Source organism: Polypterus senegalus, chromosome 13, assembly GCF_016835505.1.
Source record: "Polypterus senegalus isolate Bchr_013 chromosome 13, ASM1683550v1, whole genome shotgun sequence".
NCBI classification, from domain to species: Eukaryota; Metazoa; Chordata; class Cladistia; order Polypteriformes; family Polypteridae; genus Polypterus; species Polypterus senegalus.
Window position 1 is genome coordinate 77321558 of NC_053166.1, and position 243793 is coordinate 77565350.

At 38.5% G+C, this 243793-nt stretch overlaps 1 protein-coding gene across 2 annotated transcripts; it reads right to left on the reverse strand.

The window, feature by feature from the left end:
- Positions 1-108791: 108791 nt before the first annotated feature.
- kdm5c (lysine (K)-specific demethylase 5C) lies at positions 108792-227982 on the reverse strand. Of its 2 annotated transcripts, XM_039775742.1 has the most exons (29): positions 227001-227982; positions 226565-226721; positions 202343-202420; positions 194829-194951; positions 194535-194705; positions 192224-192361; positions 179230-179301; positions 178559-178682; positions 178198-178397; positions 153082-153240; positions 151942-152061; positions 148913-149071; positions 146695-146876; positions 146095-146257; positions 144066-144185; positions 139555-139749; positions 139181-139362; positions 138922-139046; positions 137738-137891; positions 137447-137537; positions 131601-131968; positions 125547-125685; positions 125255-125434; positions 124871-125023; positions 121281-121877; positions 114425-114479; positions 112315-112514; positions 110822-111025; positions 108792-110410 (listed from the first exon to the last, which is right to left on the reverse strand). In XM_039775742.1, exons 1-29 carry the CDS (start codon positions 227003-227005, stop codon positions 110402-110404), a joined length of 4623 nt encoding a protein of 1540 aa, XP_039631676.1. In that variant the 5' UTR covers positions 227006-227982; the 3' UTR covers positions 108792-110401. The 2 variants fall into 2 exon arrangements, with proteins under 2 accessions (XP_039631676.1, XP_039631677.1); XM_039775743.1 differs by lacking the exon at positions 179230-179301.
- Between the last annotated feature and the right edge of the window lie 15811 nt (positions 227983-243793).

A 243793-nucleotide genomic window follows, 5' to 3' on the forward strand; every position in this document is an offset into this window, starting at 1 on the left:
GGTAACTTTCATCACAATACAACAGCCCTGCTTACTGCTCATGCTTTACAAACCCATATATTCTTCACTATCATTGAAGCATCAAATTAATGCTTTCTTCTTAATTGATAGGAGTAATAGGAATTTGTTGTGTTGCACTGTGCACCTCTCAAATTTGGATTCTGACTGACAAACAGCAACAAAAAACAGCCCTTTTTAGTGAATTCATAACAATTAGGATAAGACTTTTATTCTACTAGGAAATTTCAGTGTTACATTGAATTACAGTAAGGTATGACTGGATAACAGCATACTCTTAGGTCATAATATACCTTCCCTACTGGAAATGTGCAGGAGTTAATCATTATTACCTGTTTATCAGAAGAGGATTATGCAACAAATGCAACAAACTTTTACAGAGACTCTGAGGTGTTGAAACAACTGCGGTTTTTTAACCATAACACCTTCTTGCAACCTGCTTGACTCCCACTAAAACACTCAAACGATAAACTTTCAAGTAGTTCAGATATTCTTTTTTAATATCGACATGCTGAAAGCATGTTCTTGTGTAGAACTATTTATGAGACAGTTAGTGGTCAGGTTGTAACGATGTGCCACAAGCAAGTTTAGAGATTTGTAAGAACATACCGCCATTCACACATACAAATAAATAAATGAACACAGCACAAATATAACTGAAAAAATACAGCTTTTATAATGTTATATAACAATACAGGTCAGTATTAGTATACCTTTAAGAAAAAAAAAATATCTCACTGTCAGGCGCAGAAAAAACTTAATGGGAAAACTAATAAAGCAAGGTGATTAATTATAGATGTCACTTAAAAGGATCCTAGTTGTCCAGCACAGTGACTAGCACTACTCACTCACATTCCCAAGAGTCTGGGTCTGGTCACTATCTATGTAAAGTCTGTACATTTTCCCTGTGTCCACAGTCCTTTGGTTTTTATTTGTTATTCCCAAAGATATGAAGGTTAAGTTAATCAGCAACTAAACTGAATGAGTGTGAGTGACGCTGTCCTGGAATATGCTGCCACCAAATCCTGGGCTACTTCCTGCCTTGCCTCCGATATTTCTGGAACAGTCCTCGGCTGCCCATAAGATGGAAAGAAGGATATTTTAAAAGGAGGATGGACAATTAAGAGTATGGTAGTAAATTGTGCCCAAATGGTTAAAAGTTTTTCTTCCCCGATTTAAACAAATACAGACTGTGGCACATACAAAAACTAATCTTCTTCAAGTGTTAGTAACTTACATATGCTTTCTAAATTGAAATTCTGAATTCAAAAGTGAAATGAGGTACGACAAAAACACTTACACAATGTGCCAAAACCTGAAAGGCTTTGTTTGGAAGCTAGATTACATTGTGAAGTATAAAAACTCTGAATTAGTGTAAGCCGCCCTAATTTGGGGTGTTCATAACAAAATGTAATGATTTACTTCATGAGGTAGAAATCCATAATTAACAAGAATAGTTGCATCAGATATTTGAAATATTTAAATGTCTGCTTCATTTAGATGTTTAAAGTCAAAATATCCTTGCTTGTAACATAGATTTATCATTTTTCATTCTCTGATCAGGAGTCAATAGAGGATTAGATTCTTAGTAAAGGATCAAAAATGACATCATATTCATAATTACTGACCTTGAAATAGTCTAAAACGATACTCCACATCCTTATATTTTAAATTTCTAATTTTTAAACTTTGAGACTAGATAGGACCACCAATAAAGAATCAACTAACAAAATTATTATATTTGTGATTAGCAGCCTTGAAATAGCATAAAACAACCTACACATGACTATATTACCAATCCCTATTTCTTCAAAGTTTTGTAAAAAGGAAGGACTTTGACCACTCGTATCCCATTAAGGGGTGAACCCCTGGGGTCAGCTGATGTGGCACGCACAATGGCCTTCTGATCATCTTTGCTGAAAACACTGATTGGCTTACTCTTTACCATAAGGGTGTATTTTTCTGCACAAAATACAGTCCACAGATGGCCTAAAAATTACAGGTTTAGGATCTATAGGGTTTTTAATATAGGAAAGAGCACTTAAAAACTCCACTTCTTGTATGACAAGACATCAAGACAAATCGAAGGGATTTCAAAGTGTTTGAAAGTATTTTTTATAAACACAGAACAGTCTAAGTATACCATGACTACTTTCTCTTTCAGCACTCAACAAATGTTATCTTTCATAAGCATCACTGATATATTATTGCAGTACAATTCTGTGTCCATCAGTTCCAAGCATTATTACATTTTATATATTATGCGTAACTATAAAAGTCACCAAATCCACTATCATTTTTTCTTCACTACTTTTTCCAGTACTGATTTACTAGGCAGCAGGGCCTATGCAACAATCAGTGGCTATAAGTCAGGAACCAAACTTATGAAGTAAAGAGTCACATGACACTGTGTTTGGATTAACCATTACGCAAAATAAGCACGTGCTTTGGGCATCAAGGGAAATAGGGTGCAATAAAAATTTTCCATTGCTAGATTTACCACAAACCATATGGTGCAAAACTGCAAATGGTGCAGCTGAACCAGGTTCGAGAAAAAGGGGCTCCCATTAAATGAAAAAATGACATACATATATGTAGTGCTCAAAAAAATGAAAGGAACACTTTTTAATCAGAGTATAACATCAAGTTAATTAAACTTCTGTGCTATTGATCTGGTCAGTTAAGTAGCTGAGGGGGTTGTTAATCCGTTTCACCTGCTTTGGTGTTAATGAAATTAACAACAGGTATACTAGAGTGGGAACAAGGAGACGACCCCCAAAACAGGAATGGTTTAACAGGTGGAGGGCACCGACATTTTTCTCTCCTCATCTTTTCTGACTGTTTTTTTCACTAGTTTTGCATTTGGGTACGGTCAGTGTCACTACTGGTAGTATAAGGCGATACCTGGACCCTACAGATTGCACGGGTAGCCAACTTCTCCAGAATGGCACATCAATAAGTGCCATTGCCAGAAGGTTTGCTGTGTCTCCCAGCACAGTCTCAAGGGGCATGGAGGAGATTCTAGGAGACAGGCAGTTACTCTAGGAGAGCTGGACAGGGTCAAAGAAGGTCCTTAACCCATCAGCAGGACCGGTATCTGCTTCATTGGGCAAGGAGGAACAGGATAAGCACTGCCAGAGTCCTACAAAATGACCTTCAGCAGGCCACTGGTGTGAATGTCTCTGACCAAACAATCAGAAACAGACTTCATGAGGGTGCTGTAGGGCCCGATATCCTCCAGTGGCCCTGTGCCTAGCACCGTCGAGCTCGATTGGCATTTGCCATAGAATACCAGAATTGACAGGTCCTGGCCCCCCGTGCTTTTCACAGATGAGAGCAAGTTCACCCTGAGCATACGTGACAGATGTGGAAGGGTCTGGAGAAGCCGTGGAGAATGTTATGCTGCCTATAACATCATTCAGCATGACCGGTTTGGTGGTGGGTCAGTGATAGTCTGGGGAGCCATATTCATGGAGGGATGCACAGACCTCTACAGGCTAGATAACAGCACCTTGACTGCCAGTAGGTATCGGGATGAAATCCTTGGACCCATTGTCAGACCCTATGCTGGCACAGTGAGTCCTGGGTTCTTCCTGGTGCACGACAATGTCCGGCCTCATGTGGCGAGAGTATGCAGGCAGTTCCTGGAGGATGAAGGAATTGACACCATTGACTGGCCCCCACGCTTGCCTGACCTAAATCCAATAGAGCACCTCTGGGTCATTATGTTTCGGTCCATCTGACACAGCCTGGTTGCACCTTAGACTGTCTAGGAGCTCAGTGATGCCCTGGTCCAGATATGGCAGGAGATCTCCTAGAACACCATCCGTCATCTCAATAGGAGCATGCCTCCCCGACATTATCAGGCATGCATACAAGCACATGGAGGCCATACAAACTACTGAGTAAGATTTTGAGTTGCTGCAATAAAATTTCGACAAAATGGACTAGCCTTCCACATCATTTTTTCACTTTGATTTTCAGGGTGTCTTTGAATTCAGCCCTCTATAGGTTGATCATTTTAACTTCCATCAAACTATGTGGCATCCTTTCATTCCTAGCACATTACCCAGTCCATATCAGCAGAGATATCCAGCATGATTTTTTTTCCCTTTCAGATCTGATGTGTTTTCAAAGTGTTCCTAATGTAAGATTAGTATTAAGGGTTTGATCTACGATTTTGCAATCAGAAAAAGAAAGAGAAAATATTTCAAATATAAACTGCATACAAAAATAAATATTTTCCATTTTACTGTAGGTTATATGTCATTTTGAAAAATAAAAATTTATTTTGTGATTTATCATTGTTTATATTTTGAATTAGATCCAGGGCCGTCTTAACATATGGGCACCGTGGGCGTTGGTCGGGTTCTCCAGGAGCATAGGGGCCCACAAAGTTTCTGATGCCCAGGTATGTTTCTGTTTCGCTATAAAAACAGGGGCCTCAGCACACTACTTTGCCTGGCTGCATATGATGCTGTTAAGATGACCCTGTATGGGAGCACCAAAATCTTTTTTAAGTGTTTAGGGCCTCAAACGGTCTTAGTCCAGCCCTGCATAAGACTTACAGTAAGAGTCACAATTTAAACCATCTGGGAGTCAGGGTGTAACTGACATAATTACAAAAATGTATCGTTTCTGTAGCCTTCTCTTCCCATGCAGGCTCAAAGGAGACAGAGGCCGCCAGCGCAGCCACAAGCCCAAGGCAGCAAGCAGGTAGTTTACATTTAATGTTGAAGAATAAAACGTTAGCCATATTTTTACCTGCGTGAAACAACCCACTCGGGCATGGCCACGTCCTGTGACTTCCACACAGTTGGTACTCTCTCGTTCAAATGGGGCGCCGACACCCTTTACGCAATCCTACACACCAAACAATTAATGTGAGGCTTAACCTCTCGGTGTCGCATCATTTAGGATTTTAATTCACGGTAGTATGGATACAAACAATGTACACTCATTTTCGCACATTTTCACCTGTTAGTCTGAGAAGCAGCAGTGTAGTTTTTTACGTAAACCCGCTCAGCTTGGCTTGTGTAAAGACGCCCCGGTCGCATCCGAATCGTGTGGATAATACTGGGTGGGTGGGGAACAGAAGCGCAGCACCGTAAACGACATCGTCTTTTTTCAGTTAGGTAGGAAGTGTCTAGTTACAATTGATATACGTATGTGTTTTAATGCATATTCGTTGTAATGTATAGTTTGTCTGCTAGAACGATATACTAGCGACAAATAAATGTTAGCTTTTCTGCAAATCCTGGTCTTCCAAAGAGCGCCGACAGCAACTTCAGTCCGGGTGACGCTGCTCTCGCCTCTCACTGTTAGGTGGGTCGACACAATTTTCAGCTGAGCTTTGATTTTTTCTTCTTCTTTTGTACTCATCCGAGCAGCCGCCTCTTGAGAGCGAGAGGGAGGTGGGGAGGAGGTGGAACTGGAAGAATGACGGAAGGATTGCGGGAAGGAAACGTCGTTTAATGACAAAAGAGAGAAAACGGGCAACCTCGCATCTTGTGTTGTGACAGTTAGTGATTCCCCTGTCATGTCAGTTATGGCAGTGTCAGACGAGCCCAATGGCCTGTGGCACACCCACACACATAATACAAGCCAAGCGCAAAGGCATGCTGCATCTGCCACGGTGTCTACGTATTGAGCATTGTGACACATTTTTGCAAATGTCACATCTTGTCGGGGCACAATTTGTTGACTCTGACAATAGACGGAGGGAAACATAATGCAGCTTGTGAAAGGAACGCACTGAAGCTGCCTTCAGGAACCAGACTGTACAACAAGTGGCCTTGTGTGCACTTCACTGCACATCACTCCTCAGCTGTAGTGCCTCGAGGTACCTGGTCACATAAGCTGCAGTGTAAATAAAATTATTGATTAATTGGCTAAAACACCTAACAATGCAATGCTGTGAGCAAAAATAGAAAAAAGGCAACATGTCCGTTCCTTTTTCATTGCTGCATTCAGTTCGGAAGGAGAACATCTGACAAACATCAGTAAAATGAGGTGATATTTAGTGGAGTTCCTCAGAAGTGAGTTACATAGCAGATCCATATGTAACAATATGCTAAGCAATGCAGAAACAGGCCATCGTGTCTGCTATTTTTGACATGACCTTAAAATGGATTAATCTGCTCAGGGAATGTCTGGATGTACTTTATGAACAGTAGTCATTTTTTGATATATCTTGTTGAATGGAAAACTTTATATTTATAAACTTGTTAGAAAATGAATTAATATGTTATTAACACAATGCCTTTCTGAAACTCAACAATGAGTAAGTAACCCAATATTCAACAATGTATAAGAAATGTAATTCCACTGTCTCTAAAGGCACATTCCTGCATTTTATTTTCAACATTTTGAAAGAGAACATTATATATTAGCATAACTCACTTGGTTATTTAAGGCCATCTTTACTAGAGAAGAAGGGTGCAATGCTATGAGAATTACTGCATTTTAAGCAATGCGGTTATTTTACTTTGTATATTAAAACAATATTTCACCAGCAGCACACTGCATAGTGGAAGCTCAATCCTGAATATTTGTTTCAAAAGCAAGTCTATCTTTCCAAGACTACTGAAAATAAATTTAAAAAAGAGCTAAAATTAAAAATCAACTCAGGTCAAAATGAAAAAAAGCACATAGTTATAACTGTGGTGGGCTGGCGCCCTGCCCGGGGTTTGTTTCTGCTTTGCGCCCTGTGTTGGCTGGGATTGGCTCCAGCAGACCCTCATGACCCTGTGGTTAGGATATAGCGGGTTGGGTAATGACTGACTGACTGACTGACATAACCTGATTTTGCTTTGATCACACTTTGTTTAAAGAAAACCAGAAATAGTATCAAGACTATGTTAGAACAGTATAGTATTGTTTGAACTACAAATAAGATAAGTACTTTTTAGCAATGTGTGAAGAAATGGTTTGCTGATCCGTTAATAAGATAATGTTTGTTCATTCTCTACACAGGGGCCAATCCTATTAGCAGTGCAATCAGAGGGACAAAGTATGAACGTGTTTATGCCAAACCAATTTTACAACTGCCAACCTGCTAAACTAACAGAATATTGTAAACTGCCCAAGGAAATTGGAGTTTATGTTGGGGGAACGACAATATGAACCCCACACAGAAGACATAAGGTGGAACATATCATTTACTAAGTATACTTCTAAAAATGTAGCTTTTATACCTTTCAGTATAACAGTAACACAGTAACCTTTAAATATTTAAAAACGAGGCAACATATAAATGGCCTTATTCTATATCTGGGACAAATTATTTCAGAGCTATGAATTGATTTCAAATGGTACTTTTCTTTTAGCACCAAAAAACAAAACCAGGCCAGTGGCCTAATTCCAGATTTCTTATATTACAAGCAAAATATTTAAAGGTAGATGATATTTGTGAATTGATATCAAACATAAGTTGGACATTTGTGTATTCATAGAGTATATTTATTATTGCACATCATTGCACTCACAAATGTATTCTATATATGTTAATGTATATACTATATATAAATATATGATGTATATTTTTATATCATAAACATTGATTTATTCAGTAAACTTGTGTAATGTTAACTGTTTTTTTTTTGCTGCTTTTATAATCTTGTCAGAGTTTTTTTTTTATTTTTGGCTGTTTTATACTGGACAAGACACCTATGTCATCCATTATCTTTGATATTCTGTTACATCCAATGCTTTCTTACAGGTTAAGTGATCCAGCTTGAGTTAAACACTCTTAATATATTGTTGCACATTTTCCCCAGTCCAGTACATACTGTATTATTGCATTTTCTATAAAAAGAGTATTGCATAAAACAAAAACTATCCATAACAGTAAAGCAAACTTTTAAAATTGATAAGAAGTGGAAAAAAATCTTTAGGAAAATAATCATCAACATGACAGGCAGGCAGCATCCTGCCAGTGATCAAACCAAAAACAGTTCCACCTGGTAAACTGGGTAAACGATGACTGCTTGGTAGATTCATGATGTCTGAAAAGTTCATCTATGGGATTTACTTAGCTGACAATTTCTTTATAGACACCAAGCATTTATCAACAAACTTCTTCAGGCCACATGTTACATCTCATAATTTTCATTTCAGAATTTATACTAATAAAAGGCAAAGCCCTCACTGACTCACTGACTGACTCACTCACTCACTCACTCACTGACTCATCACTAATTCTCCAAGTTCCCGTGTAGGTAGAAGGCTGAATTTTGGCAATCTCATTCCTTACAGCTTACTTACAAAAGTTAAGCAGGTTTCATTTCGAAATTCTACAAGTAACGGTCATAACGGTCGATAATGGTCAACAACGTCCGCCATGTTGAACTTTCTTATTTATGGCCCCATCTTCACGAAATTTGGTAGGCGGCTTCCCTGCGCTAACCAAAACAGATGTACGCACTTATTTCGGTGGTATGACGCCATTGTTGGCCGCCATATTGAATTTTCCAACGTCACCAATTTTCAAACTTCCCGTGTAGGTGGAAGGCTGACCCCATCTTCACGAAATTTGGTAGGTGGCTTCCCGGCGCTAGCCAAAACCGATGTACGTACTTATTTCGTGGTATGATGCCATTGTCGGCCGCCATATTGAATTTTCCACACGTCACTAATTCTCTAACTTCCCGTGTAGGTAGAAGGCTGAAATTTGGCAGGCCCATTCCTTACAGCTTACTTACAAAAGTTAAGCAGGTTTCATTTCGAAATTCTACGCGTAACGGTCATAACGGTCACAACATCCGCCATATTGAACTTTCTTATTCATGGCCCCATCTTCACGAAATTTGGTAGGCGGGTTCCCGCGCTAACCAAAACCGATGTACATACTTATTTCGTGGTATGGACGCATTGGCGGCCGCCATATTGAATTTTCCAACGTCACTAATTCTCCAACTGCCCGTGTAGGTAGAAGGCTGAAATTTGGCAGGCCATTCCTTACAGCTTACTTAAAAAGTTAAGCAGGTTTCATTTGAAATTCTACGCGTAACGGTCATAACGGTCGACAATGTCCGCCATATTGAACTTTCTTATTCATGGCCCTATCTTCACGAAATTTGGTAGGCGGCTTCCCTGCGCTAACCGAAACCAATGTACATACTTATTTCGGTGGTATGACGCCACAGTCAGCCTCCATATTGAACTTTCCAACGTCACTAATTCTCCAACTTCCCGTGTAGGTAGAAGGCTGAAATTTGGCAGGCTCATTCCTTACAGCTAACTTACAACAATTAAGCAGGTTTCATTTCGAAATTGTCCGCGTAACGGTCATAACGGTCAACAACGTCCGCCATGTTGAACTTTCTTATTTACGGCCCCATCTTCACGAAATTTGGTAGGTGGCTTCCTTAGCTAACCGAAACCAATGTACGTGCTTATTTCAATAGTATGACGCCACTGTCAGCCGCCATATTGAATTTTCCAACATCACTAATTCTCCAACTTCCCGTATAGGTAGAAGGCTGAAATTTGCAAGGCTCATTCCTTACAGCTTACTTACAAAAGTTAAGCAGGTTTCATTTCAAAATTCTACGCGTAATGGTCATAACGGTCAACAACGTCCGCCATGTTGAACTTTCTTATTTATGGCCCCATCTTCTCGAAATTTGGTAGGCGGCTTTCCTCCACTAACTGAAACCAATGTACGTACTTATTTCGGTAGTATGATGCCACTGTCGGCCGCCATATTGAACTTTTCAACAGTCTTTGTTACTTATGGGCCCATCTTCAAGAAATTCTATCGATCAAAGAACTGTCACTTACCGAGTGGTTTCCATGGCCGGAGATACCACCTACCTTTTCCATTCTCTTTGTTACATATTGCACGGCCATATCAGGCTCACTCTTGATATCCGGAGGAACATTCTGTCTTATGTATTGAATGACTGGGACAGGTTCAAGGTGTGGACTGATGACGGTACAGGAGATAATTATACTACACAGGAGCACTAGAAGAGTGAAATGCTTAAGCCCTTCACCTATGGTTCTGCATGTGAGTTGATGGCTGCCACTGAATTGTTCGGTTGTCGCTTTCAAGTGTACCGAAATGGCCAAATATTTTACACCTTTCGACAACCGCCAATGCCTCTTAAACATCTTAGATTCACAGGTGACGACTTCAGTAGTGGACACTTTGATGTTTATGAATGTTTAAACTCTCAAAAGCTGGATGTGATTTTATCGATGAAACCGGTTGTGTGCTTACAACGCTTGACAGATGCCAAATGTCACTTCAACACAACAAATCCTGCAAATACTGTCGTAATTGAAACAAACCATGAAACTCAAACCGATTATGACAGCAGCAGTCCAAGTTGTGAGATTTGAGACAAGATTACTGTTCACATGGCCAACTGTAAATTACATGCTCAAGAGTAAGCTCAGTGCACAGCTTGGTCATATTACAACCGGAGGGCCGAACTGACAACATGGTATACAAAGAGATCCTTAACAAATAATTATTGGCATATTGTCCCACAGTTTAAAAAGGTTTAATTTTCTTCTTAATAAAAATTTGAATGCAGTACTTCACCGCTGCGAAGCGCGGGTATTTTGCTAGTATACTGTAAAATTGCTATACTTACAGTACTTGTACTCAATTAGCAGGTTTTTCATTCAGCTTTGCATCAAAAAAACTGATAGAAAATTTCTTGATGATGTTAGTTTTTACTTCTTTATTTTCAAACTGTATGTAAATATTTGTCTTATTCAGTAATTGCACACATCCCTAGCTATTATGCAATTATTATTACTATAATAATAATAATATAGTTGTATAATATACTATACTATTATTCTGAAACCTATTTGGTGCTCTCATCTTATCAGACTGTACAAAATTAATTGCAATATATGATTTTGTTTAAATCAAAAACTATGCCCAATTTAGGACTAGTAAAATTATTATCCATGTCTTTGGTTTCTCATGGAGGTGTACACATACTGTATTTCTTAGAATGAGAATTCTACTAAACATCAAGATGAGTAATGAGTGGAGGGGATATGATTCTTTTTTTAGTGGCCTAGACACTGGATGAAGTTTGTGTTAAATTAATTGATCCGTTTCCTAACCGGGCGCAGGTTGGCAACCAGCACAGGAAAGGCCTCAGTTGTTTGTGTTAATTGGTACTTTCTTTGTTATGCTTCATTTAAATTATTTAAATTCAGTTTCTATGTAATATTGATTAGTGCAAAGCACTGTATGCATTTACATATATACATACATGCATACACCATAATATTACATTGCCCAAAGTACTTACTCCAGTTCATAGTCGTGAGAGGATATTGTTTATGCATACATAATTGGCCATAAAGCAGAAATCAGAACTAAAAAGGGCAGTCTACCAGACATTTAACCTTTATTTTATCAATACATGTTAATTGGGGAAAGTGTTAAGTATGGGCTGAAACATGTTTAAACATATTTCCTTTGCTTTGGTTCTCATGTAGTAATCCCTTTCACACACACACAGCGTAATTCAGAAATATGTGGAGATTTATGTGATCCTAACATATAGGGTCAAATGCATTTAACAGTAAAAGATCATTGCAGTTTCAGAGGTGAGGATCCTAAAAAGTTCAAAAAACAATTCACTACAACACATTACAGTTTTCAAAATGTTTTTTGTGTAAAAGATAATATGTGGATAAGTAGAAAATGTTGAATGTTGCATTCTTTCTTTTCTTTATCTTTTACATTGCATATGAATTACAAAGATACATAGAAGCTATTAAAACACAACATACAAGATATTGAACAACAGTACAGCCAGATACTAATTAGCAAAGATCAGAAGGCACATACTATTGCATTGTCATAAATACTAAAAGATGCACGCTAGGAAACAAGCCCAAAACCATTACACTTCTCGCTTCTCTAATAACAAATAGCGGCTACAAAAGTGGTGCTCGTGTGGGTCACTATATGCACTAAACCAGTAAACCTTCTATTTGACCAAAATGGAGACAAACTCCCATACTTCAAAATCTCTTTCCATTTCAGTGCATTTTTTGATAGCTAACATTTGAAAATAAGAGTTTGTGAAACATTTTGTAGTGTTAACTTTCAAAAATGTATGTGCATCTGATGTATTTACCTGGCTTTTTTTTACACATAGTGTAAACTGGGAAGATTTCTGGAATTATACAAAGTTGGAACTTGGGAAATTGATGGGTTGTTTTAGCAACAATTCATTCCTTGGCTTTGTTCACATATAATATGTCCTTGACCTAATAATATACTGGTAGGGAAAGCCTGCATTTGTAGAAAAGAATATTAACTATCACGTGTCTTTCTGACTTTTTCCAATCTGTATACCTTTCCTTTTCCCCTTTGTACAGTTAGTACAAAATGTATTTGTATTTGTACACTTCAAGACTTTTCATCACTTTATTCTCTTGCAAATACAATTACTTGTATTTTGCCACAACACAAAAACCTCAGGGAAACCATAATATTAACAAAATAGGTCTGATAGTCTGTTTTAAAAAAATAACACTCACAAAATGCATATTGTTATATCTTCATTGAAAGTATTGTTTAAGTATTCTTGGTCAAAGACAGGAAAGGCATGTGAACCCTAAGATTTAATAAATGGTAAAACTTCCTTTACCAGCAATAACCTCAACCAAGTGTTTCCTTTAGCTGCTGATCAGACCTGTGCAATATTTAAGGATTCTGATTCCTTTTTATATAACTGGTTCAGTTGATTTATGTTTCTGGAATATCTTATAAAGGCTTGCTTTAGATTGTGCCATAGCATTTCAGTAGGACAAAGATCAGAGGTTTTGGGCTCTCCTAACTTGCTTGGAGCAGCCAGAAGATGACATTCATGCACATTCTGGGAATTGTGGAATGTTTTGGAAATGCTGGACAACAATGAACTCGTAAAACGATTTTGATTTGACAGAGATGGAATAATATATTTAACAAATCTTGTATATCATGTGAGTGCTCCATCAACGTGAAGAAGCCATGTGCTGTCAGACAAAATGAAAGTGTTAATAATGCTACATTCTGTAGATACAGGAAAAATGCATCTTTGCTGTAACAGTGATTTGGGTATGCCACAATCAAAGATTTTTCAGATATTGTACCACATTTTGAACACCCTTAAAACCCATTAGGGGGCGGCACGGTGGCGCAGTGGTAGCGCTGCTGCCTCGCAGTTAGGACCCGGGTTCACTTCCCGGGTCCTCCCTGCGTGGAGTTTGCATGTTCTCCCCGTGTCTGTGTGGGTTTCCTCCAGGCACTCCGGTTTCCTCCCACAGTCCAAAGACATGCAGGTTAGGTGGATTGGCAATTCTAAATTGGCCCTAGTGTGTGCTTGGTGTGTTTGTGTGTGTCCTGCGGTTTAGTTGGCACCCTGCCCGGGATTGGTTCCTGCCTTGTGCGCTGGGATTGGCTCCAGCAGACCCCCGTGACCCTGTGTTCGGATTCAGCAGGTTGGAAAATGGATGGATGGATGGATTAAAATCCATTAGGTAATATTCAGATTTATACATTTTCCCACCACTCCATGTGAGGTAATGTTGAAGCAAGTTCCATTCATGCAGGTCACTGGTTTTCCTGGAGCTGTTGGTGCGATTGAGAGCTTGCAAATAAAGATAATTGCCCCAAGTGTGGATGAGCACAGATATGTGAATCGTAAGTAATATTTCAGTATCCAAATACAGTGGATGAAGGATGCAAGATGTATTATTCTTGATTTTGTTGCAAAGCGGCAACAATACATGTAGTTTAGCTCATTATCCCATTTTATGTTCTTGCTTCTTATTTATTTTCTTCTTCTCCAACTACTTTAAATATTATTATTGTTATATTTGTGATTAAACCTTAGTGTTAATATCAAAAGACTACAAAGCGTCATCATGATTTCCAAGGAAACTACAAAAATGCATTCATGGTGGCTTGGAGTGACATAACATTGTGATATAATTCGTTCTAAAACGTGAATTCCTAGTCCTCGCTAGGACTAGGTTTAAGATGCTTCCTAACCACTTCTCATGTCCTACTTTTGCCAAGGACAAATTCTTACCCTAGTCAAACTTTTAGTGCTGTTCCCAGGAGTGATTCTGAGACATTTGATAAATATGGGCGCAGGTCTCTGACTTGGCATTCTGACATTAGTTTACTCCTCTGTTTAAGATCAGGATCATGCTACATGACTTAGTTTGTTTTAAGCTGTACATCTTTAATCAATGCCCTAATATTAACCCATTTAGAATTTCTGGTTACAACTTTAAATCTATTGTTCAGTCAGTGGTTGCAAGCTTTTCAGACCCTAAGGCAGTGAAGCAATTCAATACAATGAGATCTCCATTGGTATTACCAATAATAACACTTGTGGCGGACGCCTGGAAGGACCAGGAGAGGGACAATACCTCCCCTGGACCACGAGAGGGCAGCCGCCCTGGTTTGAATGGGGGATCGGAGCCAACCCTGTGTGGGCCCGTGGACACTACCAGAGGGCGCCCAGATAGTTCTGGAGACATGTACTGCTTCCTCCACAACAGGAAGTGCTGCCAGAACTGGGAAGCAAGTACACCCAGGGTGCTTCTGGGTGCACATGCAGCATTTCTGCCACACCAGGAAGTGCTGCAGGAATGTCATCACAGAGCACCTGGTTGCGTCATAAAAGGGGCTGCCTCACTCCATTCGGAGAGCTGGAGTCGGGTGGAAGAGGACAGAGCTTGAGTGTGTAGGAGTGAGGGCAGCAGAAAGAGAAGAAAAAGAGAGAGAGAAAGAAATAAGGGACTGAGTATTGTGGCTGTTTTAGACATTGTTAATAAATGTGTGTGATTTTTGGACCTTTGATGTCTGTCTGTCTGTGTATGGTGGCTGAACTTCCACACACTGTGCACTTTCATTAAAAAGATCAACTTATACCATCTATCCACAGATGCCAGGTGGTCTTCAGCAAAGTTGAGATGTGAAGGAAAATATATTTTGTTCTTTTTAGTTAAAAGCAGTAGTAACATCCTATGAACATCACTGTTTTTCTTATCATAGACTCATGGACACAGATGTTGTCAAGTTCAAGAAATGTCTGCAGATCTTTAATGCACCAAAGGATTCTTTGTCATCTCCTTGAGTACTGAACATTAATATCTTTTAGTGATCAATTCATGGTATCTACACCAAGCTAAACAACTAAATGTAATGAATTTACTTACACTTGTGCACAATCTGAATATATATACTGTATATATATTTTAAAAGTGCATTTGCTGCCATTTCCAGCTGTATGAACTTCAACAGCAGTTCTTCTGAGGGCCCTTTTCTGATCTGTCTTGTTGTGCTTCACCAGATACTTATGCTATGATCATCTTCTTTATTTAGGTTTTCCTTGAGCTTTTATCAAATGGTCTATGTGTCAAACAAAGTTTTAAGCCCAAGGAATATATTTTTTGTTGTTTGTTCTCATTATGTGCTCCCACAACACCATCATGTTTTCCCTTATTGCCACCATTTTGAGGGACCTTGGATGAAATGGTAGAGACACAGCATGACTGTCTGTAAGGATGGAGAAACAGAGACAGCAGCATGCCTCTTTAGGCCTCAACTTATCTAGTATTACGGTCCTTCACACACCTCTTTGTCTTTCATTTTGACCACTTTAGTTCCCCCAGGCCCTCTTCTTGGAAGGGTAAAGGGGGGTTCATGATTATAAAACTTGTCCTGCATCCAGAGGCTTGTACATTCTACCTGTACAAAATAATAAATGCTTCCCATGTGACAGAGTATCAGACTAGCAGGATATATCGAAGCACTTTTGTGCAGAGCCTTGAACCCCCGTAACACAAGTTGCACACCATAGCGAAGCATAATAATGAAACGTGTGACTTTATTTTTTTTTACAAATTTTAATTATTAGGAACACATGTACATCTCCTTACAGTCCAGGTTAGTGGTGGTGGTGATATTTTCTTGGCACACTTTGGACCCATTAATACCAATCAAACATTGCTTGAATGTGAGTATTGTTGCTAACAATGTGCATCCCTGCATGACCACAGTTTACCTATGTTCTAATGCCATGATAATGCACCATGTCACAAAACAAAAATCATCTTAAACTGGTTTCTTAACATGACCTCAATGTTCTTTAGTGGCCTTCCTAATCACTGGATAATAATATATACTTTGGAGAGAGGTAGAGCTGGAGATTCACAGTATGAATATGCAACTGACCAATCTGCAGAAATTGCCTGATGCAATCATCTCACCATGGACCAGAATCTCTAAGGAATGTTCCCAACATCTAGTGGAATTTATGCTACAAAGTATTGAGGCTGTTTTGATTGCAAAAGGAGGGTCTATCCAGTATTAATACAGTGATCCTAATAATTTTCTCAGTGAGTATATATGTATTGCTATTGTCAGAAAGCTGTTTCTTTTATTTAAACATTCAATTCAAACTTATTATGTAAAGGGTTTATATCACACAAGTTATCCCAAAAGCTTGATATTACAAATACACAACAACAAAGTGAAACAATTGGTAAAAAAAACATTCTTCTGTGTGGTCCATTTAACACCATTCAGTTCTCTTCCTTTCTGAATATTTTAATTTTCATTATAGATGGTTTCTCAGAATGATGGAAAGAGTGCTGATTAAAAGAGTTGTCATTGAGAGCAGGAAATCAAACTAGGTGTGAACAAATCATAGCATCTTATTGACACTTACGTACATTAGTAATCTTTAGTTGAAATTTGATATGAATTTTTTTTAAAAACAATGGGACTTTTTGCCCCCACGATATAAAGACTATATTTTTGAGCATACAGTTAATTGTTAATGGGCTCACAGGTTCTTCAGTATTAAGCACTGAACATTATAACTGGAATTCATAACAGAATTCATAAGCACCTTTTTGATAAAAGCCCTTTGTGGTCGGATACTTGCATGCAATGGAAATCCTGTTCTATATAGATGTGTTTATTACGGATTTTATAGTGCTTTGGGTGATTTTTGAGCCTTGGTTCTTTGTTAACTTTACCCTGTTTGTCTCATTGTGTAGTTTGTATTAGAAGTTATACAAACTACTTGTGGGAATTTTCAGAAATATAGGTGTTTACCTGAAATTTACAAGTACCACTGCTGCATATAGATGGAGTCCACCCATTTACATAAATAGAAAAGCAAGTGGTTATACAACACACCATTTATTTGTATAATAGCAAAAGAGTCTATTTGTTTTGTAAAGTGTTCATGGAATCTGTGGTAATATATACAGTACCAGTTAATTACATTATAATTGCATATTGTAGCACAATTAAATATGAAAAAACAAGAGGTGCTGTGGTGAATATTTTTATCGGCCACTGTAAAACTTGTGATTAACAAGACAATGGGCAACTTGAAGCTCTTCTAGGTCCCAGTTGTGTGCTGTTTATGCAAAACACAAATAGTTTATAGTTATTAGCCACAACATTCATTTAACAGAACAAATAAAACAAGAATAATGAGACAGTAAGAAACATCTCTTATCAGAAACACAGTGAGAGAGAGATTGCATATGAAACAAACATATGTAGCCTTGTAGCTTATATAGGAGTCATAATAATATCTACTATATAACAAAAAGATTTGATATTGATATGATTTGATTTTGCCTGTTGTGTTTTTGTTAATTCTTTATATATTAAAACCGATTTTTTTCTGTACAAGTAAATAATCTGTAAAATAATTGTCAGTGATAAACATAAAGTCCTAGTGATTTCTATATCAATCTGCACGTTTTTATTTTGGTCCAGTTAACCATTAATGCTCATTTTATTACCCCATGTGGGCCTTCATACTTTACTTCAGGCATGATAACATTTCAAAGAAATGACCTCAGACATGCACTACTTTATAAATCATAATTCTAGAGTGAAAACACCAACTTTTGTTTAATAAAACATGTGGCTATGTCACAGCATTGCTTTGATCTCAGACTCTGCTGAAATCTAGTTAATGTATTTACCCAGTGAACATGACAGGATTCATACCAAAAATGCAAACTATTTCTGTTTCTTTTGCTTGTGCTTTGAAATCTTTGGTAATTAAGTTAGGTCAGCAGAAACTCTGAAAATGTGAATTATTTCATCATATAGTGCTTTCAGAAAATACTGCCATCTTTATTTGTTTTGTTTCAAAGAATGCTAATCCACATCTACTGCCCTAGCCAGTTTTGCCCCAGTTGCCCTGTTATCAGCCTAATAAGCAATTGTAGTCATTCTGACTAAATTCTGTAACCAGCAGGTCATGTTATCATTTTAAGATTAAATGGTTTGGGGTAAAAAGGTTTGCAATATATACTAACCTAAAAGTAGATCTCAGCTGAGAGGATTCAACATAGGCTTTAGTTAACATACTGTAGAAAATCTGTGTAGCTGGTGATCACAAAGCACCTCACAAATTGGTCAATGTACTGTATGTACAAGTTTGGTAGTCATCTCAATTTGACATGAAAAGAACTCAATGAAGGAGTAATCCTTGTCCAGTACAATTAGTAATGTTGATGCCATATACCAATAATTATGTCAAATGTAGTACACTCTTTTATAGAAATATCTTTTACAGAAAAATAGCATTTGGATATTTTTGTGAATCACAGAAAATCTTACAATAACATACAATCCCTAAGCATCAGTCACACATAATATTGCAAATACTGATACAAATCTTGACTTCCCTTTAAAGTAGACAGTATCTTATATATAAACACCTATGCGTGGAAGTGTATGTGTGTGTCTGTCCTACCCGGAAGTGAGAGGCTACAGCTGTGAATCTCAAAGAGCTGGCAAGGTGGCCCCAAGTTAGCGAGTCGTTAGAAAAAAGAAGTATGAGGCTACAGCATGAAGCTGAAAGTGAAATTGCCAAGGAAAGACAACTGAGAGAGAAACTTGCTACTTGATGGACAAGGGGGGCAAGCACGCCCACATAACAAAACTGTCGACTCTACATTTAAAGTACTGCATGGAAGATGGAGGAAAAAAAATTTTAATTCATGAAAGATACATGCATATTTCCAGAAAAATACCAAAAATGATGGTGAGAATCCATGTTACGTATCAAGAAGGGTAGAAAGTGCATAGTGAAAACAAACAGTACAGGATGGTTCTGTCATTACAAAGCACACACCATTTTTTCTGCTAAAGTAAACAACCAAGGTTGAATTGGTAAGGAAACTGATTAATCTCAAAAATATTTTGCTTTGGCAAAACCAGACCAAGAGTTTTTAGAAAAAAAAAATTAGTGACTTGAAATGAGAGTTACAGTGAGAAAGACAGGCAGCAGAAGATAAAGATAGCAAAATGAAGCTGAACAGTCCAGATATACCTGTTCAGATCTTCCCGTTTTGCTTGACTTCTGGGCTAATGTGCCATAACAGAGGGAAATGCATAGAGCAAACAGAAAGGAGAATAAGCAAGTGAACTCTGGAAAAATGATAGTCAGTATTTCTTTCTTCACTCTGCATTCATGTAAAACAATGAATAAATCAGTGCTTCAGCAAACTGAAACTTCCTTACAGGCACAACCGAAAAACTGAGTGAAACCGATGTAAGATATTAGCCAGGAATATTTATTGTTGGGTGTAGTATTGGATTATCTTAATACAGAGCTTTTCAGTCTTTAGATGACTATCAACTGTCTGAAAAAAGGAGGATGAGGATCCAGTATATGAGGCACATGCTCAGCATCAGCAGTAGTCTATGTAGTTAATTAAATTAAGAAAAGTTGTTTAAGTGTCAGATAGATATTCAAGTGAACGCCTCTACCAAAAGAGGTTTGATTTACAGAAGTCTCCCATATGTTTTAAAAGTGAATGTTTTATACCTGATAGAATAGTGTTTCTTCTAAAACTTTGTTCCAAACTGATTGACTCCACTGCCTTGCCTACTAGTAGTTCAAGGTTTTGAACACAATACCATTTCATTGTGTTGGTGTCATTAGTTGGTAACCCTGCTAAGTTGTGTTAGCCGTCATGGATATTAAAATAAAAAGACAAACAAACATATTTACAGGAAAAGATTTTTTCCCTTATTGAAACCTAGAAGGCTGGCACACTTCTTCGCCTGAACAGAAGTCTCCATCAAAGGTATCTTGCTGATCTCACAGGCTTTAAGAATAGCAATGTGTGGCATACTAAACAACTCTGCAGCACTTTCTGCTCCTCCCCCATTCTCCCTATGGTTGTCAATACAGCAGCTTCACATCAAGGCCATGAATCAAGCACAGAGCACATTAAAAACACATTCAGCAGACTAATCTCTATGGCTGCTGAACCTGTTAAATAAATCTCTTCTCCCTGCTGCTCTGGCAAAGGAGAGAATACCCCACTCACAGCCGAAGATCCCTTTCATTCAAATTGCTTGAATTTGCTTCATTTGTAAGATTGTTACAGTCAAAGTTGTAATGATCTGAGGAACAGGTTGTCACTGTTTACTTTTTATATTTGTAAGCAAACAAAATGTCATCTGGGCACAGTCATACAGTAAGAAATGTTGCTGCCTGCTGGGTCAAGAGTTTGATTGGTAATTAACGGGCTTTCTCTATGGAACTTAAATGTTCTCCACGTGTTCATATGGCGTTCCCCTGTGTGTTATAAGATCTTTGGTTGGATGAATTGCTCAAATTGTGCTGTTGCTGATGTTTGTCTGTATCCTACAGGAATTCAGTGGTTATACATTTGCTGGATTATGCAGGTGTAAAAGTGGATGGAAAATTGTCATCCAAATTGTTTTCACAAAATGTTCATTTACTTTTTATTGGCTTTAATAAAGAATCTAGATCATAGTTTGATTCTGAATGAAATCATGATAACCTGGTTCCATTAGCAGTAATAGTGTAGTGGTAGCAATACCTAATTCTGATATAGTCAATGGTAACTTATAGGTTTTTGTTGTTAGGCTTTATTAGAAATGTTATTGTCTATTAGAGGATGTTTAGTCACACATACCAAACTAAAAGTGCAGAACTGGTAAAAAGAATAATGTTCTTGGTTGTGGCTGTAATTTTAATCGTATGGTGCAAAATTCTGCTAAAGATCATGTTAGACATGGTAGATTTAGTTAGTAACAATGGAAACTAATTGATGACTCGATCACAGAAATAGACTCTGTTAAGATGTACCTTTCAGTAAATAGCAGATTCTAATATAGATACTGTGCCTTGAAATTGCATAATGTATTAAAGGTTTGTATTTATGGCTGTGGCAGTTTTTTATTTTTGCAGTTTTGTATTTTTTAGCTCAGACTATTACAAGTTATATAAACCTTCAATATCTATGATAACTAAATGGGCTTGGAAAATTCTAATGGACTCCTTTCAATAAACCATGAAGTGGTTTCAAGCAGAGTACAGTTTATTCTCATCTTTAGTGCTAGGGTCAATTAAAATATCTCAAAACAGTTTTTAAAATGCCTAATATTTACATAAAGACTAAATTATTTACAATAGTAATTTGTCATTACATACTGCCTGCATACCAACACAGTAGAATCTTTCCTGTCTTACCTTATTGCATGGTGGTTTTCCTTTTACTGTGTTTTTTTTAACTTAACTGGGTAAATGTGTTCTGAGTTCCCAGTATTTCCTGCTATAATGTTTAATATATTCACCTTCGAGTATAATTATGGTGAAACACATCTCTAAGCTACAGGTTATGACAACATGAGATGAAATACAGTCTTTGTTTTTCTGTCTTTATTTGCTGTGTCACACACGTGCGACTGGAAGGCAGCTAAAGTACCTGAATGATGGTAATTCCATGCCAGACCAGGGGTCAGTGAGGTGCACTGACTTTCTTTCTCAATCCCTTGCAAACCATCCACGGGAAATCCCGCACAGTTCCGGCCCCTCTGATGACGTCACTTCCTCTCTCTGCAAATAAAGCCGCCATCTTTAACAACCTGCCTCAGTTCTGTTTTGAACTCAAACCTGTAAACAACTCCTAAGAATTATTCATTTGCAGCCAGGGAATATTATATGGGTGGCTGCCCCAAACCTTTCTTGATTTCTTTGGCTCATTTTTGTGACAGCTGGAAGATTCATTTGAACTAGTTGGACAAATAATGTCTTGAGAAAAAAAAATGGTCTAAAAGATAGCAGTGCTCTACTTACCTTTTGCTATGGCAGAAGCAGTATTTTGAAACTATACTTCATCACATTAAAAAAATGTGTGGCAACTGTATTTACAGTACAATAGTACAGTACAGTGTACCTGCAGATGAGTCAGTTCTCCTTTATCGTGAATGAATTTAACCTATGTCTAACAGGGAGCGTTAGCTCCACAAATGGACCAAGTTCAGTGCTGGGAAATGCACTGTGGAAAGGTAGTGCTGCTTGAAGCACTTCCTTAAAGCTGCAACAGTAGCAAAATAACAAGAACAGCTAAACCAGTCACAACACAAATAATAATTTTATACTTAGCTTGTTTTACGGAATTATTTCTGCGTGCTGTCCTTGTCATCTCCATCAGGAGACCTCAGATGAATGTTAGTAGACTGAACATTGATGCAGCAATTAGAATACATGCTTTCTCTTCATCTCTCTCTCTTGTTAGCTGAATTTCCGTCAGAGTGTTTGCTCTTATCTTGTCCAGGTACTGTAAGAGCGTGCAGAGAACTTTGCAAGATAAAATGTTATAGAGGCTACAATTCAAAAGTCCCAGGGTTTAGCAGCTCAGAAGCTCAGGTACCACATATTATCTGGGGTTAAGAAGTTGTGGGGGTCTCAACAGCCAGGGTGTTGTGACACTTGTTTTTAATTTTAAGATAATATTTTTTTGGTACATTGAATCAATCAGTGCCTAACTAGAGACCACTCCTTTTGCTAGAAATTTCTGGAAACAAAGAGCTCAAGGAATTCTTTCTCAAAGATTTAAATTAATGGAAACCAAAGAAAAAAATCTTTAATAAAAAAGTAATTCAAACAGTGTAACAATAATAATAATAATAATGCTAAAATATAATAATAAGTGGAAATAAAACATATATTGCATGTACAAATATAATTTTTCATAAGCTGGTTATGTACTGTTTATAAGATCAAGTTTATTGAATAGCTGGAGCACTGTAATGCATTGAATATTCACTAATGTCAATAAATGTGGGACTAAATAAAGGTGGCCTTGAAATCATCTTAATGTGAAAGCATAGTGCTGATGGCCGTCTCTCTGCTCTATGCAATTATCAAAATTGTTGGGTTGCCTGGAAAACATATACGTGTATTTCTGTTGGTTCTTCCTTTGTTTTGTCTAAGATCTTACAAATGCTATTTGAGCAGTGACCTCTGACCTGAGGGATATGGCTCCTATAGTTTACTTAGCAATTTATCACAAACCTGTCCCTTGAAGCCAATCTGTAGCATGATTACACTTTAGCCAATTCTTCCAGAGGCATTGTTGAATTTCAGGTGACCTTGATGATTTTTATACCGTAATTACCAGTGGCTCAGTATTAGTCTACCAGCTCTAAGGATATCTGCTCAAATGAACAGTTGAAAAGCAAATGGTAGCCTAGTAGATAATGTGGTGAACAACAGAAGTATTTTCTAAACTCAGGATACTGTATTTATCTGTGCAAACTAAATACTTTTACCAGCAAATGAAAGTATGATGACGGTTTCATCATGTTGTAATATTAGGGATAAAAGGGCTAATTTTTTTCAGCAATTTCTACCTGTTACGTTTTCATCCTAATAGTTGTTTCTTAGTTAATAAGTTACTCCCTTCTGTATTTCCTTCTATCTCATATTGTTTAAGGCAACATTGCAGTCAGTTTTTAGTTTCATTGACTGCATTATAAAGTGAAATCTTAAAATTAATATTTTTTAGCAGATTATGAATTATGTATTAAATGAATAGTATATGTTGTGCCTCTTGCTATAGAACTTCCTTGCCAGCTGGTCGCTCAACAATCCCATTCTAAAATTTTCATTATTGAAAATCACCAATTCACAGAAACTCCTGCACTACTCTTGTTCTTCATTATTCTGAGCCTAAGCTGCAGCAATGCTTTACTTCAGGTACTTTGTATTCTAAGTGTTGCTTCGAATGATAATTTAATTCAGAATTTATTTGATTGTTTTCAAAAAATATAACAATAAAAAATCAACAATCAAAGCAAGAATCACTGTAATACACATTTAAAGACGGAGAAAGTCTATGATCAGGAGTGGTAAGGTATTTGTAATTATAGCAAAGCAGACACTTTAATGGAAGTGCACTTTGTAAACATAACCTGAACTAAGCTGATCTCATTGCTGGCTGCCTCATATGTGCAGTTCTTGGACTTGGCACCCTCCACACAAAATGTACCTTTTCTTGTCCTATTCATGTGTCTCTTGTACAGCTTTTATTTCACAGTCCTGCTGCAGTCTTTTGGACTGAAATCTCTGAATTTTTCTACTAGTTTGTTTGTGTAGAGTGTGATGCTTAGGCTTTTGGCTTGCACCTCTATGCTTCCTGTTATACTGTATTATGCAGGTTATAACAGTAACAGAATTGACTTTCTTATAATGCCCTCAGAAAAGCAAACACCCATTTCTTATTATTGTTCACTGGCTTGATTCTTTTTTTTATATTCAAGAAGAAGAATATTTGCAGGGTGTTGACATTTATTCTTTAAATTAAAAAAAGAGCTATGACGGTTTTATGTCTGTCTCTCAAACAGTATTCATTTCAGGGTAGCGGGTGCTAGCTGGGAGACTAAAATTAGTATGCTCAAGCTTAGGCATCATCTCATGAGACATGTCAGTGACTGACAGGCTGCATGACTGCACAGAGCCATTTACTAGAACAGGATATATTGTTGCATATAAAGATTATGAATACAATGAGAGCTTCTATTCAAAACTCATCACAATTTATCCTGTTAATATCTGTCAGATTCTCTCCAGTATCCTAAGAATGGCACTGGAGCAGTTTGTTTCTAGTGAGGTCACATACAATTTTTTGTTATGTAGTATTAAGCCATGTTTAATGTGGTGCAAATTACTGTAAAATGTCTAAAAACAATCACAAAGAAAGTAATGTTTACAGCTTAATTGGCATTTGGAAGATTTATTTCTTTTTGTTTCCTTTTTTTCCTTTATTCTGGCAGTTTGTTTTTTTTAAATAGTTGTAAAAAAATCTAATCAAATAGCAAAGTATATTGGTGCCTTAAAAACATTTGAGGATCTGAGTAGACTCCAATATAACCGTTAGTATGCCAAACTGACACAATTAACTATATATGATGGTGTCAAGGATTTTCCTTATCTGTTTTAATATGAGTTCAAAGTGAAATTAGAAAGGATCTGAAAGCTGACAACCCTAGCCTTTGTATATAGCACCTTTTTACACTTGATAACATCAAGAAAAGAGTTGCCATGAATGTATAGCTATGAGCTTTGTAACAGAAGCACACATAATCTGAACACAAGATTAAAATCACGAGGACAATTCCTACAGCTGCCGACACACTTCAATTGAATTGTCCTCAGATTTACTCATAGCAGCAGCAGCGTAAAAAATTCTCCTTTAGCAAAATATTATATCTGAACAAACCGAACACTAAACACATTACAGTGACAGAAGTCAGATTTGGTGCTTCACTGATGCTATACACTGGTAAAACCATACGCTTCTTGACATGTAATGGCAAAATCTATCAGGGCTGCTCTAGTCAAGTACTACTCAAGAATGTTATAGCTGTTCTGGTCAAGTAACACTGGAACCAGCCCGATCTGCTGTAATCCTAGACAATACAGGAAACCTGTTTGGGACATTCTAGTCAGTGAAATCTCATATTAAACTGGCTATCTAATAGGAAAAGTTACACTATTCCATTTATTAACCTTTGGATTTGTTAGGCTGCTCTAAGAAGTCAGAAATGAAGTTTCATAAATGCTTACAGTATTTTACATGCCATGTATGTAATTTTACCAATACCTTTTTCTGTAATTCCCTTGTAGGAGGCAAATAGTGAATGTAAAACACAAATTTCCTCCAGTGTTTGCTATGCAGTACTTTACAGCCTACTTTAAGAGCAATACTTATCAAGAAATCTGTTTTCTGGACATTAATCTTGTGGTGTTTGGTATGTAAATTATGGGTTGTTTAATAACTTCTTTATTACAGAAATGAAAATTATTTTATTCAGTGATATTTAGTTCAGATTAGCTCTAAGCCAAATTTCCCCCTATCTATCTATCTATCTATCTATCTATCTATCTATCTATCTATCTATCTATCTATCTATCTATCTTATCAGTGCTTCCCTTTCTTGGTTTTTAATGCTAATTGTTACAACGTCTTTATATAACATTTTTTTTAAAATCTGAAGTCTGTACAAAAATGCCCACTTGTTACAGTATTGACAGTTCATTTATTGTTTGTTTGTGGACACAGTATAAAGGTAATTTTTATCTGGGCCATGCAGAATATGACATTTGGCTCAACTGTACTTATAGTACTACCTATAGTGAAAATGCAATTGAAAGCCCTTGTTATATTAAAATTAGATTAATCTTAAATTGAAAACGCAACCACTTTAAAGCCATGATTGAGGTTTCCATGGATATGTAATTTGCTACTACATTTGTGAAAGATTTGTGAGTTGTTAAAATGTAGACTTCACTCTGGTAACAAGTGGTCTTTAAAAAAAGATTTGTTATGCCTGAAACATAGTTAATGAGGGGGAATAAAGTATATGTTTGTTTTTTTTTCAATTTTTAGAATGATTATAATGAATAATAATAATAATAATAAAAATATAGTAATAATATCACTACTACTGACTTAGTTTTCCCATGTGTCTAATGCTAGCAAGACTCTGATTTGGTCTGCCATACAGCAAATTCAGACAGTATTCAGATCCCTTCACTTTTTGCACTCTTTACTATGTGATAGATTTAATTTTAAGCTTAGACAGTTTTTCAATCAATCTACACTGAATAATCTATAAGGAAAAACAAGAAAAATTATAAACTGAAATCCCTCATTTTTATAAATATTCAGACCCTTATTTCGGTACTTTGTAGAAGTACCTTTGGCAGCAATGACAGCTTGTGTCTACTTGGGTAAGACTCTGTACTTTGCATACATGAATGTAGACATTTTATCCCATTCTTCATCCAGATCCTCTGAAGCTCCAATATTTTTGGAAAAATATTGTTTTCCACATGTTCTATGTGGCTTAAGCCTGGGCTTTGGATTAAGTGACTTGTCCTCAAGCCACTTCAGCATTGTCTTGGCTGTGTAATTTGGTTCATTGTCATCCTTAAAGGTGTAGCGTCGTCTTAGTTTGAGGTCATGTGCAGGTTTTCTTCAAGGACCTCTCTTTATTTGGCTGCATGTACCCTTTCTTCAGTTCTCAACATTCTCCCAACCCATTCTGCTGAGAAGCATCCCCATAGCATGATGCTGCTGCTACCACCATACTTCACCATAGGGACAGTGTTAGGCAGGTGATGAGCAATGCCTGGTTTTTGCCAGACATAATGCCCACAGAATTCAATTTTTGTCTCATCAAACCAGTGAATTTTTTACTCTTGCTCATCAGAGTCCTTTAAATGCCATTTGGCAATCTCCAAGCAGGCTGACTATTCTACCATAAATGCCTGATTGACGAAGTGCTGCTGAGAAGGTAGACCTTCCAACGAGATTCTCCCATCTTAGCAGAGGACGTCTGAGGTTGTGTTAGAGTGACAATTGGGTTCTTGGTCACTTCCCTGACTAAGGTCTTTCTTGCTTAGTTATGAAGATTGGATGGACAACCAGCTCTAGGAATAGTCCTGGTGATTCCATTTCAGTTATTGAGGCCACTGTGCTTCTGGGAACACTCAAACCTTTAGAAATATTTGTATACTCATGCCCTAATCTATGCCTCCTCATAGTTTGATTGCTTAGGTCAACTGAGAGTTCTTTGGACTTCATGGATTGGTTTTTGTCCTGACATACAGTGTGAATTGTTGGACCTTATATATAAAGGTGTGTGGATTTCAACATGATGACTCAGTTTGCCACAGGTGGATTTCAGTCAAGTTCTGGACACATCTTATGGATAGTTCAAGCAAACAGGGGGCACATAACCAAAATTTGGTGTGTCACAACAAGTGGTCTGTACTTATATGAATGACATATTTTAGTTTTTGATTGTTAATAAATTTGCAACCCTTATGGAAACGTGTTCACTTTGTCATGACAGGTTATTGAGTGAAGATTGACAGGCAAAATTGGAAAGTACATCAATTTAAAATTAAATATGTAACACAATAATTTGTTCAGAAAGTGATGGAATCTGATTCTTTCTGAATCCACTGTATAATGGATAGATAAACACATTACTGATTGAATTAGGTTTATAAACAATGGCCGCATTAAAATTATAATTGGGGAAAAATTAAGAGGCCTTGATCAACCAATAATTTAAAATTCATAGTGGATAGATAGACATATTATTGATTGAATTTGTTTTTTTAATAATGGCCATATTCAGATTTTAATTAGAAAAAAATTAATAGGCATCGATCAACCAATATTTTCAAAGTTTACATTAAAACTTTAAACTTTCATATTTTGCCTGTATATAGATCAACATGTCCTTGACTTCTTTCTGTATTTATGAGTGATAATGGGTAACTTGTAAATAGTTTTCTTAGATTTGATTAGAATTTTTTAAATGTTTGTGGATTCAACAATGTATTACTTGGATGCCATATAGAAAGCATGGCAAGTTGCCTGAATTATATTTTCTGTTTTAGATCCTCTGATAAATTTGATACTTTTAAATTATCATTTAGAAAAATGTCTCGTATAACTTACTTCTGCATTGTAAAAGTGTCTTCATTGGTTTTATACAATGTATACAGTATCATTGTGACATTACCCATGTGTATTTATTTATGTTGCCCCAGTTCTTTTTAAAACTATAAAGAAGTCAAATTTTATTTCACTTTACATATATGGTAATCTGCTTTCTATGGGCAAAAATGACATTCAGATTGAGATTATAGAGGGGAATCTTAAAGGGGGAGATTTTAAAAATAATATGGCATGTTTTTTATTATGAAAATCATTAAGTTACTCAGATCTTTTTTCTTCTGTCTTTGGAATTCTTTTTAAAGACAGAGTTAAGTGAAGAATATGTAGTCTTCATTTTTTTAAAATAATGCATTTAAAAGATACATAATCTAGTAATTGTCATTTGAATGACCTAGATTGGCCTGCCATGTCTCAGTGTAAAATATGCTTGTACTTGATTTATAATCTTGCATTATTATAATGGGAGCTCATAATATTCGGTGGTTGTAAGATTATGAAAATGGTAGTGATTTCATTGCACAGCACTAATGCTGCATTAGTTTGTGGAAATTGTAAGGACATTCAGTTGTAAATGTTATGGTTCAGTATTACATGACTTCAGATAAGTTAAAAAACAAACACTATAATAAAATTGCATTAACTTCAAATCATATTTCATTTATGAGTGATTTATTTCACCATATATCAGCAATGAGAAAAGTAATTTACCATATATTTCAGGTTATCTGAAATATAATAATATATTTGTAATATCTTTTCAGTATAAAAAGTAATAAGGATACTGTATTATTGTGTTGAGTTATTGAGGATGGAATAATTTGTATAGTGAAGGATCATACAAAGTGCTGATATATACAGTAGTAATATATTGTGTTACATTGTAAATTTATTCATATAGTACTATAAAACATTTTATTATGAGATTTTATACAGGATATAATATAATGAATTTCCAGGACAATGTATTTGATAGCACTCTGTGTCTTTGTAACTCCAAAGCAGCAAATCAAATAATGTGCAGGATTATTGAAGCCTGTTAAAAAAAGGTAACACAAAAAAACATGAAGTCTTAGAAATAGCTCTGAATACAGATTTTTGTGCGTCAGCAAATTGTGAGCTCCCACTTTATTATAGAGGAATTGCCAGCTGTGGCAAGAAATTGGTGCGGCCGCTAGATCAGGATGTCTTCTGCTACTAATTTTTGATCTGACAAGCTCCTTGCAACTGAGTGGATCGATGCCTCTAGTACATGGAGAGACAGCCCATAAATCCAGAACTGCAAATTAGCTGCCTGTTATGAACACACACAGAGAATGGTAATATTAAATACAGATCGGCATGCAAAATAAAGAAAGGACAGAGCTTTGCTTTCATTAGTTTCCACACTCCCTACACTATTGAGATTTTCATATTTTCATAAGAGTCAGTTTACATGATTAAAAAGTAGGAACTGTAATGTAATTAAAAGTCACTGATGTTAAAGCTACAATATGAAGTATCTGTTCATAAAATCTAATCATTGCTGGTGTCAGGATATTACAATTTGCACAAGTCTGTGGTATCTACACTTGTTTCAGTAATTCTTGTCAGTTCAGGGATAACAGTTTGACAGTCACTATGGATGCAGAGATCTCTGGTGGTTACAACTGGATCATTGCTTTTGAAAAAGAAATCATGTTTTTAGTTTATTTTTCTTCCAGTGGATCAATGGACATAAGTAAAGGAATCAGTAGATCTCATATGTGGGTGGAATCATTTAACAAAACCACATAAAACAAAGGTTTTAAAAGGATGAATTGCTTTTCATTCCAGAAAACAACTATTCATTTGTCCGTTTATCTACTCACCTAATCCAATTCATGGTCATGGGAAATGACATTTTTGAGTCTAGTCTGCCCTGGCAGCATGTGGGCAATGTGGGATGAAGCCTTGTGTGGGTAGCTAGTTCATCTCTCGCTCACATATAAAGCAAATTGACACCCTTATATTTCAGGAAGTGGTTGATTTGGGGAGGTGGATGAGTTAATAGATTCAAGGCATTTGTCTCAGTAATGAAAAGGTGTGGAGTTACTGTACACTTGCACAACCTGTTAAGCAATAATACACAGATATTAAAAAATGTAATGAAAAGAGGAAATGAATAAAAACACAAATATAAAAACAAAAATGTGGTTAATGCAAATAAATATTTTCTTGGAAATACAGTGGAAATGGATATCCCACTAAAATTCTCTAGTGGAGTTTTAATGTCTGGATAGCGTAATTACTAGTAATTAATTTGTTTATGTGGCACAAGCCTTGAGATAAATATTATAAAAGTACCATTTACCATACGTATATTTTTACACTAATGTCTCCTAAGATTTGGCAGTCTCATTTGTGAATATATTACCATAGTGTCCATTTTGACAAACTGCTCATGACTCTTTTTAGTTTAACAATTTTCTGTAAATAAGCAAATATGAAGCACTACATGTTCAAGAACAAGCACTTCCTTGTGGTGTAAACGGAGCCAAATAAAGACCCTATAATCCTATCTGTGTGAAGCTCTAAAACTGCATTTTCATTGTGAGATACATAAGCTGCCAGACTAAACTTATGAACCACAGTATCCAATAAGGCACTGTAAAATGACATAATTCAAACCCAGTTTTGTGTTACAGATGCAGCAGTACAATATTTTTATAGTTATTCTTTGATCTTGAAGGGGGTGATCCCTATAGCTACTGAAGGAGAACTGAACCACTTGCCCAGGCAACAGCCCCTCTATTGATGTTCATAGTATCTATCTATCTATCTATCTATCTATCTATCTATCTATCTATCTATCTATCTATCTATCTAACTAGTAACTCTTCATAATTTTGCCTAAATGTTATTTTTCACTTATAACTATTTGTGTTCATTAATTTTTTTTTAATAAATTCATAAATTAATGGAGATTCTGTTACTGAGAAGGGCTGTGGAAAATGGATCTGATAAAAATGTATTGAATGAGAAACAATTCGAGTTTACTCCTGGGAATTAGCACTTGGGCCGTTTTCACTGGGGATCAATATTAAGCATCTGAGTTATATCAGATAATATGCATAATATCAGATAATCAGCTCAGCAACAACCTGACAGGTGTCAAACTGTAATATTTAAAAAGAATGGAAAAGGAAGAAGTACCTTTCACCTTGATCTTCAGTTTTGTTTATTCATTGCAGTATTTTTGAACATAGACATTTATGGCAAATTTGTGTTTGCTATTGAATGGGTATGTGCAGTCAGAAAATAATTAAGAAATCTTTTTGACATTCTTTCATTTTTAACCACTTTAATCACACCACTGCCTTCTTCCTGCCTTGTTTCCCTCTTACAACCCAGAGGTTTCAGCCCAGATCTCTAACTGCCCCCCTGCCATCTCAACTTTGATGAATTGTCATCGCCTTAAACTCAGCCTTACAAAGTCAGATATCCTGTATTTGCATTCTGATTCTCATTTCTCAGATTTGTTTCTAAATATTGTTCTTGACGATGTCACCCTTTCACCATTAGTCATGGTCAGGAATCTTGGTGTGATTCTGAACTCCTCACTTTCATTCACTGAATATATTTCCTCAATGATCCAATCATTTTGTTTTGTCCATCATAATATTCTGCAGATTCAGGCTTTCCTCCTTAATTATGCCACACAATTCTTTGTTCAACTACTGGTACTGTCTTGACTAGACTATTGCAACTTTTTATTGCTGAAGCTTCCTTCTGCTGCTATCAGACCTCTCCAGCTCCTTCAGAATGCACCTGCTCAACTGTTGTTCTCTGATCCTTGTTTCACTCCTACTAGTCCACTGACTTTGGTCTCTTGTCCTGACCTACGTTTCTCTAAATACTTCTGTTCTTTAATATCTCCAGTCATTGGTCTCTTCATATATCCATTCAAGAAGTCTCTGTTCTGCCTCTTCCTGTCTGCTGACCTTCCCTCCTCTTGCCAGGTGTGCCAAAACTAGACATTGCCTTTCCATTCTTGTTGCAAAGCAGTGGAATGACCTCACTTAGTCTAATCAAACTGCACCCAATTTACTCATATTTAGGCATCTTTTGAAAATGCACCTTTTCATGAAATATTTTGGAACTGCTTAGTTTCTCTTCTTCAAAATAGCTGCTGTTGTACTGAGAAAGAGTTTAGTATGCTGATTTTTGTCTTAGTCTAGTTGCAGGAATAATTATGAAGTGGTGCTATTCTCTTTTACTAGGTTTTTATCTTGTTCTCTATTGATTTTGATGCTTACACTTTCTAGTCATTCTTTTCTGTATTATACCTTGCTTTGTACGTTGCTATGGTTAAAGGTGTCTGCTAAATAAATATATATACAGTATATATAATTATTAAGGAGCAGCATGGTGGCGCACAAGGCACAAGGCAGGTAGTGCTGCTGCCTTGCAGTTAGGAGACCTGGGTTTGCTTCCGGGGTCCTCCCTGCATGGAATTTGCATGTTCTCCCCATGTCTGTGTGGTTTTCCTCAGGGTGCTCCAGTTTCCGCCCACAAAGACATGCAGGTTAGGTGCATTGGCATTCCTAAATTGTGGTTGGTGTGTGTGTGCCCTGCAGTGGGCTGGTGCCCTGCCTGGGATTTGTTCCTGCCTTGTGCCCTGTGTTGGCTGGGATTGGCTCCAGCAGACCCCTGTGACTCTGTGTTAGGATATAGTGGGTTGAGAAATGACTGACTGAATAATGAATAATTATTAAGTGTCACTATGTTAGCTTCATCACAAATCAATACATAAACAACAACCTCTTGCACATTCATTAAAGCACTCTTCTGTATAATATGTTTATTAAGTGTTATTAACATTAATAAAGGTTTTTGTCCTTACATTCATGAAGTTAATTTACTCCATCCATCAAGTGTTTTGTGACTCCACACACCTCATAAAACATTGTCTCACACAGACAGCATAGCGTTTTCTTTGTGCAACTGTGGACTGCCCAAAAATAAGAAAGAAAAATACTCCATGCATTTTCTTAGTCGTGCCACCGGGTATAGCCATTTATGTCTCATTTTGCAGCTGACAACAGTTTCAGCATATGTGATATTTTGCATGCAATGAATTTTTACTATCACAAGGAAAATAGGTGCCTGCAAAAGAGGTTACTGTGACCAAGTTTATATCCTGGTTAAAAATGCAGACTGTAGTGATTTTCTTGCTTTGCTCTCATTATTCTAAAACTATTTATCTGTTCCTCTTTGTCTAAATGCCTGCACACTACTAGCCTTTTTAATTAGTGTGAAGGAAGGCTGATTTGCTGTGAAACATTTCCTCTTACAAGGAAAACAGAGTTGGAGCCCTGCAGCCATCGAGAATAAATGCATCTGATTACTGGCAAAGAGCTTTCCGGAGTACACACACGAGGAGTGTCCTTGGCTCTCTAATTCAGAATTGAGTACTATGCCATTTACAGTAACTGAACGGTTTTATTTATAATAATTGAGTCTAACCAATTAGAGCTACACCAGCGTATGTGCATAGCAAGGACATATTTTGGCAGACAAAAACAGGACATTAACACTCCATCTTTAGACAGAACCACTATGGAAAAACAGTAGATTTGAAACCATTATGATGAGTTCCGTTGACAGGGAAAAAAGGAGTATACAAATGTAAATATGCTAAACAGCTTGTAGAAGCCAAGAGCCCAAAAAGAAAGTAGACATTGTACTTAATCTGTTTGAATGGGGAATGCAGTTTACATCCATCCAGATATAAGAAGCCGCTTGTTAAATAAGTATAGGTAAAGTGCCGTGTACTGTAACATTATCAGAAGAGGAAATCAAATGACCTTTTCTGTTACACTGCAGTGACTTTACACTGTAAAAAAATCTGCTCATTTTTGAAGCCTTGAAGTGGTAAAAACTTGTGTCTTTTGCTGTAGGACTTCAAACTACAAATTTATCACTGGTTAATAGTTTCCATTTGACATCCTTTGCTAATGCCTGATTAACTGATACATTTAGGTGAAGTGGATCAGTATCTTATATCCAATAATGAAAGAAAAGTCTCAAATCCACTAAACTGTTGGGCAAATAATAAAAAACATCTTATTTTTATTTTTTAAATAGTAAGTAGAATTGCAATCACATCTCATGTCAGTTCCCATTCTTCAGTGATGCTTAAATAGGCTTCAATCCCTCCTAGCTGAGAGATATGATCCTATCATGATATTCTGGGATTGAACTGGGGTCTTCTAACAGGTAGAGATACCCAAAGAGTATCCTGACCAAAAGGCCAATCACTCTCAACCAACTCTTCTTCATCTGGTGCAGCAGCATTTTTTGTTGAAGTTTCACAAAGTAAAACATTAATATATTAGAACAACTCTGATGGGAACAGAATATAAGGCGTATTGAGTGACTAAAGAATTAGGCAAAGGTTAAAGGTAAAATTTTTAAGACGGGCATTAGACCAGCAATTATGTAAGAAGCTGAGATATGGGCAGTAAGGGAGCACAGGAGAAGAATAAAAAATGAGACAATCAGAGATAAAACAAAAGTGGGAGAGATATCTAAGAAAGTACAGGAAAGTATGTTGAAGTGGTATGGACATGTCATGAGGAGAGACATTGAATATGTGGGCAAAAGAGTGATGGGAATGCAAGTACAGGGGGAGAGAAAGCAAAGGAAGCCAAAGCAAAGGTGGGTAAATATAGTAAAAGAAGATCTGAAGGAAAAGGAGAGGAGGTGCAGGTACAGCTCAGGTACAACTCATCCCCCATTTGCTATGTTTAATCAGTTTTTGGCCTTCCTGCATAGGTTGACTTAATGGCTGTTATAAGTCCAAGCACAATCAACCTTGCCAAGCTTGGCTGATACATATTCCACTCTTGCCCACCATAAATGTCACATCCTGAGTCAGTCCTAAAAACAGTGGGGTTTTGGTTATGTAAACACGAAAGCTTTTGGCTCTCATCAATAAAGTAAACCATGCCTCCTAAAACACTATCTAAAATTACATTTGCTTTGTTTACCTTAGAAATAAAGGTATACAAAATATTTATTAACTTATATGCTAGATATCACTCTTTTTCCAAAATTGGTTTGACTCAAGTCTTGAAGGTTCACAAAGTCCTACTCTCTAATAGGCTACATTATAACATGTTCCATGTTTCTGTAGTTCCATGTGTGAAGAAAAGCTTTGTAACGTTTGTGTGACATTTATCCCATTAGCTTTGTTATTTGTTTCTGTACACAGTCTGGATAAGAAAGAGTAGACTCCTAGGTCTTTCTCATAAGATGTACTTTCAAATTCAAACCTCTAAGTGTAACATTTTTACTTCCTATGTAAATTTTTTATTTGCCACAAATTTTCAGACATCTGAATTTTGTCCAGGTCCCTCTGTAATGATATAGCTAATTCTACAGTAGATTATCTGCTGTTCTGCCTAGTTTGGTGTCATCTGCAAACTTAATTAGTTTGCTACTTATATGATCATTGGGTGTATTAAAAAGAGCAGTGATCCCAGCACTGATCTTTGAGAGACGTCACTTTTGACATCACCTAACTCACTTTGTAACCACAGTATCAAAAATGCAAAAGACAGGGTAAAAGTTCTGGGGTCCCAGCCAGGAATATCTCAGTTTAATTTGTTTTAACAAGGTTGTTAATAGGTAATTGTAACCTGTTTTGGCTTTCAGAGCTTCAGACAGAGGTCTTTTCCTTCTAAGCCAGTTCTAATGATGAACCTCACTTATTTCCCTATATATGGTTCTCCTGGAAGGACAATCTCTGCAATGGAAATGGGCCAAGCCTCAGGTTTTTTCTGTATTTTCTTCTCTGAGGCAGACAAGTTTAGGAGTTATCTGATGAGTTCATTTGTCTTCTAGTTCTGTCTTTAGGTAATGTTAATATTTTTCCAAACTTGCTAAGAGCAGGCTGGGTGACATTCCATCTACATTTCCTAAATAATTCAGCATTTTACCATAAACTTATTGAGGTTACCAAAGTGTTATTCTCAATTACTTCTTCCAACATTTCCCCAACTTTTGCCTTGCTTTTTGGTCAATTTGAACCTCTAGCTCAAAAATATACGTCATTCTAAGTGGCTTTTCTTAATATTGGCATTCCCCAGGTCCTTGGATTGACACAATTGCAGGCAAAAAAACACCTTTCATTTCACACTGCTGTTGCCACCACAACTGAGATCTTTCCTTGGGTCAATTCATATTTAATGTTTCTAACTTTTACCAAAACACATATGATTGCCACCTAAGGTAGAAAGATAAAGTCATCCTGAGTCATCCAACACGTATTCACAGGACCTTGTTGTTACACATCAGAGCCTATGTGGTAAAGCCAATCCCCCAAATACTGGAGACAAGTTATCACAACTTTCAATTTAGCATAAAATGATTTTCAACTGATAGCTTAGCAACTCATGTCTAACACTTACTATTTGACTGGTGAGGGAGAGAATAAAGTAAATTTTGTTTGATACAGTCAGTCCATGACTAGCACAGAAATCATGTACCAGTTATCACTCCTCCAGGTGTTCCAAAAAGTAAGCATAAGAATAATAAAGGAGAACATAAGAGAATTCAGTACTCCATTGTACTTCTGTTCATTGATTACTAGCACAATACCCATGCTTCGCAGCGCAGAAGTAGTGTGTTAAAGAAGTTATGAAAATGAAAAGGAAACATTTTAAAAATAACATAATATCCCTGACCATCTCATCTTCGTTGTTAACCGTCGTAAAGATAACAGATTTCATTCATCGAAGTGTTCACTACCCAAATCGGTACTCGTGAATCTAAGATGTTTAGCAGGCATTCCTGGTATTAAGTTGTGGATTTGCCTGCGAATATTTAGCGGCAGCGTGTCTATGAACTTAATTTAAACTTAAGCTTTACACCTTCTTTCCTATTGATATGTCTACAATGGCTTGTTCAGATTCAGAGGGTTTTTCCTTTCTTACTGCATCAATAAACAGCTCGTCTTCCTCTTTATCTGAGACATCACACACTGCATGCACGGGTTTACCTTTCCCAGTCCTGCATACTTTAGCGAAGTGGTGCAATTTACCACATTTTTTACACTGTCTTTCTTTAGCTGGACATTGACTTTTTCCACTGTGTGGTTTGTTTCCACAGTAGGTGAACTTATGAATATGCGTGTATGCGCCAGTCGCTTCATATTCTCGTCTCAATTGTGTAATGCGTTTTTTGTTCAGCGTTCTTTGGAGCTCTTGCTTGTTGTCTGCGTACTGCATTCACAGTCAGTTCACATGAGCCACTCGGAGTACATGTATTGAAGGTTCTCAGCTGTGCTTGTGCTATCTTGTGCGATCTTGCGATGTCCACGGCTTCATTTAATGTTAGCTCAGACCCGCCACTTCAAAGTTTCTCTCGCACTTTTGCTGAGTTTGTGCCAAACACTAGTCTATCCCTGACCATCTCATGTTCATTTGCATAAGCACAGTCCTTCACCCGAGAATATTTAGCGGCAGCGTGTCTATTGGATTGCTGCTGACGGACGGCCTTATATGGGCAGGTACTCAATTATGTGGGAGGCGCGATGATGCAGGACGCAACTCCGCCTCACACAGCGACCGAGCTGCAGGCTATGGCCGTATATATGTACGTAAGTAGGTTCCAATTATGACCGTTACGTGTAGAATTTCGAAATGAAACCTGCTTAATTTTTGTAAGTAAGCTGTAAGGAATGAGCCTGCCAAATTTCAGCCTTCTACCTACACGCGAAGTTGGAGAATTAGTGAAGAGTCAGTCAGTGAGTGAGTGAGTGAGTGAGTGAGTCAGTCAGTCAGTCAGTCAGTCAGTCAGTGAGGGCTTTGCCTTTTATTAGTATAGATAAGAAGACATTTGATACCGTGCCATACAAACAGCTCTTGAATACAATATTAGAGATGGGTTTTCCTGCACATACTGTATTATTAGACTGATTTCTCTATTATAACGAAGATGGACAGTGATCAAATTATTAGTGAGAGAAGGTGACTGGTTTAAAGTTAGGTTTGATGTGAGACAGGGGTGTATTATCTCCCCTTTCCTTTATTAATCTATGCAGAAATAGTAATTACAAAGTTATTAGAGAGATATGTGAAAGGATTCAAAATTGGAGGACATTTCATTAATAATGTGTGATATGCAGATGACATTGTGCTAATAGCTACCTTAGAACCTGATTTACAAGAAACAGTAAATAGAGTAAATAAAGATAGTGCTAAAGAAGTTGTAACAATCAATTTCCAAGAAATAAAACTAATGGTGTCAGCAAGAGCACATCATTGAGTGAAAATAACTATGGCAGAAATCGTACTGGAGCACGTGGAGTCTTTTGATAAAATAAACTGGCAAGTGTGCTACAGATATAAGAAGATTGGCAATAGACAGAAAATCAGTGCAGGCACTTCAAAATACTTCTATGGCCAATTGCAACATATGGATATGCAGCATGACCGACAGTGGTTAGGAACTTTGAAGTGTTGTGCTTTTGGAGACTGTTGAGGGTTTCAAGGGTGTAACATAAAAGAAATTAACAGATTTTACAGCAAGTACAACAGGGAAGACAGTTGCTGCTTAAGATACAGAAACTGAAAGTAGAGTATTATGGTCATGTGATGAGGAAACAAGTTTTAGATTAGGACATTATTCAGGGATGTATGGAGGGAAAGATAAGCAGGAAAAGACAGAGAAATAGATGGATAAATGATGTTAGAAATTGAACAGATATGGATATCAATAGAGCTGAAAGACAGACAGAAATTGAGACATGTCCTGTTTGCCATCTGCTCTCTTGGAGGTTGTCACTTGATGATTAAATGACAAGACTAACTTTTTAGGTTATATTCTTTTCAAATGCAATTCTCATTTTCTGTAAGTAGGCAGAATACTCTGAATAGTGTGGATGAAGACTTCAGACCAGAGAGCAGGTGGAATTATAAAGCAGCTTTATTTTGCAGAGTTACAGTGAGAAGAGTTTCAGAAAAGCAGACAATCAAATATACATGACAGTGTCAGGGCTCTTCTGAACCCCGTCTGTTGGGTGGGGCAAGTTTTTATACCCATAGAATGCGTGATTTAATATCATTATGAAATTTAACAGTCAACACTTTATTATACACAATCCTTGAGCCCCTTTAATGTCCCTTGTAAAACTTGATTTCTTGGCCCCTTTTGTTATGGCGTTCAGATGTAAGCTAAGGGAAAACGTGATAAGGCAGACTCATGTGTGGAATGCTTAGACCTTGAGTCCTTTGCACAAATATTTTTCTGTTTGCTAAAACAAAGCATGCTTTTACATGGTTTCGTAAAGCTTACTTCTCAGACATGAATTAGTACAAGGGAACGAAGAGAACATTCGTTTTCCATAGTTCCCCCCTTTTTTAGCAAACAAAAAATATTTCATCAGGGGAGAGTTGAGTGGGAAAGGGTAGGAGAGGAGGATGGAGTGGAGTGGGCGGAGGAGTGTGGGGTGGCTGTGCTGATCTGAAGCATTTTTTCTTTGTGTAAAAAGTAAGCCTTTGCCATAGAGGCAGTAAAATACTTGGATACAGTATATCTTATCAAGGAAACAATACAGCAAGCTACAAGCAGGAGAATGATAAAAGCAACTGTAAGAGAGATGAAAACTGACTTAAGCCATTTAACCAGGTTGAGTGGAGGCGTGTTCTGACTCAGGACCCTCAACAGTGGCAACAGCTCAGCTAAATGAGCCACCAGAATCCTGCAAACAGGAACAAAGCACAAGGAGTCCCCGGCGACTTGAAAATAAATCACAATAAAATGTCCAAATATTGCTGTTCTTATAGCTGAAAATGCATACAATTTTTACTATTATGTTCTAGAAAATAATCTGTAGGAAGAAAAAAAATCCAGCTTTCTTTCAAGCCATGCATTATATAGTGTCTTTCATACATTTATCAGTCCATCCATTTTCTAACCCACTTCAGTTCAGGGTCATGATCATTTGGCACCTATCAAAGTTGTGGGCACTGGAACCCTTGAACTGGATGCCATCCTATCACAGGGCACACTCGTTCACATGTCCATAAGAAACACCAGGCAAAAGTAAATTATCCAGTTAACCCAGTTTTTACATCTTCTGGATATGGCAGCAAACAAGGATACCACAATCAAGGGTGCCATCTTTTGCAATGTGAGATGTGAATCCAAGCAGGCAGTCCCTCACCTTTAACAGCGTGTGGTGTCGACAGCAGAACTTGGAATGGTCCTCTCCACCGAGGGTGATGCCAATGTTTCCTTCGAGTATCTCTAACCAGAATCCAGGTTCCTAACAGAATCGGGGAGTCCTTTGATAGAGGACTAGTTCTCCAGGCCTGATTCACCTGCTCGTGGACTTCCTTCAGAGAAGCTTGGAGACCTGTAAGACTGGAAAGAAGATCATTGTCCACAGTATGCAGTGTAAAATTACCTATGACCATGCCGACTGGCATGGGCCGTTGGGTCAGAATTTCGAATGGCGACAGCCCTAACTGCCGATGTGTTCTTCCCCTTAATCCCATCAAGGCCAGAGGCAGAGCATCAGGCCAAGTTAAATTTGTTTGCTCACAGATTTTAGCCAATTTAGATTGCAAGGTACCATTGCATCGTTTCAGAATACCTCCACTCTGGGGGTGGTATTTGCAATAATGATGCACGTTTATCTGGAGCCAGGTGGTTAATTCATTTATAACAGAATTTACAAAATGACTACCATTATCAGTCTACAATTTCTGTGGTATTCCCCATCTTGGAATGATTTCCCTTATCAAAGCTTTTGCCACAGTTTTGGCATCTGCATGTTTGGAAGGTAAAGCTTCCACCCATCGGGAGAACACATCAACAATTACTAAACAGTATCGGTACCCCTTTGATGGTGTTAATTCAATGAAGTCCATTTGAAGGTGTTCGAATGGACCCATTAGGTTAGGTGTAATGGCGGGACTTACCTGGGTGCCCTTTCCTACATTAAACTTTTGACATAATGCAGAACTGCTCTGCATATATAGAGAAACCTACAGCTTCCCAATGTTTTTCAACATCTTGAACCATGGCGTCTTTTCCAGCATGGTCTAGGCCATGGTCGATTTTTTCCATACCTGGGTATGGATTTTTTCCATACCTTTGTTAGTTTGCTTATGGGTCCAGACTCCATCAGAGAGGGACCCTTCTTTGGACCATTTTCTCTTCTCTGTGTCCGTGGCTGCACTCTGTAAAGAAATAATTTGATTATCAGTGTCCTGGGGCCTCATGTATAACGCCGTGCGTAGAACTCGCACTATTACATGGCGTAAGCACAAAAGCCGAAATGTGTTCACGCACAGAAAAATCTAGATGCAGGAATCTGTGCGTACTCCAACTTCCACGTTCTTCCGTTACATAAATCCCGATCAGCGTGAAAACTAACGCTCGTGCACGCGCATTATGTAACGCCCCAAATCCTCCCAGAATTATGCCTATTTGAATATGCAAATCAATATAAATCGCCCTTAAGCGCAGTCTTCTGTGAAAAGACAATGGGAAAAGCACGGGGAAAATATAAGAATTTCAGCGAATACCAAGTGGAGGCAAAGGAAAAACATACTATTTCTTCAAATAAACCGTGGTATAATCAACAAAATGAAGTTGATCGAGTGGCATAGCGTGTTGGAGAAACTTGAAAGCTCACGTTCACAAAATCGCACAGTGCCGGAAATAAAAAAGTCACGTATCAAAGTCGCCGTGGAAAGAAGAGTTGTAAGCCCACTCTCTGAGTGTCATATGAAAGTTTATTAGGGTACAGAGAAAAAAGGCACACGGTGGGGAAAAAGCACGAAATGTCAACTTCAATCTCGACATTTCCACTTTAATCACGTAGTTTATTTTGTCATTTAGTAAAACATTATAAACTTCATCTTAAAATCGTTTAATTAACCAGTTTCTCAAATCACATCGTAATTAAAGTAGCACGTTAAATGCTTTGTTTTGTATTTGATCTTCTACTCGTATGTGCTCTATGTGTGTGAATCACTACTTGCTTCTTAAACTGGCTCTCTTCCTCCAACTGGACACAGAGTCCATTACATTTCTGATATTACAGCTCTCTGATTAACTAAAATACTGAGATGTATACGTAATGTCATTATCATGATGATAGGAGCTAAAGCACATTATTAAACATGTGTTTCATGAGCCTCATGCTCATGACAAGCATCTATCTTTTGTCGAAATTTGTCGCTGCGTTTTTAGCTGTGTTGTTATTTTCTTTCTGTATTATATTCAATATATATTGGTAGCCGTCCCAAGAGTCCTTGCTTTTCTTTCCCCAAGTAACCGATCGCCATACAATCAGCTCTGTAATAGACGCGTTAAGCCATCTGTAAGCTTAGCGATTCTTCAAAACGTTTAAAGAACATTGAAATATCTTCGTAGTACATGTTTAATTATTCTATCCTTCACGACACTCCCAGTGAAGAATATAGATTATTTAAGTGAAGTTAAAGTTTTATCTGTATAATTTAACAAACATATTTTGCTGCATTTCACCTTAAAAATGATATCGTCATCATATGTAAATATGCGCTTTATAAAGTGGCTCAGGTTGTGCGATATTATAACTGTAGTGCAAGTTTACAGTGGGGTGATTGTACTTATAAGTACAAACAGTTCTACAAGGAGCACTTGATTGAGTGCATTTAAAGTTCTTGGGATTAAACTGTTTCTGAACCGCGAGGTCTGTACAGGAAAGGCTTTAAAACGTTTTGCAGTGGCTGAGACAGCGTGTCCTTGAAGCTGTATACCGATAATTCTCTTTCCGATCAGCTGCTGCTGTGATTCACACTCAGATACAGTGATATAAATACTCCGAGTCGTGCAGTGAGAGTAATATGGAAAAAGATGATCCGCTGTGGCAACTCCTAACGGGAGGAGCTGAAAGAAGAAGAAGAAGAAGAAGGAGGAGAAGTGAGAGTAACAACGCTAAAGCAGTTATGGTATTTGGAATACTATGGCTGTTCCCTGGACCATTATATTGTTACGAGTTAATTACAATCAGATGCATTACACTAATAAACAATATGCGGTTAGTTTCTGTGTATTTATAATGCCGCGTCATGAAAATAATGAGTAATCACACAAGAACAGTACCATTGCTTTGACGCTGGGTGCCGCCAGTTTGCAAAACCGAGCGGAGAACTTGCGTACGACAAGGCATGAAGTACCGTGGAAAAGTGCGTGGCTTTACCCCAAGTGTAGGTTTTATACATCGCGATTTGAAGCGTGGAAAAGTTCTTATGCAACATTTCTGTGCGTACGCACCGTTTATACATGAGGCCCCTGGTCATTTCTCTGTTGGAATAAAGAGATTGGTGTGTTATTATACGCAGCCCGTTTAGCAAAATGATCAGCTAATTCGTTTCCTTTGCTGACAGGATCCCGTTCTCCTGTGTGAGCTTGACATTTAACGATCGCTAGCTTTGATGGTTTCGTTATAGCCTCTAAGAGGGATTCTATTAGTTTTTGATGCTGAATGGGCTTGCCAGTACTGGTCTTGAATCCCCTGAATTTCTATAATGCCCCATGATCATGACAGGTTCCAAAAGCATATCTAGAATCAGTATAGATAGTTACAATTTTTCCCTCTGACAACTGACAAGCTCGGGTGAGAGCTATCAACTCAGCTGCCTGCGCGCTCAAACTTGAAGAAATTCGGTTTGCTTCCAGCAGGTGGTCACCTTTGACAACTGCATAGCTGGTTGAAAGTGTTCCATTTTCCAATCGTAAAGAACATCCATCCACAAAAATTATCTCTCCTGTTCCTAAGGGTGTTTCCTGTAGGTCTGGTCTAGGTTTTATAACCTTAGTTATTTCGTCATGTCAATTGTGGGGCTCCCCTTGATTTTCAGTTGGAAGAAATGTAGCTGGATTTAAGGTGGAGCACCTTTCTATGGTAACGTTTGACAACGTACAGAGTACATTTTGGTACTGTATTGCCCTAGTAGTAGTGAGATGTGAGGTTTTAGCCTGTACCAAAATGGAGTGTACGGCGTGATGCAGTTTTACCACTAGGGGGCTCATGAGCACTATATCTGCACTGGCTAGCACGGCCTCTGTTGTGGCTGCTACAGCTCTGAGACAGGTTGGAAGTCCCGCAGCCACTGGATTCAATTTTTTCGAAAAATAGGCTAAGCCTTTGTTTTTTCTCCATGGAGTTGTGTAAGAACTGCATTCATATATCCCCCCTTTTCGTCCACAAACAGAGTGAATGGACGAAAATAGACAAAAGTCCCAACGCAGGCACAAACAGGAGTGCACATTTTTTTTTTTTCACATAGAGCCTTCTCATCTTGATTATTCCATGCCACCTGAACAGAAAGGGGGAGATCAGGGGTGAACGCTAAAGTTTGCAAAAACTGTGCTCTTTCAGTGAAGTTTAAAATCCATTGCCGGTAGTATCCTAGAATGCCTAATACAGACACAACCTGTTGCTTTGTAACAGGTCTAGGAAGATTTTGAATGGTGTTTATACGATCGCTAGAGAGAGAGCTCTTGTTCCGCAAGAAATGTCATGACCTAAATTAACTGCAGTTTTGTTTTAGATAGATAGATAGATAGATAGATAGATAGATAGATAGATAGATAGATAGATAGATAGATAGATAGATAGATAGATAGATAGATAGATAGATACTTTATTAATCCCTAGGGGAAATTCACATAATCCAGCAGCAGTATACTGATACAAAGAAACAATCCATCCATCCATTTTCTAACCCGCTGAATCCGAATAGGGTCACGGGGGTCTGCTGGAGCCAATCCCAGCCAACACAGGGCACAAGGCAGAAACCAATCCTGGGCAGGGTGCCAACCCACTGCAGACAAAGAAACAATATTAAATTAAATAGTAATAAAAATGGAAAAAATGAAAAAAATGAAAAAAAATAAAAATAAAATTAATGTTAGCATTTACTCCCCCGGGTGGAATTGAAGAGTCGCATAGTGTGGGGGAGGAACGATCTCCTCAGTCTGTCAGTGGAGCAGGACAGTGACAAAAGTCTGTCACTGAAGCTACTCCTCTGTCTGGAGATGACACTGTTCAGTGGATGCAGTGGATTATTCATGATTGACAGGAGTTTGCTTAATGCCCGTCGCTCTGCCACAGATGTTAAACTGTCCAACTTTAATCCTACAATAGAGCCTGCCTTCTTAACAAGTTTGTCCAGGCGTGAGGCGTTTTCATCTTTATGCTGCCACCCCAGCACACCACCGCGTAGAAGAGGGCACTCGCCACAACCGTCTGGTAGAACATCTGCAGCATCTTACTGCAGATGTTGAAGGATGCCAACCTTCTCAGAAAGTATAGTCTGCTCTGACCTTTCTTACATAGAGCATCAGTATTGGCAGTCCAGTCCAATTTGTCATCCAGCTGCACTCCCAGATATTTATAGGTCTGCACCCTCTGCACACAGTCACCTCTGATGATCACAGGGTCCATGAGGGGCCTGGGCCTCCTAAAATCCACCACCAGCTCCTTGGTCTTGCTGGTGTTAAGGTGTAAGTGGTTTGAGTCGCACCATTTAACAAAGTCTTTGATTAACTTTCTGTACTCCTCCTCCTGCCCACACCTGATGCAGCCCACAATAGCAGTGTCATCAGCGAACTTTTGCACGTGGCAGGACTCGAGTCATATTGGAAGTCTGATGTATATAGATTGAACAGGACCGGAGAAAGTACAGTCCCCTCGGTGCCCTGTATTGCTGAACACAATGTCAGACCTGCAGTTCCCAAGACGCACATATTGAGGTCTGTCTGTAAGATAGTCCACAATCCATGCCACCAGGTGTGAGTCTACTCCCATCTCAGTCAGCTTGTCTCTAAGGAGCAGAGGTTGGATGGTGTTGAAGGCGCTAGAGAAGTCCAAAACATAATTCTTACAGCACCACTGCCTCTGTCCAGGTGGGAGAGGGATCGTGTAGCATATAGATGATGGCATCCTCCGCTCCCACCTTCTCCTGGTATGCGAACTGCAGAGGGTCGAGGCGTGGCGGACCTGTGGCCTCAGGTGGTAAAGCAGCAGCCGCTCCATGGTCTTCATCAGATGTGACGTCAGAGCAACAGGCCGGAAGTCATTCAGCTCACTAGGACGTGATACCTTTGGGACAGGGTGATACAAGATGTTTTCCAAAGCCTTGGGACTCTCCCTGTTCCAGGCTCAGGTTGAAGATGCGCTGTAGAGGACTCCCCAGTTCCAACGCACAGGCCTTCAGCAGTCGTGGCGATACACCATCTGGACCCGCTGCTTTGCTGGCACAAAGTCTTTTCAGCTCTCTGCTCACCTGGGCTGCTGTAATTGTGGGTGGGGATGTCTCACCTATGCTGGTATCAGCAGAAGGATGGTTGGAGGATGCAGTACTCGAGGTGAGAGTGGGTTACTGTGATCAAACCTATTAAAGAAGTTGTTCATTTGGTTTGCTCTCTCCACGTCTGTCTCGATGGCGGCACCCGCTTGAGCTGCAGCCAGTGATAATCTTCATCCCATCCCACACTTCCTTCATGCTGTTGTTCTGCAACTTCTGCTCCAGCTTTCTCCTGTACTGCTCTTTCGCCCTGAGCTGGACTCGGAGTTCCTTCTGCACGCTTGAGCTCATGCTGATCACCACCTTTAAAAGCCCTTTTCTTCTGGTTCAAAAGGCCCTTGATGTCACTTGTAACCCATGGCTTGTTGTTAGCATAGCAGCATACTGTTCTTACTGGAACTACAATGTCCATACAGAAGTTGATGTAATCAGTTGTGCATTCAACAGCCTCTTCAATGTTCTCACTATGTGACCCAAGCAATATATCCCAGTCTGTAGTTCCAAAGCAGTCTCTCAGAGCCTGCTCTGCCTCAGGGGACCACTTCCTGAATGAGCGTGTAGTTGTAGGTAGCGCCCTCACTCTTGGTTTGTATTGAGGCTGAAGCAGAACCAGGTTATGATCTGCTTTCCCAAGCGCAGGCAGCGGGGTGGCGCTGTATGCGTCTTTAACGTTGCATACAGTAGGTCGATAGTCCTGTTTCCCCAAGTGTTACAATCCACATACTGGGAGAAGGCAGGTAATGTTTTGTCCAGCGTTACATGGTTAAAGTCTCCAGCGATTAGCACAAGTGCCTCAGGGTGCTGCGTTTGTAACTTAGCAACTGCGGAATGGATGATGTCACTCGCCATCTCCGTTCACTTGAGGGGGGATGTAAACAATAACAACAATCACGTGTCCAAACTCTCTGGGCAAGTAATAGGGGCGCAGACTTACGGCCAACAGTTCGATGTCCCTGCAGCAAGTGGAGATTTTAACGTTTACATGTCCTGAGTTGCACCACTTTGTATTGACATAGAGAGCGAGTCCTCCTCCTTTCTTCCTTTCCCAGGTACTTGCGTCTCTGTCGCTCTAACTGTGCTAAACCCGGTAGCTCCACGTTAGCATCTGGGATGGTAGCGTTAGCCACGTTTCACTAAAACACAGCAAGCTGCATTCTCTGTAGGTTCTGACATTTTTCACCAGCACAGCCAGTTCGTCGATCTTATTTGGTAGTGAGTTTACATTTCCCAGGATCACAGAAGGCACCGACGGTTTATAACGCCATTTTCTCTCAAGTTGTCTCGATTTAATCTTATCTTTTATCTTTGCCGCTCGGCTGCCCGATATCGTCTTCTTACCTCGTCAGGTAAATAAGGAACCACACCGGCATAAGCATTTCTTCTCAGTGCTTTAAGCTGACTACTTGAATAGGCGATTCTCGGAGTGTAAAAATCCATGTCAAGTAGTAAAATAGTAAAAAGTGTCCAGGGAGCAATTCCACATAAAAGAAAGTGGTAGAAGTGATCAGTGAAATAGAGAAAAATAGAGATAAAAAGGTAAAAAGATAAAGTCATATACGGAGCTGCTGGAAAGGCTGCCTCTCGGATGCGGCGCCGGAAATCAAAAGTTTTAAAAACTGTATGGCCATTTTCTGCTAAAAATAATAACAATTTCTGAGTATCATGTGCACAGTCTTCTTCTGTAGTACTACACATTATATAATCTACATACTGTATCATACACTGTCTTTATCTGGCCAAAAGCCATCTAAATTTTGAGCAAGAGCTTGTCCAATGCACAAGGGCTTCAGTATATCCTTGAGGCATAACAGTCCATATCCAACGGCGGCTTTGGAAAGTAAAGTTAACCAGAATTGAGAGTCAGGATGCACAGGAATAGAAAAATAAGCGTTAGCAAGGGCAATAACAGAGAAATAACGGGCGGACGGGGGTATCGTAGAAAGAATAGTGGAAGGATTAGGAACAATAGGTGCCCTAGGAAAAACCGCAGAATTAACTTGTCGAAGATCTTGAACAAAACACCATGAACCGTCAGCCTTTTTAACAGGTAAGATGGGGGAGTTGACTGGAGAGTATTTAATTTCAATGATTGCTCCACGTTTCACGAGATCGGAATGTACGGCGGAGATGCCAGCCTCTGCCTCTGGAGACAGAGGACACTGGGCACGATGCGGACGGAAGGATGATTTTGGGTAAATCACCAGTGACTCACAGTGCGCTATCCTTCCATAATTATTTTTCCCCTGGGACCAAAGTGCATCGGGAAGTGAGGAAAGCAAAGAAGGATATGAAGTCTGTAATGAAAATGTGGAAAGGGTGAGATGGCATAATGAACGGATAACTGGAAGGTCATCCCGAAGTAAAACCTTAGTTATCAAATGATCTGAGGTATCAAAGATACCTGGAGCAGCGTGCAGCCAGTTCGTCCTATCAAGACATTGTTCCACCCATTCCCCAATTTCGACTCAGTAAACGGTGCTAAATTTGGCTAAGAAACATGGGGAACCAAACCTCCTAAATAGAAAACACTGTGAATATGTGAGGTGAACTGACAGCAGCAGCTTTGTTGGATGAGAAAAAAATGCAAGGGATGTGGAGGGTCTCTGGGCTAGTACGTGAAGAGAGAAAAGATTCTAACCAAGGTGTGTCCACTTCAGCAGGGAAGTACTGGGCAGTACAGTGGAGGGTGTTGGGGACTTGCAAGTGGGGAAAAAGACACAAAGGAAAACAGTGTAGGGCTTTAAGGAGAATGGTGTGTGAGGAGATGTTCAGGGTCCATGCTGCAAAAGAATGCTTAGTGTGGGGGGAGGTTTGGCACAGGAATTTAGGAAAAGAACAGTAAAACCCTTGTTTGGTTAGAGAAATAGAGAGGGAGAGCTTAGTCATCATCCCTTCCTAACAGATTAACAGGGCAGAGCTGATATAAGAAAAACCGGTGCATCAAAGTGGAACCACTGGAATGAAGCTGAACCCGAAGAGGTTTAGACACCAGCAAAACATGTGGTTGTCCAGAAGCAGTAAGCACAGTCACTGTATTGTTCCAGGCAGACTAGAAAAGCAGTTTCAGTGCCATTCACTGTCAAAGTCAATAAAGGATCTGTTTCCGCATGGCGAGTGAGCAAAGGCAACTGAAGAGAGTGGCTGGGGGTCCCTGTGAAAGGAATATCCTCAGGTTCAGGTAAGGGAGGCGGGGGAGGAAGCTGATGTGGGCAATTGCGGCAGAAGTGTCCAGTCGTAACAGGCAAGATGTAGGTGCTTGTACTGAGGGGAGAGGCGGCTGAGTAGATGAAGAACTCGGATTAGGAAGTAAAACTCCGCGACCTCTCCCCCGGCCTCGCCCCTGTCCTCGGAAAAATCCATGTCCTCTACATCCTCGACCCCTGCCTGAGGCAGCTCCACCTGCATAATAATTCATTTGTGCCGCGATTAACTTGGTCTGAGTATCTGACTCTTTTTGCTTAGTCTGTCATTCAGCATGTTCCGCGTGTCTTTTAACTTTCCCATCCAAATACAGGACGTGCGTACCTTATTTTGGATATCACTTCTGAGTCCTGACACAAAAGGAGGAACTGCTGCCTTGGCACGGTCGTCTGGGCTGTCTAAGCCAGAATGGTTTGTCATCAAGTCCTGAATGCGGTGTGCCCATTCATCTACCGTCTCATCTTTCTTTTGTTTGGCAGCTGAAATAAGGGACCAGTCGGTGCCCTTTTTATATTTTGCAGTTTTCACGTGTTCCCATTCAAGGAAAAGACCCTCATTATTTTGTCCAAGAGGCAATGCCTCATTCCACTGCCACTGTGCTCCATTATGCTGCTAATGATTGACAGTAGCCCAAGTAATGCCCATCTTTCTGCATAGCACCTGGGTCCACTCGGCTGCACTGGGTTTGTACAGTATATATTGTCTAGTTGCTGCACCTATTCCACAAACTTCAACCCACTGATTACCTTAGAATCAGACAATGCAGACACTACGTCTTTTAGCTCTTGCAGATCCCAGTTACGATGTATCTTTACAGTAGTGGGGTTAACGTTTCCTGGGGGTTGTGTGGGATCATGTCGGGGGTTAGGGACCTTAATTAAAGGGCATGAAAATGTGGGTGCTAAAGGTTTAGGGGACTTAAATGGGGTAAATTTTTCAGGGGACTTATCTTGGAGGGTCTTGCTTCTAGTACGTTGTGAAATGGAGGGCTTTTTGTGTAAGTTAGAAGAGCCTCCCATAGCCCCTAACAAGTGGCCGTCAGTCTCATCATCCGGATCCGTAAGTGAGGAGGGGTTGTACTGATAGTGTTCATCAAAGAAATCATCAGTAGCTGGGGCATCGGTAACCACAGGAGACGTTGGGGCAAGGAGCGAATGTGGCGGTGGAAGGGGTTGTGGATAAAGTGTTGGGGAAGAGAGCACGGGATATAAAGGGTCTTATTTATCACTACTTTTCCTACTTCCTTCAGACTGGGGTCCCAAATCAGCCTGCACTTTCTGTAAAGCTATAAGCAGCTCTTCTTTTTCCTTTCTAGTCTTAAGTTCAGCAACTAAAAGCTCATTCCGTTTCTGTGCCGCTTCCAACGTATGTTCTTTACTAACCAATTCTCATCTGTCATACATATCCATCAGATAAAGACCTCCATTACAACAACCCTGTGTATTTCTGCACAGTATTTTTCTAATTTCCTGTATCTCACTAATATCTCCAGTTCCTTCCACTGGTCATCTACCTGCACTGTCCTTATTCCACTTCCTACATGCCTTTTTTTAAAAATCTAATCCTGTCTTCTTTTCAATGAGCTTTCTAGGGGACCCGCCTTTCGATCCCGACAGCGCACTAGGAGCCTGGCGATCCCCCAAAAATAATCCTTCTAACGTTAGGTTTTTAGGACTCTTGGGGGACTGTTTGACTGGCTTGCTATTTGTTTTTCCCATAGTGAGGATATCAGCAGAAAATGACTCAGCCCTCAATAAACCCCGTTCCACCTGCTGTCTGCTCCTATTCCTGGATTACAGCTTCAGGTGACTTCGTGTCCGTTTATTCACATCAGCAGAATCCTACATCAATACTCCCCGTGGAGTCCGGGATATGGAGGTTTTAACCCCGATCCCTTCATCAGACGGTTTGTATGCGTCAGTCTGCCAGGGTATAGTCTCCGTCACCTTAGCAACCCGTTGAAACAAGAGTATGACCAGACAGCGGATGAAAAACTCGACCTCCCGTTTATTTAGACACATATTCTCTAAATACGCCCTTTCACCCCCATTCCTCAAATTATTATAGGAGCGTGCCACTCACCCCTTTCTATTCCACTGCACAGGGGTGACTAGCTAACATTCACACTGTGCCGTTTTCCGTAGGATCCCAAAGCCACTTTCTGTGAGTCCCTAGAACCCTCCTATGGGTCTGATACAGTATGCTCTCTTATTCTTTATTTTGCATATGTTTTTTTTTTCTTTTTCTTTCTATATTCATATTACTTCTAGTACACCAGTCAAACTCAAACTAACAGGAATCCCCCGATCTACTCACCGTGACTCCGTCCACCTGCCTGGAAATGCCCGTCAAGTCGTGCCTTGTATCGGCTAGGAGGAGGTCAGGGACTCCCCACGCAGGAAACGCCCAAGGCAGGCCAATCCTACTTTTACTGAAGCTGGACCCGACCCGGCCTGAATCGGCTCCACCACGGTCCTCTGGACGATCCTGCTCAAGGAGCCATCTGCCGTCTCCTGCCCCACGTTGGGTGCCAAAACTGTGGACGAAGACTTCAGACCAGACAGCAGGTGGAATTATAAAGCAGCTTTATTTTGCAGAGTCACCGTGAGAAGAGTTTCAGAAAGGCAGACAATCAAATATACATGACAGTGTCAGGGCTCTTCTGAACCCCGTCCTTTGGGTGGGGCAAGTTTTTATACCCATAAAATGCGTGATTTAATATCATTATGAAATTTAACAGTCAACACTTTATTATACACAATCCTTAAGCCCCTTCAACGCCCCTTGTGCAACTTGATTTCTTGGCCCCTTTTGTTATGGCGTTCAGATGTAAGCTAAGGGAAATCGTGATAAGGCAGACTCATGTGTGGAATGCTTAGACCTTGAGTCCTTTGCACAAATATTTTTCTATTTGCTAAAACAAAGCATGCTTTTACATGGTTTCGTAAAGCTTACTTCTCAGACATGAATTAGTACAAGGGAACAAAGAGAACATTCGTCTTCCACAATAGTTTCTATGTCCATTTTCTGAACATGCAATTGCATAACAGCCTGCTACAGTCTTGTGAGTATTCTCACATTGACCTGGATCCTATCTCACTGTGAAAGTACAGAGCAAATAATAGAACTTCTGTCAGCACATGCCCCTTACTTTACACTTGACACCCACTGCTCATTGTGAAATATTACTTTCTCACGTTTGAGCCAGGACACCAAAACTGTAGAGAAACTAAGAAATACAAATTTCACTTTATAAACAAAATTCATAAATTGTCACATAATGTCACACACACATAAATCTTCACTTTCTCTGTTTTGTTTTTAAAAATGCCATTAGATTATTTTTAAGCAAACAACACAAACACACCTCCTGTAATAAGTTTAAGTAATAAAGTTTATTCTTAACAAAAGTATAATATTAGATGATATACGCCTGTATATACAAACAGAGGGCAATAAGAAAATAATAAAAAAAACACACTTTAAGGTGGCTTGGATTTTTTTCAACCTCTCTTTTGTAAATGGGGCGCAAATGTATACATTCTCTTTCTCTTTGTTAAATAATATCTAAAAAATTACAAAAGGAAAAAATATGCATTTGGATCCAGCGTTTAGATACTTTTGTAAGATTTCAGGTCTACAACACGTTAGATGGGCAAATCTTTGTGTCATTACAAGTTTCTCATTCCTTGCTTATTTTGGCAGTAGGTAGTGATTGTCTACACAGCTCCTTTGTCATGTTGTTTATGTCTGTTTGTGTCACATGGTTTGAAGCTGCTGCAGGACTGTATGCTTGTGGCTGTTATGAATTAATGGAAGGGGCTTACTGTCAAGATTTTGGGTTTGCTTGTCAATTTGGAAAGAGAGAATTATAAAAGATACTATAAAGATTTAGCCAAGACACATTAATATGTAAAGCCAAAAATGCATATGCTACTGGTAATATGCTCACTGGCTTTACATACCCAAGGTACAACACAACAAAGACTAACTAACATTAGTCTTGGAACCAAAGGTATAAGCATCTACACTTAGAGTTTTGTCCTTCCGATTCCATAGAGAGATTTTCACTTATGCAGGTACAAGGATGATGGGCATGTTTTGCGCTGCTTTGTCCACATGCTATTTTGCTCTTCCTCTGTGTGGTTTACTCATGCCTTGTGGCTTTGGAATGACTTGCCTCTGCACATCAGTTCTTCATCCTCTATTGAGGTTTTTAAAAGGTCGGCTTAAGACCTACTTGTTTTCTTCTGTCTTTCACTGTTGTTTTATTAATCTGCTTTTTTATAATTGTTTGTATTGTGTTTATTTTAATGATTTTCTTGTACAGCACTTTGGCACAACCTCTGTTGTTTTAAATGTGCTTTTATAAATAAAACAATCTAATCTAATCTTGTGGTGGACAGTTGTACTGCAGTTACAGTTTAAGGTTTTGGTTGATGAAACAATACCTTAAATAAATGTAGAGTTCAAAAAACATGAAATATAAAAATCACAAACCAAACACAGGAGTCAAAAATAATACAATTTTAAATTAACAGAGATAAATACAGTATCTCTTTAAATTTTTGATGGGGTCAGTACCCAAACTGCATGATTAGGTGGTGCTCCCTCCTTGGGCTTCACATGTTAGAGACATGGTAAATAACATTGAAAACTATTACAAAACTCTTTAACAGAATAAACAATACAATTATGATAGCACAATGTTAAAAAGTAGGCAGAACAAAATCAAAAACATAATCAGTAATACAATACATAATATGCATTTAAATGATAACAGTATGACTCAATAAGTAATAGGCTTAACATTTTGAGACGTTAAGGGTTGGTGTCTTTGTGACTAAGGCACTAAGTCACTTTAAAGTATGGTATATGCTTTTTCAAGTTATTTTATGCATTTTTGGATTTGTTTTTTTAACTCACATATTCCTACTAGACCAGTTTGCAATAAGCAACCATGTGAAAAGTTCTTGAAATCATTGCTTTATAGATCATGATGTATGCAGGCTCCAAAGGCATGCTGCCAGGAAAGAGCTGATATTCTACTGCATTCACATTAGTGGCATACATATGGCACTTCTCAGAATCTTTTCAGCTTATAACATATTGTACTGAATAGCTGTTTTCCTTATTTTCTATGATTTGCTCTTTTGATTTTTATCATCTTCATTTTTGTATACATATTGGGTGTATGCTGGAATAAAAGTGACATTTTTGTTGAAGTTGTTGAAACTGTAGACTGCCTTTATTAAATTTTTAATTTTGCTTAAGTGAACAATGATGAACTATAAAGGACCTAACTAATTTACAAAGGAATTTACAGAACACTTGAAACCATCTTCTCTAACTACATCTACCTGCTTTCTTCTTTACTCAAATACGAGGATAAATCAAAAAGCAAAGGCAATTAAAAAATTATATGGTAAAAGCAACCTATGAAGCTGACACAATACATCACATTTGCAGTGGTTTATGGGTAGTTCAAACATGCATAGGGCAGTGTTCTTCTGTTAATCTGGTGAAATAAACATGGATGCTCAACATCCTTTGGTGAATTCCAGCAGGTTTGACCCATTCTGCCCAAAGAAATATCACTACTGTGCGTTGTAAAACAATGGTGCAATTCCACAGAGGAGCGTCCATGTTCATTTGGGCTTCAACTAGGGTAACAGCAGAATGCTGCGCTGTGCATTTTTTAACTACCCATAAGCCATCATAGTCATGTTTTATTACATAATCTTCTATCCATTGTGATTACTGTGTCATTTTCAAATTGCATTTACTTTTTTTGATTTACTCTTGTACATTTGCACATTTTTTCTGTCTTGTACCAAATCATTTATAACTTTAATTCAAGTATTTTGTTATTTAAGTAATTTATTGTGCCTTTAGTTTGAAATGATCAGAGTTTACAACTTAATGTTAAACAAACGGTAGACAAAAATAGATTGTTCAGATATGTATAAGGATCAGACCTTTTGGACAGAGCAGTTCATCACTAGGTTAGCTAGCCAATCAAATGTATGTAATGTCACATGACCCAAAAGCCGACATGTAATTTTGACATAAATAACGGCCCATCCGAGGAATACAGGGTGTGGAGAGGAGAAAAGAGACATGAAAGATCGAGATGAGACACATCAGAAAGAGAGCGAGAGACCGTTTCATCTAGACGTTGTAGAACATAACTCCTGCATTACACTGATTGCTGAATCAAAAAGCTGCCTAGGACAAAATCCACCTATGGTATTGCTGATTTTCAGTAAGCTTTCTAAAACTATGTACGTTCAGACTTTGGTATCTATTTATATTATATCTGTTATACGTTCTTCTATTGTTATTATTATACTTCAATAAAGACCATGTTGCTTTTACATTTCTCTGTTTTCTGTATAGCTAGAGCAATTGAAGTAAAAAAATAATTATTAGGATACCCTATGTAGGGTAAATTTCCCATTTGCTCTGTCCTGCATGGTTTATCAGGCTGTGGGGTAGAAGCAAAATATCTTTAGTTGGTAAATGGCATATAACCAACAGGTGTCTGAGCCTTTATGTGTCTCAGGGACACCCATATGTTGTTAGTGCCAAAGATAGTGTGCCCCGATGTAGTGTACTGAGAAGTGACATGCATTGTAGGCATCACTCATACATACTTACATGATTGGGATCCTGCGTGATATTCTACAGAGTGACTGGCAGTTAGGCATCACTCATATATAGTGGTGTGAATAGAATTTGTGTGTGTGTGTGTGTGTGTGTGTTATGCTTAAGGAGCTAGAATAGACCGATCTAAAGCTTTTAACCCAAACTGACTGACCTCATACCAGCAATCCAACCATATCTCCCCCCACTGACTCCCGTGTTAGGGTGTCTGTCATGTTGTATGTGCTGATCCTGGCAGAATGTCATTCACACCAGGAGCCTGCCCTCTCTTGTGATGCTTGTTGACTGTTGTAGTGATGGGGGTGGGCTTCATACTGACTTTTGCCCTGGTGGACTGTGTTATATTCCCCGCCGGCACAGATCAATACCTCATCACCTAGCCATGTTTCTTGTAGACGAGCCGTATTTAATTGAGTGTTATTGCCCTCTGTTAGCCTCTCAAAAGCTTAGCAAGAAAATGTGCAGCAGCTGCAGAGATTCACAGCTTGTAGCAGTCAGGACAGGAAAGAGCGGGACTTGGTGAAGGGCTTCAGGCAGCTAGTGTCCTCCAAATTGGTCACGCTTATAACTGCTACAGAAGTCACTTGCTTTTCTATGTGATGGACATGGCAGCTGGACAAAAAGGCAGAACAAAGATAAGACTGATATGAAGGCAGATACCCTATCAAATGATAAACATTGCAATTCAAGTCTAACAGGGTTGCTTGAATTCTAGGTTTTTTTTCCTCTCTACATTTCATTGGAAGCTCCCTGGGGTTTTGTTTGGTATTGTTTTATTCACTGGAGCATTTCCATATTTATAACCATAAATATGAATGTATTTTTTTTTTATTCAATAGAGACACTTCCGTGCTTTTAGCTGTGAGAATATGTGTATTTCATTCAGTGTTGATACCCTCCCTGTACCTCTAACTGTGAATTTAAATCTGTAATATTCACCAGTGACAAGCCATGCAATTCTTGCTGCAAGCATGAATGTGTTGCATTCAGTAGTGACACCCCCACACCTCTTTAAATATGTGTTGTAGTCACCAGTAATACACCTTCATAGCAGCTCTGAGTGCAGGTTTTTTAGACAACCCCAAAGGCTTTGCCTTTCCTCTGCTCGGTGGGTTCAGACGCATCAGAGAAATGATTTATATTTACTGCAGCAACAACTGCACATCAAGGCACTGAGAGTGCCTGCCTGCTCATTACCAAACACTCTAGGGACTTAATTCTGAGCAAGAAGGGGGTGGGGAGGATCATAATCAGAGAGGACAAGAACGAGATAAAGACAGATTTATACGAAAATGCAACTGAGAAACCATACAGAGAAAGCATGAAGTAACAGAAGCAAATAAAAAGCTACAATGAAAAAAGAAGGAGACACACTCAGAAGCTAAGCATATTTCTCTGGATGGCTCATATGTCATTGTAGAAATGATCCAAAGTAAAAGTCTTTTCCATTCCCACTCCAGCAATTTACTGAGTAAGTCCATTGAGGCAGATTTACTAAGGTCAGCTTAGGACGTGCTAGTCAGCCCAGACAAGCCATACTCCACTGGTAATAATGGAAAGTAAAGCAGGAAAATTCATAGAAGACAGCGAAGTCAGATTATGTGATGTGATTCATGTGAATCACTAGAGGCCTGTCCCCACAGGAGTCCAGACACATGTCACTAAGACGTTTGTTTTTAAATGATTTAGGGACCAATTAGTACAATCTAAGCAGAAGTGCTAATACTATGTGTCCCTGACAGAAGAAAAGGTAATGAGGACTAAACTAAATCTATGGGATCACACTAGGGCATGATCACAACAAAACCCACATGTTCTGTCAAAATGAGGGGCCTCTGTCAGGACTGCGGCCAGCCACGTTGACTCTGATCAGAGGCAAATGGCATAATGGCTAATTGAGCTGGCTCATCTTGAGTTTTAATTACCTGCTGCAACCTGGGTTATGTTATTCATCATTAAGTTCTTGTAAAGCATGGAATAAATATCTGAATATTGTTCTTTGTTGAAGACCTATGAAAACAGCCCTCAGGGGGCTCTAGGAAAGGTTGTCACATTACATTCTGTCTGCAGTGAGATGTGCACCGAATCCCTGGCACCACAATGGTGGCTGCAGCAGGTGTGAAATGTCTGTCAAGGAGAAGACCGAAATGGCACACTGTGGCTTTGCTAATTGGATAATTAAAAAGCAGCCAAACAAGAGGAGAATCCATGGGTGGGGGGTCCTTTGTCCCAGTTTAGAAGGTTGACAGCCTGTCAGTTGCTGTCTGCGCCTCATTAAAGAAAGAACTGTGTACCTCCTCTTTATTGCTGTCATTTTTCAGGACTGCACTGTTTGACCATTTTAAATTTCTCCTGTTAGCCCTTCTAGTTCTCGTGACTTTCCAGTAGGTTTAACACATTTTTACAGTTTATTTTAACATTAACCTCTCTCCTTTTTCAGCTGCTGGTGTGCTATTTGCTTGTTTTCAGTTCAGTGAAATAATGCTGCTCTACCTTGACTCATTTTCTGCTTGCAGCAATGCAGGTGTGACTGTAAGTTTATGTGACCGTGGCCAGCATAACCCTTAACTCTAAATGATCATTCAATAAATGAATAACAAGCATTACCATCTATTTAATCTTTGTATAGATTATATAGTACTAGTGGAACATGTGGACCTCTGGTCATCAAATAAAAGGCAATTGAAAGGGATGTAGTCCACCATTATAAAGGAAAACTTGAATGTGAATTTTCAACACGTAGGCACCATGTCCATTTGTAACTGCCAAGAATTTAGCATTCAATTAAAGATCTATTTCTATAAAACCTTAGTTCTGTCTATTCTACTTTAGGGCTCGGAGACTTGGCCAAGGACCATCATGAATAAATATGAAAAAACCTGAAGCAGATAATCACAGATGACAAAGGAAACTTGTACATATGGTGCAAAGACTTAGATGGCTGGGCCATGTACAGTGAATGGATAACACAAGAACTGGTGAGGCCCAAATACTGTGGTGGAGTTGTGTTGCCCTATGGAACTCAAGTGGTCCTGAAAGGGCCAAATAACAAATTAGACATCATGTTCTGAGGGAGTAGCAATAGACGCTGTAATGGATGGCAAAGATAAGGAGTTGTTTATATTGCTTATGTGTTTGGAAACAATAAAAGACAGACCGTAAGATCAACATGCAGGCTCAAGATGAAAAGGCATTTCGGTTTTTCTTGTTTGGAGTAAATTTCTGTGTGCTGGTGTGTTAACCATTGTTGCAGTAAATATATTACCAATATAATACAATGTTAGAATATCATATCATTGCTGGTCTTGCATGAAACGGGTTATGTTATACACTGTAACTTCTTAAATATATCTATTGGTCGCTTGTGCTCTTTGGTTTTCTTCTTCTAAAACTTGTCTTATACCTTTGAATGGTTGAGCATAAGGATTGTTACCATCAAAGAAAACTGTTTGAAGGACTTCATTAGGGTTTATAATGTAAAGACTGGCTTAGGATGGAGGTTGACCTTTGCAGACATGTACAGTAGTTCACCAATATAATGATAAACTTGATTATGAATTCTGAAGACGTAGGCCCCATTTCCTGCTGAACTATCAATTGAGGCTTCCATGAACACCAAAGATAAGGAGTTATTGATACTACCAATATGTACCAAACAGTTTTTTCATGTCCTTCCTGTGAAATTGATAATGTCTTTCAGTATGTGTTGTGGTTCGCATAGAGTAAGCAATACATTTCCATTTTGGCAACATAGTGTTTTATCTTCCCTATGGGAAAACAGTGCCCTGCAGTGAGGACCTAGCTGATCCAACTTGCACAATAGTATTGATGTAACAAACATTAATGTGGGGCTGTAACGATGTTTCCAAGTGGGCTTGAGCAGTTAGTGGTGGGAGATCTGTTTTATCCAAGTAAACATACAACCAAATTTGGTGGGGTCTATCAGGGGTTGAGTCTGGCATGTTGATGGGCCAGAGTGCCAGTATGTTGCACAATAGCTCAATATTCAGGCCTACATCTTGCTACCTCTTTTCTTCTTATGATCTGTTGTTGGTCAACAGACAACTTCTTCCTGCCTTTGGTTTGCCATCACACATTGTTAGCAACTGTGGCTTTTCTTTGTGCCATTGTGTTGTTTGTATAATGTAATTGACAGTCAGTAGATGGCACTGGTTTTCTTCCGGTCATTGGTGTGCTAGCCTTGAGCAGTAATTTTCATAGGGAGCAGATGTGATTGTAACCATTAGGACAAACTTGACTCCAACTAAAACTGTGAAGTAAACCTTGGTCAAGAGTGGAAGGTGGTAAGGACTTTGGTAGGATTAACAAATGTCTGACTCACGTAAGCAATGAAGAAGATCAGACTGTCTGTGTAACAATGGTGTGGCCTGAATGTGTTATGTTTTAGCTGACCTTCCTCAACCGGACATATCCTTGGTTTTTGTAGTTTTTGCTCACTTTTGGGTCATCGTTTTCTTTTAATGTTACTAACGTTTCTTGTGTGCTTTGCTCTCTATGTCAATCCTGCGTATCTGAGAATTAAATCCAGATGCATAAATCTCTGCGTTCGCCAACTTCCACGTTCTTCTGCTACATAAATCCCTGTCAGCGTGAAAAGTAACGCTCTTGCATGCGCCTGCTGTCCTGCCCCAACTCCTCCCAGAATTACGCCTCTTTGAATATGCAAATCAATATAAATAGCCCTTAAGCTCAGCGTTCTGTGAAAAGACAATGGGAAAAGCACGGGGGAAAATGGAAGAATTTCAGCGAATACCAAGTGGAGTCAAGGAAAAATGTACTATTTGTTGGTTTAAACAGTGCTGTAAACAACAAAAGGAAGCTGATCGACTGACATAGCGTGTCGGAGAAACTCGAAAGCTCAAGTTCACAAAGTCGCACAGTGCCGGAAATAAAAAAGAAGTTGTCAGATATCAAAGTTGCCATGAAAAGGAGAGTCATAGCCCACCATCTGAGTGTCACATGAAAGCATATTAGGGTACAGAGAAAAAAAGGCACACAGTGGGAAAAAAGCACGAAATGTCAACTTTAATCTCGAAATTTCCACTTTAATGACATAGTTTGTTTTGTCATTAAAATAGAACATCATAAACTTCATCTTAAAATCGTTTAATTAACTAGTTTCTCAAATCACATCGTAACTAAAGTAGCATGTTAATTGCTTTATTTTGTATGTTTTCTTCTATGAGCTCTATGTGTGTGAATCACTACATGCTAAACCGGCTTTCTCTTCCTCCGTCAGGACACAGAATCCATTACATTCGTGATGTTACAGCTCTCTGAATAACTAAAATACGGAGATGCATATGTGATATCATTTTCATGATGATAGGAGTTAAAGCACGTTATTAAACATGGGAACACGGTGGTGCAGTGATTGTGCGCGCCCTTTGATGAAATAATTTATTGCAGCAGTACTCAGGGGCGGCTCTAGGCTTGTGGCAGCCCTGGGCAGAGAAAAAATCAGTGGCCCCTTCGCCCGCCAATGTCAATGTATCTTATGCACGTTGGATGGCCACTTCCGTTGCGGACACTGCATAGCCGCCTCGTGCTCATGACACAAGTGTTTAACTTTTGCTGAAATTTGCCGCTGCATTTTTAGCTGTGTCGTTATTTTCTCTTTCTGTTTTATATTCAATATATATTGGTGTGGCGGCCCCTGGGATTTGGCTGCCCTGTGCAGGTGCACAGTTTGCACATGCCTAAGGCCACCCTTGCAGTACTGTCTCTTTCAAATGTACTAACCTCCAATTCCTGTCCTTCCTTTTCTTTCTCCAAGTAAGCGATCGTCAAACAATCAGCTCTGTAATAGACATTAAGCCATCTGTAAGCTTATAACACCGATTCTTAAAAACTTTTAAGGAACAATGAAATATCTTCGTAGTACATGTTTAATTATTCTATCCTTTACGCCAGTCCCAGTGAAGCTTACAGTGCGGGGCAGGAACAATCCATGAGCGGAGCGCCAGATCCTTGCTAGCGTAGCAACACCACGTCCTTTAATTATTAACAATATACATTATTTAAATGAAGTTAAAGTTTTATCTGTATGATATAATAAACATATTTTGCTGCATTTCATCTTAAAAATGATATTGTCATCATATGTAAATATGCGCTTTATAAAGTGGCTCAGGTTGTGCAATATTATAATTGCACCGCAAGTTTACACTGAGGTGATTGTACTTATAAGTACAAACAGTTCTACAAGGAGCAGTTGATGGAGTGATTGAGTGTGTTTAGAGCTCTTTCTGAACCGTGAGGTCCGTCCAGGAATGGTTTGAAGCATTTGCCATGTGAGAGCAGTTCAAATAGGAAGCATGGCTGAGGCAGCGTGTGCTTGATGCTGTATACCGATAATTCTCTTTCTGATCAGCTTCTCCGAGTGGTGCAGTGAGAGTAATATGGAAAAAGATGATCCGCAGTGACATCCCTTAAAGGGAGCAGCTGTAAGAAGAAAAAGAAGGTGCAGTAAGAGTAACAACGCTAAAGCAGCTATGGTATTTAGAATAGTTTGACCATTCTGTGGACCATTATATTGTTACTAGTTAATTACAATCAGATGCATTAAACTAATAAACAATATATGGTTAATTTCAGTGTATTTATAAACATGAACGTGGATCTGAAAAAAGAAAGATAAACCACACAGTAACAGTAGCACTGTTTTGATGCTGGGTGCCGCCAGCCTGCAAAACCGAGCGGAGAACTTGCATACAGCAGGGTATGAGGTACCGTGGAAATGTACGTGGCTTTACGCCAAGTTTAGGTTTTATACATCATGATTTAAACGTGGAAACATTCTTACGCAACATTTCTGTGTATACGCACCATTTAAACATGAGGCCCCTGGTGTTTTGTGAGTGGTCCACCAAGGGGTAGGGCCACCTACCGAACACTGCCAGGAACTGCCCCCTGCCCTATAAGTTCAGACTTTCTCCCACAGTTCCTGGTAGTTCATTGTGAATGCACTGTGGAGTTGGTGACTTTTTTCTGCTGTACCTTGTGCTTTTGTGATTTAGTGGATTTTCGGACTTAATGCTCTGTTTATGACTTTGCATCTTGATTCTGTATTGGGGCTGTATTTGTTGTGGATTGCCTTATATTTTCTGGGCTCTCCTTTATGCCTTTTGTTCTCTTCAGAGTTTCAAAGTATTACAGAACATTTTGTGTGAAAAAATATATATTTTTTATTTTATGAAGATTCTGTGTTTTCCCCCATATCTAGAGATGGGATATCCCCCCAATCTGTAAGTGCTTTTGGGACTTATGTGATTTGGGACTCTTAGTTCATAACAGAATGGACGTCAGAGTAGGCAGAGCATGCACTTCTCATGAAAGCAAGCAGTTCTGGTTACTCAGCTGAGATTATTGTGAGGGTCTTCAGTTACAGAAGTTGGTTTGGTGTCAGACCTTCAGCATGATCACTAGGTCATAGTTGATGTGTCAGTGATGGAGAATGGTGTGCACTGGTGGCCTTGCCTATCAATACTGTACAGGGCGTGCATGTCATGTCAAGAGCTTAAATCATGGTCACTCTAGGCTGCACATTTAATTCAGTGAGCTTGTTTGTGTCAGAATAGTGGTGTATTTAGTTTGCTGTATCTTGTTGTATTAGGCATGTGTGAAGCAACACACTCTGGCACACAGCCATTCATATCCTGTCAGGTTTTGCACGTTGCCCTGTCTGTGCTAGTTGTGCAAGAGACATGAAGCCCAATTTGTGTCAAACTAACAGTGTGATCGGTTTGCTGTACTTGTAGTGAGTAGCATAGCAATGTGTGCGGCTGTGCATACCCTGCAAAGTCAGGTGCTGGTGCATCTGTACGAGTCATGAGTGGTATATGAAGCCCAATATTGGTCCTGCTGCCCGACAAACACAAAACTAATACACCACATTTCATGTGTATAACAATGCAGTTCTGCCTTGAGAGACAATATTATTTCTTCAAAATTATAAATGATAAATGCTGGAATCCAACAGTTTTTCTCTCAGCTATTGATCGTCTTTTAAACCCAGATCATTCAGTGGAATGCCTCCAGAAAACCTCTAGCAAAACTTTTGAGGGTTTTGCAGCATTTTTTAAGCACAAGAGCAATAATTTTAGATTTAATATAGTACATTCATCCAAAATTAATTCTGTTGAACCCTAGCATGCTCTTTTTAGCAAATTAAATTTCTTCACTCAGATACTGTAGGCCTACCTGAGCTCTGTAGAGTATAGAGTCATTTCTCAACAGAAGTCCTCCACTTGTGCCCTTGACCCAGTCCGAACTGGCTTTTTCAAAGGAATCTCCAATGTACTAATTTCTGGTTGTCTAAAGACTGCACTTTTTAAACTCCCACTCAAGAAAAATTAATCTCGACTCCTCTGGCTTTGACAACTTTAGACCTATTTATAACCTGTGCTTCTTAAGTGAAATTCTAGAAAAACTGTTTTTAAGCACTTAAATGATTACTTGAACAAACATTCTAACCTTGGATTATATTAATTTTCGATTATATATAATTCAGGTAACATACAGCTTTACTTATCCATAGTACTTGATGCCCCTGATGATCTAGCTCGCCCGATTCAATGTCTCACTTGTTTTTCTGTATTTCTGAATGGATGAGTAGTGACTTTCTCAAGAAAAAACAGAAATTATGGTAGTCAGCAAAAATGAAAATAAAGAGGGTATTAGAAATAAACTTGATCCCTTAGCATTAAAAGTCAAGGAAGAGGTATACAAGTTTAGGTGTAATCATAGACTCTGACCAAAACTTTATATCACACATAAACTAGATTACAAGGACTACATTTTTTCACTTAAGGAAGGCTGCAAACGTTACATCTCTTATAACAGTGCAGGATACTAAGAAATTGTTTTTAGTCAACTAGATTACTGTTATGCACTCCTCACTGGACTATCTAAGAAAAACACCAATCACTTGCAATTACTTCAGAATGCAGAAGCAGGAATCTTACCCAGAAAAAGAAAATCTAAAGTACATCTGTCCAGTTTTAGCTTTGTCACATTGGTTACCCACGCCCTTTAGACTTTAAAATACTACTAATTAATAAATAAAGCTTTCAATATTTTTGTTCCTTCCTATATTTTGGAGTCTCTGTCTCCCTACATTCCAAGCCATACTCTTACATCTTCTACTAGTGGTCTGATTATTATTCCAAGAGTAAGTATAAAAGAAGTAGTGAGATGGCCTTTTGCTGTTATGCACCAAAAACATGGAATAGTTTACCAATAGAGATATGCCAGGTTAATACTGTGGAACATTTTAATAAACACCTTAAAAGCCACTTTTTAATCTGGCTTTTTTGTAACTACATTTTAGTTATAGTCTTAATAGACTATACATGCATAGTATTATCATTTTCTTCAGGGATTTGCATTCATTACTACTCTGTACTTTTCTCTGCTTTCTTTTCTGGGTTTTTCTGTGGTGGTGTGTTATGCTGCCACCACCCAATCCAAACATGTTATACATTAATGAAGGTGGCTGCCCTGGCTGTCCACGAGACCTACTGCATCAAATCCACTGGGACAAAGCTAGGAAACAATGAGGAATGACACAAGAACATTTATGTTAGGTAGAATGCCAGGTTGTTGTTTTGGTGGTTATGTGGCCTAGAACCCCGTGCAGATTTTGTTTTTCCAACTTAAATTGAGGGTTTTTTTAATGTAAGGACTATATTGAATATAAAAGTATTTATAAGGACTCTACTTTTCTCCTAATTATTTATCTATGTAATGTAAGCTCATATTGATTTACTATTTATTTGACATCTTGTAAAGCACTTTGACCTACGGTCTGTTTTTATAAATGTGCTATAGAAATACAGTAAATGTTGTTGTGTCAGACATAAGCTTTTGATTGAGATCAACATCAAACTTTAAAGACCAGGGTAGCATGAGTTTCTGAATGGCTGACAGTCAAGCCTTACAATTGTGTGCATAGATCCTTCACTGTTTCTGTTACACAGACTGCCAAATGCAAATCAGCAATAAGTAACAGAAAACACACAGACATAAGAACATATGTCTCCCACATAGTGTGCTCAAATCATGACACCCAGCTAAACCACTGTGAGCCTGCAGGGAACCTGGCACCATCAGCATGAGTGAAGCTTAGCGCCTATAGTAGACAGCATGAAATTGTAGAATTCAGTTAAGTGGACAAGGATATTAGAAATGGAAGCAACACACATATATGGGCAAAAGAACTGAAGATGTGAAGTGATCTTAAATTCCAGCTCAGCCACTTTCAACTGTCATTTGGACATAAACAACTTAGTAAAATGCTGACTAGAGAAGCAGGACAACATTTCTAATGTTTACCACGTCATAATGTAGCTATAGTTATTTGTGCTAATAGGAGAAAGTGCCTCCATCATTTCATTTATCTATCTGTTATCCCATCAGCACAGAATGGGTTAGCCATGAATGGGTTGCCAGTCCTTTGCCATCACTAATGGGAGGTAGACTCTTCCCTAATGTTTCCTAATGCCTGCCTATAGCCCTTAATGCCATCCATTTTTATTTGCTATGCTTTACGTATCTTAGGGTAGTCATATGATTGGGGGAATTGGACTGAATTAGAGGGGACTGAATGGGGCTTTGCTTATGCATTACATTTTCTGTCTTTGTCACAGTCCATCCAGTGTTCCCTTGTTTAGCAGCTTGTGCTCTGTCTTTATTTTGTTTAGCATGACATTTTGTCTTTTATCTTTTATTTTTGAGATTGCTTAGGTTTTTGGTTGGTTCTATAACTAATGTGTTCATGTTTTAAATTAAACTGCTCAGAACATGTTTATATTGTACATTGCAAAGGATATTATGCAGTGGGTTGGGAATCCTCCGTGGCTTTGATGTAGTGCACTCATTGCCATTTTACATGAAATTTAAAACTGTTTCAGAAATAAAACAAAAAGGGACTGTCAATTAATAAAAAAAAGTGAAAGGAGGGGGGCTGAAGGACAAAGAGAGAGGTGATCAGGGAACGAAGCAAAGATAGGTCACCTTGAAAATGGCAGCAATAAAAAGAACACTGGCAAGAAAAGGAGAGAGAGAGAGACAGAAAGGAGGGAAGGGGGGCACCCCTGCCCATCTGCGCCACAGAAAACGAGAGTGAGAGTCACCTGGCAACGCAAAGCTCAGCAGGAAAGGACGATCTAGAGGGGTGCGACCAAGACATTTCATAGAGAAGATCATCACATACAGTATGACCTTTCAGCTCAGTTATTTAACTCTTCATGTGTTATTAATATCTGGTGCTGTGTTCCTGTTATTCATATATAGTAGTGGAAAGCTAAATACATAATTACTGTCAATAAGAGATGAAGTGGAGCACAGAATTACTCCTACAGTATGTCATTCTGGAGTGCTACATCAGACTACCTGACACACTTCCAAAAAGACACTAAGATTAGCGTTGCCAAAAACAGAGGTTCGGAACTGTGAACACCAGCCACAGTGGCTCAACAGTGTACACCACTTCTCTCAAACCACATATCTCTTTACTAGCCTTGCATCTATAATCAGTATGCTGTAGTTAGAGATCACATCCCCAACACAGGCTTGCAGCCACAATACCGTCACATATATTAAAAGCCATCAACCATTATATCCACATCAACTCTAACTCTACTGTAGGACCAGATACCACACTCTTGACAAGCATTCTCAGACTACTCACATGCTCAGATCACATCCTCAGCACCAGCCTATAAACTTAGATTCCTGATTATTGATGTTTTTTGGGACCCACCCCCTAAATGATGCATACGTGTTTATTGTGGAACAAGTCAGTTCATTTTACCACACCTAGAACAGGTAAGTTCCTAAGATGGTGTTGGGTACCCTTCTGCTGCAGCACTGTTTACCGCCTGAATCAGACCCTCACAGTTAATTTATACCAGCTATATATAATTCAGGTTTATGGAAACATGTGCATTTAATTTTTTTACCCATAATTTTATACAGTGAAAGTGATCCATCACTTGTGTCAGAGCCTGGGAGCCGTGTGAATGTCATGGAGCTGGTGTGGGTTGGGGGGTCATAGCTCAGATCCTGCCTCAACCCCCCTTGTAGTACACAAACCATCTGAATGACCAATTACCAATGCTAACGCTTGCTACCCAGACCCTCCACAGCACATTAAAATCATTTTTCTCCAAATCATTTCAGACAGAATGAGCCTCGGCCCAGCCTTTCAGCTTGACTGCTTTGACATGGGAGAAATTAAAAAGAAAATGGAAAAAAGACATGCACGTGATGGGGAGCTTTTAGACGCTTGGCGAGTGATCCAGCTGCCCCTCTGTACAGGTCTGCATTTGGCTCTTGGTATATCTCCTCAGGAATTCTGCTCTTGATTGTATTTAACAAGTAGCTAATCTGTCCATCTGTGTTTAAAGAAATATTTCCATTGAATTATGTTTATTCTTACATACTGCCTTCCTTAGCAGAATGATACCACATAGATTTTCAAACTCCAAAAATTAAATCATAGTAAGAATAATAAATGATAATATGAACAAATAGTTCCATCCTAATACATCAACAATAAGATACTGCATATGTAATATACACATATACATGCGCAACTCTGAAAAAAAAAAAAAAAAACAAATTAACAATACGTATATATATACTAGGGGGCTTTTCCCCCTGCTCACTTCGCTCGCCAACCACCCTGGCCTGCGCTACATGCCAGACACTTCGCATCGCTGCTACTCGCATTTGTGGATTTCACTATCACCAAACAACAAATCTTTTAATTCTCGCGGTTACGCTTCTTCATTGGGAAGAAGCACTACTTTTCCCTGATGGCAACATGAATTAGATGATCTACAAGTCTCCGATTTAAAGTTTAAATCCAAACAATATATATTTAATCTCTTTTCGCTGTTCCATTATTTCACAGAGTAATAAAAGTTTGTTTCTGCTAATGCGATCTTTACTATCATATTTTTGAGACTGTTGAATTTTAGTACTTTCATTAGCTCTAACCTGCTCTGCATGTGTACCATGTCAACATTTTTGAATTCTTTACAACTTTTTACTTTGTCATCTACTCTTTGTCTTTTATTTCCGGCCCCCGGCATGGTTAAATCTCTTGGCACAAAGTCCTGTCTTGTGGGACATGAAAGTATCTCTCTGAAAAAGTCTTGTCTCATCCCAGGATTTTTTTTATTATAATAAAGATATACAGTGGTGATGAAAAACTATTTGCCCCCTTCCTGATTTCTTAATCTTTTGCATGTTTGTCACACAAAATGTTTCTGATCATCAAACACATTTAACCATTAGTCAAATATAACACAAGTAAACACAAAATGCAGTTTTTAAATGATGGTTTTATTATTTAGGAGAAAAAAATCCAAACCTACATGGCCCTGTGTGAAAAAGTAATTGCCCCCTTGTTAAAAAATAACCTAACTGTGGTGTATCACACCTGAGTTCAATTTCCGTAGCCACCCCCAGGCCTGATTACTGCCACACCTGTTTCAATCAAGAAATCACTTCAATAGGAGCTGCCTGACACAGAGAAGTAGACCAAAAGCACCTCAAAAGCTAGACATCATGCCAAGATCCAAAGAAATTCAGGAACAAATGAGAACAGAAGTAATTGAGATCTATCAGTCTGGTAAAGGTTATAAAGCCATTTCTAAAGCTTTGGGACTCCAGCAAACCACAGTGAGAGCCATTATCCACAAATGGCAAAAACATGGAACAGTGGTGAACCTTCCCAGGAGTGGCCGGCTGACCAAAATTACCCCAAGAGCACAGAGCGCAGATTAGCTGCTATTCCAGACGGGATGGATGATTCCTTGCTTGGCAAGAGAAAGTGTTTATAATGGATGGATGGAGGGTGCAATCTCCCGGGGCCATGTGCTCAACCAGTATTATGGGTGGCAGCATCCCATCTAGTGGATCTCCAGTGCAAATTCCTACAGGGCTAAATAGTAGTTGCAGCAATGATACCATACCATACCATACCATATTTATTTGTTGAGCGCTTAAAAACACAGCATTACAACTGACCGAAGCGCTGTACAGTTACAACAAGCAGGACTAAAAGCAAAATATTAAAAACAAACATTAAGAGAGAATTAAAACAGAGATACAAAAACAGGTCAGGGGACCAAATAAAATAGAGAAAATAGCAAAAGGCAAGTGGAAAATGAAACAGGTTAAGAATTAAAAGCCAATGTGAAGAAGTGCGTTTTAAGGCGAGATTTGAATGTGGCGACTGAAGCGGCTTGCCTAACCACTAAGGGCAGGGAGTTCCAGAGCCTGGGTGCACAGACGGAGAAAGCCCTTTCACAACGAGCTTTAAAACGTGCCTTGGGAACAGTTAGGAGCAGCTGATCTGCGGATCTAAGAACACGGGGGGATTGTGAAGAACAAGGGGGATTGTGACAATGGAGCAAGACACTCAAATAGGAGGGGGCTAGACCGTTTAATGCCTTATAGGTTAGGAGGAGAATCTGAAAATCGATTCTGAATCTAACCGGCAGCCAGTGTAGGGTTTTTAAAATCGGTGAAATGTGTTGGATTCTGCTACTTCCAGTTAGAAGCCTTGCAGCCGCATTTTGAGCCAGTTGGAGTCTAGAAAGAGTGGCTTTACTGATACCAAAAGGGCAGGAATTAGAGTAGTCAAGCCGGGACGTAATGAATGCATGGATTACTGATTCCAGGAGGTGGTTAGACAGAATAGGCTAATGATGAACTGCTCTGCTGGGGTTTTTCAGAGTGAAAAGGGGGAGCCAGGAGGATTCCTTGTTTTAAGGAGGTTCACCCTGAACTGGAAGTGCTTTCTGGGTGAAATATGATGGCACTGGAAGCACTCTCAGATTTGGCATAAAAGAAACAACTCCGCCTCACCCAAGCAAGTTGGACTTGGTACAGGAGAAGGACAATGCTTACCTGAAAAGGGTTACAGGAAAAAAGAAAGAATTGTGCTTGGGGTAATACCTAAAATGAAAAGACCTGTTGCAAGGTTTTGTGGTCAAAAATATGCAGTCATTTGAACCTGGGATTTGTGTCTGTGTGGTTGTGTCTGGGGTTTGGGGCTCTTTTACATCCCCCCACAGGTCACACTAGGTATTACAGTAAATGGTAAATTCTGAACAGAGAACATAGCACTAATTAGACTAGCTTTACATATTCAAAACCTTTTTTGAATAAAGTAAGGCTATGTGGTGAGGGCTAGGCAGCTGTTTGCCATTGAAACCCCAGCAGATTTTTTTTTCTCTCCTTTCTTGTCTGCAAATTATACTACCTTTCTGGTGGGGAGTCCTTCCAGAAGAATGTAAAATTTAACAGGCTAATCCTGTCCCTTAGGTTGTGCTGAAAAACTGCTAAATAGCTAACCAGATTGTACAAGTTTGCTAGCCTGTTTTAGTAGTAATACAGTACTAAAGAGGTTAACAGTCTGTGCCACCCTGTTTGAGGGAAAAGACTGTTAACCTCAATTTTTATTTGAACTCAGCTTATTAGGCTACCACTATTAGTTAGAAGAATATCCAAAGATATCCATTCTCTTCATAAGCCTGCTTTAAAAATATTGTGAAATTGACCGAGGTTACCCTGTCTGCAGATTTACCTTACTATTCTTTCACATAATTTACCAGACTGTCTATTTTATTGCCGAAAATACTAATCTGACAGCCTATTTTGATAAATTTTTTGACATGCACTTTATGGTTAGAAGTACGTGGACAACCCTAGAAATGACTGATTTGAGGTGCTTCATCTACGCTCATTGTTAACAGATGCATAAAGTCAAGCCAAGCGATCTCCATTGACAAACAATGGCAGTGGAATGGACCATATTGAAGAAGTCAGTGACTTTAAAAACAGCACTGTCATTGAATGCCACCTTTGCGACAAGTATGTATGGGAAATTTCTGCTCTGCTAGATGTGTCCTGGTCAACTGTAAGTGCTATTATTGTGAAGTGGGAACATCTAAAAGCAACAGCAGCTCAGTCATGAAGTGGTAGACCACACAAACTCCCAGAGTGGGGCTGAAGCACATAGCGCATAAAATTAGCCTATCCTCTGTTGCATCATTCACAACAGAGTTCCAAACTGGCTCTGGAAGTAACAGTAGCACAAGAATTGTGCATAAGGAGCTTCATGAAATTAGTTCCATGACCAAGCACCTTCACACTTTGGTTTAATTGAAAGGTACTGTTAATGCTACAGCATACAAAGACATTTTGACATTTGTGTCCATCCAACTTTGAGCCAACAGTTTGGGGAAAGCCCTTGTCTATTGCAACATGACTGAGCTTCTGTATGCAAAGCCAGGTGCATAAAGACACGGTGTGATGAGTTGGTGTGGAGGAACTTAATTGGCCTACAAAGAGTCTTGACTTCAACCCACTGCATCAAGTCCCCTGGGACAAAGCCTGGAAACAATGAGGAACCACCTATGAACATTTATGTTAGGTATAATTCACAGCGAAGGTTTTGCCCTTGGAACCCCTGCAGATTTTTGGACCTTATCGTTGTACTCATCTTTACAAACTTTCAATATGATATCATATATAAGGTGTCACATGCATGCACACATAGAGATAACCCTCAAGATTCTCTCAAGGTAAGCACTTCCAGCCCAGGGCGACAAAGGGTGCTGTTGTTAACCACCTTCTCATTTTCCATGCAGCTCTGACCATTCAGATCACAAAGATGCATAAATAAGTCTACATACACTACATCTCACAGCCCCTGTCCACATACTGAGGGTCTCCATATAAGAAATGTGCACACTAGAATGAAGCATCCTTTGACCCAAGCAGAAATGGAGAAACATTGTTGGTTGTGAGTGTCTTCTTGTATGTTACTTTTGCAAATACTGTTTGCAATTGCCACTAATTTTCTGTTATTTTGAACTTGCATCTGTCTGCTACTTATGTGATAAAGGATTGTGCTTTTCTATTAATTACATATCTGTGTTATGTAAGCCCGTACTGGTGATTTTTTTGATATTTATTCATTATTATTCTTACTTAATTTAATTTGTTTTCTTATCTTGTAAATATTTCTTTGATATTAGGTAAAGCACTTTGAAATGCAAACTGCATATGAAAATGTGCTATGGAAATAAATGTTGTAATTTAACATCTTTGGGATGAATATAAATGCTGAATGTAAGGCAGGTCTTGTCTAATAGTACTTGACCTCACAAATGCTCTTTTGGCTAAATTTGCTCACTCCAAAATCTTGTGGAAAGCCTTCCAAGAAGAGTGGGGACTGTTATAACCAAGAAGGGTGGGGTCTGGAGCAATTCCATATTAATGACCATGTTTTTGGAATGGGATGGTTAATAAGCTCATACACTGTAGGTGTGTTAGTCAGGTGTCCACAAACATTTGGGCATATAGGGTAGTTTCTTTAAAATTATTCTTTCAAGACTGACTATACTAAATCTGCCTGTCAGCCTATTTTACAAATGCGTTTCCTTCAAAGTTTACCAGGTTAACCCTGTCTGCTAGTAGTGGCCATACTGACCTTGTCTGTCAGCCTGCTTTAGATGTGTCCTTACACAGGAGATCAAACTAAACCTCTGTGCCAGTGTACTATAGAGCAAATACCATACACATTTGTTTTAACCACATCTGCCGTCCAAAATCATTTACAATGTTATACAGCTAATTCTGTTAACCAGTCTGTTATAAACATATTGTCACAAAATTGGTCATACTACCCTGATTGGCTGCCTTAGCAGACTACAACTGATAACCACATATTCTTTAAGAAGGTGATTATGTGGCTAATCCTGTGTTATGGGTGCTTTACTAAGTACTAGGTGTTTTAAATGCTGCTTCTCCTTTGTTAAGCTTTCTCTGTAATTTCCGGTGGTTGTTATCACACTCTCTTGGTGGAACTAATATAAATTGCTGATTAATTAGAGAGAGAATGTAATGTGCAGTCAGAGGTGGCCAGAGATAATGTAGCTATCAAGAGCCGTGCCCCTCACAAGCGAGATGCTTCAGAGATAGATGCCTTCTGCCCCTCTAGACCACTGCGGTATGCTGATCAGCAGGCGGGCCACATCACAGGTGGCTGTGAGGAAGATTTACTCACGTCGCTATGACAGAATGAGCACTGATATCAGAGGAGCGTCCTCCCTGGGTTCAAGCACAAACATTTATATAATCTCTGTCAGCAATTCAAATGTAATTACCTTCGACTTCCTGTTGAGCCAGCATAAAAAGAATTAATTCCTAGTTACGTATACATTCATTTCAGAGTCATTATTCAGCTTGGATTTCATTATAGGCAGAAACTGGGAATAAATCTGAAAACTATTAGGCCAAATCCATGCTGTAAACACACAAATCAGCAGTCACAGGCGTGCATTGACAACAGCAACATATCAGCAGCAAACAAACAAAGAGTACATAACTAAAAAGGATCACTGGCAAGAAGCGTGAACAAAATAATCATACATTGGAAGACCAGGAGTTGACATAAGTGGAATCTAGAGTAGGTGTGCTCACCTCCAGACATAAATTAGAATGAGTGGCACACATAGACCAGGAGCACACACTCACATATGCCAGATGCACAACAGAGACTACCAGAGAAATGTTAATGCTGATATTGGCATAACAGCTGGGAAAAGCAGTATAAATGACTGACTCCAGGTGGGGTAAGCAGAGGTGTATCTACCATCAGGTCATTCTATGATGGCCTTGGACCTTTTCACCAATCCACTTGTACTTGTGCCCCTGGCACGATGACATCATCGCACACCGAAGGTGAACACCCCCGATGCTCCATGAACTTGAAACAAACAAGTCCCCTTGCCAGATGCAAGAGTGAGAAATACTGTGCAGCATTAAACCATCAGATGTTTGTGCACAACATTGTTAAATGTTTAATCAAATCTTTTAAGCAGCTAAGCCACCCAGGATCCCGCAGGGATTCTTAATCTGGGTTTGAGTATGAGGGAAATGTTCTGTCTGTGTAAGTAAAACTTCATGTGCCAATTCACCAGAGATGATACCATATGACATTTAACTTTTATTAGTAACTGTATGAAAAGTTTGCATTTAATAAGACTTATAATCTATATAGATATTTTTGATCTTTTCTACCTTAAAGGCCATGTCAAATTATATAACTTTTCAAGAGATTTTTGGTCATAGCCTTTATTTACGTAATCTTAAACAGTTGGCGGCAGTCATTGGCACGTTACCATGAGGCTGGTTATCTAATGTGACATAACTAGTGACTCACTCCAACTAGCCTTACTCGCTCCAATAGAATCAAAAAGTTTTAGTTGTAGGGACAGCTGACAACCAATGAATGCTCATCTGTAAGTGCAGTATAGGGTGGTCCAGATCTAACTATGCAATTTTCATTACGCTATAACTTATTAATTTTATTAATATTCATCAAGAAGTGTGCGAACTGACGACATGAAGAATCGTCTTTGCGCCGAACTGGAATCGTCCAAGCATAAATCAAAGTCATCCAGACAATCTGGTTCTGCATAATTAGATCTGAACCACCCTGTACATAAAATGTAGCGACGAGGAATAAGGAATACAAGTGTTTTGAACCTCGCAAACAGAAGAAAGGCTCATTTTTTTCTTGTGTTTTAGATACTAAAACAGAATGTAAAAATGAATAAAGACAGAGACTGTAGCTGTACCTGTTAACCCTACATACTGCGCTGGTTCCGTCAGGCAGCATGTTATGGCTGCCACCAAAAAGGGGGAAGTATGACTGTGCTGGAACATTGGCACTCACTCAGTAAATTTGACATGGGCAACAATTTTCAGTCATGTCAATAGACGTGCTCTGGCAATGCAATCAGCAACTGCAGTCAGCGTATCTGGCATATGCCACAACTGGAAATGACATCAACTACAGCATTTTACATGAGCTATACTATTCTCGCTGTGTTGATTGGTGCACTGTGAAATTTTTTACATTAATGTTATGTGAATTAATCTAACTCTCCATTTCTTCTGACTTGTCATAGACAACTGAGGCATTCATATTGCCAGGCTCTGTCAGATCTGTTGTAATAAAGTACAGTCAACCCTCGTTTATCGCGGTTAATCCGTTCCAGACTGTGCCACGATAAATGAATTTCCGCGAAGTAGGATTCTTTATTTATAAATCGAATATTTTCGCAGTTAGAGCATAGAAAACCTGTTTACGACCTTCTAAATACATTTTCTAACACTATTAGAGCACTCTAGACATGAAATAACACCCTTTAGTCAAAAGTTTAAACTGTGCTCCATGACAAGACAGAGATGACAGTTCCGTCTCACAATTAAAAGAATGCAAACATATCTTCTCTTCAAAGGAGTGCGCGTCAGGAGCAGAGAATGTCAAAGAGAGAGAGAGAGAGAGAGAGAAAAGCAAACAATCAAAAATCAATAGGGCTGTTTGGTCTTTTAAGTATGCGAGGCACAGCCGGACAAAGCAGCTACAAGGAAGGCAGCAATGTGAAGGTAGTCTTTCAGCATTTTTGAGAGGAGCGTCTGTATCCTCTAGGCAAACAGCCTCTGTGCAAACAGCCCCTCTGCTCACACCCCCTCCGTCATGAGCAGAGAATGTCAGAGAGAGAGAGAGAGAGACAGAGAAAAGCAAACAATCAAAAATCAATACGTGCTGTTTGGGCTTTCAAGCATGTGAAGCTCCACGCGGGAAGCATATTGTATATCATTGAGGAGTTTTATTTAATATGTAATATTAAATATGCTCTGATTGGGTAGCTTCTCAGCCATGTTGCAATAGCGTCCCTTGTAATTTTGTTGCTTTAGAAGATGGAATGTTTGAGAAGAAATATTATGAGGGAACAAAAGGGTAAAAGAAAGTTGAGTGAGTCTAAGGATGTTGTATTATGAATGAGAAATGATGTGTGACTGGGATTTTTTGTCTGAAATATAATTGTTCAGCTCTTCCAAGTATAGGAATATTAAAATATTGTTGGTACCATGAAGCCATAATGTCTTTTAAGGTTTTTAAGGAAGAATGCTTCTAAAGTGTATTCTGAAATATCTTGCTTTTTACCTCGATTCCACTTTCACTCAATTACAGATATTGTCTTTTTCTGGATTTTACATTGTTTTGGAATAATTCAGTACAAATTTGACAAAATGAGTTTAAGTCTGTCACGTACAGATAACAGCTTATGGGGACAATTTGGGAATGAAGTAAGGGCAATGTGAAGAAGCAGTGTGATTTAAATGAAGAGTTACATTTTTAAAAAAGTTAACAGAAAAGAGAAAACAATTCAATGCTTCTTGTTTAATTGGCTGTTTAGAAAAAACATTCCAGCATCTCTTTCATTTACTTCTCTTTTGAGATCCAATTTTTATTAGTTTGATAATAATGGAATAATCATGCATAGCTGCAATAAATGACTAAAATAAATAACAAACAAATGGCTTCTGTAAAACAAGTCCTGTGCCATATCACCAGGAGTAATATCTACCACGCAGTCACACCCAGTAATAAAAGTAATACATACTATGTCACCCATCCATCCATCCATCCATTATCCAACCCGCTGTCAACCCGCCCCATGGCAGGGCGCCAACCCACCGCAGATGCTATGTCATGTTTCAAATAATACTTCCACTTTTCTGCCATTAATCTTATATTGGGGCACAATTTTGAACAGCCTATGAAGCGAGTTTTATTTTTAAAGTCCAACTATCAATCTATCTAAATCTGAGGTAGACCAAAAAAATTGCCAATGTAAACCTCAACCTATTTTTTACATTGTTCACTATTTATAGCTGGGATTTTTGGTATATTGTATTGTTATCTTTGGAAAGTGAGTGGTCCAGCAATGCTGATTCTTCCTCCTGCTATATTTGTCTTTCATGTCTGATGATGCCAGTTAATACATCATCGAAAAGGTCAATAGGATCTGTCTCACTGACAAACTCCACTTCCTCTGTTCCGAGATGACTAAATTCTTCCTCAGCATAGATATCGATGAGCTCTCCATTTTCTGTCAACGGAGCCCCTGCCATTGCAAAGGGGTGTCAGTCCAATGTGTAGGGAAATCCCAGTCTGGATGGATTTACTTGATCACTTGTTAATTTGTGATGCAGATCACACCAGTTAAATTACATTATAGAATGAGGACAGCCAATTACTCAAAGTGATTTCTTTAGAGCTCTTCGATTGGGAATCAAGGAGCAATTTAGCAGCTCCTGTTCTCCAACAGAACTTACATTGGTATCCTGAGAGATACTGAGGTCAGCGAGGTGAATGAGAATTTAACATAGAGGGAGAATTGTAAGTAACAGCATCCGTGCAAGTGAGTGAGAAATTAAAGTGTAAAACGGCAAAAAGAAAGGCAAATCTGATACATATGTGTAAAAAGTGTTGGAAAAAAAAGTGTTGGAAAAAAACAGGGGACAGGATCGGGGCAACGGACTGAGTATGATAACGCCTATGAATGTGCAGTATTTAAACTGAGTGAAATAATGATTAGGATTCTTCGAGGACATGTTCATATTTTTGAAGATGATATTCCAGGAGAAGGGTAAGGATAAAGTGAGATCTCAGGTACATTGTGAGACAAGTTAAAGACTTACATAACAAATAATAGACAACTGAGACTGGTTTTACAATGTGCAACAAAAAGGATGACTGGGTAAAAATAATGTGCAAGAGACATTGTAGGCCCTTAGTGCTAAGTGCAATTGTTAACTGAAGAAAAATAGATTTGAAGTGAGACTGGGGATTGTCAAATAATTTAAGAAAGAACTATAAATCAGATCAGCTAAGTGGCATCCAAGCAGACAGAATGTAGTAAGAGAAGTTGGGGAACTACCTCATATTTCTGCCATCAAGATTCCAGTGCCCTCAAGGTGAAGTTGTACCTCTCTTATTTCATCTTCAGTGCACTTTTCATTTTGTTTACCAAATGTGGTGACCTCCATACCAAAGAGAGTAGTGATATAACCCAAGGTGCAATGGCTTCCATTGTGCCCAGATGAAGTGAACCATATTACAGTCTTGGATTAGACACAAGTACAATTAACTAAAAAAAAAAGTTACCCTAGTATAATGTATCATGGCTACTGTGGCCTCCAGGGGGGGCTCCAGCTCCCCAAACACCTAACACAAACAGCCTCTGGGCACACATTGCCACAAACAGGAGTTTTTTATTGTGGGAAACTTCAGTAAGTGTTTCCCATACCACAGCCACAGTTACAAAACACATAGTAACAACATGCAACATTCTGCAACTTTGTCTTCTCTCTGTCTTTCATTCTGGTTCCTCCACTTCTTCGAGCCAGTTTCATCCTCCTATACCCGACTTTGGCTCTCGGAGTTGTGGCAAGCTACTTCTTTTATGTGAAGCCTGGGAGTACTTCTGGCTTCCTGTAAGTCTGATCCAAGAACACTTAAAAGTGAGGTGGGAGCACAACAAAGAATGGCTCCCTAGTCCCTGTAGCACCCCCTGGCGGCATCCACGAAACCCAACAGGGCTGAATCAAAGAACTCCAGTTCCCATGATGTCCTGTGGAAAACCATGGCACTGCCACAACACAGGGGGCTGCCATCTAGCAGTCCTAGGGAGACAACGATGGAGTGTCCCTCATTGTCTTTCTTGCAAATAAATGACCCTGACTCTGGAGCAGAGTATGCAGTATATGTACTGTATGCACTGATAAAGCCCTACTACATGTAATACAACCCACTCTCATGTTCACAAAAAATAGGATAAGGTTCCTGTTAATGCAGGAACCAGGCTTCTTAAAAACCTGTGTTTACATGGTTTTGGTCTTGCTGTGCCAGACGTATAAGGAGACAACCATGGACAAGAAGAATTAGATGCTGCATTCACCACATGATGAAACAGCTTTGGATCCTGGCAGACACGGGTCCAGTCCCACCTGCAGCCAGGTTTTTATGTGGGCATCTCCTTGGCCTGATGGCTGTAATGCTGTAATTGACGCTCCTTCACAATGCGGGTAATATGCCTCATTCAGGACTCCATGAGCAACTGCTCATTCAACATAAAGTCAAACCAGCGGTACCCAAACATTCTCCAAAGAGACGCAGTACCGAAGGAGTCCAGTCTTCGTCTCAGATCACTGGATAGCTTCCAGGTCTCATAACAATATACCAAGACAGGAGGCACCAGGACTATAAAGACTTGGACCTTTGTCCTTTTACATAAATATCGGGAGCACCACATACCCCTTTCCTGCAACCTCATGACTCCCCATGCTCTCCTAATCCATCTACTAACTTCATAGGTAGAGTCACCATAAACATGAATGTTGCTACCGAGATAAGTAAACCTCTCAAAGCAATCAACACTCTCTCTGCTGACAGACACCTTGCTGATGGCTGTGCCTAAGAGGTCATTAAAGGCCTGGATCGTGGTTTTTATCCAGGACACTTGCAAGCTCAGACACTCAGACTCCTTGCTCAGTCTCTTGAAAGCCCCAATCAGAGCCTCCATTGACTCCAGAAAGATCACAGCTTTGTCAGAAAAGTCAAGATCAGTGAATCTTTCTTCACCAACAGATGCCCCACAGCTGCTGGACCCCACAACTTTGCCCAACACCCAGTTCATGTAAGCATTGAACAGAGCAGAAATAAAAGCACACCTACAGAGATCTGGCCAGTCCGAGGTCTGTGCACTTCACAGAGTACTGCCACTGAAATGCAGAGTTTATGAAACTTCTCCTACAGCAGAGGAAGATGATCATCATGCCACAGAAACAAGACGTTCCACTTGCCTACCTGGATGAGCCACCTCAAATTGGTACCTGAGTGCTGCTGTGTAGCAGGCAACGCTTATCACCACACCAGTTCTGATCCCCAAGAGGCCTGACCCCATTGGCTCTCCGATGGTTTTGACTCTCCAGGGGATGGGGCCTCCCAGGGCTTTCCCCCATCCCCTTAATAATGCGAGCAGCCTTCCTATGGGTGGCTGCAACAGAGCTTCTTCTGTGGAGAGCGTAAAGGAATCCTATCTGTTGTCTCAGAGCTGCATGACGTTTTTTACGGTGGCTAGAGTGCCAATCCTGCCACCAACATTCATACTTTTCCTGTAAGCTGGAAGACTGCTTGCAGGGCTGGATGCAGTTTAACGTCATACCCAGGACAATATGAAAATATGAGCTGCAAAATATGCATTTGAAGTAAACAGTGTGTCACACCCTGTCAGAAGGACTGCTGTTAAAAGAGCGGATAGTAAAGCGCCACGGAAGATGCAGATTTCAGTACTCAAAACACCTCAATCAACAAATCTGCCTCACAACACCAGTAGATGAAAAGATGAAGCTGCAAGTCTGGACGAATAACTAAAGAAATTTATCATTACTTCTAATTGGAAATACAAACATGCCATGACAAAACAACCACAGCGTTTTAATACATTGTATATATATACAGACCACACTGCTTATCTAAACTCTATTTGCTGATGTTATGTCATATGGTGTTGCAGTAGTTAAAGTGACAGAAAGATTTCATAGCAGACAGAGGCACTTCTCAAATGTGTAGAGCCCAGTAGCTGCGTTGGTTTACTTGTAGGTGTGTGCCTGTCTCTCTCCACTCTCATAGCGTTCATTAGAACGTGCAAATCAATTATTAACCTTCAGTTACCATGTGGTACTGAGCTCCAGAAAGGATAATAGCAATTTTAGAATTTAATTTACATTCAGTGTCAAGCCTTTCTGTTCAGCATGTTTTTCTTTCTTCCTGAAACCCCTGCAGTGGTTTAAAATGCACAGACTGGAGAAATTGGGATGGGTGTTTTAGGAAGAAGCCATGGGGCCTTTGCAACAAAGGATTTTGTCACTGTTCACTACACACCTTTTAACTAATTGTCCCCATATGTGTATTTTCATTTGAAAATCACATCTGGCCCTGCGCGACTAACATGCGCTAGACCACCTATGGAGCCCTTACCGACACACTCTAACATCATTAAACTGTGCAGAGAAAGAGTTAAATGTCATCATGGAACCTGTGATAACTTTTGTGTATTTTATATTATGTTTTGTTCTTCATGTGCAGTGAGGTAAATAACATCCATCCTCTTTTTACATCTGCAAGCCCCTGATGATTTGTGGTATGAACGCTCACCGCTGCATCACCCATTTGAGCTGTTTCAGCTTACCTAAAGCACATAGCTGGATGAAAACTAATGTGTCAGTTTATAATATATGTTTCCATTCTGTTTCTGTTCCTGAATTGCAAGTAACTCACTCATTTCTGCTTGGCTGTGCGATTGAGCCCCAAAAAAGAGTGGCATACCGAAATGTGTGCTTCTTGCCATACACTCAGTGCTACTGGAATAATAATAACATAGGTAATTTACTTAAATAAAGTAAATATTGCATTAAATTACTCATTACTTTAAAAAGTAATTGGACTTCATAATACACATTACTTTTAACATATATTTCTGAGACTGTGGTGCTTAGCTTACTTAGCACTGCACATTCAACTCATCAACATAAATTTAGCGATTTCTGAAAATGCCGAGACAGATAATTTCAACTAGGAGATGGAATAATGCAATCGCCCAAGCATTTGTGTCAAGAAATGTATCTTTGTGAATGCTTCCTCCATCTTCTACCTATGACTGCTGAAAGCTTGTGCGAAGCTGACACATGTGCATGGTGAAAGAATGAAATGAACATGCACAGACTACAAAATCTTTACCTGTAACCCATCAAGGGTTTACTTGCGACATAACCTGGGCTACCAGTGGAGAATGTGAATTCTATGTGTGTTAACCTGGTTTCTAAGAGACCACTGTCCAGGTTTCTCCACCTGGAATAAGGGTTTACATGGCATTTTAGAAACTGGGTTTCTCGGAATAATTGCGTTATTAAAGTGCCTGTAAATGCCTTCAGTGTATTCTCATCTTCTTCAAGTTGGATATAATGTACATGGCTACAGCAGCTTACGATGAATGTGGAGTGATAAAGCAGCCATGTCACCTGGTAGCTTGGGTGGTAGCTGTAAAAAAATGGAGATATGCTGGACTTGTATGAGGATCCGACTGGGGGTTGAAAAAAACAGTAGCTCAGGGAGTGCCCCACATGTCCCCACTTCATAGGCTCCATTTTAATACGCTTTAATATAACAGTGACTCCTGGCAGCAGGCCGCTCCCGACATGTGTACAATATTGGATTACAGGTTCATCTTATTTAATTTGAATTTTTTTCATTTAATTTTCCTTTTTGTTCTCCCCAGTCTCTGCGGCTCGGAGTCCTGCATATAATGGCATTTTAATACATCTTCCTGTTTGATGAGGCTTTATGTCTTTATCAGGCGGCTGGGGCAGGGTATTTATTTTAATCTAATCAAGAAAACTGGCAGAGAGCATCGCGGCGTGCAATTTCAAAGGGAAGGATGCAACTGCTCTCAAAAAAATCACAAGTGTAATAAATGCACTGTGGCGGGTTAATATTCCTTCCTAGCCGAGCGAGGCAGGGGCTGTAATATCAGGATTAGGATATGATGTTGCCAAGGTTTAGAACCTGGTGGGTGGTGGCTGGGATGTACAAGTAAAGAAAATGTAAGGAAGGCAAAGGCCCGGTTTGTCTGGGGATCACCAAGCAACCCATAACTTTAAAAACTGTGAGGAAAAGCTGGGGATTTCATTTTAAGGAAAGGAGAGGAGAAGGCAGTGACAGTCTAGTATTAAACATGAAGGTGACAGCATGTCGGCCAGTAACGGTTTTGTTTGAAGACTATAGAGAGGGACTAGTTAGTCTGCTTGAAAAGAACGGGTGGCAGTAGTCGAGTCTACAGATTAGTAGAATAAAAATATTTGTAGGGTCAAGTAGTAGCACCTCTGTTTGGTAATCATTTGCAGGTAAGAAAAAGAAATCTACTGGGGAACGAGCAGTGACAGTCCTGTTTAAAAGGAAGGAAAAAATCAGTTTGTTTAGGCGGGAGGCAAATTCAGTTGATGGCATTCCATTTTAAGGACTGGAGGGTTCCATCTTTGTTTTTCTTTTGAAATAATTAATTGAAAAATTACTTTTATATAGCGTTTTTCTAACCTACTCAAAGAGCTTTACATGGACAGCAAAAAACTTCTTCAACTTTCACCAATGCAAAGCATTCACATGGAGCATTCGATAACAGTCATTTATTTATTTATTAGTTTATTAGTTATTATTTATTTATTAGTATATTCACAACACATAAACTATTAGGTGGTGAAGGGAGAGGAGATGAATGTGGGTGTGAACACCCAGGCCATGGTGGGCAATTTAGCAAGGACAGTGGGAAACACCCTAATCTTTTTGAAAGATGCCCTTGTAAATTTTTATGACAAACAGTAAGTCAGGACTTTGGTTTTATGTCTCATTCAAAGGACATGTCCCCAGCACTCCACAGGTGAATTGGGATTCACACACAGACCACAAGGTAAGCTCCTCCTAATGGCCTCACTTACATCTCTTCCAGCAGCAACCTAAGCTTTTCCTAGGTGGTCTCTCATACAAGTACTGGCCAAGCCCTAACATGCTTAGCTTCAGGTGGAATACCTGTTCTGAAGAGCTGGTGTTATGGCTTCTGGCTAGTTTTAGGATTCATGAATGATCAGATGGCACATTGGTTAGCACTGCTGGGTCACAGATTTGGAATTCTGGATTTTAATGCTGCAAGTGGTGGTTGTTTATGGGTTGTGTACACATTCTCCACATGTCTGAGTGTTTTCTCCTCTGACATCTCCATACATGTTCTGTTGAGGTTAGTTAATGGATCTAAATTTGTTTGGTGTAAGTCAGAAATTTCTTCTGAAGCTGGATTATGCATTAATGTTGAAAGCATGAACTGTATGGTAACAACATGTTGTAATGGCATGCAACAAGAACCTCTGGGATTCATTATCATAAAATGTAATGACAACAGCCAAGAGATATATGAACACATAAGTGCTGGCAACAGAAGTTATTTCATCCTGCAGCACCTCTTCAGGTCACATTTCTTGTTAAAAAGAAGCAACATAGTTATATCTAAAACTGACATTCGTCCAGGTGCCATCTTCAGCAGTGAAACACGGGTCCACATAAAGAAAGGTGAAGAGGCCCTGCCCTGTTGGAAATATGAAGTGTTGAGAAAAATTTACGGGCAGATAGGGGATAATGACGCCTGGTTAATCCAAACCCATACTGAGCCATACGATCTGTGTAAAGACCCCCATTGTCGTTGAAGTGATGACTACAAGTGATCAGCCACCTAGTACATATGCCTAATGACAAAGCAACTGCAAAAATTTTCCATCAAAAATCAGACGGGAAAAGACCCCCTGGCTGAACATGTAACAGGATCATTGATGACATGAAAGAGAAGGATCTGTGCAGGCTTGGAGTGTGAGGTTGGAGATGTTGAGCCGAAGTTCAGAATGGTAGTCAAAGATTGGTGGAGCAATTCCAGGACTCTTCAAGAGCCATAATTCCAAAGTGTGAGTGAGTGAGTCTTGCAATGGACTAGGACCCCATCCAATGCTGCCAGAACAGTCACAGACCCAAGATGACTTTGAATTGAATTAGGTGGGTCTGAGAATAAACATATTTGTGTGGTATTTGAATTGCACTTCTCTATTGAGTGGCGATGGACAGCAGCGATTGTAAAATTTGACTGAAACAAACTTCTTGTGTCTCTCAGAGAATTGCATTGGGGTTGTGATACAGCAGTGAATGTCAATAACTGTTGGGCATCCTGAAAAGAAGTCTGAACAAGGGAGTGACTATCTGATAGCAGCCGTATTCTGGTGGGTGGAAGTCATAGACATAGTCCAGATACAGAAATAAAAGAGAATCCACATAACAGGGGGAAATGAGAACATATTTCTTTAATCATCGTCACATTATAGTATGCAAAAGGTGAAGATATTTATTTTTAATCTAAAGAAGAAGAAATGTAAATGAAAGAAATGTCCTAAGACAGCATTGTAAACCTAAGGGTGGGGTCACTACCAGTGAATAGGATTTGTAACTCAAACTGTTTAATTGAGCAGTTATCCAGTTTTCTCTCAGCATGCCAGCTTCTATATTTTATAGGTCACTGTTATATCCTTGCTGCCACACTGTGCCACACAGGATACTCTAGTAGTGTATTGGTAAACAAAGTGACTTCTTTTTCAAAAGTTAAACTCAACACACTCTTCATTCATGGTGGTGTCTTAAATATGCTACAGGAAAGGGGCTACATGACTATAAAGCTGAAGATTGATGTTCTGGACAGAAACAAAAATTCTTATCATCAACAAAGAGCTGCATTATAAAGATGGAAGCAGAATGGCAAAAGAAGGGACATGATGGAAAGCTCACAGACACATTCATGTTCAGCCCACCTCAAATGCTGCATTCAGTGAGCTGAGCAAATGGGAACTCAGGTCCACATGTGCGGCAGCTGAACAGATTTGCAGGATCAGACAATGCGGCAAAGAGGAGCAAAACGCTGCAGAATACAGATGGAGTGGCTTTATTCCCCGAAGGCTCACTCTCCAAAACCACAGTGCTGCTGCTGCTGCTGCTGCCTGCTGGTGAGGAATGAATCCAACATGAGCAAGAGAAAGATGCACGGCCGATGACAAGCTGCTGATTGAGGGAAAGGGATATAATTTCATTTTTCCTGAAAACAACATCAGGCAGAAGATTATTTTTTGCAGTTCTACAGTGTTTTGCTTTTACTGTGTTACATATATATATATATATATATATATATATATATATATATATATATATATATATATATATATATGTGTGTGTGTGTGTGTGTGTGTATTCAAGTGTCTTTCTTCCTGCTAGTCTGTCTACTTCCTAAATACCGAATAAAAATAGCACAGACAATGAACAGCCTTTAAACTCTGCCAGGGGTCCACTTCAGTGCTGCCAATGTGTTTTCAAGGTCACTCTAATTGGCATGTGTGTCCCAGAGACATGAGTCGACAAGTTCTTTGTTGCATTACAGGGGCAGCTCAGTCCAGACATGCAGCCCCTTGGCAGTTTGCAGCAGCTCCTGTTAGGTGACCCTTTTAGTCCTACCCCATACTTGCACCCCATGCAGGAATCTGTACTCCTGAGACACGACACACAGTAACAGGCTATCCAGAGTGTCCTGCCATGTACCATTCTGATAGCACTTTACCCGGGAAAAACTCTTTTAACATTTTTGCCATCCTAGGTGAAGCTATAAAAGTCACTAATAAACCTTATGTATCTTCATATTTACTTTTTAGATTACTTTATTAATTTTAATTAAAAGCAAATAACAATCCATACAATCAAATAAACTTTAACAAAACCAAAATTTAGCCCCCATCCAAAAGAAAGAGAGGTGAGCCAACCAACAAAGCAAATCTTTGAAAGCAGGAAAGAAGGAAGAATATCCTTTTCCCCCATATAAATGCTTATTCTAAAATATTATTGATTAGATCCTGCCATATTTAAAAAAAAAAGTTTTGAAGAGATCCTATGAATAAGAATTTGCCTTTTTCCAATTTCAGATAGAATAAGACATCAATTACCCACTGACGTAAATGTAGAGGTGTGGGACTCTAGCCTATGTGCCATTAATGAGATGAAGGCAATTCCAATTTGTCTGTCCTACTCCACCTTAAGCCAATCTGAGAGTACACCATACGTAGCTGTTAGTGGGTTAGGAGTGATTGTGACACCAAGGCTGCCTGATAATTATTCAATTATTTTTGTCTGACACATTGTTCATTTGGTGACACACCCAAAACATGTGGCCCAGTGAGGCTAGAGCTTGATTGCAATGTTCACAAGCTGAATCTTGCCCTGGAAACATTTTGGATAGTTTTAATCGAGATAAATGCGTTCCATAGAAGATTTTAAGTTGAATAATTGAGTGCTTTGTGCATATTGAGCTAAAATGCATTCTGTGCATGTCTGTCTTCCACTCCTTTTCTGAAATATTAAGTGAAAGATCCTTTCCAAATTGTACCCTCGGATCTTCATATTTACATAAGGCATTGTAGCTCTTCAGGAATGCATACATGTATATAAAATTGAAGAGTGGGGCTTTTGAGCACTGAGGTATGCGTATATTTCAATTGAAGAGCGAAAGATTTGAGTGCAAAGTTGTTTATATATTTGATCGAAGGGGAATCTCCTTTGTGTTTCTGGTGCCGAGTTATTATTTAGTAGAGGATGCCCTGACCTTACCTCTGGAAAGGCTGAATTTTTTATTTAGTGCCACTCTTTTTTTGTGCATACTCACTTTACTTACTAACATTACTTTATGAACTACAAGCCATTAACCAAATTATGACAATAGGAATGCTAATTAAATTTAAATGTATGTTAATTAAAAACTTTCATTCAGCAGATGAGAAAATCCCTCAGAAAATTTTTGTCATACTGATTTGGAGCTACTTTTGTAGAAGCGGCTGTGAATGTGCAATATTTTGTTATAAAGGCTTAGGCTCATGATGAACTTCATTATGGGATTTCCAGGGGAGATCATGGGTATGAAATGGATGGCCAGCACATTACTCAAGCACTGCCGGTGAGCACCTTAACTCCTGTGAGACACAGAATCAGCACGCACCACCTCTGTCCATAAGAGATGAACCCACCTAATCAAATAAGCAGAACACTTTTAACATTGCTGATTTTAAGGACAGGAGGATCATTGATTGATTAAAATGTGTGTCAATAACACTTTGAATTACACACAGCAACCATATTTCATGGTTATACGACATGATGGGTGTTGTAGCAGGGAATAAAAAAATGCCTCATATGTGATGGATTAACTTCCCACTGAGAGTGGACACCAGGATTAACTCATTTTTTATTTGTATTTGTGACTTCATTTGAAGGAAATGTGGCACTTTGTATTGTCCCTCCTACACGTACTGTACATGTAAACCATAGCTTTGTATTTCACAGCTAAGCACTATTCTTGGGGCATTGTGCTCAGTTCCAGGAGGGCCGTGGTGGCTCCACGTTTCCTCTTCAAATGATTTCTTAATTAGAAACCATTTGCTGCAGCGAATCAAACACTTCATCTAATTAAGGAGCTCGTTATGGCTCTCAATCTGCTATGTCAGATAATCTAAGATTGAAGATTTTCCTTTTCTGAGGATATCATCCAAATGTTTTGTGGGCAAGAGCAGGCGTTTGCTTTTTTCCCTGTTTTCATTTCTTCAGAATGCTTTTTTGAAATAAATTCTTTATGATAAGCACAAAGGGGACCAAGTTACCTTGTTATTTTCATCACAATTCTAAATGGCAGCAAATGGATTAAAAAAACAGAAGCAATTAAATATCAAGAATGAAGCTGTTCAAGAGTAAAAGAAATTATAGAGTGTACTGAATCTTAATAAACAAGTGAGCTAAAATCAAGCTAAAAAGGTCTGCTCTATTAGCAGCAGTAATTAGAACCAAAATAAACATATTGGCTGGAAGGAAAACCGGCAGCCACCACAGCCTTCCAGGAGTCTGCCTGGTCTATCAATAATTGAAGACTAAAACTCACACAGCCCCGTTTTTAGAATGCTTGATAGGAGGCTGGATTTCTTTGTTGCAGGAATGAGGTTATACTGCACAAAAGAGAAGCAAAAGTCACTCCATCCAGAGTTGGATGCAGCAAGTAAGCTTTGGATATTTGCCTGTCAGTTACTGCTTATGAAAACCTTAATTAGTAGTAGTGTATGCCTAAATCCTTAAATAAATTATTTTTTTTGCAGAATGTGTAAAATCAAGCATAAAAATAACAATCTTCTCAAACACATTCAAGAAAGGTCTGGGCTGTGAGGGGCTAAAGCTCATCCTGACAACACAGGGTGCAAAGCTGGAACTGTCCCTGTGTGGGACGCGAGTCAATTAAATGGCTAATCGAGAACTGACAGTTCAGCTGACCTCTTACTTGTAAAATATTACATTAATATTGATTAATAATTATGTCCACTTCTCACAAGTTGATTGTTATGAATGTTCTGTAAGACGTAACTCATAAGTATGAACATACAGGCAATAGTAATATTTAAATATGGCCCATTTCTTGGCTTTAAGTCTTAATTCCTTAGATTCTTAACATTCTCAAACCCACTTAATCCAGAACAAGGTTGCAGTGGCCAAGCCTATTCTGACAGAATCAGGCTCAGAGTAGCATCTAACCTAGGATGCGGTGCCACCCCATCACTAATGCATAGATCAATGAAGGGCCAATGTGGAAACACTAATTGACGTAACATGATTGTCTTTGGAGATGTTCCTGAGAAGAAACTTCAAACAGACACCACTGAAACTGCTCCAAGATAAATAAAAAAAAAAACTTTCAGTAAGCACCCAACCAGACAAAATAAAGACAATGCAAAGAAGTAAAAGGGAAATAAAAGTCAGTCAGTCATTGTCCAACCTGCTATATCCTAACACAGGGTCATGGGGGTCTGCTGGAGCCAATCCCAGCCAACACAGGGCATAAGGCTGGAAACAAACTATGGGCAGGGCACCAGCCCACCACAGGGCACACCCACACACCAAGCAAACACCAGGGACAATTTAGGATCGCCAATCCACCTAACCTGCATGTCTTTGGACTGTGGGAGGAAACCAGAGTACTCGGAGGAAACCCATGCAGACACGGGGAGAACATGCAAACTCCACACAGGGAGGATCCGGGAAGCGAAACCCGGTCTCCTTACTGCAAGGCAGCAGTGCTACCCACTGCGCCACTGTGCTGCCAGGAGTGTGGACAAAAACCAAGGAACACTGACAACAGAGAGCACAACAACAAAGAGGAATTCCCAAAAGTGCATCATAAAGCTTTGTTGTTAACGGATGCAGTTAGCCAATCAGAGAGCCCCGGTTGTGGGTGATATGCGGAGTTTTAACCCATCAGTTTGCTATATTTTGCTGACCACAGAGGTGAGAAAAGACTGAGGTAGCACAACTGTATTTTATCTCAAACTGTATTACAACAGCGCTTGATTTAAATCTCCACAACTGATGTGTAAGGAGTTTTTGGATAGACTTGAGTGACCTTTCTCTCTTGCCCAGTTGAATTATTCTTAGTCCACAGTGATGCTACCAGTCAGGACACAGAATTTAATGGTGAGCAGCACCTTCAATGACGCACTTCACCTTGAATTGTTATTACTTTTCATCATCTTGACCCGTTTCCAGTAATAAGCATTCATTTTGCACGTTTTGAGCAAGCAACTGGATGACAGACATGTGGATTATGTGATACATAAGTAATGTGAGTTTTTATTTTACCCCATGGACGTTTTTCACATCCTTTGTCATTCTACAGCACTGGTCACTGTTAACTGCTGTTATGCCATAAACTTCTTTCTCTCCATTCTGCATGAAAATATGAGGTTCCAATTTTTTTTTCCAACCACCGCTACAAAGTATGACGGGTAAGTAACTTATAAACAATATCATTTTTTAGGTGGAGTATTCCTTTAACATACATATGTCTGGGTATGTAAGAGAAAAACAGGAGCATATGGAAAGATGGGGGGACTTTGCAAAATCTAAACAGTCAATGACTCTGCACCAGAGCCAGACTCTTAATCTATGAGGCAGAAACACTAAGCCATTGTGCCACCATGCTTCCCCATATGATGAATAGTAGAACTTTAACTCAAATTTTATGCCCCCCATTATTATTATTATCTCCAGTGCTCAGTTTTAAACCTGGAGGCACAAGTGCTAACCACTGCATCACCATACTGCTCAGGTTTGATTGTCAAGATTAGAGAACACAGGTTTTGGTGTTGAACACAAGAAAATTAAAATTTCATGCAAAATGCGAATGGCCATGCACTGTCAAGGAGGCTGTATATTCTTTTCTCTTTTTCTTTGTTTAGTCTCTCCCAGAGAAGACCTCAGTCCTCCTAGCCTGGTTTGCATGCCGAGTTTGTGCATTAAAGTCAAAGTCAAATTTATTTAATAAAAAGAACATTTAAAAAACAACAGAAGTTGCACCAAAGTGCTGTACAAAGGAACATGTAAGACTACCGTAAAGCCAACAATTATATAAAACCGTTTGTTAATGACTATTTCATTTCTACCCTCTTCTCCTCCCGATGACCTTACCCACAATGAAAGGCGAAGAGAAAAAAGTGGCTTTTTAACCAAGTCTTAAAAACCTCAATAGAAACAGAAGGTTTGATGTGGAGCGACATATCTTACCAAAGCCCTGTCACCCCTCGACTTCAGCCATGAGCTTGGAACTGCAAGGAGTAGTTGAGCAGATGACCTTAAGATATAACTGTAAAGTTTCCTTGGCTAAAAACCTGATTTGCAGATTGTCAGATTAGAACTGCAACTTTGGTCTGGATGTTTTGTGACTTTTCATCTCCTCATAAACGCATTAGTCCAACCTTGAAGTAGTTTGCTTATAGACCAGTGGGACAGATTTTCAGGGCAGGATTAGATGCATATAAGTCTTTGCCCGGGGGTCTGTATCCTGATCCTGCACTGGGGAAAGCTGCTTTTGTCAATTTCAGTGCAAAGCGGAGTCTGTGATCCTGGTAAGTACACAGGCTAGAAATAAGAAGGTTATGGTTGAGTATGAGAGCCTGTGAGATTGTCCAGGTTAGTGTAATTGTGGAGTGCTCTGGCATGATGAGGGTGGTAGCTCCCCTCTCTACGCAACAGCGCTTCACTGAGGCATTCGGTTTCCATAGCAACTGTGTGTGCATTTTCCTGCCCAAGCTTATAAGCTTTACAGATCTTAGCACAGGTAGCAGCTTCCCTCAGCAGTGCTTCAGTAGGTTTAGGGAGGGAAGTTTTCAATATTGTATTTAATCATTGTTAAATTATTCATTGTCTCCTTATGATACATTTTTTATAGAGAATCACTCTAGGTAATACATACCAATGTGCTGCAAATTCTACTACTCTATTTTTTCCTTGCATATAAAAGGCCCACAGAGGCCACAACTCATTCACTTTTGTCGCATTACACCATCTAGTGGAAAGGTTGGGGATGTCATTTACCAAGGCTGCTGCTGTTTTTTATTCTTTGGAGAATCCGACAGAAACTTGAAAAAAACTCATCTTTGACCTCTCGGATAAACAAAAAGCAACAGTCCAAAGCCCAGATGAGTAACCTGCTGAATTGTTTAGCAAAGAAAAATACACTGCAGTTACACAAAAGGATTGAAATGAAAACTCAAATCAGCCGGAGCTTGAAGCAAATTGAACGTGCCATTTCAGATGTTCCTCCTTTACATAAGAACATTAGAAAAACTTTTGACAAGAACAGGCCATTCAGCCCAAGAAATCTAGGTAATCCTATCCACCAAATTCCTGCAAAACAGCATCAAGTCGAGTTTGGAATGTCGCTTCAAGTCCTACCGTTTACCACACTATTTGGTAAATTATTCCATCTGTCCATAGTTCTGTGTGAAGCAGCACTCCCTAATGTTTATGCAAAATTTAAACTTAACTAGTTTCTGTCTCCCCATGTTCTTGATGAACTCATTTTAAAGTAAGAGTCACAATCCACTGTACTAATTCCCTTCACAATTGTAAACACTTCATTTTTGTGACTACTTAATTTCAGTTTGTTTAAACTGAAAAGGCTGAGCTCTTTGAATCTTTTGTCATAACTCATCCCTTGCAGTCCTACAGTTACCCTAGTCGCTCTTCTCTGGACCTTTTCTAGCGCTGCTATGTCATATTTGTAGCCTGGAGACCAAAACTGCACACAGTACTCCAGATGAGTCCTCATCAGTGCATTATAAAACCTGAGCACAACCTCCTTGGACTCCTGCTCCACTCATCAGGGTGCAATATAACCTAACATTCTGTTAGCCTTCTTAATGGTGTCTGAACACTGTCTGGAAATTGATAACATAGAGTCCACTACGACTCTTAAATCCTCCTCATAAGTCATACTCTCGATTTTTAGATGTCCCATTGTGTATTGAAACCTAACATTTTTACTTCTTATGTGTAATACTTTACATTTACTGAACATTAAACTTCATCTGCTACAAATCTACCTAGGCCTGTATGCTGTCCAGATCCCTTTGCAATGATTCAATGGATTCCAGATTATCTGCCAATCCAGTTATTTTGGTTTCATCTGCAAACTTAAAAAGCTTGTTATTTTTATACAGATCCATGAGTAGAAATGTTAAAGGAGCTGCCTTGTGTCTCCAGTAAGAGTTCCAGCTCTAGTCCTAGGGCGCGGTCGATGTGGTGTATGTGGTGGTGTGGTACTGGCTGACTGTGCAATAGTGAGCCCTGTGACAGAGAGTCAGGCTACCTCAAGGTATAGATAACAGATGGGTGGGAAGCAAATGATATTTATTTGCTTAACAATTGAGAAGACACAGAGAAAATTGTAGTGCTCTTTTTCTTCTTTCTACACTTGGCTTACCTCTTGCTTTGTCCCAGCACCATTTTGCACCACACACGATGCTCGTTTCTTCCAACTTCTTTGGCATTTGACCCCTCCCTTTGTAGAGACCGGAATCTGCAAATTGTGTGGGACACTGCCATCAGACTATAGTGCAATAAGTGCTTGCTTGAGGCTCAATATACCCATCAATTCTCCAGTCCACCAAATCCAATTAATTTTGTACAAAGTGTTTAAAAACTGTTCACACCAGTAAAGCTTCGATATAGTCAAGTTAAAAGGCGTCATGGTCTAAATCCTTACCTCACTAAAGAGATGTTTGAAAGCACTCCCATTGCTGTGGGTTCCACAAACCAAGCCAAAATGCTGAAAAAGTGTCATGGGTGGCTCTAGAGACCTTCTGGAAAATGTTGATGGAAAAGCAGACTAAAACCGAGCAAGAGGAAAAGAGAAATGGAAGACAGAGAGGATTCTTCAGCATCTCCTTATTTCTCATTCAGTTACACATTTATTGAGGCCTTCACAGGTAATACCCTGCACATCTAAACACTTTCACACAGAATATCATATTTTGACTTTTTTTCATTCTGATAAAAATATCAAATTCTGATTCTGCAACCAGGTAAACGTGCACAAATGTTGAACTGATCACAGAGTGGTACAGGACAGACCTGGAGAACCTGTGAAAGCATTTAGTGAAGAGCTTTTTAAAACACACCTACCTACTAGAAGTAGCAGTCGTCATACTGTAGTAGAAGTACAAACTAACATACAACACATCTCCACTCTCTGAGGTCATGATAAAATACATCAATACATAACTGCATTTTATTTACAGAGCACTTCGTGGTAATTTGACAAGGTCTGGCTGCTGCATGTTTCATATTAACTCTTTCGTCACTGTGACATTGAGAAAGATGAAATGAACCCAAATGCTCAACCTAAATATAGAAAGGGCATTTCTGAAACAATGAAGCAGTGTTAATATTTGTGGTGTGCATGGTAAACTGATTTAACATTTAGAGATATCGCAAAATTTCAGTTATCTTCAAATACTGTTCACCTTTTAAGATATCAGAAACTCATTTCCAGTATCTGAAGCTACATTCCTTTACATTTTAAGATATCTGTAAAACATTTTGGGATGTCCCGACAGCATTTCAGGATATCTCAAAATGACCTAAATTAATTTTAAGATATCTTGAAACCACTTTCTGTAAAGACTTCCTGTCTATTTTAAGATATCTTGAAATGAGAAGGAAGGTTTTTTTTGTGATATCTTGAAATGCATTTTAGGTGCCTGAAGACAGACAGGAAGCTATTCTGATATATCTGGAAACATATCAGAGATATCTAGAATTGCATTGTAGATATGAGAAAAATTATATTCAGATCCCTTAAAATAAGTGCATTTCTTTTTATATTTAAGATATTACCATACCATTTTCTAAGCCTGCTTCATCTTAGTTGCCTATCCCATCAAGCACAGGGTGCAAGGCAGGGACAAGTCCCCGAACAGGGCACCAGTCCATTGTAGGGTGAACACATACACACCATCCATCCATTATCCAACCCGCTATATCCTAACTACAGGGTAACAGGGGTTAGCTGGAGCCAAACCCAGCCAACACACAGGGTGCAAGGCAGGAAACAAACCCTGGGCAGGGTGCCAGCCCATCACCGGGCGCACACACACACACACAAACTAGGGACAATTTTGGATCGCCAATGCACCTAACCTGCATGTCTTTGGACTGTGGGAAGAAACCGGAGCACCCGAGGAACCCGCGAACACGGGAGAACATGCAAACTCCACACCAGGAGGACCCGGGAAGCGAAACCCGGGTCTCCTAACTGCAAGGCAGCAGCACTACCCACTGCGCCACCCACACATACACACCTCATGGCCAATTTAATGTTGCCAGTCCACCTGATCTGCACACCTTTGGACACATGGAGAACATGCAAGCTTCACACAGGGAAGACCCGGGACGTGCACAACCGTGCTGCACCCATAACATTATTTTGAAATAAAATTCAAGATATCTTGAAATATATTTTAAGATATCTGAAATGGAGCAGAGATCTATTTTAAGATATAGTGAAATGAATTTGAATGATTTAATGCACATTAGATATCTAAAATGTGAGCCAATATTAAGGTATCTGAAATACATTTCCAGATATCTGAAAATAACTTCCTGTCCATTTTCAGATAGCTGACAATACTTTTTCAAAATATCCCAAAATTCTTTCTGCTCATTTAGAGATTTCTAAATACATTTCAAGATAAAATATCTAAAAACAGACAGAAAGTCCCATTAAAAAAAATAAACTTTACAGGAAGTCATTTTGAAATATCTTGAATTACATTTGATTTATCTTAAAATGCTTACAGATTTATTTTAAGATCTCTCAAAATGTATCTGAGATATCAAACTAGCATACAGTATTATTTCAAGATACTGTATCTGTTTGAGATATTGTGAAATACATTTTGAAACGTCTCTAAATGTTAATTTGGCATGCCACAGGTATGCCATCTATTGGACTGAGTTGGTTATGCATGCACTAATAAAATATGGCGACTTGCCAATGACATTATGAGTCACATGGCTAAATAAAGACAACAAAATGCCTAAAGTGAGAACGCTGAGAAATAAGAAAACAATCAAGAGAAGATAAAGGTTAACGGACCACGTCTACTAATGGATGCCATTTAGATACAATCATGGGTCACTTGCTTGGCGATTATCTTATTTAACAGGTAGTTGCCACCTTACCTTGAATATATAATTTTATTTTTTTTTTTGCAGTGTTGTTTCTCTTTGAAGTGACACAATTAAGACGACATCTCTCTGACTTGGGTGGACAGCATGGCATTTATTTGTTGGACAGATAACACCCTTTGTCAGAATCGCTTATCTCTTTCTATGTAAATGAATTCAACTGATTTTCAACAACTAGCCATTGCCACTAATGGCCACTTTAAAAGCTGCAATCAGCTGTCATGAGGCAAAATTCCATGAAAGAAGTGCACAAGCAGACACAACGAGTTCCAAACCAACCTCAATACATTAGAAAACAGAAAAGCTTCTGAAAGTGCAGCATTTTAAAGAAAATGGCTTAGTGACCGTAATGATGATGTTGATGTATAACTATGGCAGAGAGGTGCTGCTACCAATTTGGGGATAATTCTCACAGCACATCCACCTCAAAAGCCAGCAGATTTACATTCCTGCCACATATTTAACATGAAGGCGTGATGGCATTTTACTTTTTTTTGCTCCTTTTTTCTGTCAGGTAAAAAGAGAATGCAGCAGTTGTAAATTTCAGATGAAGAATTGGACATTTGTACCTTATTTCCATAATACCATCACAGCCAAACACTAGCCAGAAAGTGGATGGATGAATTATCATGATTGTTCGTATACATGACAATACTTGAGAATGAGTGCCAGTCCAAGCATAAATGTCTGCAGTCGGAGGCGGAGTGTCAATTGGGAGGGGATATACAGCCATTACATGGCCAATTACACTACAGTTAAGATTAGTACAGTGGGAGGGTTGGCTGTTAACAGTCCATAAACCCCTCCTACTAGCCTCACAATATCCTCTTCTGCCAGTTTGCATTTGTACAAGAGGGCATAGTAGTTCCTCAGGTGGAACCTGTGACAACGTGTGTACTGTATTTGTGCCCAGTTATCCAAATATGACTGCTCTATCAGGCACTACTTAAACACAAAGTCTGGAGTGCCTTCCTAGCATGCAGTCTGAAGAGCTGAAATACCGTAGAAGTGAATGCCGTGTATATCAACTCTCTTGTGGCCCAGTAATGAAACGAAGCAGGTTCTGGAAATTGCATTAGGTATGAAGGGGCCATTGTTTGTAGAAGAAGTGGGCACCCTGGCAAATACACAATACAGTATGGCAGTCTTACTTACATTTAAAACTATTGTACTTATCTGAGTGTTAAGTGTTTGTTGATGAAAACACTTCAGAAATTTAGGAAGAACTTTCTTGGGTTTTCATAAGATGTTAGCACAGTATGATGGGCCACCACATTACTTGACGGTCACCATAACTGACGAATGCATGCACACAAAATAAAGCACCAATATTTAAATTTTTTTTTGTAATGAACCACCTGACAAAGAAGTGTGTAACTCCTGAACAGTCATTCTGATTAATCATTTCAATAAAAATATATTTCTTGCCTCACCTTTCTACTCTTAACACCTTGTAAAGGTGCTTTAGAAATTCAAAGCTTTATTAAGCCACGGGCTTTGATTGTTTCAATACTTTGGTACACAACCAGATTGCACAGTGTGCCAAGAGAGGGAGGAACTGGCATCCTTAGGTTTGCAGTACAACACCTTACCTTTTTGGCCACAATAGCAGACCCTTTGACAAAAAGGGTTAGAGTTTATTCTCCCCAAGTCCCTTGTCCTGGTTTAGACTCATTTGTCTAAGTTAGATAAACATTATCTTGGGTGACATGGCAATGTATTATGAAGCACACTCTTCCACACACCTAAATTTTCTCTCCGACTGGTTCAGTTAAGCTGTTAATTTTTTCTGAAGTGTGTGATGCTGGGATGGGAGGTGAAACTTTGGGGAGAACACAGTGAGGCAGCAGAGATAGCCTTTGGGATGTCCATTTTAACTGTTGCCATCACCCCAGTGCTCACTCTCCTGTTCACTTGGCTGTCCTGGGGCCTCATGTATAACGCCGTGCGTAAAACTCGCACTATAACATGGCGTAAGCACAAAAGCTGAAATGTGCTTACGCACAGAAAAATCCAGATGCAGGAATCTGTGCGTACTCCAACTTCCACGTTCTTCTGCTACATAAATCCCGATCAGCGTGAAAACTAACGCTCGTGCACGCGCATTATGTAACGCCCCAAATCCTCCCAGAATTATGCCTCTTTGAATATGCAAATCAATATAAATCGCCCTTAAGCGCAGCCTTCTGTGAAAAGACAATGGGAAAAGCACGGGGAAAATATAAGAATTTCAGCGAATACCAAGTGGAGGCAAATGAAAAACATACAATTTGTTCAAATAAACCGTGGTATAATTAAGAAAAGGAAGTTGATCGAGTGACATAGCGTGTTGGAGAAACTTGAAAGCTCACATTCACAAATCGCAGTGTGCCGTATCAAAGTCGCCGTGAAAAGCCGAGTTGTAAGCCCACTGTCTGAGTGTCATATGAAAGCTTATTAGGGTACAGAGAAAAAAGGCACACAGTGAGGAAAAAGCATGAAATGTCAACTTCAATCGAGACATTTCCACTTTAATCACGTAGTTTATTTTGTCATTAAAGTAGAACATCATAAACTTCATCTTAAAATCGTTTAATTAACCAGTTTCTCAAATCACATCGTAATTAAAGTAGCACGTTAAATGCTTTGTTTTGTATTTGATCTTCTATGTGCTCTGTGTGTGTGAATCACTACTTGCTTTTTAAACCGGCTCTCTTCCTCCAACTGGACACAGAATCAATTACATTCGTGATATTACAGCTCTCTGAATAACTAAAATACCGAGATGTATACGTGATATCATTTTCATGATGATAGGAGTTAAAGCACGTTATTAAACATGTGTTTCACTTGATGAAATAATTTATTGCAGCAGTACAATCAGGGGCGGCTCTAGGCTTGTGGTGGCACTGGGCAAAGGAAGAATCGGTGGCTCCTTCGCCCGCCCGTCAGTAAGGTAGCTTATACACAGTGGATGGCTGCATAGCCGCCTCGTGCTCATGACACAAGCATTTAACTTTTGCCGAAATTTGTCGCTGTGTTTTTAGCTGTGTTGTTATTTTCTCTTTTTGTTTTATATTCAATATATATTGGTGTAGCCGTCACTACAGTCAGTGCTTTTCTTTCCCCAAGTAACCGATCACCATACAATCAGCTCTGTAATAGATGTTAAGCCATCTGTAAGCTTAGCGCCGATTCTTCAAAACGTTTAAAGAACATTGAAATATCTTCGTAGCACATGTATAATTATTCTATCCTTAACGACACTACCAGTGAAGAATATAGATTATTTAAATGAAGTTAAAGTTTTATCTGTATAATTTAATAAACATATTTTGCTGAATTTCACCTTATAAATGATATCGTTTCTGTTTCTGAACCGCAAGGTCCGTACAGAAAAGGCTTAAAAACATTTTGCAGTGGCTGAGACAGCGTGTCCTTGAAGCTGTATACCGATAATTCTCTTTCCGATCAGCTGCTGCTGTCATTCACACTCAGATACAGTGATATAAATACTCCGAGTCGTGCAGTGAGAGAAATATGGAAAAAGATGATCCGCTGTGGCAACTCCTGACAAGAGGAGCTGAAAGAAGAAGAAGTGAGAGTAACAACGCTAAAGCAGTTATGGTATTTGGAATACTATGGCTGTTCCCTCTACCATTATATTGTTACAAGTTAATTACAATCAGATGCATTACACTAATAAACAATATGCGGTTAGTTTCGGTGTATTTATAAAGCCACGTCAGGAAAATAAGGTGTAACCACACAGAAACAGTAGCACTGCTTTGACGCTGGGTGCCGCCAGTCTGCAAAACCGAGCGGAGAACTTGCGTACGTCAAGGTATGAGGTACCGTGGAAAAGTGCGTGGATTTACGGCAAGTGTAGGTTTTATACATCGCGATTTGAACATGGAAAAGTTCTTACGCAACGTTTCTGTGCGTACACACCGTTTATACATGAGGCCCCAGGTCTTTGTTGTCAGCCCCGTCATCACGACACAGATTCAGCAGAATCACCAACTAAAAACCTCGATCCCAGCAGAAGCCATAACTCCTCAGATGGTTAAGGTTTAGTGTCACCAGATGCCCGAGTAGCCAAATGAGGACACATTGAAAGTTTCACTGTGGGGGGTCCCAAGTAACCAAAAAAACTAAGTTGCATTGACAAAATGCTTACAAAACAAAATGAAGCTTTCGATCACAAAATTTTAAAGCATTTACTTAAGTACCCGCTTGACCAAGCACAGTATGTCTCTGTTAGTAGTGCCCTTATTGGCACCAGACACGTAACTTTCGCAAATTGTACACTTGTGCTTTGCTCTCACCACGTTCCTCAGTGAAACAAGGTTATTGTATTTTCATGCTCTCCGAGAATTTACATTTTCTCTTAGTAGAAGTCATACTAATCAAAAGGTCACAAAATTAATTAAAAAAAAACCACAGATGCCATTCAAGATTATCGGAAATAAAATCAATTTTGACAATAGATACATTGTGCCTACATGTAAACTAAATAGAAAATAGAGCTAGAATGAAAAGAAATAAGTGGACGGTTTATGGACTACTTGCCGGTGTAGCGTGGAAAATCAATGGTGAAATAAACAAGTTAAACAATCTAAGTAAGCATGGTGTAACATTCAGGTGCATTTGGTGACTAAGTTAACTGATACTAAAGTTGGAACATTTCCCCCTTTAACTGAACCGTCCTGACAAATTTCTTTCAAGAATAAGTGAGACGCATCTCAACAACATTGGTGCACCTTGGTGATGGGTTGTTTTATGTGGATAGACAGACAGACATGGGCTTTCACAATAGGTGCTTCACCCACCTAAAAACAGTCATAAAATAATAACCCATACAATAAACATGAAAAAGCTGTACATTGCCCAGATTTTTAGATTTTACAGCTAGGTGAAGGAAAGAGAAATGTAAGAAAAATAAAGCGCGGGTCTTTTAACCAAATTATTTAATTACTTACTGGGTGCCAAAGGCCAAACTGGTAATTAAACAACTGATTGACAAAACATCACTCAAACAATTCAGCTTCTCGCATCATACACACTCTACTATGTCTACATAATAAAGAGTACAATTGGGGGACACACTATTAACTTCACAAATGAATTGTTTGGTATCATGTCATACTGTATATGAAGTTGGGGAATTTTGAGTTTGAAGGTTTTAGGCAAGGTGTAGGTAAACTTATGGCTTCATTTTAGGAGACACCCTCTATTTTCAATAGGTGCTATCCCACCGAAGGAGCTCCGGTCATTTGTAGTCCCTGGTACTTTTTTTTTTAGCTCCTACTCCAGGGTATGTACTGTACTTTGCATTCAACCAGAACTATTGTGGGTGAAGCTTGGGTGATGAATTATGCTGATTGATTGACCACAACCACTGATGCCATCTTACAAATCTGTTTTCATTTTGAGAGTTATCAGTGAATATGGAGCATTCCTGGTGTGCCGTGCCACGCACTGCATCGAGGCAATGATCAGCTTGAAGCTATAAAGTGGAGAGGGCCCTTGTGAACTCCCGATCATGCCCCACTTGACACTACATTTTTTTGTTATATAATAAAACACCTAGGGGTCTGTGTCCAAACCCTCAGAGCAATCAGACTGGTTAGTCTAGCATTTGTGACACAATGAATGAGGAAGTGCACGGTGCACAAGGAGGAGTAAATAGAAGGGGAGACGAGGAGGGCGTGCACATAGAAAATAATGACAGCGTCTGAGAAGCAGGCTTTACAGGAATGCACTCGAGAGATCGAGCTTCGGTGAAGAGACACGCAGATACAAAGGAAAGGTGCTGAATGCACATTGTACTATGTGCTATTACCTGTCTTTCACGGGTACTGTGGCTAGTTTTACATAATGATTACAGTTCTGTTGTGTGGTTGGAACAAGTGGTCCAAGGCCTGCATCATAAGGGAACTAACTGATTTCTGAAAAGAAAGTTCCTGGGGTGGGAAAACACCTAATTATTTTGAGAAAGTAAATTTCTTAATTTGAGTCCATCAACTCATCACCCGGATGGTGCCAATAGCTCTCCATTTAAATGTTTAGCCAATTTGATGTTCAAGAATTTTATAAAAACATTTAAGAGATTTAAAATAAAAATAGCACCTGAACTCCATCCCCCTCCTATATGATTTACAGAGAAAATAAAATTTTCAAACAGCTGTCTTGACAAACTGCAGGTCGATAAGATAAATAGCATTTGCACAAGTGAATCAAATCAAATGTAATAATGATAAAAAAAGTGCAACATCAGACAGATGTAATAATAATAATACATTTTATTTATACAAGGTGCCTTTCTGAGAACTCAAGGACACCGAACAAACAATACATAAATAAAAGACACAATTATAACAACTAAAAACATCAGAAAATATAAAAATTAAAACCAAACATAATAACCACTGTAATCATAAAGAAATGGCCATTTTAAACAAATGCATTTTAAGTTTACATTTGAAGCATGAATATGATTTGATATTTCTAAGCTCGGTAGGTAATGAATTCCAGAATTTGGGAGCAGAACAGCTGAATGCTCTGCTCTCCATGGAGGTTAGACAGGCGAGAGGGCCGGTCAGATGGATGGAGGAAGAGGATCTAAGGTTACGGGAGGGAAAGGCAACATGAAGAAGGTCAGACAGATATGGAGGGGCGAGGTTATGAATGGCCTTAAATGTTAATAGCAGAATTTTAAAATCAATTCGAAGCTTAATCGGGAGTCAATGAAGCTGCTGCCAGACCGGAGTAATATGGTGAATAGATGAGGTTCGAGTAATGATGCGAGCTGTAGAATTCTGGACTAGTTGAAGCTTATGAAGAGATTTATTTGAGACACCAAAGAGGAGTGAATTGCAATAGTCCAGCCACGAAGTAACAAGACTATGAACAAGAAAGGCAGTGGTATGGGGTGTGTGGGAGGGGCGGATGCGATTAATATTACATAGGTGGAAGTAAGCAGACTGGGTGATGTTATTAATGTGAGATTGGAAACACTGTCAAGGATGAAACCCAGACTCTTGACCTGAGGTGATGGGGAAACAACAAAGTTATCAATAACAAGAGAAAGATTATCAGCTTTGGATTTTGAGCCAACGAGGAGAACCTCGGCTTTGTCACTGTTTAAGAAAATTTAAAGAGAACCAGGATTTAATTTCAGTAATGCAGTCAATAAGGGAAGATGAGAGAAAAGAAGAGGTGGGTTTACTAGCAAGGTAGAGCTGGTGTCATCAGCATAACAGTGCATATTAATGTTATATTTACAAAAAATATTGCTAAGTGGAAAAAGATAAATAATAAAAAGAGGTAACAGGGGTGGGATTGGGATGTGAAGGTTTTAAGCTGAACAAACGGAGTGCGGCCTGAGAGGTAGGATCTGAACCAATGAGATAATCTAGCAAGGAGAGTAGTATGACAAATAGTATCAAAGGCCGCACTCAGATCAAGGAGGATGAGAATAGTAATTAGACCGGAGATGTGGGTAAAATGGGGTGTAGACTTTCTTGCTGGTCGTCTTCATGTTGTGCACTCCAAAGATGTGCACTATTGGAATGTATTCATATAAAAGTAGCTCCCACTTCGGTAGTTAACACATGGAAGAGACAATCGGGTTGTAGTCAAACAGCAACAGAACAATGTACAGTGAAGATCTACCTGAGTGAAATGAGACCAAGTGTGCAGTCCAAGTGCTCACATGCGGGAAAGAAGGTCAAAATTGCTTTAGAAGGAGGACATGAGGAGACAAGTACAGTAAGCGATGGCCATCATCATTTGTAATAACTCATTTGAACCTTAATCTTTAAAGGCAATGACTGATGGTGGCATTTGCAATTGGGTGGCTTTTTCTGCTAATAGACCCTTTGGTAGGTCAGTGGTACACAATGTGTGTCAGTATTTTAGTAAATCTTAAAACGTAAGGGTTTGTGCTCTCTTGTTCCTGCTGGAGCAATGCTTTCTGAATATGAGCATCCAGGAGCCTATTAGGGCTTTTTGCATTTTCATAATTTTATTTTTTTTATAATTGACTAATTTAAACCCACTTTTGTATTCCAATGACTTAACGTGTGTTCTAAATGCATTTTTGTGCCACACAAGAGTGCCTGCCTGTCCATCTCAGAGAATGTAGAATCCTTCAGGAAAGAAACGTCCAACATTTCTAGTGTACCCCTTACTTCTTGCCGTTTCCTGTATGGTAGGTGAGCCCACTCACGACTTGACTAAGAGCTGTCATACTCTGCAGTGCAGAAGTTGGACTAATTCATTGGTCACGAAGTCCACCATTACAATTCACCTTTTGCTTTATTATTTAAAAAAAAAACAAAACATTCAGATGAGACATTATGCCTCGAAACCCACTTCATGTCTACTACAACACAGAGTGAGTCTTAGAGAGATCAATCGATCTTAAGAGCACTCAGCGATATAGCAGGAAAGAGAAGAACAGAATAGGATCCTTTTAGCAAACAAGAGAATGCCTGCTGCACATCTGTGACCCCCACCTCCCAACGTCTAAGCACCGGCCAACTTCATAAACTTAAACCGTGCAGTAAATGGTGCAGCCTCTGCGTAATGCTACCAGACATTCTAGAGGCACGGGGATGGGGTCCACGTGACCTTCCAGCGCTCAACAGAAATACGTTGAGTTGCTGTAATTTGACACACAATTCACATGTCCGACAAACATTTTCACAGTGCTGATTTTTGATCCAAAATGTCTGGCCTATAACTTTCACACTCTGAAGGCCTTGTATCTGAACCAAGCTTTGCCTTTGATCTGAATCTTTGTGACTGGATCCACAACTACCCATTCAAATAGGATTCTGGCTTTCTGCTTTACTGTTCTCTGTGCTGCTCCTCCAAACTCCCTCTGCTTCCACAGAGAACTGCTACTTCAGCATTTGCCTTGCCGGAAAACGTGGCAACAAAATGACCAAATAGTATATCCTAAAAGATGTGACAGAAAGGACAATAATGGCGGGATTACTTTTTTAATGGCGAGACCATGGACTATAAAAACTTCTTTTTTAACATATTACTGCTTGTGAGGAGCAAATTTTACTGAATTTGCTTTGCCTCGAGTTGGCAAAAACACAAAAATGCTCGAAAATTTCACTGAAATGCTCTTAAATAAATGCAGGAGAAATTTAAGTAGTTTTGAGTGGATTATGTATTGGGTATTTTGGAGCTAAAGTATCTGCTGTGCCCACAAAGCTTTCCTGAGCTAAGATTATGTCATGTATTGGGATTCACTGTTACCTTCTAGAGTTGTTAAGAGTAAACACACTTTCACACACTCTGAAGTCCTACAAGTACTGAAGCAGCTGTGATAACGCTCAAATCTCAAACCTTACAATGATAAAAACCTCTCAAAGTTACTAACTGCATGATGCAGCCTCTGTGAACGGTCCAAGATGTTTGCATCTTGATATGCAAGGGGACAGCTCTTATATAGCAATTGTTCCCAAACTGTGCATCGTGATAACCCTTTGAGGTGCTCGGCAGTAGAGAAATAAAATCATTTAACACTTAAAGCGTGACGGCCAACACCAAATGGTATTGCTTTTAAATTTTTCATTATCTCATCAGTGTGCATATTATGCTTTTGTCCTTACATGTTTTTTCCTAAATTGCCACACTTCAAGTACCCATGTTGTTGCATCTCTAGAATTTCTTTTTAAAAAAGATACTTTTGACTTTTTATGCAAAAGACCAATCAATCCCCCATCACCAAAAGAAGCAACGCCACTGGACATTGGTACCCAGGTATGAATTGCTGTCTCTCTCCTCCAGTTTACACTTGACTAAATTGGCAAATATTTTTTACCTTGACATGTCCTCTCTTGCCACTGTTAAGACAATACAGAACATTGTTTCCTAAACATTACGAACTGAGGAAACAGTTAACTAAAAACACTTTGCTATCTTCTTATAGTCTTCACCTGTTTTATGAACATCAATTATTTTATTTTTCAAAGTGCTAGGCAACTGCTTAGAGGAGCCCACGACTGATGATTGTCATGAGAAGGTTTGAGGAGTGCAAGAATTTATTCAGCTTTGCAATTGGCATCACTTGGGGTTTCCTAACAATGACTGTGAACAAGCCATAGACCTAATGGGCTAATTAAACAATACACTAATCTTGCATAAAATGCTAAAATGTGTCACCTTTAACTTTGTCTTTTCTTGATCAGTTCATCTTCAGCTCACTTAACTATTCACAGTAGGAGACATTTTAAGCACTTTTGCACATCACTATATGTGTAGCCGATTACATTGGCCTTCAGAGGACTAATATTAGGTTCATACACCCTTTCGTAAGCAGTCAAAGGTGAAATGAAGATTAAACCACTCCATGCCAGTGCCAAGCTTCATGCCCCATCTGCTGCTCTCAATGCACTCTCATAAAAACAAAGCTGGTTAAAACTATACGTGACGTTGGGCAAATAGTACAAACACATAATCCATTAACTGGCCACACTGCACTGGCCTCCTCTTCGTTCCAGCAGAACTTCCAAGATTCTGAAACTTGAAGTCCACATGTTTTCAGTAAAGTCTTAACATTAACAAATTTTAAAGGATTAAAAAAAAAATGTAACCCAGGCTAATTCAAAACAGTTGTGTCTAATCTTTATTTCTAACAAGAAAAATAAACAAAGGCAACATTTGAATAAAAGGTTGAACAAATAATTACAAGCAAATGGTATTGTAATAATTACAGTAAAAACAAACAAAAAAGTCTTGCTGTCCAAGGGAAAAAAAATTTAGACCTGTTGGAAAGAATAGCACCAAAAAGCTGCTTTTGTTTTCATTTTTAGTAATTGTGAATCTCTGCCTTGCCACTTCCTTCTCCTGAGAAGGGCACAGTAATGCTTCTGGTTTCAAGGTGACAGCTCCCATCACTGCCATGTGTGATTAGTGTGACTCCAGTATGGCCATCGCACTGCACCAGATGGAACAGTTTAGCTTACATTTACAAAGTACTTTTCAACCCACATGCTCATTTGTCCCCATGTGTGAAAGTGCAGAATAAACTATGAAACATCGTTAAATAAAGCTTACAAAAGAATAAGTCCGTGACCAAAAAGTTAGCAAATGTTTCCATGGTTATGGACACTCTCCCTTCTCAAGAAAACCACTATGCAGACTGCAGTCTTGGTCCAGGCCTTTAGGCAGGCGTGGGCTGACCTTCAGGCATTTGGGCTTCACAAACTAGACTCTGCCCACATAGAAATAGAGGCCCTTTACTCCATTACCTTACTCACTCACTCACTCTGCTCCTGGTCAGTGGAGACAGACAAACTTGTCAGGCCTCCGCTTTATTGGTGCACTGCTGAAAACCTAATTCATTGTTTCAAAGGAAAGTGCACATATGTTGCAAATCCACGCCTGGTTATGTGTCATGCATGCTCCTTGGAGGAGCAATGAATTTGTTCAAGAGACTATTCTCCTGGTTGTCCACAAAATGGTTCATTTTAAAAACATCTTCACCAATTCAAACTTTTCACAAATGGTATGAATACAAACCATCCATGGGGCCCACAGTTCTGTACTTAACGTTTTGATTAGCCAGTAAAGGCCCACAAACTCCAGCTGCCACATGTTGGAGATGTGACAGACCAAGGATTACAGAAAACAACACATGGTGAGAGATGCCTGAAGGAGCAACACATCCGACCATTGGGTTTCACTGCTCCACCTAATCCATGGACTGCCTATGCAATCACGATTGGGGCCAGTTGAGAGTTTCCGCTTTGGAAAGCAAAGTACAGTAGTAAAAAATTTATGAAAACTTTTAAAGCAGGAAAAATTTATGAACAGAACACAAGGCTGAACCAAGGTGAGAAGAGGACAAGCCCAAATGATGCCCCTGGAGGAGAAACATTCTAATTTCTGGACCGTGAAGTACAAGGCAAAAATAAAAGCACAAAAGAGAATGTGTCCTTTTCATGCCTCTTGCTCACTTAACATAACTAAGGCGAACTTCATCAATTCAGTAGCCATCTCTCCAAAGTTTGTGTGTTTTCCCACAGCTGCACTGGGGGCCATGACAGTGGGAGTAAGAGATGGTACTTTCATTCCTGCCAACGAACCCAGCCTTGTTTACCAAAAGCACAGGCAAGACAAAACAAGAAGGTTGTCAGGATCTGAATGATGATGAGAGTCCAGTTTGCTCCTTTTTCAGCTGTAAGTAAAATCACTCCCTCCATTGCCATCACAAATGCTAAAAAACAGACATGAAAAATATTAGCAAGAGGTTATTCAACAACATGGGCAAAAAGACATTGTGTTCTGTTGTTGGACATGTGTTGAAAAGGTTTAGTATAGCGGTTCAAAATAAACACCATAAACAAATGAAGTAATGGGTCCAGGTTGGTAAACATTACCTGAAGGGAAAAATGTTGTAAGTAAGAAGACTGTTGAAAAAAAAATGTATAGAAAAGATGTATAGAAGGCAAGTTACAGCATTCTTAGAAATTGCTATTAAGAATTTTCCATTTACTACTGTACATTTTAACTGCCTTCACCTTATGGTTTTAGTGCTTTGGATAAAACAATATGAACCATCACTAAATAATATTACATAATAGCCACAACTATTATATTAGCTTTTAAACATAGGCCTATATCTTACCTCAAATCCATTGCTGTGAAGGGGCAGTGCTACTTCTGGTTTTGTCTTCTTTGTTTCATACTCATCTTGTGACGTAGACAGAAGCTGAGTTGAGCCCACTCTTGCTCCAACCCCATCGATATTTCCTCTCTCAGACTTTCTCTTCCTTTTTTTATCAGAGTCCTTTGCTCTTCCTTTGCCTGTCCGAGTCTCTAGTCGTTCGATCTAGAACGATAATTAAATAAAATAATGAAATATTTTTCAGTTTGTGGAGATACTTCAAAGGACACAAAAGCAGGTGAACACACAGAGCATACTGAGTCACAAAAAACTATTACTCCTACCCACTCTCCTCTATCTACCTACAATGCCTCCATAATGTTTGGAACAAAGACACATTTTGCCATGATTTACCCCCCAAACTCCACAGTTTAAAATTACAAATCAAAGAATTCAGACATGATTATTAAAGGACACATTGCAGACTTTTATTTTAGGAAGTTTGCATACATTTCGGTCACACAATGTAGAAATGATGACACCTTTTAAACATGGTTCCCCTCCCCCATTTCAGAGCACCATAATGTTTAATAAAACCATGAAAAACATCAGCAAAACTTTAGGATTACCTAAATTAACTGCCTGGAAAATCATTAAGAAGAAAAATCGCACTGGTAAGCTCAGTAATCGTAAATGGACTGGTAGGTCAAAGACGACCTCCACTGTTAATGACAGAAGAATCCACATTGTGATAAAGAAAAAGCCCCATACGCCCTCCTACAGATCAGAAGCAGTTTTCAGGAGGCAGATGTGTGTGTGTCAGACTACTATCTATAAAAAACTTTCAAGAACGGAAATACAGAAGCCACAATTCAAGATGCAAACCACTAGTAAGTCCCAAAAACAGGATGGTAAGATTACAGTTTATGGAAAAGTACTTAAAAGAGCCTGCAGAATTCTGAAAAGGCTCTTGTGGACAGACGAGACAAAGATGAACCTGTGTCAGAGTGATGGCAAGAGCAGAATGTGGAGATGAAAAGGAAGTACCCAAGATCCAAAGCAAACCACCTCAACTGCTAAACATGGTGGGGGTATTACAGCTTGGGCATGTATGGCTGCCAGAGGTAATGGTACACTTATCTTCACTGATGGTGTAACCGAGAGGCAGTAATTGTATGCAATGGATAGGTAACAATGTGCTAAATATGACTGCTTTAATATGCCTACCATGGCCATGTCCCAAATATTATGCTGCCCTGAAATGGGAGGACCATGCAGAGAAGTGTTGTTGTTTCTACATGGTGAGACTGAAATGTATACAAATGCCCTTAAATTTAAATCTGCAATGTGCACTTTAATCATGTCTCAACTGTTTGATTTGCAGATTAAAACTGTGGAGCAGTGGGATAAATCAAAATAAAAGGTGCCTTTGTCAAACACTATGGAGGGCATGGCATTAAATTATGAAGCTGAATGTGTTTAGCCAAATGGTGAAGTAAACAAAGTAGACTCACTTCTATTAGTTGACTAAGCTTTTCAAGGGGAGGTTGTTTTGCTGCCTGAAGTACTTTCCAGATGATCTGGCTCTGGTCAAGTGACACCTCCAGAAGATCCCCCTCGATCAGAAGATCTTCCAATTCCAACTGGGTGTCTGAAGTCAGGTTAATAACAGGACCTTCCAGCCTAGACAACAATGCACTCATTTTATCCAAATCTACAAAAAAAGACAGATAGAACAAAAATAAGAACAGCAAACAAACTGTATGCAACATGTGAAGAGTTGTACAACAGATTTCAGCCGGCAATGAATAAACATCTGAAAGGCCGGCACATGACTTACTGGTTGGACTCTGAAGCTACATTTTCTAATACATGGATGTGGGAGTCGGTCTACTTCAACAGCAACAGGTGGGAAACCAATCTGGATAGAACATCAGCCTAATGAAGGTATGCTTATTACACTTACTGACATAGTGCTAATGTAGAGATACAGTGCATCTGGAAAGTATTCACAGGGCATCACTTTTTCCACATTTTGTTATGTTACAGCCATATTCCAAAATGGATTAAATTCATTTTATTCTTCAGAATTCTACACACAACACCCCATAATGACAACGTGAAAAAATTTTACTTGAGGTTTTTGCAAATTTATTAAAAATAAAAAAAATTGAGAAATCACATGTACATAAGTATTCACAGCCTTTGGCATGAAGCTCAAAACTGAGCTCAGGTGCATCCTGTTTCCCCTGATCATCCTTGAGATGTTTCTGCAGCTTAATTGGAGTCCACCTGTGGTAACTTCAGTTGATTGGACATGATTTGGAAAGGCACACACCTGTCTATATAAGGTCCCACAGTTGATGTCAGAGCACAAACCAAGCATTAAGTCAAAGGAATTGTCTGTAGACCTCCGAGACAGGATTGTCTCGAGGCACAAATCTGGGGAAGGTTACAGAAAAACGTCTGCTGCTTTGAAGGTCCCAATGAGCACAGTGGCCTCCATCATCCATAAGTGGGAGAAGTTCAAAACCACCAGGACTCTTCCTAGAGCTGGCCGGCCATCTAAACTGAGCGATTGGGGGAGAAGGGCCTTAGTCTGGGAGGTGACTAAGAACCCGATTGTCACTCTGTCAGAGCTAAACATGTCCTCTGTGGAGAGAGGAGAACCTTCCAGAAGGACAACAATCTCTGCAGCAATCCACCAATCAGGCCTGCATGGTATAGTGGCCAGACGGAAGCCACTCCTTAGTAAAAGGCAAATGGCAGCCCGCCTGGTGTTTGTCAAAAGGCACCTGAAGGACTCTCAGACAATGAGAAACAAAATTCTCTGGTCTGATGAGACAAATATTGAACTCTTTGGTGTGAATGCCAGGCGTCACGTTTGGAGAATACCAGGCACCGTTCATCACCAGGCCAATACCATCCCTACAGTGAAGCATGGTGGTGGCAGCATCATGCTGTGGGGATGTTTTTCAGCGGCAGGAACTGGGAGACTAGTCAGTATAAAAGGAAAGATGACTGCAGCAACATACAGAGACATCCTGGATGAAAACCTGCTCCAGAGCACTCTTGACCTCAGACTGGGGTGGCTGTTCATCTTTCAGCAGGACAACGACCCTAAGCACACAGCCAAGATATCAAAGGAGTGGCTTCAGGACAACTCTGTGAATGTCCTTGAGTGGCCCAGCCAGAGTTCAAAAAGACTTGAGGCTGTAATTGCTGCCAAAGGTGCATCGACGAATTATTGAGCAAAGGCTGTGAATACTTATGTACATGTGATTTCTCAGTTTTTTTTATTTTTAGTAAATTTTCAAAAACCTCAAGTAAACTTTTTCACGTTGTCATTATGGGGTGTTGTGTGTAGAATTCTGAGGAAAAAAATGAATTTAATCCATTTTGGAATAAGGCTGCAACATAACAAAATGTGGAAAAAGTGATGCGCTGTGAATACTTTCCGGATGCACTGTACCGTTCAAGAAAACATGGAGAAAGTGCATCTCGTACTTACTACTCCTTTATGGAGTAAATAATGACAGAATTTAAAATGGCCTATAAGGCTGTATTAGAATGTTTTGTAGGTTGTCAGAGTTCTTAACATGGTTTGCTGGATTATAAACATACCTGTTATAGATGAACTGCCATTTTCTTTTCTGCTATCCCCATTTTCCTGAGACAGCTGCAAAGAAAAAAAATAATAAGCAGTGAAAAAATTAATACAATAGTTTACCACCTTGTGGCTCGGAGAAAAACTCTCCATATTTGTGCTCACTGAAAAAATGTTACTTCTGAGAATGTAACAATGAAATAAACCAAACACATTTTTTTTGGTATACTTTAACAATTTATTATACCTACAAATTATAGCATGAAGTACACAAGCACCCCAAAAGTGCAATATTAGTGTTGACCACACAGAGGAGGGAAGGGGAGATGTAATGTCAGCAGCACAAACACAAGCTGATGAAATTCATTTTAAAATTTCTTTAGAGGAAAGTTACTGTAGCGTGAAAGCTACTGGAAAGTTTAATCCTGTAATTTAAGATAAATATGATCTATTCTAGAGTAAAAGGGAACTTACAAATATGCCTGCCTGCAGTATTATATACTTGATAGTTACAGACTAGAACATATATTTTTTTTAATTATCAAGCTCAACACAACTGGACAATTGCCTCTATTTGTTTAGAAACTGGACAATGGAGAGTAAAATATGCATTTAAACTTCTAAGACAACATATCTTTATTATTTACATAGCTGTAATAGTTCCTAACTACAATTTTATACAGCTGAATTTTTCAATAGAAGTTGTTTTTATTAATACCAAGAAATTAAAGTGTTAAATTTAAAAATAGGCATTTTCAGCTAAACTACTTACATGGTAAAATGCCTGCTGTGACTATGCTTTGGAACCAAATTATTCTCAATGAGCAAAACATATTTTCACCTTTATTTGTAACAGTGGCAAATTAAGAATGTGTTTACTCCTTTCTAATACTTTTCAAATTTCTTTTGAATTTCTAAACTAGCTGAAATCTGTTAGAATTAGATTGGCCTGTTGTGAATTTGCTTGAAGAGAAATGGAAGACCTACTGTATATAGCTATGATGTTGCAAATATCACTAAAATATTTAATGGTAAAATACAAATTATAGTGAATTGCTGCCCTCTTCAGGTCAAAAAAAAAAAAAATCAATAATTAAAGGAAAACAGAAGTACAGTATATGATACCCCATTACCTGAAGTTTTGCATCATCCAAGACAAAAAAAAAAGTAAAATCGCTACTTTTCTTATGATTCACAAAAGCTTTACAATGAATACTGTGCTAAGCATGTAAATTAAGAATTATGTAAATATCATACTTTTAACCTCAACTGTACCAAGCAGGTGGTTGATGAGTTTGTGACTGTGGAAATGTAGGCAAGACTCACTAACTCCTCAGCTAATGGCAGCGTGTCACAAGCGTTGACCATGTCCACATGCTCTGCTGTTTTGTTCACTTTATACATTTCAAAGTGCTATGGTGAACTGACAGTGGAGCTGTTAATCCACATTCTCTGGCTCAGAGATAAGTGCTTTGCTGTGTGAGCTAAAGGAAGTGCTCCATCCATCAGCTGCACAGAGACCCTTCTCTGACTACTTTGAGCAGTGTGCTTCCCTGGTTACATCTCCCACTTTCTCTGTGCAGTGTCACCACTACACTCAACCCATGTACAGTGAAAATCCCACCCACCTTGCCAACTGAATTGCTTTGGACACACCCACCATAAAGCATCTCAGTTTGAAGATTTGTGTTGTGGTGAACTGCCAGTGGTGAGCAGTGAAACCATGTTCTCTGTTTCAGAGGCAAGCACTTTCTGGTGCAAGCTGAATGGAGATCTCCAACTCTCAGCCATTTAGAGCCTGCCTCTGACCACTGTGAGCAGTGCACATCCTTGGTGACACCGGCTTATCCCTCTGTGTCAGCCTCCATCTTCTCTAAGCAACATCATCACTACAGCGCCAATCCATTTTATCTGTCTTTTGCTATCCAAGTTAGTCTTGGTTCACATTACCACAGATAATAGGGGTTTTACTGTATAAGGTATTTAAACTACCTGTGCAGTTATATCCTAACAAATTGGACAAAGAAAGGGGAATCACTTAAATTAAAAACTGTGTGTGCAAACAAAACATGTTTTAAGAATAACATGCAATGCCGGCAACACAACCACCCTCAGTGGGCTATGTCTATAGTGTAAGATACAGGAATATTGTTTTGCGTCTAAAATAAGTTAGAGACAAAAAAAAAAAAATTCCGTTGTATGTTTAAGGGTTGAAATTGTTGAAATAACTACAACTGATTCTCATTTTTCAAAAGAAATCTACTTACATTTTGATGATTGGCAAACTTCATGCAAACATATTACATATAAAAAAAACAAGAAAATTCATACGGCAGCATGCCAACTGCAATACAACTTACTGATGTCAGGATCTATTTGAAAAACAAGTCACGTTGCTTCATAGGTTCACATACATTTTCTTATGTATGTATACTTTTGCGTTTTCTTGCTTTTTTCACCTTCTAATGATGTCATTTACTGCTACTATAATAATGCAGTGTAACACACAAGAATAAATTAGTAAAAACACTGGTTTTATGCTGTCACGTTCTCATTTAGTGTCTAGGGAAACTCTGATGTGCAGTTTTTGGAAGAAGTTTTTTTTTTTCCTTTCTCTTTCCTAGTTTTAGGAACCTGGTGGGTATTTCACTAAGTGTGCTTTGTTTAAACAGAGAAGCCAGGACTATTTCAGCAGGTTTTATTTCCACCAAAAGAGAATTAGGACAAGCTGCCCTTGGTAAAGAAGGCAACATGGTATCATCTCTTAACCTGCTCCATATTGGGCTAAAGATGAAACTTAGTCTATTGCTGTTGTTTGAGAGTTCATGAAATTCACATCGCAAAACCTTGAAAGGTCCGAATGTTTTTTTTTTTAATATCAACAATTATATCTTACTGTAGTGAAGGCTGCCTGTTTTTTTTTTTGGACAGTTAAGTGAAACTAGGTAAAATACAGTTATCCATAGTATCAGTGACATTACATAAAGTCCTTTACATTTCCTAAGCACTATAGGTGCAATAAACTGCACTAACATACAAATAACAGCACCATCAAGTGAAATACAAATCATTCTATTAGATCCATGTCTGAGTCCTTTTAGACAAGCATGATCAGTTAAACTGTGCAAACCTCTCACAGGATGAGTGACATTCAAACCCAGTCCCTACCCCACCCCCCAGCTTATCCAAAACAGAGGTTGTAACTTTCTTTATGGGTGCTAAATGTGCAATATATGTCAACATAAAAATGTTTTTTTCTTGCAACTCTGTAGTATGTCCCTTTTATATCATTTTCACCTATTAAGTATGCTTTACGTCACTCATAATGCTACTGAATACAATTGTTTTAAGTCCTTCAAATCTGATATTAGAAAACTGGTACATTTACAATATAACTGGACAATTCAAAGAACACTTAAAAAATAACATTAATATTTAACTATGCATTGCAGAAATTCACAACCCTAATGTAGGTACTTATAATCAGCCTGCCATTACAGACCACATACAGGGTGAGCCAAAAAGTAGTACCACATTTCAAATGTTTATTCTTCAAAAACGCTACAAGGTAAAATAAAGTTCATTATGACACAAGAAAGGGTATACAAAATACAATTTCTTTCACTGTGTTTTGGAAATGATGCCTACAAGGTCGTGCCATCATTAGCGATACATTCAAGACAGTCGGTGTGTGTGTGTATATACCTTCAACTTGAGCTAACCCCACAAGAAGAAAATACATGGAGCAAGATCAGACAAACGGTGAAGGCCACCCAACATCGCCGCGCAGAGAGATCAGCCTACCTGGAAACATCTCTCGCAAAACTTGCATGGATCTCTGCACAGTATAAGCTGTTGCTGCATCCTGTTGAAACCAGGCATCCCTCACATCAATTTCTTCCAGTTGGGGCCGCAAAACGTTCTCTAGCATTTCAATGTAATGTTCTGAAGTGACAGTGACTTTTGCTCCCCTCTTCTTAAAAAAGTAAGGGCCTACCTACAATGCCAAATTCTGCAACGGCTGTAAAATACTCACTGTGCAGGGATTTCTGATGAAGTTCATGAGGGTTGGTTTCAGCTCAGTAGAGACAGTTTTGCTTATTTATGTAACCATTCAAATGTAAATGTGCCTCGTCGCTGCACAAGACGATGACATCGCTATGAACAGTTTGCAGAAATGTTCGCACATAGCTCTCTATGGCTCTCCCAGTCTCTCTCAGTGAGTTCCTGTACTACCATCATTTTGTATGGATGGAAGTTAAAGTCATCATGCAAAATCCTCCTCAAAGACGTGCTGGAAATGCCCAAGGCAGTTTGCGCATTGAACGTCTAGGAGACTGCAAAATGGATGCCCTTACAGCTTGGATATTTTCAGGTGTTCGTACAGTCAAAGGACGGCCTGGAGATTTTCTGGTCAATGTTGTACCCGTCCGTTTAAATTTAGCCACCCACTAAAGAACTGTTTTCTGATTTGGGATGTCACCGTTATGAGGAATGCTGAAGTGCGTTCTGAAGGCACGTTGCGTAGTGATGATGGATTTATTGTTTTTGAAGAATGCTTCGACCACGAAAGCATGGTGCGCACCGGACCAAGGCACCTTGCACAATGACTTTGAGAAATGTGGTACTCCATTTTGGCTCACCCTGTATTATTTTTTGTTCAGCTGCTGAAAGACTGCCACTGTCTCTGGTATATGGTATTTTATTTTAGAAGAATAAAATAAAGCTCTAAAAATTTCAAAGCTATCCCATAATACACCATGCATCCCATCGGGAACACACTAAAAGTCACAGGTACTCGATACCCAAGACTGTCTTGAGATAACAAGAAATACTTTGCGCTTGTGTTGGCTTATTTAAGTAAGGCTCGATTAGTCTCAAATTGCATAGGTAGGCTTTGTGGAATACCTCCCCAGACCAGTTGCCAAGCGATTTTTGCAATAATAAACCACGCTTTAATGTGAAGTATAATACATGGTAGGCTATGTGCTCATATTGTGCTAAGATACACAAACAAAGCAGCATTAACAACTGTACAATTTACAAATGGTGGCAATGTGACAACGTTTTATTAAATTAAAACACAGCATTATATTCATAAGTAGTGGTGGTGAGAAATGGTATTTAAGGTATCTGCATAAGGAGTAAAACAACGGAATGTTAATTTGTTTTTACTTTTGGGAGGCACAAATGCATTCTGTGACATGCTTTCTCATACTCTTTAGTTTCTGCTTTTGTTTCAAGTTCCACTATGCACTGAAGGCATCTTTCTTGGTTTTGCATGTGGCCTTTCAAGACTAGGTGTTAACATTAAAAGCTGTACTCAAATTTTTAAATATTTGCAGTGGAGCAGAAAACAGCTTCAGGGACACACAAGCTTCTATGTTTTTATTTAGATTTTTATTCATTACATTTTTTTTACTACTATTTCCTGGATTTGTCGAGTTAATGTGAAAACCAGACTGGCACCATGATGATATCAAATAATGTTATTCTTTAATACCTGGTATTAAATAAAAAACCTCACATAACTTTCTTTAGTTGCCAAGTCTCTCTGGATGTTACAAATACTTTATTTTTGCACTGCATTTCAATAAGCACCATCTTTTATTTTAAGAATGGATAATGCTGAATTCAAAGGAAATAAAACAATGCTACTGGCCTTTTACAAAACTGCAATCTGAAAAACAAAAGCATGGTCACAGAACTACATTTACCTTAATCCCGTTTTATTTAATGTTATAAAATTATAACAGAGTTGATAAAACCAACTGACTGTACCATCACTTTTCTTTTAAATGTCAGCCTTTTAAGTCCAGTGAAATGTATAGCCTACTATACCAGTAATTTGTGGGCAATATAAAAATTCTTGTAGTCTCAATCTTTCATACTGTTTATTTTTGATGTGTTAACAATGTGTTAATTAACTGTACAAGCTTTAATTCCTTGACTATTCAAGAAATACTCATGAACACACAGGGCCCTCAATATCTAGGTTAGAACTATTCCAAATACTTCCCTAAGTGAGCTGCCTTGAGAGTGCTTAAACAAATCCAGACATCAATTAATAAGCCTTATCTATTTATGGTATATAGTTATTTATATTAAAAAGTCTATTCTGATATAAGGTTATGAATTGTGTGTGAACAAGAATAAAAAATGGCAGAGTTATGTTACAAAGACTCCTGAAATATAAATCAAGACAGTAACAGTGTGTTGTACATACTGCTCACTAAGTTACAAATAACAAATCAGCACTGGTGAATCAAAGAGTAGCATTTCTGACTCTTCTATCAGGTCAGTTTCGAGCAGAGATAGGATTTTAAAAATTCTCAAAGGCATTGATAAAGTGGATTCGACAGAACTCTTTCAATAAACTGTGAATTGTACTTGAGGATGCCAGAGGAAATAGGGTTACATTAATTCAGCACAGAAATCCAAGAGTATGATTCTCCCAAATAATTGTGAGCCATCAAAGCCAAAGCACAGGCCCTGTCAACTAAAATAAAATGAAAAGAATATAACCAACATGAAGGTGTTAGGTAGCAGAAGAATTTGTTCAGTCTATTTTGAATCATTATTGCATTGAAAAGATGCATGGGAAACTATTCTACACTACAGATTTGTCCTTCAATTAGCTTGATCATTAAAGTGAAATTCTAAAAGTACATTTTGTTCAATTCATAAAGCATTCACTTTTTACAATGCAGAACTCTTGCTGTATTAACAAATAAAGAAAACAGTAATAACATTTCACAAAGGAGTGGGAGAATATGTTTTGAGAACTACTGAATAAGCCCTCAAAAAACTGAGCCATAACAAGCAACAGCATATGCCTCCATATATAAAGTTACAGGGAGGAAACCATCTTACCACTGTGTTCTTTGTGTCATCTTTTTCATGTTGCTCCTTCTTGTCCTCTGGCTCATCAGGGTTGTGCTTGTCTCTGCAATACCCAATACTTCCCTTGTTCTCCTGTGTTGTCAGTTGGTCTTGCATCTCAGCCAGTTTGTCCAGTGCTTTCTGTAGTTCAGAAGCATCAAGCACCTGTCTTGCCCTATGCTGCCAATTAATTGCTCTTTCTGTCAGGCACTGTAATGCCTCACCTTCTGGTAATCGCACTGGCACCCGCTGTAATGCAACAAGCAATGCCAAAATGGTCTCTAAACGTGGTCGCCGACTCCTTTGGCAGAGTGGGCACAAAAATTTAGAGTCCCATTCCCACCAACAAATAGATAGGGAACTGTGATTGGCTAAAAGCTTTGGGAAAGGAACACAGCCTCCGTGAAACCAGTCACGGCACAAGTCACATCGTAACACAGGCAACTGGGATGCTGAGCTGCAAATGCATATGGAAGGGTAAGAGTCCGTGTGTAGGCTTTCTGTCACACCTGGCTTAGACATATTGACCTTCTGGAGATGGAGGATTCCCTCTTTCTCTTTTTGCTCTCCATCTTTGAAAGCAGAAACCTGTGCAAATGAGAAAAAGCATGCCAGTTAAATGACTGTCTACAATGTTAGTGATTACACACAAGATCAATGGGACACCCTCTAAGTCTGATTAAATTAGAGGAATTAGGGTCAAGCATACAAAGCTGTGTTTTATGATGTCAATTTAAGGAAACTAGCATACTGCCAGATTCATTACCTGAAGAAGAAGAAAAAAACTTTTCACAGGCATATTTGAAATGTACACTTTTCTTGAGAAGGTTAACTAACAACAACAACAACATTTATTTATATAGCACATTTTCATACAAACAGTAGCTCAAAGTGCTATTACATATACACTAAGAAGCAATCTACAGCTGCTTTTAATATTTAACAATCCGGAAAACTTCAGAATTAATGTTTCTAGTAGAGGGAGAAAGACTGATTTTGAATTATGAATGTTTGAATCCACATCTTTAAAGTATCACACAAGTATATACTTTTTCTGTTTTGTGGGGGTGGGGAGGCTGGTAGACTATTACAGAAAAAAACTCTCTTGCTTTAATATAAGGATAATAAAAGATGGATAAACACTACAAAATAATAATAAATAAAAATGCATAAATCTACGTTTACTGCCTTTATTTCTCCCTTTATCCTATAGTGGGAAAATCCTATGTATTCCTCCCTTTGAATTTCTTCTAAAAGAAGAAATGCTAAACATGATTGTTCAGTTTGTGAATGACTTTGCAAGCTGGCAAAATTGATGTCTTTTATCCATTTTTATAAAGTTCTTCTGTGTCAACATTTTTTAAATGTACTTTCCCGGCCTGAGCTCATAATCAGGAAGAAGGAGCTGTGAGTTTAAAGGTAAGACATTTGATTTCATAAGTCTGGCATTCCAGTTGCATTTAGAATAAAAATTAAGAATTTAACTACTGTAAATGTTACTGAATTCCACTTAACAACAACAGCATGTATAATACACACATAATTTGTCTGCTGGCTTTTATTTCAATTCTGAGGCTATAAGAAGTATTTACTCCAAAACTGTAAATACAAAGCAGTAATGACACTTTTGCTGGTTCTGAAAATATAATGGGCCGATGGCAGATTTTATCATTTTTCTCATCCTGTTTTAACATAAGAAAGTCCCATAGGCATGGAAAAAAAGCTGTACACTCTGATTTATTGGTAAATTCCCAGGATGGGCTGTTACAAAAAATAAAAATCTTACTTGGGAAACCAAACATTTGAAATGCCAAATACAAATTACCTATTTTGTGAACCTGCTGGGCAAGGAAGTCAAAGCCCGTAACATCAAGCATAATGCAAGATTCAAAACCAGTCCATTGGAGCCCAGAGTAGGATTGTCAATCAAAGTATACATCTTTAGAATGTGGGAAGAAACCACAATGCCCAAAAAGCAAAACTACGCATATAAGTATGAAAGCTAATTCATGAAATCACCCATTAACAAATTATTGTGATTATAGTTGGTATGTTAAACAGTGATAATTTCTGTCAATCGGAATATTATTGGATTACTATTTCATATGATTTTCAAAAACTACCTTGTAATTTTTTTTATATATATTCATTTGTTTTCAAAACCCATTTTTATTATTGTTCATGCACTGTCAGTTCATATAAAGCTTGATGACAGACATACTAAATTAAACTTTCTTTTTTTTAATTAGAACAGCATGACTACTGGGACAAAGCAAGTCAAAATGGAAATAGCATAAATTACCATTTCATTGCTCAAAGCAAGATTCAAAGCCTTAAATGTTTGCAAACCTTGTAAGCTGTTAAATATTTACCTTGAGTTATTTACTTACATGACGAGGGTTCTACATCGGATCAAGAATGTACTTTTGCAATCGCTGTACTTTGCATATGTACATGGGAAACTCTGCACTCGTGACTTTACACAGTAAATAGGTAAATAACATTAGATCTGGCTTTTATGTAAGTAACATATAAAGGTTAATATTTTGGGCACATGCATCGTCCTTCGTATGTAAAAGCCAGATCTACAGCGTAAAGTCACGAGTGCAGAGCTTCCCATGTACATATACAAAGTACAGCAATGGCAAAAGTGCATTCTGTAGAACCGTTGTCATGATTTGAGTTTACCTCGGTTATATGTAAAAACAACAGTGTCAAATGCGGGGGGTGGGGGTTTGGAGAGTTGGGATCGTGAACGCGGCTTAGAAAATAACAGAATAAAAAAAACAAAGCTAACCTTTACAAGTATCATAAATTACACCGGCTGTTACAAACTGGAATCAAATATAAGTTTTTATTCTAAAATAGTATGAATACGAGCAGTTCAGTTCTCAAAACAGACTCACTTGGGATCGAACCCGTGAAGCTTTGATTACCAGTCAATGGCTGACACACTTGTACCACCAAAGCTATGATAACGAAGGCATGTCAATGTTGCAGGTGAACGTGGGTTGTTTTTCTGCAGTTATATTTTTGAATAAAAGTGCATTTGTTCTGTTATATTTGTACCTTTTGTGAAAGTGTTTCTTTGATATTTGGAATTCAGGCTTCACACATTATATACTTCATGTCTACATTTTGTCATTTACTACTAGAATATGAAAAACGTTTCTGTTTTAAAAATGTGTTTACACAGAATACTGTAGAAACGGAACACACATGACATGCGTGTGTTCCAAATAATGATCTATTATTTCCACTCTAAAACTCCACTTCACTCCTATATAATCAATCAAGGCATGAGCTGGGAGAAGTTCATGCACGTTCTAAGTCGGTGGGGGGATGGAACAGCCAGCTGTTTGCAGCTCGTCTTTATCAGCATATTTAGAAGACAAGAGACGTTGGCGGAGAGGATTGAATGGATTTAAGGTGGTACGGATCTACAAGTTTTTTCGTAGGCTCTGGTAATTCTAGTGTTAATTGTGACATACTCTCATTTGTGTAGTGTGAGCAAAATAGGAGTATCATGATTCAGAATTAAAATAAAAACATTACTCCTTAAAATTAGCAGTAATACTTACAATTGAGCCAGGATCTCGCAGATCTTGTGCAGACAAACCTAGGCTCTCTATATCAGACTTGTAGAGGGACCAGTCTCTCTCTTTTACACGTTCTCTTCTAAACTTGGCACGTTTTACCCCATTAGAGCCAATATCAGCACAGGGGCATAAAACCTAAGTATAGATACATTTTAATTAAGGACAATTCATAACATGCTATAAAAGCAATGTCAGGCAAATTAAAAAATAAACTAACAGAATAAAAAAATGAGAAATGCAAAATGGAGCATCTGTCAAAATGCCTACAGAAAATATTATAGCCAATACTTCATATGGCACGGAAACTGCAAATTAAAAAGTGTGTTTTATGAATTAGTCTGCAATGTGGCCACAGAAGCTACTTACTTCTAATAAGCTGTAACAGGAGTTCTTCTTAAGGAATGTCTTACTGGCTTTCTCTCTCCATGTATGTGCACTGACCACCTGAAGTTCTAGATGTCGCAGTTCTTCTAATTGGACTGGAAGGTCCCTCCCAATGGCCACCAGACCCTCCAAATCATCTAAGCAAGGATAGTGATCTCCATTCTAAAACAAGGAATTATAATTTAGAAATGTATAAAAACAGAATTCATTATCCAACCATAATAAAAAAGTTAGTCAAGTAATATTTATACATGCAGTTATTTTATACAGCTACCTGGATCTCCTCAACGTCAGCTATCCATGCCTTTGCTTTGTTCAGAGCCTCCATTAGCGCTAGGATATTAGGCAAGAGTACAGGGATGTTCTGTGCCTCCTTGATGATGGTATCCAGGGTAGCAGGAGGATGTTTCTGCCTGGGGTGGAAAAAAATAAAGTTCATCAACCAGGCAGGAAGCTTTGTAATGTTTAGAGGGTACTATAAAATTTATCAGATAAATTCAGGAAGCCATTGACTATATTCATCTATCAGGTACACATGAAAACAGACAAACTAATTTTGTCCGGCCCATTATTGGAGTTCTGTGTGACATGATGTCAGATTTGGCTTTTCTTCTCTGTTTTTTTGTGTTGTTCCAATGCACATAAAGGAAATAAACATGTGTATACCAAAATATTTGTAAATGCAACAATTTTCTGGAAGAAATGGTGCATTTTCTGGGGAAATTCCAGGGGTGCCAATAATTTTGGCCATGACTGTAAGAATAGATATGGAGATATACACTCACCTAAATGATTATTAGGAACACCATACTAATACGGTGTTTGACCCCCTTTCGCCTTCAGAACTGCCTTAATTCTATGTGCCATTGATTCAACAAGGTGCTGAAAGCATTCTTTAGAAATTTTGGCCCATATTGATAGGATAGCATCTTGCAGTTGATGGAGATTTGTGGGATGCACATCCAGGGCACGAAGCTCCCGTTCCACCACATCCCAAAGATGCTCTATTGGGTTGAGATCTGGTGACTGTGGGGGCCATTTTAGTACAGTGAACTCATTGTCATGTTCAAGAAACCAATTTGAAATGATTCAAGCTTTGTGACATGGTGCATTATCCTGCTGGAAGTAGCCATCAGAGGATGGATACATGGTGGTCATGAAGGGATGGACATGGTCAGAAACAATGCTCAGGTAGCCCAAGTCATTTAAACGATGCCCAATTGGCACTAAGGGGCCTAAAGTGTGCCAAGAAAACATCCCACACACCATTACACCACCACCACCAGCCTGCACAGTGGTAACAAGGCATGATGAATCCATGTTCTCATTCTGTTTATGCCAAATTCTGACTCTACCATTTGAATGTCTCAACAGAAATCGAGACTCATCAGACCAGGCAACATTTTTCCAGTCTTCAACTGTCCAATTTTGGTGAGCTCGTGCAAATTGTAGCCTCTTTTTCCTATTCGTAGTGGAGATGAGTGGTACCCGGTAGGGTCTTCTGCTGTTGAAGCCCATCCACCTCAAGGTTGTGCGTGTTGTGGCTTCACAAATGCTTTGCTGCATACCTTGGTTGTAACGAGTGGTTATTTCAGTCAAAGTTGCTCTTCTATCAGCTTGAATCAGTTGGCCCATTCTCCTCTGACCTCTAGCATCAACAAGGCATTTTCGCCCACAGGACTGCCGCATACTGGATGTTTTTCCCTTTTCACACCATTCTTTGTAAACCCTAGAAATGGTTGTGCGTGAAAATCCCAGTAACTGAGCAGATTGTGAAATACTCAGACTGGCCCGTCTGGCACCAACAACCATGCCACGCTCAAAATTGCTTAAATACTTTTCTTTCCCATTCTGACATTCAGTTTGGAGTTCAGGAGATTGTCTTGACCAGGACCACACCCCTAAATGCATTGAAGCAACTGCCATGTGATTGGTTGATTAGATAATTGCATTAATGAGAAATTGAACAGGTGTTCCTAATAATTCTTTAGGTGAGTGTATATCTATATCTATATATATATATATATATATATCTATATATATATATATATATATCTATATATATATATATATATATACACATACACATACACACACACACACACACACACATACATACAGTGCTCAGCATAAATGAGTACACCCCACTACATTTGTCAGAAAACCTTTAGTTTCCTTTCAGTATCAACATCTTCTATGAGGTACTGTACTACAAAATACTCCCACAAATGTGGGCCATTGATTGCAAACAAGATTTGTTAATTTGCACAAAAAAAGTGATTTTCCTAACAAATTCATTCAAGCCCATGTTGCAAAAATGAGTACACCCCAATTATAGTCTTAGGAGAAAAGCCACACTTAAGGCTACAAAATTCTAATTAACAGGCATTCAACCACAGGTAAGTCTAATGATTCATTTAAGAGGTGTCCAGCAGACAGGGGACTATAAAAGGGCATTACTTAACAAAGAAAAGCCCTTCCCATTTCATGCTGTCAGCAATGGCTGCACATGGAAGAGAAATGTCAAAAAATCTGAGAAAGGAAATCATTACTTTACACAAAAAAGGTGAGGGCTACAAGAAGATCAGCAAAGCTTTACATATCAGTCAAAATACTATAGCAAAAGTGATCCAAAAATTTAAGAAAGATGAAAGTGCAACCATTTTTCAGAGCTGTCCAGGCCGTCCACGGAAGTTAACATCTCAACAGGAGCGTCTTCTGATGAGAAGGGTTGAAGAAAATTGCCATGCAAGTTCACTGCAATGAGCTAAAGCAGTAGAAAGCCAACCTGGAGTGACCGTTTCCCGTGACACCATACGGCGCACACTGCAGAGGAATGGCATGCATGGGTATCGTCCACGAAGGAAGCCTCTCCTAAAGCCCATGCACAAAAAAGCACGCCTAGAATTTGCTAGGGCCCATGCTGAAAAAGATGAAGACTACTGGGACTCTATACTCTGGAGACAAAGATCACTGTTTTTGGAACTAATGGTTTCAAAACTGTATGGCGTCGTAAAGGTGAGGATTTCAAAGAAAAATGCATGTTGCCTACAGTGAAACATGGTGGTGGCAGTGTCCTTTTGTGGGGCTGCATGAGTGCTGCTGGTGTTGGGGAGCTGCATTTCATTGATGGTATCATGAACTCAACAATGTACTGCTCTATACTGAAGGAGAAGATGCTGCCACCACTCCGTGCACTTGGTCGTTCCAACACGACAATGATCCAAAACACACATCTAAAGCTACAGTTGCATTTCTGAAGAAGAACAGGGTGAAGGTGATTGAATGGCCAAGTATGTCTCCTGATCTGAACCCAATCAAACACCTGTGGGGAATTCTGAAGCGACAAGTTGAGCATCACTCTCCATCCAGCATCCAGGCTCTAAAAGAGGTTATTCTTCAAGAATGGAAAAAGATAGATGTTGCAATATGTCGCAAACTTGTTCATTCCATGCCTAGAAGACTTGGTGCAGTCCTCACAAATCAAAGTGGTCATACAAAATACTAGATGTAGTAGTTTTTGTTGTGGGGTGTATTCATTTTTGCTTCAACCAATTTGAGTAAAACTGAAGATTTTGTGATCCAAGTTATATTACTAACCTAATTTCATGTTATGGAGTTAAACAAGTGTTCAATAAAACTCAGCCTTGTGAAAATTTTGGAAATTGTTCTTTTGTTCATTGAGCTACTGATTAAATTTGTACTTTTTAAAGGGGGTGTACTCATTTATGCTGAGCACTGTGTATGTATGTGTGTATATATATATATATATATATATATATATATATATATATATACACACACACACACACACACACACATATATATACATGTATATATATATATATATATATATATATATATATATACACACACACACACACACTAGCAAAATACCCACGCTTCGCTGCGGAGAAGTAGTGTGTTAAAGAAGTTATGAAGTGAGTGTTGATGTCACATACATATATATATATATATATATATATACATATATACATATATATATATATATACATATATACACATATATACATATATACATACATACATACATACATACATACATACATACATACATACATACATACACACACACACACAGATATATACACATATAAACTGCTCAAAAAAATTAAAGGAACACTTTGAAAACACATCAGATCTCGATGGAAAAAGAAATCCTTCTGGATATCTATACTGATATAGACTGGGTAATGTGTTAGAAACGAAAGGATGCCACATCGTTTGATGGAAATGAAAATGATCAACCTACAGAGCCCTGAATTCAAAGATGCCCCAAAAATCAGAGTGAAAACATTATGTGGCAGGCTAGTCCATTTTGCCAAAATTTACTTGCAGCAACTCAAAATTGTATGCAGCACTTTGTATGGCCCCTGTGTTCTTGTATACATGCCTGACAACATCGGTGCATGCTTCTAATGAGATGACAGATGGTGTTGTGGGGATCTCCTCCCAGATCTGGACCAGGGCATCACTGAGCTCCTGGACAGTCTGAGGTGCAACCTGGTGGCATTGGATGGACCAAAACATAATGTCCCAGAGGTGTTCTATTGGATTTAGGTCAGGAAAGTGTGGTGGCCAGTCAATGGTATCAATTCCTTCATCCTCCAGGAACTGCCTGCATACTCTCACCACATGAGGCCAGGAATTGTCGTGCACTAGGAGCCACTGTACCAGCATAGGGTCTGACAATGGGTCAAAGGATTTCATCCTGATACCTAATGGCAGCCAAGGTGCCTTTGTCAAGCCTGTAGCGGTCTGTGTGACCCTCCATGGATATGCCTCCCCGGACAATCATTAACCCACCACCAAACTGCTCATGCTGAATGATGTTACAGGCAGCATAATGTTCTCCATGGCTTCTCCAGACCCTTTCACTTCTGTCATGTGCTCAGGGTGAACCTGCTCTCATCTGTAAAAAGCACAGGGCACCAGTGGTGCATCTGCCAATTCTGGTATTCTATGGCAAATGCCAATCGAGCTGCATGCTGCTGGGCAGTGAGCTCAGGGCCCATTAGAGGACATGGGGCCCTTGGGTCATCCTCATGAAGTCTTTCTGGTTGTTTGGTCAGAGACATTCACACCAGTGGCCTGCTGGAGGTCATTTTGTAGGGCTCTGGCAGTGCTCATCCTGTTCCTCCTTGCCCAAAGGAGCAGATACTGGTCCTGTTGATGGGTTATGGACCTTCTATGGCCCTCTCCAGCTCTCCTTGAGTAACTGCTTGTCTCCTAGAATCTCCTCCATGCCCTTGAGACTGTGCAGGGAGACACAGCAAACCTTCTGGCAATGACACGTATTGATGTGCCATCCTGGAGAAGTTGGACTACCTGTGCAACCTGTGTAGGGTCCAGGTATCGCCTCATGCTACCAGTAGTGACACTGACTGTAGCCAAATGCAAAACTAGTGAAGAAACAGTCAGAAAAGATGAGGAGGGAAAAATGTCAGTGGCCTCCACCTGTTAAACCATTCCTGTTTTGGGGGTCATCTCATTGTTGCCCCTCTAGTGCATCTGTTGTTAATTTCATTAACACCACAGCAGCTGAAACTGATTAACAACCCCCTCTGCTACAAGCTAAGATACTGAAAAGCATTTTGAGTAGCAGAAATTAAGTTTTTGAAAAAATGGACTAGACTGCCACATCTTCATTTCACTCTGATTTTAGGGTGTCTACACAATTGAGCCCTCTAAAGGCAGAAAACTTTTATTTCCATTAAAAGACTTGGCATCCTTTTGTTCCTAAGACATTACCCTGTCGTTATTTGTATAGATATCCAACTTCATATTGAGATCTGATGTATCTAATGTGTTTCTTTAATTTATGTGAGCAGTGTATATACTGTGTGTGTATATTGTATATATATATATATATATATACACATATATACATATACACACACACATACATACATATACATACACACACACACACACACATATATATATATATATATATATACACATATATATATATACATATATATATACATATACACACATATATATATACACATATATATATATATATATACACATATATATATATATATACATATATATATATATATATATATACACACACATAATATAATAGAGAGAGAGAGAGATATAATCTATATATATATCTCTCTCTTTTTTATATCTCTCTCTTATATATATATATTTCCCAAATTAAAAATAATTTAAAGAAAATGTATACATCAACTCATACCTGTAGTTGAATACTGACTAAATGAATAACCATACATGATCAACACAAATTTCATTTAAAAATAATGTCAGTTTTAAACTTGCACCTCCTAGTTACCTGGCTTCCAGACAAATCTGAGCCTTCTCTTCCCATCTCTCAGAAATGGTGAGTAGCTCCTGTAACTCTGCCATTGCCTTCTCCACAGCAGAGCTCTGTGGGATGTTGCAGCCAGCCTCCATTAGTGACCTCATCACTTCTAGAGTAACCTGAGACTCTGAAGATGTGAGGGCTTGTGTAACCTCACTAAGCCAATGTGCTTGCTCTTGCAGTCCTTTCAGGAGTTCCAGCTCAGGAGTATCTACTGGAAGGTTAGCTCCCTGGTCCAGAAGTTCTTGAACTTGAGAGGGTGGTGCTGGGTCAAGGGCAGTATCTTTTAATAAGTCCTGGACACAATGCTGATACTGTTCAACATCTACTAAGAGAGCCTGCAATGAAAATAAGAAATCATGAAAATACCTAAATATATAAAGCTTTAAGATATATCCAGTTTCTGGTTTAAAGTTACTGACCAGAATAAAACACGATTCTAGTAGTAGAAATGTAGAATAGAAAGATTCTGTGTATTGTGTATTTTTAATACAAGATTTTGGGTATTAGTTCCTACTAATCTGCTTTTCCTGTCTTGAAATCTATCGATAATTTGCAGAGTCAATATAAAACCTAAGATTTTAGGGCAAAACATTTCTATTAAAATTATTCTGCTCAAGATAATTAATCTGCAAATGGCTTTTAAATTATTCTTAACTAAACTTAATTTGTTACTGGTGATCAAAGCATGAAACCATTACTAATTCAAAAGTATTGAAATTAAAGCAAATGGGATAAAGGAAAATTAAAGAAAAGAATAAAAGAAAATAAAAAAAATGCAGTGACTTCGGCAAGGATTGCACAGGAAAGGACAGACATAAGATAGTCTAATACAGTAAACCCTCGTTTATCACAGTTATTCCGTTCCAGTCTCTACCGCGATAAATGAATTTCCGCAAAGTAGGATTCTTTATTTATAAATCGAATATTTTCACAGTTAGAGCATAGAAAACCTGTTTACAACCTTCTAAATACGTTTTTTAACATTATTAGAGCCCTCTAGACATGAAATAACACCCTTTAGTTAAAAGTTTAAACTGTGCTCCATGACAAGACAGAGATGACACTTCCGTCTCACAATTAAAAGAATGCAAACATAACTTCCTCTTTAAAGGAGTGCGCATCACAAACAGAGAATGTCAGAGACAGAGAGAGAAAAGCAAACAATCAAAAATCAATAGGGTTGTTCGGGCTTTTAAGTATGAGAAGCACAGCTGGACAAAGCAGCTGCAAGAAAAGGAGCAATGTGAAGGTAGTCTTTCAGCATTTTTTAGAGGAGGGTCTATATCCTCTAGGCCAGTGTGCAAATAGCCCCTCTGCTCACACCCCCTCCGTCAGGAGTAGAGAATGTCAGAGAGAGTGAGAGACACAGAGAAAAGCAAACAATCAAAAATCAATAGGTGCTGTTCGGCTTTCAAGTATGCGAAGCACCGCGCGGGAAGCATATCATATATGATTGAGGAATTTTATTTAATACGTGCTCTGATTGGGTAGCTTCTCAGCCATCCGCCAATAGTGTCGCTTGTATGAAATCAACTGGGCAAACCAACTGAGGAAGCATGTACCATAAATTAAAAGACCCCATTATCCGCAGAAATCCATGAACCAGCAAAAAATCCATGATATATATTTAGATATGCTTACATTTAAAATCCGCGATGGAGTGAAGCCGCGAAAGTCGGTTGATATTTTTGAGGATCACTGTAATATAGAAACGCCTATTGCGAAAATGTGCTCAGTTATAAGGAAAGCTGTGTAAAAGAAAGGAAACAGTACATCACATAAGGTATTCCTGTGGGGAAAAAAATTCAGGTGTTTAGGAAATGTACACCCAAAAAAAGACTGCACCAAGGCAGATAACAAAATAAATAAAAATCTGAGAGGTAAACTAAATTTGCTTTTAAGATAAATGGTGCTAAGTACAGTGCATCTGGAAAGTATTCACAGCGCATCACTTTTTCCACATTTTGTTATATTACAGCCTTATTCCAAAATGAATTAAATTTTTTCCTCAGAATTCTACACACAACACCCCATGATGACAACGTGAAAAAAAGTTTACTTTGGGTTTTTGCAAAAAATGAGAAATCACATGTACATAAGTATTCACAGCCTTTGCTCAATACTTTGTTGATGCACCCTTGGCAGCAATTACAGCCTCGATTCTTTTTGAATATGATGCCACAAGCTTGGCACACCTATCCTTGGCCAGTTTCGCCCATTCCTCTTTGCAGCACCTCTCAAGCTCCATTAGATTGGATGGGAAGCGTCGGTGCACAGCCATTTTAAGATGTCTCCAGAGATGTTCAATTGGATTCAAGTCTGGGCTCTGGCTGGGCCACTGAAGGACATTCACAGAGTTGTCCTGAAGCCACTCCTTTGATATCTTGGCTGTGTGCTTAGGGTTGTTGTCCTGCTGAAAGATGAACCGTCGCCCCAGTCTGAGGTGAAGAGCGGTCTGGAGCAGGTTTTCATCCAGGATGTCTCTGTACATTGCTGCAGTCATCCTTCCCTTTATCCTGACTAATCTCCCAGTTCCTGTCGCTGAAAAACATCCCCACAGCATGATGCTGCCACCACCATGTTTCATGATAGGGATGGTATTGCCTTGGTGATGAGCGGTGCCTGGTTTCCTCCAAACGTGACGCCTGGCATTCACACCAAAGAGTTCAATCTTTGTCTCATCAGACCAGAGAATTTCGTTTCTCATGGTCTGAGAGTCCTTCAGGTGCCTTTTGGCAAACTCCAGACAGGTTGCTATGTGCCTTTTACTAAGGAGTGGCTTCCGTCTGGCCACTCTACCATACAGGCCTGACTGGTGGATTGCTGCAGAGATGGTTGTCCTTCTGGAAGGTTCTCCTCTCTCCACAGAGGACCTCTGGAGTTCTGACAGAGTGACCATCGGGTTCTTGGTTACCTCCCTGACTAAGGCCCTATTTCCGCCGATCGCTCAGTTTAGATGGTCGGCCAGCTCTAGGAAGAGTCCTGGTGGTTTCGAACTTCTTCCACTTACGGATGATGGCGGCCACTGTGCTCATTGGGACCTTCAAAGCAGCAGGAATTTTTCTGTAACCTTCCCCAGATTTGTGCCTCGAGACAATCCTGTCTCGGAGGTCTATAGACAATCCTTTGACTTCATGCTTGGTTTGTGCTCTGACTTGAACTGTCAACTGTGGGACCTTATATAGACAGATGTGTGCCTTTCCAAATCATGTCCAATCAACTGAATTTACCACAGGTGGAATCCAGTTAAGCTACAGAAACATCAAGGATGATCAGGGGAAACAAGATGCACCTGAGCTCAATTTTGAGCTTCATTGCAAAGGCTGTGAATACTTATGTACATGTGATTTCTCACTTTTTTATTTTTAATATATTTGCAAAAACCTCAAGTAAACTTTTTCACGTTGTCATTATGGGGTGTTGTGTGTAGAATTCTGAGGAAAAAAAGGAATTTAATCCATTTTGGAATAAGGCTTTAACATAACAAAATGGAAAAAGTGATGCGCTATGAATACTTTCCGCATACAATAAATCTATTTTATAAAGGCCTATATCTATCTTCTATAACCTCTGTGTTATGAATAAATGGTATTTTATTTTCATTAAAGCATGCATGATTGGGTTATTCTGTGTTACTGTTTGTTCCTGCCCAGCCCAGGGGCAGAAGTAGGGATGTTAATCACTTAGATATTGTTTGATTAGTTTAATTAACTTATGCCAATAGTTTAAAATAAATAACCTTGTTGATTATACGGTTACTTGAAACTTGAGATAAGAAATTTTAACATCTTGGTACCTAGAGGGATGATGATTTACATTGACAGAAGGGATGAATGTAAGCTAGGTGTCATATTGTTTTAAATCTAAAGAAGAATAAAAAAAAAAAACATGCGAAAGTGGGACAAGGTCTGCAGTGTGTACACTTCATGTCCACTGAATTATGTGAGAACTCTGACAGTCAAAAGACAGTTCATGCAATTGACACCTGAGTATTTTAATACGCTTCTTTTCCTAAACAAAAAATGCATAAAACTCAAATAAGGTAAACTGACACTTTATGACAGGTTTACACTTAAGGTTAAAAAAAAATTTACATGCACAAAGCATAAATAAAACTTTTACTAGGAGTATCAGAGGTGGGTAGTAATGAGTGACATTTACTCCGTTTCATTTACTTGAGTAACTTTTTAAAAAAATTTTTACTTCTAAGAGTAGTTTTACTGCACCATACTTTTTACTTTTGCTTGAGTACATTTGTGAAGAAGAAACGCTACTCTTACTCCGCTACATTGGGCAACACTCAAATCGTTACTTTTTTTCCATTAGATAAAGTCTGACAGACAATTTTCAATCTGCTCTGTGGCGTATGCTGTCAAGTTACGCACACGTACCTTCCATTGTGTCTCCAGCTCTGACGCGAGGTTTTGGATATTCCCCAAATCAAGGCGCTGCAGCTTTGATGACAGATGTTGCATTTTTCGTTTGAAAGCATTAACTGAGCTAATCATATTGACCATGCTTTTCTCATTTCCTTGCAGCTGTAAATTAAGCTCATTCAACATGTTGGTCAGATCGGGAAACAAATGCCAAGTCTAGCGGCCATTGATCGTTATTAAGTTGCTTGTATTCTGCATGTTTAATGACAAGGAGAAACTTCTTTTTCTCCGGCCAGGGGTCTTGCAATCTCAGCAGGAATTTCTCCCTAGCCATCTGCTTCAACGAAGGCATCTTTTATCATCTCTCCACCTTGGAAGGACTTCTTATGCTTAATGATCGAGTGACTCACCCAGAACGATGCTTCGGTGTGTCTGCCTTTGCTTTTGAATTCAGCCGAGTGAAAAATGACGGCTGTCCGATTAACTGCGATTTTAGTTCCCTCTCCTTTCTCTTTCTCAAATTGCTTTTCGGAAGGAAGTCAGTTTCGTAGTTTTTATGAACAGTTCAAAAGTGCCTTTCAACATTTTCCTTCTTTGGAATAGCAATGATAGATTGACAGATCAGACAAACGCACTTCGATTGTGACATTGTGAGAGAAAAAAAATCCTCTTCCAATTCCAAACCTAGCACATAAATAACAATTTTTTTTTTTAAATCCCTTCGTTAGTCTATATAAATTGGAAGGCTAACTACATCACTTAGATAGCCAGAGTTTTGCAGTAGCTCGTACATTTCAGATGACCAGTCTGTTAGAAGAAAAGAGATCTCAGACTGGCCGCCCTGTATTACAATCAAGTGGCAAGTTCCATAGGGAGGATATATGATAGACTAACATTTAAAAAACATTTTTTTTGAATACAACGTGATCTACCTGCACTCCCTTTCAGATCTACCGGTTGATCGCGATCGACGCATTGGGCACCCCTAAAGTAGGGTGTCTCTTTAATGGTTAAAAGTCATCAATTAATCAAATATGGTTGAGAAATTATTAGGAAAAGTGATCAAATTTAACAAAAAGACATCACAAGCATGTATTTGTGTGTGTATTTTTGGTAAGAAAAATAGTGTACAACTAATTGCACCCAGTTTCAGACCCAGCAAACAATCCATATAAGCTAGATAAAATTATAATTAAGCAGACTTATCATGGAATAGGTTAGAATAAACTCTTACCACAAGTCAAAGAGTGCATTATGAGACAGACATTTATACAAAATTAAGATTACGTCTAGTTCATAATATTTGTTGACATTTGTTCCTGAAGGATATTTGATACAACAAAAGATATAGTCACAAATGGTGTTTGTTGCAATTTTGTAAATTACACAGAAAACTGAATTTTGAATGGTTTAAATGTAATAAAGGAAAGTACTCACCTGGACATCTGAAATGTGAGTGATTCTACAAGGTAGAGACTTCATCTGCTCCACAAAAACCTTAAGTTCATCCACTGTCATTTTCTGTGAACTAAACGCAACAGAAGCCATTCAAAGTTACAGTAGTGCTTAATCAGTCTTATGTAAAAAATAACATCAAAATAATGATTAAATGATTTGAATAGCAGCTTCAATGAAAGCTACAATTGAAATTCATGTGCTTAGGTAGGCCTCATTCTTCTCAGATTTCTGTCAACATTACAAGCATAAAGACAAAGAAGTCATGGTTACCTTTTCTGGGTTGGGGTCTTTTTCAACAACTTTGTACATTCCATCACACACTGCTGAACTTCCGTGACAGTGGCCTTTAATCTGTTCAGAAGCTCATTATCAGGGAATTTTTTGTCACCTGCTTCTGTTAAAAGGACCTGCAAATCTTCAATGTCTAAAAGAATATGGGAGAGTTGTGTACACTTTCATATACAGTACATATTAAAGGATACGTTTGGTGTTTTAAGTCAAAGCAATTTCTTTGCAATCATGGCACATTCAGTATTGGCCACATAAAATTGCCTTCTAAAGTGAAGAATATTTCATAAACTAAAAAAAAAATAGCATGCCTATTTTTGTATTTTATAATGGAGCTAACGGGTAATATTTTTTTTCCTAAACAGCATGTGGATTTTGCAAACAACAACAAATCATCTTCATATATTCAACAGAAGTGTTAGATTTTGTTTTTGTACAGCCAATCCATGTGTATGTTGCACAAAAAGGGCAGATAGAGCGATGAAACCAACTGAAGCGCCACCAACAGTTTGTTAAATTTTTTAAACCTATGAGTTGCTCTTGCTAAAGATTCAGTAAAAAATGATCCGAAGATCATTTTAAGTGAGTAAACTCAATGACACACTAATACCAATCAAATTGTAAATACATTGGGAGAACATGCAAATTCCATACAGACCCTGAAGCTGTGAGTAAGGAATTGCAGCTCTGTGCTACCACACTGCTTATGCTAAAACATCTGTATTAAACTTACTAAACCTCAACCTGATTAAAACTAAATGTATGCCTGCAAACTCTGTTCAGTTCTTGTCACCCAATTGCAAGTAACACACATGCTTAACTTTCTGAGGTGGACTGACAAATCAGGGCCAGAAAGGTAGCCAAAAAGGAAGACTAGCAGTAAAATTAAAAATTCACAGCCGGTCTCCTTTTAAAAATGGCTGAATCTCGCAAACATATGGGTAATCTGTTTTACAATATGTTTACAACCTCAAAATATGTATCAATACTTAACAACATTTTGACTTCAAAAATAAACGTATTCAGTAAGTTTAACTTTTTTCCCTCTAATATTGCTATCTCAGTACCCATTGGTGTCATTATAAAATCCAGAAAGAATTTCAGCTTAGAATACCAAACTTACCCTTTAACTAGAGACAAGTCACAAAATGAATAAAAATACTAACCACGCTTCTTTTCCTCTTCTGGTTCAAGAACAATCTTGACTTTGCTAGCCCAGGTGTCATACGATTCTGCACGCACCTTCAATTTATGTAGCATTGTTGGTAATTCATCAAGGGTGTACCGGTACCTGGAGAGAGACATCACATATTTGTAATGTAATTTAACAAGAGTCAATTAATTTTTAAAGTGAGATACTAACACTGCTAACTTTACTTTTTAAATGGGTCCACAGAAATAAATCTGAACATATGGTGCTATTACCTGAGATACTGTCGATCAGCTGGACAGTGGCACAAGTCGTCAATGTGGTACAAGCACACCAGCCTTTCTGGACAGTCATAACATGCTAAGGCTGAAAGGAAGCAGGTGGTTTTGCACTTATCACATTGGCGCTCATCATCAGGAAGTAACTCAAAAGCTTCCCGCTCAGCTTCAGTTATCCCCTACAGATTACAGACATACATCACTACAATTTTACAAAAAAAAAAGACAATAATAAAGCTAAAACTTTAAATATACTCCATTCCATTCTTGCATTTTTGAAAACAGACTCTTGTTCTAACACCACAATGTTAAGCCATTGGACAAAGTGTTGAGATCATGTGTTAAATGTGTTGCTTTACCATTAGCCTCACCTTGTCTAGCAGGGATTTTCTTAGTTTCCTCTCTTCTTGCACCATTATAAACATTTCCTTATGTACTGCTGCAGCAAGGGACAGATCAAGCTTCTCTGCGCAAGCAGCCATTTTACAAGTCAGCTCCTCATGAGAAAAAACACAGTAGCGGCGCAAGCGGCGGTAATGTTCAATACATGAACGACCAGCTGGAAGCTGAGAGGAACAAACAGAGAACTAATTTGTCAAAGCACTTTTTACATGTGAAAAGAAAAACTATTAAAATACCTCCAGGAATATACTGTATAATACAGGTAACTAGTTAATAAAGCCAATACTATATCTTAAAAGCATTTAGTGAAAGAACATTATAAGGATGCCAGAAAGCTAACAACATTTTTCAGAAAACATTTTGGTGACACATCTAAAGAAAGTTTCATGAGATTATCCACATCCCTGGACAGAATCTGATACTGACTACTTTAGCTGGATCCAAGTTTAAAAAAGAATTTCTAACCCACTGAGATTTTTGCCTCTAGTTCTGGATAACAAAATCTGAATTGCTTGCAGTGCCTATAAGCATGCTCTGGACCTAAAGTCTGAAATTAGGTCTTACAAAGAAAGGCTCCGTTCACTACATCCTTCATCCTTTTTATTGTGGAATTAAACAGTTTTCAGAATGGAGTTAAATTAAAGAACAATGCAATAGAAGTCAATTTTTTCATTGAGTCTATCTGTAAAATAACAAAACGGACTCTACGGTGTTTCAGGACATAACCATACATAACACCACAATGGCAGTAGGAGTAATATACATGTGCATGCCTACAAGCTGCTCCAAAGGAAGCTTACTGAAAAATACACCCAAATATTTTTTTACACTGAACCTTAATTACCAATACCCAGCAAATAAATTTATGTAAATCACAAGTATGTCACATTATTATAAATAATGCATATAGTGAATGAGACAAAACCTGAGCAATCACTGTATGCATTTCAGTATGCAATGTATGAGACAAAATCTCATCATAGTGTATACATTTTTATATTACTGTCTATATTTCACTACATTGTGTAGGACACAAAATCCCAGTGCATACAGTGCATGCATTTCACTATAGAGTTTACATATTTCAATCCACAGTGTATATACTGCGAAAAATTATACAAGTCCTTAATGGCACCTCTACAGTGGTACCTTGAGATACGAGTGCCCCAACATATGAGTTTTTTGAGATACGAGCTGTCACTAGGTCGATTTTTTGCCTTGAGTTATGAGCCAAAATTCGAAATACAAGCCATCAAAGAGCTTGTCGCCGCACATTCCGAGGAACTAACGACAGAGGAGTTGACAGAACTACAGACGCAGCAACATACGTATGTTCTGCAGGAGATCGGTATCACAAAGGAGGTTATCTCTTAAAGTGAGATAAAGTAAGTGTTTGCAATGTGGGAAAAAGTTTTGAACTTTAAAGAAAACAAACACCCTGAAAAAGTTGCACCCGATTGCGCAGTGGTACTATTTAATGACACTTGCCTAAAACTTGACTTTATTGAAAAGAAACACCCTGAAAAAGTTACAACTGATCGCGCAGCAGCGCTATTTAACTCTTTCAGGGCTGATGTCGACTTTTGTCAAAATTCAGGAGTAGAGGATGGTAGTCAGCTGTAAACTGCAACAAAACTCACCCTTACATTTTAGTCCGACTCTCTTTGCTAGAAATAAAGTTACATAGCTTTGCTGATTTAACCTTGATTCCCTACATGTGCATGAGTAGCAAAGAGCAAACAACCTCTAAAATAGCACCAACATCTGGCGAGAGACCAAAGCGAATGTGCAAAGCAAAATACTCCATGGACGATTCTTTATATAGGACTCTGACTTGTCAGACTCCGAGTTTGATGCAAGTGATCTGGAGATGGATGTCAAAAAGGAAATGTGAGGTACCAGCATCATCTGATTGGTCCCCGGCTGATCGTGGTGCTGAACACATTCGTGCAGCTGATGCACCTACAGCAGTGTTTGCGCGGGAGGCCCACCACTTATGATGACAAGAGGTAAAAACCACATTGCTTAACACAACAACAGCCACCACCACCCACCTGCTTTGCGAAGACAGCCAGGCAGCTGGTCCACCGTGCATTCCTGCTGACCATCGAGGTGCCCCCATGCAGCCACTGCCAACAGAGAAGCCGAACATGCGCCAACGGCAGCCACAACATATAGCAACGGATGTTTTATGTTGACTTGTGTGTGAAACCATTGCTTTGTGTGCTTTTCAGAAAACTAAGTTTTTTGGAAAAAATATTCAGCCCTCAAACAGTTAATGACACTTGCCTAACACTTGACTTTATTGAAAGGAAACACCCTGAAAAAGTTGGAACTGATCGCTCAGCAGCGCTATTTGATGACACTTACCTAACACTTGACTTTATTGAAAAGAAACACCCTGAAAAAGTTACAACTAATTGTGCAGCGGCGCTATTTAATCACACTTGCGTAACTCATTTCAGAAACATTCTAAAGGGGAGGACTAAACAAAGCTCCTTGGACAGTTTTCTATTGAAACACCCTGCGAATGAAAGTGACGAAACCGTGGCAAAAAAGAAAAAACTAGTGAAGAAGAAAATTAAGTTAAGCAAAAGTGAAGTGAAAAAAAAAATATTACAATAAGCTAATCAGCGTCGCCAACATCTGTTTATTTCTTTAGATTCTCTTTTATGTATTAGGTTTTATTGTTTGTATGCAATATTTGTTCATTATAAATATATTTTTCTTATGTTGAAAACGTTTAACAAAAAATTGGGGTGGTTTTTTGGGGGCTGGCACGAATTAATCTCATTTCAATTAATTTCAATGGGGAAAATTGATTTGATACGCGAGCATTTTGACTTACGAGCTCGGTCACGGAACAAATTAAACTTGTATCTCAAGGTATTACTGTAGTTGTACATCGGTTTACACCTGTATTAAAATACATCAGGAATGGACAGAACTTTACCAGCACATATACAAACTGCTTTTTAACACTAGAATTACCAGAGCCTACGAAAAACCCCATAGATCTGTCCAACCTTAAATCGCTTCTCACCTCTCCGTCAGCGTCTTTTGTCCTTTAAATGTGTTGATAAACAGCAAGAAACCTGCTATCACATCCCCCACCAGCGCACAGTTTTCTCAGCTCAAGTCTGTTTATCAGCTTGTCAGTTGCTTGGGAGTTGTATAGAATGAGAAGTCAAGCAAAATCACACCTTTTATAAATACTATATCGTTATTTCGAACACATGCATTTCATGTGTGTTCCGTGTCTACAACGATCTATGTAAACACATCATTAAAAAGAAACACTTTTCATGTTTTTGTAATAATTGACAAAATTTAGACATGAAGTTTATAATGTGTGAAGCCTGAAGTCCAAATATCAAAGAAACACTTTCACAAAAGGTACAAATATAGCAGAACAAGTTCTCTTTTATTCAAAAATATAACTGCAGGAAAAGAACACGCATTAGGGTGCGACACTGACACGCATTTACTATGACTGCTTCAGTGGCTAAGTCTGTTGACTGGTAATCCAAACTTCATGGGTTTGATCCCCGACAAGTCCATTTTGAGAAGTGAGCTGATTTTATTCTTACTATTTTAGAATAAAAACATGCATTTGATTTCATTCTGTAACAGCTGGCGTAAATGTATGATACTTGTAAAGGTTAGTTTTGTTTTTGTTGTTTTTTAATTGAGTTTCATTCTCTCAGTCGTGTTCACAATCCTACCCTACCCACCCCTCCTCCCCATCTGACACTGCTGTTTTCACATAAAGACAAGCTAGAGCTCTGCACTCTGTAGGAAGTAAGTAAAAAACATTCGATCTGGCTTTTATGTAACATTAAATGTTGATGTAAAGGACAAAAGACGCTGATGGAGAGGTGAGAAACAGTTTAAGGTGGGATGGATCTACGAATTTTTTTGTAGGCTCTGGTAATTCTAGTGTTAATGTGATCAAGGATCACATAGGCTACATTCACAGCTGTTCAGAAACGGACAGCGATCACATTTAACTTGAGTGGAAATGCAAGCATATTTTCTATCTAGACAGCCACAACAATGGGGAAATTCACAAAGAAGCAGTCTGGATGGGGAGCAGCCTGTTTATAATCAAACAACAAATCTACCCAAATTAAAAAAGGGCTGAATTGTTAGTTTTGTGAGGTGTTAACATTATTTATCTTGATGCCTGCCACAGTATTTTACTGGAGATACATTTTCACTGCAACAACTCCATACATAGGTGAAAAAAGCAAACCGTAATGCCACATCACAAATACAGCCTTTGCTATGACATGTTGATAAATAGTTTTATTTAAGTGAAAATCAAGCTTAGTTTTAAAATCATTTAAGTACATAAAAAAATTAACATCTGAGCAAACTGAATGCAGTTTTGCATGCTTTGAGAACCATTGTTTTAACACAAAGAGAGAAAATCATTTCTCTGTGTAACAAAATATTAAGCGTTTAGCACAGTACTCACCCAGTCAGCAGTGCAGAAGTTTACAGCTTCTGCAAAATTATAACCTTGGTTGAATCCACTATGGTATGCTCGAGGAAACGTGATGACAAATTCTCCAGCACACTGATTCGTCCGGACAACCTACAAAGGGTCAATCCAAAGGGAGCAAATTAAATAATTATTAAAGTGCATAAAAATCATTGTATCTTACATCAAGGGCAAAAAGGGGTATCAACCAGTTTTGTACTATTTACAGAAAATACAAAAACTATATGTTTACTGACTTGAATCTTGCAAACTACTTGGCAATCTTTGCATATGACAGCAATCCCTATAGTTTGTTTTTTTAACTGAGAAACAGCTCCTTTAATTTATTCCTGACTTCAAAAGAGCAGAATAAGCCTCCTTACTCAACAAGCAACTCTTTTCAGTTAATTAGAGGCTACATGATTCTGGGCCAACATTTCTAATCATACTTAAGGAGAGGAAATGGACATCATCATAGCCATCATGATGAGAAACAACAAAAATTAATGACATTGGAAAATTGTGAAAAGCTTCCAATAATTTGAAAACATAATACACACGTATATGCACTACTTCGACTCACTACTTCTAAACCTGTTCAGAATGGAAACCAAACACTGTACATGCCATATCCGACACTGCCTAAAATGCAGTGCAGTCAGTATCTCTCAATGATACATGAAATGTGTGTTTCACTAAAAGAAATGTCAGATTTATTGGCTGTAACTGACAGGCTAGCATTTTCAAACTCCATTTTACAATGGCTGGTTACATTAGGAAAATATTAGACAATGAGCTTTTAATCTCCCCATGCCCCAACAATGACCTTAAGACAAGTTTGAAAATGTTGCTTAGAAAATAAAAGGAAGAAAAAAATTAATAGTTTTAACTTTTTCTTCTTCTGTTAACCACTACTAAAATTGTGACTGGTTACTTAAATGGGGTTTGGGGATCCATGAAAATATTTCATGTCCCTGCTCCCAAAAGCAAGCATATCAATGATTCTTTAAAGATTCCTCCAAAAGAAAAAAAATGTTAACACTGGAGGTTTAAAACCCCTAAAACAGTTTTATATTCATTACCGAAAAGTAACTTCTTTTACAGTAAGTGTTCTGATATACCACTAACTCTAAACTTAAGACCTGCTGGGCAAGCATGCATTTACCAAACATATTTCATTGGTACATTTGACTGTAAAAAAAGTAAAAAAGGAACAAACACTTAGCAATAACAGCTTGCAGTTTGCAAAGTCTTTGAAATTAGGCTGCTGACACACTACAAGTTACTTTAAAATAAACTTTAATCCTTTCGTCTCTTTTAAAATGTTTAACACATGTGTAATTTAAATTACACATTTACCAAGAAATTACATAACAAACCTTTTTTCAGAACTTAAAACCAAAGTTCCATTTACTAGAAACTTCAAGAATGAAAAGATAGTCATTTTGTCCATTCTACTAATTTAAAGAACTTCTAAACCTACCTGCTTCAAGTATATGCCTAAGCACAATAAAACTCAAGGCCTAACTACTGAAATCAATAAAAACAATTTGCTGTAATATCGAATTATGTCACCTGCTTTTCCAACTGTCAAAAGTAACCAGGCTGAAGCAGGCTAACCTTAGATCCTTTTTCACTTCTATTCCATTGCCAATAATTGGCCATCATAGTCTACAAATGGCTTCACTCTGCACCTTCATGCTGAAAAATGTTGTGAAAGTATTGTTGCTTTGGGAGTAATTTTTTAACTTTTGCTTTACAAGGTGAAATTATGCTTTAACCCTTAACTTAAAAGCCAAAGCAGAATGTAAGCAGCTGGATTATTTTACTCTGATGTGTTTAATATTATAATAAAAAAGCACTAGGCCGAGATTGACCATAATAAATATCAGCACAGTTGAATATCTACCTTGGCATAACCATCACTGAATCTTTGTTAATAATAATAAAAAAAAAAAACCTTATTTCGCCTGCCTACACTCCTGTAAAACCTGCATTTGAATTCCATGAGGACACATCTTACCGGGACACCATGATTCATCAGTATATTGGGGTTCATGATGGTCACAAGTTGGTGGAGCAGGTCTGGCTGGCTTTCAAACAACTCTGGTGTTAGTTTATTCATTACTTCTTCCAAATGCTCTGCCGCAAATGATGGAACACCATACCACGTCTTAGGTTCTCCCCTATCAGAATGAGAAATAAAAGTTACTTCAAGAAACATTATAATAATACAGTTAAACAGAGGTTCTGAAAGTCAAACAAAAAGTGGGGCCTTACTACAAGGAGCAAAACCTGAAATAATCCACCTATTTATTCATATTACAGTTAAAAGTCAAAATGTCAAATTTCTAACTATAACTTTTCAAGTAATAGATGTTGCTGATTCCTGTTAATATTTAGAAATTCAAATCTGAATGATTATAATTTGAGCAAAAACTGTTTTTTCATCAAGTTTAAATTAACCTCTTTTCAAAGTGAAGCCCAAGTGCAGACAATATATATTGTAATTTAAAAGTAATATTCCATGTGTGTACTCTGCATGGTTACAACTAGTTATTGTACTCAAAAGTATTTGGATAACAGTGTGAATGCATTTCATACATAAAAAAATCACTCTTACCAATGGAGGTAGTTAATAGAGTAGCTCCAGTGGTCTTCAATATGCCAGCAAAAAGCAGAGAAAACCATCCCTACGTAAAGCCATGGCACCTTCATTCCAGAAATGTCTGCATTTATGTGGCTCAGCACTGACTGGTCAAGGACTGGCATCACATTAAGGTTCCAACCACTGCGTGCATATTCCTACCACAGATATGAGAAAGAATTAATGGTTCAAACTTTTTTGGGGAAGTATACACACATATATATATATACACACACACACACACACGTGTATGTTTATTTTTTTAAATAATTCTGTTGAAGCATGGTTGAAAATCAATGTCTGACTTTCATTGGTTAAATTTCATAGAATTTTTATTTATTATTACTTTTGTCAGATTAAAGTTATTTCTGTGACCATTTTGAGTTTTTCTTTCATTGACTGAAGGGTACCAACAATTTTGTCCATGTGTATGTATATGTATATACACACACACACACACACACACAGTGGTGTGAAAAACTATTTGCCCCCTTCCTGATTTCTTATTCTTTTGCATGTTTGTCATTCAAAATGTTTCTGATCATCAAACACATTTAACCATTAGTCAAGTATAACACAAGTAAACACAAAATGCAGTTTTTAAATGATGGTTTTTATTATTTAGGGAGAAAAAATCCAAAACTACATGGCCCTGTGTGAAAAAGTAATTGCCCCCTTGTTAAACAATAACCTAACTGTGGTGTATCACACCTGAGTTCAATTTCCGTAGCCACCCCCAGGCCTGATTACTGCCACACCTGTTTCAATCAAGAAATCACTTAAATAGGAGCTGCCTGACACAGAGAAGTAGACCAAAAGCACCTCAAAAGCTAGACATCATGCCAAGATCTAAAGAAATTCAGGAACAAATGAGAACAGAAGTAATTGAGATCTATCAGTCTGGTAAAGGTTCTAAAGCCATTTCTAAAGCTTTGGGACTCCAGCGAACCACAGTGAGAGCCATTATCCACAAATGGCAAAAACATGGAACAGTGGTGAACCTTCCCAGGAGTGGCCGGCCGACCAAAATTACCCCAAGAGCGCAGAGACGACTCATCCGAGAGGTCACAAAAGACCCCAGGACAATGTCTAAAGAACTGCAGGCCTCACTTGCCTTAATTAAGGTCAGTGTTCACGACTCCACCATAAGAAAGAGACTGGGCAAAAACGGCCTGCATGGCAGATTTCCAAGACGCAAACCGCTGTTAAGCAAAAAGAATATTAGGGCTCGTCTCAATTTTGCTAAGAAACATCTCAATGATTGCCAAGACTTTTGGGAAAATACCTTGTGGACTGATGAGACAAAAGTTGAACTTTTTGGAAGGCAAATGTCCCGTTACATCTGGCGTAAAAGGAACACAGCATTTCAGAAAAAGAACATCAAACCAACAGTAAAATATGGTGGTGGTAGTGTGATGGTCTGGGGTTGTTTGGCTGATTCAGGACCTGGAAGGCTTGCTGTGATAGATGGAACCATGAATTCTACTGTCTACCAAAAAATCCTGAAGGAGAATGTCCGGCCATCTGTTCGTCAACTCAAGCTGAAGCGATCTTGGGTGCTGCAACAGGACAATGACCCAAAACACACCAGCAAATCCACCTCTGAATGGCTGAAGAAAAACAAAATAAAGACTTTGGAGTGGCCTAGTCAAAGTCCTGACCTGAATCCAATTGAGATGCTATGGCGTGACCTTAAAAAGGCGGTTCATGCTAGAAAACCCTCAAATAAAGCTGAATTACAACAATTCTGCAAAGATGAGTGGGCCAAAATTCCTCCAGAGTGCTGTAAAAGACTCATTGCAAGTTATCAAACGCTTGATTGCAGTTATTGCTCCTAAGGGTGGCCCAACCAGTTATTAGGTTCAGGGGGCAATTACTTTTTCACACAGGGCCATGTAGTTTTGGATTTTTTTTCTCCCTAAATAATAAAAACCATCATTTAAAAACTGCATTTTGTGTTTACTTGTGTTATATCTGACTAATGGTTAAATGTGTTTGATGAACAGAAACATTTTGTGTGACAAACATGCCAAAGAATTAGAAATCAGGAAGGGGGCAAATAGTTTTCACACCACTGTATATACACACACACACACACACACATATATATATATATACACACATACATACATATATATATTAGACAGTATACACAGACACACACACACACAAAGTACATATATTCATCAATTACCTCCTCCTCTGGTGTTAGGACTCTCTTTCCATCATTTACTGGAAATCCACTACCAAACTCTTTGGAGTGGATGTCTGCCCCATACTCAACTGTAACATCTTCTTCAATACTGCTTACAAGCCGCCAAAATTCTTTCTCTACTAATTCAGTGGGAACCATCTGCAACAGACAAGGGGAGATGTCATCACTAAGTAAGCATACCAAAGAATACCAAAGGCAGACGCACAAAGCATAAACTAGGTAAATATTAGTAAGGACGGTAATATTGTTTACTGAGATATTACTAGATACTTGCATATTTCATTCACTTTTTTATTTACTAATTCAAAATATCAACTAAACTACTGACAACAACAGGGAAACCAAAAAAAAAGAAAAGAAAAAGTCTTTACATCACTGTAAAACTTTGTAGAGCCAGAAATGGGTTAAACTAGTATAGTGATGACTCATGTTTGCATGTTAAGCACCATACAGCTGTTTAGCAAAGCAGTCTGTTAACATTACTCACAAATATCCTTGTAAATAAACAAAAAACTAAGCATACTGTTTGGCTTTCTTCTTAAAAAAAAAAAAGCATACTTCAGTGTTGGTTGAATATTTTAAAAGTGGTTAACGTCTAAGGAATTCAAACACTTTAGTATTTTAGGCTTTAATATTCATAATCATTAATCTTTAATGTTTCAAATGGTACTTTTCAAAACATAATTTTTACTTTTTAAATAGTTCCACCAAAAAATCATATACTGAGTGGAAAGTCTGAGGCTATGATTATAATACAGCTCACAACCTTATAAGAAGCATACCTGGGAAAAAAAAACATTATTTACAAAGTTCTAACAGTTCTATACTAGTTGAACATTTCATTTTCAAATTAAGTTTTGGGAATCTAACCAGACAGATGACAAGAATTAGCTCTGGATCTGGCACCGATTGATGACAGCATATAATCTGAGAAACAACCTAAATCTTTTGAATAGCAATAACTCTTTATTATTTATATACTGCTCAATGAAACTAACTAGTAACTGTTCTATATTGATTAAGTGTACAGTTACTAAAATTTATTGGGCACTCTCCAACATAACTGCTTACAGAGCCTTACATTTATTCCTAATTTAACTAATGTGCATAGGAATTATACACATCCATTTATCCACAAAAGCACTCTTTTCTTTATTATTTGACAGATGTCCTTACCTAAGGCAACTGAGAAAATCGGATTATAAAAATATACTTACCAAATGAGAACAAATTTAACTAGAACATAAGTAGCTTAGTTCCTACAAAAGAACCCATTGGAATATCACACACATTGTTATTTCCTGCTGCATCTTAAGAAGCTGGTTCACTCTATACTATGAAAGCTTATTCTAGCCAATATTTTTGTAATTACATTAACTGACAACTGCATTTATGAAATATTACACCAGCTATATTACTTCTTTGCAACTGCTAACACTGCCTGTGCAAACCTCTTTAAGGGACTCGAGGAAAGAAATTCAGCTGAGATGTTGTGAGTGACACACAGAGTGCGTGCCGACTCCACACAGACAACAGCCAGGTGTGAGAATGGTATAAAATGGACTTTAGCTGGTAGTGTTTTTGCTGTCTGCATTCCATACCGTGTTATTGCAATAATGTTCATTAGTTTAATTATGTGAAAAGTCAACTATAAATGTAATATAATGTTTAAATGGATGTATCTATATATGGTAGCTACATAAATTGTTCCTTAGAATGCAACTAGAGATTGCCAAGGATGTGGTTTTGCTCTCCTTCTAATGTGCCACAAACTTAACAGTAAATAACCAAGTCGATATTTTGCTGAGTGAGAGATTCAAGAATATAAGATTGGATTGATACTATTAAAGCCAAAAGGCTCTTCCCAGATGGAGGATTGAAAGAAAAGCCGATGTTCACATCTGGCACTGAAAATACTGAAACACTGAGACCGATCCATTTAAAAATGTGGGCTGATAAGTTAATTCTTTTTGCCCTTTTTGGCTCATGTATCTTTTGGCAATATCTTAAGCGTTATAACTAATAAATGTTAATGAACAACTGAAAGGAAATTGCTTTCCACATGAAATTTATAGGGATGAAGCAAAGCTAAACATCCTTATTAAAGAGTATTTAATGAAAGAGCACTGTCCTGATGGTTTAATGAGAAGTGATTAAAGCAAACTCTAATTCTGTCATTTTTCAAGTATTCTGGTGTTATGCAAAAATGGTGGTAAATTTTTTGAGCCAAGGAATACTTAATTTTTTCCCCATTTAAATTAATGGTGATTCATCTTAAAATGATTTTTAGTAATATACTAATTTTATAAACTGGGGTTGGTCTTACTGTATTTGTAAATATACAACATACACTGGAGTTGTGCTCTATATAAAACAAGTAAAATAAATCATAAATATGGATGCATTCAAAACTGGAATGCAGTTAATAACTCATACAACAAATAGAATTTATTTAACACACAAACAGGACATATGCATAGAGTTGTGCTATTGTAATAGTACAGCTTAAAATAATAGCATTTTAAAATCTGATAATGTATTACTAAACTTCCATCCATCCATTTTCTAACCCGCTGAATCCGAATACAGGGTCACGAGGGTCTGCTGGAGCCAATCCCAGCCAACACAGGGCACAAGGCAGGAACCAATCCTGGAGATTGTGTAGATTGCACAAAGGCACTCGAATGTTCAATATTTTGCTAATGTACAGTAATTTAATAAAACAAAAACTCTCCCTGATTTCTCCACTTTTAAGCATACTGGCATCAAGTACTAAATTTCAAACTAACAAATGATTTTCCCAAAGCTTTTTGAGTACTGTAATTCTAAGTGCAGGATGTCATTTTTCTGACATTTAGGTGAATTTTCCAATTTAATTCTTGTACATTTTCATGAGAAAGAATATATAATACATTACTTTAAGACAAAAATGCCTTAAATTTACAACAAAAGTGAAAAGGGTATCAAAATATAAAAATGTGCTATTTTAAGACTTAACAGCTACTTACATGGACTGGCATATTGAAATAGTCTGACTTAAAGGCATCTGCCATCTCTCCAAAACTCTGCAGTGTATATTCTCGTGTAGCTTGCTCAAATCCAAATGCCTCTGCAGGCTTCTTACACTCCTTCAGAAAGGAAAGCAACAATAAAAGCCATCAGAAAACACTATTATTGTGATAAAAAGTATAGTCATTTTGCTGTATAACAAAGTTATCTCAGGACAATATGCCCTACAATCACCTAACTAATCTGAACTTAAGCTATGTAGTACATTTCAGAAAACTATACTCGGCAAAAAAAGAAACGTCCTCTGACTTTCAACTGTTTTTACTTTTAGTAAACTTAATGTGTAAATATTTGTATGAACACTAAAAGAGTCAACACCATAAGACATAAACTAAAAATGCTTCACAATGTGTCCCTGAATGAAGGGAGGCTCAAATTCAAAAGTACCAGTCAGTATCTGGTGTGGCCACCAGCTGCTTGAAGTACTGCAGTGCGTCTCCTCCTCATGGACTGGACCAGATTTGTCAGTTCTTGCTGTGAGATGTTACCCCATTCTTCCACCAAGGCACCTGCAAGTTCCTGGACATTTCTGGGGGAATGGCCCTAGCCCTCACCCTGCGATCCAACAGGTCCCAGACGTGCTCAATGGGATTGAGATCCAGGCTCTTCCACTGCGAGGATGATCAGCTGTCCTTCCTGTCTCCCTGTAGCGCTGTCTTTGGCGTCTCACAGTGCGGACATGGCAATTTATTGCCCTAGCCACATCAGCAGTTCTCATGCCTCCCTGCAACATGCCTAATGCACGTTCACGCAGATGAGCAGGGACCCTGGGCATCTTTCTTTGGGTGTTTTTCACAGTCGGTAGACAAGTCTCTTTAGTGTCCTGCGTTTTTAGAACTGTGACCTTAAATGCCTACTTTCTGTAAGCTGTTAAGGTCTTAACGACCATTCCACAGGTGCATGTTAATTAATTGATTATGGTTAACATGCATGGAAAACATTGTTTAAACCCTTTACAATGAAGATCTGTAAAGTTATTTGGATTTTTAAAACATTATTGTTGAAATACACAGTCCTGAAAAAGGGATGTTTCTTTTTTTGCTGAGTATTTAAGTGAAAAAATAAGTGAGGGCTCTCACCTCAGCTACACACTTGGGACACCTCCAGTCTCCCTTGGGTGTTTCAGGTAATGGAGGAAGAAGGCAAAACGTGTGGTAATTATCATCACAGCTGTCACACAATAACAGTTTGTCATCCTCATCTCCTCGGCCACACATTCGACACACGAAGGAGTCCACCTGAAGATGGGGTGGGGGAGAAAAAAGGGAAACCCAATTACTGAATTAAAGATTAGATTGAAAAATCAGAACAAAATGGACAGATAAAAAAAATACCAGAGTAATTTCAACTAGGTATGCAATAGTCATGGTAAATTGTATATTTCATTTTAAAAGATTTTTTAAACAATTTAATCAAGCCATACTTATTGTGAGCAAAGTAGGAACTGTAAAAGTTATTGAACATTCGCAACAAACAATTCAAATTGAGATTTCAAACCTTTCTTACACATTTTCTGAGGGTGAAATGCAGCATTTGTGCTTTAGCACCTAGTTCGATATTTATTATGCAATATAATGTGCAAAAACATTTTGAAAGTAATGAGAGAGAGAGAGAGAGAGAGAGAGAGAGAGAGATGGGTTGGGAGCATGCGCTGACAGTGCGTTGCCACACCCACCACACGTTGAACCAACTGGTTTGGGACTAGAGATACGCGAATTGGAGGACCGCGTTAGGAATCTGATAGCGATTAGGCAAACCGAAAATTGGATCGACTCGGTTTGTTTAGACAATTCGGCTACATCTGATTCGGCTTCAGTCTCTCCAGGTCCCACTGTAGTCAGTGCGAGGCCGAAATCAGCAGCACCAATTCAGCCACAGGGCGAGTGGGTAACAGTAAGACGGGGTCTAAGAATCCAAAATTTAGTCCCCCAGCACCCAGGTCACCAATTCGGACCCAGAACAGGTTCTCAGCTCTCTGCAGCGCGCCTGTGGAAACTGAGAATAATAAAGTGCTCATAATTGGCGATTCCATAGTGCGGAATGTTAGAATTCCAAACTATGTTAAACCAGCAGTTAATGTTAAGTGCCTTGCAGGGGCCAAGATTTCTGGCATAAAGGCCGCATTGGACCGTGTTGCCGACGATGAAGTATCTACCTTATTGCTGCATGTCGGCACTAATGATATTTATTTACAGCAATCTGAGGTATTAAAGCGGAACTTCATCTCTATGCACCAAAGCTAAAACAAAATGTCGGAATTTAATTGCATCTGGTCCCTTACCAAGATTATATAGAGGGGATGTGATTTATAGTAGATTGCATTCCTTTCACTGCTGGCTAGAAACCTGGTGTGCAAATAAAAGCATAGCATTTGTGAACAATTGGGATGATTTTTGGGAAAGGCCTGGATTTTTCAGAAGAGATGGTCTTCATCCTAACTGGAGAGGATCTTATGTATTATCCCAAAATATGGCAGCAAAACTGCCTGGTTGACTGATTAGAGCACCATCCAGGCCGCAGTCATGTGATCTTAAATCACAGGCTGTTCTTTATCCCACCTGTTATTTTCCTGAAGCTGTTACCCATAATCCCTGTTGTGGGGCATCCAGTAAATTTAGTCTTGATACAAACCATAAATTAATTGATAACCAAAAATAAGGTGTATAATTAGACCAAGGGATAAAACCAGACACTCCACCAGGGGCATCTGTAATAGAAATTTAATTCAAATTAAAACAAAAAATATATCAGCAGTTCAGAAAGAACCATGCAGTTTTAAATGCTGTTTATTGAACATTCGCTCTCTTGGCACTAAAGCTGTTTTGGTAAATGATATAATATTAAGTACAAAATCTGATCTGTGTCTTCTAACTGAAACATGGCTTAGTAAATGTGACACTGTTCCCTAGCTGAGGCGTCACCAGATGGATACTGTTCCTTCATAAGTCTAGAGATTCTGGTCGAGGAGGAGGCCTTGGAATAATTCATTGTAACAAAATGCAAATCACTCCTAAAAATTTAGGCAACTTTACATCCTTTGAGGCATTCATTTTAAATATTAAAACAGATTCCAACACAATTATAGTGCTAGTCTACAGACCACCAGGGCCATATTCATTGTTCATGACTGAATTTAGCAACCTTCTGTCTGATTTGGCTATAAATTATGATCATGTAGTTCTGATGGGGATTTTAATGTACACATTGATGTGGAAACTGACACTTTTAGCAAATGTTTTACTTATTTGTTAAATTCAGTAGGATTTTGTCAGATTGTCAAAGGTCCAACTCATAATCATAACCATACATTAGATTTAATTATAACTTACAAAGTTGAAATTCAAAATTTAAATATTACTCCATTAAATGTAGTTATTTCCGATCACTTCTTAATTACGTTTGATTTAGTTCTGCCCATGCCAGCGCACTCGCAGATTAAAACAAAGACAGTGCGACATCTAGATTGTAATTCTGCTTCAAAATTTATAGATACCTTGAGTAAGTCGAGTGTAATTGTGGAAAACCATTTAGATCAGTTAACATCAAATGTAAACGTGGAAAACAATTTAGATCAGCTAATATCACATTATAATGTGACCTTGAGAGATGCTCTGGACACAGTGGCTCCCCTAAAACAAAAGTGATCAAAGCACATAGAAACTCTCCCTGGTTTAATGAAAACACTCGAGCTCTTAAATTAGAGTGTCGAAAACTGGAGCGCAGATGGAGAACAACAAAGCTACATGTCTTTCAAATTGCATGGACAGAGAGTGTAATAAATATAAAAGCCCTCTTTAAAGCTCGCTCAGAATACTATTCTACATTAATAGATAGCAATAATAAAAATCCTAGGGTACTTTTTAGAGCAGTGGCTAAATTAACAAATGGGAATTCAGATCAACAGTGCAAAATACCAACAGATATTAGCAGTACAGACTTTATGAACTTCTTCAATGAGAAAATTAAAAATATAAGATCCCAGATCTCAGCATCACAGTACAAACCAAATACTAGCTTAGCAGACCCTGCACATTGCATTCAGCACTTTAATAATTTTAATCCTGTAACTCACCAGGAAGTCTTAACTTTAATTACTAAAATGAAGCCCACTACTTGTTCCCTAGATCCAGTGCCAACAAAACTAGTAAAAAGTGCAATGGATGTTCTTGCAGCACCTATTCTAACATTATCAATAGTTCATTACTGCATGGCACAGTACCTGATGCACTAAAAGTGTCAGTCATTAAACCTTTACTTAAAAAGTCAGACCTAGACCCACACATACTAAATAACTATAGGCCTATTTCAAATTTACCATTTCTCTCTAAAATACTAGAGAAAGTAGTCGCCAGTCAGCTTCAGTCACACCTTACGCATTACAATTTATTTGAGAAATTCCAGTCTGGCTTTCGACTGGTCATAGTACAGAAACGGCACTAACACGGGTTGTAAATGACATTCTGATATCCTCTGATGAAGGAAATTCCACTGTAATTATGTTGTTGGACTTAAGTGCAGCATTTGACACCATTGACCATTCTATTTTACTGCACAGGCTAGAAAACGATGTTGGGCTTACAGGCCCTGTGCTCGCTTGGTTCAGTTCTTATTTATCAAATCGATTCCAGTATGTACAGAAATGTGCAGACAGTACTCCATCATTATACACAGAAGTTCAATATGGTGTCCCAGGGCTCAGTACTGGGACCTTTACTGTTTTCACTTTACATGCTTCCACTGGGATCTCTCATTAGGAAACATAATGTTAATTTTCACTCGTATGCAGATGACACCCAGTTATACCTTTCATTTAAATCAAATGAAGTTTCTCCGATGTTGTCTTTAATTAGTTGTGTTAGTGAATTAAAGGAATGGATGAATGAGAACTACTTGTCTTTAAATACAGATAAAACAGAGATGTTAATTGTTGGAGGGAATGACGCTGATCACAGCAATATTTTGTCGTCATTTAACTCAGTTGGAATCCCAATTAATTTTACTGAATCAGCCCGCAATCTAGGAGTTATCTTTGACTCTAGCATGTCATTTAAAGCATATTACAAAGTCGTCCAAAACATGTTTTTCCATCTTAAAAATGTTAGGAAATTAAGGCGCTTTCTAAATAAACAGGATTGTGAGAAATTAATTCATGCATTTATCTCTAGTAGGATTGACTACTGCAATGCGGTGTTCACTGGCTGTTCAAACTGTTCTCTATACAGCCTCCAGTTAATCCAAAATGCGCTGCAAGAATTATTACAAGAACAAGAAAATATGAACACATAACCCCAGTTCTTAAATCTTTACACTGGCTCCCAGTTAAGTTTAGGGCAGATTTCAAAATCCTCCTTTTAACATATAAAGCATTAAATGGCCAAGGTCCGCTTACTTGTCTGAACTTATCATGACTTACAAACCTGAGCACATTAAGATCTCAAGATGCCGGTCTGCTTAGGATTCCAAGGATTAATAAAATAACAGTGGGAGGTCGAGCTTTTAGTTACAGGGCCCCTAAACTGTGGAATGGTCTTCCTGCTTCCATAAGAGATGCCCCTTCAGTCTCAGCCTTTAAATCCCGGCTGAAGACTCACTACTTCAGTTTAGCATATCCTGACTAGAGCTGCTGATTAACTGTACATACTGCATCTCTGTTGTTAGTCAGTAGCACTATAACATAAGTAACATGATAATTATATTTGAATACTAACCCTCACCTATTCTGTTTCTTTTCTCGGTACCCAAATGTGGCATTGGTGCCACGCCCACCTGCCAAGTTGTTTGCCTGCCTATGGTAAAGTCATCCCTGATGGAGGATCACAGGAATCATGGGAAAGAGGGGTCCTTTCATCGGAGCAACGTTTCAGCCGTGGCATGGCCAAATGGGGAGGCAGCTAGATGGATGAGGTCTCCAGGACTCTAAAAATATCCAAAACTAATTATGTCATATCATCTACTGTTAAACCGTACTTCTAAAATTTTTATTATTATGCTGTATTAAGGAATTGTTCTGTTCTGTGTATTGTATTGTATTGACCCCCTATTTTTGACACCCACTGCACGCCCAACCTACCTGGAAAGGGGTCTCTCTTTGAACTGCCTTTCCCGAGGTTTCTTCCATTTTCCCTACAAGGTTTTTTGGGAGTTTTTCCTTGTCTTCTCAGAGAGTCAAGGCTGGGGGGCTGTCAAAAGGCAGGGCCTGTTAAAGCCCATTGCGGCACTTCCTGTGTGATTTTGGGCTATACAAAAATAAACTGTATTGTATTGTATTGTATACCTCAGCACCACACCGGAACAGTGTGAGATTTTAATGGTGGCTGAAGTGCCAATCCTGCCACGAACATGATGGATGGTTCAGTGATGAGATCAGCAACTGCAATAAGCAAATCTGACATACTAAATGCCAAAAAGTCGAGTAATACGACACTGGCTTTATATGAGAGTACATACAGTTATAATGAAAGAATTGCGGGAAAAAAAAAATAGTTGGCCATGTTAAATTTCCAACTCTTGCATTTGCACAAATATTTAAAAAGTACATACGTCTCAGACAATAATTAATTTTGTCATGATCAATGTCAACCAAATGGAAACGGACTGAAAAATCATTAACTGAACTTAACACTCCGCTGTAGAAGAGCTTATCTTCTATAAACTGTCTCCAATCTGAAACAGATGATATTTAACTAGGGGAATGGATATACATGAAAGATGTGAATGCAGAAAAATCTGAAAACCATAGGAGGATATAAATTGTCAAGATATGCACTAAAGATAAAACCAAAAGACAGTAAGTAAAATGGAGCATAGAATGAAAGAGCTTGATGTTTAACTAAACAATATTAAATACATGTGGTTAGTGAGAACTGAACAGCTGGAACAAATGGTGTCTGCAGCTGAAATCAGAATTTCTGCTTTAGAAAGCCAATTTAAAACTCTTTGTAATAAACTGTGAGCAGTGTGGAACCAGGGAAGTGAGCCAAATATGGAAATCTGTTAACATTTAGTTCAGAGCTTTTTGTTAAAATTATGATGTAAATTAAAATTTACAAATTTAAAGTGCATATCATTCACCTGGTAAATATTTCACTAAAAGATACAAAAATGTAGAGGCCTGGAATTTCTTACACAGTATATGTGTCATACCCTCTTATTCTTGCCTAACCCGGAATTTGTAGAATTTTGAAAACCTTGAAGATACACAGCTACACACAATCTGTGCAGAGAAGGTGGACAAACCCTTGACATACAGCAGAATTCTATAAAAAGTTACAGCTCAATTAGTACTGTTAATGCTTGAAGATACCAAAGAATATACCATTCTACCAAAAATATGATGTTAATCATCAAATGTGGTTTTTCTCCAAAAAATAAATAAAGTCCTGTTTAAAAATGCATGATACAAACCAAGTTATGATTCTGGCTATAGTTTTTGGGAAAAAAAATTTGAGAAAGTGCTCCAGTCCATAACATTTCGAGATCAAAATGGTACGCAATTTCAAAGTAATGGTGGCATAAGGAACTATATTTCAAAATAATACCCTAGTCTTCAGAATTTCTGCTGTAGGTTCTCCTAAACTTTGGTCATAGCCTGTACTTACCGAGTGGTACAGTATCCTGTAAGACTTATGCTAAACCTAAATGTTGTGCAGAATAGGGGAATTCTGCTGTCACTGCCTGATAATGTGCAAATACTGCAGTATTTGCATGCAGTTGACAATAATGTTCTTTTAGGTATCAACGCGATGTATGTGTTTTCTACCATATTACAGAAATTACACTATGGCAGAAACGTAATAAGTACAGGTAAAATTCCGTTGCAATGAATATCTTGACAACAAAATTTTCATTACAACGAAGTTTCCCCATATGACGCGAGTCTATAGAAATCTCGTTACTACGAGGTACATTCAGCAGATACTTTCATTACAATGAAGTGCCCAAAAGACCTTGAAATGCCTGAATGAATCATCCACAGAGCAGCTAGTTCCTCGTACTGTTTTTTTTTTTTTTTGCCTTTTTTGTTTCCTGCGGTTTTCAGTGATACCTTTTACTTACAGCTTGTCAACATTTGAAAAACATCCACTGTAATTTAACTCATTGTCACCCTCCTATAGAAAGGGCAGACACGAAAAAATAACAGATTATATTAGAAAGAAAGAAAGAAAAAAAAAAAAACTTTTTACATTTACGATTGTGGCTAAAAGGAAAAAGACATTACCAGTGAATTCGGAATTTCGCCATCGACACTGTCAACTTTCTTGAAAGGCCGAGCAAAAAAAGAAGAAAAATCTTGGGTTGTGAACGTATGTGAACTGCTGCATTTGAAGACGTTGTAAAAGCAGTTTTTATGTGGTTCAGTGATGCTCGTTCAAGAAACATTCCAATTAATGCAGCACTCATTTTGGAAACTCTCTTGGAACCTCCCCCAACTAGACAGTACGCCGAAGAGTGTCCTGAAGTCCAATCTCCATGTCTGTGGAAGACTGTTTATCTGTTGTCATGGCAACAGCAGGCTCAAAGCTATGCTGCGTTTCTCCGCCAATACAGAAAAGATATTGATGAGTGATGCAAGGTTTCGGAGCATGTACATTGTAAACATAGATAACAGGATTACTTGATCACTGATCTGGCCATGACCCTGTCTGACTGCTGTGTCTGTGTATTGCAGAGTGGCAGATCACGCTACAATAAATAAGTGTGCCATTCCTGTTTTAAGCTGAATAAAGCTGGTTTTGCTAAAGTACTTAGAGTCAGCCTTGTGTTTTAGGGTGCAAGACAGGGACTTATAGCGCAACCCTGATTCTTTTACGATTTGCTTCTGTGATGCTTCACTGCAGCGATATGAGCCTATTTTTGACCTGCCCCAGCAACGGACAAACAATCTTCCACAGATGCTGCAATCGCGCTTTGGGATGCACTTCAGCGTATCGTTCCCGTTGGGTGGGGTGGTCTCAAAAGAGTTCAGAAACCTCACAATATGAAGAAGAAAAGGATGATTTGGCTCCTGATTGAGAACTGTGCTGCCCACAACATGCTTCCACATTTAGATAATGTTTCATAATGCTTCAGCCATTGGATTTGGGCATCATTCGTATTCTGAAAGTGTATTAATGCAAAGAAATGCCGAGAAAAAGACTCATCAGCATAACTTTTAGGCAGGAGGAGATTAAAATGAACGTGAAAGAAGCTATTGAAATGATTGCAAACGCCTGGGCGCAAGTTAAAGAAAGCAACAAATACAGAATCTTGTTAAAACAAAATATTTCTTAGGTCCCTGGGAGTTTGTTGTAACAGAATTTTTCCTGTATTACTATCTAAATACCTCTTGATCTTGCTATATATTAATACCTGCCAAATTACCTGTCTTTTCCTGGAAAAACTAAGTCTCGTAAGTAAAGCTGAATTCAGAAGTTTACATACAGTACACTTAGGGTGTAAGATCTTTAAAATTCATTTTATAACATCTCCATAGATTTTATACTAACAAACTATTCATTTGTAACAATAATAATAATAATAATAATAATAATAATAATATTTGGTAACGGGAGTTGCTTATTCTTGAAAATGCTATATAAAATTAGCCATGAGTGAAACATTCCTGAATTAGATTAATGCCTGTTTTCGCTGGTGACTTGGATTTTGATTGGAATTGTAAAACACAATTTCACAGGAAAGTGTATTCTTTTGAATTGAAAAGGGTAATCAGTAGGAATAATGTGAAATTTGTTTATTTTTTATCACTTTATTTGATCCTTAGAAGAGAATGAATATTACATTGTAGTAGCTCAAAGGGGACCTGTGAAGTTTCAAGCAGATTCCATTGGTCCAGGGGTTTTTCTACGATTTGTTGGTATCAGGGTCATAACCTTTTCTGATTGTCACATGCAGTCTTACATGTATATAAGACTAAAGAGCAGGTGGAAGGTTTGAGGGTATGGGGCCTTTGGGCTTTCAGGTATGCTCATATAATGGTGCAGCATTGCTCAGGGGATACATTGTATATGACAAAAAGATCAGGGCTAACTGATACTGATCATATATATTTTCAACAAAAAGATTGGGCTGGGTGCAACAGATCAGGGGCTTAAGCCTCTAAAGCCCTATTTCTCCCTCGATGCTACTGCCTCAGTCCAGGTTTATTGTCAAAAACAAAGACAGAACTTTCTCCTCTGCTTCTCTCTCTTGACCTCCTTTTCTCCATTTTGGATTTAACTGCTTGGGGGCTAACCCCTCTCTCTTTCACTTCTAGGATAAGAAGCGGAAGAAGAGGTATAGGATCAGCTGTGAGATGCTGTGGGTCGTCGACAACATCCTTGAAGAACTCCGGGCCCTTGAGAGTCATATTCAGCAACTCCTAACCAGATAGCCACACCTCTGGGAACTGAAGGCTTGCCTGCTAAAATCTCCGCAGCAGAGATCGTAACAACTCGTCACAATTCGGCAACATCAACCCCATGCCATGCTGCCTGCTCACTGGACCAAGTGAGTTTTAAAAGGACGATGATGAGGGAATCTGGATATTTCAGCAATGCAGACAGGGATTCAAGGCTAGAAGACCTTTATCAGCCAGGGCAAGCGTCGCCATCCAGAACTGCTTCAACTCTCTCTGCTCTCCCCGGCAGTCCTTGTTGATATATTTGTTATTGGGCATTCAATCATAAACAACCTTGGTATTTTATGTCCTAAACAGCAATTTTTTTTCTTGTTTTCCCAGTACACATGTTTGAGATATTATGAGAAGACTGCCAACAGTCTTTGAAAAGCACAAGGACAGGGCTGCTGGGACAACTGTACTATATGTGGGTGTAAGTGACATTCGATATCAACAGCGGATTACGGCGGATTCTGCAGTTCTAGATCAAGTGACAAAGTAGAGCACTCTGGCTGTGAGAATCTTCATTTTGGGTCTCCTGCCACTAGCTAGAAGGTTAGATGAATTCTACAGTCGTCTGCTGGCCTTGAACAACTGACTGAGAGGCCTCTGCAAAAGACATAACTTTGGTTTTGTGGAAAACTGAGATCTTATCTGGGAGGGGGCACCCAGGTCATTTTCAAAACATTTCAAAGGTCATCTGTCTTAGTCCTGAGTATGAAATTTTAGTCCTAATGTTTTCCATAAGGCCTTGCTTGCATGTGATAATTCTGTAGTAAGTTCATATTCAGATGTGCACTGTATTAGCACTGTAACAACTAATCGCAGTCGACAAATTGGTATAAATGTAAACAATTTAATTACATTTCACCTTGTGCACTGTATTAGAACTATACCACGTTATAAATAAAAAAATGTGCACAAAGTGGCATTAATACAAATAATTTAATTACTACTTCAAGCTGCCATAATACTCCGATTCAGCTCGGCTCTTCTGAGACATTAATTGTGGCTTTGCTAAAAATTAGAGCATTAACCAGCGAGCCTCTTTATATTAATGATCTTATCAGTGAAAGGAAAGTCGACTTACACTAAGTGAAACGTGGCTCAGCTCAGTGGTTGCGGCAGTGTTACTTGAAGCAGTATCTCCAAATTACAGCTTTGCTCATTCAGTTTACCAAGGCAAGAAAGGCAGCATTTGACACCACAGACCACAGTATTCTTATAAATTGCCTTATACAATGAGTGGGTCTCACCAACAGCATCTTAAATTGGTTTCAGCTTTACTTAATAGGTAGAAAATTCTTTGTTAGTTGTGGTAATTGTACTTTGGAGACCCATGATATTTAATATGGTGTACCACATGCATGGTACATATGTTGGATCTATTCTGGGTCCGATGCTTTTTCAATTTACACGCTTCCTTTAAGCAAGAGTATCTCAAAACACAACATGAGCTGCCGTAGCTATGCAGATGACAGAGCTGTATTTATTGATAGCGCATGAGGCCCTAAAACTCTGGGTTCTCTGATCCAATGTCTTACCTGTATTTCCGATTGTAGGAATAGTAACTTGTCAAATTAAGAGAAAACAGAAAACCTAATGATTGGCAAACATGGATATAGTGATGGCATTAGAAATAAACTTGATCCCTTAGCATTAAAAGTCAAGATGGAGGTGAAATAATTCGGGTAATCATTGACATATTAACTAGATTACTAGGTCTGCATTTGTTTTCACTTAAGGAATATAGATAAAGTTAGACCTCTTACAACTTTATAAGATGCTGAAAAAATAAATATACACTTTTGTTTTTAGTTGACTAGATTACTGTAATGCACTCCTAACAGGACTATCTAAGACCTACCTCAATCGGCAGCATTATATGAAGAATGCGGCAGTGAGAATATTAACTAGTAAAAGAAAACATGAGCACATCTCACCAGTTTTAGAATTGTTACACTGGTTGCCTGCATCATTCAGAATTGACTTTAAAATACTACTAATGGTTTCCAAAGCTCTGTTCTATGTTTTGGAATGCCTGTCCTGCTACACCCAAAGTCATAACCACAGATCTTCGAAGGCAGTTCTGCTTATAATTTCAAGAGCCAAACTTAAAATAAGTGGTGAGGTGGTCTTTTGCTATTATGCACCCAAAATCTAGAATACTTGACCATTTGAAATTTGTCAGGTTAGTACTGTGGATCATTTAATAAAAAAAAAAAAACCTATTTTAATATGGCTTTCTTTTGTAGCTACATTTTAGTTGTATTTCCTGATACACTATACGGGGATATAATTATATTCTTCAAGGTTCTGCAATCTGTCCTAATCTCTGCTGTCTTTTCTAGTTCTTCTGTGGTGAAACTTTGCACCACCATCACCACCTGATAAAGGGATCATGCAGCACCCTATGTGGATGGATTGAAGGCAGGTGACCCAGCTGTCCACAAGACCAACAGCATCAAATACTATCATGTGAAGCCTGAAAACAAAGAGGATGGATATATGACCACTTATTTTAGTTAGAATGCCCAGTGGTAGCTGAGCTGCCTTTTTGGCCTTGAAACCCCCAATACTGTGCAGTCCAATGCTGCAATTTCTGTCCTCCCAACCATCTGACCGTTAATAACCTTTTAAATTTGTTATTCTTTAATATTACTTACTCATTTTTTGGTTTTTATTTCATTTAATTATCTTTTTGTCCTCCTAAAAGCTAAACTGCTTAAACGAAAATGTGCTATATAAATAAATAATGTTGTTGGAGGGGGGCAACACCTACACTCAATGCTCATGGTCACCCTCATTCAGGAGCATTCAGCCTGACAATTCCTTCTGCTCTGTCCTTCGTTTACATAAAGAACACTCAACACGGTGAATAGCATGTATGTTAGCATAATATAAATATAGACAAATGAAACCAAACGCTGATCAGCTAAATTTCTTCTGTAACATCACAAACTTTTAATCAAATGAAAGCATTTTTGAGAGTTTGGGGTGGTTCTTTGGGAGTTGTGTTATTACCCATAGATATGTTGAAATGACCTTTCTTGGGGGGGGGATTTATCATTCTGCCACATTTCAGCTTTTTAACTGAACGAGAAATAGTACTTTTGTTGATAGATGGGTTTGTGAGTGAGTCAGTCACTTTACACTATAAAGGTAACAATCTTAATATCTATCATCCCATCACTCTGATGGTGTTATGAGGTATCTGGCACCATGATGTTAGCAGAACATCCTTCAAGTCCTAAAAGTGGAGAGTTGGGACCTCGAAGGTGGATTGGACTTCTTTTTCCAGCATTTACCACAGAAGCTCAATCATATAGAGAGGGGGAATTTGGAGACCAGGTCAACACCATCAACTCTGTCAAATTCCCCAGACTATTCCTGCACAATTTTTGCAGTGTGGGGTACATTACACTGCTGAAAGAGGCCACTGCCATTAGGCAGTACATCTGCTATAAAGGCGTGTACATCGTCTTTAACATTCTTTAGGTTGGTGGTACATGTCAAAGTAACATCTACATAAATGCCCCAACCCAAGGTTTCCCAGCAGAACTATTGAAGAGAGCATTACACTGCCTCCACCTTCTTTCATCAATCCATGATCCAGTTCCGACATTCAAATTCACACTGTAGTCACTTTCAGTGGGGACTGTGGTCAACAGTCTGTGGCTATATATCCCATAAGCAGCAAGCTTTGATGCATTGCGTGTTCTGACACCTTTCTCCATTGGTGAGCATTAACTTTAACAGCAGCAGAAGTTCTTAAATTAGATCCAAAAACAGATGGGCTAGCCTTCCTTCCCCATGTATATCAATGAATCTTGGATGCACATGACCCTGTCATATAATGGTTTGCTGTTCCTAGGACCACTTTTGTTAGGTACTAAACACTACATACCAGGAACACCCCATAAGACTGTACTGATGCTTTGATCCAGTCATCTAGCCATCACAACATGGCCTGTGTCAAAGTCACTCATATACTTACGCTTGTCCATTTTCCCTGCTTCTCACCTTCAAGAACTGATTGTTCACTTTCTGCCTAATATATCCCACCCCTTGACCAGTGCCCTTATAAGGAGGTAATACATGTTATTATACTTTACCTGTCAGTGGTTTAAACGCTGAAAGAGAGAAGCACTTTTACATACTAGTACAACAGGAGTATCAAGTTGTGCATACATTTATGTGTCAATCTTCTATTTTTGTCATTTAAAATTTTATTCTGTGTCTTTATTTTATATACAGGTTTAACATTTCCCCACATTTTACATTCATAAATGGTGAATGGGGTTGATGACTGGTTCTTCAGTAGTATTTGTGTTGAGAGAAAAAAATAAGATGTTTGTGTTATACTTTTTCTTCATAATTGTTAGAATATTAGTACAGTGGAACCTCGGTTCAAGAACGTCCCGGTTCACAACCAAAAAGCTCGCCAAACTTTTGCCTCGGTTCACAACCACACACTCGGTATACGAACAAGCCAGTTTCCCTTGCCTGCCTGAGCTGAGCTGAGAGAGAGAGAGAGAGAGCAAGAGCGAGCGAGCACGTGCCTGCTGGGGAGGGGGAGGAGGAGATTGCTGCACGTGTTGGCTTGCACTTACTGGCTGCAGATAGGCAGGCTGGGGAGGGGGAGGAGGAGGAGATTGCTGCACATGTTACCTGCTAGCGCACCATCCCCCCAGCACAGGCAGCCTGAGAGAGAAAGAAAGAGAGAGAGAAAGCGAGCGAGCCGCGTGGCTGCAAGAGCTCTCTGTTCATTGTTCTCCTTCCATTGGCTTCTAAGCAAGTGAATAGTGGTGAGAAGAAAATTGAAATCGAAGTAAAGAAAGAAATTACAAGAGGTGGAAAAACTGTTTACCAGTTTACTCATTTACCAATCTGAGAACCCTCGTGCTTTCAAGCAGCACAATATAAACAAAGCCAGACTGCCAGTAATGTGGGGCGCAAACACGAAGGATTGGGTCACAAGGAGTTTGTTTTTGGAATGGCTGCATGAGGCTTTCACTCCCACCAGCTAAATGGCTAAAAGCACCAGAAACCCAAGAAATCACAAGAGAGAAAACACCTGAAGGAAAGCACTTCATGCCAGAACTCGACTCATGCAAGGTTAGTTTTCTTGGTGGTTTGTACTGTACTGTACAGTAGTTTTTGTATTACGGATTTTTCAAAAGTTAGTTTTCAGATCATGCTGTGATTTGTTGCAGTGTTACTTTTCTCTTTTTTTCCCTGTGCTTAAAACTCATTAAAAAAATTGTTTACATGGAGGACTTCATCGTGTGATTTGTTGCAATGTTACTTTTTTGGTTGCTTGTGAGTTGGTTTTTAAATGCACTTGGTTTGTCCGCTGTTTGTTTTTTCTGCTGTGCTTAAAACTCATTTCAAAAACAGTGTTTACAGCGATCAGGCTTTAAGTTTAATAGCGTGATCTCCTGCAATCTTTCTTTTCTGGTTGCTTGCGAGTTGGTTTTTGCATGCACTTCGGATTTGTTTTAATGTTCGTTTTTTTCTGCTGTGCTTAAAACTCATTTAAAAAAAAATGCTGCGCGAGCACGTTCTACAGAGAGATTAGAGAGCGCGAGTGAGCAAGCGCAGAGAGAGAGAGGGCAGCTGACAGGGAAGGGATGGGGGGGTGATAGGGTGGGTGGATAGGGGTTGTGTGTGTGTGTGTGTGCGAGCGCGCGCTACAGAGAGAGAGAGAGCGCACGTGAGCCAGGCTGCTCCTGTAGCTGAGGGAGGGAGGGGCTTTGGTGGTGTGTGTGCTACAGAGAGAGAGGGAGAGAGCGCGAGCGAGCCAGCTCGTGTAGCTGAGCAGGAGCCTGGGTGTTTTGTGTCAGTGTTATTCAATGTTTTTACATTAGTTTACTATTACATTGTGCATTCTATGGTGTAATTAACTATATTTGTGCTTAATCTTTACATATATTTACATATAGTTTGTATGGTCTGGAACGGATTAATTGTATTTACATACAATCCTATGGGGGAAACTGCTTCGGTTCACGACCAAAGTTCTGGAACGAATTATGGTCGTGAACCGAGGTTCCACTGTAGTTTACTTTTTTACAAAAAACAGTGACACACACCCTTTTAACTAGCACAGCAAAACACACAATGGTACAAAGGTACATCTGTCTGTTTGTGACAATGTTGTGCAGTTAGGTACCTCTGTTCACTGGATATGCTAGGCCTAATGTCAACTCATTCTTTGTGTTTCTTGTTGCCTTTGTTCAACAGACATTGCAGATGACATTAAGCCTGGGCATGACTGAGAGACAGAATGTTGTTATATATAGATAGTCACAAGTTCCCTGTATCTTTATTGCAAATAATAAGTCATATTGTTTTAAACAATACATTTTTTACTTTGCAATTAATTCAGCATTTAACACATTTGATGTTAGCAAAACTTTGATTCCCTAGAAAACTGGTAAATGGAGGTTCCATGGTACTATACAGAATATAGTATTTGCAGTTGGCAACACAAAATAAGTATTACAGTGCAATGCTGTTAATCAAAAATAATAATCTCAATTGCAATATCAAGGCCAGTAATCATCAATGATGATTATGGTTGTTCTCACGCACCTGTAGAAAGAATTTAGAGAAACTGTAAAACAGAAAGTGTCTGTGAGTATGGTGTCCTATACAATTCAAAGGTAATTGGAAACTGGAAGAAACTCTGATTGGAAGAAATCTGGCAGAACCAAAGTCACAATCCAATCAGAAGACAAGTTTCTGAGGGTTACCAGTTTGCATGATAGGTGACTCACAGCACAACAGCTATAAACACAGCTTAACAGTGGTAGAAAAAAAAGCAAGTCTCAGTTTCTACTGTGTTCCGCAGGTTAGACAGGGCAATCATTCCTTAAAGGACTATAAAAATAAGGCCTTGAAATACCAGCTGTGGACTTCTGAAGACTGGAAAAAAGTCTTATGGACTGATGAATCAAAATTTGAAATTTCTGGTTCATCATGCAAAGTATAATCTATTTAGTTGGTGAAAATATGGTGTGAAACCAACTGTCCAATATGCAAATGTCATGAGCTGGTGTTCTTATGCTGGAGGCAGAGTTAGTGACTTGCACAGAGTAACTGGCATTCTGAATCAAAAGGGTTACCAAATACACACACACACGTACACACAGAGTCAGTTTAGCTGTTATATAAGCAAAAGGTAGCTAATTTAATGATTAAAAAATTTGAATAAAATTTTGTGCACTTAATGATTCCTTGATTTATTTTATTTGCCATTGTTTAATTGTTCTATGCCTCGATTTCTTGAAACATTAACACATTAAACTACGTGCATTTCCATAAAAACTGAGCGGGTTCTAAAATTTCTGACCGGTAAAGTATGCAGCCCAAAGAAATAGAAAAAATATTATATTTTATATAGAATATTTATATTTTATATAACATTCTGATGTCAATTTTAAAGTGACAACTCTACTATAAAGGCTCATCTCACAAGGATTCGCCCAGGAAGAAAATGTGTGCATATTGTGTACTGTAACTGAATATTCACTGTCTTACTGTGTAGAACACAGAGATCCTTGAAATATAATTCCATTAATAAAAATAAGTTATGTGAAGTGAGTCAAGGGATTTTCTGATGTAAAAAGGTAAAGGATTGACATTTTTGACTATAAGGATATGATTAACTTTAGCCAAATAGGAAGAATAAAAAGAATAAACCGTAATATATTATGGAATTAAACTTCAATGCTTAATATGCTGTGGGGGAAAAAAAAGAGTATTGTGTTGTGATCTAAGTACTGGGATATAATATCACAGAGTTTCTACCAGTTACCTAGTTTCTACCACAAGGGAGTTTTTTTACATTACATTTCTCTGTCACATTCCTTGGGTATCCAGCATTCACTGCAAGTAAAAACTTTTTTTTGGCTCTTTACCTTTCAGTGCTTGCAAATCATAAAAGCATATGGTAGAGAAACTTGGATTAAAAAAAGAGACTAGGAATAGATCTTGTTTTGCATATTATCTATAGTTGAAAAAATGTTTATGAAATATATTTATAATGAAGTTGTTCAATTCAAACAAATATTGCTATTGCTGCACAAGTCTCTACAAATGTCAATACTATGGATTTTCCAATTTTCAAATACAGTATATATGGAGGATTGTTGGGGTTTGCATTGGCAAGTGTGATTATTTTGAAAAGATAAACACTTTTGCCTTATTCAAATACCCGCACTGTAAACATTTTCTCCATGAGTTCACTGTTATTATTTTAGAACTATTTTACTTCAGTGAAAGTAGTGCAAAAAAATACAAATAAAAAAAATAAATAAAAATAAAAAAGTGAAATATTCTACCTATAGTCAGCAATGCAGTAGTGGTTCAGCACCTACTGACTCCATTGAAAACCTACAAACCCTGGTAAAAATTATGGAATCACTACTCTTGGAGAATCTTCATTCAGCTGTTTTACAAAAAACAAATCACAGATACGATACGAAACTATACTATTTAATAGCTGAATATTCTTGCATTGTAAAACATACCACACAAAATTAAATGAAATTGTTGTAAATAATGGCACATTTTTGTTCAGACCAAATGGAGGAAAAAATTATGGAAACACTCAACAATAAGGGAAAAAAAATCATGGAATTACCTGGTAATGTGCATTTCTAAAACAAATACCTGCACAAGTCTAAACAGGCCAGTTGGTCTGCAGATAAAAGAGAGTGCCTGTAGACTTTAACAAGCTATTGCACCTTGTTGTTTGACAGGAAATATGGCCCCAACAACAGAGCTGTCAGTTGAAACAATCGAAAAAGAGAGGAGAAGTTAGGAGCATGCACTGATAGAGCACGATGCCGCACCCACCAATAACAAACCAACTAAAGAAATCAAAAACAAACGGGCAGAAACATGAGTCAATGTTTGTGACCAAACTGTAAACAATCAGCTGCAGGAAATGGGATTTACATACAGAAAAGCCAAAGAAACTATCATTAACACCTAAACATTAGAAAAAAGGTTACAGTGGGCTAAACAGAAGCAGTCATGGACTGTGGATGACTGGATGAAAGGAATATTCAGTGATGAATCACAAATCTGCACTGGCCAAGGTGATGATGCTGGAAGTTTTGTTTGGTACTGTTCCAATGAAACAAATAAAGATGACTACATGAAGAAAACAAGCAAACTTCCACACTCATTGCTGATATGTGGTTGAATTTTGGGCAAAGGACCAAGGGAGGTGGCAATTATTACCTCCATAGTAACTGCACAGGAGTGTACACTGAAATTTTGGACACTTTTTTCAAACCGTCAATCAAAAGTAGGTTTGGTGGAGATCAAGTCATTTTTTAGGATGATAACATTCTATTAACGCCACAAAGAGAAATCTAGCTGTTCCAGCAGCTCACAGAAAAATTAAGTACATATAGATTATAATAATAACTAAATATCTAAAACACTTAATAAAATATAGACGTAAATGAAAACCATAAAATACCAATAATAGCAGTGTATTACCAATCCACGTAATAAATTCAGTGCAGTATCACAGTATTCTAATATGTGTAATAAATGTGTTGCATAGGAAGACCAGTAATCACAGATAAAGTGTCTATTGAAGGATAAAGTACCAGTGTTTACAGAGTCTGATGTCCCATACATGCAATTCATGAAATAATCCAGTAAAGGGTACATGAATTAAAGCTCAGAGTTGTATAGTCTGATAGCAGGAGGAAGAAAAGACTTACGAATGCATTCCTTCCTGCAGTAGGGGAGATGTAGTCTGCTGCTTATTGCACTTTTTTGACCCTACAGCAATTTATGGTGTGAATAGGAGGGAATCTTCATAATTAATGACACCTTTGCCAGCATCCTCCTCTCTACTATCACCTCCACAGTGTCCAGTTTCACCATGAGGACTGAACTGGCTTTTCTGATAATCTTGTTCAGTCTGTTATTATCCTTAGCTGTAATACTGCTGCCCTAACACACCACAGCATAAAAGATGGCACTCAATATCTCAGACCCACAGAAAGTCCTCAGCAGGCCTCTCACATTGAATAACCTCAGCCTCCTCAGATACTCCTAGGTTTAAACTAGCTGTTTCCTCTCCCATGGATGATGACAGGAGCTGAAGAAGACAACATCTTCCAAAAGTCCAACACAAGCTCCTTTGTTTTCTTGGGGTTTAGTTGGAGATGGCTGTGATGACACCACTCGATAAAGCTACTCAAAAGGCTTCTGTATTCTTCCTCCTTCCCTTCACTAATACATCCAACAATAGACGTGTTATCCAAGAACACATCTCGGAATAATATCTGTAATCCGAGTGGTAAAAAGTGAAAAGGAACAAGAACAGTCCCCAGTCGAGCACCCCTGCCGCTAATTACTCTCTCCGACACACAGTTCTCTAATCTCATGTAACTCACGTTCCAATGTTTGTCAGATCCAGGAAATGGGGGTAGCGTTGACCTGTGTGGCACACAACTTGTCCCTCAGAAAGAGAGGCTGGATGGTATTAAAGGCACTAAAAAGGTTAAAAAAAAAAACACAACTCTCACCATACTCCCAAGCCCTCTTCAGGCGAGTATGATCTGTGTGGCACATAAACTACGGCATCTGCCACCCCCAAATTCTGACAATATGCAAATTGTAGAAGGGCCAACCTTGTACTCACCTGTGTTTTAAAGTGACCAAGGAATTGCTTCTCCTTTGTTTAAAATTACATGTGAAGTCAGAGCTGTAGGTATATAGTCTTTCAGTTCTTTGGGATTCTTGATCTTTGGCATTGGAACAATACACAAGGTCTTCCAAAGCACCAGAACCTTCTGTATTCTCAGGCTGAGATTGTATATGTGCTTTAAAGCACCACACAGCTGACCAGTACAGGTCTTCAGTACTTTTGCACTGACTCCATCAGGACCAACCACTTTTCCTGTATGCAATTTGCATAACTCATTTCTTACATCATCCTTTGTAGTAAAAAACTCTGGATTTAGGGTGGAGATGTAAGACAATGGGAAGTGGTAGTTATCTGTAAATTGTGAAAGGCACAGAGAAAGGGTATTGAGTGGAGGTTTCCTGGGAGATGTATTTGCAAGTGTCCCACCATCAAGCCTATTAAAAGAAGGTGTTCAACTCATTTGACCTCCTTCAAGTTAATTCATCTTGCTGAAGTCAGGGTAGTTTGTATCCGGTCATCATCCTCATCCCATTCCATACCACTTTAAACTTACCCTTCTGAAGACTGCTCTCAGTCCTCCTTAATTCTCACCTTCAGTTCACTCCGCACGCTCCTCAGACAGTCCCTATCACCATCCTTAAAGGCCCTCTTCTTTTTATACAACAGGTTCTTTAGGTCACCTATGACCCAGAGTCTGTTGTTTGCAAAATGATGCACAGTTTTAGATGGCACAATATTGTCCACACAAAAATGTATATTATCAGTTACACAGTCCATCAATATTATCAGCATGGGGTTCACAGAAAACACCCCTATCAGATGTTCCAAAACAATCATTCACAGCCACTATAGACCACTTCTTTACCGTCTTGGTGACAACAGGTTGACTCAGTACCAATGGCTTATACAGCGGCCTCAGGAGAACCATGCTGTGATAAGATATTCCAAATGTCGGTAATGTTATAGACCAATATGCATCCCTGACATTAGTATAAAGTAATTCCAGTGTTGTCTTATTACTAGTGGGACGGCTGACTTGCTGCCTGAAAGTGAAGTCTCCAAAAATAACAAACATGGCTTGCGGATAGCAAGTCTGTAGGCCCCCCACTACACTGTGAATCATTTCACATGCAGAGACAGCGGCAGCTGATAGTGGAACATAAACTACCATCACAACAATATGAGAAAACTTTCTGAGCAAATAGCTGTCTGCATTTGGCCATACCAACAGTTCAATGTCTGGACAGCACAGTATAGAAAACCTGTTTACGACCTTCTGAATACATTTTTTAACATTATTAGAGCCCTCTAGACATGAAATAACACCCTTTAGTCACCATTATTATTATTAATATTATATTACCCAATATAATAGACAAAATACAAGAAAATAAGACATATTAGACGTTACAAATATCATATTACTAGGCGCACTCGCCTTTTAAGGCGACCGACTTTTATCCTCAATTTTTGTGCGCTCCATGTGTGCATCAGGCATGTAAGTGTAGGGAATGAGAACTTCAAACTGCCCATTCATAACATCTCCCGAAAACCTACATTTTTTATCCCCTCGAGTGCCTGCCCAAAGTCGTACAATGTCAGCCCGAATCTGTACCGCTAAAGACGGAGTTTCATGCACTAAATAAGCTATAGATGAGAATAAGCAAGCACCATCTTCCCTGATATTTACTATGCGGTGAGGCATTTGTACTCCATCAACATTAATTATTTCCAGAGACATAATTTTGTCTATTTTTCCAGCGCATCACGCACAAAAACAAGGGAACGATGAGAGCACCAGAACTCTGCTCACATCGCGTCACTTCGTACCTCAAGCCGCAAGTAGTAAGTCTGTAATAAGCGGAATACCGCTACGCTTTGCACTCACGGGACGGAAGGACAATCCCGAACGCTTTTATATAGTAGATTATTGTACTGTACATTTAATTGCACACAAAAACACACAGTTCTTATACACAACCACTAACCTATGAAGGCACGACCTCAGTAGGAGAGTCTTCAGAGGTTGGTGCAGTATCTTCAGCAGGTGCGTTGTTGTCTTCTTCCGCTGAAGGAGTACTAGGAGTAGGCAGTGGGTGTCTGGGTGCGCGGCTGAAGAACATCTTGATAGGCAGTAGCTGGCGCTGTCTTTTCATATGCGTGAGGAGGCTTTTGTAGGGTATTGCCATCTTTAATCATATCCAAAAGTTTCACCTTCTCCTGGATAGTAAGCATCTTCCTCTGGCGCTTAGTTTTATTGTCAGAAGGCTTAGAAAAAGCAGCACGTTTAGGAGCCATCGTAGGGCTTAGATAAAAGTTCTCAGAAAGCGCATGCGTAGTGACATAAGCGTGTATGAGAAAAAAATCGCGATAGAGTGAAGCCGCGAAAGTCGAAGCGTGATATAGCGAGGGACCACTGTAATACGATTCAGGTGACACCACCTGCAGTTCACCAAAATTGCCAGACGACCTCCAATTCATTTTTTCCTCACTGTCTGTTGTTTTGGTCAGCTCTAACCAAATGGAAGACCTCAATGTTAACATTAGCATCAAAAATCAGTTTATGTAACCACATCTCCGTGAAGCACATAAAACTACTTTCCCGATATTCTTTCTGACTGTTTGTTAACAATTGTTAATTCATCCATTTTGTTTGTGAGTGATCTTACATTAACCATTACCATAGATGGCACTGGAGGTTTGTAGCATGTCTTCTTTCCCCGTCACTTTGCTCCAGCTCTGCTATCACTGAATGCCTTATGAATCTCCGGTGAAATGGTGAGTTTCTGGTCTGGAGGAAATGATTCCCTCCGCAGCACAAGCGGCTGAGCCCAAGTGTAAACAAAGCTGCACGGCAGTGATTTATTTTCAAAAGAGAAAGGCGAGTTTGCAACCATCCTTTAAACATGTTGTAATACATACAGTCACAATACCGTAGTTATGCCAGCAGTATTACTTTTGCAAATAAAAACACACAAAATAAACTAAAACAAGAACCTGCAATAGTGCTGCTGTAACAGGCTGCTGCAGCTATGGCACCAAGTTGAAATGATGATAATGCATCTTGCCGCAAAGAGTGTAAAAAATTTTTTTCAGGAAAAAACACCAACTCAATGATATGGCTGGCAAACAGTCTGGATCTCAATCCCACTGAAAAGTTATGGAGGAAATTAAAGAAAAAAAGGTCAATGACAAGGCTCCATCCTGCAAAGCTGATCTGTCAACTGCTATACAAGAATGTGGAAACGTGACTGATGAAAAATATTTGTTTTCATTAGCGAAGCACATGTCTCAAAGAATTCAAGATATCATTAACAGCCAGAGGATGTGCAACAAAGTACTAAATGTCATTTTTTGGGTTAATGATTTCATATTTTTTTCCTCATCATTGACTGATTCCATAATTTTTTCCTCTACTTGGTCTGAGCAAAACATTAATTACAACAATTTCATTTTTTTAGGTATGTTTTACAATGCCAGAATGCTTAGCTGTTAAATAAAATAGTTTTGTGTTATATCTGTGATTTGTTTTTTGAAACAAAGTAAAACAGCTAAAAAATTTCCAAGAGTAGTAATTCCATAATTTCTGCCAGGGTTTATAAGAGTCTAGACATTAGCTACCTAGTAATCAAAGTGAAAATTAGGCAGTTCCATGCCTGCCTTTGGTTTTTGGGCTCTGATGTAACACCTTCACAAACCAGTGTCTTTTCTATTCAGTATAAAATATTACATCTAAACCCTTTTCTTTATTCAAAGACGCAGACACAGACCAGAATTATGGAAGAAACAGACAATAAAATTAAGTTATGCAAGGTGAAGATGGCACCAGTTAGTGAGACTGGGACTAATACATTTTGATGGGTTCTTGAAATTTGGTTTAATTAGAAGCAAAAAAAAATAAATAAATAAATAAATAAACCCAAATATAAAATCCCCTAAAACTGTAGAAGCAAACCGAGTAAAAATCTTACTCAAATCAGTCATTGGTGGGTACTAGGGCTGCAACAACTAAATGATGTCCTTGATAACAATAAATGATAAGAATAACTATCAATTGTCATCAGTTAGTTGCCTTGTTAAGCATTACAAACATCACTTCATTGGCCAAGAGTAATACTTTGAGATGCAGTACAGACATATGATGTAAATAGGGTGGAAGGTTGAAGACCAAATAGCCCCAAAAGTATGGAGTAATTTAATCTTCACATCATTTAACAAATCTGTGCCTGATAATGTCTGTAAAAATGCACTGACTTGATACAGAAACACAACAGCAAGCACATGAAAACACACAGGATTAATGATGACTCCTATGTCATTCAAGCTTGGGGTAATCTGGAAGCACCCTCTGACAGTGTAAAATTAGAGTAATTAACAATACGAAAAACTTCCTTCGCAGAGTTTCTTTTGACAACAATGACAACTCATTGTCTTTACTGCCAGGTTGCGGATAAAAGAAACCTTACACTCTAGGAAACCTTTACTGGTGCTTAACAATGGTTTCAGCCTTGTACTTCCACCCTTGATGTCAGCTTTTAAAGTGTCGAGGTGAGTCGCTGTGCATTTTTTGGCAAATATAATTTTACTTTACACTTATGCTCTGCTTTACATGTGGAAGAAAAAAAATTCACTATGGAATAATAAATGCTTGCACTTTTTCCTCAAACATTGAATTTTCTTAAAATTACCTAACAAATATTTAAGGTAATAATCAGCCAACTAATCAATTAGCAGAAGAGCTGTTAGCTGCAGCCCTAAATGCTACAATACAATGCCATAAGAGCAGGTTTCCTTAATCAATTTATTTGTTATGCTATGGCATATTTTTTATGACAAAGTTAGCTGGTCAAAATAAAAGCTATTTCCAGTACCAGAATCTAACGGGGATAGAAACATTTTTAAATGGTGTGGCTGGATGTTATTGTTTTAACAATTGGCCTAAATTTAGGGAAATAATAAAAAGACACTTAACAGTTGCAAAAAAACTTAAGCAGACCATTTGCACCCCCAAAAGTAATAGTATATTAAAATACTGCAGCTGAGTGATATTAATTAAAACATATAGAATATTTACAAACAGGTCATTCAATACACAAACAAGAATATGGTAATAATAAGCATATCTGAGCTACTCACAAATTGGGAACTGTTATGGTATCGCCGAAGCCGCATTGTCATCTTAGTGCAGGGCTCCTGGCTTGGGCTCTCAGACTTCACTTCTGCATCATGCTGGTCAGTTAAAGTGTCCTTATCAGCATTATCATATCCTCCTGGTGACAGAGGCTCTTCCTTTATTGATATGCTATCTTTCACAATGACAGTCTGCGGCAGTTCATCTGAGGAGTCGGATGAAAAATGTATATTTTAAATAAAGAATCCTTTAGGAATGTCATACTAAAGAGTTCGCTGCTTGATTGGGTCTATAGGTTTACTTAAAGCAACTCTGTCCCCCGAAACATGGTGCTATCAACCTAACCGTGCACTTTGAGTGCCATACCTTTCTTTCTCATTGCCTTGTCTCTTGGAACAAGTCCCAAACCCATCATTTTGGGTCCAGCTCCATAAATCTGCAGTTTCTTCAGTTCAGGATTCTTTTCAATATCTTCTTCTGTAGGTTCAGGCTGTAAGAGATACAAAAATAAAAGCAAGATTTAGTATTAGTAAAAAGGAAAGGGTTTTCTAGAAAGATGGGAATGGGTATACAGTCAGCCTTACTTCTAGAGATCAACCTTGGCTCATGTTCATAATACCAGAACGATGGATGTGCACACACCTCAGATTCATGAGGATATCTTTAAAAATACTTATACTTAGGACACATATTGAAGGCTACGCTCCCAACACATGCTGTAATCAGATGATCGGCAATTCATGACAAGGGTACCCATGGTAGGAACAGCTGATCCGGGGAACCAAATACATGGAAATTAATCCTACACTGTATTGTTGATAAATACTTAAAGTGATCAGTATGACTCAATTATCACAGAAAATAAAACAGAAACACACTGATGTAAGCTTGTGATGCTTTCTTTACAATGGCGAGATATTCAGAGTACATTAAAATGCATGTATTTGAATGCATATGTATGTTTGAAACACAATAAGTTGGATGGGGGCTTTCACACAAGAACACACACATACAGACAGACTAGAGAGTGACAATACCCAAGTGCGATGAGGGTCAGGATCAGGTTTGGAAAGTTGCTGGTTCGGTGGCACTTCTGAACTCTCCGAATCCTGCATGGAAACAAGAACACAATGTCGATAATGGGGGTGGGGGGTGGCTGGAGAGATGCAATGAGGTGGACCAGAAAAAGGTAATTAGGAATGGATGTGTGGGAGTCGCAATGAGATGTTGAGGGGTGGTGCTTCGAGTTAGTGACATGCCATTATTGGAGGGCTTCAAAAGGTCTCTGTGTGACTAATGAGGATTCTGTTTTGGTGACTGGGCCAGCATTTTCTTCCACATATCAACAACGGCTTTCTTTTGACTGATTAGAAATATTTATTTGGGTAACACCCAGCCAGACTAAGATCTACTGTAAAAAAAGAACAAAGTAAAAATTTAAAAAGCAGAGATGGTTATAAAAAAACGTGTACCTGCATAAAATTGAGCCCTGCTAAGCAGCCTGTATAAATAAAAGGTTCTACTAGACTATTATAAAATATAAGACTCAGTTTTCAGATTTTCTGAAAGACTGAGCCTCTATCAAAAATTGTTACATGAGAGCTTCTTGGAATTCTCATTTGTCACAACAGAGGTATCAACAGAAACAAAGAGTGAGTGAATGGGGACTGGGTGATAGAAAGAGGTCCCTTGGTATACAGTAGTGTTAATAATGTTGATAAATTAAAAACTCTAAATGATACATAAGTAAAGTGCAAATTAAAAGTTAGTACTTAAAATCAGAACCAGGGTGCCAAGAAGAAAACCAAATCCAGAAAAATGGTAATACCGTAAAGAGGTCAGAAGTCATGTTAGTGCAAAGATGACATGTAAGCAACATCATGAACAGTACTATTTAAAAAAACTCAGTCCCTGTCTTGTTAATTCACTTTCATATGTGCAGTTCAAAAATGAACATTTCCATATTTTAAAGTCCAAAATGCCTACTATTATGCCCAGCAAACACATCATCCCTAATTGGTCCTTTAACCTTTTCTAACAAAAGCTACTTTAGTTTAAAAAAAAAAACTCTCTTCTTGACTTATCCAATCTGACCCTTCTTATGTATTCATTACTGATTAGCGATCTGAAGATAGAGGAGGATTCAGTTACATTAAATTCAAATGCCACAACAATAACTAATTCCTAAACATTTAATGCAATAACAGTAGATTCAAACAAGTTTTCAAAATACAGCAATACCTCAGTTCACGAAGTTGATACATTCTGGAATTTTAGTTCATCATAAGAAACCTAATTATCTGAAGTAAATTTCCAATAGGGAGAATATAGATACTTATGGGAGCATGGGTGTTTTTGCAGGGCTTGAGTAGTCTGCAGTTTCCTTCATTAGCCATCTTTCAATGATGCTACTGTCCATTTTTTCCACAGGTATTTCCATGCAGCTCCACACACACGCATCCATTACTGCATACACATTTACACCACCAGCTCTGCTTCTCACCTTACCTAAAGTCAGAGGTAACACCACCTGTCTCACTGTCCCCAATTTATACACCACCACCAGTAAAGCATTGTTATTTGCAGGGCTACTTTATTTTGACTGTTTTTAATAGTGCTAAAATAAATTTATGCTGATTCAGGGAAACATTTAATGTTTTCCATGTAAGTATTACAGCGATGAGGAGGAAGATGCTAAAGAACCATTCCAAAGTGGACAGGGTGAATTGAACTGCTTTTAAAATTAGTACACAGTGAGCCAAAATGAAGTACCAGATTTACGTAAGGTCATTACATGAAGTAGAGGCATCAGAATGGGTTGGGGTGGGGGTCCTTCGATAGGAGATCCCTTGTAGTTTTCAGTCTGCAACATACCTTGGCCTGGTGTGCACTGTGCTTTTGCTGTCAAAGCATTCTGAGCCTGTTGCAGTATCATTATACATTATGGCATTTTAATGACAATTTTATCTGTAAACATAAATGATTTACAGCATTTAAAATATGACCCATTTTCCCCTTTGATGCTACAGTAAGGACATCTTTTTTTAAAAAAAAAAAAAAGTTACAGATTTGAAACTGACAGATGCATAGCTCTGTTGTAATGATTGGTCAGTGCTTAAAGGCTGGGCAATCATTATAAAAATAGCTGACAGCAGCTTCATCCACTTTTGTGTTTGACATAAGAATGACTTATTGGGGTGGATTGGTAGGTAATAGTTTACCTACTGACCAATAGGATATCAGTAAATGTTACACCTTTGTTCTCCATAAGAACACAAGATTAATAGTTTTCTCTGAAATTACTGGAAGGAGCATTCCTTTAAAGCAGTAATTGATATCTTTCTTTCCTGATAATGCTTCTTTTTGAGTCTTGACATCAGAAGACAGAACATCATTGCTCATCCATCTTTTTATATAAACTTGAGCACTGTGAGTCTACACATTTCACAATGAAAACTAATAAATGTGCTAAATGTTGCATTATCATTTTAAATGTTATTACATGTATTTAAGAATTATTTTTAATTCAGTGCAACTACTGCAAAAACGGAGCGGGGTTCTCAAACTTTATCAGATCACGGACCTCTTTAAAGGGACAGAAAAAAATAAAAAAAAATTACGACCCCTTTATAGGAAAACACCAAACAAATCATGTATTATCAGAAAATGCACAGAACACTTGAAGGTAAAACACTTTTTCATATTGTTTAGATTTAGAACTGCACTACACCACACTGTTAAATATATTTTCAAGTACCTGGTAAACTACGAAGATGGGTGTGCTTCTCTCAGACTGCATAGTTTCTCAATTCTGTAAGTGATGGATAACAGTGAATCTTTAAAACCTTCTTCCACATGCAAACATGCCCTGTATTTTGTTTTGATAGCAGTTAGTACTTAGAATAAGGACTCACAAGTCAAACTCTACATTATTAAAATTATATTTTCCTTTTTTAGCATAAGCTGAATCTAATTTTCACTTGATGATGTAGATATTTGACCCAAGGATCTATCCATTACTTAGGTATTGCCTCCCCACCCCCATACCCCAGCTTTAGTGAGACTGAGCAAAGCCAAGTCACAAGTGATAGACACTAATGTGACTGACAGCGGTATACAATGACAAATGCGAAGCTTCACAATCATTTTAAAGGGATTCATTATGGGAGTGACTGGCACAAATGTAAGTTTCATGCTCATGCTTGGTGCCAGGGGTCTCAGCACGTGTTAAAAAGGTCAATTTTCTAGATTATTGTATTTTCCTTTCAAAACCTGAAGCCCAGGGCAGAGCTCTGCAGCACAGCAGCAAGTCAGGTTTTGATTGCCTGTTGGAAAATAGTGTCTGTTGACACCATGCCGTGCTGTCTGGAATGTTTATATGTTATTTAACACTTCTTTTAATATGTGAAACCGAGAATAAAGGAGAAGAGAATGACCAGCCCATTAGTACACCAAGCATACATGATATTTGTTAATATTTACTTACCAAACTTTACAAAGTTATTTTGTAAAGCCCCATATCATATATTGTCAACCTCACTTTTAAAAAAAAAAAAAAAAACAAAAACTGGTTTAGGTGGATTGTCCCACATTGCCTTTCTCTAGTGCAGGGGTTCTTAAAACTTTTTAATCTGAGGACACAAAAAAGAAAATCAGTATCATACTGAGACCCGAGAAGAGGATTACCATAACAGGGGAATCATAAAGTGACAAATAACAAGGGCCAAATAATAAAATGGTAATTTTTGTTTCCGATCAGGAGCATTTCTCAGAGAAAAAAAGTGGTAAACATACTGTTAGAACAGTACTCTATCCATCCAAACCTGCTTATCCTGAGCAGGATCTTGTGGCAGCTGACACCTATCCCAGCAAGCACAGAGCACAAGGAAGGAACAATCCCTGGTTAGGATGCCAAGTCTATCGCAGAGTGAACATAACAGAGAGAGACACACACAGGAGCCAGCATGTCATGTCTTTGAACTGTGAAAGAACAGTTGAGGCACCAGGAGAATACACACTCCACACAGGGTGCACTGCATTCAAAATATGAATAGATACCCAAGATATATCACTACAAGTGGAAAGGCCTAGTGTAAGATTTAGTAAAGCTGAAAGAAATTCTTGGGGTGCAGCACAATGATATGAGGATTTTTGAAATGATAGTAAAAAAAGTCCCTTAACTTAATCACTTGACATATGGTTGCTGGATAAGGAATAAATTAGTTCAAAAACTAATAAATTGATGCAGTTTTGTTTACCTCCACTTGAATATAGGTGATGGAGTAAATGTTGTTGAAGATTTGAGACCAGTTTGAAATATTTAGCTTTACCAGCAGACATCTTGCTGAGCATCTTCTGCTTATCTAAATATTTTCAGGTGTTCCTACAAGTTCTCAGTGGTCTAACAAACACATCCTTCACAATACCAGTTGATGGATATTTATCAGACCACTTTCATACAGTGTGATAAGAGAGAATTTTTCCTCGCCAAGGAACATTAATGCAAAATGTTTTTTGCAGTTATGATGCAGATTTGGATTCAACATATGCCATAACAGCGAACATGCAAAGAGCCACAGAGGAGTTTGTTCATTTCCACTGAAAGTGCATTTTGAGTACAACACTAGCACAGCACTATATATATTGTGACCAATGTCGCCACATCTTTCCTGTCTCTGACAGTGGCAGCTGTGCATACAGATACTACCTTAAACAGTAAACCAATGACCAACTAACACAGATGCTCTTCAAAAACTCCCTCTTATACAGTATTTTAATGAGAAACAAACACTCTTAACTTATCCTCTAAGGGATCAGCTGCATGCTTACCACGTAACATGCTTGTCGCATGACTTTTAGAACATTTAAAACTGGTTTCTCACCTGCCCTTTTGCTTTCTGTCCTTTCCTGTCTTCTTTAGACTGCGTCTGCACCAACCAGTGCTTCTCAGCTGCTGATCCCGCTCGAGGAAGAGGGCTTTGTATTCTTTAAAACTGAAGAAGGGAGCTAAAGCAGGACGATTGCCTTCGTCGCTGCTCGTATTTGGTGCTGAAGAAAAAGCTTGTATTTGGAATAAAGCCTTGAAACTGATCCTGCATGTTCAACAATAAAGTTATTTATCTTGGAAATCTGGTCTCGCCTTCCTGTCTCTCGTGCAACTCTGCGACCCAAACTTAATCAGATCTATTCCCACCCAAATCATTCGGCCTTCATAACACCCAGAAAATCGTCACATCCTTTTCCCACACCTGCTCTCATTAGTCATTTCAATCTACTTTATAGTCTATTCACCTCACAAGCTTATCTGTCAGTTCCTTATTTGCCTCTCTGCTGTCAGTCACATTAGACTGACTTTATAATTGGTTTTGAGATTGGAGTTGAGGAACATTTACTATATTTCCTTGCCACAAACAAGAAAAGTTCTCCATGATGCATCAATGGGCATTGTTCCCCATACTGCAACATAAGTACAATAAATAGTGGTATATCACTAAGCCCAGAATTTGAATTTGGATAAGCTTTTGTAATTTAAATACACAATCACGTGGCAAACTACCACAAACATTTGTGACCCATGATTTAAGAAACACCGCCTTTGTACACTGAAAGGGTGGGTGGAGGGTTATTACCCTGCAGAGTTTACAACGTGTCTTAGGGGAGAAAAATGACGAGCTGAGAACAAGGTATTTCAAAGCCACTGTTACTTCTGGTTCTGAAATTACCCAAATGCTAGTACTGTACTGTTTCCAAAATTTGTTTTTTCAGTGCTTTTTAAGTACCAGTATGCCATGCACCCCTAGCTAACATTTAGAAGGCTTTTTAAATATGTTACAATATAAAAATAAAAATAAAAAATATGTCATTTAATTTGCTATTATTGAGAAAAGAAACCAGTTTTTGCTTTTTGTAATCTCTTCTTAGCAGCAAACTGGAACGGAATAAGCAGCAGAATAATACTTTCAGGATGGTAAAAAAGTCTTAAAAAGTTTACCCTAGTACAATTGTATATCCAAGATAGTGAGAGAGAGAGGTTAGAAGCATGTGCTGATACAGCGCATTGCTGCACCCACCACATAACAAACCAACTCGGGATCCCAGATTAGGACCCGAGTGCAGCCATGTAACAGGTGACACCTCAGAACCACACTAGTTCAGATGGAATGAAACAGTGTGAGGTTTTTCAATTGTAGCTGGAGTGCCAATTCTGCCACCAACCTCCAGGTTTTCCCTGCAGGTTGGAGGGCCTACATGCAGGGCTGGATGAAGTTTAATGTCATGCCCAGGACGGATTGTGAGTGGAAAGAAAAAAAAAAAAATCTACCTTAAAATATGATGTAAAAAGCTATATTTAAGAAACAGAATACTGTACCTTAGTTACAATGACACAAGCTAACCATTAAATATAAGAAAAAGGCTGATCTACTATTACATAGCATGTCTGGAGTAACAACACTAAAATTAGTGCAAAGTAAAAAAAATAATATTCATTTAGTGATATATCTATATTTGACAATAAAATAATAATGCTATTATTTTCTACAATCTTAATAACAGTGAAAATGTTAGTTCAAAATGTAAATCACCATTAAAAACTATCTAAATGAATAAATATAACTACATGGACAAGAGTTCTATAATTGGTTTCTAAGCAGAAGTTTGCATCAATTGAAGAATTCCCATGACAGTATTCCTTGGAAACATGCGTTCATGAATAAACAGTGGAAAACAAGAAAAAATAAATAAATAAATAGGAACACGCTTGCATGAACAAAAGCCTTCTAATCATCTTTAGTACACCTAATTTAAGCCATCATTGAATTTCTCAGCACTTATGTAAAAACTGAGAATGTCAACAGAGTTACCAGGTTAAGCTGTAGTGTGCATAAAAGCAATCTGTCAGATAAAATAGACTGATCAACTGGACAATACAGTTTGCCTGGATACTGCCTTCACGGATTCCACCCAGAACATCATACTAATCAGAAACACCTTAGAAAGAGAGCTATGATTATAGTTTTGGACATTGTGACTTCTGTTTTTACTTGCTTCTTAAACAGGAAGTACAGACCCTGCTGAATTTGTTTTGCACAGTCAATACAGCATGCAAGCAACACTGTAAAAATCACAAGGCATTTAATCTTACATTCATGCAAACAGAAAGATAAAAATGTTAATTTGTTACAACAGATAATACTTTTCATTATGGTTACAAATAAAGACTTTGGAGAACCATGAGAATGGTGGTTGTAAGAGTATGTAATAAAAAATTTGCTGTATAAAACAACAAATTTCCATTACCATTTAGACATTTTGCATGGGCTGGTTTATACTTCCCACTCAGAACGCATATGAACACGTACCAAGGCTGCCAGGCATTCCCGGTGTTCATTTCATGTGTCCTCTGAGCATGCCCTCAGAAATTAACGTCACATGTCCGTGAGATACAATACTAGCAAATAAAATTGGGGGATGCAGTGTGTTCCAGTTGGGACATGAAGTCAGAGTATTTGTTTACCATCAAGATGTGACATCAAGCTGCTTTGGAGAACCTACAGAATTAATGTGTGAGCTTCAATGTTTGATAAGTTGGTTCAATATGGTGAAGCATATCATCAAACTTAAATGGTGACATACGTATGTATTTGTGGTGCTTTTCTTCAACTATTTCTTACACAGGCAATACAAGAGTTGCATATTCCTCTATCGTAATGATGCAATACATTTCAAAGGTCTTTTTTTTTTTTTGCAAATTTGCAATAGCAACAAAAAGTATGGAAGCTTATTTGAGCCACAGGAGAAAAAAAAATTATGGACACAGTGAAAGAAAAAAAAATTGGAAATTTCTACTTTAATCTCAAAAATTCTATTTTAATCTTGTATTTTATTTTGTCATTAAGTAGAACATTATGAACAACATCTTAAAATTGACCCAGTTAATTGCTATGTGCTTCAGGGCCTTCCTCCTGACTGACAGCAGCGGCAGGCAGCAATTGCCACATAGAATACATTAAATTTATGATATTCTAGCTCTCTGCATATTTAGAAGCCTTAGATTTACACTTAATATCACTTTCATGATGAAATGTGTTATAGCATGTATGCTACATTTTACAGATAAATCGTTAATTTAAATAATTAATATTGTTAATAATTACACATGTGGGGGAGGCACATATACAGTTTGTATATTTTCCACGTGGATTTTCATAGTGTGCTCCGGTTTCCTTCCAAGGACATGCAGGTTTGGGGATTTGGTGATGCTAAAATGACGCAAGTGTATGTGTGTGCTTATAGTTACCCTGTGATGAGCTGATACTCTGTCAAGGTTATTACTGGATGTAATCATATTGTGGCAATATATCCTGGGAATTTAATGGATGTTTCAGGCAATTTCCAACACAGCAAAGCCGAACATTGTTTTCTCACTGTGATAATATCACACACTGCCATTTGGTGGAATCCTCTAGATTTACATAAAGTACGCGCGCAAGCGTAAACAGTACACTGCTTGCATAGCAGCAGCGTCCACATACCATCGTGAGAAGTATAAACCTGGGACTAAAAGTGTTTTTAAAGCCAAGCAAAAAACTATTTGCTAAAAAACAAAGCACTATTGTGACCAAGGTGTAACATAATTTTTAATGAGTGTAAATAGAACACCCCTGAATCAACTACAAGCCTTGTATTTTGGCATGGGATCGAATGTATCAAACATGGTTTCACACTAGAATCACTGAAGCTTACGGAAAAAGTTGTAATCCAGGCCACTTTAAATTCCTTCACACCTCCTCATCAGCGTCTTTGTTTTGCAAATGTGTCGATCAGCACTAGTAGCAAGTAGCCTGCTATCTAATCCCCCACTTACACCGCTCAAGTCGGACAAAAAGTACAGTCAGCTCAAGTCTGTTTATCTGGGTGTTAGGTGCCTGGAATTGTCTAGGGTTAAAAGGGTACATAATACATCGTTATTTGGAACACATGCATTTCATTTGTGTTCGGTGTCTACAGTGATCTGGGTAAATGTAAGATGAAATGCGAGGCAGGAATTGTTGAACGTTTAACTAAAAGAAACGTTTTTCATATTTTAATAATAATTGACAAAATAAAGACATGAAGTACATAATGTGTGAAGAATGAAGAGAACAGAAGCCCTTCCCGCAAGAAACGTCCAGTCACACATAAGAACAACGCAGCTGTACCAGGCGTAAAGGCAAAAGATGGCACTGTTTGGATGCAGCAAGAGGTTGGGAGTCATCCTGCCAGTGAATCTGCCACACAAATGTCCTTCAACGAAACAGCACGGCCTACAGAGCTCGCCAAGGTATAGTGCAAAGTTCTGTTGGTGGTTGTTTTTTGATGGTCTTTATATAAAAAAACATTTATATGTTACTTATATAAAAGCCACATCAAATGTTGTTTATTTATACTTATCTTCCTACAGCGTAACATCACAAGTAGACTGCAGAGCTTCATGTGTTTGATCGACATAGACATGCTGACAAAGTACATGTGCAATGCCACGCCTTATTTAAGAAAAAAGTTACGTAAAGTGTGACTGCAGCTTCCACTTGCAGCTAAAGTCACTTCAGTATGCAAGCAATTCTCCACGCCAGTGTCTGGCAGTGCCATGCTGATGGTGGATGTGCCCAAATAGAAGAAGTCTGTCTGCATTCTTGGTACCACTGTTTGCGTACTGAAGCATTTATAGCTGCAGGTGGAAGGTACCGTTGCACTTTATTTATGGTGCCAAGCAGAGTTGTGTTGTGGTACAGCAGTCTGTTAGCCAACAAAAGCGACATGAAGTTGTCTGTTGTTACGATTCTGCCTATGTCCAGAAACAGCTCCATAAGCTTTATGACCACAGTCTCAGAAAGTCTCTCCCTTGCGACGACTGGGATCTTTCCCTAAATAAGGAGTTGTATTTCATATGTACTTTGTCAACAAGCCTATGTCGATCAAACATTTGCAAAACAAAAACGCTGATGAGGAGATGTGAAGGAATTTAAGGTGGCCTGGGATTATGACTTTTTTCCCCGTAGGCTTCAGGGATTGTAGTGTTATTTAATAAAGCAAGGAAATTCTGCTGGTCTTTCATGGCAAACAAAGCTTTCATTGTCATTTTTTGTCATTATCGAATTTACTGAGCAATAAAAACAAGACTCGTGCATGCTTTGAGAGACTGATGATGTGGCCAATACAGTGGCATACACAGCCTTGATAATGGAACATTAACTTCACATTTATCCTCAGTTTGTTACAAATATGGAAATACAGGTATCAGTCTAACCATCCATCTTCTGATTGGCATCAAAGACGTTGGTCAATACCCACCCAGTATGCACAGGGCACAGGACAGAATTAAACTTTGGAAAGGGCACCAAGCTCGCACACATTTGTCTATACATCATGACAAAATTAAATGTATTAAGTTGGCAGGTCAAAACTTCTGTGCTGGCCAGACATTTGTTAATGTTTTGAAGCCAGAGGTAAAAAAAACTCTATACAGTGTTAACGGAAGCACAAATCTCACAGATGCTCAATTAGTAGAAATACTGAAACTGCACACTTAAATACTGAAAAAAATAAACCAACATTAAATTTGTATTGTTTACTTTGGTTTCCAAAAACCAACACTGATCATTAACAACTAATATTTGACCAAAGCATAAACAGCTCATACCAATTAGTACAGGTATACATGCAATGCAGTCTCCAGCTAAAACTAAGTTCTGCTCTTACATAACTAATTCTGCAATAATAAATGGGCACAAGCAAAAGCAAAGACTGAGCAGTCATGTGAAGTATTGTAGTTTGAACACAAAATAGTCTGTTTTATAAGAATTCTGAGATAAACTTAAATTAACAGGTTTGATTTCACAAATTGGAGCAACTCTTGAATAGGAGAGAACAATTGGAAAATTTAAGTATCGTGTGTGATAATTTAAATATTACTTAATTTGACTTGTCTATTAAATATTACTCTATACAAGTGTTACTAATCAGCTAATGTAATCTCCATATAGTAATGTAAACATAAATGTCACAACATCAAACCTAGTATGAAAAGTGCATTGTTTCAAAAGAATGTGTAAATAAAAATCCTGTATTAACGTTATCCTTAACAACCTTCAGTCATGCAAGTGACGATGATATAATAATCTTTGAAATTTCATTTCAATACTGACTTTAAGTAGTATTTATTTGTCATTTACTAGAAAGAAAAAAAATCAGTACCGTAGATCCCGTTATATAAGCCGAGAATTTCGTCGTAGATTTTTGGCTTGGAGTTTGGGGGGTCGGTTTATACAACGAGTATCGTTTCAGATTCAAGATTTCCAGCACAATGCCGGTTTTGCCGTTGAATACGGAAGTAAATAATGATGAAACCACAGAGCCATCTTTCAGATGAAGTAACTTTGCATGCCGGTACTTTAAATTAAATAAAGAATTTATTCAAAAAAGTGTTTTAGTTGTTGATTTTTTTAATTCATAATAAATTATCGGGAAGTTTAAAATGAAATTTTTTGTTTTGATTTACGATCGACATCTTGCGTTACGAAACGGATGCGGTCACGTGTATCCGCTTGCGCGATTGTAAACAAACAATCGAGAGCGTTAGTAGCGTCAGTTGGAGCCCAGATACATGTGTTTGTGGATGTAATTGCAGTGATTTACCTATATATATAATTCATTAAGACCATGCAAGCAAGACACATAATTGCTAAGGAAGGAAGAGAAGGTAAAAGTAAGCGATCGCAATCGAAACGAAGATGGACATCGTGTGGAAATATCTCCTCCCTTACTGCAGCCCAAAGATGTCAAATTAAATGGTGAGTACAGTATGAAATTGTTTCTAGAATAGAATGCCTTTTATTGTCACTATACGCATCTACAATGAGATTAAAAGCAGCTTCTACAGTGCAGAAAAAAGTTCTGTATAGGGCTTGTATGGTTGTTTTTAGCTTTAGCATAACGCCGGATCTGCGGCCCCGCTTCTGCTTTCTTTCCCTCCTCCGTCTGTGTTGTCTCCTAGACCCGACAACAATCCACGGAGAGCCCAGTGGTCTCGCTATGTTGTCTGGGATGTTGTGCGTGTGATGAAAAACACTCGAAACAGATGTCTGGCTCTGGACACCGATGTCTATAAGGTTCTGAATGGTGTAGCGGATGTTCGCCAAACCGATCGTGCACAAACAAGGACAAAAAAAGTACAAAAACAACAAAAAAGTGCACTGAAAAGGAGAGCCCTGAGCCGCTGCGACCATGCATGCCGCAATGCTCCTAGCTTAATCGAAGTAGGCTAGGCACTTTTTATAACTTTTTGGTTAGTACATTAGAAAAATTATTGGTGTTTTGGTAAATTATGCACATTATATTATATATCAAAAATGCCGGCAGTCTCAAATTCTCACGATAAACATTATAAATATACCGAAGAGACACTTTTAAGGAAATTTAGAAAATGTTGCTTGGAGAAGGGGGTCGGTTTAAATACCGTCATCGGCAAATACATGTAATTTAGTAGGTAGAGAAGGGGTTCGGCTAATATACCGGGTCGGCCTGTATTCCGGGATCTACGGTAAATAAAATGTAATACATGCACATGTTAAGATAAATTAGGTAGTCCATGTTGATCAAGTCATGCTTTATACATCCTATGCTTAAATCCAACCAACACATTAGAATCCACCTCATTTGTTGTTACACTGGGGTAAAATATTCCTCTCTGTCAAATATGAAACTGAAGCCCTGAACTATTTAATGAACTATCTATTACAGTGCAACCTGCACCTCAATCCACAAACCAAGTAACAATGCAAACAAACCTAGTCCAGTAGTTTTTCCAACTATTTCCTCCATGACACATTTAATATGTGCTTTTACTTTCTCCTCATATAACATTTCATAGTAGAAGGTTATGTAGACACAAGTTAGAGCATTATAGATTTTTTCCCACAAACTTGACAAAAACAAAAATTTGGCTTGATCCCTCATATAGGGCCAAATCTTGAACATTTACTTGATACTCACGTCAGGCTTCAGGCGATTGGCTCTACGACCATAAGTGTGGGTTTTTGAAGGCTGCACAGACTGCCTCAAAGGGATACTGTGTGGTTTATACTCCTTGTCCTTATCTTCACTCTCATAATGCTGGCGAGGTTTAGTTGGCTGAAGGGGAAACAGAGAGATTAGAGAGAGCACCTGAATAACTGTATATCCTTCTGAAGGGGGTACAGGTAAAAGAAGCAAATAAACAAACAAAAAGGGATTCTGTCAGAGTTACCTCTGTGAACATTTTTTTTTTTATTAATTCTAGGACATTACAATCCAAACAAGAAAAACCTGTGTTTGCTGTATTGCATTCTTAAAAGAATATTAATCTGTACATTAAAAACACAAAGTAGTGCTGTTGTATTCAGCTCCTTAAGTTACAATTCAAGCATACTGACCTAACAGTATGAATAGACAATGGCATAAGCTATATATACATTAAAGAAATTCATATTATACCAAAAATAGGGCCACTAAACAAACTTTAAATATGTAAACATGGCAGTATCCAAAAATACATGAATGTTTAATATTACAATTCAAAAAGGAAATATTTAAATTGATAAGCATCAAACCAAACATTTCTCTGATTCTTTTATTTTAGTCATTTATATTTATATATCCAATGCAGGAACCAACTCAGGTTTCTAGTCTACTGCTCATACGCAAACACCTGCAACCCTGAGAAATCCCACATAAACAGAATATACAATTTCCACAAAACACTGAATTGTTATGCTCATCAAGACCAGACCGAAGAACAAACAGCACTCACTAAAGCTATTGAAGTAGCAGTACTATCCACTGAACCACCATGCATCTCTGTCAAATACAAAACATGGAGATCTTGAACTTTACCTGAATCAACTTGAAATTTGAGTAGCATCTGTTGCACACATCTATCCTTAATTTCTCACATCCCCACACTACTTAAAGGCTTCCTCTCAAGTTCAGAAATGCAACAAAATGAGGACATTTTATTACCATGCTAGGTAAAGAATAAGTAATTCACCTTATCTTAACTGATCAATTTAACTGATTTTTCTCTCAGACTATTTAAGCTCTATATGATACTACTACACACTTGCAGCAATGAAAATTACAAAGCATGACCACATAGCTTGATACTCTACAATGTCTTAATTTCAAAGGAACCCAGTACTGCCCGGGGTATAAGAAAGTGCAGGTGTGGTCACTAAAACTTTCCCAAGGGAAACTATTCCACAATGAAATACAGCTTATGGCCTTCAACTGTACAAATGGGGACCTGTGCAAAATATGTCTGAGATAGTCTGCACAATGTGGATGTGAATAAAGGACAAACACAGAAACAGCCTGGTTTTACATTACTTTACAAAACTCTTCAATAATTACATACTACATTCTGATATTACACAGCTTCTTTCGATTAGCTGATTATAGGAAGCTACCAGGGAGTAACAAACTCTCACCACTGATATAAAGGAATTCACAGTGGACAAGATAGTATACATTAGCAGTACAACATTGCTAAACCACATCCAGAATGAACCAGAAACCTAATCCTGCACTTTTACTTTAATACTCTGTTGTCCATGAAGAGGATGGGTAGGAGTAAACAGTTCAATTCATACATCATAAAACAATGTCCAACAGGAGTTTATTTCCTTCAAAATTTACATCAGAATACTTTTTTCAATGTCCTCTTTAAATTTAAGGGCTTTCCTTATAAGCACATAACAGTATACCTGAGCCTTTCTGTGTGTAGAAACCAACATATCGAAGGGTATACCACATACAGTTTTTAAAAATGACTGACCAATTTTGACAAAATAAAGCTTTGCAACTTTTAACAGCAGTTTAAACACAGAATTTGTACTTTGAAGGTGAATGAACTCTCGCTTATTCCATTGTCATTAGAGGAGTATCAAAATCACTGACAATATTTTCATAGCATTACAGCCTAAAAGTATTCTTTAGATCAAACAATCTTCCATGCAAGGTTCTGTTGAATTGCCTGTTAAATTTTGTTAACATTACTACAGAAAAGTAAAAAAGTAAAACCTTTCAATTTATGAACAGGATCACTTTCATAGTAATCCTGAAAGTAAATGTTATGTTATTGATATCTTGAATAGTTATAAATGAACATTTTTATTGTGTTTTGTGTATTGAATAACCTATTAAACACATGATTTACTGGTCATTGCCATACCAAATAGAAGATGTATAATTAGGTAAGCCAACATAAAAAATAAATTGCCAAAAACAGAGTTAATTAGATGTTGACTGAATTTATTGGCCAGTTTACCATGAAGTTTCCTCCTGAGTGGAACATCTCAAAGGGATATACAATTCTTTCATAATGAGAGCGCAGCAAGGAACCAATGTTCTTCCCAGAGGGATAGCCAAGTCTCTGAGCAACACGTGCCCACCTTCGATCTTTACATATTGCTTCATAACCTCCCTCCTCTGTTACAATCTAAAAATAGGAATGACATTTAACAAATTGGATTATTAGAGAAGTTGTATACATCATTAAAAACTTCATACAGAATAGACGAACCGATTATAGTTTTTCAGTATTTTCATCAAAACACATTACCTTGCCCAGGCTATAAAGGTCTAGAATCTTTCTTTCAATGTTGGGTATCTTCAGCGATGATCCCTGAATTTCCCAAAATTTGGCAATGCGGTCCAGATAGTTTAGTTTCACCCGTGTCTCAGCCTAAAAAAGAAAAAAAGAAAAAAAAAAACTAATTCCTAAATGTGGACAATGCTTAATTTTCCAAAACACAACTCCTCTAAGCACATTTTCTCATTAGTTTAATCTTTTTCCCCCCAAACCAATTCCAAACAAATTCTGTAATATTTAATAAACACAATTTATATAATATGAATTACATTTAATATATACAATATATAGCATAATCTATAAAATGAAAGTGCAGTCGGACCACTGTATTTAAGGGTAGAACATCCAAAAAGGAAATCTTGAATTTGATACATTCCAAGCACTATGCTTGAGTGCCAGCTCAGGAAGAGGACAAGCAGGGGGAGACGAGGCTTGGTGGATGTGCCGGCCCTCTGTTCTCAGTACTCAAGGCTCAGTAATGACCCTTACACTGTTACCTTGTTACAATTTCTACTTTTTTTTATAGTCAAGTTTGATTGTCTTCCTGGTGCTATGCCAGAGACTTTGAGCAACTGTATCAACACCAGTCTGATTCACAAAACCCCTTCAATCGGTCGTAACGATGGGCGATATGTATAAAGCACACAGAAATGGACAAACATCCACAGATTCATGGCAAGAAATTGCTCAGGACCCGAGCAAAGATGAACATTTGGGCAGACAGAAATGGAAATATCTGCAAGGTTGATATGTAAAGGCAAACAAAACAAAAAACTTAGGGAAAGCTAGTGGATTCTGCAACCGCACAATGTTAAACACCAGATGCTTGAACTATAAACAGACTAGGGGCACATCTGCATCTGGAGCGGACTGTGCCCAAGTATAAACATTTCTTAAGAAGGAGTTTAAAGTGCCATTTCTCAACGAAAAAATAATATTATTAAGATCTTTTGAAAAAAATGGCATGTTACTTGCCAAAGTGGGAAATAAGGCCAGTAAGGAAGAATCAAGCATTCTCACAATAAAGCAGAAAGAAGCTCAAACTAATGGCAGTGTTAATGATGACAGTGCTGCTAAAAGTAATCTTGAGATGATTTAAAGTATATGGGAACATGAGCATAGGTTATATGCAAAAACAGTGGTACCTCGGTATATGTACGCTTTGGAATAAGTCCAACTTGGTATACGTCCTGTTTGTACACGAAAAATTTTGCTTGGTATACGACCTTTGTTTGGAATATGACTCGTGTGCTACCCTTGTTTACCTCTCTCGAGAAAAAGCCACGACTTCCCATGAGTGTCAGTGCGGCAATTGCTAGCATTCAGTGAATAACCCGTGCTACAACTCTCTGAATTTTCACGTGTGTGGTATAGCAGGTCCACAGCTCCTGTCAAAGGCCAGTTTTAAAATAAATAATCACCGCGTTCGCGGCTTGGTGGCTCTGCAAGTGGATAGTATTGGGCTGAAGCGGTTCTCAGGGTGATTCGCAATGTGGGTGTTTCTCACCGAAGTGCACAGGTGAGAGACCATCCACATTCATGATTGTTCCTGGGGCTGCCGATTTCAGCTGCCATGCCCTCTTGATAACAAGAAGCGCGAGTCAGCTAGAAGGGGAGGAAAAAGAAAGAACAACAGAAAGAATGGAAGGAAGGACGGACGGACGGACAGACGAAAAAGGGGGAGAGAGAGCGCGTGCTAGCACAGAGGCAGGCTCGTGTTGCAGCTGAACAGGGAGCCTGGATGTTGGGCCGACACCCGGGGAATAGTAGTAGTGGTTACTCCAGCTGAGTGATCATGGAGCGGGATTGACCGGAAGGAGGTCGCTGTGGATCCCAAGTCGTTGTCAGGAGGAGCCTACTGGAGCCAGGGATTGGAGAGGTGAACTGAACAGCTGAAGTAGGCAGAGTGAAGGTCAGCTGCAAGTAGGACTATTCCCATTTTGAGAAGCCCAGAGGGGGGAAGCGGGGGGCCGCCAGGAAAAAAGGCACTGGGCTTCTTCTTGTGGGTTTGTTTTTTTTTTTTTAAAAAGAATGCTACCTGCTCTATTTTAATCTCGTTGTTTTTAAGAAGTCTTTTTTCTATTGTCTTTAACCTCCACGATTCACTTCTGATTTTATGGATTCATTTATTGTATTTTTGGACACTGCACTTTAATTTGAACATCTTGTTTTGTTGACTGTTTTAATAAAAGCACTTTTTCACCATCCCGTGCTTTGTTGTGCCTCACTGCTAAACTCATCGGTAACATTACTGATGGCGTAGGGTTCAAGGACTCCCGGACAGCAGATAGGAGCATACAGCAAATCCGCATTGTCACAACGTGATTTTGTGTTTTATTACATAAATTTGAATTGACTGTTGAAAAGTATGAAGGTGGCATGTGTATCCGGGACATGGCTGCTGCATACCGTATGCCGAGAACGACGGTATCTACGATTGTGAAAAACAAAGACATTATTAAAAAGTAAAGTGAGGTTAAATTTTCATTTATTTCATCTAATTGCTATAGTATTTTATGTATTTTAGTATTAAGCAGTGTTTAAATTCTATACAACTCCATCAATGTATAATATGCCAATAACAATAGGATTTTTTTTCATGGGAACGGATTAATCATTTTTCCATTATTTCTTATGGGACAAATTTGCTTGGTATACGTCCTGTTTGGTATAAGTACAAGGACCTGGAACGGATTAAGGACGTATACCGAGGTACCACTGTACTTCACCATTTTAAAAACAGTACTCTTGACCAATGAATGAGGTGGGTCTTTTTAAAAGTGTGACCTTGTGTGAAGAGGTTTCCTGTTTGTGGATTATTTTCATTTTCTGGAGTTATTTTACAACATTTTAGCAAAAAATGTGCTTTTTCAAGTTCTCTGTTTATGACTTAATAATTTGACATGGTTTGGGTGGCACGCGCAATGTGAGATTTTTTTCATGGATGTTTTATACTGTTTGCTGTTATCTAGCGCTGGTCACTATTGGGTCCTATTCTATGAAATATTTTATGTTCTTTCTCCTTGAAATACCCAAGATTAAAATATTGTCTTGGAAAATCACTACAAACTACATGGGAAAAGTAACACACAAAAAATATCTATCATTTTCAGGTGGAGTATTCCTTTAAGTCTCGCTCCAGCTTTATTGCCACTACTGTGGTACCTGTAGCCACTCAGGAAGTTTGGCAGTGCATATGCAACCAGTACTTAACTTGGAATGTCTCCAATCAACCCATTGACCAGTTGTTGCTTGTGATGTCACAGAGTCAAACAGGACAGAACTCAAAACATGCATTTGTACGGGGCACCATTTTTAAACACTTTGGTTATTTAGATTAGGTTTGTACAGTACAGTAGTTTATTCTGCAAAATTAAGTCACAAGTTTATTGGACCACTGACAAATAGTAAAAATTAACTGTGTTTCGGAATGATGACTGATTGCTCATTGAATCTAAAGAACCTGAATTGGAGCAAACATATTTTGATCAATACTAACCAAATTGGTCCCCATGTAAAAAAGTGTAGATAAGATTAAAATAAACATGAGATTATTAATTCCTGAGAAATTAATAATTGGCACTAGTCACCCTGGTTGCATCTTTTACCTTGGTAAGTATGCAAGTATGCATTGCTTAAATCTAAAGTAACAAGTAATTCCTCTTTTGGAATTTATATATCATCTGAAAAAGACCTTGATCAAGATCTTCATTATGGCTCTGGGTATAGGTCTTAGTGGAAAAGCAGTAGCAAAGTCATGTAACAGTACCCACTAAAAACTACCAACTACAAACAAAAGTGGCTATACTGAATTGTCAAAAGTTTTCAAACAACACAAAGCATGAATATTAATGGACATCTTTTATTACAATTCCTCTTTGTGAATATCATTCAATTAAAATTTCAGGAAAAGAATGGAGTTTGGGTATTTACAGAATACATTCTACTTTAAGATGCACCAAACTTGAAATAATTCAATAAAAATTTTCATTTAAATAATACAAAACCAGCATTTAGCAATGCTTAATACACTGTAGTGACTCATAAATGGCTGTGGGTGTGCTTGAATATTTGTGGTGGACAAACTTCAGGAATTCTGCAAACATGTAAATAAGGGCAGGGTCAGTGGTCATAGATTGATGCTGCTGATAGTAGTGTGCCATCGGCAGATATCAGCAATCAACAACTGATTTCTTGTATCACTGATATTACTTGGTTGATTATCTGAATCATGCGACAATAACATGTCACTTGTACATGTTTACACTATGCTCCTAAATCACGAATGCATTTACACTGGAAACTTTAAACGCATCCTTAGCAAACAGAAACAAATCTGATTATACCTTCCTTGCAAAATGCCAGTTAGTTAGTAGCGAGTTTTAACATGGTTCGTGTGCCAGGGTTTTTGTATACTTTATATACAGTTTTACTGAAAATAAAAGGCACAAAGATGACACTAACAGCAATGGATTATTTAGGCAAGACAATAATACAGAATGATCCGACGTGTTGCAACTGTTATAGCTTTCATCAAAGCCGCAAATGTGCAGTGGTAAGTCTGTGCGCGTGAATGGAGTCAAGACTGGTGGGACAGAATACTGCCTGGATTGTTCAAAGACTGCAACTGACTGTCCAATCTCCATATGCTTCGCCTCACAATTTGCTATACTTCTAAAAGACTGTAACTTCAGCAGGGAGGAAAGACAAATTGTACTTGTATTAAAATGCTACACAAATTAGCAGAAAATATTTATAGTACAAAGAAATTATAGCTACTTTGTTTTCTTATTCTAAAAAGTTTCAATTTTACTGATAACGAGGGCAGACAGAGTGTTGTCTGGAAAACAAAGACAATTTTGTCTTAAAAAGGTTTCTATTGATCCTTAATACTGTGGAACCTCGGTTCACATACAACTCGGTTTATGACCAAAAAGTTCTCCAAACTTTTGCCTCGGTTCACGACCACACACTCGGTATACGAACAAGCACACACACACACACATATATATATATATATATATATATATATACACATATCTACATACATCTACATATAGATAGATATTATAGATAGATAGAGATAGAGATAGAGATATATATATATATATATAGATATATATATATATATATATATATATATAGATATATATATATATAGATATATATATATATAGATATACATATATAGATATATATATATATATAGATATATATATATAGATATATATATATATATATATATATATATATATATATAGAGATATAGATATATATAGATATATATATATATAGAGAGAGAGAGATATAGATATAGATATAGATATAGATATATATTTGCAAAAACCTCAAGTAAACTTTTTTCACATTGTCATTATGGGGTGTTGTGTGTAGAATTATGAGGAAAAAAATTAATTTAATCCATTTTGGAATAGGGCTGTAACATAACAAAATGTGGAAAAAGTGATGCACTGTATATATACACACAGACACATATATAAAAGTATTCAGACCCCCTTCAATTTTTCACTTTTTGTTATATTGCAGACATTTGCTAAAATCATTTAAATTAATATTTTTCCTCATTAATGTACACACAGCACCCCATATTGACAGACAAAAAAAAGAATTTTTGAAATTGTTGCAGATTTATTAAAAAAGAAAAACTGAAATATCACATGGTCCTAAGTATTCAGACCCTTTGCTCAGTATTTAGTAGAAGCACCCTTTTGAGCTAATACAGCCATGAGTCTTCTTGGGAAAGATGCAACAAGTTTTTCACACCTGGATTTGGGGATCCTCTGCCATTCCTCCTTGCAGATCCTCTCCAGTTCTGTCAGGTTGGATGGTAAACGTTGGTGGACAGCCATTTTTAGGTCTCTCCAGAGATGCTCAATTGGGTTTAAGTCAGGGCTCTGGCAGGGCCATTCAAGAACAATCACAGAGTTGTTGTGAAGCCACTCCTTCGTTATTTTAGCTGTGTACTTAGGGTCATTGTCTTGTTGGAAGGTAAACCTTCGGCACAGTCTGAGGTTCTTAGCACTCTGGAGAAGGTTTTTGTCCAGGATATCCCTGTACTTGGCCGTATTCATCTTTCCCTCGATTGCAACCAGTCGTCCTGTCCCTCCAGCTGAAAAACACCCCCACAGCATGATGCTGCCACCGCCATGCTTCACTGTGGGGACTGTATTGGACAAGTGATGAGCAGTACCTGGTTGTCTGCACACATAGAACTTTTTGGCCTTAATTCTAAGCACTATCTTGGTCTCATCAGACCAGAGAATCTTATTTCTCACCATCTCAGAGTCCTTCAGGTGTCTTTTAGCAAACTCCATGCGGGCTGTCATGTGTCTTGCACTGAGGAGAGGCTTCCGACAGGCCACTCTGCCATAAAGCCCTGACTGATGGAGGGCTGCAGTGATGGTTGACTTTCTACAACTTTCTCCCATATCCTGACTGCATCTCTGGAGCTCAGCCAAAGTGATCTTTGGGTTCTTCTTTACCCCTCTCATCAAGGCTCTTCTCCCCCGGTAGCTCAGCTTGGCCGGACGGCCAGCTCTAGGAAGGGTTCTGGTTGTCCCAAACGTCTTCCATTTAAGGATTATGGAGGCCACTGTGCTCTTGGGAACCTTAAGTGCAGCAGAAATTTTTTGTAACCTTGGCCAGATCTGTGCCTTGCCACAATTCTGTCTCGGAGCTCTTCAGGCAGTTCCTTTGACCTCATGATTTTCATTTGCTCTGACATGCATTGTGAGCCGTAAGGTCTTATATAGACAGGTGTGTGGCTTTCCTAATCAAGTCCAATCAGTATAATCAAACACAGCTGGACTCAAATGAAGGTGATCTCAAGGATGATCAGAAGAAATGGAAAGCACCCAAGTTAAATATATGAGTGTCACAGACAAAGGGTCTGAATACTTAGGAACATGTGATATTTCAGTCTTTCTTTTTTTAATAAATCTGCAACAACTTCAACAATTCTTTTTTTTTGTCTGTCAATATGGGGTGCTGTGTGTACATTAATGAGGAAAAAATTTAAATTAAATGATTTTAGCAAATGGCTGCAATATAACAAAGTGAAAAATTGAAGGGGGTCTGAATACTTTCCGTACCCACTGTAAGAGCAATGCAGCTGCACCAGGCGTAAAGGCAAAAGATGACACCGTTTGGATGTAGCAACAGGTTGGGCGTCATGCATGTCCTTTAAAGAAAAAGCTTGGCTTACAGAACTCGCCAAGGTATTGTGCCAAGTCCTGCTTGTGGTTGTGTTTTCTGATGATTCTTATATAAAAAACATTTATATGTTACTTATATAAAATCCAGATCGAACGTTGACTTAACTTAAAAGTTTTAGCGGGAGGGGGGACAATTTTCAACAAAAGTTGTACGCAGAGCAGTCCCCTAAAAACAAAACTGTTTGTATCCTCCTTTACCTCTGCAAAACTTTACCAAAATATCATCTAAAATGATCATGAATACTCTACCTCAAGCTCGTTGAGCCTCTGCACTCGAGGAGTGAAGTGGAAATTATCTACTTCCACAGCAAATGGTGGCTGCCAGTCCTGAAAAAGAAAAATCATACAAGACATTAACTGGATTTGAAGATAGGCAGAAACAGTTTTTCATAATTTGTAAGCTTGAATTTTAAATGAATTAGCCTTCAGTTTTACGTTATACACATACATTTCTACAACTTCTAAATACAAAAACTCTTTACCTGTATATAAAATCTTTTCAAATAATTTCAGCTTTATTAAATCAATGTTACCCCTCTCAAACATTACAGGATCTGTAATGTTCACATAGATGATACCACCATATCCATATAAATTCTATCTGCACTGACTTAAGTTTACATTAAACTAAATATGGCAGTTTTATTATATAGTACACAAAAATATTTTGCAACAAAATTAAAAACAATCAAAAATTCAAAACATTGAGCTATAATCTATTAACATAATTACTACTGTGTAAATTCAATATGTTTGACAAATACGTGGCAAATCATTACAACATTCGGAATGTGGCACAGCAGGAAACTGTTTAAGGAAGACCTTTTTCACTGCTACACTGCTAAACAAGCATACAACGGAGTACATTCGTTAGTAAGAGGTATTGTGCAATGAAAATGGACAGAGAACATTCCGAAACTGAAGCTGTAGCAGACGATAAAGTTAAAGTTAAACATGATGACACAGAAGAACTTTTGCTGGAAAAAGGAGTCACGTCTGTTGTCTGGAGATACTTCGGAGTTAAAAGGTCGGATGTGGACCATTATGTTCAAATGTGTGAATACTGTTTCTATCTTCTTCTACTTTCGGCTGCTCCCGTTAGGGGTTGCCACAGCGGATCATCTGTCCGCATTTGGATTTGGCAAAATATTACACTGGATGCCGTTCCTGACGTTACTTTCCCCATTTATCCGGGCTTGGGACCGGCACGAAGAAACACACTGGTTTGTGCATCCTCTGTGTGAATACTGTTTCTATACTACTGGATAATACTGCAAGCCAAGTTGTATTTTTTTTTCATACTGTGTAATGCACCTGGTTACTGTGTAATAGTGGGACGACATGTTGACTTTATTCTCGTAATTTGTTATTAAAGTAGAACATCGCAAACTAAACTTCATCTTAAAATGAATATTTAATTCACTAGATCTTCTCAAACCCTGTCATAAGTTATGTAGCACATTAAATGCTTTGTGTTGTGTTCCTAGAGCCATGTTAATCGCTACTGCTTCTTAAACTGACTTCCTCGTGCACTAAGAGGAGGCGCAGAAAGCACACAGAATACATTAATTTCATGACATTCCTGCTCCCTGAACATTTAGAATGCTAAGATAAATACTTGATATAATTTTCATGATGAAATGCATTAAAGCATGTATTAATCATGTTGGGGGCACGGTGGCGTGGAGGTTGCACTGAGCCTCGCAGCAATGGGGTCCCTGGTGTTCCCTGCTTTGAAACTGCATTTTTTTTGGCGAGTTTACTCGCCATGCTTCAGTTTCCTTTCAAAGTTATGTAGAATGTCGGGTTTTGTTATGCTATATTAAGCCTGCTAAGTGTACGTATTGCTCGTTTCACCCTGTGATGTGCTGGTGCCACGTTCAGGATTTCCTCCTGCCTTGCACACAATGCTTGCTGGGATGGGAGCAAACCCTGAATGGACGGCATAATTAAACATGTATAATGAACATTTTTTTTAAAGTTCTGAACACTCCGTGGTCCAAGTTTATAACTAGTTTTAATTTCACAGACATTTATCATGTGGCGATTGGTTATGTGGAGAAAGAAAAAGGAAGGATAGGAACTGGGGGTTTAATATGTCAGAAAGAGACAGCACGCATGCAATAAAGAAAGCCTACTCAGAAGAACATTCATTGAATTCTTTGTTCGTGTCTTCGACACCCAGATCACGAAGCCAACATTTATACAACATTTAAGTTAAACCTGTGCGATACCCATTCATACATCCAGTTTTTTGGAACCTCGTCACATCTGCCATAAAGTTCTCTACACTGAGCTTACACCTGGGGACCTCTTACTGCGAGGGAGCAGCACTACCGCTTCACTACCGTGCATGTTTAATACCTGCTTTAATGCATTTTATCATGAAAATTTATCTTAGCATTCTACATTTTCAGAGAGCAGGAATATCATGAAGTGAATGTATTCTGTGTGGCGATCGCTGCCTCTTAGTGCAAGAGGAAGTCAGTTTAAGAACAGCAGAGCGATTAACAACTGGGTCGGGGAACACAAAGTATTTAATGTGATACATAACTTATGACGGGGTTTGATAAAATCTAGTGAATTAAACATTGATTTTAGGATGAAGTTTAGTGTACGTCATTCTACTTTAATGACAAAACAAACTACGAGAATAAAGTGGAAATGTTGACTTTAATCTCAACAGTTTTTTTTTTCTTCACTGTGTCAGTATTTCTTTTTCTTCACTGTGGCCCTAATATGATTCTGTAGGGCTATACCACAAATAGTATTATAAATGCAAGTTGCAGTTTTATTATTAATGTATATAGCTTAGGTTGAAACAAGGTCCATATTAATGCAGTTTGCCTTAATGATGGTTCACTTGGTAAAGACGTCATCACCAAGTTGCACTGGTTTTATTTTATTTTTATTTGGTAAATACAGTGATCCCTCACTATATCACGCTTCGACTTTCGCGGCTTCTATATATAAGCATATCTAAATATATATCACAGATTTTTCGCTGGTTCACGGATTTCTGCGGACAATGGGTCTTTTAATTTATGGTACATGCCTCCTCAGTTGGTTTGCCCAGATGATTTCATACAAGGGATGCTATTGGCGGATGGCTGAGAAGCTACCAAATCAGAGCACATATTATGTATTAAATAAAACTCCTAAATGATATATGATACGCTTCCCGCGCGATGATTCGCATACTTAAAAGCTCCAACGGCACCTATTGAGTTTTTAATTGTTTGCTTTTCTCTGTCCGTCTCTCTGACATTCTCTGCTCCTGATGGAGGAGGTGTGAGCAGAGGGGCAGTTCACACACTGGCCTAGAGGATACGGACGTTCCTCTAATAAATGCTGAAAGACTACCTTCACATTGCTCCCATACTTGCGGCTGCTTTGTTGGGCGGTGCTTCGCATACTTAAAAGCCCGAACAGCACCTATTGATTTTTGATTGTTTGCTTTTCTCTCTCTGTTCCTGACGCGCACTCCTTTGAAGAGGAAGATATGTTTGCATTCTTTTAATTGTGAGGTGGAACTGTCATCTCTGTCTTGTCATGGAGCACAGTTTAAACTTTTGAAAAAGAGACAAATATGTTTGTTTGCAGTGCTTTAAAATCCCTGTCTCTACAACCACCTGTGTTTCTGTGCAAATCTGTGACCCAAGCGTGACAATATAAAAACAACAATATAAACATATGGTTTTTACTTCGTAGATTTTCACCTTCTGGAACGCAACCCCCACAATGGAAGAGGGATCACTGTACTGTGTAATGCACCTGGTCTTTGAAGTAACAGTATTATTACTGAAAGTTGCACTATTTTATTGTTATTATTTGTTAGTTTAAATATTATGCCGTTTAACGATGGTAAAGTTGTTAAAAAAAAGTCACTTTAACATATCAGTGGACAGAGATTGTTAACACTAACAAAGTGTAGATTGGTTTACAAAAAATATTGACTATTTATTCCTTTTCGAAGACATTTTTCAGTGCAATACAACTTCTGACAAGCACCTCTGGATATTTTACTAAGTCTAAATGCCTCTTTGGATGGTTGAAAATATGTTGTCAAAATTTTAGTTTAAGTTGTTTGCAAATATTGTTCAATCTATATTTTGACTGCAACTGTCATGCAATGTGATTCCTTCTCTTCATTAGTGCCACCCCCTTGAAAACTAACACTTTATGGGGCCATGCAAACCTGTATTAATACTCGTGTGCACATTAAAATGATTTTTTGTACAATGTACAATTCTCATGACAGTGGAATAGGTTATTCTTAGCCAGTAATTGCAGTGGAAATGTATTTAACATCCACTCATGCATGGGGGAAAAAATACTGTTCAATACCTAGAAACCGGTATAATTTTGAAAAATAACGTGATATAGAATTTTGGTCATACCGCCCAGCACTACCTAGAGCATTGTATTCTACTTCAATTTGAAACAGCAACTCCCAGCATTCCCTGCAGTGGCTCTGACTGATCTTCTGCTGAGGGTGCAGGGGCTGTTGGGGTCAAAGAATGCAAGCGCAGCATTTAAAAAGGGGGCCGGTGACCGAAAGAAAAAAAAAAAAAAGTTTTGTAATTTGTGTTTCAAATTGCTGTCTGTCTGCCTTCCGTTGGGTTACCTGTACTTATTCATTTCTCCTGGATCATTTCGTGGTTGGGGTCTGGACTGTCTGCGTGGGTACATGAGGACTGTACACCATTTCAGGAACTATCAGTAGGACTATCTTTACATTCCAATTCAACGTGGGGATCTCTGGACTATCTATTTTCATCATTACATTTCTTCCATTGCTGTTTTTCATGGACTTTACTGTGTGTGGCTGGCCTGTACACTAGTACTGTGCAGAGTGGAGGGAGGACCTCTGCGTTTTTCCCCAGTTGATTCTGGGGTTCGTCAGGGGTGTGTTTTTGCTCCTACTCTGTTCAATGCTTGTATGGACTGGGTGTTGGGCACAGGTCATGAGGTCCAGCGGCTGTGGGGCATCTGTTGGTGAAGAAAGATTCACAGATCTTGACTTTGCCGACGATGGTGTGATCTTCGCGGAGTCAATGGAGGCTCTGATCAGGACACTCGATAGACTAAGTGAAGAGTATGAGTGTCTGGGCTTACGAGTGTCCTGGATAAAAACCAAGATCCAGGCCATTAATGACCTCTTGGGCACAGCAATCAGCAGTGTGTCTGTTTGCGGAGAGAATGTTGACCTTGTTGAGAGGTTTACTTACCTTGGCAGTGACATTCATGTCTCTGGTGACTCTTCCTGTGAAGTCAGTAGACTGATTGGGAGAGCATGGGGGGTCATGAGGTCGCTGGAGAGGGGTGTGTGGTGCTCCCGATATCTATGCAAAAAGGACGAATGTCCAAGTCTTTAGAGTCCTGGTGCTTCCTGTCTTGCTATATGATTGCGAGACATGGACGCTATCCAGTGACCCGAGACGAAGACTGGACTCCTTTGGTACTGTGTGTCTCTGGAAAATCCTTATGTACCGTTGGTTTGACTTTGTGTCGAATAAGCAGTTGCTCATGGAGTCCCGAATGGGGCACATTACCTACATTGTGAGGGAGCATCAGTTACGGCACTATGGCCATGTGGCGCGTTTTCCCCCGAGGGTGATCCGGCTCGTAAGATCCTCATTGTTGGAGACCTGAGTGGCTGGACCAGGCCCACGTAACACCTGGCTGCGGCAGATAGAGGGTCATTTCCGGAGGGCGGGACTGGACCACGTGTCTGCCTGGGGGTTGCAAACCGGGATCCAGAGTTGTTTCGCAGTGTAGTGGGTGAAGTAACGCACTATACCAGTGCATGCTCCCCAACTTGACTTGACTGTGTGTGCTTTGTTGTATTATACAGTATTGTTTTCATTACATTCTTTATTTGTTATTTGATTACAGGTTTGCTTTGTTTTTATCGCTGTGAATACATGTGGGTCGGGCCAAGGCTGGGTGCATCCCTGGAATCTCCACCATAAAAATAATTCACTGTCTTCGATGTTGTGAATCTGAGAGGCACTGGATCGCTACAGCGTTCATTTCTCATTGCTGCTAATTGACTGCTGCCCTGTGACGCATCTCCTGCTGAGTGTTCCCGTGTTTTCCGGTTTGTTCTTCTTAAACCACTGCAATCAGCTATAGTCATTTCCCAGTGCCACTTGCCAGCACGCAGGAGCCGAGTATATTCGGTGACGTACATTCATTGAACGGCGCAACTGCCAATTGTCGGTTCCCAGTGCAATTTACCAGCACACCAGAGTTGATCAGTCAGTGCCATATATTCATTGATCAGCCAGCTAATGACCACTGCCTGCCCCTGCAGCCTCACTGTCTCTAGGATTTAGACTAGCCTGCAAGTATCAGCGTTTACCTCTGTGTGCTTGCATGCAGCCAGTTCAAGCGCACCTGGATCGCTGATTTACTGAATTTCATCCATGGCGTCAGTTGCACCTTGTACATATTGTTCCAGTAGTTTTATTAATAGTTTTTACAGTTCATTGGCAGTGTGTAAAATGATCTGTGTTGCAGTAACTATGATGCTCTTTGCATGAAAAAAATGTTTTGCCTTAAAATTCACTTTTACTTTGTGAATTGTAACGTTTACTTAAAAAGTGCAGCAAAAAAGTATTTGGCATCCAGGGATGCATTAACCCCCAAGATGCTGCCGAAATGCCTTGTACCTTCTTCTAAGGCTTCTGGCAATGAAAATGTGCTTGCATGAATTACAGTACATATAGCGGTAACATCGGTATTTTACATTATAGCATTGCGAGAGACAAAGCAGTATAGTACTGTACAGTATACGGGTTTACCTTTACATTCTTTTTTTTTAGGTAATAGTATTAGGCTGAGTTTGAAATGAATTAAACTGTTTTGGGGGCATATTTAGGGTTTAAACTATAAAAAAAGATGAGTTTTAGGCCTGAGTGACAGCTAAGACTGTGCATGAAGAATTGGGTTTTTTATTTTTATCAAATCATTTTTGGTTAGGAAAAAAATACATGAACCAAAGATCTCAAATATCTAGAAGCCCTCCAGGTTTTGTGAGTCTGTAGTCTGGTTATCTGGAATTACAACTGGATTGTCCTGGGCATACAATTGTGAGGATTTACACTTCTTTGAGTACTACAAAGGTACTTTACAAACACATTGCAGGCTTGGGTTACAAACGAGTTCCATTCTTGCGGACATTCATAACACAATTTTGTATGAAAGTCAGAACCTCTAGTGAAAAATATAATGCTACTAGGGGGCTCCACCCTGTGTTTGGTTTACCGGATATACAATACAATACAATTTATTTTTTTGTATAGCCCAAAATCATACAAGAAGTGCCGCAATGGACTTTAACAGGCCCTGCCTCCTGACAGCCCCCCAAGCCTTGACCTTTCTGGAAGAAGACCAGAAAAAACTCCCAAAAAAACCCTTGTAGGGAAAAAATGGAAGAAACCTTGGGAAAGGCAGTTCAAAGAAAGACCCTTTCCAGGTAGGTTGGGTGTGCAGTGGGTGTCAAAAAGAAGGGGGTCAATACAATACAGTACAATACATAGAACAGAATAAATCCTCAATACAGTAAATAAAAATTCTAGAAGTACGGAGTAGAATTTCACATGAGATGATATCACATAATATGATCTGGATTTGTTTTAAGTCCTGGAGACCTCATTCATCATGCTGTCTCTCCCATTTGGCCATTCCACATCTGAAATAGCGCTAATCCGATGAAAGGACCCCTCTTTCCCACGATTTCGGCGATCCTCCATCAGGGATGACTTTAAATTGTATATTGCTTGCCTAAGGTAAGGAGACTTATTTTCTTGGGAATTGTTACATATGCATTATTTTCACTTTTACTTTAAAAACTTTTGTAAAAACAATACTTGTCCTTTATTTCCGGCCCCGTGCGTGGTTACATCTCTTTCTTGCCAGACGTATAATGCTGCTCGTGTTGAGAAGGAGGGGGGGCGGCTGAATGCACGCTAAGGATATGCTGTCGGATCATTTGCTGTCTTTTTGCTGCTTGCGAGCTGCCTGTTCTGCTTGTCGCATGTCGTTGTTTTAAGAGCTGGGAGCACATGATACTTCCCTGCCAAAAGCAATCCAACAACTGCTATGTTAGATATCGTGGACTTGTTTTAAATGATGGCTCACTTCCTGGTCTCGCGTGAAGTTGGGTGTGGTTAAATTCTTTCTTGCAGGACATATAACGCTGCTCCCATTGTCAGGGGTGGGGGGCTGCTGTCACGCTGTCCTTCGATCTTTTTAAAGCCTATACAGCCGCAGTCCTTTTTGCTACTTTGTGCCTCTGCTGCTCGCGTTGTGATCGCTTCTCTGTGATCATAAATATACACCTGACCGAATTGTGTTTTCTTTGAAATTAAAAACTTGTTGCTGCTTTAACTGTTGAGGGTACACAGATTCTCATAGATTATGTTCCTTTATTGTGTAAATCTACGTTTTGTGCATTGATTGATGCGAATGTTAAAAGACTTTGTTTTCTGCTCTTTTCCATTTATTTCTGACCTCACTTTGTCCTATTTTTTTTCCAATTACACCTGGTCCTGATGATTAATTTCCTTTATTTTTTCGCTAGTGCAATCTTTCATTTGTCGACGTTTCATTTATAACGTATTGTCCTTTATACGCTTTATATGTACTGAGACACCTGTATCTGTGTGTGCGGCTTCCCTTTAAATTGATTTTTTTTTTGCCCATTCTCTTTTGTCTCGCAGTTCTTTTATTTGTCTTTCATGATCTTAACGTGAAGATCACGTATCGCCTCCTAGTCATTCATTCCACAGGATTTTTTTTTCATAATAAAGTAATGCTACTAGATTTATAAAAAAAAAAAAATACAAATTTATACTTCTTTATAAAATGGCAGTAAAGCAATATTATTGTACTTTAAATCACAAAACAAGTAATTATACTGAATAAGTACAGTACGCTGACCTTATGCTTAAACATCCAATAGTTTTTTGATAAAGATACAGTACAAATGGTGACTCTCTGAGGAATGCTGCCTCCTCCTCTGAATCACTCATATAGTCAAGACTCCATTCATCAATGTTCCCAGAAGGACGCAATTAGGGTGCTGGGAATTACAAGTGGCAGGTTCTGCCACTCAGCTAAAAGGATAGCAGCTTACCTGTGACTACACAATAGGTTATTACACAACTACACCACTATACAAATGACTCTGCTGCTGCATATTCATGCAAATCAAAACTATGTTTCATTCATAAATTTATAAAAATGAAGGTTGCTGGATTAAAACTAAATGAAATTCAGTTGAAAACAAAAATATGAGTTTTATGCACTCTTTCCATCCATCCATCATCCAACCCGCTATATCCTAACTACAGAGTCAAGAGGGTCTGCTGGAGCCAATCCAAGCCAACACAGGGAGCAAGGCAGGAAACAAACCCCAGGCAGGGCGCCAACCCACCGGAGGATGCGCTCACACACACACGCACACCAAGCACACACCAGGGACAATTTAGGATCGCCAAAGCACCTAACCTGCATGTCTTTGGACCGTGGGAGGTAAGTGGAGCACCTGGAGGAAACCCACGCTGACACGGGGAGAACACGCAAAGTCCATTCAGAGATAACCCGGGAAGCGAACTCGGGTCTCCTAACTGCGAGGTAGCGCTACCCACTGCGCCACCCTGCACTCTTTCCTTTCTAAGAAATTACTGAAAGTAGAGACTGCATTAAACCTAAGACCTACCAGTAAAACAGACTACCATTTGGAAAAGTATATATACAACTTTTCAATTTTTTTGAATTTAAACTTCAGAACATAGCAATCTTCTACTCTTCACCAAGTCCTAAAATAACAGAACTCAAACATCTAGGGCCTCATTTATAAAACTGTGTGGATTCAAGAATGAAAATGTGTGTGCCAAAAAAAGACAGGGAAATATGAATGACACAAAAATCAGATTTATAAAGCCTGGTGTACACACATTTTCTATGCAATTTACCCTTTATAAGTAACAATCACTGTGTAAATATGCATATGTGAAGTCACCTCAAACACACCATATATGAAGAATACTAGTCTACCTGATACATATACAAAAATACTGCAGAATCAATGGCTGGTAGAGCAGCTCCATCTTGATGCATCAAAACCCCGCCAGCTGTATTCAAGAGTATATGGCTGTCTCCGCAACTGAGAGTACAAGTTTATGAACTGAATTATAGCGTCTCTCCTCTACATTCTACTGGCCTGAGAAAGATGCAAGTCACCAGCATCTGAGCGACTGGCAACTATCACCTGACACATGTTTTTTTGTGGTTAAAAATGTGCCGTTATAACATCATCATTGCCATTTTAATGAATGAATGAAACACTAAGGGTTCAGCCAGTTACTTTACCAACAAGCCATTACATCCGCCAAAGCTAGTTTGCTTTTTTTAGTTTGCATGTGTATAACACACTTTCTGCAGGTACACTTATCCTTAGGATTTACAAAAACTATTCTTCCAAATAGCCATCACCACAGGAGAATCATTAAATCAAGAAACATTAAATCTGTACTCACTAGGTTCGCACAATATACTGGCATGCAAAAGGTACTAAAAAACCCAGTTTTTAAAATGGTACATGTACCAGCAGTTTGCTACTTCTACCACTCGAAGTAAAGAATCGATCTGAAAGAACATGTACTCAGCTCTTCATTTGATGGAGTTCCAACAGTTCCAGTTTTTTTTTTTTGGCAGCCTGAGAATAAAATTTAATAGTAGTGTGTGGACGTGGGGGAGTAGACTTTATTCCTATTGTGCTGAACGGGCAGTCACAGCGATCATGAATGTCTGAGAAAATTCTTAAAAAATAGGTTACATGTAAAGTTATTCTAATATAATTTATCATCGATCCTATATTCAACATGGCTTTAGTGAAAAAAGTTGCAAACAATCAATCAGAAAAGAAGAAAGGATAATGTGAACGTGTCTGCTACACTGAGTTTCTTTCTTTTATTTAAACTGAGGCTTCTAATGAATCATTGCAGGCATAGTGGTGTATATACACAGCAGCTTTTAGGGCATGTGCATGATAGTGATTACTGGTTGGAATGCTCTTTACTATGTATCTGTACCCATTTACCTTTGTATTTTCAAGGTTAGTGGTATGGTCTGCTGTATTGAGATCTGCTCACAACTTTCAGGTGTGTGCATGACTTGCTCATATTCAAATGATTGACTTTGCAGTATGCATGCTAAAGTAGCATCTATTTATAAGGGTGGACAGATTTTGTTTTTTAAAAAGTGGCAACATTTCGTAAAAACTTGACACGTGCCTTCGATAGGACTGCAACGATTAGGCGACGTAATCGACGATGTCTACTACAAAAAACCGTCGATGCGGATTTTTTATTGTCGACGCATCATAAACAGAACCTTCAATAGAGGCTCCAGTCACAAAGAACCACATTGGTTTTTGTAACTGCAATGCACTACATGAATGTCTGGGTGCAGTATTGTTTGTTATTGTTTGTAAGGACGCACACAGTCCAACCAACGCAAGCATCCTGGACCTTTGATGCCGCAATCTTTCAAGAGGTAAGTTTTAGCGAGTAAAGTTAGTGTCACGTGTTAACGTTGATGTTTGTACTATAATGTGTATATCAAGGTTTCGACAATGATAGTTAACCCTTAAATCGACAAATACTTGGGGGTTAATGCATCCCTGGACGCCAAATACTTTTTAAGTAAACATCACAATTCACAAAGAAAATGTGAAATTTTAACGGAACACTTTTTTTCATGCAAAGAGCATCACAATTACTGAAACACTGATCATTTTACACACTGCAAATGAACTGTAAAAACTATAATAAAAAAAAACCCTACTGCAACAATCTTTTACTATATGTTCAATATGCAACTGAAGTCATTGATTAAATTCAGTATATCACTGAGCCAACTGCGCTTGAACTCACTGCATGCATACACACGGGGTAAACGCTGTTGACTGCAGGCTCATCTAGTGCAGGGGCTGAATCCCAGAGACAGTGTTGCTGCAGTTCTGCCGGGGTTGGCAGTGCTCATGAGCTGGCTGCTCAACGAATATATGGCACTGACTAATCAGCTCTGGTGTGCTGGCAAATCGCACTGAGAAACAACTTTAGTCGGTTGTGGAGTTCAATGAAAGTACGTCACCGAATATAGAAAATGTCGCCGCATATACTCAGCTTCGCTGTGCTTCCAAATTGTACTGGAAACTGACTCTAGCTGGTTGCTGCGTTCAACAAATGTACTTTTCCAAATATACTCAGCGCCAGTGTGCTGGCAGTAATTATCTTGTTACATATTTTAGTCCGTTATTTTTTTTATTTTGGCATAATATAGTACATGATGTGTCTTTCAGAGTGTGATGATTAAAGCATCTTTGTCTGCAAAATCATTCTTATGTATTCCTGCTACCTCTACTCCCTCTGAGTGTCTCTTCTCAGCAGCTGGGAACATTGTCTCAAAGAAGAGAGCCAGCCTCACATCAGAGCACATTGAAATGCTCACGTTCCTGCACTGCAATCAGGAATATATGAACTGAATCTTTTATAAACTGTACATTATTGTTTTATTTTATTTGAATTGAAGCTTTATTTAAACTTTTGGACTTTTAAGACACACCAGAGGCCATTTTTGGTTAATTTAAATGCACTTTTTTTGTTTAAAGACTATGTGCACTTTAGTTTGTATTGTTTAATGCATTTCTTTTTTATTGTGATGGTCACACTAATATAAAAAAACATCTGATTATTTTCAAATTCATATGTTTCACTGGTTGTTATTTTAATTTGATTATTACTTTAATCATGTTAATACAGAGACATCAGGGTGACATGCATAGGTGGACAGACGTGAGGAGATGAGGTAAGACATGCACTGGAGCCCAAAACAGGATGTGCAACCACAGGTCACAGGCATGAAATAATCGTGACCAATCGGGGGGGAAAATCTGCTTTATAAAAAAAAAAAAAAACTGACAACATCTAAAGTAGAAATGAATACAGTACATGCATGCTAACCTAGAAGTCCTCATCAGTTTTAAAAATGGTCTGCTTTACTAGAACTTTTGAAAATATAATAAAGCAAGTGTCACCAAGTAGTCGGCCATGAATGCTCTTCCTTTAAGGCAGTTGTGTGTTCTTCAGAGCAAACATGAAGTTTACATCACACAGCCTGCTCTACTGATCGCACATTTGTCTTGAAAGTAATATTACTGTACTTGTTTGCAAATGTGTACTTTCATTTCTTGGGAACCCTTTGTTCTTTTACATTGGTGTTGATTAGACACATAGCTCTGTCCTGTCCGACAAGATGTCACTTTAATCAAACTGCCTTGTGTATTTTTTTTTTTTCTTCAAATAAACCCTGCGCTGCACGCAACTAATATGTACCACAAAACATGTGATGCATAGATCAGATTTTGTCTAAAGGTCAGCTGTTTGTTTACACAGTCTAAGTAATGATCTACATAAAATCACAAACCAGGTTTCCATCCAAGGAGTTTTTGCGAAAAAATATTTAGCGCTTCAAATTTTAGCTGATGGAAATGCTAATTATCGATAAAATGTTGTACATGTCGATATAATATTTTTCCGTTTAACTTTAGCGCATAAATTCCATATCGATACTTCAGATGTCGCAAAAACTACATTGGAAACACTTTTTGTCAGAAAAAAAAGGGCTTTAACGCAAATAAATGTGTCACATGATACATTTTCATCACGTGCAATCAAAACGAGAATAGCGGAGCGGTTCACATGGTCTGATGAAGAGACTCGTTATTTCTCGTGATGAGCCAATGCAGTAGTGGATAGGCTGGGTCTCTAAAAGGTGTACCTGAACTCCCTCCACATCAACTGTAGCCTGGGGGTGTCTCTCAGGATGTCTAAATAATACAAAAACCACAAAGGTAATTTACTGTGCCAGTCAAAATATTAATAAACTGTGTGTTTCATTACCTAAACATTTTTTTCTTATTATTAAATGGCAGATGTTTTAGCATATATGAGTAATTCTCTCATTAATATTAACCTTAGTTTTTTTTTTATTAAACGTCGTTATTTTGTATTAATTCAAATTTCAGTTTTAATTAAAAACCTTAAGGGAAGCAGGTTACAGTACTAATTCAGTTGTTATCGCACTGAGAAGGGATGTTGAAAGGTAGGCTCACCTGTACAGATCCGATGCTGCAAACACAGCTGCATCATGGGCACTTCTAGGAGTGCCAACGCAAATGTCTCGTATCATGCACCTGTCATCAATAAGGGCCTGGAGAACAATAGATGGCCATCCTTTGCGATTAATGTAATCGCGGTAGCCTTCTGTCGGGGGAAGAATAGGCACATGCGTGCCATCCAGCACCGTAAATCTGTGGCACAAGATGCACCAAGGAATTGCGGTATGCAATTTCATTGGTCTCCGCTACAGTCGGAAGTCTGATATAACGCCGCATTAATTTTTCTTTAATAGCGGTGCACACAGCATATACACATCGATGGACGGTAGTTTTACTAACCCTGAAAGTTTCTCCAACTACTCGGCTCAGGTTGCCAGCTTGTAAAGGGCGATGGCAATCCGCTTTTGGGCTGGAACCGGTGGTCGATGGCAACCTGTGATGAGCCCAACATCAGGACTGATGAATCCACACAACATCTCAAATGTCGGCCGTGTCATTCTAAAATGTTGCAGCCAGAGATTTTCTGTGAAGTGTCTCTCCACCACCTCCTCCCAGAAGGTCTTATTCCATCGTCTCTCCCATACCCGTGGGTTTCGTCGCACTGGGGTACTTTCTTCAAGCTCAAGGACTATCGGACAAGCAACTACTTCATTCTGCTGTCGTCTTCGGATATTATGTACAATTCCAATTATTTGTGAAACTGAAATAACAGTAAGCTGGCAAATTTCAAAAAACTGCCTGAATAATCTCTCCATTTCTTTGTTTAGTAGAGGGGGTGTAACGTGGAAAACAAAAGGTAGATAATTTGCGACATACACAAAATTATGTATGGAAACGGCTCAAGGGCAGATTTTTTTTCGCGATACAACAAAACTTATGCGACAGTTCGTTTCGGGGGGGATGACGTCATCACGCACACCATTTTAATCGATAAAAAGCCAGTTGGATGGAAACAGGATGGAGACAGCAAATTTTGCACATTTTTTTTACGTATATTCTGTTTGTCGTTAACAAAACGTCGCAAAAAACTAGATGGAAACTTGGCTACAGGCAATTATTGAGATTTTATAAATATCAGCCAAACTACTGTGTAGCTGCTGGTGAGTAAGGTAGGACCGAGTATGAGCCAAACGTGTACCAAAAGAAATCTCTCAACCCAAAAAAGTTAATTTGAGAAAGGTTTAGTGAAATTTCAAAGCAGACAGTCCACACAAGAATAAAGAAAGGTTGTTACACACGTAGAATAAAAGGCAAAAAAAGATAAAATGTTTCTTCTTGTTAAACTTCAATTATTTCTATAATTAAGGTTGAGTTACCATATTTTTCGCTCCACAAGGCGCACTCCCAAAATAAGGGTGGCAAGGTCTGTATATGTGAATATTGTGTCACAGACCATGATGTGTATTACCTGACAAAAGTCGACATCCAGGGGTAGAAGGCGACAATACTCACCGTTACGTTACAGGCATTCCCGCTCTGGTTGGTGGAATGTTAGACTCATTGACTCGGCATCTAATCCTCGCGTGTACGGGAGTTACAAAATGTAAACAAAGGCAAGATGGCATCGACATCTCACGAGGGAACGGACTCTGAGTCGGACTCTGATTTTTCAGAATCTAATTTTGTTTAGAGTGATCAGGAGATCGAGGAAGAGAGTGAAAAACTGTCATCAGCTGATCAGACACCAGCCGATGCCACCCCAACTGAGCACATGTGCACAGCCGATGCACCAGCGGCAAGGTTCGAGTGGGAAAACTACCCAGACATTGATCCATGGGAGCCAAACTGGCTACCGGACTTCACAAGACGGCATGGCTTGCTGTTGGACTCGACAGATTACCAGCCTCTGGACTACTTCAGGCTGCTCTTTCATGAGGCTGCCTTTCAGCTACGGTCAGATGAGACAAACAGGTATGCAGAGCAATTTTTTGAATCGCCAGCTGAGCTTGCACCGCATTCTCGTTTTTCAAAGTGGAAACCCATAACAAAAGACAAGATGAAGGGCTTTGTGGCATTACAAATAGAGATGGGACTAGACTGGCGATATCACTTCATGGAGCATTGGTCCAAATGTGCTTTGTTCCCGGTGGCTTTGGACAGGTTATGCCGTGTGATAGGTACGTGCTCCTGCAAAGTGATTATGAGCAAATGAGCTTCATAAATTCTGACACTAGTGATGAGGAGTTCTTGGGATTTCCAGAAAACTAGAAGAGTGCTTGAACCTTAAAGTCTCTGCTCATTTGTTAATGACAGACATAATGGTTCTTAATAGTGCTGTTGACTTTAATTGGTTGAAATATTATTCTGCTATATTAAATATATTAGTACAACATTTGGTTCAGATTATTTTTTTTTCTCATTTTCCTCCTCTAAACCTAGGTGCATCTAATGGTCAGATGCGTCTTAAGGAGTGAAAAATACGGTATTTCTCTATGCTTTACTTCACATTCAGTAAGCTCTAAATGTATGGCTCTGCACATACCACTGAGCATGTGCACGGTTTGAAACCATGAACCCACCATGCCAGGCAGGTCACTAACTGAGACAAATCTGCAATCAGAGGGACAAGAGATAGTTAGAATATTCCATTTCAATTAAGCTTCTGGGGGTTATAAGAACCGCCCATATAAGACGCACTAATTTATAGACAAAAAAATTTGACATAACTAAGAAAATACTTCTATCAACTTAACATGATCTAAATAACTGGCAAAGGGCTCTTACATACTGTTTCAATTTTCAAAAAGAAGACATTATCAAAGAAAAAGAATGTCTGGTTACTCTATTTAGTATTTTTTGAAAACTATATCAACAGATCAACTCTAATTACATTACAAACAAAAACACAAGTCAAACAGATTTACTCATATATGTGTGATTCTCCTTTAATCCAACTACACTATGATCCTGACTCAAGTGCCTTTTAAGGGGAAAATGGGAATACAGTCAGGAGTGAGAATGTGGGAGGGAGCAGATGGACATGGGATGGAATTTTGTCAGTACTGTCTGGGAGCAGGCTCATTGTGGGACAATCCCCTTAAACCATACCCTTCCCTTCTGTAGGCTTTAGACTTCAAATGGCAGCTTGCAGCAAGGCAATGAGGATCGCAAATTAGAGGCACAACAGGTGAACTTTGCTTCAGTACCAGTACTGAGGTCTACAAGCGGGCATCAATACTGAAGTAACAGTGTTATCATTTGTTGAGTACCAGTGTTGGATAGGTACTATGTTACCACAATACAACAATGAGTTCCTGAACGTCAATGGCAATTTTTTAACAAGTATAAAAATACTGAAAACTGATTTCATTAAAACAAACAAAAGGCAAATCTTAAATTTATCAGACAGTTTTCTTTGAGGATAATGAATTATCATTTATGGACAAATTAAAGAGGAATTTACAACAAGCACAAAAATGTATAAGGGTACTAATGGCACTAGACACATCACCCAAAGTTTGTGATTGGCAGTGTTATAAAGGAGGCCCTAAACAATTCAACTATGGTTTAAACTGCTGCTAAATGATAGTGTTTAAAAAGTACAATGGGGAGGCAAAGAGCCATCCAATTCAAAGAATATGTGTGAACAATAGTTAATAATAAGTAATGATACATGTAATCAAATACTGGACCCACTGACCAGAGGAGTATTTCAGATTTTTGTAATATTTACAAATACAGTGGAACCTCGGTTTGCGAGTAACTTGGTTTACGAGTGTTTTGCAGGACAAGCTAAATTTTTTAATAAATTTTGACTTGATAAAACGAGCAATGTCTTGCAATACGAGTAGTATGGATACACTTTGTCCGCTGAGCGTGATCACAACTGAGCTGATGGTTTTTCTCTCTCGTGTGTGTGTGTCTCTCTCTCTCTCTTCTCGAGGGCAATCGTCTCCTATTCTCCGTCTGAGTCTGTGTGCCTCACTCATATAGTCAACATCCGTACGAGCGTATACTGTTTACTACAGCATTGTGACTGTGTGCGCGCAAACATGTGTGCTGTGAAGTGTGAGTCCCCATCTTGCGCCCCAAAACACGAAGCTGAGTCTCAGTACTTTAACAACAGCAGCTTTATTCAGCTTGAAACAGCAACAGCGCGGTTATTAGAGTTTAGAAACTGACTCACACCAGCTATGATTCTTTTTAAAAGTAAAGTGCAGGTTAATTTGTTTTATGTATTTTTACTTTATATTTTGTATTAATCATTTTTATATGAATAGTTTTGAATTTGTGGAACGAATCATCTGAGTTTCCATTATTTCTTATGGGGAAATTCACTTTGATATACGAGTGCTTTGGACTGCGAGTATGTTTCCGGAACAAATTATGCTCGCAAACTGAGGTTCCACTGTATTGTGAATCAGCCACCCATTACCACAACTGTTCAATTGAGTGCATTTGTCAAAATAAACAAGGTAATAAATACTTCATTTTCATTTGCAAAGTTTCTTGGTTGTTCTTGCTTTACACATTTCTTTCAGTAGATGGCATGTTAAATACCTGCAGGGTGCTAATAATGAGGAAAGAAAAACCCTGCTGATAAGATGAAAACTTTAAGAACTTGGAAGATGATTTTTGTTTGGTTTTTAGTTTTCCTCATAAAATATATTATGTTTTAGTGAAGTTACATCAATCATGGAATTCTCTCACTGACAAGGTTGTACATAATGCAACGCTGAAAATCAGTAAATTATTTCCGATAGGCAACTCTGAATTTGCTCTATGTAAGTGTGGATGTAGTATATGTACTTTGTATACATTGCACAGGGCTCCATTTTTAAAAAATACTTTTAAAAGATGATGGATTTCCATTAAACATGCACTTGATTTACTTAATAATTAACACTGTTAATGCTCAGGCATGTTTCTGCAAAACATATTCACCGCTTATAAAATAGTATTCATAACTTTATTTCACTTGGCAGTAGTCTCCTACAAACAAGCCTTGTGAGCGGCCTCTATTTCAAAAATAAAAATTAAAAGCAGGGTTATAGCAAAGGTTTCATCTGCTTATTATTATTAGTTCACTGTGAAAAAAGGATTGTTCTACTTATTTATTTGCTTTTGCTGATCATTAAAGTTACACATGAACCAGGATCACATTTCTCTTCCTGCTATGGTGCAGCGGGGATTGAGCAGAAAGCTGGAAATCCTTGTGCTGCACTTTCAAGAATAAATAAATACTTTTATTTCCAGTTTATCCCGTTTTATTACCAATTTTATCCCATTATGGCGGGGGCCCAAAAGTAAAAATACATGATTTCATAATGCTTTGAAAGAGCAATGATGTGATTAATAGGCTGCAGATGATTTAATTTGCAGTGACATGCAATTGAATGAGGGGATTAGAAATGATAGCAAGATAGATCATTGGCTAATAAACACCTTACACAGTACTGATTAGGGAATGAAGTACTTGCATTTGTCCTACAAATTTAATCTATGAGGCTATAGTTATCACTCCATTTATCCACTCATCCAACTATCCATTTTCTTAACTGCTTTTCCAATTTATAAATTTATGACTGTATATGGTTATCACCACATGTCGAGAGTACAGAGACTTTCATGTCAGGGTCAGGAGAAGCTGATGTCTATCATGTCACCAATGGATGCAAAGCAGAAATATCCTTGGATTGGGAACTTTGTTATTACAGGGCACGTCCGTCCACTCACTCACACTCACCCATACAAATATAATTTTGGGTTTTCATGTATTTGGAATGTGGGAGGAAAACTCATGTCTATGTTAGGAGAGTGACTAATCTTTACACAGTCAGTACCAACTACAAGCTAACAATCGGAACTCCAGACAACTTGCAAATCAAGTGGTCGCATTCATACCTAAGGCCAGTGAAAAACAGTGACAATATCATCTGTTCAATGATTGTTACAAAATAATACTTAAATGTCAGTGTTTCAAAGTTATTACTTTGGCAAGATGCTTGCATGACTCAGCTCACAATGCACAAATCAGAGTTTTCTAGTGATGAAATATGTAATACATAGCACAGCAGGTGCACTTGGTACTACTCTAACAACATATTTCAGTGCTAAAAACAATACTCCAATGGTATGGGATGCAGCCTCTAATTAAGACTGTATTACTACATTTAAGGTTAAGTACTGCTCTATGGTTAATTTTGTAGGAGCCCCAGGCATTAGTAATTGTCTGATCACTAATATTGGATTCCTTGAGAACAATAAAATAAAGACCGTATTTAAAGGACTTCTGAAACAGATTGATTTTCAAATGAAAACTTTTATTTTCACAAGAGCAGACAGAAACAAAAGAATAAGAATTAAATGAGTAATCTGTCAGCATTTTATAACATTTCATAACTGAATTAATTTGACTTGTCCATTAAACGCTACATTTTACGAAGTGTTACGTGCTAGCTAATGTTTCTTGCATGAAATGATTCAAACAGAATTCTCAACACAGAATATGTGGAAAAAAAAGTAACTTGCTGACAAACGATTTGAAAATGTATTGATTTAAAAACAAATTTAAATGTTTTTGGAAATGTGAATTTATAAATGAAGGAATCTTGAATAATGTTACTATTTCCTTAATAATGTGGCATTGTTAATATTTGGATGTTTGAATACATTCATATTGATTTTAAGCAGGATCTATTTCTCAATACTTAAAGTATCAGTGAATAAATATAACATGTGCAGAGGGTATGAAGAAAAAAAAAAGGTTATCCCTGATGATTGTGATTCTTTATAAAATCAATGCTAAAACTCTTCAACCCTATATGTAGTTAAATGAAAAGTAACACCATATTAATAATGATATTTAGACTCCACGGTTGGCACCCTGCCCAGGGATTGGTTCCTGCCTTGTGCCCTGTGTTGGCTGGGATTGGCTCCAGCAGATCCCCGTGACCCTGTGTTCGGATTCAACGGGTTGGAAACTGGATGGATGGATTTAGACTCCATATGGTGTGTCACTATCAATTCCCATCAAGATATCAATTTCTTTTAATGACCAGACACCTGACGGCAACTTCTAACATCAGCATAAAAAGATGGCCACTAATAAGTGAACTAAGTGAAAGCAACCAATACCATTTTGATAGAACCAGGGTGACAGCATAACACACCGGTTGCAGCTGTTTCCTCAAAGTTCCAGACTGAGCTCTAATCACAACCTGCTCTCTGTCTGCATGGATCTTGCCCACCTTTTCAATACATGCAACATTTTCTGTAACCAGGTACTGAAATCTGTTGCCCCATTTAAAAGAAAAGCATGTTGGGTCCAAAGGTGACTATATTGGCCAGGTTTAGAAACGTATGCTTGGGCAAAACCCAACTTCCAATACTCAGCTGGGTCCTGTCTAGTAACCTGTATTTTAACCTGTATTTCAGGGATAGCCTCTGTGTAATTGAATTAAATTACCATCATGTCAGGATAGAGAGATGAAGGTATCAAACAAACAGAATAAACTGTGCAATTGTGGTACATCTGAGAAGTACAAAATTGAATGATGACATGGGAGCTGGTGCAATTCAGGTCTTACAAAACTGGAATACAAAACTATATTAATGTAAATATTACTTAATTTTTTTATAATGTATATGCGTAACTCCTCACAGCTTAGCATAGGTGGTCATTTGTTAACCCTCATTAGCAGAAACAAAAATTATCCTGCAAAGAACACGAGAGGAAAAATTAAGAAACGTATAAAAGAAAGTTAACCTTGATCACACCGTAAACCAAGAGTTCCCAAAGTGGTCGATAGTTTCAATAAAAAAATTTGGGGGTCAACGACAGCAAAAACAGACCCCCTTACTACTGCTATTTATTTGTTACTTCAAAATATCTATGATTCCAATAGGTACCTAAATAAGAAATAAAATAATTCAAATAAACACTTTTTGGATAAAAAGACATTACATACCAAACTTGCGAATGAAAAGGTAAAATGTGTCATTAAAAGAGTCACACATAAGAATGCATGAAAATATACTTAGCACAAACATGTCTATGTCTATATCTTATCGAACGTATCAAAGCAAGTGCGAACGTGAAAAACTGTTGCATGTTCGCACTTGCTCGTGGTTGGACAAGACGACGGATATTCGATATTAGCAAAATCTACCAGTCTTATACGGTCATGCTTTCATAAAACACTATAAATTGGTTCGTTTGATGCGACATGTACTTATTTGTGATTTGAACTTTGAATGTAATTATTTGTTGAGGAGCAGTACTACGAAAAAGAAAATCAGAGCATATGGTTTATTTATTTGAGTTTGAACAAAAATCTTCTGTTTCAAGCAAGTACAGGTTGTCCTCAGGTTACGGACATCCAACTGCCACTCTGTCATCTTCAGCCTGGGGACGCTGCAAGGAGGCTGGAAGGGGGCGATTTCGCTGCGTCCCTCGGGCGGCTCCCGGTGGCAAGCGGTTTCACTGCCCGCCCACCACACACGGCTGCCTGTTCATTCTCAGTAGGCGGCTGGTAATGCTGCAAGCGGAGACCCGGTTGTGGCTGAACAGAGGCCACCGAGGGTGAACAGAGCGATGGGGGGTTGCATTGTAGTGTGCCTCGGATAGCTGCGTGTTGAATGAGGGTGGTGGACACTGCAGGCAGCATACTGTAGTGTGAGGTGGGCTGGTGATTAAACTGCCCCTCGCTGCCCCCATTCATTCTCAATAGAAAGCCGGTTTGTACTGTTACGCACATAGCAGGAAGTTGTCTCGTCAGTATAGGGTGGTCTAGATCGAATTATGCAGATCCAGATCGTCTGGATGACTGATTTATGCAAGGACGATTCCAGTTCGGCGCAAAGACAATTCTTCGTGTCGTCAGTTCGCACACTTCACGATGGTCCAGGATTTTTCAGGTGATTTTCTATGTAATAAACTGAATAAGTTACAGCGTAATGAAAATTGCATAATTAGATCTGGACCACCCTATACATCAGACATGTTGACGATTGGTGCCTTCCTGCTGTGATAGCGTGGACAGTGCTGTACAGAAGAACTCATCTTAACCTTTTGTCTTCACCCTTCAAGAATATCTCTGAAACACAATTCTGATGCAAGTGCTGGTGATATAGTAAAGAAGAGAAAAACCATCACCATTAAAAATAAAGTAGAAATAAAAAGGTCAGAAAGAGGTGCAACTCCATCATGCTTGGCAGAGCTCTTGGTTATACTCGGTCAACAATAGCAATTATTAAAATAATGCACCTGTTCCGGCTTACATTCAAAATTCAACTTAAGTGCAAACCTACAATCCCTATTTCGTACATAACCTGGGGACTGCCTGTACATACTTTGTTTTTTTTTTGTTTTTTTTAATCACAGGGGCTATTGAAATTGTTTGTTAATAAAACTTTTTATTTCTTCAGATAATAATAATATGACTGAACCAAAAAACAAATGCAGACAGTACAGCTTGGACTATTTGTACTTATTTTGAATTCACATATTTATTTCATAAATGTCAAAAATGTAAAAAAAACACTTTCATTTTCGTTAGTGCAGGTTTTGATATTAAACGTTGCACAAGATAATGCCATATTCCGTAGTCCTTTTATCTTTTTCAATCATTATTTACAAGTGAATAAAATGAAAGGTTTGATATCCAGTGAAATATTTAATATCAAGTACTGTACAAATGTATTAATTTGAGTAAGTCAAGTAAATAACTAGGGGGCCAACGGTTTTAAAAGTTTTTGGTAAAGGGGTCTGCGGCCGAAAAAAGTTTGGGAACTCTTGCCGTAAACGATCAAGCCAGAGAAGGTATAACTTGACTGTCAAACATACTGGGCGATACTAGGCAAAAATAATTGTGGAGCCAAGACAGCACAATAATGACTAATATTTTTTCAGAGCTGGCAGGCATTGTGTTCAAACTTGTGTTCAAAATAAATAGGGAGAATAACTATATGTGCAAAGGGTGGTCAGTTAGTCCTTTAAATGTTTAATTGTAGTATGTGACAAGTTGATAACCAAACAATAGACTTACTATGCTGTCCCCTGTATGCTTCTCACATTCACCACAACCATACAAGTATTTCACAGCTGCATTATAATGAATATGATGACAACTCAAAAGGTTTGAAAAAGCATTATCAGCTATATTTTTTGAATCCTCCTTGGCATAAGCCTAGAAACACCCTAGGTAAACCTAAGCCCCCCACCCCCAATAAAAACAAAAATGGATAGCAAAAATACCATCCTTAGCAATTTCATAGTTTTTCGACACTAGGTAAAACGTTAAAACACAAAAGAGAGAAAAAAGGCAACAGATTACCCCTGGAGGTCGGATCTTGCAGATGCCGGACTTCTCTGCGATGGGTCTAATTTTAGCGATGTAACCAAGTGGGTCGGCGAACTCCTCCCACGTAGGTTCAAAAACTGGACACTCTGGGGGCGGTATAAATTCCTCGACATCCATCTTCCGGTACAAACTGGGGAGCGAAAGCAGAGCCATCAGCATTCAATAAATGTTACAAATCAAAATCTACATGCATAGTACAAAGCGCTAGACCCGAGAAGAGTGTCGCCCCCTACCGGGAAGATATGGCATCTGAATGAAAACACGAGGAACACCTTGCTTATCTTCAGGATGTAGGCCAAACAACCTCCTACCACCCCCCTCGGCATACCCTGGACCAAACCAGACCAAAACAATCGGGCCCAACGTCTGACCTCGAGAAAACCTGCATAATCACGCGTCAACTACTCACCTCATTTCAGTTCAATTTGCTTCCTGTACACAAAACACAGCTGTCAGCTGTCCACACAAAACTCTGATCCTTCGTCTTCTTGACCAGTTTATATTTATTCTATCCCCATGTGTGCTTATTTCTTATTTTTGTTTGACGAGGATCACCAATGTCCTTAATCCTTAAGTTTTCGCGAAGAGTGCTGATTGCTGAAGGGTAGATAACAAACGTTAGTTTCTACTATCCTTTCTTGTCCATCTATTAACATACGTGCACGTAATCTTCGCCTAATAACCAAGTCCAAAGACATTAAAGTCTTTAAAAATATTTTGTTAAAACGCCAACACCTATCCTCAATAATGCAAAACAATGAGGGGAAGAATAGTAAAGAGGCCTTCAGAGTGGAATAGGAACAGAGGATGGCCGGTCAACCAACAGCCAGGCATGCGCCGCGATTTGTTTACGTCTCCGTTGACAGGCCTGGCATTTGTTCGCCGAAGTGAATATCCCCTGGTGTCGTTGCCGCCGAGTATCGCCGGGATGGCTCTTGCACCGCCCTGACCCCGTCAATCACCAAGATGGATATTTCCCTGCGATTCCACAGTCTTTGTCTGCTACGGGACAGTCCGGATACGGTCTCTCCTTCAGCCCATCATCACTCGGCGTCTGCCCCAGTATGAGCGGCCACTGTTTTGTCAAGGTGTTAGCCACGCTGCTCTTTCAGACAGTATTACTTCTTGTACTTCCCTTTCCCAGAAGAAAGATTTAATTTAACTCTGGTTGCATTTATTTGCGTCGGTGTTACAGTCGAAATTAGCAACAGCAAATAAGCTGTAAATGTTTCTTGTCTCACGTCCTGTGTAGACCTCTGGACTTCTCTTTCTTTAGAACGGAAACCTTTTATACACCATAGTATAATTCACAAAATATTTTTCTTTATTATTCACCTCCCCACCGGTCGTCTTCCAGAGACACCATATTGATTTCATCACGACCTCAACACCACCACCTTCAACAAACCAGCACTTCGACATCAGTCCGCAGGAAAGGGGGGGAGAAAGCAGTTCGACCAATTTAGATAGAATTAACAGGTGTAAGGTGTGAGTTGTTCTCCTTCCAGTACCTTCCAATAGCCACACAGTTACACAATTTATGAGGGAAACAGGCATTTCGCCGCCTGGTGACAATTTTATTTTTTTTCATTTTTTCAATGTTTAGGATGTTGAACGTGACGCGAAGGGATACAATATTGTATGCTTGCGGCTCCGGTCAAAAAAGTAAAACCGGTCGCCACGGAGCGTGGTCTCGCGTTTCTTCCTGCGCGATAGCGTCAGAACGCAACCCCCTTGCGTAGAACTCGATGGTGCCTCCGCGAGGCTTTTTGAAAGTGTTGCTCGCTTAGTTGTCTTAAAGAACATTTAAACAAGGTGAGAGAGTAAACGTAAAGTAATGCAAATGCGTAATGTTACGTGGAGTGATGAAAACTCTGTAAAATGTTTATTTTTAGCGCTCTCAAGTTCTGTAGTTTTTATTGGGATATGTGCTGTGTATAATAAAGTATTGTTTATCCTTTTTTTGAGCCGTGCCGTGATGTGCATTGTATCCTGTTTTGGCTTTCATATTGTTTATGCTTTATTTTTCGTTTTATTGCAATTTCCTTCACAGAGTGGTTAATTATGCACTTTATAAAATACAGAAATATATAAATATCACGAAACAGATTTCTTACCTTATTTGTCATCTTTCATGTCGTTAATGTTCGGAAGCATTTAAAGGTTAATGTCAGTGGAACGAGATAATCTCCAAGGCTGTAAGAATAAATTCTGTGACAAAAATAGCAGGTACCCAGAGATAGCAACCGAATTTGCATAAAGACGTGGATCAACGTGGCTTAGAATGCAAATCGTTAGGTTTGCGTGTCCGTTACACTCATAAACACCACTACAGGGCCACTCACCAGAAAAAGACGATAACTGGAAGTGTATCGAGACTGATTCAAGCATGAGTTCGAAGTTATGTGAACAATCTAGTCAAAATTACGCCAGCTAGTACTTTTTTTTTTTACTTTTTATCATTGATTTTTGATTAACCTTTCTTGCTTGTCAAAACAAACTTTCTATCAAATACAGCTACCTTATAAATCGTGAATCCGGAAACGGCCATAGACTCGAAACAGAATAGGAGCACTACTTGAAATTAGTAGTTGGCTAAGATCAAACCTGAAGCCCAAAAGGAAGTAAATTGCTTCGAGCATCATTATTACCCAACTACGTTCTCAACCAACAGGTTTTCAGCTTTAAATCCCCCAAAGCTGCCCTTAGAGAAAATAAAAACTCTGAATTAGTGTGAGCCGCCCTAATTCGGGTTGTTCATAAAAATGTAATGATTTACTTTATGAGGTTGAAATACATAATAAACAAGAATAGTGTGTTGCATCACATTCTTGAAGTATTAAAGTGTATGCTTCAGTTTAAATTTTTAAAGTCCAAATATTCTTGATTTTTACAGAAATTTGACATTTCTCCCTCTTATAGGGGTGTGGGCTAGATCCCTAGTAAAGGAACTGAAATCAAAAAATAACATCAGATTTGTAAACACTGACTTTGAAATAATCTGAAACAATACCCCTGAATGTATATGTTTGAAAGTTGTCATTTTTTACTTTCTTTGAGTGGCTCTTGGAAGCTAGGGCCACCAGTAAATAATCAGATACCAAAAATATTACCATAGTCTTATGTCTCAACAACCTCAAAAGCAACATAAAAAGGACACTGCACAAACCAATCCCCATTTTTTGAAAGTTTTGGGAAAGAGTAATTTTGACCCTTTATATCCTATTAGGGCATGAACCCCTGAGATTGGTTGATGTGCCATGTGCATTCAGGGGTGCGGAAATTCAACGCCCGACACGGGAAAATTGACCGTCGGACAAGCGAGTTTTTCTGGTTTCAGTTGTCCAAGGACAAGTGCAATTTCTGGAGAAAAAAAGAAGTACAGTATATGTACTGTGCAGGTCACATTTTTACCACTACTTTCAAATTTTAAATATTTGGGTACATACTTCGTGCAGAAACAGTCTACTTAGGCATGTTCTTCGTGTCTTGGTCTTCGATATTGTTTACAAAACGACGGCTGCTTTTTCAAAAAGGAAGCACTCTTACGGTCTTACATAAGTATTTTACCCTACTATTTACACGCTTGGAGATGCGGTCATTTTTTTCATGCCGACATTACGATATAATCTGATTTTTCATTATAATCGATAACTTTTATATATTATTGATAAAATTCATTGTTTCTACATAAAAATGCGGTCATTTTACTTACAGTGCAAATGTTTTCACCACGTAACAAAGCTTGTTAGGCAGTTAGTCTTTCCTGAAATTTGCGATTTCGCGTAGGATATATTGTAGAGTTAAGAAGTTTATTGCATGACAACATCAATTTTGATGAGCTGTCTATAGATCGTTTTTGATTAGAGTTTATTAAAAATAAAGAAGAAAACATTGTTTCCACATGTTATGAAATATCTACAAAAATATTCACTTAGACGCGATTATTTTTTCCCGACAACATCGGTAATATTTACTTCTTTGGAAATGTACCATCCTGCGGAATTTCGAGTACGTCATTAGGAATTACCTGCGTAACCCATAATGCACTGCGGTAAGCACGTTTTTCTCGCTATATACGTGTGTTGCTGAAACTGAAGCAAGTAGCATCGCGGATGAGAAATGGATCGTTTCTTGATTAAAACTGTCAAAACAGGCCATGAGAAACCTAACAATGAAGGGCAAGAAAAGAAAAACAAAAGCTTAAAGGGACCGTGAGTATGATAAAAAACGAAAACGGTCTTTTCAATCGCAATGGCTCATAGAGTTTCCGTGGGTAAATGCAGAAATGAACAGCATTCAGCCCATGCTGTCTGAGATGGTAAACATTCTTGGGGGGAGAAGATGTTGCAAGGCAAAAGCTGAAGAACATGGCAGAAAATGAATCAGGACAGTGTTCTGTTATGTAACTGTAATATGTGAAACAGAACTAGTGTAGCTATAATGAAGGCATTGTTTATTAGTGAGTTAAAATGATAAGGGAATCTTTTATATAATGTTCTAGAGCAAGATGGCAAAATACTACTCCCTGAAAGAACTTTTTTCAGTTTTAAAATGGAAGGCAGTTTTGGTATCAATAAAAGAGATCAGAAAAAATAAACAATTTTTCACTTTTGTTATTTGTTTATTGGCAAGTGAATTTAACTGGCAGACAATTGGATTTTCTAAGTTTACTTGTCTGTGGACAAGTAGAAAAAAAATTGATTTCCACGCCCCTCTTTCTGATAATTTTTTCTGAAGATGCCTTATTTGGCTTACTTTTTAACATAAGGGTAAAATTTTCTGCATAAAATATGATCCAATATGGACCTAAACATGAATTTCTTTTGGGTCTAGATGGTCAAAAATAGAAGGGGAATCCCAAAAAGCTTGATACCTTGCATAATTACACATCAAGACACATTGCACAGAATATCATACACTATGTGCTAGACCAAAAAAAAAAAAACAAGTAGAAGGTATTCATAAGTAATTCTTGTGAACAAAAAATGTTTTACTTTTTAAATTTGGCTAAAACTGTAGTCTTTTCTTGCTTACTTAAAGATCTGTCAAGTAACCTTTGCTTGCCCTCACTTTTAATACAATATAGCACCTATATCAATACACACACACATTTTATTAATGATAACCCTAGCATAGCAATACAGAATTCATGGCACTTGATAATGCCGTAAAGGATATGACACAGCAAAAGTATTACTGCATCACTGATTCCAGTCCGTTTCCTGGCTTAGAGAGTCCCATTGGGAAAGATGATCCACCAAGCATTGTCAAGCATAGTCGAAGGGCACGTTTGTGCGCTGCCACTACATGCTTGCTGGTGACATCTGACTCCTGTTAATAATAGTATGACCCCACCATTATAAGATGACAATATTTGTCAGGAATTTGTTGCAAATTTCTCTGGTGCAATTTTCCAACAGTAGAAACACAACTGGCTGCTGGTTCCTGAAAATGATTGTTTTGTGTCTATTACATGCTTTTTCCAGTGTTATTCATGGATCTTTCTCACAGGTAAAGCATATGTGGGAGCTTCTAGGGCACCATTTACAGACACCGCCGGCATGCATATGACTGCATATTGGTTGGTTGGATTTGCCACATAATTACATTGGGCACTTTACTCAAGAGTTGTCACCATCCATGGGAGTATTATCTGATCCTAACAATCCAACATTTAGCCTGTCCTAAACCAATACATAGTTTCATCATCTATGACTGTTCTGTTGACACAAGTTGAACCACTGGTTTCTGGGTGCACTTGCTTTTCCTTTTCATACTTTGGTAATAAACAACTTTGTCTTTCTTGGTTGATTTTTTTTTTTATTTTGCAGCTTGTAACCTGTGACCTGTACTTTAAATAAACTACAGTATACCAAGCAACTAAGATGAGGGACCATGGCATGTAGTTAAATTAAATGTTAAAATTATTCAGAAATGCTTGCTGTGTGTATTAGAACCCAGTTTTCTCATCAGATGTGGATGAGTATGCAGATGTCATAATGTGATTCAGCAAAAATCCTAATAAGAAACAGTGGATTACTCCTGACATTAGGAATTTACTGAAGGCACACAGTATTGAATTTCAAAATGGTGACAAGAAAACTCAAAAGAAATGGGCAGATAAAAACTTAGAAAAACATTGCAATAAAGCAGGGGTGCCCACACTTTTTTGGCTTGCGAGCTACTTTTAAAATGACTGGGTCAAAATGATCAAATGATCTACCTACATTAAAATACTAATATATATATATATATATATATATATATATATATATATATATATATATATATATATACAGTTGATTCCTGTTAATCGGACCACATCGGGACGGGATCATTTTGGTTCTAATAACTGGCTGGTCCGATTACACGAACATGCCCTATACATGTGCAACCAAGACGGGACGTGCTATAAGTAACATATTAAAATGTCATTATGACTTTTATTGTGCTGCACACACGTATGGAGAACGTACAAACAAGAACTACGTACATGTACATCTGCTTACAGCTTTGTTTATTGAAAAAGAAATCTACAAATTCTTCGAAACGATCTACATGACACTCAGCATGCGAATCACAATAAAAAAGGTTACATTAGCAAATTCCAGTCAACGTTTGAAGAACTTGTCGAGTGTGATCTGACGCATTCTGTTGACGCACTGCACTTGAACAAAATCACCACAAACATCTAACGCATCAATGGGACTGCCTTTATTTCCCTCCTGCATGAAATAGCAGCGCAAAGTTTCAATGCATTTCCTGGCATCCTGTGTTGACCCTAATGAGTTAGTGCAAGTGACATCATCAGCACTTTCATGGTCTTCCGCTTTACACTTACATTCGCTTTCTGCAGGCGACTTGTGGCTTCTTTTTCTTATTCTCTGTCACGTTCTTTGGTCCGATTAAACATAATTTTGGTCCAAATAAGCAAACAATATTAGGCTTATGTAACTTGATCTGTTTCGGTTCTTTAGGATTCGGTCTGAATAAGCGGTCTAATTAACCAGTGGTCCAATTAACTGGAATCGACTGTGTATATATATATATATATATATATATATATATATATATATATATATACACTGCTCACAAAAATTAGAGGAACACTTTAAATATACACATTAGATACATCAGATCTCAATATGAAGTTGGATATCTATACAAATAACGACAGGGCAATGTCTTAGGAACAAAAGGATGCCAAGTCTTTTAATGGAAATAAAAGTTTTCTGCCTACAGAGGGCTCAATTGTGTAGACACCCTAAAATCAGAGTGAAATGAAGATGTGGCAGGCTAGTCCATTTTTTCAAAAACTTAATTTCTGCTACTCAAAATGCTTTTCAGTATGGCCCCCACAAGCTTGTATGCATGCTTGACAACGTCGGGGCATGCTCCTAATGAGACGACGGATGGTGTCTTGTGGCATTTCCTCCCAGATCTGTATGAGGGCATCCCTGAGCTGTTGTACAGTCTGAGGAGCAACCTGGCGGCGCCTAATGGACCGAAACATAATGTTCCACAGATGTTCTATTGAGTTTAAGTCAGGGGATCGTGAAGGCCATTCAATTGTTTCAATTCCTTCATCCTCCAGGTACTGCATGCATACTCTTGCCACATGAGGCCGGGCATTGTCGTGCATTAGGAGGAAACCAGGACCTACTGCACCAGCGTAGGGTCTGACAATGGGTCCAAGGATTTCATCCTGATACCTAATGGCAGTCAAGATGCCGTTGTCTAGCCTGTAGAGGTCTGTGAGTCGCTCCATGAATATGCCTCCAAGATCATCACTGACCCACCACCAAACCAGTCATGCTAAACGATGTTACAGGCAGCATAATATTCTCCACGGCTTCTCCTGACCCTTTCCGTCTTTCACATATACTCAGGGTGAACCTGCTCTCATCTGTGAAAAGCACAGGACGCCAGTGGTGGACCTGCCAATTCTGGTATTCTATGGCAAATGCCAATTGAGCTCCCGGTGCTGTGCAGTGAGCACAGGCGCAGTAGACATTTGGGCGCTCAGGCAACCCTCTTGAAGTCTGTTTCTGATTGTTTGGTCAGAGACATTCACACCAGTGGTCTGCTGGAGGTCATTTTGTAGGGCTCTGGCAGTGCTCATCCTGTTCCTCCTTGCCCAAAGGAGCAGATACTGGTCCTGCTGATGGATTATGGACCTTCTATGGCCCTCTCCAGCTCTCCTAGAGTAACTGCTTGTCTCCTAGAATCTCCTCCATGCCCTTGAGACTGTGCAGGGAGACACAGAAAACCTTCTGGCAATGACACGTATTGATGTGCCATCCTGGAGAAGATGGACTACCTGTGCAACCTCTGTAGGGTCCAGGTATCGCCTCATGCTACCAGTAGTGACACTGACTGTAGCCAAATGCAAAACTAGTGAAGAAACAGTCAGAAAAGATGAGGAGGGAAAAATGTCAGTGGCCTCCACCTGTTAAACCATTCCTGTTTTGGGGGTCATCTCATTGTTGCCCCTCGAGTGCACCTGTTGTTAATTTCATTAACACCACAGCAGCTGAAACTGATTAACAACCCCCTCTGCTACTTAACTGACCAGATTAATATCCCATAAGTTTCATTGACTTTATTGCCATACTCTGATTAAAAAGTGTTCCTTTAATTCTTTTGAGCAGTATATATACAGTACATATATACTGAGTATCAGAGGTGGGTAGTAACGAGTTACATTTACACCGTTACATTTACTTGAGTAACTTTTTAAAAAATTGTACTTCTAAGAGTAGTTTTACTGCACCCTACTTTTTACTTTTACTTGAGTACATTTGTGAAGAAGAAATGCTACTCCTACTCCGCTACATTGGGCAACACTCGAATCGTTACTTTTTTCCATTAGATAAAGTCTGACAGACAATTTTCAATCTGCTCTGTGTAGCGTATGCTGTCAAGTTGCACACACACCTTCCATTGCCTCTCCAGCTCTGACGCGAGGTTTTGGATGTTCCCCAAATCAAGGCGCTGCAGCTTTGAGGACAGATGTTACATTTTTCGTTTGAAAGCATTAACTGAGCTAATCATATTGACCATGCTTTTCTCTTTTCCTTGCAGCTCTAAATTTAGCTCATTCAACATGTTGGTCAGATGGGAAAAAAAAATTCCAAGTCTAGCGGCCATTGATCGTTATTAAGTTGCTTGTATTCTGCATGTTTAATGACAAGGAGAAACTCCTTTTTCTCCAGCCAGGGGTCTTGAAATCTCAGCAGGAATTTCTCCCTAGCCATCTGCCTCAACGAAGGCATTTTTTATCATCTCTCCATCTTGGAAGGACTTCTCAATCAATCAATCAACATTTATTTATATAGCACATATTCATACAAAAAAATGTAGCTCAAAGTGCTTTACAAAATGAATAGAAAAATAGAATACACAATAAAAAATAAACATAAGTCAACATTAATTAACATAGAATAAGCAAGGTCCGATGGCCAGGGTGGACAGAAAAAACAAAAAAAAAACTCCAAAAGCTGGAGAAAAAAAATAAAATCTGTGGGGTTCCAGACCACAAGACCGCCCAGTCCCCTCTGGGCAATCTAACTAACATAAGTCAAACAGTCCTCTTTGTATTTAGGGTTTTCATGGAAAGACCTGGGGCCTCATGTATAACGCCGTGCGTAGAACTCGCACTATAACATGGCATAAGCACAAAAGCCGAAATGTGCTTACGCACAGAAAAATCCAGATGCAGGAATCTATGCGTACTCCAACTTCCACGTTCTTCCGCTACATAAATCCCGATCAGCGTGAAAACTAACGCTCGTGCACGCGCATTATGTAACGCCCCAAATCCTCCCAGAATTACGCCTCTTTGAATATGCAAATCAATATAAATCGCCCTTAAGCGCAGCCTTCTGTGAAAAGACAATGGGAAAAGCATGGGGGGAAACATAAGAATTTCAGCGAATACCAAGTGGAGGCAAAGGAAAAACATACTATTTGTTCAAATAAGCCGTGGTATAATCAACACAAGGAAGTTGATCGAGTGGCATAGCGTGTTGGAGAAACATGAAAGCTCACATCCACAAAATCGCACAGTGCCGGAAATAAAAAGAAGTCACATATCAAAGTCGCCGTGGAAAGCCGAGTTGTAAGCCCACTGTCTGAGTGTCATATGAAAGCTTATTAGGGTACAGAGAAAAAAGCCACACGGTGGGGAAAAAGCACGAAATGTCAACTTCAATCTCGACATTTCCACTTTAATCACGTAGTTTATTTTGTCATTAAAGTAGAACATCATAAAATTTATCTTAAAATTGTTTAATTAACCAGTTTCTAAAATCACATCGTAATTAAAGTAGCACGTTAAATGCTTTGTTTTGTATTTGATTTTCTATGTGCTCTATATGTGCTTCTTAAACCGGTTCTCTTCCTCCAACTGGACACAGAGTCCATTACATTTGTGATATTACAGCTCTCTGAATAACTAAAATACTGAGATGTATACGTGATGTCATTTTCATGATGATAGGAGTTAAAGCACGTTATTAAACATGTTTCACTTCGATGAAATAATTTATTGCAGCAGTACTCAGGGGCAACTCTAAGCTTGTGGTGGCACTAGGCAGAGGAAGAATCGGTGGCTCCTTCGCCGCCAATGTCATGCACGGTGGATGGCCACGTATGTTGCAGACACTAGCCGCCTCGTGCTCATGACACAAGCATTTAACTTTTGCCGAAATTTGTCACTGCGTTTTTTGCTGTGTTGTTATTTTCTCTTTCTGTTTTATATTCAATATATATTGGCGTAGCCGTCACTGCAGTCCTTGCTTTTCTTTCCCCAAGTAACCGATCGCCATACAATCAGCTCTGTAATAGAAGTTAAGCCATCTGTAAGCTTAGCGCCGATTCTTCAAAACGTTTAAAGAACATTGAAATATCTTCGTAGTACATGTTTAATTATTCTATCCTTAAAGACACTCCCAGTGAAGAATATAGATTATTTAAATGAAGTTAAAGTTTTATCTGTATAATTTAACAAACATATTTTGCTGCATTTCACCTTAAAAATGATATCGTCATCATATGTAAATACGCGCTTTATAAAGTGGCTCAGGTTGTGCGATATTATAACTGTAGTGCAAGTTTACAGTGTGGTGATTGTACTTATAAGTACAAACAGTTCTACAAGGAGCACTTGATTGGCTGCATTTAAAGTTCTTGGGATTAAACTGTTTTGAACCGGGAGGTCCGTACAGGAAAGGCTTTGAAACGTTTTGCCGTGGCAGAGACAGCGTGTGCTTAATGCCGTATACCGATAATTCTCTTTCCGATCAGCTGCTGCTGTGATTCACACTCAGATACAGTGATATAAATGCTCCGAGTGGTGCAGTGAGAGAAATATGGAAAAAGATGATCCGCTGTGGCAACTCCTAACGGGAGGAGCTGAAAGAAGAAGAAGAAGAAGAAGAAGAAGGTGCAGTGAGAGTAACAACGCTAAAGCAGTTATGGTATTTGGAATACTATGGCTGTTCCCTCTACCATTATATTGTTACGAGTTAATTACAATCAGATGCATTACACTAATAAACAATATGCGGTTAGTTTCTGTGTATTTATAAAGCCGCGTCATGAAAATAATGAGTAATCACACAAGAACAGTAGCACTGCTTTGACGCTGGGTGCCGCCAGTTTGCAAAACCGAGCGGAGAACTTGCGTACGACAAGGCATGAGGTACCGTGGAAAAGTGCGTGGCTTTACGCCAAGTGTAGGTTTTATACATCGCGATTTGAACGTGGAAAAGTTCTTACGCAACATTTCTGTTCGTACGCACCGTTTATACATGAGGCCCCTGATGATGATGGTCACGTAGACTTCTGGCTTTGTCTGGCTGAATACACATGAGAAAATGAAAATAGTAGCCTTTCAATGTATACCTTTATTAACTTTTTAAGTTCACAAGCAAAATCATAAACAAAAACCTTTTTTAAAATAAAAAGCCACAGGTGTAAAGATTACTGTCAGGTAAAGTAGATGTCCATGTGGTTTCTTACCTTCTTTCAAGCACAGCCTTTTTTGTTACACATCCAACAAATATTAATATTTAAATGTGGCTCCTTAATAAACATGCTTAAACAGTTACAAAATGGAGATACACATTTTGTAAAACAAGTGTTTCTTAAATAATCTAAATGAAATGTTTTACCAAAAGACATGTGTCGTCTGTAAGCATAAACTTCTATGCAATGATATATCCAACATAATAATGATTGTCAGTTCAAGAGGTTAAGATACTTTCATTCAAGCACTTTGAAACCTTTCTGAAGCAAATGGCAACACAGGTACAAATGATGGCCTATTAAAGTAAATGTGCTACTTAAATTACGCTTCCTATAATAGAGTTAAATAGAAGTTAAAGTGGTTAGCTTTAAAATATTGAAACTCTGTGATCTTTTCTTGAATCAAACTTTAGACCTGCTGTTCTTGTAACAACTGAACTGAGACAGGGGTGCCAAATGGCAGGTTTCTGTTTCAGCTGCTTTCTTAATTAGTGACTAGTTATTGTTGCCAATGGAACCTACTTCATCCATCCATCCATTATCCAACCCGCTATACCCTAACTACAGGGGTCACGAGGGTCTGCTGGAGCCAATCCCAGTCAACACAGGGTGCAAGGCAGGAAACAAACCCCGGGCAGGGCACACACACACACCAAGCACACACTAGGGACAATTTAGAATCGCCAGTCCACCTAACCTGCATGTCTTTGGACTGTGTGAGGAAACCCACGCAGACACGGGAAGAACATGCAAATTCCACGCAGGGACGATCCGGGTCTCCTAACTGTGAGGCAGCAGCGCTACCCACTGTGCCACCGTTCCGCCCGGAACCTACTTCTTTTGCTTAATTTTACTTAACCTGTGTTTTAGGATTCAAAATCCTGAATTGTTCATTTTTTTAAATAAAAATAGCAAAGGACTGGAAAATATTAATCTATTCTGGTCCACAAAATATTTTGATGGTGTTCTCAGAAAAAAAAAAAACATTTAAGGGTTCTGAATCTTAAAGAGCAAAGCATTTACAATTAAGGTAAAGCATGTTTTTTGCATTAGCAGTAAATGGTCACTAAATCAGAAAGTGGCATGAATGAAAACTTGCAGCCACTTTGGATGGATTTTGAGCTTCTTAACCAACAGACTTCAGCATGTACAAATTGGCAGCATCACATATTTCAATGCTGGCACTCCACAGGATAATGTGCTGACGCCACTGCTGTACACCTTGTTAATCCCTGACTGTGTGGCTCCATCATTAAACAGTAATGAAACAATTTACAGACAAGAGATCTGCCTGCTGACTGGCAGGACAATAATCTCACCCTTAATGTCAGTAAAACTGTAAGAAGATGGCAGTTGACATCTGCATTGGAAGGTTTGCTGGCTTTACATTTCTTGTAGTGACAGATGAACTTAATTGGGCACAACATATGTTTCCTCTTGTCATAAAGCTCATCAGCGCCTCTACTTACTCAGACATCTGAGGACAGCTCACAGGTCTCCATCTCTTCTCATGAACATCTACAAGTCCACTGTGAAGTCCACCCTCACTGGGTACATCACATGCACGTATGGCACTTGCTGGCCTAAAGGTCGTAAAGCACTGCAGAGGGTGGTGATGGTGGCACAGAATATTGCCAGCACTAAGATGCCTCTCATCAGTACATGTACAACACACTCTGCCTTAGAAGGATAAACAGGATTAGTAAAGACCTCAGCCACTGTGCACAGCCACATTTCTCATTCCTCCCTTCTGCCAGATGGTACAGAGCTTTTAGCACATACACCAGCAGGTTTCCACTCAAGGGACATAAGGTTGCTGAAACGACAATGGTAAGAATTATAATACTGTAACATAAAAAAATATGTATAAATATATACTATTTGCAAATGTATATTGTATATAATTGTGTATATACTTTATGTTGAAGCAAACTATAATTTTTATCTATTTATTGTGTATTGTATATTTGTCAAAGCATTCAAGTATGAATTTCATTGTATTATGTAAACATGACAGTAAACTTGACATACAAAAAGTGAACAACAAATAGGCCATTATACAGTATAATGGAAGCAGGATATACAGTATGTGAGGTGTTAGATGCAGAGGTATTCAAAATTCTTTTTAACCATTATATTATGTGTAATGTTTATTGGTGTAGATTTTAAGCTGTATCGTTTTAAATTGCTAAATTCCCGTGCCAGCTTTGAAGAGTAAATCAAGACAAAAAAAAAGTGTGCTTTACACAGCATTACCATGTTTTCCGGTCTTTTCTCCATTAAAGTCCATCTTACTCTCTGTAGCACTGACATTGTTTCCAAGAAATATTTTTTGTTCCCAGCGTACCTGTTGGATGCACTGAGTTTGTCTGGACTATCTATACAGCTGTGTTTCATTTTTTTGAATGCCACATCCTAGGGTGAACAGCATAATGACACAGTTGTTTGTGTTAAATAATGTTCTTGTGAAACATCACCAAGTTCAGCAGTCGTCATTACACAGTCTCCTACCAAAACTAGTACAGCTTGAATAACAATGATTTAAATACTGTCCTGTCAAGTCAATTTAACCATCTCTGAACTGGAAACAACAAAACAAATCACAATTTAATAATGCCTTAGCAACACAGCATATCACAATAATGACTTTCAACAAGACAGTACTTAGATGTTAAATAATGAAGGCATATATACACCAGCAGGTTATGATAGCTGACCCCATTTTATCAGCTTATTCAGATATACACTATTCACCCAATACACAATACATTTTTACAAACATCATTTTTTGTAGTTCCAAAGAGTCTTAGCATTTGTGGCTTGTTTTTAAAGAGGGCTTATTTTGTGGAACTTTTCCAAAAAGCTTCTTGTCATGGAGATGGTATCTAACAGCTGATTTAGAAATATTATAACCGCAAACTATGCAGTTTAGAAACTGGAATGTTTAGGTTTTTCTTAGCCTTTCTTACTATGCTTTAAGTTGTGGGGGCGTAGTATGCTCATGTGTCCTCTTCCCAGTTAATTTTTGTCTGCTTATACTTCTAAAACAATTTTATTATGTCTGTAAATGTGCTTAACAATATTTTCAGACGCCTATTAATTTTTTCATAACTACCAGCTAAAATCTGTTTAGATTTTCCTGTATTGATGGATAGCAAAAGGATTTTACATGTGTGCAACATTAAATTCATACCTTGGGGAAAAATAAAATGGTCAGAGACAACAAAGCAGTTCCTGTATAACAGAACAAAAACAGATTTTTTGATTTTTTTTAAACCAAAGGTGAACATTTATTTGGTTTTATTTAAGGTATTTTAGGGGTGCCAATAATTATGCCCTATATGCTCTTTCTTTCAGGAATGTTTTTTGATTAAGAAAATGGTGAAAAACAAATTCTCCAAGGAATTTCTCAAAACGTCCATCCATTTTCCAACCCGCTGAATCCGAACACAGGGTCACGGGGGTCTGCTGGAGCCAATCCCATCCAACACAGGGCACAAGGCAGGAACCAATCCTGGGCAGGACACACAAACACCAAGCACACACTAGGCACAATTTAGAATCGCCAATGCACCTAACATGCATGTCTTTGGAGTGTGGGAGGAAACCCACACAGACACGGGGAGAACATGCAAACTCCATGCAGGGAGGACCCGGGAAGCGAACCCAGGTCTCCTAACTGCAAGGCAGCAGCGCTGCCACTGTGCTGCCCTTTCTCAAAACATTTATCAGGACTATTTGAATAATTACATGTATTGCTTATTTTACACATTTTGCTTTTACCAATTTCCTTTAGAGGCACCATTAATTATCTAAAGTATCCATGCTTTTTAAACTATGCTGTTCAATCTCCTAACTTAACTTGCGCTATTTGTGATCTGTTAACATTTGGAAAGACTTTCAGTCAGTGAAATATTGTATTTGCTGTGGAGAGCACTAATTGTCACTGGAACATATTGTCACCTGATTCACCTTCTTGTCCCTACAATTATCTAATCAGCCATTTATCTGGCAACAGCACAATGCATAAAAACATGCAGCTGCAGTTCAGGATCTTCAGTTGATTTTCCCATCAAACACCAAAATGGAGATAAAATGTGATTTCAGTGATTTAAAAACTGTTGTGATTGTTGGTGCTAGACAGACTGATTTTAGCATTCTATAGCTACTGATATCCTGGGGTTTTCATGCACAACAGTCTCTAGAGTTTCCTCAGAATGTTACAAAAAACAAAAATCATCCAATGAATGTTAGTGCTGTGGATAAAAATTATTTGTTGATATGAGAGATGAAAGAAGAATGGACAAACTGATTTGAGATGACAAAAAGGCAATGGTAAGTCAGATAACCACCCTGTACAGCAGTGGTGAGGAGAAAAGCATCTTGGATGCACTGCATGTTAAACCGTAAGGTGGGAAAGCTACAATATCCGAAGACCATGCTGGGTTACACTCTTGTCAGCCAAGAACAGAAAGCTGAGGCTACAATGAACACAGGCTCACCAATCTGGACTGCTGAAGACTGGAAAATGTAACCTGGTCAGATGACTCTTGATTTCTGCTGAGGCATACAGATTCTAGTCTCAGAATTTGGTGCCAATGGCATGAATCTATGAACCAACCTGTCTTGTGTCAACAGTCTAGGCTGGTGGTGGTGGTAGTGGTAATGGTATGGAGGGTATCTTCTTGGCACAGTTTGGGCCCATTAACACCAACCAGTCATTGTTTGAATGCCACAACCTATCTGAGCATTGTTGCTAACCATGTGCATTCCTTCATGGCCACCCTTTACTCATCTTCTAATAGCTGTTCCTAGCATGATAATACGCTGCATGGTCTCAAACTGTTTGCATGACAATGAGTTCATTATTTTTCGGAGGCCCTCTCAGCTACCTAATCTGAATCCAGCAGGATACCTTTGGGATGTGGTAGAATGAGTGATTTGCAGAATGAATATGCAGCTGTCAAATCTGCATAAATTGCATGATGTAAGCATGTCAACATGAAATGGAATCTCAAAGAAAAATGTCCAGCATCTCACTGAATCCATGCCATGAAGGATTCAGGATGTTTGCAGAGCAAAATGAGACCCTACCGACACTTCCATACAAAAAAAAAGTACACTTTCGGTTCCTCTACAGTGTGCCCTTCCGGTCCCTATCTCCAGAGA

What these genes read in the sequence shown, in the direction of transcription:
- kdm5c (XM_039775742.1), bottom strand. An exon ending in AGAAGAGGAAAAGAAGCGTG is followed by an intron (nt 137,892 to 138,921) that starts GTTAGTATTTTT and finishes ATATTCTTTTAG; the next exon opens with ACATTGAAGATTTGCAGGTC. An exon ending in CTGACGTTGAGGAGATCCAG is followed by an intron (nt 125,435 to 125,546) that starts GTAGCTGTATAA and finishes TCCTTGTTTTAG; the next exon opens with AATGGAGATCACTATCCTTG.